Source organism: Phaethon aethereus, assembly GCF_964289735.1.
Source record: "Phaethon aethereus genome assembly, chromosome: 2".
NCBI classification, from domain to species: Eukaryota; Metazoa; Chordata; class Aves; order Phaethontiformes; family Phaethontidae; genus Phaethon; species Phaethon aethereus.
The window spans coordinates 160,582,209-160,870,566 of NC_138582.1; the positions used below are offsets into that span (position 1 = coordinate 160,582,209).

At 38.0% G+C, this 288,358-nt stretch overlaps 4 protein-coding genes across 4 annotated transcripts in view; 3 read left to right on the forward strand and 1 right to left on the reverse strand.

Moving 5' to 3' along the window:
• Window positions 1-59,714: 59,714 nt before the first annotated feature.
• Window positions 59,715-95,124, reverse strand: DYNC2I1 (dynein 2 intermediate chain 1; the record flags this gene model as incomplete). Its single annotated transcript, XM_082015164.1, has 24 exons — window positions 59,715-59,886; window positions 60,612-60,835; window positions 62,288-62,419; window positions 62,658-62,754; window positions 63,002-63,062; window positions 64,330-64,381; window positions 66,672-66,733; window positions 67,819-67,932; window positions 70,635-70,797; window positions 71,324-71,496; window positions 72,382-72,511; window positions 72,820-72,914; window positions 73,262-73,373; window positions 73,904-74,033; window positions 77,129-77,231; window positions 78,885-79,080; window positions 80,270-80,347; window positions 83,357-83,414; window positions 85,216-85,274; window positions 86,924-87,250; window positions 87,866-87,918; window positions 88,478-88,904; window positions 90,506-90,559; window positions 95,110-95,124. 24 exons carry the CDS (start codon window positions 95,122-95,124, stop codon window positions 59,715-59,717), a joined length of 3,087 nt encoding a protein of 1,028 aa, XP_081871290.1.
• Window positions 95,125-101,164: 6,040 nt separating this feature from the next.
• Window positions 101,165-185,833, forward strand: ESYT2 (extended synaptotagmin 2; the record flags this gene model as incomplete). Its single annotated transcript, XM_082015391.1, has 23 exons — window positions 101,165-101,533; window positions 131,302-131,343; window positions 132,235-132,369; window positions 134,200-134,276; window positions 140,014-140,086; window positions 140,983-141,072; window positions 156,720-156,775; window positions 161,370-161,490; window positions 162,027-162,203; window positions 162,615-162,697; window positions 164,009-164,057; window positions 164,707-164,796; window positions 165,297-165,392; window positions 172,664-172,726; window positions 174,724-174,798; window positions 176,653-176,739; window positions 177,708-177,857; window positions 178,907-179,295; window positions 182,267-182,365; window positions 182,993-183,124; window positions 184,539-184,644; window positions 185,615-185,664; window positions 185,788-185,833. 23 exons carry the CDS (start codon window positions 101,165-101,167, stop codon window positions 185,831-185,833), a joined length of 2,655 nt encoding a protein of 884 aa, XP_081871517.1.
• A 15,271-nt stretch (window positions 185,834-201,104) lies between these two features.
• NCAPG2 (non-SMC condensin II complex subunit G2) lies at window positions 201,105-249,083 on the forward strand (the record flags this gene model as incomplete). Its single annotated transcript, XM_081996524.1, has 27 exons — window positions 201,105-201,179; window positions 204,134-204,325; window positions 205,341-205,455; window positions 205,955-206,112; window positions 206,931-207,065; window positions 214,871-214,965; window positions 215,823-215,892; window positions 216,586-216,672; window positions 218,422-218,517; window positions 222,650-222,775; window positions 224,430-224,609; window positions 225,668-225,820; window positions 229,179-229,401; window positions 230,659-230,771; window positions 231,246-231,419; window positions 233,225-233,295; window positions 233,582-233,735; window positions 233,899-234,072; window positions 234,576-234,692; window positions 234,804-234,947; window positions 237,535-237,634; window positions 238,298-238,482; window positions 239,244-239,387; window positions 241,244-241,347; window positions 243,490-243,587; window positions 243,992-244,094; window positions 249,002-249,083. 27 exons carry the CDS (start codon window positions 201,105-201,107, stop codon window positions 249,081-249,083), a joined length of 3,468 nt encoding a protein of 1,155 aa, XP_081852650.1.
• A 16,411-nt stretch (window positions 249,084-265,494) lies between these two features.
• PTPRN2 (protein tyrosine phosphatase receptor type N2) overlaps window positions 265,495-288,358 on the forward strand; it is a gene marked incomplete at its 3' end in the record, with an annotated part of 669,211 nt that continues 646,347 nt past the window's right edge. The window contains exon 1 of the mRNA XM_081996867.1: window positions 265,495-265,714. Within this exon, the coding sequence (XP_081852993.1) occupies window positions 265,597-265,714 (118 nt within the window). The 5' untranslated portion in view covers window positions 265,495-265,596. The remainder of the gene's footprint in view (window positions 265,715-288,358) is intronic.

Here is a 288,358-nt window from a genome sequence, read left to right on the forward strand (position 1 = left end):
AACATTTCTTTCCGTAAGGATTAGGAAATTCTTTCCTAATTATGGAAAATAAAATAAAAATAAAGAAATGTAAGACTATAATTAACTGCACTGGGAGTTTAGTGTGCTAATCCAGGAAATCAGTAATGTTATTTGTACAGAGGGAAAAAAGGTAGTACTTCTCAGCTAAGTATATAAATTTCAGAGATTACTTTCTACAGAGATTGGTTTCAATCCTGTTTTTCCTTTCAGAAGTGCCTGGTTTTATGTTTAGGTGCAGAAAGTAGGGCTACCTTTGCAGTCCATACAGAAAAGGCTACTGTAATAGTTTTGATCTGAAACATCAGCATTTTCCAGTAGTGCTATTGCAATCACCAGTTGTTCTCTTCTATTTAAAATCAAAGATATTTGTGTTGATCTTTTATTAATTTTCTGAAGAGGTGCTTTATCGCTAGAGAAGTCTGGCATAGGATAAACAGCCTTGGATAGCATATTACCCATTGAAAATATTTTTATATAATATTTTCATTGAAATATGTCTCTAGAACTACATACTTGGCAGCTAAAACATGGAGTATTGCAATAAAGTTACAACTCCCATTTAAGGAATAATGTAAATTCTTTTAGCTTAATTCTCTTCTGTATCTGTCTGAGCTGCTTTGAAATTTAGTCCTGACCATGACTCCAGAAAAAAAAAAGAGACAGAATCCCTAAAAATTACCATAAGAGGCATAAATAGAAGGGATTCTCAACAACGCCAAGCCTCTTATGTAGCCACTTGGTAAAAAAAAAAGACATAGACCTCACAGATTCTTATAAATATACAAAGAACATTTGCACTCTTTGAAAGAAATAAACCCAATTATGTTTACTTCCCATGTCACATTTCGCCATGTCCACTTTAAATAGCGAGTGGGAATAATATGTATTTGCGTGAGTACGATACGTAAAAGCTGTTGCACTGATATTTCAGATAACAGATTATATGGACCTAACAGAATCCAAAGTCCATAATACTTCCAGGTAAAGGGGAGAACAGCAGCAAGGGCATGTCTTGGCAGGAATACATGTACGTTCTTGAAAATATTACCAGTATTTGGAATATTGTTTGCTGCCATCGAAGTGTCCATACACCTCTTGGTCTGATTTAATTTATCCATTTCTCAGTCAAACACAATTTATTTTAATGGCATTACCCTGGAGTGATACAATGTCAGACCAAAGATAGAAAAGGCCCCATGGTTCACATGACTACTGTGGAACAGATAACTCTGTGAATCACAGAATCATTAAGGTTGGAAAAGACCTTTAAGATCATCAAGTCCAACCATCAACCCAACACCACCATGTCCACTACACCATGTCCTGAAGAGCCATATCCACACATTTTTTGAACACTTCCAGTGATGGTGACTCCACCATCTCCCTGGGCAGCACATTCCAATGTTTGACCACTCTCTCAGCAAAGAAATTTTTTCTAATACCTAGTCTAAACCTCCCCTGGTGCAACTTGAGGCCATTTCCTCTCATCCTATCGCTACCTACTTGGGAGAAGAGACCAACACCCACCTCACCACAACCCCCTTTCAGGTAGTTGTAGAGAGCGATAAGGTCTCCCCTCAGTCTCCTCTTCTCCAGGCTAAACAGACTCAGTTCCCTCAGCCGCTCCTCATAAGACTTGTGCTCCAGACCCCTGACCAGCTTCGTTGCCCTTCTTTGGACACGCTCGAGCACTTCAATGTCCTTCTTGTAGTGAGGGGCCCCACACTGAACACAGTGAGGTCCCACCAGTGCCGAGTACAGGGGCACGATCACTTCCCTGCTCCTGCTGGCCACACTATTTCTGATACAGAATGTTACATGGCGCTAATAGGTATCATTTGAGTTAAACAATGATCACTTGATGAAATGTTACTTTGCCAAATTTGACTATAAAGAAGCTATTGTTCACCCCCAGGCATTCAGAGTGTTTTCTGTTGTCACTTGGTAAAGTAACTGAGATTCAGGAGTGAAGTAGCCTGCCCAGTGACAGTCCCATGGGGTCTAAAGATATGCCCCTACACATGCATTTAAACTAAATATATTCCCCAAGACTTTAGACTCAGAAACCACTGCTAAACTTGAGTATTTTTCCTGGCTCTCTGAACAGCCTTACCAACCTTATGCCAACCTTACTGGCCTTTTAGGGTCTGCTCCTATACCTAAATTAAATGCAGCTGTGCACCTTAGGCTTCTTTGAAGTGGCATGGGGACTGCTCAACTGCTTTGTCTGAGGTGGCGTTGGGGCTGCTCAGCTCCCTGAGATGTGATGTGCAGTATGTGCTTTTTTCCCCAAATTTCTAGGGTAGCAAGGCACACTTCACAAGCATTCAAGTGTGCTCATCTTTATGTTCAAAGGAGGAGTTGGCACACAGACAGAATGATGGTATAGAAATACAGATTTCAAGTAATCAGTTCCGTCAGTCTGTTCTGCATGATACATCACCAATTATATGTGCTTATAATTCATTGTATCCTAGAGAAACCTGTCTTTGTTCTAATTAGGTGAGCATGGAGAAAAATCTGCATTTTAATGATTTCTGGGTTATAAGACAGAAAAGCTTAAATAAGAGAATACATTTTAAGTTGCAACAAAACAGCATAGTTTCCTTTAACAGGGTGCAGATGCATTGGGATTTGATTCTGCTTTTCATGTCGGGAGTAATGCCATGAGGCAATGACGTTGCACCACTGGGAGAACGTAGTGGTATGTAGAACATGGGTATCACCAAGTTTGTAAAGGACTGTGTAGGCATGCGAAGAATGGCACACAAGGGAGAGAGGTGCTGCGTATATTTTTCTTTCAAACCAGTGAAAAGTGCAGTACTTTGTAGAACCTCATCCTTCTATTAAAAATTATAGAATCTAAATACAGAAAATATGTTTTCTGGGAGTCAGTTTAACTTCATAATGCTTTGTGCAAGCATTTTCATGTCAGCAAAAGCCTGGAGGGCACTGTGCTCACTTGTTTTTCCTCACAGAAAATTCTGATTTCCAAATAGTGTTATGCAAAGTTCATCAACCCCATCATCACCTGTTTGACTTGACTTTCAGCTGCCTTAAAAGGCAGATACACATCGTATTAAAATGCATGTAAAAGCTGCAAATCAGTTTGACAAATCTAATACTTCATCAATGTTTTGCATCTTTACGAGACCCAGAAACAAGATAGCTTCTCATGGCTTTGTCTTTCACTGCGTTTTGCACAGGGGTGTGGAGTTAAACACTCCCGCTCTGTGCTGTGGTGACTCTGAGTCAAAAGGACAATGCGACAAAAAAATCATTTAGCCTTCTGTCATCCCTAAACCTAGTTCTCGCTCAGTCCTAGCAGCATTGTGGAGGAGGTGGAGGCAGCAGGAAGGACAGGCGCATACTTTCCCGGCACGGCCTTGTCCCATAGCGCTTGCTCCTCCCTTCCTTTATTCCTTTACTGCCTTTCTCCCTTTGGTTGCATCTGGGTCCAGACTGAGTTGTAAAGTCTTCAGAGCAGGAAACCTGGGGTTTTGTCCCCACTGGAAAGCCAGTAGCACATCATGTAAAGTTACTGAACAAGGATGATAATACAATTCACCCTTGTACTGCGGTTAATTTCTGTACTTTACTTTCCTTGGAACTGCCAGGGTGGCACCGTTCATTCTGAGTGATTTTTATCAACATTACCTGCTGCTGATGCCTGAGGAACACAATGACAGATTACTCTCCAGTTGCTAACCATGATCAAAATCTAAATGTATAGTGAGCGTTGACTTAAATTTTCCTCTGCAGAGTCGATTTTAGCTCGCTGCTCGATAAACTCAGGTGAAATTCATCTGCCCTGGCTTTTGGTATCTAAAAGATGGATGTCTGTCTCTGAGCTAAAGACTCTTTTTTAAGTGCCTTCCATAGTCATTGTAGAGAAATAGGCACTAGTTGAAGATGATTCAGCTGGGAATCTAAGGTAGGTAAGCTGAATCACCTTCTATACTTACTATAAAATGAGCCCAGGGTAGCTGGCTGGTACTTAGATTTCTCACTCTACATATAAAATTAGGTAAGATGAATCTCTCTAGAAAAGGCCATTCAGTTATCTGGCTACTATTACCCTTTTAGTCCTTTTTAAGCCAAGTAACTTGGATTGGCCAAAGTTATCCTTCAAAAAATGTGCAGGATGATTCAAAAGTTCAGGCAATGGAGGATCCCTCCGTTCATTTGGTATGGGGTCCCTGTGGTTGAATGCCTTCTGTGATAAAGCCAGTAGCCTTCTGTCCCATTTTGATTTGCCTGGCTTCAGCTTGCAACGATTGTTTCTTGTTTTGGGCTAGGTGTTTGGCTTTTTGTCTTTTGTAGAGGGGTCACATGCTAAAATGAAGTGCTTTGGACTACCAGAAATTTTCTTTATGTGAAGTCTCTTGAAAATTACTCTTTAAATCATGTCTTGATGTCATCTCTAGGAAACTAAAGATGTAAAATATTTAAAATTCTGACAGCAAGGCATTTTCTCAGATATTCTTCTTGATCCAGTTCTGTGCCCTGTTCCATTCATAATGGCTTCGGCCAAAAGGAGCAAAGAAAATATTTCAGTATCTCCTCCTTCAGGAGTGCACACACCTTTGGCCATATTTCTCACTCCCACTTGCAGCTCAGCTAGTCATACCTTTGAAATCTTCAACTTTACATAGTCATTTCAACTGACCAGGATCTGGCTAGTGATATGCAATGAGATTATTGCTGGCGTGTTTTTTGCCATATAAACTAGTACATTTCTAAAATACGTTGGCCTTGGAGTCTGGGTCAGGTGCATTAACAGGCTTTGCAAAATAACCTTAGGAATATGGAGAGCACCCTTTTAGATGTTGAAAGCAGTGCCGGCTTTCATGAAATTTTAAGAATTTGGCATGTATTTAAGTAAGTAAGTACTCCACGCTGGAGTGCATGAGAGCCCGAGATTGCACCTGCGTGGTGATGGGTGCTGCAGGTAGCCAGCTGAGGAACTACCCAGTTTAAGCATTCATTGGAACTGTACAGTAGTGGCAATAAATCATTGGTGGCAAAAGATTACAAAACGTTACAAAAAGTTTTCTAGAGTCAAGTTGGAGGCAGCTTGCCCCACTCTCTAGGATCTACTTGACAGGCTTCCCTCCGCCTTTAACAAGATGAAGGGGAAAGCAACAAGCATAGACCCTCAGCAAACCAGGGAATCTGTTTGGCTCTATTTATGAAATAAGGCATTGCCAAGTACATGTGTCTCACACTCCATGCGTATGGACTGAGTCATTTGCATTATTTGTCTCCTATTTTTATAAGTTCTAAAAAACATCCTCTGTTGACTGTGAATTTGTCCGTTTCAGCAAACAGATTGTGAATAAAGCCCAAATTCACTTTATACAGAATTCTTTCAGACATCTCTAATGAAAATAAAGCGTTAAATATGTCTGATGAAAAGGTAGCACCGTTAAGTAACCTGCAGAGAAGGCTGGTATGTAAGGGTTATTGTCTGAGCAATTACTGTCTGTGCATAGTGATACAGGAAATACTTGTCCTAACAAAAGTACCTTCACGTTACCAGGAGTGCCTATCTGAAGCTGTGGGCTGTCAGTGCTAACCTGATATAACCAAACAGCAGGAGTTAGTATGCAGTGCTATTCTGTTGATGAAAAAAAAGTAACAACAACAACAACAATAATAATATAGCAATATGTTCTAACATGTATGTTACAAGAGCACATCAGGATAACGTTTAAAAGGAACATTCTACGATACGGTTTAACCACTCTGTGTTGAACCTGGTTCTGCCCGATGATAACAGTATGTTTAATCTAAGTCAGTAACATTTCTCTTGTCAGCTAAACCACTGGCTGAAATGTCCCAACCCCCTTTATTTCCCAAAGCACTGTAATACGTTTATGATAACCTGCAGCTTTTTTTTTTCCTGGCACATTACTATGAGTATTGTTTTGAAATTCTTTTTTATTGTTTTTATCGATAACTTTTTTTTTTATCTGTCAAGTATGGTAAAAATTAAAGATTATGTAAAGAAATGTGATTATTTTTTACAAAATGTACAGACCATGATGTTGTATATATTAATGCGTGTAAATAGATTTCCTTTTCATACTGTAATTCACTATGCTTTTCTTCTAGTTTTGCTCTTCTGTTCTTTTCTGTTTTCAGTTTTTAATGTCACGTACCTAACAGCCTTCTCTGACATATGTTATATATAAAGCTGTGAACAAATAAGCGTTTACATCTTTATGCTGTTCGAGATAATAGTAGTTAATAACACCATAATGGACTGAAGGGGAATCAGAGAATAAAAATTTTAAAAGTTTTGCACAGAAATTCTGTTATTTATGTTTAAAAAAATGTTTAAAACTGAATCAGTTTTAGTGGGTCGGGGCCATGCAGAAGGATGTGGCTAAGTGTTAATATTTCACTTTTTAATTCTACAGCTGTAAGACATGCATGTTGAAGAAAACAAGCCCCTACGTCAGATACTCCCCTGAGGAATAGGCGGCTCCGTGCAGCCCAGATGTGCTTACAGGGGTGTAAGAATGGCACAACCATAGAGCAGACCCAGGTGATCCTGTGTGTGGTGTATGTCAACACCTCCATGGCCAGCAGCTATTTTTGACTTACTACATCTTGCTTAAATTCATCATCCAGTTATCTGTCACAAGTACAGCCCAAGGTCAACCCACCACAATGGAGCCTGAACAAAGGAAAGCTGTGAAATCTTTTCTGTAGAGGGAATACCATATAGCATGTATTTCTTACCTAAAAGGTACATATCTATTCATATATCTGCAATGCGTATTTTTTAGAAAATCAGATGCATTCATAAACCAGATTTTCAACACTGAAACTGGTCCTCCTGCTTTGGCAGCTCAGGGCTCCTCAACAACGTAATTAAAATCAAAATGTATTGCACAGAAAGTAAAAGGCTGAGGCTGCTCCTGCCGTGGGAGTGGGCTCAGGGGAGAGACAGACGGTGGTGAGCCTGGAGTGGTGCACCGCTGGCGGGGCCAGCAAGGGAGGTGGGCGCACGTGGAGGAGGAGGAGGTGGGGTCTCATGGGGCAGCATACCTCCCCTGGCAGCAACACCGAGCGGGGACAAAGGATGGAGTGCTGTTGTGCTGTCTCTCACGGACCAGAGAATCCATCCCCTTCTGTGTGTCTCTGTGTGTCACAGAAGCTACATCGCCAAGCGGCCTTCTGATCCTTTGAGAGACCTGAGCTCTCATCCTCTCCCACCTCGTGTCTGTGCCTGTCTGAACCCTTTTGCAATCACTTACATGACTGCAAAGCACTTCAGTGTCCTTGCCCACATGCATGTCCTCTCTCCCCCATTGCTAGCTGGGTGGCCCCACAACCATATCACCTTGACATCTGCAGGCGAGCTGCTTTCGGGCTGGTGAGCCTGAACGTGCGGGAGAGCCAGGGTGCAGGTGAGCAGGCGCACTGGCAACGGGACCGATTCTGTCAGTGCTGGCAACAGCGCCTGCAGGTTTCCATGGCAAGTCTGAGTCCTGTCACATGCAAAAAGTGGATCCCTTTAAAAAATTCTGTATAATTTTAACACTGTCAATGCTGACAGACTCCTGTAGCAAGAGAAACAGATGTCCCCAGAGTAAAAGGCAAAAGTCAGTGTATTGGTGAGGGGAGAGAGTAAGGGTGCTGGCACTCAAGAAGCAGCTTAAAGCAGCAAACACTTCTATTACAACTCCTGCATAGTTATGCTGGGCAGTATCAGCCGCAGACTCTCTTCGTAGCTCTGTACTCGTAACCCCTGGCCCGCAGGCGGGCTTGAATAGAGCACAAAGCTCCCAGAGTTTTCTGATCGCACCAAGGAGCTTCTAACTGGGACCTTTGAAAAGGTAAAGGAGATCAGCGACCGGGATCGTGAAACAGTCAGACAGACTGGCTGTGTTCCCCTCCCCTCCTCTCTGTAAGAGAGCTGAGCCAAAGGGCTACAGAGACAGCAAAAGATAAGGTATTGCAGACTGTGTGTGTGTTTACGTATGTATGCGTGTAAGTTTGTGTGTGGACTGTAGAACGAGGTTGCTTTTACAGGACATCTTTTTTTCCCTCGGCGGCACGTAAACCAAATCCCAGCTCAGCTCCCGGTTCCAGTTCTGCTTGCTTGTGCCCGGGCAGAGGTCGGCCCTGGGGTGGCAGAGTGACAGTCCGAAAGGAGATTTACACAGACCACGAGGAGGAACCGGGCGCTGGGTGAGAGGCCGGAGAGCTGTGTTCAGGACGAGCGGCGATCTACACCGCAGGCTGCAGCCTGCTGTGCGCAGGCAGAGCCCGTGCGCAGCCTCCCGGCGTCACCGCGTCGTCAGGGCAGTCTGGGGGGTGACTTCCGCCGCAGTGATGCCGTGGCAGGACAGAGGTCATTCCAGTTTGCAGAGGGGATTCCTTGGACTGCACAGTGCTATTGGGTTAATACAAAGTTATAAATAATCAAACCCTATGGGTCCAACCAAAATAAAGTGCTTTCTATTACTTAAGTTCTATTATTTATAATTGACTGTATTTCAATACCCTCATCTTTTCTCAACAGCAAAGGCTGGGATATATTGCGAGCTAGCTGGCATGCAATTTAGGTTGAACTATGGTATCAAACCATTTAATAAGTATGCCTATGTTGTATCAAACCATTTAATAAGCAAGTATATGTTATATCACACTAGTTACAGACTTTTCATATAGGAAAAATAGCAATAGCCTACAGAATATAGTCAGTGCCCTGGGATACTCAATTAAATCTGAATATTGGATTTGGAGGACAAAAAAAATCAAAATGAAGATTTGTGCTTTATGTTGAAACCCTTCTGTATTTCTGAGCTGGTGCCTTTGTAATTGAGACTGCTTCTCAACACAATCCTGTTAAGCTGTGAAAGTCTGTGTTCAGAAAGGCTTTATTTAGCAATAGCCCTCAGCCACTGCTTATCCCCGGTTTCCTGCTTACATTCTTCACCTGCTCTTAATTAGCATTTGGGCTTTGGCTGCCTGTCTCTGTAGGATATGAAAAAATACTCTGCAAATAATGAGGGAATCAGTAAGCAAGTTTTTAACAATATGATTAATAATGGATCCTGACTACTAGGGGACATTTTGTTATACAGAGCTGTATTCGTGAGAAGCAATTTGAAAATTAAAATATAATCTGAGTAATACAGAAAATTGTTCTGTAGAGGATGATTGTGTCTTAGCCAGGTGATGAATTGGACAATTTAACCATTCCTGCAGATTCTAGCTTCTGTTATTCAGATAAGTACCCAAACCATATGGCACCTTTTAAAAAACACTTAACTTGAACTTATTACTCAACAATAAAAACATGAAGAAAAATACTGTTTCCCTCAAATACACATCATCTTTAAAGAATCATTTTCATTTTGCCTATAAAGACTCTAGCATCCTGTTTCTTGGATTAGGACAATAATTTATCAATTTAAACACTTGAAAGTGCCTTTTTGCCTTGTAGCATATGGAATTAATATTGTTAATAAGTTTTTTTAAAAACCTTTAAAAGCCCAGCATATACCTTACTCAGGGTATAGCTCTGGTTAGTTGTTCCGACGCCCTAAATATGAGCTGACTACAGCTTGGAAGGCTCAAGCAATATTGGCTTTTTGTCTTTTAGGTCCAGTTAATTTCTATCTAACTTTAAACATCTCAGTTAAATGTTCTATTTATAAATCCCCTTTTTGGCTGAATGCAACGCCAAAAATCCAGCCTGAGCACTGATCCTGCCTCTGGGATATCTCACGTCTTGCCCCAAGGGAGGGCTGCACGAAGGACCTGCCTGATGCGTGCGAGGGGCTGCAGTGGGGAGACCCGTGTCCCCACCAGTGGGTTCAGCAAGCCCCAACAGTTCTGCTGCCCCTCCACACACATTTCCCTCTCATTGGCAGTCTGACAGGGTTGTGCTACAGATATGTTGAGGATTTCCCATTCTTTCAGCTGCTTATGAAATCTGAATCTTAATTTAAACTAGCTGATCACTAGCTTTACTGTCCCACTCCCATGACATTCAGTAGGAAGATATTTACTTTACAACCTTCTCTAGCTTCACTGCAGTGAAATACTGAATTTATAGCAATGCTTTGAAACAGCCTAATGAGTAGGGGGAGGGTTTTATTTAAAAGGATTAATGTTGTGTAACAAGAACATGTTGTTCTTGGATCCACAAATGTTAGCAGAAAAAGTTTTTTTATGGTTCTGCTACCTATGCAAATTTCCATGCAAAAGTTAAATATGGACTGGCATCACATAAACTGAGGCTGGAAGTTAGAAAGTTGTTTGTAATCACCAGAGGAGTGAGGGTTTGAAAAAGCCTTATGGCATCTAAGGAAAATTCCACTTTAGATTCCTGTTTAGAAGGCTTAGAGGGAGTAGTATGGTATGAGTCTAAAACAGCAGGGGATTAAACCCCATGACCCATGCACTTAGACTTCCTACACTCCCATAAGACTATGGGATCTTAACTGCATTAATATGTCCAAAGTTTTGGAAAGAAATAGGAATAGTTAGAAAAAAGTTATACACTTTTCCAAATCTGAGGGTTTAAACACATAAACGAATCACAAAAATCATTAGGTTTTGATCTGTTGTCAACTGCTATCATAAAACTTTCTGTTCCTCTTTCAGTCACTTGTTTCAGCTGTAGATTCAGTCTGACAAGGCTCCATTGTGCCAGGATGAACAGAAACTGCTGTTGACGTAGATACTTTGGAAGAAAATGTGAATACTATAAAGAGATTTTTAGTCTAAGTTCATCTTCTTCCTCTATTGTGCTCTGCATTCATCCCTAGCCTAGAAAAGTTCTTCCAATTACCTATTCATATACTGATCCATGAATAGTACAACTGTACTTCTATGTATGTTCTCCAAATGTCTGGGCTGAATAGTTTATTTTCTCTGAGTTGTAATTATTCATCTCAGCATTTGGCAATGCTTTGAGTGGTTTTAACTTTCCTCATGCAATGTGTCAGCAAGTTTAAAAAATAGCGGTTTCTTTGGACAATCTGGATACTGAAGTATTTGGTTGGCTCATAGGGTGGTAAGTGGCTTCTGACCTTCACAACTAACTTGCAGTTGACTGCTTTAGTACATTTTAAAAATTCAGATTAACTCAAAATGATAAATTAAAAGAAAAACATACAGAAAAAGAATGTGAATTTGGGGAATAAAATGGGGTCAAAGCTGGGATCTTACTTTGAGGAAATAAGATTATACTCTAGGAAGATGGAAGGGTGAAGGGAAGCTTGGTTTGTGGGGCCACATGTAGTATGAGGTGCGTGGAAAAAGGGTTGTGATAGGAAGTCAAGAGCTTTGCTGAAGATCCCATTTGAGTCAATCACTACTTGGGGACCATTTTGACGGGGGATTTTGAATGGTCTTCCAAACAACTTTCCATTGTATATGTATGGAGATAAACTAAAAGCTAAATTTTCAGAAACGTGCACTGCATACAAAACCTGAGCAGTTTTGCTCCAGTTTGCAGCTAAGTTATACAGACAGATATTCAGGTACAATCTACCTATCAACTGATGGTCTACGTTTATGTCCTCCTAAATAGACATCTGACATATTTTAGGTTACATGAAGGACATTTTTATCACTCCATATATATGACAAAATGAAAACGTTTCTAAATAAAGAACAGAATTGGGAAGCACTGATTCATCTGCTAAAATACAAAAGGCAAAAGCCTTTCACACCATCAGACCAAGAAAGCATTTTTACACCAATAAGCAAATAAGGTAATACATTTGGAGGCATTTAATATAAATGATGATTCTTGGTCTCATTACCAAATTTAAACACTGTGGCATTAACTATATCAGCCGATGGATTATGTTTGCTGTGATTCTCAAAGCCAAAATCAGTAACTGAAAAATAAAATTCTCTATACCTTCATATGGCTTGAAGTATTTCCACTGTATCAGAGATTTTTTTCTGGACCCAGCATGGCTTTGTTCTTCCATTCTCCCAAACCAAAACACAATAATTTGGGCTTTCACTCTTTCACTAGTGTCCAGTTTGTACCTGTTTAATTGCAAAAGATTCACTAATGGTACAATCCCAGTAGCCAGCAGGCTGCTGACCATCAAACTACAGCTCAAAACTAGCTAAGCAGAGTGCCAGGTTTTGATGATGACTTATTAATTTGCCCTTCAGTTTTCTACTTGAGAATAGTTAACATTTTGTTTCTTTATGAATACAGCTTAAAGTTTGCCATCTGCCTCTGTGAAGCCATAAATTTCAGACATCCAGAGTCAAATTCCTGCAAGGTAACCTACTGCCTATCCCAACCTCAACTATGTCTCTGCTATTCCTGACATGTTCATTCAATCTGTTCTTCATGTCCCTCAGCAACAGGGACTAAACAACCTTCCCAGGGCAGAAATCCCATCAGGGAAGATCTTTGTCACAAGCTGTGGCCACTGAAAGACCTATGCTTTGTGTACAGCCCTTCCTCAAGTGGGATCCACAGATGTCCTGGTATCACAGTAGTTCTTCGCAGAAAAATAATTGCTGCTCTAAAGTAAGTCTTCTGCAATACGTTGTAGTTCAGCTTCTGCAATGAACAAAACCCAAAAGCTACAAAAAACATCTGTATATCTGTTTACCATAAAGCTTTATTACTTTAAATATTCAAATTTTCAACTACTGCTCTACTGTATCTGCTGGGGGCATACAGGTGACAGTATGGTACCAGCTAGGAACATGTGCCCGTCTCCTACAAGGGAGCATTCTCTCAGGCCCGTTCAAGTATCTAGCTGACTACATTTCAAGCTTTAAACCTGTGTTTAAGTTCTAAACCATCAGTGGATCTTAAGGAGCTGATCTGGGGTTTTGCTGATCATAAACACAGTTTAGAGCAACAAGTGCTTGTTCTTCCTCTGCTTATGCTTTATGGTTTCAGTTATGTAAATTATATGCGATCTTGAGAATCCCTTGCCAATAGTTACCGATCTTATAGCATCTGTTTGTAACTCAACTTTTGCATTTCCCCAGGATGCAGTTTCTTCATTTGCAATACTGTGAATACTTTATGATGCTGTACATATTTCCCATTAATTTATCTAGATGTTACTTGTTTGCTGACATTAATCTGCACCTTATTATTGTCTCTGGATACATTTTCAGAATCTTTATGGCAGGAGAAAAACAAGATCAGAGTTACAGATGAGATGAGACAGTCATGAGACCCCTCAGGACAAGTGACTGAGGCTGGAACATTAAGCTAAGAGGGTGAGTGCCAAGGCAGAGAGCTGGAAGACCAGATCATGTCAGCATGCTGGAAGAAAGAGCCTTGAGCACCCACACCGCCATGGGCAAAGCCAAGGAGATACAAACAGAGCCTCTCAGAGAGGGGTCAGCAATCCTTTCCTAGTGACCTTGGTGTTGACATAAATGGACACCCCACTAGAAGAGCATAAGGAGAGAGCTTGGATGACCTGCACCAGTGCTAAGGGAGCTCTTTTGAAGGCTTCAGTTGACTTATTTCAGCAGGTGACTTTAAGGGACAGCAATCTCATCTGGGGGCGTTGGACAGCCATGCAGACAGCTCCAAACTTGCAGTATGACCTCCCAATTGTGGATTCCAGCGGGATCTCTGGCTCATACATCAGAAAGTCTTGCTATCAGTGCTCAAGATTTCTGTTTATTATTTCAGATACCTTCTTGCAAATGTTTGTCTTAACTCTTGACATGGTGTTTCAGGTACTGAGGTGACTGTTAATTATGGATCTGATGAATGGCTTGAGAATATCATGGGATTTGCTTAAATTAAGATGGCTTTTATCATATTTATTTGCTAAGGACTTGAGAGATTTGATGTAGCACTACGTGGGGTAAATTCTACCAGGCCTATAACTATGTTATGGAATGAGAGAGCTTGAGTGGAAAAAAAACCAGTTTCAGATTTTGAAGATGTAGGACACACTGTGCTGTTCATGAGACACAAGAATGACCAGCCAAGATGCAGAGGGCCATTAAGCCAGATTTTGGTTCTTCTTTTCTTGGTGAATAATAACTCAGAGCTAGCTTCTAACTGCATTTGAACTGACATTAAACAAGTAAATACTTAATGCAAGTCCCACATCTAGGTCCCAATATCATTTACTGTTCTTTAAAAATCAGCCATTGTAATGTAGATGAGGAATTTAAACAAGTGGAGAGATGAGACCACTAGATTTTCCTTCTAACTTCCAATACAATCTTATTTTTAAAACTGTTGTATGTTCTGGATGGATAATAAGAATAGTAGTCTTATACAGCTGAGTGATTCTGAATGACATTTACAGTGATTCCTGCTTTTTCTTTCTGCCTTGTTTCTCATATATAGTTTCTTTCATCTTTTCTCCCCCACACAGCAATATTGTTTGTGATTTATCACATGCTGTTTTAGTACCAAATTAACAAACCCCAGAGGTGATGACTGGACATTGCAAAAATAGGATGTAAATCACTGACACGGGACACTGAATTATTGCAGAAGTGTCTGTGCAATTAATGATTGTACTTGCGAATGGTACAGTGTATTTAAAGCACTTAAAGATCTCCAGTAAGTCTCACACCATCCAAATGAGATAATTGTTGCTAAAGTCATGCCTTTGATGGGAAAAAGTAAGAAAGCTAGAACTTGTGACTTTTTCAAAGTCAAGAGTAATGTCAGTGATTAAAAAACAGAGGTTTGCCTACTGGTAAAATTAGTGTTCCAGGAACAGACAACTATGTGGACTTATTAAGTGAGGGCTGACTCTCTATTTGTCTGCATAGTGGCAGATTCTCATAAATTCCATGATTCATTCAACTGGATTCTATGACATGTCCCTGCAAAGGGAAATAATTGGTGTAAAACAATGATGAAGACTGCAACGATCTGTTATAAACTGAGTATTGTGTATATGTCTGATCATTTTCAAGAGGGTTTTTGTTTGTTGTTTACGTATTTACAAACATTTCTGAATGCATTGCTATATCATAGATAGTACAGCATGGCATACGAGAACAAATCAATGATCCTACAGTCACCTATACCACATGCTTCAGGAAAAACACATCTAAATATTGCTACTGAACAACCTCTGCTTGGTTCCTTTCTAACCCAAAGTGTTCATGATCTACACCCAGACACATGCAACAGCCAGCTCTCGCTGTTGCATTTTAACTGTTCCATAACACTCCCCCAGGAGTTGTTTTTTTTTTCCACTGCCACCACATCTTCTTTCTAAAGGGTAACTTTCTTTTCAGTTATGGTTGTTGAGCTGATCAGTGCATTTGCTGAGTGCAATGTTTCCATTTCCATATAATACAATACTTCCAGTAGTCTAAAGTTTCTAAACTAAGACATTGCGTTTCCTTATTGGCTCCTGGCCTCTGGGCTCAAGCATTGCTATGTGTTGCTCCATGCTCCTTTGTTGCACACCAAGAGTTTTTCTTGCTATTGCTGATCACTGGAAGATGTTCTTTCCCCTTCCCCAGCCCTTAAGATAACAATTTCAAGACTGCTTAAGCAGATGAAAACACTGTGATGTACCAATGCTTTTTCTCAGGATTTCCACTCCCAGAGGAATGGAAAGCTTCATCACACATCTAATTTCTCAGACTCTGCTCTTTCATAAACTTTACAGATTTGCAAGAACACACATAACTGCAAAACAGTAGTAGACTGTATTTAATAAAGAAAAACTTCCTTGCTTACTTTCATTCCAATTTCAGCCAAGGTGGGATTTACTCTGTGGTGTTAAGATGAAGTTTTAAGATTGTCCAAAGCAGCAACTTCCTCTTTTCTCCCTCTTTAAGGACAGGGACCAAAAGCCAGAATTTTCATATGCTCAGGCAAGCTAGAAAGCCTTATTGTGCCCATTTGTCTGCTATAAAACTTAGCCTCTTTGTTTCTTGCTGTTGCAAGGGGACACCTTATATGTCTTTTTCCAACAAAGAAAATTTCCTCCTTGAAATTGTGTAGTATTACCTATTTTATACTTTTATTTATTTATTTCTGCTTTTGTCTGTCATGTCCTTTTGAAAATGTCCTAGTAAAACCTTTTGCATCATCATATGAGTTATTGCCGCAGCACATATTTTGCCAAATTCAAAGCTGTTTTCTCCCTGTAAGGCTGTATAAAGCTCTAGAGATGATATCACAGGTGGTGAAACTGGAACAAAGCTACCTAATTTGCTAATTTCCCTTTCCCTAATACATAGTGTTTAGGACCCCATTCCATTCATATCCTATTCCATTCATGAATAAATCATGGGTGTATTGGCAGTATCTGTGGGTTTCAGCTCACGGTATTTATTTCTGAGTGACATCCAGAATTTAAATAATGCAGCATACCCCAGGTCTTGCCAGCTCTGAGTGATTTTGCGTAAGGAAGTGCAGCTCACTTCTTTATGGAGCTGGAAAGAGCAACTGAACTGGTTTTGTTGGAAAGGAGCAAGACTGTAATCAGGCAGTTAATTAAGCGATTCAAAGTGTTTTGTTTATGATACTGCAGGGGCTGTCAATTCACATTATCTGTTAAATTAGTTTCACTGGAGTGGAGTTGAGAGCTAAGGGGTTGGTTTCTGTCTCTCTCCTGGAAACCAGCAGCAGTAGCTGGTGCAGAGCGATCTTCAAGTTCCTGGTCCAGCAGCCAAGGGAAGGGAATTGCAATATTTTAGCACGGACATGAGATGTGCTGCTAATCATTCTGACCATCTCTTCCTGATACTTTGGCAAAGGCATGATTCTGTCACTGTACATATCTATCCCAAAACCAAAATCACCCTGCAAAATACGGTTATTTTTAGCATAGAGCAGTTCCCAGCTCTGTTTCAGCCTGCTGCCCCACCAATGGTTAATTTATTTGGCACACTGAGAGTTGGTGTAGGCAAAAGAATGGAGGTGGGAAAAGGGTGTCAGAGGCTGCTTAAACCAGAAAGACAGACTTGTCACTGTGCTCGCATGTGGGGATAGTATAAGATCCTACCTATAGCCTTTCAGAGGAGCTACAAGTTGAGTTCTCTTAGAGCAGGAGCAACTGGTAAAGTATGAATGTAGGGAAGTTTTAGTAGCTTGAAGAGATAGGACTGAAGAAAGAATGATGAAGTGAGAAATCAAAGAAAATTAATTTTATCAAGTGAAAGATAAGACCATGCCAATATTTCATGTTGAAAATCTGCAGTGCATGAATTATTTAGACTCTTACAAAGGAATGGAATAAGTTCCAGGTGTAGAAACCCTGTAATGCACGGTGATGAAATATAATTTATATTAATCTTTTGCAGCTCTATACTGTTTCAAACAAGTATGTCAAAGTGCTTGAAAAATATCAGCTAATAAATTCTCCCAGTTTATTAGCTTGATAGAACTAAACACATTTTTCCTAGGAGGAAAAAACGAATATTTCAGATATTCTTATTTCATACAGGAAGTGTGTGGCTGTCCAGGATATAGTCCAGGCCATCTGAATCCCAGCCCTGCTATTTAGCTATGACTTCAGCTTTCCTTAGGCTTGACTTGTTTGGAGACATCTCGTACTCTGAAATAGCCTACTCCCCTGCCAAAGTTTTAATTCAAAAAGGATTAAGGGTATGATTTTGGGGTGGATTTAGGAACTTTTGGTGAAAATATGCACGGAGACAAGCCTCAAGTTTACCAGAGGACAGGCTGGCTTGACACCAATAAGGAAGACAGAACACAGAAACTTCAAAAATAGATATTTTTGAAAGCTTTAAATTAACATATTGTGGGGTTGCATGTAAAGTGTACTAAGAAGAACCATGCTGTTTTTAATACCATCTACTCCTTTTCTGGATGACAACAAAGTGAAATCTGTCATTTGTCTGCCAATTTTCTCCTTTTCAAGAAACATGCGCAAGTTTACTAAAACCATTGTAGACTGCCCTGGGCTATTCTTGTGAATTCGTTCTGGAGGAGACAGATAATCTGTGCAATGTGATTTTTCTGAGAGATGAAAATTCTTACTCTCTGTACAAGACTCACCATGACGGAATCTCTCAAACTGTACAATATTCAGAGCTTTGGAAAAAAAGTAAGACCATAACACTGCAATATATCCTGCAGTCCAGACTGCAGCCACCCCAGAACCACCTCTATATTAGGTTTCTTGATCTTTTACATCTATTCTATCTTACTTATTTTTGAAAATGTTAATTGGTCTAAGTAAGTTATCTTCTACTAAAGTTTGACTTTGTGTTTAAAAAACCCACAAATGTTTTGTGTTTTATGATGCACTTTTTAGAATTAAAAGATGTAGGCAGATGCATCCCAAATCCTGTCTGACTCATAGACCTACCTTTCTTTTTTAACACCTTTTTAAGTTAAAATTAATCTTTCCTTGGCACGGGTTACTACAGCTGTATAAAGCACCTCACTTGGAAACCCTCATTTTCCCAAATAAATTCTCATTTCTACAGGAAATACTTTACCAAACACCTGGGACTCCAAGTTCTTCCTCAGAGTAGCAATGGCAGTTTGTAGTCAAGCTGATAGTGACTGATGTTACTAATACATCAGTCTTTTGTTCTCTCATTCTTTCTCATAGAAACATAGAAATGTGGTTGGAAAAGATCTCTGGATCCCTGGTCCAGTCCTCCTTCCAGAGGGAAACTGTTGCCACTATGGATGATGACAGCTTTAGCTTTGTATAGCCAAGCCTTGGAACCTTCAAGGGTGGCACTGTAGTTCATAGCTGATTTTATAGTAGCAGCCCTTGGCACAACGGGCTTCCATCTCACGTGATGTTTAATCCCATTTCTAACATTTTGATCCTGAAGTGCCATGTAACTATATTTTCTTTATACAACAAATCCCTCTATAAGGATGATTTTTCTTGACTTTGTGTCATCAGCAGGTTTCATGAGTAAATGCCTATATTTCTGGACCGAGACCTTAGGAATTTAATTCATGATTACTGATAAATAAGGTTAGTCTCAAGACTGATTCCTGAGAAATTCCTCTATCTCCCTCCACGCTAAATAGGATTGCCTGCCATTTCAGGTTTTTTTCTACACTGGTTATACAAATTCTCATCTTCTCTGCCTAACTCACATTTTTAGACAGTCACATGCCGAATTCATGCAGTCACATGCACTAATTCAAATACATATATCACTCGCTTTGCCTAAGAGATCAGCCGTTATCAAACAAGGCTGTCGGGGTTTCCAGCACGGTTAGCTGTGGCAAACTCATATTTGAGTTCCTCCCATTTTCTATTTATTCCATGCTTTAAGTTACTTTTTCCTTAAAAAAAGAGGTGTTTTAGAGATTTGCATCCCATTCAAGTCACCTACTCTTGTAGCTGTCTGTCTGATGTCCTTTCCTCCTGTATACTATGCCTGCTATTCTCTAAATATGTGATACAAGTTTGGTGCTTTGGACTATAGAATTTTTGCTAGAGAACTTACAGTTTTGTGTGCCAGTTAGTGATATGAATTTGTAGTTGGCACTTTTAATGGCAGCTGACATTCTGACCATGAGCTGACTCCTGTGCTGATGAATTAATGTAATTGATTTAATGCAGTTAGTTATTCAAATCTACTTCTCAGAAACATGTATAGCTACATGCAGGTAATTATTTAAATGACTAGAAAAGCATTTGTGTTCCTTTTCTGGCCAGAAAGGGGCCATTTTTAAAGTCTCTAGCTCCAAATTCTTGTTTATAGAAACCAGTGGAGATGTCCCTGAAATGTCTACTATTGTAAATGAGGACAGAGCTGGTTTACCAGTTCCCATGCAACTATGGCAATGGGAGCATTTTGATGGAATACTTGCAGTGTGGCAAATCTTCTGACCCTGTGAGCTGCACACCAGATTTTTCATGTGGTCAAGAGCTGTAAGTAACATTCCACATATGCAAGATAACTAAAAGGAAGGGGATCTCAAAAATTATGTGAATGAGTGAGATGTTTTCCCCTATTTCTGTCCAGTTTGAGGCTTTTCAGAGTCCTATGACAATACCATGCCTAGCGCCACTGGCTGTGGTTTGCTCTTTTCCACCCAAAAGCCAGTAAGTTTATCTACCAGCCCTCCTGGCAGTCCCATGGGGCTGTCCTGGCATGCAAACACACTCAGATGATCTGCTGGCTTAGTGCAGCTTGAGAACAGTCATCATAATTTTTGAAAGTTCAGGTATCATTTTAGAAGTTAAGTGAAATTATATTTGAACACCAACTTGTCCTTCTTTTCTGCTTGCTTCAAGTGGAAAATATAGAGAGCTCTACCTGTCTCCAAAAGGAAGTATACCTGGAAGTATGCAAGTAGCACGATTCTGCATGACAGTGCAGTCTTGCAAGGCAGAGTGGGAGAAATTGCAGGGCAGCACACCAGTTAGTGTCTGAGCTCATCAAGGTATCCTTCATGCATCTCCCAGAACAACCTTTGCCTTTCTGGTCTCAATATTTTTCCTCTGCTGTTCATAGCTGACCTTCCCAGTTGTGCTGGACTGAAAGCAAGGTGCGGAGGACTTGGCAAGCTGTCTGAGGAAGGCAGGAGCTCATCATTAAAGACCTGCTAGATAATGATCTGCTCATAAAAAACAAAAATGGAAATAGAATAGCTTGGAAACTCATGAACTTTTTGGAATGGCAGGAGCCATGTTACCCAGCATCTGAAATACATTTAAATTACTAGAAATGTTGTGGATCAATGATAATTAACGTGCCTACTGGAAGGAAACTGGTGATATAAAAAGTAATGAGAAAAGCCAGAACTGAACATTAGTAATTTTCTTCATAAAAAGCAAGTTTCCATGACTCATTCATATACTATCAATTACATGTGTTTAGAGGCTGAATTTTAAGATTAAAATAGTCAACTAAATTTAACTGTGCCATTATCTTTATGTTCTTGCAGAAATGTTTTGCCCTGGCAATTGCAGAGAAAGGCAAAGTGATTGTGAGCATAGGTTATGATAACATCCGCCCATAAACTGCATTTACTGCTTATATAAATGTGTGGATAACATTGAGGTTTTTTTCCATTCTTCTAAATATTTGCTTGCCAAGGTGACACTGTTTAATTCACATCTTCAAAAAGCTTTCTTTATACAGGTGCATTTTTAGTCTTTTCATGAAGAAGTTATTTATGTGCAACGTGAACTGGACTTCCTAATGTCCTGAACTGCGATGTTTAGAGATTGCAGCAGCCATACCGGCTCACGTTAGGCATGATGATTTTCACTTCTTCAGTCTTGGTTTGTGTTCACCTGGGAATAACTTCTTTGAGAATAAGAACATACTATATCAATCTAGAGATAAGCCCAGGTGATTAGTCTGTCTCTGGCAGGAGTCTGTGGTGGATGCAGAGGGAAAAGGGATGGCAAGATAATTACAGATAAAATTATTCTTTCCTGTTTATGTTCTCCCAGTTTGCAGCTTATAATAGCCTGGGAATATCTTGAGTCAAAGTTGCATCCAGCAACTGCTCACTACTTAACACTCACTGTTAGGTTTGTCCTCCATGTCTTGGACTGAACACAATTATATCTTTTTGACCGCCACAGCATCCTCAAAGTCTGAATATTAAAATTTCACTATGAATCATCTGAAAAAGTAGTTATTTTTATCTTAACACTGTAGCCTAATGATTTAATTGGGTGTCTCGTAAGTTTTGTATTATGAGAATGCTTCCCTTGTTGCCTCATTTGTGAGTTGATGCTAGGGTACCTCTCTGCAGTCATCACTCTTCTAAAGCAGGAAGCACTAGGATATTGTCCTGGTTTTGGCCGGGATAGAGTTAATTTTCTTCATAGCAACCTGTAGGGTGCTGTTTTGGATTTGTGCTGGAAACAGTGTTGATAATACAGGGATGTTTTCATTACTGCTGAGCAGTGCTTACACAGTGTCAGGGCCTTCTCCACTTCTCACATAGCTCTGCCAGCAAGTAGGCTGGGGGAGCACAAGAAGTTGGGAGGGGACACAGCCGGGACAGCTGATCCCAACTGTCCAAAGGGATATTCCACACCATATGACATCATGCTCAGCAGTAAAAGCTGGGAGGAAGAAGGAGGAAGGAGGAAGGACGTTTGGAGTGATGGAGTTTGTCTTCCCAAGTCACCATTACACATGATGGAGCCCTGCTTCCCTGGAGGTGGCTGAACCCCTGCCTGCCCATGGGAAGTGATGAATTAGTTCCTTGCTTTGCTTTGCTTGCGTGCACGGCTTTGGGTTTACCTGTTAAATTGTCTTTATCTGAACCCACAAGTTTTCTCACTTTTACCCTTCTGAGTCTCCCCCTTGAGACTCTCTTTCTCAAGGGGGAGAGTGAGTGAGTGTCTGTGTGGGGCTGAGCTGCCTGTCACAATTAACCCACAACAGGTATTTAATCTGTCCCGATATGGTAGCTGCTCTGTCCCTCTGATCATGTTGTTGTTCTCTCTTTGTATCATCTCTAGCTTTGCTGCATCCCTTTTGCAATAGGAATCAGAGCTGCACACAGCGTGTGCACCATTGATTTCTATGACGACTTAGTGATTATGTTTATTAAGAAATACATAATAAAGGATCTTAATTAAAGATACTTACTTAATATTCTCTTTGACTTTTGACTACCGCTGAGCACCAAGATAGCACTTTCACAAAATTATCTGAAGGCACCTTTCTGAGTGGCTATAGTTAATGTATATGTGGCTGTAGCCACAGCTAGGGGTTTTATTCCCCATCTGCATTCTTTTGTCAGGAGTAGCTTCCAGAATAAAAATGACTTAAAGCAAAATGAACCTCAGAAAAGGAATACATCAGAAATTTCTGAGCACCATCCATAAAGTATTCAATTTCTTTTTTTCAGAATGCCCTACCTTGAAAGCCTCAGAGCACAGAAGTCCTATAGATTTACATGAAATATTTGAGCAAAAAAGAATTTCTGAACACAAATCTGAATCCTTCTATTAGCAGAATATTCTTTTGTGTCACATTTGGTCTCTCTTTTCATCATATGGCGTAGCAAGAGTATTTTGAGCTGACTGAAAAGTAATTTATAATGAGTGGAAAACAGAATATAAAAAGCTGAATTTAATATCCATTTCTTTTCACATCCATCCCCTGATAAGCCTTTCACTTTTTTTCTCACATGATTTTGCCTTATCTTAGGAAATACTGCAACTACAGTTAAGTAAAGTCAATGCAGCCCTTAATTAGAATAATTTGATTCCTAAGAAAAAAAAAAAAAAAAGGAGCCAAATAACTAAAAACAGTTACTTCAGCTACAGAGTTTTGGTATGGCTGTATTTGGAAAGCTTGTAACAGAATGCCTCTTCCTTCAATAGAAATGTTTTTATCTAAATAAACAAAAAGAAGAAATTTTAATTCTCAAATATTAGCTATAAGTCCTTTCCACTAACAGTCATGATCAGAAATGGTTGAGAGATGGTGAGAGGAGTTTCAGTTAAAAGCAAGTCATTCTTACTATTTTATCATGGATTATCAGAAGAGTTTATATAATGGGAAAATATAAACTGGTGAATAACCTCATGGAATTTATGTTAAATAAAATTAACTTAATTAAGGACTTTTCTAGAGAGACACTGATTAAATGGTTGTGAGGTGTTCTAAATGTAACAGAAATCCTGCTATTTTTATCTTTACAAACATGTAGTTAATAATAGGTAATAAGATAAGGCTACACCTTATCTTCAGGAACATCTGAGAGCTTAAATCAAGGCTTCCTAAACTCAGTTTACTTGAATGACAGGATCAGTTTGAAAAATATTATGGTACATGAGCGCCTGTGGTTGCTTCTCCTCTCTGCCAAGTCCTGATGTGTCTTGAGCAACAGCTACCTTTGGAGCACAAGAGCCAGCGCTGATGTGGGTGACAAGTTACCTCTTTAATCACTGTTATTTTGACTAGCCAGTATTCATCTTGCCAAGTCCTCCCAAAGCCTGGGTTAATAATGGAGACAGTGTTTTTTTCCATTCTGTTTCTGCCTTCACCCTTTCTTCCATGTTACAGATTCTTTCGTTATTCTTTGTTTTTTCCTACATTTAATACTGATTTGATGGTCATTCCAACATGCACTTCCTCTGCCTATTCTGACTTCAGCTTTTTCAAAATTGCAGTACACATGCAATTATGATACTTCATAATTTCAGAACTTGTGAAAAACAAATATGCAATGATGGGACAGTAATTTTTCTGCAGGAGTATTAAGGGGGAGGAATACAGCTTTTAGTTTCACCTTTTTATATAGTAGACAACAGTCCATAGAATTTTGTTTTGGGACACTTCAGTCATTTGTTGCTTTTATTTAACCATTTGTTGCTTATTTTGCCATTGCACCTACAACAATTCAACCTTTAACAAGACAAGCTTTTAGTACCGTATGCCCAAGCAACTTTAAATTCTCTTGACACAAAACATTCTATTTCTTCTTCTATGCTTTTGCAATAAATGTTTATTTCAAAACCTGCATTTTAAGGAGATAATGGGTTATTTTTCTCTAGAGTATTCCCCAGCCCAGGGATAAGAAGCATGGCACTCAAATCAGTGTTTCTCAGAGGAAGTGTGGCTTCCTTGCAGTCCCTGAAGGACCTGACTTCATACACACTATTGCCATGGAAGTGTTTTGTCATTGGGCTCATCTCAGAAATTAATCATTTGCTGTTATTATTGAAGCAGAGTTGTGATTTTCCCCACACTAGATGATTTTATACTGCCCTTGCCATTGTGATGAAGATCCTCAAAGCAACTTTACACTGGCAGTTTTAATTTATCTTTTAGTCACTTGACTTTCTGAGGTATTCCTTTCGTTTCTGTGGAGTTTAGCAGCGGTTATTTGTGAAACAAATCTGAATGCTACACTGATGTCTTAAAAATGTGGTTATCTGGAACTCCTTTGGTGCTCTCAGTCTTTTCCATGTTTAGTTCTTCAATAAAGTCTTTAAATCTTGAAAAATGCCACCGAAAAACAATGTTTCCTCCTACCTGCCCTGGCAGGCCTGGTCTCCAGGCAGAGGCCGGGGCCCTGCAGGCTCCCTGTGGAGGGATTTGGAGCAACAGGGGCCTCCGGGCAGGCAGGGCCTGTCCCCTCCCCAGCCAGGGAAGCTGGGGGGACACCCAGGAGCCTCTCCCCACAGCCCAGGGACTGGGACACCCGCAGCCCCAGGCAGCAGCAGCAAAAACTTCAACACTGGGCCACTCTCACAGCCATGACAGCCTGGATTTAGTAAGGATTATTCTCGAGCAATGCCAGATAATAGAATTCCCTCAATATAAATAATTTGTGGTGTTCTTCATTAAGAACCACTCACAGCGTTCAAGGCCTATTCTCACTTACCCATTAATAATGTATTATGCACACAGCGAGAGCTCCCGGGCATGGGTTTGCTTGAAGGTTTCCATCAAAATGCAATGTGTTTGTGAATGTATTCTCAGCAGCTGTTTATTTACAAATATTAGCACGTGGTTACTCCAAAAGAAATCTCTGAAATGCTCATTTGCTAAGTACTTCGGTGAACTGAGTCAAGGCCTAAATCGTCAAAGTCCATAAATCCGTTCAGATAAATCCAAATCTGCCTGCTCTGGCAGTTTTTAAATGAAGCCTGTATTTGTGCAGTGTCTTGTGGTCTGCAGTTGTGCTTGCCGTGTGCCATTTGTAGAGCAGGTAATTAAATTGCTTCATCGTTAGTCTCAAAATTTGCCCAATGAGTTTAAAACAAAGCTTGGTTTTATGATTGTTTCATATCTCAGCATTAATATGATTATTGTGAGATCAAACATCCAGGGAAGAAAAATCTTTTTTTTTTGAAATTATTTCATTAGCTGCCCAAGGAAAACAAGTGGAACATATGGATTGTTAATCTCACATTCAGTAGCTCATACTTAAACCAAGGCATCCTCAACAATAAAAGTCACAGTAAAACACATCAGTTTGTATGGACACCAGGGATAACTGATGACGAAGATCTATGCAACCCCAGCCAAGTTGCTGCTGGGTTGCTACAAAGCTATTTAATTTAATGGTACAATATCCCTGGTTCAGTGTATTCAGTGAATTAATATTGAATTAGTTCAAATTTCAAGGAAGTGCCTCAGAAGCCAAGCAGCATTAGATAATTACCATTATGTGCTGACAGGATAATCTAATTTTTTTCATAGACCTTGACTAAGCAAATCACGCATGGGCCTGCTTCCCTGGCAAATATTTATATTGGATTAAGAATCCAATACACATGAAGCATGTGCCTGAGATACAGTATGACCAGTCATGACCTGTTTTTTCAAGAGATTTAAATGGACTGCAGTGGTCTAGTTCCTTACAACATTCTCTTAATTGATAAGAACCTGAAAAGGTCCTGACATTTTGTTTTATAAGAGCTACATAAATCAACAGAATGAAGACAGAGCATACAACACTTCATAAAGTTAAGTATTAAGGAAGTGCTACTTCCCGCTCCTGCAAAATATTATTACATATTGCTAAAAATATTATCTTCCATTGCTTCTATTTTCCACTTCTTTGTGCTCATGATTTGGTACTAAAAGAAATACTCAAGAACAGGCTGAAGTGTTCTTTGGGCAGAACTGTTCAGTGTACATGTCTCTCCAGCTGTGATCTTTTCAAGCGCACTAGAAAAGGCAGCTCATAGTTATAATACACGATTTTAAGTGTGTTAGTGCACAGTTTACACGACTCAGGGTTGAAGGCTTTTGAAAATGTCACCTTTGTAGAGCATAAAATGAAAGAAGAATCAGAGTTGCAGAATGACATCAAGAGCTTTTCACTAACAGTAACTGTGGTATTGTATTTCTACCACAGTCAAATAACAAATGCAAAAGTTATTTCCTTTGTTATCCTTCATATGAGAGATTGCTAACACAATACTTAGTCTATATGTGAAAAAAATCAAGTCATTTCACACACAGCAGTTATTTAAGCATCCGTTTATTTAATCTTGGTAAGAAGTACGACCCACATCCTTATGATGCTGAACTAAATTGATTTCATTTTTCTGTTCATCTTGCTGCTTTTATGTTTAAGGTTTTTGACATCCATAGAAATGGATGTCTTTAGGCAAAGTGGGCCATTTAGTGTTCTACAATGAAATAGCACTGGCCTACATATATGCCAGCAGTAGCATAAGGAACACTATACAAAGAATATCAGAAGTTCATTTCCTCCAAATTTTGTTTAATGAGTTATTTGAAAAATGTTTGATATATTGTTGGTAACAGCTTGTATGTATGTGAAATGCTTCTTTAATCAATTCTGGTCTTTTTTATGCACCTGTGAGGATGCCTGTTAGCTTTTATTAACATCTATACTAAAGGTTTTGTATGTCTTGGTTTGAAGTTTTATAATTTATAGGGAAAATGGACCATTGACATTTGTTTCTGCAGAAGGGACTATAACCAAACAAGACGGGCAGTATAGTTTAATGCAACATAGCTATACCCAGTACTAAATGCCTTTTAGTTAATATGCTAACAAGCACTCCATGCAGTCTTAGAACAGTGACAGAGATAAGAAACTTGTATCCATAGCAGCAATTCGCAGTGAGCAGTCTCTATTTCTACTTATTGTCTATTGTAAGGAAACTGCATAAAACGTTCTGCTCAGCAGGGAGGAAAGAAGCTAGCATCCCACTTGCTGCTTTTGTTAATAGGAAGGTGGAGTGATTAATGATTAAGGAACAAAATGTAATATATTTTGTGGGAACAATGATGCTATCGGTAAAAGCAACACAAAGGGCACCTACACAAGTAGCAGATCCATGTTAAACAATGTTGGGGATTATGGCAATTTGGATAAAAATCAAGACTGAATTCCTAACAGTTTCAAATCTGTGAATGTTTTTCATTTTTCTAAGTTCTGTGTAAGTGTCTTGAGGTACAAAGAACATCTTCTACAACCTCTGAAACCAAACACTCGAATGTTTTTAGTGATACTTTTTTCCATCTTTAAAAAAGTGGGTTTACCCTGCAAAGTGACGATGTTCAAATGATCTTATTCAGCTTGCCACTTTTACTCAGCTGTTCAGTCCCAGAAGCACATTTCAATACCGTACTGTAATGTGTCTTCTGGGGTGTCTTTCATTTATTTCTTTCAGTTAGCTAGCGTGTTTTATGATTATTTCTACAGTGGCAGCCCAAGCACACAAAAACCACAGGCACTTAGAGGAGAAGCAGAAGATATGCCAAGATAGTAATTTTAGTGCAAGAACCCAGGTTGTTAATTTAGTTCTTCAGGTTGGAATCATGAAGATAGACCAATGCTGTCTTATTCTTCAGCCTGGGATGTGAATCACCTTCAGAAAAGCTGCTTTCAAATAGCCATCTAGAGAGAGGGAAAGGCTTCTTTTCTCATTCTCTGCAAGGGAATTTTCTCATTTCCTTTTGCAAGGCACAAAAGCTAATAGAGAAAATAAGATGGAGACTGATGTTTTAGAAGTTATTGGGGGTCTAGTCCTGACTCCCATTGCTGCTCATGTTTTATGTACTAAAGACCGTTGACTAAAATACATAGGTGACTGAGTGATGCCATACCCCAAGCCCCTTCTCCCAGAAAGACTACTCACCAACAAGTGGCACTTTCATTCCTATTTTGTGACCCTCCCTTTCCATTTCAGTCTAATGTCTTAGCTTCACTAGAAAGGATGAAGGGCTGCCACATTTTATAATCTGCTTGTAGTCTTTAAGCAAGAGAATGATAGCACTTATGTATGTGATTGAATTGTCTAATTAATTGTTTAATTAAAATCAATCAGTGCTGAAAAAATAGGTTCCCAGTGGTACAGTTACAGCTCCTTCTGTAATTGGCCAGGGACAGGAATGACAGGAAGGCTGTGCCTCTGTCTCCTTTCTGTTGTCCTCATGAAAACAGGAACCACTGGACCCATCTTTTTCTTCATGGGGCATTACGGATCTTCAAAGAAATTGTGTTTAGTAATATGCATTGGACTCCTTTCCATCCTCCAATTTTACTGAGTTCTTTTACACTCAGGACCACCATATCCTTAAGCAACAACATCTACAGTCGGATAGAACAAGTCACAGGGTTTAGAGCAGGTACTACCTTGACATGTTTTCTCCTTTCATAGAAACCTTTGTCTTCAGAGTCTCCAAAGCTTGGAAAGGCATCAGGGATATCTCTTCACTGTACTGATCTGGTGCATGCTTAAGAGACTGGTTTAAATTCCATCATCCTGGGAATTGGTCGCGTTATCTATCTGAAAAGATGGGGTAGTTTCAGTTAAGTTTACAATGGAACAGACATATCTTAGTTGTACTATTCTCTGGGAAAGCACTTCAAAGAGCTAATTCCTGGAAGAAGAGCATGAAGTCACAGGCGATAAATCCAGCTAATGTTTATAAAATATGTAGCGTTTTGAAACTACTGAATAAAATATACTCACAGAAAATCAGAGAGAAAGAAGATCTTTTGTTCTTGGCCTTATAGTTTGTTTGGCAATCCAAATGAAATGTGAGGTGAGGGACACTCCCACTGTATCAAGGGCAGGAGGCAAACATTTCACTAGTGTAGGAGTGGGCTGTCCAGAGTCATATCTAGGGTATAGAGCAAGGAGAAGATGTTTAGAGCAGGGAGTGAATAATTGGGTTTTTTCTGAGGTCCATAGCTCTTCTCACTGGTCCTGAGTAGTTCATCGTGCACCAGGTCCTTTCTGAAGATGTAGATATTCCTAAAGGTTTTCTGTTAACGAAAGTCCAGAGCAAAGTTTTGCCCATTTCAGTATCCATCTGAGGACTGAGAGGTCACTCTCTGCCCATGTGCAATTGCAGACGGAGACATGGCAGGTCCAAAAGGAATGAGAGATCACCAAAAAGTGCTGCCGAATGAGTCAAGGCTTACTGTAGACCAGAGGAGTGACAAAACAGGTTGTTGTCCATTTTGTCCCAAATAGTCCTGTACTGGATGTATGGGACCAAAACACACCATGGCTGTAACTGCAAGGTACTGGCCATGGGAATGCTTTTCAGTACAGCCTCTCATAGGGATTTTCTTTCTGAAGATTTTTTATCTATTGCTGACCCTGAGGCTCTCCAGGCAGTGGTTAGCTTTCAAAATTACTGTTTCACCGTGTTTTTTTGGTAGTTTTCTGTGGTATTTCTTAACTGTAAAAATCTTTATTCTTCTTAATAACTTGAAAGTAACAACTGAGTTTGGTCACTGTCAGGAAAGTCATGTCTCCTGGTGAAAAGCTGCAGCTTCTCAGCGCTTTGTTTATCAATCCATTTGGCAAGGAATCTGACACTGTGATTCTGGAGAGACATAAATATGTTATCAGATGCCGGTGGATGAGTGGGACCCCAGAGAAAAAACTCATCCTTCCAGATACATAGGTACCACTGATGACAGGAAGACACTTCAGAGAAGATGGCAGCTGAGAAGATACGTACAGAATCACAAAAAGTTATGATGGAATGTTAAACTTGCAACATATCACCAGTGACTACATTGCAGTGGACTCCAACCTGCACCACTCCAAACCCTGCCACGCCTTTTCCCCAGAACACGCAACAGCCAACTCATGTGCTCTACCTGAACTAGGACACCCCACGCTTAGCAAGGATGTTATAGCACATACCCTATAGTGATAGGATAAAGGCTGTTATCCATCACGGTCATGCAACTTTATATGCATTGAAGTAAGGTACCAATATCTCAAATACAATTTCCATAAACAGCCATGGAAATACCAGCTTTTAAGCTCCTGATGCAGAATTCTATTCTACTTTCATTTATATACATGTATATTACTGTATATTCACAACATACACACATACCCTCCCTTTAACAACAGAAAAACACCATCTATGTGCAACAGACAGTTTCTTAATTACTCTTTGTTTAGTAAAATATCTATTTAAATAAATAGTAAATCCTCTTGATTCATAATTTCTTCAAGATAAAAAACCAGGTTGCAGTATAATATCTATTAACAGAAATATTAATAAAATAATGCAGCATCTTTAATAGCAGAAGAAATATTGAACCTAATAAACAGTTGTAATTAAATGAAGGGCCACCTAGGAGATTTTGTCTTGGAAATAACTTTTACATAGAAAAAAGTAAGTCAAGAAATCAAAAGAAAGAGAAACTCATTACACAGCTCACAATTCAAGAATGTTTTCTGCAGTAATCAGTGATGAATGTTTCTTCAGAGATATCTATCTCTGCAGGAGGGAAAAACATCTAATGAAGTATATGCTGCTGTACAGAAAAATAATGAGTGAGTGAATTCATTGAGTAGAGAACATGCCATATATAAAAATGAATCAGCATAAAGATACATCAACACCATGATATTGGCATTAGCATAAATATACAAGAAAAGAAAGAGAATTTCTCAGTGATATCCCCACTAAACATTAAAAAAAAAAAAAATCCCAGGAAGATGATTAGGAAATGTGTTCTCGTTCTGGAGTTCTGCCTTGTCTTTTTTTTATCTTAATTTTTCCTACCTAATTTGATTAGTTTTATAAATAGATCATAAAATCGTGGAAACCCGAACCTGTCGTAAGAAACCTCAAGGGATCAGCTGACTTGCAACCTCTGTCCTCAAGGTTCAGCTGAATCTAAACCATAACTTCAGCATTTTTGTGATATGAAGACTGAAGGACCTCTCCTCATAAACCTTGCTAAATGATTTCTGAAGCATATTGCCTCATCTGTACTAAAAATCTTCCATTAACAGAAATTCATAGAGTTACTGGGCAACATGCTTAGCAGCCTTTTTCTTTTTATTCTGAAGTGTTCAATATCTTTCAGGCTATTAGTACCCTGATAAACTGTTTTCTGCTATAACAGAGATAGGAATTTACACTCAGAAATTACTGTTTGCCATTAAATTACATTTAGGGAGCCCAGTGTACAGTTCATTTATACTTCATTCTGAATTTTTATAGAAATACCATGTGGCAACTGCAGTAGAGGAGATGGATACCCTTTCTTTAATCATGCCATATTGTCATCCCATAATATTTCCCAGAACATCATAGTTCTGCTCACTTTCTAAAACCTCAATAGAAGAGGGAAAAAGGGAACAAACTATATAATCCTAAATTTCTCACTGCTTAATTACTTTCACTGACATTTACATGGCAATATTTTTTATATATTTCATTTTCTTAACTACAGGACTGTTTTGAGAAAATCACTTAAGTAATCATTAGATCATTATTGCCATTCAGAGAGAAAGCATTTAAAATGTCATCGCACTGCTTACTCTATAAATAAAGCACTCAAAAACTGAGTAGAGTTTTAGGAGGGCCGAGCCGTATTTTGCAGTTACTATGCTTTTCTGACAATGAAATATAAAAGCACAGCCTTACTACAGTCAGAAATATCTTCATGTTTTATAGGAATATGTTCTGTATCACTGCAATAACTTGACTAGTCTCTAATTTAAGCCAAACTAGTCAGTGCCTTCTTAATGACTGTTCTCTATTACTTATACTGTACAGCTTGCTCTCGGATGTAACAAAAACATATCTCCCAGAGCACTTGAAGAAATACTAAACTTCCCATGCAGTCTTCCAGAGTACACAGCTCTGTAGCCACAAGCTGAGGGCACGTTTTGTCTTTCTGCTTGCTTCCCTTAGTTTTGAGGATTTCCCTTCAGTGAGTCAGTACCACCAACGCAGCCACTGGCTTCTCCTCTGCACTGAAGATGCTCCATACATTTGCTGTCTCATGCTCATGTGAAGGAGATATTTGCATTTCACACCAATTATCAAGTCAACAGATTATGCTGTGAAAAATTGCTCCACTGGGTAGCATTTACTATCATTTCAAGTAACATTAAATACTAATTTCTGCATTGTGCTCTTCTGTCCTTCTGTCACTTATTTAAAGACATGATACAAGAAATAATACTCATTTGGGGAGATGACAGCTTCCAACATTTTTCATGGCTGATGGTAGAAAGCAAAGAGTAATTTACATTTGTGTATTTTGCCTACCAGAGGGAGCACAAAGACGCATCTGCATTACTGGGGTGAGCAGAGCTGATTTCAGCTGGCTCTATCTCCAGCCACTGACTACCCACACTGCTGCTCCCTCTGAGCCAGGGTCCAGGCTGGGGTTACCACGCTCCACCACGCTCATGTTCACTCTCTGTGGTTGGGGTAAACTCCGTGGTGAGCATTTCCTCCCAGCTCTGAGTGCAAAAGCCCAAGCCCAACCTGACAAACTGCAGAAGTATCCTTGTGAGTGCCCTGGGTCAGGAATGTAGCTGCATCCATCCTAACAGCACACTCCAGTGTCATTAAGGACAACTGGCTCAGCGACAAATAACTGTTCTGCCTAGTAGCAAACCTTCCATTTCCTTTGTTATCCAGACAGCTTCTTTCCACTATGGCAAAGGACTGTATGTTCAGCCACGGACACACCGCGCAGGCCTGCAGGAAGGGGAAGATGCATAATTTATGCTGCAAGCCAGCACAGTATCTTGTACACTTTAAAACAAGCACTTCCTATTTTATAACTTGGGCCAATTCCACAGCTGGAGAGGGCTTCTGTCCCATTGAACATAAGCCTCCTTTGCATATTTCAAAGTCTTAGTTCTACAGCAGAATTTCTTTACTTAAAGGGAAATGAGAATTTCCTTCACGCTATCAGCAGTCTCAAGCTAAATGTCTGTCTTTCTTGGCAGACAACTGCAGAGAATAAGTGTTCGCCCAGAAATGGAAGGATATATGTCTTGTTCCAGGTACAAATTCTAATAATCAGAGAAATTCTGCCCTCATGTTCAACAGCAATTAATCTTTGGGAGGACATAAGCATTTTATTTTCCTCATTGCTGTGTTACACCAGGTGTCACCAGCTCCAGCTGTGGTATGTGTAACCCTTCTTTGCTGCCCAGTGAAGCTCGTACAGATGTGAGCCTGATGACCCAGCAGAACACATTCAGACATTAACATGCAGACACATTGCATTTCAGTCTGTCTTTGCAAGGCTATGATACCTGAGAGATGTTGTCAGTACTTAGGGCAGAAAATAAATCAAGATTAAATGGTAGCCAGCATAACTGAAAGACTGGTCCTTTTTTGTCAGCAGGAGCCAAATAATGCCACCCAAACAGATGCCATGGAAGTTTCCTGCTGCACAGGAACAGTAAGAAGACAGAGGCAAAACAGGATAATTATTTTACGAATCATCTTTTAAATAATAATAATATATTAAGTGGTATTGTATTACTGGCAGTGGGTCGGTCCATGACAGATTTGCTTTGCACTGTACTCAGTGAGAATTGTGGTAGGAATAGTTAATGGCATTTTGAAATAATTTTATTTTCAGTGCAAGTCATTCTACATTTTCATTCCCTTTATACAGCTTGATTTATTTAATGGAGAGTTGTTGCTGTAGTACAACATTTTTCTCTGGACATTTCACTTAATGTTCTAGACAAATGAGAAACTTTAGAGGAGAGAAATAAGATAACAAAACCTCTAAAGCCCCTTGGCCTCACAGAAAAGGTTGGAAAAATTATCTTTGTTAATTCTAGAATAAAGGAGTGTCACAGAAACATGATTGTAGTCTTCATACACATGCAAGGGTTGTTACAGAGTAAGATAATCTATGTTTTTCCATTTCCACCAATGTAAAACAAGATGGAATCAACTTCATTTGCAGTCAGAGGAGTTTGGGTTAGGAAAATGTCTGCTACAGGAATTGATAAAACCTACAGTAGATCACCAAGGGAGATGAAAGAATCTCCAACACATAAATATACATCAAGATTTATGTCTTGGATTATACACTATGTGTGCATGTCTGTCTTAGACATACATCTGCTAAAGATGGGCTGGTCTTACAGATGCAGAATGGGGTAATTAAACGGCAGGCCTTTCCCAGTCCTCCTTTCCATAGTTTAGTTGACTTTATAACAGGGAATCTCAGGACAGAATCCATCCCACTCAGCAGTTAGGAAGACACATAAATTATAATAAAACTTCTAGAGAAGATTTCTAGCTTTCACTTTCTAACAGTATCAATGTCTAGACAGATGCTGAGTGACCAAGAAATCAGTTTGCTCGTTTTTTTAAGCAACAAAAAGACATGAAAAGCTTGTCTATGCTACACCTCCCATAACATTTACTCTAATCTAATTACCCCTGATGGAAAGGTCAAGAAGGGAACGTTGCTTTTCCTAAGCTGAAGGGACTGATTCATCCCTTGCTTTCCCAGCTACCAACTGGGACAGCAGTGGGTATGTTGTAGAGTAGAAAACCACCCCTTGAGTAACAGCTTCTCTCTAAATTGTGCCAGGTTATCTCAGTTCCAGTTGAAATCTTACCACCATTGAACCTGATGGGAATTTTTTCCACTAGCTTCAGCAGAACCAAGGTTTTCCTTTCACATCTGACTTGGATACCTTCCAGAACGGAGGATGTTTAGCCATGAACTGTCTGCACTAACTTCATCACTTCAGCTGTGGGAACACAACCTTGTTTTAAACTAAATGAATTATCTGAATCTCTGGAGTCTGTAAAAGCTCATCTGACCAGACATGACAGCTGTGAAGTACTTTCACTGACTGAGATAGGCAATACCAGGCCTGTAGGCTGTACCATCAGGTTCTTGTTTTGAATGTAGCCAAGCTGCCAACTTTTGTAGGCAGTGGCTGCATTTGGAATAACTACCTACAAGCTTTTCTTCTACAGCCCTCCCCAGTATGGTATAAAAGTGATTATGCCTTACTCTAAGACTCCCCAAGATGCTGTGAGGTGCTCAGAAGGCAGACTAACATTGTATTTTGCTTCCAACATTCTCAAGAATATTTTACTGACTCATTTTCACTTTTAAGCTTTCTGTGGTCCATACCTATCCTAACCATAATCTCTTCTACACTGTTTGAGCTCTTGACTTCTGCCTAAACTGGTATGTCTGCGTGCAGTGATGTAAACCTTAATCACTCCAACCTTCCTTTTCCATTGCTTACCATCATGTATTAAGATGTTCATAGCCATTGCATTATTCTCTTGAATAGCTCTCCTTAAAGTCTACCTCCACTATGATTACTACAGTCCACACAAACTGCCACCATGTCTACCAAGAGTAATATAATGAGATGAAGCTTATCAGAAGACTTTTGCATGGGCAAAATTATAAACAGTTAACTGGTCTGTTCTGTCAGGCTGAAACAGAACTAGTTTTGCACCAAGACTGTGATCTCTTTACTACCCACGTGAAGTATATGCGGGTTCATATTCAGCTCCTCTCTGGCACAGGTCAGATAGCTTGAGGCAGGGAAATGCAGCTGGAACTGGAGGCTGGAGCTTTGAGGGATTTCTCCTCTATATGGGTATGACCAGGGACCAATGTACAAAAGCAGCTATACTCTCTTGAGCAGAAAGATGCACCAAAGCCACTTGGCAGAGAATTGGAGAGCAGTTCTTAAATAGTGGAGAACAAGCAATGATTCAGCCATGCACTGCAGCACATACTTGCTTTCAGGTGAATGCTTAAATCCACCCTTAGCCAACAGAGTTTAAATTTACCAAGGGTCTGGTGAATCCTTACCTGAATTAATGTCAAAGAGAGCCAACCTGCCTCTAAGGTCTCAGAAGGAGTTGGAGAAAAATGTGTTCTCCCTTCCTTCTACCCAAACCAATTTTTGTGCGCAATAATGCACTGCACTTTTAAAAAGTGATTGAAGTGTTGCACAGAGCAATCCTAGCCAGGCATTGATTGTGACAACCTAATACTAATGTGCAGACATTCAGGATGTAACTATCTTTCAAATTGTAATAATGATCAATAATTGTCACCAACCACAAAAAAACCCACACCCGAAATGGTGTTTATGCCCAGCTTGGCATTTACACAGTGAACATCATTGTGTTTGTGTATGTGCGTGTTGTGTGCTTACTGTACACCGAACTGACAGCCAAAGCAAGTGGGCAAAGTTAAGCTAACTTCACTCCCTGACTCGGAGATGATGTCATCTCTAATAGCTCGTGTTGAGCTGCTTCTGTTTTTCTTTCTCCTATAGTACCACCATCCTCCAAAGGCAGCTGAGGGGATTATGAACTTTGCTTGTGCATTTGGGCTATTTCTGTTCTGCCACGGGAGCACAGAGCATCATGTGCCAGTTACCCACTCCTGGGAGTCTGTCGGCTGGAGGAAGAATATGCACAGGAGTTCAGACACCAGCAAGAAGCCAGAGCACCATACTGTGCTTTTCATAGCAAGTGTCAAAAGACATTTAAAGGGATACTTCACTGCAGCTTGTACTGCTGGGTGGTGAAAAGCACTGAGCTGAAAAGGAGTGGGCTGACCTATGCGTTATTTTTCGTAGAGGGAAGAATTTCAGCACTCAGGAGCATATCATGCAGCAGTTCTGCATGATAGGTGGGTGCAGCACAACCATGGCCAAGAGGGATGGTGATGACATGAGAAAAATAATTTAATTTATGACTTCAGTCTATCAGCAAGTACTGTTCCCAGAGAGACGAACAAATGGCATGCTTGCTGGCAGCAAATTGTCTACATGCAAGTAGAAGTTACTCACACCACTTAACCCCACTTCCCCAACGGAAAAAAACATTTCTAAATTTTAATGGAGCTGAATTCAGAACCACACATGAGTAGCCTAGATGACCAGGATTTGGATGTGAGACGTGATATTAGCTGAATTTAGCCACCACACTGTAAAAGTGACCTCCTTTCCCGTGCTGAGCTCCAGAGTTTCTCCCCTATAACCAGTCACCAAGTCAAGTCCTGCCTCTCACCATCCTCTGTCCCTTGGGCAGAAGTGTCAGAGAAATAAATCAGCTCATGATCTCACTGATGCTGATGGAAATCTCTGGACTTGACTTAAAACTGTACTTACGTATTTCAGAGGTCTTTCCAACACCACTTACCATCTCCTGGTTTCCTGCATTTGTAGCAAAACTGAAAATAAAACACACCCTATTTAGCCATCTCTTAAAAATCTTGTGCCCAAATTGATCTGAATTTGGGGTGACTCCTACTTGCTGGGAGCTTGGTGAAATTGAGGGTACGTTAACCTCAGTGCAGCAACCATATGTTAGTCCTAATCTTTAGTTTCTCTGCATGTATGATGTTCACTTAGTGAGACTATCAGCTCCATTTTCCACGCTGTTCAAAACTGCTAAGTAGCATTCTGGCAATTTAGGGCCACATCCTCATTCTTCTTTGCGTTATCTTGGCATTTTGGTTTCCATGAAGGTATTGAAAAATGAATCAAATGTAGTTTGTTATTGAAAGGTTGTCCCTACTTATTAGAGCTTCACAAATGCAACCTGGCCTCTGGAAGGAGGGCTCTGATTTCACCCATCTACGACAGAAGGCGAGTGAGCTTTTGATAGTCAGCAGGGAGACATGAGAGGACAGTTTGTCCTGTCTTAAAAGAGATGTGGAAGGTTTCTCCTCCCTTCCTCACTCCGCTTAGTAAGATTTGTATTTGTCTGTCATAAGGGTCTTTTTTTCAGTGCTGTGTTCCACATGACAGTGGAGTTGCTCCAAGTGGCACTGTTCCACCTATGAGCAAGTGAGTGAAACCAAGGAAATTGTGTTTTGTGACTCTAATATTACCAAAAAAGAGGCTATCTGCTGACAGATGAGGTTAGATGACAGCAGTCGTCTTCTCTGTAGCTGTATTTTTTAAAGGCAGAGATTACTAGAACTAATAACACAACACTTTAAATTTTATTGTGTGTATGTGAATTTACTTCATTCTTTTGCTAAACTTAGGAAAGGTGTGAGCTGATTTTAGCCTTGCAAGTGGCCAAGGTAAAAGACTGGCAGAAAGATGAACTGCAGCCTCAGCAAATTGCCATCCCTTGGGGGCCAGGAGCCTTGGGCTGCTCTCCTGATTGCTCACCCCAAAATGAGCCCTTCACCTCCCAAATCCAACAGAGACACCATACACTTTGCAAGGATCATAGGCTAAAAAGGAATAATTTAGACAATCAAAGTATAACTGCTACTGCCTTTCACCCTTCCAGACCCATCTGGAAATCTGCACGTAGCTGTAAATAATGCCTTTGCTGCTGGAGAGAGCCAGTGCTGGAGGAGTCGTCATCACGCAGGCACAATATACCGTAGCCTGGCAGCAATCCAGAACCCTCATCTGGGACTTAAAACTCGCACAGACTGAGAACAAGGCAGTCCTCCAGCTTACAGCTGGCAGCATTTGCATGGACACATTTATTTTTAGAAACAGCCATAAAGAGACTGGCTGGTTATTAAAAATAAAATAAATAAATAAGAAACAGTTAGAGCATTTCAATTTCAAAAATGTTTGAAATAACATTTTTCAAACAGCTAAAATTCTCCTCCTAAGTCCTGACCCCCTTCTCTTTTCTCCTAGATGGCAGACAAATGGTACTTAGTTTGCTCTATTTAGTTATTTGGAGGAGCAGTGCATTACAAAGTGCATGCATTATAAAGTGAACAGTAATTTTTTACTTGTCAAAATATCAGTAACGTATATCTTAGAATATTACCATTTATTTAAGAATATTACCACTTAGACATGCATTTTTTCCCTTATTTATAGTAATATCTTCAGACACAGCCCATATAATAGGCATTAATCTCTGGGACTGTGTTCACCTTGGATACAATCTCTCCCCTTTGGTTGTGATGCTCAGAGGAAAGTCCTGTACACCTCAGTCTTTGACAGAGAAGTACAAAAGGCTGGTGCAGGGATGATGTGGTTAAAGGTGAGAAGATCTCAGAATTCACCCCTCCTAAGTGATATCATAAATCAAATATTATTTTTTCATATTTTAGCACTGCTTGGGTTTGCAGGAGGGTGAGGGATGCGTGGTGTCCCCCGACCAAGCTTTGGGCTGAAGTGACGGCAGCCACTGCTGTTGAGCTGATACCGATGGACACCATGATTGCTGCAATTCCTTCCTTAGCAAACCTGCAGCTATGAACTCCATGTTTCAAATGCCAGACAGCTTTCACCATGAGATAGGTGCAACAAAGACATGACACAGCAGCATTTTAGGTGCAAAAGTAAGTTTAATTAAAAGCTTTGAAAGTGACACTTGAAGAAAAAACAAAGGGAGTGAGTTGCATAGGTCCTGTAGAAAATACTGTTAGGTGACTGCTGGTACCTTGACAGGTCTGCACACCTCTTATGATCTTCTAAGCACCACTAGCACTTTTAAAATGGCACAAGACTCACTGAAACATTTTTGAAACTCCTAGCTGCTTTCACCTACCCACCTCTTGTGCTTACCCATGCTCAAAGAAAATGCCTTCTCTGCCCCTCTCCAATTTATCACAATCTTTTTCAGTCCTGAGGTCATAAATGAAAGATAGTTGTCCTAAATATTGAATTATAAACCTCTTCTGCCTGTTCTGTTGTCAGCTGCTGCTCTGGAGTGGCACTCAGTGCTCTTGCTAGAACAGGAGTAGATGGCAATAATCCAACCAAAGTCACTGCAGGAGGCATCGCAGGAGCTGGCACCCATCTGCTCCCGGAGCATGGCTCCTCTGCCAGCAGGCATCATGGTGGCCCCAGTGCCCTCCACCCCTTCGAAACACCTCCATTCTCAAGCATTTGAAAAACACATAATAAACATTAATGTGTAAGTACTGTCACCCAGCTTCCTTCTGCCTCAAGATCAGCTTGCATAGTATTGACAATATTTTGAGGTAATTTCACCATAACAACATGTTTAATTAGTTCAGCCATTTTGGTGTGTCAGTTTCAGCACAATTAATTGCTCTCCATTATTCCCGCTATTCATGACAGTGACACAATTTTTGGAGATAAAAGGTTCTCAATCACAGCTTATTAGCTAGGCAAGTGCAATCAAAGAGCAGCTGTCATCAGGAAAAATGAAGCACAAAACCAGCCTGGCTGGGAATGCAAATGAAGCAAGTCACACATGAAATACAGGCACCGTCATACCAGACCATGAAATAGCCCCTCTCCACCTGCGCGTGCTGCTTTTCCCACAGTGCTCAACCCACAGAAGCTGGGAGGAAGACACCGGTGCGAGGGGAGTTTTCCTGCACGTGGCTCTTTCCCTGTGTGCTCTCCAATGATTGAATCATTGCTGGTCCCCGAAGCGAAGGGCAGGTTTGCTGTCTGCTCAATACAGGATAAAAGCATTCTTTAGCAATCTTGAAGGTAAAAGCAGGTCACAAGAGTACCAGGGTAAGCCAGACCTGATGCACTGAATGGATGATGTCCATTTTTTTGATGAAGTCTCCCTCCTGACACTGCCCATGTGCGTCCAGGGAAGCAGTGCTCTTAGCTTCCTCTGAGCTGCCTCCTCTTGTCCCTTCTGTCTCCTTTCTGAGCGCTTGCTGGGCACAAACTCTGTCTTTTACACCTTTGAAATAGTTGGGTGTGAGAAACTGTCCTTCACTCATAAGGACACGCGTCCCGCAATATGCACTTTTCCCACAATTCCAGCTTTCCCCGCACTGCACATTTACAATTCATCTTTCCAGGAACCTTAATAGCTGGGACATACAAGCACAAACTATTTTTATGAAGGATTGTTAATTAGGCTTCCTTTACTCTTCATATCACAAGACATGAATTGGATCCAAGCACATACCCATGTGCCAGTTTTTATTTTAATTCCTTTAGTGCCTGTCAGGACTCAGGTTTTCCTGTGTAGTTTCATGTTCACCCATTGAGCTTGTTCCTTATGTTTTTTACTGGAATATTTACCTTCTTCAACTCGTGTCAGCTTTCTTTGACTGCTCCTATCATCAATAAATGTCCATCTCCTCATAAAGACTATGCATTTGCTCTTTGATTAAGGCTTTTCCCCTCTCACAGATAGAAAGCTGACATGATTACCTCAGTTTGGCCATGAGCTCTCTTTGCCTGAATAATCCTGGTCAATGAAAATGAAATGAAAATGCCTGTGACTGTCTCTTATCCCTGAAAATCCTGCAGGGATACAGAAGAAAGGATGGCAAGGGAATTGGGGTCCAATTAATAGAAAAGGGGTTTGCACCCCCTCCTCAGAAAGGGCACTACCCCGCAAAGCCTCACATCCTTTCCAGCAGCACAGACATGCAGGCAAAGCTAGCATGGCCCATCATCCAAGGACGCCCAGGTGGGTAATGTAATACCAGAGGGTACTTCTGTGCAGATCGAGTGGAGAAAGGCCAGTAAGATCTGCAGTACTGATAAGCCATTGGATAGTGGCCCTTCATTACATTTTATGTAGCTATCTCAATGCTTTTGATCTTTTACTAGCATTTTAATAAATGCAAATGATGCAAACACAGGCAAATTCACAGGTGTTAGGCAGGACTTTTTTATGTGACCTCTTTTACAGAACCACCCCTTAATCCTGATGCTAACTATGGGATATCCATAACGTACATATCTCCTGAGCCGTAAGACTGAGGTGGCAACAGCCAGTCTTTCGCACGAGGTACCTATTGCTTACTATGGACATTGGAGTTCCAAGTGTCATGGCAGGAGGCTTCCTGTGGCAGAGGAGCAGCCCATGCCAGCCTTCACTCAGTGCTGCTGGGCATTATTTAGGAGGAAATGGACAGAAGTATATTGTGAATTTCAAACAAAAGTAATGTTCAAGCTTTGTTCAATGGCCCAGATGCAAAAAGCTACCACCATTGCTAGTCCATAGCTGAAGTTTCAGGCATGAGGCACAGCTCAATCATAGCAGATCTGAGGTGGGACATAGCTCTCACTCCAGAACCAGGTGGTTGTGAGCTTGTGTGGATGCCAGAAGTTAGATACCTGTAACCTCAGGGTGAAGAAAAAAGGCACTTAGGGCCCTAAAAGGTCAGCAGAGACTGTGTGATATCAAACCCCGGCTGGGATGAAGGTGGGACTCAGATTCCGAATCTTTTTTCTCCTAACATTTAGTAGGCCTGGCTCTATCTCTCATTCCTAATTCATTGCAAAGTAAATCAGTGTCACAAAACTTAGAGAAATGAAAACATTGTGTGTGCTTTGCACAGCAAAAAAACTTCCCAGTTTCTGCTCCAACCCGCCTGCTTTCCACACCAGCCCATTGCACTCATCCTCCTATTGTCACCGCTTATTTCACAATAAACAGGTGTCACTTTGGTGAATGGCACCATCCTTATCTTCATTACTTTTCTAACCACTGCCAATGGAACCTATCAGACAGACTGTTACGCTGCCATCATTTATGGTACTATTACTCTAAGCTTTTTGTCAGCACTCTTGGCATAAATCTTTGCAGCCAATGCTTTTAGACTGAGCTCTAATAAAATGCTGTTTTGTAAACACTGTCTCTGCCAGGGTTTTTTTTTAAAGAAACTTATTCTCTTTAAGAATAAAAATGTATTTCACCACCTAATTTCAGGCAGGTGTGAGCATACACCACCCCCTTCTTACTGGAATAAAGGGTGCTATATTAGAGCGTGTCTTGTAGTAATTGCTAATGTCTCCATGACTGACATGTATTATTAGTTAAATTTTATCAGTGCTAAGAAGATTGAGAGATACAGTGTTTGGGGATGAGAAAGTGGCAGAAAACAGAAAATCTCAAGGAATTATTGGGCATCAGCGCACTAATGTTTAGAAAATTCTGGGTTTGCTAGTGATTCATGGTGAGACATGGCTGTGTTACCTTTACAATTGGGTATTAAAAAATACTGGCTGCCTCTTATGGAATTCAGAAGCAGGCTGAAAGCACCAGCTTTTCATCGGGGTGAAAAAAACAGAAATTGTCCATGTGCCATTTGCAAATCAGAATGGCAAGTTCAGAAAGGGATTGCTTTATTTCTGCCTTTTTATATTGTCACAAACTATTTACCTCACAAATGCTGCATCATCCAAATTCTCAGGAACACTTTTCTACTTTTTTGACAATTTAATTTATTCATCTATTTATTTCTATTAAGGTCAAAGTAATAGGAATTGAAATAACCAAGATCCAAAATAGTGAGAGGATAGATTATTGTCACTGTAGCTGTATGGAAGAAGAGGAGAGACCATATCTTTGAGGGCTGTCGGCCTCATTTAGACAGACTGACTGTGAGGATGCTTGGAGGATGCTGTGGAAAGATGACCGCCCGTTTTGGGGCCACACAACGTGCTGGTGCAAGGAGGTGGCCAAGGGAGTGAAAGGTGGGAGGAAGCCAAGAAAGGAGGCAAAACTATGTGTGTGAACAAAGAAAACTGCTGTCCAATAGAGAGAATAATAGATACCAGCCCATAATGATAGGCTGAGGAATTAGACAGAGGAGCTGAATCCTGCCAAGCCCAGCTCTCAGAGCTCGTGTACTTTCAAGGCCACCAGCAATCATAGGTCCTAATCCGTCAGTGTCTCGCACCTTGTTTTGCCCCTTGCATTCATGCAGAACTAGAGGAAGAGAGACTGGTAGAATGTTATGCTTATTTTCTACTTATTTGTAGGTACTTTATACTTATTTTCCACAGGTGCAATACTTAAATTTCTGGTGTACATCATTGCAGCAGCATAGCAATATTGCTCTAAGACCTGTGCTTAATTATTTTCGCAGGCTCACAATTGGATGGTCACCGTGGAAAACCGGATTCAACCAGCAGGGATGACTGCGCTGCTCTATATAAAGTCTTTTAAGGCAGCTGTTTCCATGGTATTTAAGTATTAAATACAGTAAGTGACATTCCAGCAGCTCCTTGCAAGGCTGCTAGGCAGTCACTGTAGTTAGGGGTTGAAAACATACAGGGACTTTAATTCAGATGATGCTCAAAACTTTTTAAGGCAAATGGAAAACAAATGCTAGTAAATCCATGATGTTTTTATGCATGATCTATCACTACAGTCTGTTTAGTCTATGTATATGTCAAGACACATTTCACTAAACTCCAAAACTCTCTGTGGGCAACTTTTTACGTTTGAATATATCTGCCTATCCTTTAGCAACGTGCATAAAATATTTCCCCTTTCTTTCCTTCCTGCTGTTGATTATTTTATTCTATGTTAGAAGCATTTTTTAACAAAATGTTAAGTGATGTTATTGTAAGTTGATATATGTGCTATAATGCAAACACCCTGTGGGACAATCACTGTGCTTTTGACTACATTTAAAGGCGTCACAGTGATTGTTAAGTAGGCCATTATGGATGTTCAAGTTTTTAAAATATATTGATTTAAATTATGTATGTTAATGCACCTATCAACATTACAAATGTAGTTTGCAGCAAACTACTTATGATATATGAATGATGAGCCATAAATAATAACTATAGCTGTAAATTAAATTACTTGATTATGCTGCAAAGATGCACTCTAATTTGGAACAGAAAATTGCTTTAAGGTGATTTCAGCAACAGATAATGCTTTTAGCGTAGCAGAGCTTTATAAGCCATAGTCTTCTTTAAGTCAAGCATCAAACTTTCTGACGAATTTTGACCACTAACCTGGTTTGTTAAGTATTGCTATTGCCTGAATGCAACAGATATGACAGACTAAAAAAATTATGAGGGAAGACATTTATTATGTAAGCACTTTAAATCAAAGACATAAATGCTTTTCTGACAGAAAATGAGCAATCTTGGGTTGGGTATCAGTGAGAGCTAAGCTCTTAGAAGGGCCTTGATTTCGAGAGACAACAGAGACCCATTGTCTCTAAGTTACAGATACCTTGGAATTTTTGAATATGCACAAAGAAATAATGATATTATTAACACTCCCCCCAGCAGAATTTAATATGAGGCTCTGAAATACAAGCGCAGAAATGCAATTCTTAAGCACACCTCCCATCATGTCTTATGTTGTTGGTATAGTAGATTAGATTCTGGATGAATTTCAATAGATAGAATAACCAAAAATAACTTACCAAACATGGACTTCTGTACCCAAATGCTGCTTTGATAGTTTGCATGTTCCTAAATGGAAAGGGATGAAGTTGTGGGAAAGTACTGGAGAGCTTGTGTTTAAGGAGCCATGAGCCTTTTCCATATATCCCAAGTGAAGTACTGCACCTGCCTTAAAATCATGGGGGTAAAAACCTGGGATTAAGGCACATGGTAACTGCTCAAGGCTTACCTGGAGCTCAGGGCAGTGGTAGCACTGCTGTTTATCCATAAGGAGACTCCTTCTTACACCTTAGCTCTAAGAACCCCCTAGATACCTGCAGAGGCATGTAGATACCTTGGGGGTTATTACAGAGTGTGATAGTGTTTTTTGTCATTTTTGAGCTTCTCCTTTAGAGTCACCATTAGCACACACTAGGCAAGGGCAAAACAGCAGCGATTCATTTGGGCTGGATGAGCAATCAGATTTCTCGTTACAAAGTGACAACAAAGATACGCTAATAAAATATAAAAACAATCCCACTTTAAGTCTGAGAACTGTGGGTCTAGTTGTTTGGTGCATTTATTACAGCTGGGGTTTGGGGTCCACCTCTTCCTTCTGAATTCTGCCACTGGATCTGAACTTGTACATTTGCTGCTCTGAAGCCAATTACTAGGCACTTCGGGTGTGGATTGGTTTTTCCCCCCCTCTACTCTAGTAAATGCAAATACTGGAAGATGGTGTGATCATGCGTCACAAGATATTGAAGCATATGTTTCAAATAAATGAGACTTCTGTGTTTGATCTCTCAGCCTGATATTATAAGTCATTCAACAGCAAGATTTGTTTTTTTAATTATATTTTGACTTCTCCTCTGCAGGATCTGGTTGGGCAACATTGGTTCTACAAAGGAACATATCAGAGATTTGGAAAGCTTCATCTGTTTAAGCATTCATCTGCTTCATCAAACCCCAGCTGTTTGTGGGTTCTAGTTTGGGCAGTTAAGAGCATATGGGCAAGATGCAGAAACATCTGGTGTGAGAAGAGGGAATGTGCAGCATGAACATATCCTCTCTATATAGCACCAACTTGCCTTCCTGCTCCTTCCTCCTCACCAGCATGTGGGTGAGCTCCCCAGCTTCACACCCTTCCTCCTTCTGTGGCAGTTCCCCAGAGTTCTTCTATCCCATGAGAAGGGTAAGGAGAAAGTTGCTATGATCCTGATCCCCTTCTACAGCAACAGGGTCACCTTTCCTCTCGCTACCTCCTGCTGTACCATATGGGAGCTTTGGTCTTCACCTTGACCATGGGATGAAGGAGATTAAAGAGGCAGAAGAGATTCCTTAGGATACAACCTGTAGGTGTATCCCTGTTAAACCGTTGGGGTCTTCACCTGCTTTCTCAGCAACCATCGCAATTATATCACAGACACTGGACGCCCCAGCAGCCAACCTGGTGTCCTGAGATTCCCCTCAAAAAAGTCATGGTATTTCAGGTAGAGCTTTCAGAGGAGAGATTTGCCAGATGTCTGAATGGAGGTGCTCAGTCTCAACACTCCTAAGGTGCAGTCCATAGGCTGAAGTGTTTTCCAGTGCGATTCTAATGCAAATAGCCCAGATCTGTGCTCATTTTTTGTTCTGCTTCTGGGACACATTGGCACCACTTCCCTCCCCTGTCATGCCTTGCAAAATCCACGTTTTTTAATGCAGTCTGTCAGACTAGTGGTGAGGGTGAGGAAAATAAAGATTTCAAATCCACATTCACACAAAGACAGACATTTATGAATATGTACCTCCTAATTTTGCCTCATTGTTTCATTTCATTTGAATCATATCACATTTATTAGAATCTTTTCATGACCATTCTTGCAGATCAGTCATTGAGATCCCCTGGGAGAGTGTATTCTAAGCCTCACTCAGCTGCTGAATGATGCAAGTTATAGAAATACTGCAAACGACTCTGATATCAACACCCAGAGCTGCCTAACCTGATGTTGCAGATTTTCCTTATGTCAGCTGCCAGTCTTTTAGATGACCTATGGCCCATTTGCTATATATATCTATATTGCCTGCCCATGGGGATGGTATTGGCTTCAGCCCAAGCTGGCTGAAAGGCAGAGCAGTGAACAGTTGTGTAACCCTTTCTGAGGCAGTGCCAATTGCTCTACACTGCAATATTACATATTTTATCTCTAAGAAATGTGTTCCAGAGAAACTACTAAAACAATGTTTCAGAAACTTTGGTTTCAGCAGCCTTCCATAATGAAATTCTTACTGTGGAACTTGTGTCTTGCCTCTGTTGTTTGAGGTAAATTATATTGTTCTAATGAAACTCTAGGCTGTCAGACTGATGATGGGTTGGGGACAGTAGATTTCAGATCCAGGTTGACATAGATCAAGACATTTATGATATTTACAGTGAATTATGTTGCCTCAGTCTCTCTTCATTTCATTTGAATCATGTCAATCATACTGTACCACAAAAAGCTCCAAGAAATGTCATGAAGGAACATTTTTCCCCCTCTTTGAAATATATCACCCTAAATTCCATTATCCTGGGACATTCCAGGAACCTAAAAGAATGCTGAATCCTAAATCGGGCTTGTTTTACTGTTATGCATAAGCGACTTCTCTTGCCTGGCAGAGACGTCAGTAGTGCCTGTCCCTGGCCCAGGACTGAGGTCCCTTGGGTGAGGGCAAGCTTGATTGGGAGAGAAGGTAATGGCCACACAGCAGCTGGTGCCAATGTTTGCAAAGCAGCTTTTTAAGCTAAATCTAAGCAGCTTTGTAATCTAAATTGGATCTCTAAATTACCTAAATCTAGATATCAGGTGTCTTAAGTTTTAGATACAGGGAAATACACATTCATGTTTATATTATTTAATGAGCATTTCTATTTAAAACCTCCATTGACTGGTATTTCCCGTATTCCTTTCTCATGTCAATATTTTACTAGTGTATTTGAAAGTGTGTTTTAAGAACAAGATAACTATACTTTGTCTTTGGTTCTTTCTTAGGAATTTAATGATGTCACTGTTCTCCACGACCTTCTGACTTCAAAGATCAATCTTGATTAATACTGATGAACAAATTGCATTTTTTTCCTACAATTTCCTACAGACTAGTTAAGAGCCAGTTTAATCCAATAGCTGTCAGCTGCTAATGTGTTACACCTTGACTCATTTCTACATGGAAAGCTTCAAAATGGTAATATTATGTATCAAACAAATATTATTTACATTAAAAAGATGCCTACTGAGGCATGATTAAGCAAAGGAGAATTACTGTCTTCTATAAAGTCAAAGATAATCCGTTCCTTTCTAAATAATCACAGCTTTTCCTCTGCATTATGGATACATGTACAGCTATGCCGAAGGACCATTAGGAGTCGCAAGAACCCGGAGTTTGTCTGTCCCTGGGGTGTGTGCAGATTTGGACCCTGTAACATAGAGTTCACAGGCCCCAAGCTTTCACTGGATCACAGGGCATTTGTTCTTAGCCAGGTGCTTTGTCTAAGGATGGTAACCCCTCCACTCGCTTCGGCAGTCACTTGTCCTGCCCCAGTTGCAATGCTCCTTCCTTTCTGCTCTGCTTTGGAAATCTTCAATCTCTGAACAAAAGCTACCTTTCTCATTTCTCTGGGGGATTACACTGGGATTGACGTACCACATCATTAGCTTTACCTTATGCCAAAATATGGATTCCTTATTTTAAAAAATGATCACTTTAAGAGTAATGACGTATTCCATTACTGACTTTTACTGGAGTCAAATAGGTTACATCGACACTGTGCAAGGGCTGAAGCTCCCAGGCTCTGCTTGAGGCTAATTTCAACACACATCTACTTTTCTTATCTAAACAGGTGTCCTTGGAGCAGCATCTGAAGCAATTTACTGGTATTCTCAGGTTTGACTATTACAGAAAACACCTTTGTAGTTGAAAGACAACATCTGAGCCTAAACAGTGCTCTAAATGGAACTCACTTCAACATAGAGATGAATGATGATGAATATTTGGAATTCTCTATGAGGAGTCATTAATAGACAGGGATAGTGTGGGAAATAATAATTTCCCTATTTATTTCCCAGCTAAAGATTCCATTTTCAGATAATACAAGATCTAGGACATAGTTAATGAACTGATCAGCCAGTAGACTGAAGAAAAAAGTATTTATTTACACAGTGTAATTATTCGGTGGAATATATTTCCACAAATCTTTTGGAGCCAAAATAAAAATAGTTTTTAAATACTCTTGGATGAATTAAGGGAAAAAAATGCCTTGCTTTCTCTTAAACACGGTAATCTGCTACCATCTAAGTCAGAAAATTCGTATGCCAAAGATTGCCAGAAGATTGTAAGACATACCATACCTGGAAGAAAAGTATCATTGCATGCTTCCTGTGTTATTCTGCATTTCTTTCTTCAGCATTTGCTGTTGGCCCATGTGGTTGGGGTAAGATCGATCTGTTGCCTGAATATGGCTATTTTCATATATGGATAGACTTTTTAGAAAGACCTTAAACTAGAGGGATCAGTAAAGACACTAAAGAAGTGAAGTTTTTTGTTTTTGAAGACATGGATGCAAGGATATGAAATGTAGTATATTGTGAAATCCTTATCTTTGTAAAATATGAAAGTAATGCAGATTGGACCTTAATCAAATGTAAACTACTCTTACTATCTTTGAAGATTGTGGATAGGTAGTTTTCAGTTGTATCTGTACAGCATGGACCCCATGCAGCCATGACGTTATTAGTAATGTATTTGCTTAATGAATTGACCTTGCTGAACAGGTGTACTCTTTGCTGGGTGAGGAACTGGCTGGATGGTCGAGCTCAGAGAGTTGTGGGAAATGGCCTTAAATCTGGCTGGTGGCCGGTCACAAGCCGTGTTCCCCAGGGCTCGGTTCTGGGGCTGGTCTTGTTCAATATCTTTATCGATGACCTGGATGAGGGGATCGAGTGCTCCCTCAGTAAGTTTGCAGATGACACCAAGTTGGGTGGGAGTGTTGATCTGCTGGAGGGTAGGAGGGCTCTGCAGAGGGATCTGGACAGGCTGGATCAATGGGCAGAGGCCAACTGTATGAGGTTTAATAAGGCCAAGTGCCGGGTCCTGAACTTGGGTCACAACAGCCCCATGCAATGCTACAGGCTTGGGGAGGAGTGGCTGGAGAGCTGCCCAGCGGAAAAGGACCTGGGGGTGCTGGTTGACAGCTGGCTGAATATGAGCCAGCAGTGTGCCCAGGTGGCCAAGAAGGCCAACAGCGTCCTGGCCTGTATCAGAAATAGTGTGGCCAGCAGGAGTAGGGAAGTGATTGTGCCCCTGTACTCGGCACTGGTGAGGCCGCAGCTTGAATCCTGTGTTCAGTTTTGGGCCCCTCACTACAAGAAGGATGTTGAGGTGCTGGAGCGTGTCCAGAGAAGGGCAACGAAGCTGGTGAGGGGTCTGGAGCACAAGTCTTATGAGGAGCGGCTGAGGGAACTGGGGTTGTTTATTCTGGAGAAGAGGAGGCTGAGGGGAGAACTTATTGCTCTCTACAACTACCTGAAAGGGGGTTGTGGTGAGGTGGGTGTTGGTCTCTTCTCCCAAGTAACCAGCAATAGGACGAGATGAAATGGCCCCAAGTTGCATCAGAGGAGGTTTAGATTGGATATTAGGAAAAATTTCTTCACCGAGAGGGTGGTCAGGCATTGGAACAGGCTGCCCAGGCAGGTGGTGGAGTCGCCATCACTGGAAATATTCAAAAAATGTGTGGATGTGGCGCTTCGGGATATGGTTTAGGGGGCATGGTGGTGTTGGGTTAACGGTTGGACTTGATGATCTCGAAGGTCCTTTCCAACCTTAATGATTCTGTGATTCTGTGAACTGCCAAAATGCTAAGTATTGAGCAAGTAAACTAAAAGTCTAAAGAAACCTAGGGAATCTACAGTAATGTACTGTCTTTCTGTAAGCTAGGGCCTGCATTTCAACCCCAACAAGTGAAGGAATTTCATTATACTCAATGTGAATTTCAGCATTTTGGATTAATTCATCTTTAAATGAGGCCCTTTGACACTGTCTTATAACGTGAAAAATAGTTGGATATCTAAAGTAACCTCAGTAATCATTAGTTTTCTAAATGAAGGTTAGAAGGGCAGCTTCAGATCCATTTTTTTCTTTATCCTACTTTTCTGGTATTAATCAGCCTGCCCTTTGGCTCAACTGCATGGGCATTAAGACTATCATGTTACTGTTGTAAATAAATGCAGCAATCAAAAAAAAAAAATCTTTTCCACCTACATCATGTAAGCTCTGTAATGCAAAGACTCTTTTCTTGGTCACTTATTTCAACAGTGCAATAGGACTTGACTCCCAAATGGTTGTAAAAAATTATTCTCAATGGGGAAAGTTTATTAATTTTTTCTCTTAATTCTCTGCCCTTAAGGTATGGTATTTGAAAGCTACAGTACTGAGTGCAGTCATGGTAATCCACATCTTTATGTAACTCATTGTAAGGGTTCTCTGTTTAACTCTGCTACCTAAAAATGATAGCAAATACCTGATTATGGACTATCTATTCTCTAAGCCCCTGGAATAGTTTCTCCATGTGTCTGAACAACTCTATTTTATCCAGCTCTCCATTCTTCTGTCTCCAGGAAGAACCAAGTGGACTAAAAACGTGGCTTTTAAAACATGTGTCTAACCAGCTGCTGTATTAATGTCTTTTTTTCTATAACAGAGAGAAAAAACATTGCAATTTGAGTTAGAGGCAAATTATGAAATCCCTGATGTGCAACAACTGTGGTCTAGATGAGTTGAATGGTTTTGCCTGGTCACAAGACAGAAAACATAAAAGAGGAATAGCGGTAAAATTATCAGCTGGTGAAGCAGAACTTTTGGCTAAGAGGAAAAACCCCTTAAAGAACAGTGTAGCCACCTCAAGGCTTGACTAAAAAGACTAATAATATATTCTAACTGCTTTTTATTTATTGTATTAAACCTAGTCAACATCAACAGATTGTCTGACCTGTGCACGGGATTAGTTTCCTATGAAGCTGTTATATTTCAGCTTTCTAAAAGCAAAAACCACTTGACATCTGGGAGAAAAGGGCAATATATTACAAGATGTAAGGAATCCAACAGAAGTAAGGGTTCAACTAAAGGTGAAAAATAATCATGTTATAAATGTCAATGTGTAGTATAGGCTATTACAGTATTACCTTACTCCTGCTTTTACTAGGGTATCATCATCTCTGTTTTCAATTGGGTTGCACCAGTGTAAAACTGGAAAACAGAGTGCTTAGGCTGCTTTAATTTATAATAGGATATAAATTATTTGGAGCTGAAATTCCATCAGTTTAATGGCACAGTGTCAAAAAGCTTAAGCGGCATCTATGAAAAACATAGATTTTTCTAACTATGTATAAGTGTTAGTGCTTTTATTCAAGTCTGTATTTGACACTATGTCAATAACCAGTATGAAGAAAAAAACACAAATTCCTCTGCGCTCAAAATCAAGCCCATCAATGCTACCAAACAACTGGACTCTAGTCTACATCCGTAGATCTGGTCTGATGCCCTCATGCCAGTCTAAGCTCAGTTTAACTCCACATTGCACTAAGCCACTGAGACTGATAAAATATATTTTGTGAAGAAAATGTGTTTCTGATTGCAAAACGAAAATGTGTACACAATGCAGCTCCTGGAGTGTCTGAACTATCAGTGTCGCACAGGACAAGGATCATAGAATCATAGAATAGTTTGGGTTGGAAGGGACCTTTTATGGTCATCTAGTTCAACCCTCCTGCAATGAGCAGGGACATCTTCAACTAGATCATGTTGCTCAGAGCCCCATCCAACCTGACCTGGAATGTTTCCAGGGATGGGGTATCTACCACCTCTCTGGGCAACCTGTGCCAGGGTTTCACCAACCTCATGGTGAAAAATTCCTTCCTTAGATCTAGTCTAAATCTACCCTCTTTTAGTTTAAAACCGTTACCCCTTGTCCCATTGCAAAAGGCCCTGCTAAAAAGTCTGTCCCCATCTTTCTTATAAGCAGCCTTGTAAGTCCTGAAAGGCTGCAAGGTCACCCCGGAGCCTTCTCCAGGCTGAACAACCCCAACTCTCTCAGCCTGTCCTCATAGGAGAGCTGTTCCATCCCTCCGATCACTTCTGTGGCCTCCTCTGGACCCGCTCCAATAGGTCCATGTCTTTCCTGTGCTGAAGTCTTCAGATCTGAACGCAGGACTCCAGGTGGGGTCTCACCAGAGCGGAGCAGAGGGGCAGAATCCCCTCCCTCGACCTGCTGGCCATGCTGCTTTGGATGTAGCCCAGGAGACAGTTGGCCTTCTGGGCTGTGAGCGCACATTGCTGGCTCACATCCAGCTTTTCATCCACCAGTATCCCCAAATCCTTCTCAGCAGGGCTGTTCTCAATCCCTTCATCCCCCAGCCTGGATTGATACTGGGGGTTGCCCCGACCCAGGTGCAGGACCTTGTGCTTGGCCTTGTTGAACCTCATGAGTTTCACACAGGTCCATTCCTCGAGCTTGTCCAGGTCCCTCTGGATGGCATCCCACCCCTCAGGCGTGTCAACCACACCACTCAGCTTGGTGTTGTCTGCAAACTTGCTGAGGGTCCACTCGATCCCACTGTCTAGGTCACTGATGAAGATATTAAAGAGTACTGGTCCCAATACAGACCCCCTGAGGGCAGGAGCTCTGAGCTGGCCTTGTCTTGCTTCTCAGGATTTAGCATAATCCACAGTTGCATCCAGAAGAGAGAAGGATCTCCAGAGTGCAGAGCTGGCACCTCAGGAAGGAGGCAGGGTGGCCAGATATGGCCACTGTTAGCAGCTGGAAATTGATCTCACACATACCTGAATTCTCCTAATTTTGTGCCATTCAATTAATTCAGAGCATTTTACTGGATTTACAAATTAGTTTCTTCAACACTTATTCAGAGAATCTTTTCCACCTAAACACCTTAAGCTATTGAAAATAGATTCAGTGCTTTTACTTCTCTCAAGTGGCAGTTGTCGGCATTAAACCAATATTAGCGTTGCCCATCCAAGAGAAAACAATACAGTTTCTGAAAGCAACCTGAGAGAAAAGAGTGTGTATTGGGGTGGGAGGGGGTAGCAGGGGGATGATCAGTGCCTTTAAGTACAAGAAAAAGAAGGACCTGCAGCAAGAATTTTACTTTCTGTTACTTTTCACAGCCTATGTAGGAGAAACGCGAGATCTATATGGACAGTCTGTTGATTTCAGTTGGCTTCAATCTGGTCCATGAAGTATAAAGAAATTACTTCATTATGGACTGTTTCACTGTTGCATGCTGTCAGACACCGAGGAAGTCTGCATTCCTACTGCCAGTCCACTGTCTGCTGTGGAGGTAAAAATCTCCAGCTTCCAGTGCCAGCTACCAAAACACTTTAAACCGTTCAACATCTCAGGTGATCTGATTAAGGGACATCTTTTCATCCCCAGTATAGTGGGCTTAGTGCTGGTGGCTGCAGAACATGAAAAGGAAAGGCTGAATGAATCGCAGCGTTTGTAGGGAAAGGCTGGGGAAGATACTGCAAGGAGGGAAGGAAGCATCTCCTCCTCTCCAGCCACAGTCAACAGCTATTTGCATAATTGCATTTGCTGACTTCTTTAAAAATAGCTAACACAGGGCATGGCTGATCTAAATAAAAAAATACTATTTTTACCACCAAGAGTATACGTAAACACTTCCCCCTTTGTGCTAAGCTTTTGCAAAACATAATCAGAAGTGTCATTTTGATAACTGATGTGACTGTCTTTTGCTTGGCTTGGTTTGTTGTCACTCTGTTTCCACATGTAAAATCCTCAGGGGTGTAACCATTACTGCGTGAAGTGAACTTTACTTTGGTTTTAACAGCTTAAAGAATGGCAAATGCTGTGAACTACTCTGCAATTGCTGAAGCATCAGACACTGACCATGTATTTTTCTTTCGCTTCGTAAAGAGGACGTGGTTGGTAACTGGAAGGCTTGGGTGAGGATATCTTCAGTATCTCTCCACAGCAGCAAGCAGGTATCCTGTTTATTCAATTTTAGAACAGTCTGAATAATGGCCAGCTTGCAGGACCGGGCAGCCCATATCCCTTCTCCACCTTTCATGCCAATGATTAGCACACGAGAGGTGAGCAGGAAGACTCTGCAGTGATGCTAAGAGGCTCCAAGTGAAAAAACAGCCTGAAATATAATCCATACTTAAATACCTCCAGAGGGATATTTCATGTAGCATTAAAAAACGAAAAGGATACATAATTCCACACGTTACTCATTTTTCACAGAGCGGCACCTAAATCACCACTTCCTATGTTGTGATGAAGACGTAGGCCCTCCTACAGCTGTTTGAATAACACGCAATGAGGCCTACCTCAGGAATTAGGGTGAGAGATTTTCTATTGATATACCTTCTGAAACCTTCAGGAACTGCTAAAAAAAGAGAAGTTAGATGATTTTTTTTAAGCTGTAAATGGAATTGCTTTCTTCCTTCTCACAGCCGAGGAGGCTCAGAAACTCATGGACAAACGAGCATTTGTCTATAAATAGAATCCTGATGAGCCTGACTGGAAATTAAGCTAGCAATGAAATTACGGCTCATTAGCCATTTTCCTGTCCCACTATCTTCATGACTTTTCCTGGTTTGCATGCCACCAAGCATGCCACTGTCAGAAGTAACCAAATTCTGGTTACTGCCTATGTGAATTTTACAGATACGCCGATTCCAACAGTCTGTGTAATCCAACGACACTTCAGTATTTGCTTTAGTCCAGCCAATTTCTACACCTCGAACAAACCTAGATGAACTTTCTAACTCCATCAGGAAAAAAAAAGAAAAATCTGTCTTTAAAAAGAATGACTATTTTTATGATTTAACTGTATTCTGCTAAAAATATTCCAGCTAGTAGAATATTCCCTCATTGCTATGGAAGCTGTAACGCTCCTGTATCCTTCAACACACCTTAACTAAATGACAGCTATGATTAATTAAGGCAAAATTGCATTGGGTAGGACGGTCACCTTCAGTACAATTAAAAAGAAGTGTTCTGGTACAAAAGAAGAATCATGCTATTCTTGTTCTCCCAAGCTCTACTGCAAATATAGACCGATAGGTTAATAAAAGCATTTCTAAACAGTTGTAAGAAATGAGACATCTGATTCAGGAATTCTGTTCCTCAGTTAACTTATTATTCAGCTACTGAAAACTCCATTTTCCCATCTGTGAGATGACAAAATCCAATGAAAACAGTATTAATATTTATGTTCTACACAGAAAAGGCTTTCAAAGCATGTTCATAAAGTGGAAAATAAAAGCAGAAGTTTATCCAAAACTTTCTGGCACTTTGCATATTTAAAATTTTTCAGCCTTGCTGCCAGGATTTGTTGGCTTAAGAGCAAGAGGCTATATTTTATAGAAGTTATTAATATGGGGGAATAGTGATTCAACTTTTATGTCATTTGAATGGTAAGTTCTATTATATAGGTCAGTTAATTTTAACTACAGTTCACTCTGTTGAGAATATGGAGTCCAAAACTGCCCACAGGTGGAAAAAAAGAATAATTATTGGGGCTATTTTAAATGTTTCACGACAGTAGTGTTTGCCTCCTATATAAAGATCATTCAGTAGAATATGTGTGCACATGTGTGCATATGCACACATATGAGAGCAACCAGTAAAATACTATGGATATGAACATAATTTTGAATGAACAGTGAACTTCTTTTCTTCCATATACAGGGTCATGTTGTTGCTTGCTTATGAAACATGAGCAAAATCCAATACCTTACGTTAACAATGCAAACTTGACAACCATTAGAAGTAGCTAATGGAAAATTAAATATTTTTTTTGTTTGAAACAATTTCGTAAGTCCTTATGCATGGAATACTTTTCTTGTATTGCAGCCTACCAATACTTCCCACTTTTCTGATCAGATACACGCTCCAACATGGTTACATCAATACGCCCAACTGCTAAGATTACATGGAACGTCTAATGGTCTGCATTTACCCAGTGAGAGAACATGCAGAAGAGCAGCAGCTTCTACACAGTTTTTCCTCACATTCTCGTAAGAGCAACTGTCAGCACAGGACAGATTTATATCGTTACATTAGTTTGCAGTTCAAGGGAGAAAACTCATCTTTTAGGCAAGAAACACAGGCCCAGTGTGGGAACTGGCTCACACTCAACTCTCCAGGCAGTACAAGCATAACTGGATCTTTGCATTCAAGCATACCTGTCCACAGCAGCTCAAAAGCAGCGACAGGTACTTCTGTGTGGGTTGACGCTAATTTTTTCATTTCGCATATTAGGAAAAACCCACCACCACTGCATAGAGCACAAGGCAGAAAAAAACCCAATCCTTTGTTTATAGTTTCCATGTGCAGAAGTGCGCAGTAAGGAAATTCAGGACGGTAAGTCCTGAAAATGATGAAACAATAATAAGTAAGAGTTTTTTCAGAAGACTAGTATAATTTCAAAGGTTAATTTTGATCTTAAATTGAGGAGGGAGGGAGTGGCAAAGTGTGTGTGTGTCTCAGAGGGAGAGAAAGATTTGGGTTTGGTTTTTTACTGTGGCTCTCAGTAGCACTGCTCTGCCATTTAATTGCAAAAAAGTACCTGCCATTTGTTCTTCATCTGAATTACTAAAGCTATTCTAATTTAAATTACACTACACAATTGTAGTGTATGTTATTACCGTATAAATCCAACAATGAAGATGAGGAGAGTCATTTGTGTTTATGCCCATAAAAAAATCTATGGTTGACCAGGGAACTAAGATAGCAAAAATGGTCTCTGAAATATGCATCCTTCTGACAGTTCATCAGGCTCTCTGGATTGCAGAGGAAAGGGGAACGTGCAATGGGTGACCACAAATTCATTCCCAAAGTGGTGTGTGTTGTTTATATCAGGCACTCATTTTTTACTGCTGTGACTTGGCACCATCATGTGGCCACTCTGAATTTGCTCAATTTAAGTAAGAATTTACACAGGAAAATGCTTGCAACAAATTAATTAGAATTTACAAATTGTTTCAGTCTATTTCAGAAGGAGATGGTACATTTATTAAATATATGTTCACTAAATTCTGAACACATTGTTTTCCAATCACCCTTTTTTCCCCCCTGAATCTCTGCTCGTTTAATCATGGTTTTCCTCATGATCTTTAAATCAGAAGTTGTTAGGCTCCAAAAGTTAAAGACATTTTCTGTGGTTGGTCTTCATCCAAATTCTACCGATAGTGTACAAAAGTTGGCATAATATTATAGACAACTACCCTCTTCTTCACTACAAGAACTTTGGGAATGATTTGCAGAATGAAACAGGTCAGTATTTTCTGCTTTACATCAGACATCCCAAAGGATTTAGAATTTCAGGAAATCTGACAAGCATATTATTTACATAGTTTGATCCAAACAGGTAGTCTACATATCAGGACAACTCGAGTTACGTATTCCTTTTGCAAAGTTTCAGGGTCAAAATCAGAAGTAGGAAATCATGCAATGTAAATTTCTATTCTGATATGTTTGCATAATGTTTTCAGGTGGATATAAGAAAGTTCTACCAAGCGTTAATGTGTAAAAGGCTCAGAGAGAGAAGTCTCCATACATTCAGGTTGCTTATACAGAGGCACAACTTTATGCTCACCAGACAAAGCATTGCTATCGTTCACTTCAGAGCAGAAAAATGAGAAAAAGCAGTGTAATTTATAGGAATATATTTTCAGTATTTTTTTTAATATATATAACTAGAGTACTTTCAATAATGAAATACAGTTTGCCATCTTTTTGAATACAATAATGCTAAATTTGATTCTGCCATTTTTGTGGTAAAATATATGGTTTCAGCTGAAATACTGTACTGATATTCTTTAAAATATATACAAGTTATATACAAATACAAAATTACATTACAAATCTTTTAATTGCAGTCAAAAATAATCTAAATATTTTGCAATAATTTGTACACACAGACAGGTGTACCGTTTCTAAAAAGACTGCAATAAAAGCAAATGTAGTTTTTCAGATTCCTCAGGCTGAGGTAATGCCCACTTCTTCTTTACATACTGAATGTCTATCTGTCCAGATTCTTTGGCCAGAGCAACGCCTAACAGTCCATTTGTTTTTTCTGGTTCTCCCAGTAGAGCCATAGTTACAACACTGAAATCAAAAGAACAGGGGAGTGTTTTTAATTGAGGCAAAATTAATAGAAATTGGTGTTTTCAAAGTTGCTCAAAGAGCAGGTTACTTATAGTTAACTAGATAATGGCTTTTTTCTGCTCATTACAGTGCAATATTCCTCACTATTTCAAGTCCCAGCATGTTCTTTAGCTCTACACTGACTACAGGAACAGTATCGTGAGTCCTGGTGAATACGTGCTAGCCAAAAATATTCTCGTTTACTCTGTGACAATGAACATAATATATTTCTTTATATTGGTAACCGTACTATATATAGGCATTTTAAAATGTTGTCCAACATATCTTGCCTATTTTAGGGGTTGATCCTGATCCAGCAAAGCTATCTTAGAACTTAAGCAATCCAGTGATTTTAGTGGGAAACAAATTTTTCTCTTCATATAAACAGCAACTGCTCCATGTACAGACATCTGCCCCAACTGATAACACTATATGCGATTTTGATTCATACTAACATTATTTCTCCTTTATCAGACTGTATAAAATAGTAAGTAAATAAGGATAAACTAAAATTTAGCTCACTATAGTCTCTATCCACACCTTCAACAGTTTAAAAATATAGTAAGAAAAGCAAATTGTAATGAAGATTTAATGTCAAGCAAAAAAATACATCCAAAATCTAATCAAAATGTAGATGATAATAATACTAGTATTTTGTTCAAAATAGAGTAATGTAATGTACTTACTCCTCTGATGGAATAGTCTGCTTTGCCACGGGCAACAAATCATTTTCCAGAAGATCCCAAATGTAAATATTAGATGATGCATCCAGTACAAAAAACACGGCAGGTCTTGTTAGAGCCCACTGCAGGGCGATAATTGGCTGGCCATTTGTGCTGTCATTCCACTGCATGAGGGGATACTCTGATGTCATTTGGTGTAATCTAATACTTCCATCTGAACAGCCAACCTATATGATAGTCAAAAAGCAAATAATTCCTGGGAACAAAACAAACTAAGCAGGAGAAAAATTGCAATTCAATTCTTGAGAATATCAGGCATATAAATAAAATTAATTATCTGAGTCAAGTAGCACATCTCTCTCGAATCGCACTCTACAGACTATCCAGATTTTAACTTCTAATGTAAATTTTAGTTCAAAAGCAATAACTCTGTACTGAGCATACTAGAGTAATCTAATCCACTGATCCTGGGACAAGTCCCAGTTTCCTATTTTAAAAAAAGTTCTCAAACTATCAACTTCACTAATACTATGGACCACCACAACTTGAAAGTAGTCTGAATTGTGGCGAGGTCAGAGAGAGACCAATTCAGACAGCTACTTAGTGACACATGTAATCTGTAAAACCAAGAATAGCTTTCAGTAGGACAGGCTGTGCTTGACAGCATCATGATATTAAACTGCTGTCACTGCTTGCAAATATTTTTGTTATAACCTTTGTCTTGCCTAGTATAACATTTACAAGTTTGCTGTGATCCAGGTAGAGAAGAAATTGTTCTAAGAAAACAGGAAAGAACTTATTCTTACTACCCTGAGCCATCTCTACATCAGGAAGACTTCCCAGAATTTTCAAAGTATGATGACTTTTTACAAGGACTCTGCAAGTTGTGTTTACATTTACATTTACAAGGACTCTGCAGATACAAACTTATAGAAGTTGGGAAAAAGGTAAGAACATCTGCACTGGTAAAAGGAAGTTCTGACTGCGCAGTGGTGACACAAAATACATATGCTGTAGCCAAACATATCAATTTTATACCTTAGGCAATCCCAATGAAGTCATGTAAATCATGGCAAATTTAGAAATAAAGCATTTTCAAGAAAAGATCAGGTACAAATGTATGCAAGGATAAGGAGATGGAAAATCCTACCAAAGTTAGATTCAACTTGCATTGAATAAACTTTCACAAGGGAGACAGTGGATGTGTCAATATGAACTGCTGAGGGCAGATCTGACCACAAGGTACACTACCAGGTGTACCCCAAGGGTATGCCTGATATGGAGAGGAAAGGAATGCCCAGAGCTGCCCCACAGACCTTATTTCACAGCAATACAGATATTTTATCTCCAAAATGATTATGTCACTAAGAGATGTATGATAAAAGTGAGAAACAGCTGAGGCTTCTTAACAGCAGAAGACCTGCTTGCAATGCTGCATGTCAGTAAAAACAAAGAGTAAGTTATAAGGCTGAAGTGAGATTGCCATTTGTTTGTGAGCCAGATGCTCCACCTTTTATATAAGCAAAGTTTGAATACCAGGACACAAGATTTCCTGTCACTCTTCATGGCAGATTGAAATTAGTGAGGTAAATCAACTACCACATCTAGTCAAATTAGAACTTCTCCCTCAGCTAGTAATTAAAAAATGAAACTTGTATTATACGAAAATGCTTTCATACCAAAAATAGTGGCTTTCCAAAAGGGAAGAAATCAATTGCATTGATGCTTATTGATCTCAGCCCGCTCTCCTGGGGTCTGAATAGCTTTGGAAAAAGTTTTAAATCATGTCTTGTACCATGGCCTACCAGCCCCTACAAACAGTATAAAGAAAATGGATTAAGCAAAACAAAATTTGCATTATCAGTATTACAAGAAAAAGTTAAACAATTCACAGAACTGCTAACTTAAAAGATCCTTAATAGCGAACAGATTTTAATAATAGTCTCAAATTACAAATATTATATACAGTCTACTGGTAAAATTCCAAGTAAATGGGGCAGCTTCCAAAACAAAAAATAAAAATGAAATGAACTTCAGCACATTACTCACAATGTTTGTTCCAACAATGAAATGGTTAGGATTAGAAGACAGAAATTTAATAGTCAGTGTCTGGGGCATTCTTTGGCGCACATCCTTTGGGAAGAGGCTAGGAAAAACATAAAGGTAAAAGATGACATCAATACAGGAAGTTGTCTCCTAAAGCTATGCAAGTACATACTCGTGATCTATAATGTCTATGACTAGCTCTAGGAAGAAGTGTATATTAAAAAAACCCCAAACAACTAATGAAAATATTGTTAAATAGACCTTACATAACAGCAAATTAATAAACTATAGGACAAATTAGCTTTGTGAGATACACATGTAAAATCTAAATGCCCCCGTTTTCTTACCTATTATTCAATTCCATAGTAGAGCTATGAACTAACTTCACTTTCCCTCCAGGAATTAAACCTAAAATTATATAAAATAATAATTTAAATTGATTTAAGCACTTTGCATTAAGAAAGTGCTATCATTAAATTAAAACTTAAGGTAATAAGTAAAAGGATACTTCATAATTAAATTGTTTATTGTAGATATAGCTTTTGATATGTAAGAATCTTACATATCTAGAACTATTTACTTCAGAATTCAAATCTGAAGAGTTGTAATCTTTGACAGAAATCAAAGAAAGAGGACAGAGAAAAGGAAACATGATTTTATGTTTGTTTTAGTTTTACAGTATGCATATAACCTCCTGTAATACCACTCTATAAAACCCAACTCTATCAATGGTGAAAATGCACATTTATGTCACTTGGATCTTCGACAATGAATTATAGTAATGAGAGACTGTAATAATACTTCCATAAAGTTGGTCTACGTTATTTATTAGTGAAGAATAACACAGTTCAAATCCTTCAAACAAGAATTTTCTGAAGAGGCAAAAAATGAATCCTGGTGGCAGTAAAACTGTGTGAACACATGACCATAGCTTTAAGATGTACCTCTCCACAGACATAATAACCATCTTCAGCAGCTTAATATAGCCAGATATTGCACACGAGCTTATAAATTAGAAAACTGATCAAAAATTCTAGTTTGTTAGCATTACTTCATTGTTTATACATGTATTTTAAAATGTATCAGGATTTTAATCACAGCATTTTCCAGTTAGGTAAATATGTAAGTTTAAATTTGCCCAGAGAACAAAAAACGTAACTTTCTTGATTCACAGAACTCAAATAGGGCTGAATAGACTTTGCTCTTTACTTTTTTCATGGAAACTTTTTCTCACACTAAATTAAGTACTGCATGCAAAAGAGAACTTTCAGGACAATTACCAAAGTGGAGACAAAGGCAACAACAAAAGCATGATAACAGATTTGGTTAAAACTAAAGAAAGAACATAAGGACCAAGAAGGATGTAAAAATCTCATAATGATTGGAAAGAAGCTGTTTAGGGGACAGAAATCTGCTTTAACATTATAAGAAATGTGGTTATCTGTGGTGGCAATTACCTACACAGAATTAGCAGACGAGATTCCGATAGCAGTGAAAATAACTCATTATATTAACAAATGACTCCAAATATCAGATATATGTCCTATTCAGAATAATTTCCTCAGTAATTTTGCCTTCTTCTAAACTATTTTTTGTCATCACTGGCTCTTCCTCACCTAACTTCATAATCTCAAAACTCAAGCAACTTATTCTACCTCTAATGTACAGTACTCACCTAAATCAGTTTGTGAACCAGCTAAATCCACTTTTTGTAATTCAACAACTACCTGAAAAGTCAATATTTAACATTAATAAGCAATAAATGTTTACCAGACTTTAACGTTTTTTAACTAGTTGTAATAACGTATGACATAATTCTAAAGGGACATTTAGATAGACAGGTCTAACATTACAATGATTACAGGTGGATTCTCTACCCCGTCAGTGTCTGTAATGGTAAAAATAGCTTCACGTGCCTGCTGGATGGTCCCTGCTGGAAAGCAGAATACGGGAAGTTACATTCTGCACTTCACCACTAGTTGGCATCTTGTTGGTTTGGTCAGTCACAAAAAAAACCACCTAAACTCCCAAATAAGAAATTGTAACACATTTCCTGTGCTTTTTACTATTCATGAAATAGAAAGTGCAGATCATTTGGCCTGAATCTGTTGCTACTAAAGTTACTTAGAGCTTTAAGGGACTTAACTAGTAATACAGAAGAGAAATACTTTTATCCGCTTATTATTCACTGAGACATCCAGTTCCTCAAGCAAGATCGATTCAGATGCAAACAACAGGTTCAGCAGCTGGACCAAAGTTGCATCAGAAGACGACTGAACATTGTCTCCAAGGACGAGGACAAGGCTGAGGTACTTAATGCCTTCTTTGCCTCAGTCTTTAATAGCCAGTCCAGGTATCCACAGGGTATTCAGCCCCCTGAGCTGGAAGATGGGGATGGAGAGCACAATAAACTCCTCATAATCCAGGAGGAAGCAGTCAAGGACATGCTAAACCACCTGGACCCTCACAAGTCTATGGGGCCTGATGGGATCCACCCGAGAGTACTGAGAGAGCTGGCAGAGGAGCTTGCCAAGCCACTCTCCATCATTTATCAGCAGTCCTGGTTAACAGGCGAGGTCCCAGAAGACTGGAGGCTTGCCAATGTGACGCCTGTCTACAAGAAAGGCCAGAAGGAGGATCCTGGGAACTACAGGCCTGTCAGCCTGACCTCTGTACCGGGGAAGATTATGGAGCGGTTGGTCTTGAGAGTGCTCACAGGGCACCTGCAGGATAACCAAGGGATCAGGCCCAGCCAGCATGGGTTCATGAAAGGCAGGTCCTGCTTGACCAACCTGATTTCCTTCTATGACCAGGTGACCCGCCTAGTGGATGAGGGAAAGGCTGTGGATGTTGTCTACCTGGACTTTAGTAAAGCCTTTGACAGCGTCTCCCACAGCATTCTCCTGGAGAAACTGGCGGCTCGTGGCTTAGACAGGTTTACTCTTCGCTGCGTGAGGAACTGGCTGGATGGTCGAGCTCAGAGAGTTGTGGTGAACGGCGTTAAATCCGGCTGGCAGCCGGTCACAAGCGGTGTTCCCCAGGGCTCGGTTCTGGGGCCGGTCTTATTCAATATCTTTATTGATGATCTGGATGAGGGAATGGAGTGCTCCCTCAGTAAGTTTGCAGATGACACCAAGTTGGGTGGGAGTGTTGATCTGCTGGAGGGTAGGAGGGCTCTGCAGAGGGATCTGGACAGGCTGGATCGATGGGCAGAGGCCAACTGTATGAGGTTTAATAAGTCCAAGTGCAGGGTCCTGAACTTGGGTCACAACAGCCCCATGCAATGCTACAGGCTTGGGGAGGAGTGGCTGGAGAGCAGCCTGGCGGAAAGGGACCTGGGGGTGCTGGTTGACAGCCGGCTGAACATGAGCCGGCAGCATGCCCAGGTGGCCAAGAAGGCCAACAGCGTCCTGGCCTGTATCAGGAATAGTGTGGCCAGCAGGAGTAGGGAAGTGATTGTGCCCCTGTACTCGGCACTGGTGAGGCCGCAGCTTGAATCCTGTGTTCAGTTTTGGGCCCCTCACTACAAGAAGGATGTTGAGGTGCTGGAGCGTGTCCAGAGAAGGGCAACGAAGCTGGTGAGGGGTCTGGAGCACAAGTCTTCTGAGGAGCGGCTGAGGGAACTGGGGTTGTTCAGTCTGGAGAAGAGGAGGCTGAGAGGAGACCTTATCGCTCTGTACAACTACCTGAAAGGGGGTTGTGGCGACGAGGGTGTCGGTCTCTTCTCCCAACTAACTAGTGATAGGATGAGAGGAAATGGCCTCAAGTTGTGCCAGGGGAGGTTTAGATTGAATATTAGGAAAAATTTCTTCACTGAGAGAGTGGTCAGGCATTGGAACAGGCTGCCCAGGGAGGTGGTGGAGTCGCCATCTCTGGAAGTGTTCAAAAAACGTGTGGATGTGGTGCTTCAGGACATGGTTTAGGGGACATGGTGGCGCTGGATTAATGGTTGGACTTGATGATCTTGAAGGTCCTTTCCAACCTAGTGATTCTGTGATTCTGTGATATATTACTCACCCACATATTGAGGATTCCATTTTCATCCATTGAAGCGATCTGAAATGGAGAGCCTGACATTTCTACAAAAGGAATAGAAACAATTTATATTCATACACTGACCTTGATTCTGAGCAATATCAAAGGATTTGAAACATTTCCCAAGTTAATACATTCTCTGAAACTTCTATGATGCTCTCAGGTGCATAAAAAGGGAAAGTGCCCTCATTCTACCAAAGAAGAAAAAGGCATGAAACTTTCTTTACCGAGAGGGTGGTCAAACACTGGAACAGGCTTCCTAGAGTGATGGTTGATGCCCCAAGCCTGTCAGTGTTTGAGGCATTTGGACAATGCCCTTAACAACACGCTTCAACTTTTGGTCAGCCCTGAACTGGTCAGGCAGTTGGATTAGACGACCATTGTAGGTCCCTTCCAACTGAAAGAGTCTATTCAGAGAGATGTATCTCTGTCTATTCTAGTATGTTCAGTTTGTCCTACCAGAAAGGCAGATGATCTCTGCCTGCATCTTTTAAAATGTCTGGATTCTGCATGGACTTTGGAACAGAACACAAAGTGCAGTAGATGAAATCTCGTAAAGCCTGCAACATGCAGGACATTTCTTTGGACTACTATGGATTTCAAAGTGAAAATCTGGAATGGAAGTAATAATGTTTCCTCTAGTACACTGCCTGAGAATCTGGGGGCATGAGGATTAAAGTTTCTTTGCAAAGGTTGGTCATAAAAAAATTAGGCAAAAGGTACAGGATGAACCACCAAGTACAGTCACACATTTTAAGTGCTTTCAGATATAAGCAAGTTGTTCTACTGATTCAGATCGGGGGTTTTTTGGACATTATAGAAGTACTAAGACTTCTCTAAAGGCAGTTTTTGAATGACAACTTGTTTTATCATGGAAGAACAAAACACTGTCTTGAAAACAGACATTATAACAAGCATGTACCCACATCTGATGTGAAGCTGCACTGAATGAACATAACATAAAAATGAGAGCAGAAAATAAACATGAATGTTGTATGCAACTGATAGTACAGACAACTTAAGAGGCAGAATAGAATGATAAGCTGGATTTTGGCTATTACATATTTATTTTACTAGATACATAAAGAAAGTTCAGATGGATTGACGCTTTGAAGAGCAGCTTACATACCCTCCTGATAAGAGAGGCTTGAGAGCCCATAATTCTGATCAGTGTAGAAAGAGGTTGAGACAGGTTCCACTGCTAGTATAGGAGAGGTATGGTTTACTGAGTTTAGAATGCCGTCTGTAATTAAGGATAATGAAAGTTAAACACTATATTATTTTCAACAAAAACAACCACAAAACCATAATCACTTTTCAGCTTATAGGAGAATGATGATTACAAAGAAAGAATGGCAAAAAATTAACTTCGTAAAGAATTACTTTGTAAAAGTCTCAGAATTCTGCAAACTGCTTCCCAAATCAACAAAAAACTACTAGATAAATCAGTATTTCACCATTTGTATTTATTTCTCATTTTCCAAATGACTGCTGCACCATTTATGCCACTGTACCAGACATTTCATTAAAATCTGCTATTTCAGTGTTACCATGAAAAGAATTACATTAATTTCAAGCTCCATAAACAACAGAGGTAGAAATAAATCACTGCTTACTACAGAAGACAATATTGAAGAAAAAATATTCTGAATATGAAAGTAACTATCCTGAAACAAACAATTCACCACAAGAAAATATGTATTTACCCTTTAATAACATTTTTAAATAAATGTGTAGCTAGAACAACTTAAATATGCATTCTTTGTCAAATACTCCTGATTTCTGGACTTACTCTGTGCACTGAACTTAAAGGCATAAAGCTTCCTAAGTATACAGCATTAAAACCTGCTTGCTTATATAAGCAACTACATGAAACTATATACATACATTTGACTACTAGCCCACTGTGCAACACAAGACCAGGCATCTTAGATCTACTAAAAAAATTAAAAGTCCATCAACAACCAACTAAGGTTTACTTTTACATAGCTACTGCAATTAGATACACTTGTGAACAAAAGAGGATTTTGTGCATGTGTGTGGTGGGTTTTTATGAAAAATAATACCTCAGTGTAAGTTAAATGGTGGCACTGCACACAAAAAAAAGGAAAAATATATGAAGAAGCACTTACTTTGCAGTGATACGATTATTTGCAAAAATATTGCTCTGTGTTATTTTTCACTCTAGGGTACAATGCAGTGCCAAAAAAATGGCACCAATTTACAATTAGGATTGAGACAACTCACAAGTCAAACTGTTGGTATATACACCTCCTTCCCAATCTCTGAACATACAACTACACACAATGAAAACATCAGTAAGATTAATGACTTGCTCTACTATTTAAATTTGCAATGACAAACGTTGGTAATAAGCATAAAGATCCATTCATTTCCATCAGATACATGAAATTTTAAGGATCTCCTACACCAATTTAAAGGCAGAGTGAAGTACTTCGGATTGGTTTTCCTAGTATGTCACTTATATGACCTAAATAAACTTCTGTAACTTTTGAATTTGTCATCCATGGACTATAAGAAAATTTACAAAAGTCTATGTTAATTTGATCATACTTTAAGGGATCAGATGTGTAGGAAAAAAGAGAAATGCAATGACAAGAAAATGTCAAAGGATGAAAGGAGGTCACCCACAAGCACTTTTGAAAAGTAAACTTTTTTCTGGCTTGCCAATATGTACGCAATATAATTTAGGCCATGTCTAAATAATGCAACAGATTATTTCCACATTAATTTTTGTTGCTGTGCTTCTCTGCCATTAAGAACCTGGAAAGAGCATGCTATAGCTCCTGTCTGGCCCCAGTGCTAAAGATTCTGCTCATGTGACAAGCTGGATGATAGAAAACGTATGTCCAGGTTTTGCTCCAACATGCAGTTGAAACATTTCTAGAGATATCGAACCAGAGAGCTTTTGGGCCCCAATATCTAGTGACAGCCTCAGAATCCCTTCAACAAAGGACTAAAAGTAACTGACTACTGACTATGAAAGAATTCAACTTATCCCATTATATACAGCACCTCTGACATTTAGCCTTCATACATTACTTGTTTCCAATTATATGATCCCCATATATGCTGAAACAATAGTATCATAAAAAGACAGTTGTATATGTAATGAAAATATGAGAAATTCCTAGATCTTGTATTGCTACAATAATTGATAAATTGGAAATAAAAAACCACAATCCTAACTCAACTTTTAATGTATCTACATGGAATCCAGAAGTGATAAAGTTACATAAGTAGAATTTCAGAAATGCCTAAGGGTGAGATTCAGACTAAAGATTAAGACAATTAAGATGGTATCTACATATAAGACAGCCGTATAGCATCTATAAGTGAATTAAATCTAATCAATACAATCAATCCAGCTAACCAGATACAGATATCTACATTAGGATGAGATGAATAGCTCTCTAGATCCCACAGAGTAGCACTGCACTGATCCTAACAGAGGTTGTGCATGTATACACTTGGATACGTATCTTGCAGGGAACCTTATAGAAACGTCAAGACTTAGGCAACAATTTGTACAGACTGCAACCTTTAAATGACATTTGAAAAACTGTGTTTTTCAGTCTTAAATTACTTCAATTTTTTTAAAATACATCTTAATATGTGTGTTTAGGTGGAGATAAAAAAGAAATTTAGATTATATTAAGGGAGATAACATGACGAAAATTGGCTAAGCTAATAATTTCAGATGAGGTAGTAGTATTAGATAATAGTATAGACAATAGATTAGATAGTAGTATTTAGCTTGCTTACATTTCTTATAGCTATTACTGATTGGCAATTTTTACTAGACTAAATATAATCACTGAACTGGCTAAACTAGGCTGCTGAGAAAGAGCGCTCTTAGAAGAATTAGTAATGGAATTGTTTCACTGCCCACAAAATGACTGATCGGAACGCATAGATACTAACCAGTGGAAAATGTTGGAACTCTAACTGTCCAGCCAGTTTCACTGATCATCATATGAGGGTGCATTCTTGAGTCTTCTCGAAGATCCCACACCAGCAATGAACCATCTATTGTTCCAGCAAAAACGAACGTTGTTTTATTGGGACTAAAGCAGCAACATACCACCTGTTAAGCAGTAAAAATATGCATGGTTGATATGATAAAGGTCAATGATTTGATAAGCCTGAAATATGTTTGCTCTTCCAAGATGCAAATCCAGAAAAGACAGATTAAAGGTGTTTGCAGTATAAGGACAATTTATTTAAAAGGGAAGTAGGATACAAGACTTTTCAGTAGGCCTTCCTTTTTCAAGACAATTGCTGTGTAATCTGCATCTACTGCCAGAAAGCTGAAGGGGGTGATTCAACTGTATGATAGTGATGGGTAGGGAGAAGTCCTGACAACATCTCAACCAGTTGTTTTACTTCCATTCACTCTTCAACCATGAAATGAAGTCAAAATTTAAAAAACAAAACACCATGACCATTACTACATTCTAGTACTGGAGCACAAAATGGAATGAGAATAGTGGTCACTAGGCTCAAATGTGTTTCTCAAAAGCTGACATAGCTTGCAGCAAGACATGAAAACAAAATATACATAATAAAGCCTTCTATTCAATGGGCAAACACACAATGTTATTAAAACATACCTCTGAGTCACATATTAAAACCTTCTGAGGACTGGAGGGCTGCCAGATGTTCCAAACGCATATGATGCTCTTTCTGTTCAGTAGACCAACACCTGCCTTTTCAGGTAATCCATGAACAGAAAGTAGTGTCTGCCTCTGAACTTGAGAGACATACAGGTAGGATATTTTTCGGTCTAAACCATTAAAAAAAATCAAGAAACAAAAGCAATAAATAAAAAATTCATTGCAGATGAAAAAGCATATTTAGCTGCTACAGCAACAACCAAAGAAGCTAAGACGTAATTATGAAGATTATTTCTATTAACAGCGGGTTGCTTTCGATGCTATACAAGAAAAAAAGCGGGACTAGAGAAGGAACCCAAAAAATTAGAAGTAGAGTAGAAAGCGAAAAGGATGAGAGCCAGGAAGTTAACAGAATAATTATTCTGGTTATAAGCAAGCCAATCTGATCTGACATCAGTATTTATACTGAAAATTAAGTTAAGTCTCAAACAGGAAACAGCACAGCCCAGGCTTTTTCTAGTTCATCTCACGTGTTCATGTTAGAATACATATGGCTTTGTGTTATAATAGGTCTTCCTAACACAATTACAGATGCTTTATTGTTCATTTTTCTTTTCATCTGAACATCTACTGTTTATATGGGAAGATACAACTGCAGTTCAAATATATCAGGCTATGCTCTCCCTGTTCAAGAACCTTGCTTTATTTGCAACTTAGCCCTACTATCAGCATGAAGGGCCTAAATGAAATTATACCCCTTGGGACGGCCCTTGAAAACAGGGGCAAAAAATTACATCCAGGGCACCCCTATATTATGCTAATCACTGGCTATATTTCTGGTTTCACAGCAGCTAGGATGCTCTCATGTGCCCTATGTGAAACCAATCTGCACAGCGTTACATCAAGATTAGCGCACCTAAGAGAGAAGTGGGCTTTACATCATTGATATATCCTGATATGTGCTGTTTGCACTTCATGACAAAGAGCATGATATTTTGCATAAGGAAGAACAGTTCTCACTGTATACTAAAAGGTGTAGAATAAAGTTCCCTTACCATGGAGGAATGGCTGGTTAGTATTTAACTGGAAACAGCTATCACTAATAGACAGACTGGTTTGTCGAGATCTTAGTTTCCACCTGGGTTGTGTTGCAACTTCATCTTCCTCTATCAAAACAGCAATCACCTTTCAAACATAATTACATTTATAGAAATAAAAGGGTCATCTTATCTTTCAGCTTTGTTATTTGTAGCTTTCTAAAGTATGTGGATTAATTTAATAAACCTTTATCAACTCTCTTGTTAATTTTATATCTTTGCAAATACAGCTTTACAGACATAAAAGTTGCACAGCTCTGGTTCCACTCCGTTGCAGAGAGATAATGAGTATTAAAATAATTTATTTAAATTAGTCAGAACAAGTACTGTAAGTGATCTATCACACTGTATATTTATGTACACAACTCATAAGGGATATTAAGTACATAAGTATACCTGGCAAGCAGACCGGAGGAAATTTGCTAATCTTTGTGAATCAATTTTAGGTGTTAGAGCTCCGTTCACGGACATATCGTGGCTCTTTATGGGACCTAAGAAAAAAACAAAACCAAACTTCAAGCTTCAAAAAGGGATCAATTAAGAAAACCCTAAGAACAACTTAATTTTTAAGCAAGAGGAGTGGCAGGAATCAACTTCTCTTCAGCAGAAGTAACAGTCCTGAAGAACAAGATCTGCTGGGGAATCATACCTGCTGCCAACAGAAACAGCAACCCAGAAGGAAGAAACTATTTCTGCCACTTATTCTCCATCCCCTCCACAAGGAAATTCAGATAGGTAGCAGCTTACTACCAATCTGCCGCATTACAAATTCTGACAATTAATGGGTACAAAAGAGAAAGTTTACATGCATACATCCATAAATTAAAGTGTTCTTCACCTCCAGATACAAGGACACTTTCTCCTGGATGCTGTGTCCATTTCTCCAGCGTCTCAACTTCCTCAGTCTGAATGTCTCTCTCAAGATTGTCCTCATTACACTGAACATATGCCTAAAGTAGAAAGATAAAGTGGTCAATATAGGGGTGACACAGCTAAGAAGGACAGCACATAACTAAATAGAACTTAAACAGTCATTTTAAAACTCATGTGTTCAACCTCTTCTGTTTGTAAATTCAGACCTAAACATACTGACACAGTATTACTATTTTGTGCATGCACATTTTACCACATTACACACAAGAGTGCCAGACCTATTGCAAAAATACAGAATGTCTTACATGATGTGTAAACACTTATCCCAGCGTACTTGGGACAATGAGCCACAGACATATGAAAGTGTTTTAGAAAATGGGGAAGGAACATGAGAGAGTCCTCTTCTAACACAGAAAGGAAAGGGCCTGTCTGACCAAAAGTTTTTATATCATTGCATTATAGTAATTAAGGCTTAGAGCTGAAAATTTTTAATTTATCACTTTATTGTCCCATTAGCTTTAGTAACTTTCTTTTGTAAGGAAAATTATTTTCCAGAACAAGAATCAGACTTTCAGGATTTAAATATTACTACATATCTTTTACCCACCTGCTTAGTGTTCATTTTACCAAAATTCCTGATATACATGTCGTACTCATTTACAGGAGGCAAATCCAATAACGAAAAACTAACTGAGAAGTCCAGATCAATTAGTGGGAGAAGTTCTGAACTCCGTTTTCTTTAGAATGAATTACAAGAGAGAAACACAAAAATGATTAAAACCAAGTATTTGGTATTCCAAAGGAAAAATAACCTGATTTTGTACAGTACCAGAGATCTAACAATCCATTGATCTATGCGATTTGAAGCTGTACCAAAATTAATTGACAGATAAAAATATATCAATAGAAGTACATACAATGTTTTTACGAGTTCTCATTTAATGTTATGCTGAGATAATTATCATATTTGAAAATGCAATACTGATTGTAAAAGGCAATCTTATGTGGTTTATTATTAAACCCAAACTGTCAATGCCTAGCACGATCATCTTGCCTAAGTATTCAAATGCTCTTCTGTAAGGCAACAGATGAATGTCTGTTTCTTCCTATAATTAGGATGATGGCTAATTCTCCTAATCTTATTGTATTAACTTATATCACTTATATGTGTACATGCTTTATAAAGATCATCTATGATGTCCTGGTTTTGTTATTTTGTTATTCCTCACAAATAAAACTATGTATTTTGATTCTTAACTGGAAAACAAGTCTACCTTCATATACTGAATATTACTCTGACAAGTAAAAAGCATTTGTGTGATATTAAAATATTTATGTGATGTTACTTATTATCATCTGGGGAGGAACAACCCCATACACCAATACAGGTTAAGGGTTGACCGGCTGGAAAGCAGCTCCATGGAGAAGGACTTTGGAGTCCTGGTAGACAATAAGTTATCCATGGGACAGCAATGTGCCCTGGTGGCCAAGAGGGCCAATGGTATCCTGGGGTACATTAAGAAGAGTGTGACCAGCAGGTCAAGAGAGGTTACCCTCCCCCTCTACTCTGCACTGGTGAGGCCTCATCTGGAGTGTTGTGTCCAGGTCTGGGCTCCCCAGTTCAAGAGAGACAGGGAACTTTTGGAGAGAGCCCAACGGAGGGCTACAAAGATGATTAAGGGACTGGAATGTCTCTCATATGAGGAAAGTCTGAGAGACCTGGGGCTGTTTAGTCTGGAGAAGAAAAGGCTGAGAGGGGACCTTATCAATGTCTATAAATATCTGAAGGGTGGCTGTCAGGAGGATGGAGCCAGTCTCATTTCAGTAGTGCCCAGTGATAAGACGAGGGGCAATGGGCACAAGCTGCAGCACAGGAAGTTCCACCTCAACATAAGGAAAAACTTCTTTACTGCGAGAGTGACGGAGCACTGGAACAGGCTGCCCAGAGAGATTGTGGAGTCTCCTTCTCTGGAGACCTTCAAAACGTGAATGGACACGTTCCTGTGCAACCTGCCCTAGGTGATTGGGGGTTGGACCAGATGACCTTCAGACGACCCTTCCAACCCCTATCATTCTGTGATTCTGTGATCAACTAAAAAGAGACTCCTTCTACTCCATTTGTACGGATGCGTGGATAATGAAAAGACAGTCAATCTTTGTCACAATTCACATAGCTATCTATCTACTTTAATGTCATAAAACTGTTAAGATATTTTAAGAGTTAACTGCTTGAATTACATACAGATGTCTGTTTACAAATTAATTCCACACTCCTGCTGTAATGCAGATTCCCTGAGAATGAGAAAATTTTTGTAATCTCCCTTTCTCTTTCTTGCACTTTCATGTTTTTTTAATATACTTAATATAAATACAATCCAGATACAATTATGGGTCTGTAGCAATTCCACATCTGAACAGTCTTACAGATGCATATTCTAGTTGCAGTTTCTTCTCAGTAAGGCAGTTTTTGAAAAGGAAAAAGACTAGAGCAACATGAGCTGGAATTTCTCCTCCAGTATTTTAGGCTGAATTTTTTTTTATGCATAAGGACAATTTTCACATCTCCTTTTCACTACTTGATGACATCTATTGCATTTTCTTACCCCCATTTTGTTTTTACTTCTACTTCCTAATACACCACCTCTTCACAAACATTGTGGGCACAGATTGCTCAGATCGAATTCAAGCATATGAAAGTTGCTTCCTAATTACAAATCTTACTGATACATGCAGACAAATCCATAAAATAAATTAATAAGCTTCGTATTAATACTTACAACTCCAAAGTACCACAGCTCATTTATGGGACGCTTTCAGTCTATTTACTGGTAGCAATGTATTACCACAGCATTAAATGCCACAAACCCTTTCTCTTTCCGTGAAAATGTTAGTTATGCTGACAGGCTACATACGTTGTTAGCATGTACACAAAATTATATACATAGTCATAACCAGTCATAGTACATAATCAGAGGCTGACAAACATTTCATAAGATGTTTCAGACAGACGCCTTCCTGAATTTTCTCATCTGTCTCCACTGTCCAGAGAGGAAGCCTCTCTAGAACTCACGTAAAATTTGGGCGTATAAATTTAGGCAAGGTGAATTAGACAGCCTGGACAATAAGAGTCCCCTTAAGTGAAGATTAGCCACTGATGTGCAGCCATGAAGCAGTGGAATCTAATATTATCAATAGAATTTAATATTCTTGCTTTATGCATCCAATTGATGTGACAGAAAATTAGAGAGATAGATATATGTATACAGTGCTTCAGATAAATCTGGAGCTCCTGGCAAGTTCCACAAGAAACAGGCATCAATTTGTTTCTTTAATACAGAACTGTCTTAGACGTCTCAAATCTAGATCAATTTTAGACCAGCAAAAGCATATTTTTACACCAACTGGTGTTATCCCTGAAAGGGAACATACTATTTTTGCAGCAGTATGTACCATGTAGAGTCTTGATTATTTCAAGAAATTACAGTTATGCAGAACCCTGAGAGCAGCTAAAAGGCTTGCTCTTTAGTACTACAAGTCAATATCTAATTAAGTGACTGAAGAATCATACGAAGAAATTGCAATCCTGGCACCTCATTCTGTAATAAAATGATACATGTAAACTGATATATAGACAAATTTCTATTATAAAAGTACATGTAGCAAAGCCTGTAAATTGTATTTCCTTAAGATGCAATTACTGTTAGCTTACAAAATAATACTTGACTCTAAAAACCTCAAACTTATAAACTTCACATATTTCAAATATAACGAAAAAAATTACATCTCACATAGTGAGTCACCATTTTGCGTGAATTATTTAAAACACACTTACTTCTGCTTACTAGCCATACTTCGGCTACTTTGTCGTTGGTTTGCCATTTGAAAATCCATGAATATTCCACAAAAAGAGTTTCTGACAGAAGTGTACTGCCTTTCTGTAATATTATAGAACATTGTTAGTGTTATAATTCACACTTTACAGTGCATTAAAACGTAAAGCAGTAACTCTAAACAGCAATAGATTTATTACGACACAGCTACTAAAAGTTACTAGTTTGCACATTACACAATATGCTCTAGCACAGTTATCAGTACAATAAGCTTCATTTCTTAACTTCAGTAACGGGACAGCATTTTTACTTTATGTAGTCCTTTGCTAATCAATTCAAAATGACTGACCATTGTAATTTTTATTTTAAAAGGCTATAATGCAGAAAGTGCCTCCTCCTTCCTCCTGCCACTAGCAGGTCCCTTGTTCCCCTGTGTACAGTAAAACGCTCTATGACCAATTCTAAAAATCATATCAGATTCACACAGACTACACCATGTGCATGTTACACCTCTAAATAAGAATTTATCACTACAGCTAGTGGAGAACCTCATCAACACAAACTTAACTGATGCCACTGGATGACTAAGCAAAGCATTGAAAACTGTTGCTTTAAAAGCCACAGTTAATGGAACTACAATATCTGATGTCATGTCGATTTTACTCCCCTTCCTGGCCAGGTGGTAGCTAATGGACCTTAATATCCAACTTCCAGTCAGGACCAATGGTGTTTCACCTCCTCAGAGGAAGACTGCCTTTTTCGATAATACTTGTAAAATGCTTTTAAACTTCTAAAAGTCATTACCAGAATGATCAACAACTGTTTTAACCAGATGAGATCAAAACAGACAGTATTGTGTAATTAACAATAAAGCAGTAAGTGCTACAATTCAGAATTTAAAAATCTGATTCCATATTAGAATTCCATCCTGTTTAGTAGAACTATAGCATTAATGGAATTCTTGTATTGATTCCATACTTTTTATTAAAAAAATAATAATAATTGCATAAATCTGCAAGAAGAAATTCATATTATAGTATCCTGGTTCTGCCTTGCAATGACTTAACTGAAAATCTACTGATACCGTAAAGACTTACAGAAAGTCCATGCTATTCTTCCGTGACTGTAATAACTTCGTATGAACTAGAATTAAAAGCTGTTTAAGATTCTTTTGCACAATGATTCTATACTGTTGTTCACATGAGTGGAGAGTGCCAAGGGGAACGACAGCTTTAGTTTGTTAAAGAAGTAGATCTGGCACTCACAGGTATCAGATCAACTGAACACAAGACAACAATTCCATAGTTCAATTTCAGAAAAAAACCCACATTTTAAAAGTGATATAGAACTATATATTCAAGCAGCAACTGTATTTCTCTTGCCTTGCCACCCAGAGCAGCGGCTTCAACTTTGCTTAAAAGAAAAAGGCGAATTAATGTCACCGGAAGCCCCAAACTGTTCTAGCACTCCTCCATTTTTCAAAATCCAGACTCTCATATCCTCCTCTTACCCAAAATAAGAGGTATTAAATGTCAGTCTGTAAATTTTTATACTTCACATTTTAAATGATTAGTAATGCTTCTGAATCATTCTTTAGAAATGTGAAAGTTACACTGCTTACCACAAACCTGAGTGACTCACTCAGAGGACCAGATTTCTGCCTTCCGGCAGACTTCTAGAAAAAGTGGCCTGTTTACTTGTAAGTTGTATGTGTTACTCATACATTTAATAAAAAAAGACTGGTAGCTAGTCACATACCCATGATTGGTTCCTTTTTTTCATTTTCAGTTTTCTTTGGCAGTGAAGTACAAATTCTATCATTTTCTGCACTAATTGCTCTACGAATTTCTTCAATTTCTGATGTTCTGGAAAATGGAATCTCTCTTAGGTTTTCTTCTGCATCTCCTTCTTCACCACTTTTGTCTTCATCATCATCAAAGTCATCTTCATAATCCTTTAAAAGTAACAGGACTTTCAATAACTAATAAACATGGAGTATAAATATATTTTTCAAGATCTTTTTAAGAAAATATAAAATGTTGTCAAAATAAAATTCTCATATAGATGGCTATAAATCACCTGACTGAAAGGTATTCTAAAATAAGTGTTTGATAAAAAGCAAATAGCATGTTTTGATTGTGCGGTAATTTTAATCAAGAGAAGACAATCCGACAGGTGGTGTTCCTCAGTGCCCAAAATAGATTCCTTTTTTTTTTTTTTAAATATCCTAAAGTAGGAACTGTATGTTTAGGAGAATTATGTGCTCTTTAAAGACATAAAATGACAGTGTTCAGTGGTATAAACGCTTCACAAATATATGAAGTTGTTCATTTGGTAGTTTTAATTCAAGCTGCCCTTCCATGGCAGGCTCAAATTTACTAAACTACCACACTTACCTGTTTGCAAGTCCATGCATGAGGCTCATACTTTAATAATTCTCTTAACTAAGACATTTCATCTCATGCTAAAATAATCACCCAACACAAAGGATATGAACAAGTCTTAAACCTGCTCATTTCTCTCCACTGAATGGTAAAGGGCTACTATAGTTAACAGCTCAACAGTGGACATCACTCCTAATGTAAGTGGAGATAAATTCTAGCTTCGCTAAACAAAGATATAGCTGGTTCAGCTAGCCATGAAAGCACATTCAGCACACTCTTCTATCTTAATAACTTGAAAGTAAACAAAATAGAGCTAAAAGTAAAGAATTCAATTAAACAAATTAGTGAAGGGACTGCTGTGTGTCAATATTTTTTCTACTATATTTTTGCAAAGAAAAACGAGTCTCTTTTTTCCTCTTGAAACTGATTATTTGCTTCTATTATTTAAAAAAAATCAGCATTTTTCACATCAAATCATTTAAATAATTGAAATCCAGAGAGACAAACAGAACATCTTGTGAAGACTTCAAGACAAAAGCAAAAGTTGGTTCCCACACCCTGATGAACACTAAGTAAATGTATAGCAGTTTCTACATACCATTTTAGTTACTTATTATCTACTGTTAACCAAGTTAAGGTCACTGTCACCAAAACAGAAGTAGTAAAAAACATGTAACATCCTGTAATTTTTACTTCTGTGAATAAAGTTAATCAGCATTTTGATACTTGAGAAAAGGACAATTGTATGCTTTTACTTACTTCAAAATCATCTTCATAATTTGCTGAAAAGTTATCAAATCCTGTATCTGAATTATAGGTGCATGTATCTTTCATTTCCTAAACAAGAAAAAGAAATTAAACTGTTACATAATCTTACCAAAAAAAAATTAAATCTTTATCTGCCAAATCTTAGCATAAAGATAGATGAATAATTGTTCTTCTCAGATATTTCTACATTTTCAAGCAAACATAAAACAAAATTCAGTTTAGAAATATAAATAAAAGCATATTAACAAGTGATAATTGCTGATTTAAAATAATAAAAAAGGAAGACAAAACAGAACTCAATCCTATCTTGGGAAGACCAACTGTTTTCCCACCAGTATTTTTACTGAGAAAGACATAAAAACTGCTGTGTTGCCTATAATTTCAATAGTACACAGTAGCTCTTATGATGGTGTAACAACAAAATAAGACTGTTCTACTTTTTCAAGGATTACACAAAATTATCCATATACCTAAGTTATACTGGGGGACTCAATCTGTTAATAAAATAGCACAGATGTTGGAACATCATGTAGCCTAAACAAACATAAAGCTTAAAATAACACACACTGATCCATCCAATCTTTAGTTAGCTTCTTCCTTCAATAGCCTCTTCAAAGTCATAGACTAAATTGTCCATGTGTAAGGGTTTTCAACAGACTTCAAAATGGAAATAAATGTGAGGTTTTATGAAAAGTACCAGCACATCTATTACCTGCTTCTACACTTACAACTAAAGGACAGCAGCTGTTTGTAAAACGCCAAGTTAGGCACACTTTTAATCCTTTCATGATTCTTCAAGAGCTAGAGCCACATAGTTTTCACAGAATGTAGTACTTTCTGAAGTGTTAAGGACATATATAGCAGTAAACAGCTTCTATGGATACCTTACTTTTCACAGTCATCAGACACCTAGAAGTAGGACTACAGTACCTCAGTCTTTCTGGTTGCTGCTTTTTGTCATTTCTCAGATCAATCTTTGGATCAAGAATAAATTATATTAGTCAGGTTGTCCATCCAGGCGAACCTGGGAAAAATTTCCCTGATTTGTTCTGCCTGCAAGGTTGCAGGTACCCAACAGTAACTAATTGATGTAGAATTTTTTTAAAATCCTTATTCCATTAGTCAAAGACACATGTAGTAACACACCCATAAAGATAGTTATACTCTTTATTACCTTACTATAATAATCTCTGAGTATGCCTATTCAGCTGTCATTTTTATTAATAACACATGTATGTTTATAACATTGCATCTGTTACACATGTAGTTTTTACACACTAAAAACCACCAGCTGTCAGTAGTTGTCAAAATCTTACTGTCCTCATAAGAACCTCCTATATTCTCATCGGAAATCAGAATCATCCTATCACAGCTAGGTTCCTACTTTAAAGAATATAAGGAGAACATATTGTCAATACAAAGCAGGATTAGGAAGTCATGCTGGAATACCTGGATGACTGTGGCATTTGGAGTAACAAATATATTAAGAAATTCAATACCATAAAGTGCAAACCCATGGAATTTGATTTAATTATCCCTGTTGAGTCAGTTCTTGAGTAGGGATCTCACCCTCCTAGGTTGTCTCCTATTACCAATGAAGACAGAGAAGATAACGGAAAAGGAGACCAAATATAAAAGGACTGAACTGCCTATTTCCCTCCATAAACTACACATGAAATTTAGGGAGATTTAGGTCCTCACCACAGACAATGCACTCCTAAAGGTAAGCTGAATCTGGGCCTTAAAGATTAGCATCAATGCTAGCTGCTACCTGGAACTTCAGCTGTTGGAAACAACAGAGGAAGAGAACAGTTTGAACATATTAGTTGATGCAGGATGACTGCTAGCCACAGTGGTAGGAGCCATGAAGACTAAATGTAAGAATATGTCAGAAAGCTACTTTTTCAGGAACAGGTAAGTGTTTATGTCAGTATTACATAAGGCACTGATGAAAATTCACATTCAGTACTGTGCTCAACTCCAGTCACCCATATTAAAAAAAAATTAATGCAAATTGAAACAGACAAAGCAACAGCTGCTAGAATGATGACACATGTGAAGAATTTAGCTTGTATACGTCAGGAAAATTAAGTCAGAGAAGAAACAAACATGCTTTCTATAAGCTCATTTGGGAAGAAAACCATAAAAAAGTATTTGAGCTAAACGCTAGGGCTAAAGCAACAATAATGGAAACGTATTGGAAATTAGAAGAAAAGATTAACAGATGCCTTAGAGCATCCTTGAAAGAGAAGTATTTCTGGCATGAAAACAGCCAGGTTTTAATAGAACTTAGTATGGTTTTGAAAGATACATGGCTGAAAGATGTACGGCTGCCCATAGCATGAGAATATGGAAAAAGATGTCTTCATTAGGTACTACTACTTTTTCCTAGATCAGGACCATAATCCTACAACATTCCAAAGCAGAATTTGGATTTTGGGGGATGGCTACAAATTGTTGAAAATATGACAAAATATTTTAAAACTTTTTATGGTAAAGTTAGGCTGTATCTGCACAGAGGTCTATACAGCTTGCATTTCAGACTAGCTGAAAACTTGATTCTGTCTGCACCTGTACATTATAAAAAATACCTTCCTCTTTCTTATGGCAACTGTTTTTACAGACACAGAATAATAGAATCATAGAATAGTTTGGGTTGGAAGGGACCTTTAAAGGTCATCTAGTACCTTGCTAGCTGCATTTTAGTTGGCTTACACTACATACTATTTGCCTGTCAGCTCTTTATAGTAAGGAATAATATACTTTAGGTATGTCTAGATGATTTTTTTTTTTTACATGTGTAAGCTCTTCCCACTTATTAAGAATTATTTTTTCAAGCATAGAAGATACTGAAATACAGTTGAATAGATGGCTATCTTCAATGCTTAGCAAATTTATACAGAATAAATCAATCTTCTAATGTTGTATCCAGAAAGAAGAGATTAGGAGATACCTAAAGACCAATACACATAAATCTCATCTTATCTTAGAAAACCATTACATTGAAATACATATTGTAATTGTTATTAAACCCAAGAAAAAAGCAACATTCTAAGTTCCAAAGCGAAATAGTTTTACCTCTTGTCTGGTGTCTCTTTCCTCTTTTTCAATGAGTTTTCCTTTATCTTTTACAGTCCTATGGAAAAAGAGAATATCAATTTTATTTGTTAACTCAGAAGCAAGCACTAGTTTTGTTTTGGGTTTTTTGTTTGTTTTAGAAAAATAGGTCTTTTTTCCTGAAAGGGAAAAAAACTGTTGAAAATTTCTAATAAACTGAAATATTTCTACAAATAGTTTTATAGATTTCTATTTATGATACCAAATGATAATGAAACAGCCAAGTGATTAATCAGCGAAGAACTGCAAAAACCTTGTCCAAATTTAATGCCTATAATTGCATCAAAATGGAAGAAAAAGTAAGGACGAAAAAAACTATTAAACCCACACATCTATTGGATGTATTAATAATCTGCAGCAAACTGGAGATGAAGATCAGGTTGGTGTAATGTGCTTTAAAGCTATAAACCATAGACTGAAATTAAAATCTGGTCTTTCATTCAGGGGTTTTATTTATGAGGACTATACAATCAGGGTCAGAGAGCAGGAGAAAATCAACAACCAGCTCTGCTCCTTAACAATCTCTTTGATTATTTTATAAGTAGAGTACTGGACTTCAAAAAGAGAATGTTCTGACCTCTTTAAGTAAGAAGGTGTTCATATGTACTGCTGTTGAGACTGACAAACATCAGGAAAGGCAACAGCAAAAATAAAAACTTGGCTGGATCTTCTCATAACGAATCAGAATGATTCAACGTCGACAGTGCTTGAGGCTGAACCAGGGTTTTGGGACATCCCAATAAACCATATTGCCTTCCTTGCCATTCAGAAATGGCTAACGTTTTTCCCAGATATACACAAGCAACAATTCCCTCACAATACCCCATCAGCAACAGCTTCAAAAATAACCTGTATGTTCGGCACTGCTTGACACAGTTGAGTGCTGCTGCTAGGAAGCATCCCAACATATGTATTCTGAAATTTTTTTTTTTTTCTTTTGTACAGGAATACACTTCCACAATGACAAATTCACTACAACTAAAGTGGTCTGTCCTGTGCTTAAGAAACAGTAGCAATACTCAGACAATAGTGGTAGTGACTTCACTATCTCTGTCAGTGTCCCCAGAAGCTGGCACGCCAGTCTTCTATTTGGCTAGGAAGCTAAACTAGGGTTTAAGAATGAGAACTGTGACTGACAACATACCTGGAGAGTTATACTGCAGAAAGTATAGGCATTTCACATCACTGAAGCATTGAAGAATGCAAAATGAACTAGAATATACAGAGAACTCCTGCAAGATTTTATATTTGCTAATAGTAAAACTTAGAAATAACATCCTGAAATTTTACTGATCCAACTGAGGATGACCTGGACCTTTCCCTTTCACATACAACAGTAAACTTGCTATATCTATCTAATATTTTAGATACCAACCAGAGTAGGAACTAAGTAGAGATATTCAAATTCGAATAAACAATATAAGAGAGTCCTATGTAGTTCATCATGAACCCTACATGTGTCCATGTGACTGCATAGTGAATTTCCAGGTGTACAATACAGCATTTTTGTCTCCCAAACGAAGTGCCCAGATTAATATATATGTAATTTGCAAGGACTGCAAAATACCTCTTGCTATCCTGGGATAGAAAAAAAATAATAAATGGAATACAAATGCATACATTTTTATATTAATCCTCTTAGAGGCAAAACACAGATTTATTTTTTTTTTTATTGCTATAGTATTGTACGAAGGGCTTATGAAAAAAAATATATTCAGCCTAGATATTTGAGATCAAGAATCCATGCTTATTGTTTTGGTGGTGACTGAATCTTAGTAGACACCATACAGTAGATACTTATTTTAAATCTCTGAATTTACCTTACATGCTGATGGCTCATTTCTTCTTGAATCCTCTCCTCCTTTTTGTATTCGTTTTTCTATAAAAGAAGTCACAATATTCATGTGTCATAAATGCTGGGAGGAAATATGTATATGAACCTGCATTAGTAGTAGTGATAGTGAACAGTAAGAAAGGTTTCTAATGAATTATTTCAATAACTTCTGTTATTTTATTAAAAGTCATTGCTTGTAAGAAGTTCAGTGTATGAACTAACATCATACTAATCTCCTCCTAGATATGGTAAGCAAAGAAAATAAACATCCATAAAAGATACACTATACAAATAATAGGAGCTTCTCCTAAAATATTAAATATTTGGGAGTGAAGTTTGGCTACATCCCCTTCTGCAGTACATTTCAGAAAGGAAACAAGATGGGATCTTGAGTCTTCTCCTTTGCTTAACAAAACCTTGTAATGCCTTACTAGAGCAAATTCCGGCTTTTTTATAGGATACCTTCACATTAGTATGTGAAGCTTAAACAAAAAACAAAATCAAACAAAAAAACGCCAAAACCCCCCAATGCTTAAGGGCTGACCTGCGTAGGCTGCGGCCTTGACCTGTTACAAAGAATGAGATTTTAATAGTATGGGACTGCAACAACTCACATCAGTTGGACCCATGGACAGAGAACAGTCTCAGGCCGTTTTTATCCCAGGGGCTTGACTCTTAAAATTCCGCATTATGAAGGTTTGCCTAAGTTTGGAAATGTAGTCAACAGGTTCTTTAAGATAATGGTGCTTTTCTCGATCCATGAACACCACAAAAAGAAACATAACTCTGAGACAAAAGCATCAGTGAGTATATTCAGCAACAGCTACTTGAGTAAAGTTCCAAGGAAGTCAAACCTTGAGCAAGCTCCTGATGGACTTTGAATTTTACCACAGAAAGTCAGTTACAGGAATCACTTGTGGTGGGCCCCTACACTGAAGATGCCTAGTATTTTCACTAGAAAATATATTTCTGAACTTTTCTTTGAGAAGCTTACACGTTAACTCCTTAGGCAGCAGAAGAAACTACCCTAGACCACCTGAATTGTTCTATGTTCAATAAAAGCTATTTGATTTTAAGAATTACAAATTACTATATATTTCTTCTCTCATTCTTGTAGAATGAGTACCTGTATTATAAAAACCAGTAAAAAATGTTAAAAGTTTTGATTAAGTCTCTAGAATATAACATCGTGCTCTGTATTAGAAACATTAAAGATATTCTAACGGTTCAGAAGTAGAGGCAAAAAACATAAAAATGTTCTATACTCATGTGCCTACTTGCCAGTTAGATACCCATGCTCCCTTTATAGGCAACACTGAAAACAGCTTTTATTAAGATCGTATTTTTTTTCTATAAAGGCAGTCAATACATTTTTAACAGACCTCTAGCCTAATCTCATCTCCACTTCAAAGTGTTAGTAAAAATTTCAAAAGTCATAGCAATAAATAATTTTATAAATAAAAGACATTTCTAACATATGGACAAGTTTCCAGTTGAAATTTCGTGGAAGGAACCAGCTCTAGCTTAGGACACTTAAATGCAGATGTAGTATTTTAATCTAGCACTTTAGCCTCAAATTTCAGAAAATGTTGACTTACAATCCTAGTATTTTTATTATTTGTCTTATCAATGATGATATATCATTAATTAAAGGAAGTTATAAGGTAATGATTTAAAGCCTTAACAAAACTAACCCTTAGATCATGCTTCTTTCTTTCATTTTCTCTGCTTTTTACTCTCTCATTAGCTTCTGCTGGTTGTCCTCCTCTGTCTCCATGGGAAGATTCCTCTTTAGATCTCTTTGATTTATGTTTTTCTTCCTCTTCCTTTTCATAACGTTTATAACTCCTCTCTTTTGAAAGCCTCTCTTTTCCTGGCCTAATGGAATATTCTTTTTTTTCTCTGTGTCTTTTTTCTCCCCCTTTATCCAACTCTTGATCTTTCTGTAACTTGTGTACATGTTCACCTTCTTCAGCTTTGTAGGCTAAATATTTGTCAATGCTCTTTTTGGTATCATTATCCTGCAAAGAGAAAAATAACATTAAAGAGTTAGAAGGTTCTTCAGGTCTGTTTTACCTTCACAAATCTATCAATTTTTGACCATTAGAATGACGGACTTATAAGTATCTAATCTCCTTCTACCACATGGATCTTCCACCCATTTTTTTTAATCTCCTACAATAGCAAGTTTCACATTCTCATAACAGTTGAGCTTCTGATGTTTCTTCTGGGACATGGTGTACTTTGCTACAGAAAATTCTTTGGATTATGTATTCTTCACACAAAAGTCTAATGCTTTGTTTAGTAGGTGGTCTAACATAAAATAGTATGTATACTTACCAATATCCTTGTAATAAAAGCATAAATAGCAGATGGAAAATTTTGATGTAGCTGTACAAAAATAAAGCAATGCTTGCTATGCAAATATTATTTTACTTTTACTTTAAAAAAAGAATGAAGTATGTCCTTAAAGTGGACAAGGCTCGGATATATTTTGTTGGTGTGCGTTTTGTACACTTGCAAGGACCTTACTATGCATGCATCTCTTGGATTTCTTGGGAACTGGGGTCTAATCACTATTCTACGATTTTATCTTACTCCATTATGAAACACTTTATTCCTTTCCCTTCCTTTACCTTCTTTTCTGTATGTCTTCTTTCTCGCTCTTCACTTCTTGTCTTCTCCTCCTCTAGAAAATGTATGGATAAATTAATGAGCAAATTTTGTTATACTGAAAATCTGTACGTAATTAACTCTAGCATGTAGCAAATAGTATTTCAGTGACATGGGTTTTCTAAAACAAAAGAGCTTTCTAAAGATAACTTAATATTCTGTTGAAATTCTCTCTCCAAAGCTGGAGAACTCCTTTTTCTTTCCTAATGAATCCCTCTGTTCTCGATGGTAAGAGTAATGACACGTGCTACCAACTTCAGCAATCACCCTGCAGCTTGGGGATTCAAATATATCACTCAGTAGAGAATGCCTAGGCAGGAAGGTACTTCAAGTCAACTGACCAACAAAAACAGTGACATTCACCCTCTCTTCAGAGGAAGGGAAATGAGCATCAAAATTTTTAAAAGCACCAAAATAAAACTAGGTTATCACAAGATTCTGTAAAGATATACATTTCAGCAGGTATTTACATCTGCCTGTCTTTATCCTCTCTGTACAGATGGGGTATGGTTTCAGGGTATTTCTATCTAAATACCAAATATTTCAAAGTACACAACCAACTCAAAGCAACTTACCCAAATGATGCCTGCTTTCTCTTCTTCTGTGATGTTCTTTATCTATTCCCTCAAATGTTTTCAGATTATTTTGTGTATCTATTTGCTTTATCTCATGTCTCCTATGCTTTTTGTCTCGTTCTCTATCACTCTCCCTGTCTTTTAGTACGCTGTCTCTCTCCTTCTCCAAACTTGACTCTTGAAGCTTATCTTTCTGTCTCTCTCGGTCTCTTTCTCTCTGGTGCTCTTTCCCTCTTTCTCTCTCTCTCTGTTTATCCCTGTCTCTTTCACCAGATATAAATCTCTCTCTCTCTCTCGTTCTTTCCTTGCTCTTCCCTCTGTCTTTGCGTTCATGTTTACGAGTGTCTGTGTCATGAACAGACTTCTCTTTCTGCAGTTTCTTTTCCCTGTGCTTTTGGTCTTCATTTTGACTACCTAGCTGTGATGCCTGAAATAAAAAAAAAGAAAATTAAAAAATCTATTATTATAATTCAGCAATCTACTTAGATACACTATATATTCGTGTGAAAAAAACGTGTATTGCTATGTATGAATTTAATTTCCCAAACAGTATTAAAATGATGATATATTTCTAGGCTTACTTTGTAAAATTGCTTATGTTATGTCTGTATTTATTGTAAAAAGAGATAATAAATAAAATAAATAATAAGCTGCATTTTCAGTGTATTTGAAAAGAATTTGGTAAAAAAAGAAAATTTACTCTGGAACTGTGCATTCTGTTTAGAGCTAGGTTGAAAAATTAACTAAGTATCTCAAAGCTGTTAGCTCATGTAGATAGCAACTGGGACACCTTATAAAATACGTTATAAACAATAATGATAGATAACTGGGGATCCTGCAGCTGCCTTTAGAATAGAAGATTAGCTTTTACTTGAACACAAAGCAGCATATAAAAACTGTGAAAGAGTTTTTGGCCTAGATCCTTTGAAGATGTAACTATTCCTGCATTTTTCTGAAGTCATAAGAGATTATATTTTAACCTTCCTGAAGCAAGTAGCACAACTCCCACTGATTTCACTACCTCCACGATTTCAGCTATTTACTCTTTGCAGAACAAACAGAACTTGCTTTGATTACAGTCAATGAGTAAAGTGAATTAAACTTTATCCATCTGTTTCACAGAAATTAAAGTCCAACCACACCACTTCTGTTGGAACTAAAGCATTTCAACACAAATTTGTTTGCTTTAGCCTACATGGAAGTAGTGGAAATGTTACTGAATGTCTAAAAAATAGAAAGTACTTATGCTGTAGCACAGGTACTGAAGTAATGGGGAGCTAGGTAGTAAAAAGCTAAGTCATACACGAACAAGTAGAATGCTTTAGTTTATCAAAGGACTAATGAAGATCTGCACAAGACATAGAAAAGAAGATACATATTAGAAAAAGCTTTTTAAAATATATAGTGCAAAACTAGTATGAGTATCAGTGCTGTTACTGACTGGAACCTGAATGCCTATTAGGACAGTGGATAAAGTAATTAACCAGTTTAAAAGTGCATGACAAACATGGTAGATGATGATAACAAATGCAATATATAGTATACATGTAGGAAACTGAGTAATTATATAGAAAGCAGAGCTGTAACTATATATAAAGCAGAGCTGTAACTTGGATTTGGGTGGCAAGCAAGTCAGATCCCATTGTGTGCTGTGTGCAAATACCACAACAATGGTATTTGTTCCACTTACCTAATTAAGAAATCTGTAGAGTAATCTTATATGACTTCTGTAGCTAGAAACAGTTGAGTGTGCCAGTGTCCAGACACAGTTGGACTAGACAGATTCCAGAACAGTCAGTTGTAGCAAAGAAATTAACAGCTACACATTAAAGATCTGTGCTGTCTGTATTCAGTGATGCAGATTTAAAGCGTTTAGTGTACCAAAAAGCCTTAAAGAGCCACTACAGATCCACAAGGCAGACTGGTTAGTAGAACAAGCAGTCAACCCTCTGTGTTTAGACTGTTAACAAATTCCATTGCTGTAAAGTAACTTAACATCAGAAGTAATAAGACGTAAAATAAAATTACCCTAAGATGTTTCCTAAGTTCTTCTGATTTCCAAGTATCTTCTTTGGTTCTCCTCTAGAATAGAAAAGACAGCAAAAGAATGAGCAATCAATTTGCAGCAAGAAGTAAATCACTTAAAGAATAGTTTTTCAAAGTAAAAGATCAAGGTATATATGGCAAGTACCACTGAATTTCATTATGTAAATATTAATTTGGTTTAGTCTTAATGTGTATACTTACAGCGCACATGATCTGACTGGACCTGGAAGAAGCCTGAAGCTCAGACTACTATTGGGTTATACACATGGTAACCAGTTGAGGTCAATGCCCATGCTGGATGACAGCACGGCCCTTCAAGAAGACTCAGAATTGGTCTTCCAATGATAGCCAGTCAGCTATGTTACAGACCAAATGGGTGCACGCAGCCAGGCCACTTTTGGGAAGTAACCAATGTATCAATGTCATTAGGTTCAACCTCCTGCTCTATTAGGTCTAACTTCAAATTAAGACCTGGTCCGGGACTTATTGAAGTGAGGTTTTAATATCTGTGAGGTTGGAGTTTGTCTGGGCAACCTGGTTTTCAGGTTTGACCACTCTCATTTGAAAACGTTTTCTTATAACAAGCCATAATTTCCCTTGCAGATAGTTAGGGCCAATGCCTTCTGTCCTTTCATTGTGCATCTCAGAGAAGACTTTATCTCCATCTTTTCCACAGATCTTCTGTGCATACTTGATGACAGCAGTTAGATCCCCTATTAGTTTTCTTTTCTCTAGACTGAAGAGCTCCTTAGCCTCCTTCCCACATATGTCATGGGCTCCAGCCCCCAAACCATCTCAGTGCCTTGCTGGAGTTTCTTTAGTACCAGGGACCCCTAAAACCAGACAGTACTGCAGGCAGGACCTCACAAGTGCTGACTAGAGCATAATAGTCATTCCCCTATACGTGCTAGCTATGTGTGACCTTGATGATACACATAACCAGTATGCGGTTAGCCAGAACCACCTGAAGAGCACACTGATGACATGTTCAAGTTTCTGTCCACCAGGACCCCCAGATCCTTCTTCTGCAGAACCACTAACAGAACCCATTCACATAGCAAACAGTAAATATGGTATTTTCCCCTTAGACATATAATTTGAGCCACCCCAAACTCACCTGTAAGAACATTTCAGGCAAGCAGTGAATCTAGAAATACCCTGACAAATGTAATCCTTTTTTTTCATCAGTAGGGATCGGACATAGCAACAACACATTTTTGTTAGATTTTTAAACACTAGAAGTTAAAAATAGTTAGATTACTGTGCATTTCAAGCAAACCAAGGAAGCTTCTGGTCTAGTAATTGCATGCATCTCAAAAAATGCCGGCAGTTTTTCAATCAACTGTCACTTAATATTTTAAAATGGTTCAGACCACATGTGTAAGTTGACTGCCATATGAAATATTTGTATGTAGCACTGAAGAAAAAAGTAAAAAGGTAGTTAAAATAATCAGAGTATACATGCATATTGTTTCACTAGACTTCTCCCTAATTAAACAGGTTATATTTCTTCTACCCTCATTTGCAGAGTTACTGCCTTTAACTGCTTGGCTGCTACTAAATAGATTAAACTAAAAAAAATCATATTGTTTGAGATGACTAAAGCAAATGAGGAATTTTAATCTATTGCATATTTTTAACTTGTTCATTGAAGGATGATGACTATATTCAAAGTGACATGACAAGGCCACACTTATTCTAAAATTTAGACTTGATAAAAGTTACCAAAGATTAACAAAATGTTTGCTAATAAATATTTGAATGATGAGCTGCACTGGTAGAAGAAAATAATCACATGGTACCCATTTTTTTTGCTAGTTCATTATATGGAAGAAGCATTTTAGCAGTATATTTTATTTTTTAATTATTTGACATGAAAAAATTCCTGCCTTATCAAATTTAGATTTTATAGAAGATTGTAGTGGACTGGTGAACTTCATCTAAAGTCGATCAGAAATGCCAAGAAGGCAATCTTTGTAACAAAAAGAGTGTGCTCTTTAAGTCTTATTTTCTTCTGATCCTTAAAAAAGGCAAAAAAGTACAAATATTTACTACTACAGAAAGTCAGATGAGAAAGTAAAACCAAAATTGATAATTTTCTTGAGTGAAGTTTAAACAAAGCCTAAGAAATTCAACAGAATCTGTGTGAGAGTAAGCTGGAAGGAAGGATATGGATGGGGAGAGAACAGAGTGCTCGATTATAGTCTCAATTAGTAATCTACTAAAAAATCCCTAATATATATGATTATGTTTTGGTTTTAGACAATATTTAGGTACATATCAGCAAACAAAGAAAGAATGTTGATGATGTTAATAACCTAAAACCAGTACAACCAAGAGACAATATCTGATAAGGTAGTTTGAGATTTATTTCAACGCTCTGGCAGAAAGCATGCAGCAAACATTTAGAGATGATTCTCTGGTGCCCAAAAAGGTGCATCTGCCACTTCTCTGGGGTCTGCAGTTTTCATCTCACCACCATCACTATAATCTGTTGATTTGATATAGGATGATTTTCCACTTAATTCTCTGCCTTTGCAGGAGACAAACAAACAAACAAATAGAAAAAGAGATACCTTTTATCAAGTTTAAAGAAACTTACTACCTTTGAAACAACTATCCCCCTGTAAGTAGAGGAACAGAACCATAGGACAGTCTGGGTTGGAAGGGACCTTTAAAGGTCATCCAATTCAAACCCCCAGCAATGAGCAGGGACATCTTCAACTAGATCAGGTTGCTCACAGCCCTGTCCAGCCTGACCGGGAATGCTTACAGGGATGGGGCATCTACCACCTCTCTGGGCAACCTGTGCCAGGCTTTCACCACCCTCATTGTCAAAAATTTCTACCTTACATCTAGTCTGAATCTACCCTCTTTTAGTTTAAAATCATTACCCCTTGTCCTATTACAACAGGAATCATTGTACACACAAAAAGATATGTTTAAAACAAACTTAAAAAGGATTTACTCAAGTTTCTCACCTCTCTGCTAATTTAGAAGTCCTTATATAATCACTTAAATCCAGTTTAAGATTAGTTATTTAAACCACACTGGATTTTAATTTAGTTCATCCACCTGAGAGCACAGGGAGCTCATCAGCTCACATAAAATTCCACAGATTTACTGAACTCAAAACATGTTATGAAAATGTTTAACATTTAAAAATCTGTCCTTTAAACTAATCAGTAAGTATGTTGCCTTATAAAGTTACTGGAACAAGTGACCACACCACTTCACATAAATGCTTCAAAGGGAGATCAAGAAGGGTTTCTTTACTCACAAGCTAGAAAAATTGCGGGTTTTCAATATCAAGAACTCATTTAATTAAAATTCTAAAGAAAATTAAATAGAAAAACAGTGAGAAATTTCTGTAGTTTTGAAGCCAGAAAAAAAGGACTTTATATTTTATACACAAATATTTATCTTTATTTTCAATACAAGTTGCCTATTTGAGAGCCCTCAAACAGGTAAACACCACGAGTGATACACCTGATTTGACAGAATAGACAAAGGAAAAGGAAGCCTTCTCATACAGTGTGGCTGTTAGTATGACTGCCTCTGGGTCTTTGGCACTCTTATCCAACACACCTGAAAAACTTTAGATCAAAGTTTAACTTTCTATCACAATTCACTAACAACTCACCTCTTTTCAGTAAAGAGGTTATTGATGTACCACAGATAATGAAATGATATATGAATTAAAATTTTTAGTGTCATCCTAACATACTATATCATGTACCTTGCCTAGCCAGCCTATTTTCTACTCCGTCTTCTATTCAGCATGACCACAAATTAATTAGTTGTAAAACCCAGACTCACACAACAGTAATAATAAAGTTTGTGGCAAAGTGACTTGATACTTCTGCTTTTTCAAGTGAATATGTAACACAATAATTGATGTTAACATGTCCGTGTGATTTTGTTTCCTTTATTCTGGAACTCTACAAACTTAATAATTTAACACCATCATGCAAAAGTTATGTGAGTTCCTAAGGAACTAAACCCCAACAATTAGCGGTTACAGCAGTATCAATTATTAAATACACTTTATCTACAATATGAACTATTAACAGCTTTGGATATTTTCATAAACCACCTAGCCTCTTTGGCAGAAAGATCTGTGCCTGACAGGGCCTCATCTCCTTCTGCTAGAGGAATAAAGGCTTCCCCACTGCTGCCACCTGGCGCGGAGTGACAAAACAAGGGGACTCGAGCTGCCGGAGGGACGCCATGGGGTTCGCAGGGGCAGCAGAAGCACTAGGGCCGTTTCCTGTCTGGGCCCCCTCAGATTCCCTGGCTCACTCAACGCCAGGGGACACAAGTGGCGGCAGCGAGACGCGGCCGGATGAGAGGATGGCCTTGGCAAGCGCCAAGACACCTAGGCATGGCGGGCCGGGAGCAGCGAGAGGCCGAGCAGACCGCAGCGACCGCCCCCGGCGCCTCCTCAGGGCCCCCTCCCGGAGAGGAGGGAAAGGGGCGAGGCCTGGGCAGCCCCTGCGCCGTGTCCGCAGGAGTCGGGCCTTGGGCGGCGCCGGCAGACTCGCCCGGCTTCCCGGAGCCCCGGCCGCTTCCCAGCAGCCCCTCACCTTGTCACCCTCCATGGTGGGGGCGGGCGAGGCGCCACGTCCCACCGCCACCGGCCGCCTCCGAGGGGCAGGAAAGCAGAGCAGCTGCGTCCGGGCCTGCCTGGCAACAGGCGGCGAGGGGAAAGCAGCCGATCGGCCGAGAGATGGATAAGCGCCGGGGCCCGCCGCGAGAACAGGCGGATGCTGCTGGCGCACGGAATTGTGGGAAAAGGAGAGGGGCTTGGCAGTGACGGTGTCATGGCGTAGCTCGCCCCGCTGCGGTGGGGCAGGATGGCGTCGGGTCATCTCAAGCCCTTTCTTAGCGAGAACCGGCAGTGTGGGATGCCTGCATGGCTGCGAGAAGCTTTTCCTCCTCGAGCCCCGCGGTGCCCAGCTGGGTTTCCTCAGGTGGAGGGGCCTTGGGGAGGGTTCGGACCGCCGAGTACCGTCCCGTGAGGCGGGGACGGGGCACTCACCCCGGCAGCCTTTAAAGCACCGATGTTTTGTACACTGCTGACCTTTCATAGGCTAAGTATACCATGAAACCATTCCTAATCATAGCTGATTCACTTCTACTAAAGTCATGCACGATTCCTAGGGGGGAAAATGTTAAGGGTGAGGGCGATAGGCTTAACTTAATCTGCCGTTTACCCAGATGTGTTGGAAACTTCTGCTTTATATCAACATGCACAATTTCAAAACATTTGTGTACTTGATAAAGCTGAAACCGTGGAAAAGCTTATAGCCATTTAAGCAAGAGTTTCCATTAATTATGTGTTGGGTGGATCTGAAGAATGACCAAATCTGCTTTTATGGGCTGAAGATAAAAGCCATGACTGCACTCTGTTGTCATGGGGCATTAGTAAGACATTTCTAGTTTGGGTTTTAAGAACAGAACATGGATTAGTTCTTGAGAATTATTCTGTCTCGAGAATTAGGAAAGGAGGAGCAGGGATTGTTCTTGTCATGAGGAACTCTTCACTAAATAAACCGCGTGTTTTGAATTCCAGCACAGTGTCTGTGTGTGCTTGAGCAACCTGATGTAGCTGAAGATGTCACTGCTTATTGCAGGGGGGTTGGACTAGATGATCTTAAAATGTCCCTTCCAACCCAAAGCACTCTATGATTCTATGTTAAGTAGGGGCAGGTATGAAGAATGCTCGTAGAAATAAAAATGTTAATAATATTCCCACAGTAATAAATACCGGAGCTGTTTTCTGCAGCAAAGAGCAAGTGGCAGCTTACCAAACACACGTGAAACAAACAACGTAAACCATGGTTGCTTGCAGCAGAGGTGTGTGCTATTTTCACAGCAAATATTTACAACCTATTAACGTGTGATTTAAAAGACCGGGTGAAAATTCCTCTAGGCACTTTTAATTTTGTTGCTTATTTTTTCTTTTTTAAGACTAAAAAAAAAAAAAAGTTAATATGTAACTTACTCTTAATATCATTACTGTTTGTAGAAAACTGACTACTGAAGAAAAAAGAAAGCAAAGGAAGAGGCATTTTTGCATTTGAAAAACATTCTTGCCATAGTTCAACAGGAGTTTGTCACAATGATTTCAAAGAGATAAAATCTAACCCCTCATACTTGGCCTTAAACAGTCCGTTGACAAATGCATACAAAGCCTGGGTACAGTTGCCTCTTATTCATGTTTCCAGAATAAATTAAAAATGCTGTAAGAGTTGCCTCACTGTCCAGACTATGAAATATTTTCCTTTATCATGTAGCAGAAAAGCAAAGGCAAATTAAGCAAGCAATTAGGAGGAAAAAAAAAACCCCTCGATATTTTATGAAAAAAAAAAACCCAACAACAAACCATGATTAACTGTAAGTATGACCTTTAAGGGCTAAATTACATCCACTAAATATAAGCATCTATGGATACTAAACTATTTACAAACATTCTTATGAATTATTTAGCTGTCTTTGGCAGAGCAATAATAATCTATAAGCATTTTATATATTCTCCCCCAACAAATAAAAATGCACCTAGAAGCCATCTTGGATTAACTCAAAGAGCTCTTTAGCCAAGGTCATGACAGCATTAGAAACACATGGAACTAGGCATCTGCTTAGTAAAGGATATTCTACAGAAATGCTGTCCTACATATAGAGGCTGAAGGGCAAAAACTACCTTCAAGTACTCTAAATGAATTTTGTTTCTAACAACAACATAGCAAATACGTATAACTATAACTAGCAAATGTGACAGTGATAGCAAAGACTGGACAGAAGAAAGAGCTTTTTTTTCAAGTTCTGGTCCTACCATCTACTCTTTAGAATATGCATATATATTAGTTACAAAAAAAAAAAAAAAAGATTTGGCTGCCAAAAATGCGTAAACTTTTTCTTACCCCTATTACAGTACACTAGTCAGGCAGCTTTATGGCAAGAGAAAAATTACAGATGTGGGAATGCACCACTAAAGGGTTTGGAAAGAACTTTTCAAACCTTAAAGGCAGGGATCAAACTGAAGTTTTAACTGCTCCATGAGAACACAAGCTGAAGTAACACCTTGGGAATAACAGGACTAAAATTTGTGCATGTTTAAATGTTTCCACCATTTATTCAAATAAACTACAGTTTCTCACCAATGTAGTAGAAAAAATGAATACATCCCTAGTTTTACTGTTTTTATAAAAGTGAGTGTTAGCATCATGTGAATACAGGCAATAAAATGGCACATATCTGTTATATTACTAGACAGCATAAAAGGATGCCCTTGCTTTTCTTGGAAAGAAAAGTGTTGTACGCAAGGCTTTTGGTACACCTGGGAAATTTAATACAATTTTAGCTTCTGCATGCTTTTCTCTTGTCTGGCTTGGTACACATTTTCTTCTTCTTCACCTGCACTGTTACCTGAAAAACAGGAATATAAAATAACTCATCTTTCAACATTCTATAGTAATAAGCAATGTTTTGCCTTTGGATGTTCCTCTAATCCTGTGAGGCAATATTGCATTTTTCTTCAGCTCTGTATGGAATGACATACCACAGCATTACACCAAAAAATTACTGGAAACATCAGCCCTCATAGGGACAACGCGGCAACCCTCCACCATGCTTAAAAATGATAGTTCTTTTATTATTTTTAAAAAAAAAAAAAGATTTTTTTGTATGAAGGAAGAGACTTGTTAGGGTCTAGGCTTTGTAGCTGTTATTTTTCCCCTTTTTAACCAATTTCTGCTGAGGCTTTATGAAGATGAGAAGAAAACTCAAATATTATGATCAATGGAGGTGCATAAATGACCTCTTGCAAAGTGTTCAAAATGCTTATGTTAGTGAGTCCTCCAGGTTCATAAATGGAAACAGCACAAATGTGGATCTCTGAAGTAAACTTTGTGCCTTTAGTTTTGAATTACAACTTGTAAGAATCCCATTACGGGAAAAAAAGGAGATGATGATTATTGTGAAAACTTATTAAGAAACACATTTTAGTGGAAAGTATTTCTGTCTTCAGGAACAGTAAATATTTGAGGATCTTATCATGAGAGTACAATTTATGCATTCAGTGAAACTGAAGCCAGATTAGGTGATACCAGGGATCAGACTTGTATGGTTTTGTTCCAGAAAACAGAAGCTCTGTATACTGAACAGGTATGGTAGAGTCTTCTGAGTCTTCTTTGTGATAGATATTAGATAATTTGAAGTAGGCTGAAAATAGTTGTGCTGTGTACTAGATAATCTGAAGCAGGCTGGGATAGCTGTATAAAATCAAACACAGAAGTGGTGAGTATTCCATCATGAGAGTTTACTAGGATGAAAACTTATGTAAACTATGTTCCCATTAATAATTCCAAAATTTTTAAGAAAAAACTCCTGAGTAAACATTCTCAGATTTCTATTCAATAAAGATCTCTATTGAATAGTTAAAAACCTGTGGAGAGAAACATCAGACTAAAATAATGGTGTTGGGTAAAATAAGGTATAGTATCAAATATTGTTCTTCAAGAAGATTAACTGTTACTGAAAATGTATAAATGTATAAACTTTATTTATACAGATGTATAAATAAGATCTTTTGGGAAGTTATTCTGAAGAGTAGTACTGGTACTTACTGGGAAAAAAGCATCATGGGAAACTGATGTGATGCAAGGTAAAGATAAACATAGGGCAACACTACTTTGACTCCAATGGAAGCTATTGAGTTTGAAGAAGCAAAAAAGGAATCCAGCAAATAGGAGAAACAAATACATATGGCTAAGAACAGGTATAAAAGAATACTGCAAGTAGAAAGTATTAATTAAAATTCTAAGAAGGCAACAGACCTACAAAGCAGGATATTGGAAAAAAAAAAAAAAGGGAGGATTAGTTACTCCCACAACTGATAGTTGTTAGTACCATCCCTACCTTAGCTATGCAAGAGTGCTTGGTACAGGGAAGGGGCTCAACCACCAAACTCATTGCACCAAGGGCAAGGCTTGACGAGAGTTTCTGGAGCAAGGAAGGGGGGAATGTACCACCACACCCAACTAACCTACTTATACAGGTGGAGAATGGTACGTATACACTGCCAATGGTAAAGAGGGAGTAAAGAAAAACAACATGAGTTTATGGCCAGAAATTGTCTTTTCTTAGAGTGGTCCATTGTGTCTGACTGCTGGCACGGAGGGAATTTGGAAACATGGTACAACAGAACAGCATGTTCAGTTGTCAAGATACAGATTCTTTTTCCAATTCTGCTGTGCAGCACTGAGGAAGCAACTTTTCCTTTTGTGCTATTGCCTTTCTGACTTTCCATTTCTCTAGATAATTGAGGAGGTTGCTCTCACTTCTTAAGAAAATGAAGCTTATGTAGCTTTCCTATTTGACTGTGTGTATGCGTTTGTAACCTTTCAGCCTATTGGCTAAACTAGTTCTCCCCTCTTCCCTGTCTGCAAATACTAGTCTCATAAAGTCTTCCAAATTTTGTGAAAGTTGGCAGCTGAAGACAAGAGAAAGGACCCTCATTCCCACTAAGTGCAAGGTTGGCTATTTAAAGCAAGAAGAAAAAAAATTCCTGGTAAATGATGTGGGAACTAGGTGTTACTGTGCTGAAGGGATACAGGACACAAGCCTGTAGAAAATAATCTTTTTTATTTCCACAGATCAGGGGTTGTGTGAATCCCAGGAGCCTGGATTGTGGGTGCCACCCTAGGTACTCCTGTGTGTTGATGAGACGTCAGCTTTATCCGAGGACGTGCGAGCAAAGCTTCAGAACACCTGTTGTAACCAAGGAGTGGAGTGAGCGGCCCCTGGTTCCTCCGAGCCACTGATCAGTCAGCCCTTTAATAATATCCCTTAACAGAGAACAAAGGAAGACACGAAGCTTGTTACTGAAGGGTGTAACAGGGAGAAACCATTCAACCACCCGCACAGCTGAAAAGAGCAGGGAGATGGTGTGCCGTGTCCTAAGAAAGCTCGCTGGCACGTTTGCGCTCCCTAACCTGGGTGAGCCTCGTGCCACCCAGCAAGAGCCCGCGTGCTTGTTACGACCCCCTCTTCCCGCGGCACGTTGCCCCTCTCGTTCCTGCGAGGCCAAGCAGCGATCGCCGGTGGCCGTTACGGGCGGTGGGGTCCCGGCGGCAGCGAGCTCGGCGAGAGGCAGCGACAGTGTCCGATCTCCTCCTGGCCCGGATGCTGTCGTGCAGGGCGAATCCGCGCTTCCTAGGGCAGGCCTGCAGAGGAAGGGTGAGAGAGAATAAGGGCGGCTGGGGCCCGGCAGCGCGGGAGGGCCACGGGACGCCCGGCTGCCTGGGGCGGCGGGCGGCCGCAGCGCAGGGAGCGCGCTCCCGGGGCGCGCCGGGCGCCCGCAGCGGTGGCTGGGGAGGAGGCGCCTCCTGGCGGCGGCACAGCCCACCCGCCACGGCACCACCCTCCCCGCGGCGGCGGCCGTTTGGGCCGGGCCGCCCCGAACCCGGAAGCGGGCGGCGGTTGGTGTCGGTGCGAGGCGAGCGGGGCCGGGCGCAGGATGCGAGGCGCTGCCGCCGCCCTGCCCCCCTGCCCGCTCGCAGCCAGCGCCCGAGGAGGAGGAGCAGCAGCAGCAGCAGGAGGAGCGGCAGTAGCAGTAGGAACTGCCGTTGCGATAGCATGAGCGGTGCCGCGGCTAAGCAGTGCCCCGGCGCGGGGTCCGCCGCGGGGTCCGCCGCGGATCCCGCCGCCGTGGAGAAGGCGGCGGCTGGGGACTCGGTGCCGGAGCCGCCGCCGCCGCTGCTGAGCGTGGACGTGACGGGTTTGGTGTCGCAGTTTGCGAGGAGCTTCGTGCTGATCTTCCCCGTGTATGTGCTGGGCTACCTGGGGCTGAGCTTCAGCTGGGTCCTCATCGCCCTGTGCGGGCTCTTCTGGATCCGCAGGCACCGCGGCGGCAAGACCTCCCGCTTGGGCCGGGCGCTCGCCTTCCTGGAGGACGAGGAGGAGGCGGTGCGGCTCAGCGTCTCCTCCGCAGATCTGCCTGCGTGGGTGAGTGGCCAACACCCTTCGGCGCTTCCGAGGGAGCACCCGCGCCCGGCGGGCAGCGCAGCCGCCGGGCGGGCTGGGGCCCGTCACCTCACCAGGACCTGCGTGACGCCCACCCCCGGGGCGGCCCGCTCCTCGCTGGGCAGCGGGGGAAGAGGCTTGCTGCAGGGCGGAGGCCAGAGCGCCAGAGCCGGCCTGGCGGGAGGAAGGGGGTGACGAGAAGGCACCTCCCGCGCCCCTAGGCTACTCGTCCCGGTTTGCCTGCCTCTTGCGAGACTGGGCGTCCAGCAGTGGGAGCGGCGTTGCCGGCCGCGGACCCTCCCTCCGCCGGGGTGGCCTGTGCCCGCGACTCGCCCGCCACGGCGCGGCCACCTGGCCCGTTAGCCCCCGCGGCGGCTGGGGCGGCCGCGCCGCGCCTTGCCGTGTGGTGACAGCCCCGCGGTGCTGCCGGGCGGCACCGAACCTGTCATGGCCGGGGTTTCCCTTGCAGGATTAAACTTTACCTCGGGGTTTGGGTTTGTTTTTTCCCTCAGATGCCAGTGACGCGCACATCTTGATGTAGCGAGGTCTCTACGTCGGCGCACAGATCTCGCGACTCAGGCGGGAACCTTTTTCTTAAAAAGTTGGGGTTAGAGCTAAGCAAAATCGGTAACTTAACGGTTTTATGGTTTTCGTTAAAGCGTTACTTAATAATGACAGAAAAATGCTGTGGTGTTTCTGGCTGGTTTCAGGTTTGTTATGTGAGGACTAAGGTAAAGGGGCTTTGGTGGCCTTATTTGTGCGTTGCTGTGATTGGGTTTAAAAGGCTTTTTTTTGAAAGTGAAGTCTTCCTTTGAAAGTTTTAGGCTTTCTAATGAGCCTAAAAATAAACTGTTATCTTTTTTTTTTAGCTGAAACTCGGCTTCAAAGTTGAATGCTTTTTCTTTGTTAATCCTCCAAAGTAAAAATTACATTTTTTAAAATACATCTGAGAACCAGCCACCCGACAGTGTCAGTGTTCATCCAGGCCTCCGGACGTCCTGGTCTGCGCCCCGGTGATCTGCTGAGCAGATCTTGCTGCTCTTATAGTCCCCATACCTGAAGTCATGAGGGTTTCTGCTAAATTTTTCCATGTGATTTCTTTGACTACTCTCTTCTCAGTAGTAGCCGTCCGCAGCTCTGCTAGGTACTCTTTGCAGTGACTGCGCATTGAGCGGTGTTGTGATAATAAGTATCCAAGTAGCTGTTCTCATGTGATCGAATTGTTGTACCTGATGTGACCTGTCCCAGCTCTGCTAAGGAAGTTATAGAGTTCCAGGCATCTGGAGAGAATATAGGTGTGAGACCGAACTCTTTTTTTACTCCTGTTTCTTCATAACTTTTACCCAAGGTCTGGTGGAAGATCATGGTAAAAATGGGACCAGTGTTTAAAAGAGATGAGGTGGTTCTACTGCTTGAAGCTGAGATGAGAGTTTTAGATAATGTGGTTCATAGCTCTTATGTTAGCTCTATGCTGTTGTGGTGTTTTTTTTTCCCCCTGTAATCATGCAGCCATATAGTGGAAGTGTTCTGATTTGATGCATTTGAAGTGAGTTAATTGAGGCTAGATTTGTTGTGGAGGGTTGTATATAGTAACTGTCAGTTGGTAACTAAGCAGCAGATATTCAAGCTTACTGCTGTGTGTAAATTTTATTTTAAGTCACAATTTGTTACCTTTGATAAAATGGCAATTAATTCTTGTGTGGAGTTTTCCAGATAACTAAAGATTTAGAAAGTGGCCTCCTGACTAAAATCAGAGGCAAAAAATCATGGAATGATCATAGAAGAATGAGTGCTGGCTGCAAACACCTGCATATCCTAAGGTATTATTAGAAAGCAACTGATCAATATACAGGGTTTCCCCAAAAGTGTGACCTTATGATACACCAGTTGGCAGCCGTATTGTAAATCACTGTTGTGTTTTTTGTGGTTTTTTTGTTTTGTTTTTGTTGTTGTTTGTCTGGTTAACTCTTTAATCATGTTCTTAAATTTTAAAGGTCTTGGTTCTTTTCTTTCTGCTGACATATATGCTATATTCTGGAAATATCATGCTTCTAAATAAATGTAGCTTCCAGATGAAATGCAGAAGTCTTCTGAGAACTGAAGGCCCACTTAAATGAAAAGTGGTCTTCAATGTCTGCTGTCATTATCATTAAGTTTTACATGAGTCTTTTTGCTGCCTCTGTAATGGGTCTTGGAAAACTGCTATTCACATTCCTTCTGCTTTATGTGTGTTGTCTTGGAGATTCATGGATTTCAGTCATATTTCAAATAAGAGCTATTGGATGGTATATGGAGCCTGACATCTCTTTAATAAGTATCGAGTTTATCCATCTCAATGTGAACTCCAAACTGGAATTTGTTCCCTTAGTTTCTGGTCAAGGAAATAAACTTTAAATTACTTGAGTAGGACAGTGCTGTGTTTTAAATATGGAAAATTTTTTATTCTTCTGGGACTGAAACTGAGATGTAATAAACCATTTTTCAACTAACATTATGTAACATCCCAAACAGTTATTTGACAGGTGATATCTTTCTGGGCTCATGATTGGAAAAGAACTTTAGCTGAGCAGCAGTGTATGTAAGGTGTGATATCCTTCCCCCCACCTACCTTGGGATTGATTGCTGCTTTAGCGATTTGTGTTGAGTATTCTGTAATACTATGCTGAGTTAGTTACTTTTAAGAAAGTGGATATTGCAGGAGTAATGAATCAGGATTTTTCTGCTGGTAATATACTCCGTTATGATTTGAAAGTGGTAATGTTGTGCTGGCACACTAGAGTTTGTAATGTTAATTATTAGTTTCCTAAATCAGATTTACTTCTTCCGTAAGCAGGTGGTTATACAATAGGAATATTCTGTACCGTGCATGTAAAATGAATTAATTCAACGTGAATACAAGTTATGTTATTTAAAATGTCAACACTAAATTATTTAAAAGAAATATGTATGTGCTAAAAAAGATTTCATTTACTGTCTTAAAAGAATAAGATCTGTACTCATAGACTTGCTAACATGTAGTTACAGCTCTGATGTGTGTTTGGGAGATGCCATTGATTATATCGGGTGGGAGGGAGCAAAGGTGGGTGCTTTTCCAAGTAATTTAAAACTTGGCAGCAGAATTTACAATAAGAATGGATTGGAGATCAAAATGGTCTTTAAATAAAGTTGATATTTCCTCTTTCTTAGCAACATTTTTATACAGTAGATGTATTTTATACTAGAATGAATGTCATTAGGGTGCAAACTTATTAACAAAGTGGGAATTTAAGTATTACTACTTAGAGGATAGAAGATAGGAAACCAGAACTCTCAATTTTTAAAGGACAGGTATCATGTTGCCTTGTATTTTTAAAAACAGTTAATGGAATTTCATAATCTAACTTGTTCCAAGAAAGAACAAAGTAAATTTGTTATACAACCAAAAAAATTAATCTAATTTTGTCATTGTGGAGGTTTTTGGTTGCTTAATGTGGCTTTTATAACATGCCAACATATTGTGTTCGACACCTTTTTGGTTAGGTGAAACTTTGACTCCTGTCTTCTTCAACATACAAATAAAAAGCCATGCGGATTTTTTTCCCCCAGATTAATTGCAAATTTGGCCTGGTACCAGGAGCTGTGTCTGTGTGCAGTCTGTCAGCAATCAGCAGGAGACCCAAAATAAGAATAAATCTTGGTGTTTTTAAATAATTGATTCTGGAAACAGATTTAGACAGTTTTGTTGTATCCCTAACCATGTATTATACAGAAACTGAAATACCATACGTCACTGTAATAAAAGAAGTGCCATAGTAAAACATTAATTATGGGTCTGCTGTAGCATTTTGGGTCTTACAGAGTCGCTTGGGTTTCTGCTGTAGTTTGGAGTGACTTTTAGGGTTTTGTTTTTGTTGTTTGTTTTCTTGTCTACTTAAGGTAAAAGGAAAAATCTGCCTAAACCTAAATAGGAGTCTAGACATCTTTTTGACTAAACTGATTTACAGTCCTATTGTAAAATCTGGTAGATCTTCTTTCTCTTGGGAAGCTATATGAAATTCTTGCAGACTGCGAGTATTATGAATTACCAGTGAACTGCTATATGACCGCTACGCATACAGGGGAGAGATAATGTCATGTATCCTTTTTACTAGACGCTGATGTATAGCTACAATAATCAATAAAATAGTTATCAACCCGTGCTTAATTGAGCGTTTTTTGCGGTGGTGATGTTCAGTAAAGCATGACTTCAATGGTAGTTGCATATTTCTTAGTTGAATGTTGTATTGAATGTTGAACAAACTGCTAGTGTTTAAGGCATGAGGAACCATTCTGAGTAAAAGCAGACTTCAGAACACATGTCTGAAAAAGGAAATTGTGATTTAGAACTATGAAATTATTTGTATTTACTCTCATGTGTTAGGATAAAATATGCATACATACTTCCCGCCCTCAAGTTCTTCCATAAGCTTCTTGTCAAACACAGTAATTATGTGGTTAGAGCAACAAACATTTCAGTATTTACTCATATTAGGAAGGCAGACCCAGTATGCTTGTGTAATAAAAATGATTAGGTAGCTCTAACTGCAGGGTTGTTTCCTGTACCGAGTGACATCTGCAGAGAAGGTTGAGGTAGTTGTACTCTAATGTGTATTTGATATGAAGATTTCTTAGTGATGCAAAGTCAAACTTGCTAACTGGATCTTAGACTGATAGTTCAGGAGAGGAGTCTCCAAAGAATCCCTGATGATGAGTGTTAGGTATGTACTCAGTAAACTTGATAAACAAGTGGACTTCTGCGATGCAATATTTGTTTTTAATTGCCATAGAATAAAAAGATCTTCCTCTTAACTTCTAATTATACCTTCAGTTAATGCTGTTATTACTGTAGCTGTAGGAATTGTAGGTGGGTTTTCATACAACATACTAAAATATGAAAAGGAAGACTGTGAGGCATTGTGACACATTCTTCTGATCCTTTCTCAAATGTTAGTTGAGCATGTTGGATTGAATTTACCGAGGAGTGATTTATAAGAAAAATTACTTCCATACACGGCTACTTAATGCTAAGCTGGATCTAATCAGTTTATATGGTTAGTACTGCAGATGGCCATATACTCTAGGCTGCCAGCCTGCATCTGGAAAGTATGAAGGGGGTGTGATTAAGAATAGAATAATAACTTCTGAGTACTTAACAACTGAAGTCCAAGTCCTTCTTCTGCCTGATTTTTTTTTTTTTTTTTCCCAAAACTACCTTCTGTTCTAGATGCCTCACAGTGTGTGTATACATATATGTATTGTGGGTTGTGTGATTTTTTTTTTTTTTTTTTTTTTGTGGTTAGGATTTTTTTTTCTTTTTTTTTTTAAGGAAGAAGTTTAATTTGATTCAGTATTACTTCTTGTAGTTAAGAAGGTAACCTGTGTGACTTTCTAAGAGTACTTCATAGTTAAAAGACATGAGAATTATGGTTTTAGGAATGGAGAACCAGAGAAAAAAAAAAGGCATTTATGATGGACAATTGGTCATATCTTCTTGTTTCTCAACTAAAGTTTTCAAATTCAGTGTGTTAAAACTAGGCTGAGATGATGTCTGTCACATAACACATTCTCTCACGTAGTAATGTGGTAGGCATCACTATATGATTCATATGTAAAGATCTTTTTCCAGAATATTTATGGTAAAAGGCCACATGATGAACGGATGTTTATGAATATGATACCAAAATACTGAAGAAAAATATTAGCCTGAAAATATTAGTGTGCTTCTTGAACTGCTTTTAGGTGCCACAGGCCTTCTAAATATATGTGTATAATACATTCTTTTTTCATGTAACAAACCAATATTACATAATGGTTATTATTGACTTTTGGGACTACTGCAAATGTGTTCTTTAAATGTGCGGTTTGTCTCAAAAACTAAAGAAGAGGTGTACAAGTCTTTTTAGGTTTGGGTTTTTGTTTTGTTCCCATTTTCATTTTATTCTGCTAGTGTTGTTTCCATGCCTAAATAGTTTTGCATATAAGGGCTGGCCCAGCTTTGAAAATGTGGGAATCCTAAAGATCTTGTGAGTAAAGACTGAGGTTTTATGGAAGAAAAAAAGCCTAGAATATCAGTTGACCTTTTCTGCCTCTTCTACAAGATTCTTCTCTCTTTAAATGACTACTGCTTTTTAAGATTGTTGGCACATGACAGAGTGTGGTTGTATATGCATTCTAAGATTTTTTGGGTTTTTTTTGCACATGAGAGCCTGCTGGAAAATAGAAAGATGAATTAAGGTGATTGTAAAAACATTTTCATTGTAGTTTTTAGTAATGAAAGCCTGTTCTAGAAATTTTAAATATTCAAAACAATTTTTTGCTGTCCTGTTCTTATTTTTTAAAATAAAAGAGGAGTCAGTGTTTTGTTTCTGGTAAGATGAAAATATTTGACTTAAACTGCAATATAAATCAAATTGCTTGTCTCCCATTTATCAAATAATCACTAATTAATAGCCCTGAAAAGGTTCTGTAATTGCTGAAATTGCCTTTGGCATACCTTTTTTTGAGCTTTGCAACAATTTTGTGCTGACCTGTACTGAATATAAGGTGTGGGTTTGTGGAAGTTGTTTTTAAAGCTTATTTTAAAATACGAAGTTTTAAAAGAATGCTAATTTTTAAATAGCCTCTGTAGTGTCTGAAGCCAGTTTGTCAGAGCCTTACAGTAGTATATCAGATTCTGAAAGCAGCAATTAGTGATATCCTATGCCATTGATTTAATATATTTCAACATGTAGATACAAGGGAATCAATGAAAGAGTATGATCCTTCTAGAAGGATTACAGACATACGAGTTTTTTGTATGAGCCACTGGTAGTTTAGATATGGAGTTTTTGGACCTGTGAAGTCTCATCTTTATCTTTGTTTTTCCTTATTGTTGGACAGTATAAATTAAATCTGGTACTACCCTTTCCTAAGGAAGTTTAGAATGGATACCCCACCAGTGGCTCTGGAGCTTTTCTGTGGCCTCGCTGGGGCCAGCTTCGAAGTTTTATGTACCAAGCTTGACAGGCCAGCAGAATTTCAAATGTAGTATATGTAGAGCTGCTTTTGCATATTTGGGGGAAATACGGCCCCACTTGAGAGGAGAAAATTAAATCCTTATCCTTGGCTGGTGTTTGTGAATACTTAATGCAAATAAACGGTATACACAGATGGAGTATTCAACATAGAATCAAATGTGAGTAAGAACAGTGGGGAACCGGTATTTTGGTAAGAAGAGAGGAGAGTGTTTTTATCTTAAACAACTGTTTGAATTAAGTAAATTATGAAACTGAACTATTTAGGGAGGTCTGGCGTTTTTTCATTTATATAACTTTGGCTCAAATGGCAGTTTGATATTTCTGGGTAAGATTTGTTTCAGTTGAATGAGTAGAGAGTTCTGTAAAGTTTACAAAGATGATGTTCGGTGAGGAATAAGAGGGAAGAAACAAATCAAGAATTTGCTACAAGTGACCATGTGTAAATGGTGGAAGCCAGTTGCCAACTTGATGTGTTTGGCAGAGTTTGTAGTTGTCCAAGGTGACATGAACTGACCCAGGACCCTTCTTCAGTCCCATCTGCCATGCACTAAATGCTTGTCTCATTTTGCAGCAAAAGAAAGAGAGGATCTGGACAGCACTTGCATTTCTCAGACAGTATTAATACCTTTTTTGAAGAAGCCTTGGCTTCTCACTGGATGAGACTAAAGTTTTCTTGGGGCAAGTAGGAAAAGATGATACTGTAATTAAAGATATATGTGTATTTTTTGAAAATAAAGAACCAACTTAAATTTGCTTTCTTTCTGGCACTTGCCACCTTCTCTGTGTTTTGATTTCACCAATGTTGTTCCTTTTATTATGTTTTTAATGTAAGTGTTGTGACTTGTAATGTGTTATGCTGGCAGTCAAAGAATAAGGCACAGAATGGATCGTTGTCAGGCCTGGAAAGTGAGGATACATAAAATTGCTGCGTCAACTAATGGGGTAACTGGTAGCAATAGTAGTTTTCTTCTCCATTGACTAGAATTAGTCCAGATAAAACTTGCTTTGTAAAGAAGTTTCATTACAAAAGTGAGGTTTGAGAATCCTGAATCCTTTCCTGATTTTGAGGATATGTGTTCAATAAGTACGCTGGCCTTGTTAAGTCCATCCATTTACCTCAGCTTCTCAAGATACTTTTCTTTTGTTCCTTTTTTCCTTAGCACAGTCCTGTATCATCTCTGTCTTTCAGGTTCAGGTGGGGAGCTGTGTCCCGTCTCCTCCTGAATGCCATTAGTATGGTGCCTGGGAGGGGGAGGAAGAGAGGTGCTCCTCAGCCTTCTTGCAGTCATTTGATCTTCATCCCCAACCGACTTCTAGTTTTTTATTCCCAATAGTTTCTACCACGCTTCATGTACCAGTCTTTGTTAGACTGGTGCAGTTCTTATTTTTGCAGTTTAAATGCTGCAGCCTTTGGTTTGGTTTTGTTTTGTTCTATGTGCTTCCTGTGATATTGTTAAAAGTTAGAGGAGCAGTGAGAATTCTAAAGCTTTTTCCTACTAGCAGTTCCTTATTCATGGGAATATGTATAAATAGCATGCCTAAATTTTACTTGTAGGCTTTGTGGGCTTTTCTTTGCATTCAAGTATGCTTATTGCAGGGAGAATCAGGGGGTTTAGTAGCTAAAGAGAATGATTCTTCAATTTCAAAACAAAATAAATGTGCTCCTGACAAAAAGGGTGTTCAACATCCAGTTGCATTTTCCCACTGCTTCTTGTGCCAGCATTAGAATTTACTTGGCCACCTAATTGTAAGTTTTTTGCCAGGTTTAGTGTTCAGCTGGATCATTTGCTTGAGTTTGTTTACTGTGCAACCACACAAGTGCTGGTGCCTACACAAGGGAAGTTATGGAACCTTGTGGTCAGGTTTAAAGTGAAAGGGAACAATAGCCTGCATGAAGAGGACTTTCTTAGAAAGAAGTGGCAAATAACACTGCTGAGGAAGCAAAGTTTGAACGTGAGCAGTTTATAATGTCAAGTTGCACATCCAAGCTCTTTTCTAACATTTCAACAGACCTGTTAACTTAATTATCAAACATATAAGCAGCACTTTGATCCAACTTAAAAGTTGGCCCTGTTTTGCGTGGTTGTGCATGGTTGGATCAGATGAGCTCCAGAAGTCCCTTCCAGCCTGAATTATTTGATGATTTTTTTTGTTTGTTTTAAGGTGTCATTTAAATTATCTTTCAGTATCCAGTTGTGGCTTACAAGTGGTAAGAAACCTTTTCTGCGTAAAATATCAGTATTTGCTTAATAGTTAAGTGTACTAGTGATAAAAATAAGAGGCTATCTTTAGTGAGGTGTTTTATGGGAAGCAGTGAGACTTTTTAAGTTGTTCAGATGCCTGTCAGCTAAATAGTAGTAAAATTCTGTGCAGCTAATTGCTAAAACATACAATTTTTCAGATGGAACTCCTGTTACATAAATAACCTTTGGGAGAGGAGCGTTCCCGTAGAATGAGTCATCGCACAAAGTTTTGTCTGCTACACCCTGATGTGACTACAAAACTCTCCTTAGGAATTGAAAACCTGAAAGAGGGCTGGCTGATGGTTTTCAGCTGAAGCAGTCTAGAGTTATGTACCATGAAGTTGTTACTAGAAATACGAAACTAGTTTTACTTGGCTGAAAATAACTATCATATGACAGACAAGCATTACATTGTCATTTGGCTGTCCTTATCATATAGCAGCATGAGCCAGGTTTACATTAGTTCAGTTGCAAGCACTTTCACCTAAGAGACTTATATTTGTGATGTAAATTGCATACCCTTTTGCATCTGTTTTAATGAAGACTTTAATTGAGAGGGCCTAGTACAGACTCCAGCACTGTTGTTTTCATAACCTTTGTTTGCATTCCTTCGGTTAGTTACTGCCTTACATGAATTATCCAAACCGACTGAAATAGTTTCCTTTGGGAAGATTTTGAAAGATGTAACACTGAATGCAAAATTAAAGGTGTTGACAATCCATGACTGTCTACCTTAGAAGCAAGGTGGGAAGAAAGTGGATAAATCTCTAAAAATGCAGTGCCTTCCTGTTTCGTTTTTAAAAGTAACCACAAGATATGTTGAAGCATGAAGGTAGCTATAAAACCTCAGTTGTTTCGATTTGAATTAATTGTGCAGCATTGTGATCCATACTTCTGCTCTTAAAGTCTGCGAGTGTTCACTTTTAAAATAGCTTACAAAGAAAAGATGAGCGTGGAGGGGAAAACCGTTGGGGGGGGGAACTCAAATGGAACATAGCAGCTCAGGAAGCTCGTTGTTTGCTTTATAATTAAGCACTATTACTGCTTCTTTTTAATATATGGTTCTTCATGCCTTATTTCTGATCTGCGTAGCTTGATGCAAAAAATAAATGTATCTGTGCTTTCTCAGATGCCCTTCTTCATATAGGATATTCCATAGACTGTTAACTTGACCAGCTTTGAAAAACAATAGTGAATAAGTTTACAACTTCATATCCAAAAACTAGACAAGAACTATTGTGGCATTCTGCAAGGAAGAGTGTTACAAGGCATGCTCTGAGCTATGGTTTTTTTAATGAAGGTTTATAGGGCAAACTCTCGGGACTTATTGGTAGTTAGCAAGTTTGTTCTTTCTGTATGTTTCAAGCAGACTGTTAATGTAATGAATGTATGATGCTTCAAATGAGGAAATGTATTTTCTTAATATTTCCTTGTACAGTAAGCTGGACCTTGCTGTCCAGAATTCTGAAAAATCGTAATTTTTGTTGAGGCAAGCGTCTCCCTCCTCCCCCAGGCTATTGATTCATCTTGTTAATTGTTGAATTAGAATGCTAAATTCTCTTGTATGTGTGTCTAGGAAGTTGTCTTAGTCTAGTAATCAATTTTATGATGCAGACTAAATTTCTATTTTAAAATGCTGTGTTCCTCACCCAATGACTTTCTCCTAAAATACTTGAACTAGAAAAAGAGTGCTTTTCCACCCACCCACCCTCTGCCAGTTAAATGTCAAATAGCAGCCAGGAAATGATAAGAGAGTGTTTCATGGGGGGGAACAAAAAACCCCAGTGTTCAGTCATTTGACTTGTATGTGTTATAAGAGTATTCAATAGTGATTGATAAATTAGTTTAAATTGTAGTAATTTCTTATTTTCTATTTGTTCACAATAGTCTTTATTTTGGCTTATATTTGGGGAAAATATTTGGGCTTTTGAATGTTTTGGTTTTGTGTTGTTTTTTTTTCTTAGGGTGTGTTAGGTATGAGTACTGTCTTGATGAGAATGTGTCTAAACTATCTGTGTTCCTTTGATAAAATCAGTTTTCTTAGTTCTATCTTGTCACGTAAGTCTTTATAAAGAGAATTAATTTTCTAGAAAATTTGGCTGTGTTTAAAGTTTTTAAACTGTTGCATATAATACGTGCTTGTGTTGTTTTCAGGTCTTAACACAGATGTGTGGTAATAGAAAACATTGGCCAACAGTAATTTTTTTCACTTCCTTTCAGTTCTGTTTGGTTTGGTTTGGTTTTTTTTTTTTTTTTTTTTGTTGTAGTTAGTGCTTAAACCCCCTTTGGGTTTGCGGAGAGGGTCTGCACAGTGTTGTTCTGGTATTACGTAGGAGTGGGAGGGAGCTGTGGTGGGCAGCTCTTGCTTGCAAATAAGTGAAGATAGGACTATTAAGGCCTAATGGACAATTTTTGGAGAAGTTCAAACATTTGCTTGGGGAAATGAGTAATAGTAAACCCATTAGGGGATGCCGGGGGACAGTCTGTGTTGGTTCTGGCTGAAGACATCCAAGCTTTCATCTTCACTTCAAGAGAGTTTGGTATTTGGGATGTAGAATATTTGGCAGGTATTTTCTAAAACTTTTTTTAGAGTAGGAAGTGGAGGCATTTGTACTTGAAGTGAAACTCTGCTAGAGGGCTGGAAGTGATTGTAGCTCTTACTTAGACTTGCTTTAAAGCATTTATCCTTGACTGAAATAACACTGATTCACATCTGTGTCCTCAGAGTGCAAGCTGAAAAACTGTAGAACATAATTTAAACTCCAATTTATTGAAAAGCAATAGAAATACATCCACTTGCTGGAGTGAGGAGATTAGTTCATCGGTGTTCCTAAAATTAATGGGTTTTAATTTTAAATTACAAATCACTTTGGAATTTCCTCTACTGTAGAGTTCAGATTTTTGATTCCCATGTAACATAAGCTTCTAGTTTAGATGTAACCTGTAAGAATCTATAAGATCATTTGCTTTCTTGCTTAAGACTTGCGGTGCTTAGGGAAATAGTTTTTCTCAAGCCCAGTCATCTTGCAGGTTTTTGTTTGTTCTAGTTTCTTCCAATGATCAAAGTGATGAACTCCGGGTCTGCTTTCTGCTGCTGTGATTGTTTGTATTGCCAGGCACATGGAAAAAACATTCCTGTCTGTCATACTCCAGCGATCGCAGTGCATAAGTAAAGCTGTTAGATTGCGATCTCCCACTAAGTGAAATGGAAGAAACCTCTGGTTTGGAGCAGCTGAGATTAGTCAGTGTTGTGGGATTTCAAACGTCACTATTTGAACAGAAAGTAACTATGAGCTCCTGAAGATAAAAGAGAATGTTGAGAATGACACATTGAAATACATATCCCAAAAACTGTTGTAATTTTTTTCCAACATAGTTTACAAGTTACTTTTGATTGCAGACACTTCCGTAGGCAAGTAGGTCTTCAACTATTTAGTTAAAACAAAACTTCAATTTATGTAGTTTAAAACAAAAAAAAAATCACAGATTAATGTTAAACTTGCTGACTATTTACTGTCCGAACAATTTTTCAAATATATTGGTAAGTCAGGACTGTCAGATGCAGCAAATCATATATGGCAACAAGAATGGTGGATTTGCTTACAATATCCCTTTGATATTGAAAAGAAATCATTGCTTTTTTCTTCAGAGGCTAGTTGTACATGGAAAAGCCTTTATCAAATTCTTGAAAATACTTTTTTCAGCTGGAATGATGTAGTTGCAAATTAACTGCTATTTATGCAGATCTCTGATAATAACTGTGGCATTTTACTCAGGGGGTTTGATTTCATTTTAACTGTCATCGCTCCATTCTTCTAAACTCAAGTGATGTCTTTTGCAAGAAAGCTATTACATGTGATTAAGAGCTGCATACAGATCTTAGACTGCTGAAAAAATCTCTTAGTTGTACTTGGTCTGGGATTCAGGCCTAAAACAACACAATCAACAGTAAAAGTCATAAAAAAAAATCTATTGCCAATTAGCACGTATAATTAAGTTTGCTGTAGCAAATGAAATGTAGATTCATCCTACTGGACTTGGGCACCTCATTTCAGAGATGTAAGTCTCTTTCTGCCATCCATCTTTAGTCAGTGGGAAGGCATGAGCTTGAATTTTTTGTAGGAGGTCCCTTTTCTCTATATAATAAGAACCTACAGTAATGAGGTCATAACTTCACTGCTACTTTTTACATGCCTAAATTTAGCAAGGAATAATATGGGCCACAGCTGTTAGATTTTAATTAATACCTGTAGTAAATACTCTGTTGTAGAACTTCTAAAAAAATTATTAGCACCGTGCAGCAGCATTTGTAAAATCTGGTGAGAGTTTAGGAGCTAACAGTGACTTGACTGCATATATTACTCCCTGCATGCACACAAACATTAACCTCTTCTTCAAGAGAAGTGCAGGCTAAGGAAGGTTCTGATTAGGAACAATCAAATAAAGTGGCATAGTTAGTCTGGCATTGCCATGGGCAAGATTTCTTGAAGCTAGATTTTAGGGAACTAATCCACTAGGTGGTTGATTATTTGCAGTACAGGCAGTTGTCCTTGATTGACAGAAATGTCTTTCCACTTATGGAATTAATATTCACTTTGGTTTTGAGCACAAGGTGTTTGGTTTCCACTTAGAGCTAGAATTTGCTAAACCTAAATTTAAACATGTAAGTCCAAAATAATTGGAGGTTTTCTTGATGATCAATACAGGCATCTCCAAAGGACTCTATCTAACCATAGGAGAAATGCTTCAACTTGTCAGCTGTATCTCTCTGGAGGCCCTTGTTTCTCTATATTAATGGTAAAGCAGGTGTAGAGTGATTAGATTATTCTCGGACATGTAAAAGGTAGAATTTTGAAAATTAGAGAAGAATAGTTCAGCAATTGCCTACTGTTCACCAATATTTGAATCTTTAAAATTAGAAACCTTTGAAATTGCTGTGAAGCCATCTGTAGGTAAAAAGTGTTGCTGAGATGTGGAGTCTTACTGTTATTGTAAACTGCAAACAGGATCTAGTGGGTATGATGTGATTATCTCTGCTCCAGCTATCTCCTGTGCAAATATCCAAAGCGGGACAGTAGGTGTGGATTAAAATGCCGAAATGGTGACCTTAAGTATCAGTTATAAGCAACTCAGTCTTTAAAGAGTCTTTTGTGTGCTTAGTATTATGATTCATTTGTAGGCAGCATGTTTATAAAGTGACTTACTACTGCTGTCATTAATTAAAGTAGTATTGATATATAATGGCTGTTTTTACTGCTAAATTGGGAAGGGGAAGAATATAGACTGTAATGGTTGAGTTTGGGGTAAAGAATATTCAAGAGATCCCTGGATACTTGGGTTATCTTCAATGTTGATGAAAATCAGTAATATGAGAGAAGAGGTGATGGCTCTGTGCTGCATTTATAAAAGGAAGAATGTATCCAGCTCCTCTTTCTTCACTGTTGCTACCTCTCCATCCTGCCTATCAAACACCCAACAATTCTGTCAGTTTAACACCAGAGCATTCTTCCTCTGTGTCCAAGAAAACACCAAATCTTAAATCACTCAGCTGCTTGCTACCCATCATTTGTTTGAAGGGCAGTAACTGCCTTTATACAAGGGCTAGTTTCAATTTTGAGTAAACATCATGCAAGCACTTGCTGAGCATAAGCAATGGCTGTGTGTGTAGAAACAGGTTTCTGTGGTTCAGGTCAGCAACTATGCACACTTGAGTGGGCATGCTGCTTGGAAGTACATTGATGGTATTACTGAAAATCTTTGGTATATACTTAAGATGGTAGTTTTTCCACAGTTTACTTCCCACTTAAGGACTGTTTTTGTAACTGCTTATGTAAAAACTACAGTATATTCTTTCAAAAAATACAGAAACTTCTGTTTAAACACATGCAAATAAAATACATGAATTTACATTAAAAGCAGAGAAATTAAAATGGGGTATCATTTAAGACCTATATGGCCAAACTTTAAACTTCCCAATCAACAAGGGAAGGCAGATTCTTTAGTTTCCAGTATTGTTTTAAAAAATAGCTTCGCTTAGAAAGAGGATTTATGTTTTTCAGAGTTTGTGATCACTTTCTTTCCCTGTTTTTTAAGACGGAAAAACACTTCAACAGAGGCTGGAGAATGTTTTGATGCAGAGCATTGTAAGACAACTGTTTGAAAGGCAGTATCAGTGGTGGTTTGCAGTCATAACATGAGAGAAAGTGTCTGGATCTTCAGGAAGCTGGAATCTCAAGGGGATGTTCCCTGGAAACGGGGCTTGCAGGAATTTTGGTAGGGTGAAGGGGAGCATTGCAAGCTGACGACTGGGCTTTTTATTTCTATTTAGGCATTTGTATTTTTGTATTTACTACTGATCTATTAAAAGATGTCATCTTCTTGAAACTTGGTCTTTTTTTTTTTTTTAAGAAAGGTCAGATGTTGGTTTTATACTCCAGATTTCCTACGTATAGCAGTATTTTTCTCCCTTGGCTTTGCTGATTTGTAAAGATTTGCATGGAAGGCCAAGTGACTGAACAAATGTTGCTGTATATAGGAGTCAAAGGATAAACAGATCTGTCAAATATCTAGGCATGTTTTAACTAAAATATTGCAATGTGTAGTAGTGTGTTGGAGAAAAGGTACTGCATTCCCTTTGGTACTCACTTGCTTCAATTCCACTTCGAGGGGCTTCATTTTCCTCTTTGCTAAGTGTGGACTTTATTATGTTGCAAACTCAGAGGTGCTGGCCAGGCAGTATCCATCTGTTTGTGGATGATCATCAATCCTGTAGTGCTGTGGATGGTGTATTTTGGTATTGCATTCACTTCCTCATGAAATTGTTACACAGTTCTAGAGAGTCACCGCAAAGCACACATTGTCCTCCTACTTGTTCTGTGTGTGGCCTAGAACAGCAACTTCTGTAAGCGTGAAATTCTGTTTATTTCTATTTTTTACTATTTTTAGTGAAAGTTTAGTTCATCAGTTTAAATTTTTAGTCTCAGTGCTAGGCTGTCAATCTATTTTTAATTTTGTATTTGTCTTGGAGAGTGTATCCACATTCCAGGGCAAAATTGTGTATGTCGTGTCCACCTGCTGGAGGATTCTTCCTCTGAGCTTACTGAATTCATAGGAGTTTGGCAGAGCTGACTTTACATGGACGAGGATTTTACCTACTTTTGTAATTCCAGAATAAAAACCCCAAACTTTGCATGTATATGTGAAAACCTACTGCTTCTGACCTTCACACAGTATTTTTCTGTTGGTGACTGTGTGGCTGATGGAAAGCATTGGCCTTGCAGGAGACTTGTAACTTGCTGGATTTTACACTGTACAGATACCATATGTGTCAATCCAGTAGCATAAGCATGCAAGTTTTCCTCAGAGGATGTGGTTTCAATAGTATCCTTTCCTTCTGCAGGTTTGATTTAAGTACACTTACTCTGCTTTTTCTAAAATAGCTTCTTGGCTAAGAGGTGCTAAGCTCAGTCATGAGACACTATTCCAGCTGAAAGATAGGCTGTTGAAACAGATCCACGATTTGGATGAATAGAGGAATTAAAAGCTGTTTGTGCAGATTGAAAACACGCTTGTAAAACTTTTTCAATATATAATGAAAATACCTTTTCTACTTCAAAACCAAGTGATATTACTGGGTGGGGATTTGGTGGGGATTTTCATTTCTGTTGAACATTATCTTCTGTCATTTGATGAAGATTTTTGCCTCTAAAGTATCTTTTGTTGCCAAGACATACAGTCAAAATAGTAAGACTGGTGTTTAAGGATGAGAGTAACAGTTAATTTATTTGGGAGGCAGTCTGGGTTTTGGTTCCACTTCATAACTCGAATATATGATGTAGCATACCTAAGTTGGGAAACTTGGTATAGCTGGGAGTGCTTCAGTGTCTTTCCTTAGCAACCCACCCTACCAAAAACACACTAGAGCTGCCCTTCCTGGTCTGTACTGAGGAATGGTAGCAAACTCCATGGTTTTAAGGTGGAGTTTATGTGCAGGAATAGCATAATGGTGCCTGCAATTGCAGGGGATTGGAATTCAGTGGTCAGACAGTTTTCTAGTTATGTATTTCATTGGTCTTGTATTTTCAGCATGATCCTGCATGAGAATAAGGGCTGCCCTAAAAATCTAGAGTGTCAGTTTTGCCTTAAGTAAATTTATCTGATACAAAGGAATTTGTAAAATGGAATTGTTTGGTGGGGTTTTTTGTGGGGGTTTTTTTTGTTTGTTTGGGGGTTTTTTTTTGTGGGTGTTTTTTTTTTTTTTTTTTTGCAAGGGGCTGAGCATTTTTGGGGTAGAAGGGATGAAGTGTGACAACAGCTGCTAAGGCTTACAACCAGCCTTTGCAGAAGCTGAGAGGATGTCCTTCCCTGAATGGAAGGATAACTCCACAGTACTACTTTGGTTTTTTGTTTTCCTTTAGACATCATTTCTGGTTGCTGAGTTATGAGGACCTTTGATCTCTAGTGCAGAAGGTCCTACGTTATGTGTTGCCAGTGAAATGTGTGATGCATTTTGAGTATCTTTTTCTAACAAATATTTTTCTAACAAATAATTCCATACTGTACTCTCTGCTGAAATACAGTCCGTTAGGGGGGTCAAAATTGTTTTAAAGAGGATAGAGAACATCTGTCATAAATCTTAGAAATTTTAGTGTGCGCCTGATAATTACAAATATTGAGCTTTGTATAAGAACCTGGTATAAGAATCTGGTTAAATGCCTGAAGAACCGGGAAGAGGTACACATGTAAGCTGTTTGTCATCTGTTACCTGATGCTGTCAGGTTAACTAGGGCTTTCCTCCCCACCATTTGTTGTCACTATGTTAACTTGAGACCCAAATTAAACATTACCCCTCTTTCTGGTTTCATGTTATTAGAATGTTCTGCTTTCTGTTACTTTCTCAGTAGAGTTTTATAGTTTCAGAGAGAGTTTATCACTGAATATTTACAGGTTCAACAAAACGGCCAGACAGTCTGTCTATATTCTTTATATTTTCTGGATTTTATTTACTAAGTTTCTGGTGTTTCAGCTAGAAATGATACAGGGGTGGTTTAAAATGCCTGTTACACCTTGAATAATTTCTGAATGTTTAAATAATATTTTAATACTAAGAATAAACTTTGGCTGGGTAGTACTGGATGCGTTGCAGTACATAGTAGTTAAACACTTTTGCTGGTGTTAGAAGTCAGATTCAGTCAAAACATGACTATGCATATATTTTCTTTTAGTGTAAGAACTAAATAATAAGTACATAAGAGCTAAATAATGAGCGTATGCTACAGACTTGTTTGACTTTTTAGGATGCAAGTTAAACCAGCTTGAATTGATACTGTATTTTAGCTTGAACACCACAAAAAAAAAAATCAAGTTCTCCCTTCTGCTTTTTTGTATTTTCAAACACAAATTTGCAGTTTGCTCACCCCCAAACCAATAAAAAGTAAGTAAATTGCATTTGTCTTGTTGAGGTTCACATAGATTTGTTTCAAATATATTGTGAGTTGTAGGTTATGTTTAAACAAACAAACAGTAAAAGATTAACCTATAAAGTTTGGGGTTCACTACATGGAGGTGTTTCATGCTAAAATGTGCACATTGAGTCATAGGAGATCATTTTACTCTGCAGTAATTAGCTGCTGGAAAGCCAGTTAGAGACAGGAAGGGACATTTAATCTGCCTGAGAAAGAGGACAGGCAGTCCTGCAGACGTTGGTCAGTACTTCTTGAACACTTCAATTGCTTGAAAATTGATGTCCATTTTAGACTACACAGGATGCCTGCCTGGTTCCCTTAGACAGATTAGCTATGTAATCTACCAAGCGTTAACAGGAATGAGATCTCCCTGGCGAAGGAGCCTTAGTCTCAGTGAGTCAGAGCTCCTGACTACAGGGGTTAGTAAAGCGGGTAGTGGGTCAGTGGGGTGAAAGGAGAAGAAATCTTCAATGTTTTAGTCTAGACAGCAACAAAAAAGATGTCTGACAATTTGGTGCAGAGCCCAGAACTTCTTTTCACAGCTGTAGACAATTCAAAGCATAGTAAGTTGTGCTGTGACACTGGTTGTATAAGCTATTTTGAAAGCTAAAACTTAGCAATCCTGAGAGGAAAATTTTTCTTCTGTGGACTATCAAGAGAGCAAGATACTCTGGCATTCAGTGTAGTGGGAACATGTCTGGATTCTCAAGGGAACTGCAAAGGAATTTGTTATACAGGCTTAAAAATACAAAAGATGTCATGTTTTGGAATGTGACAAATTGAAAATAAGGTGCTAATGCCTTTACAAAATTTTTAAAGCCTGAAAGCTTGAATTTGAAGGTATTACGATTTTGTTTGGGAAAGGAGGAGGAGGAGTGAAATAACTTTTGAGAATAAAGGAGTGAGGTTGGTAACATGTCAAAAAGTAGTACTGTGCAAGATGTTTCAAGTGGTAAAATTCAGTGCGTCCTTGTAGCTATGGTTCATGCTACACCTTTCAGCAGTTTAAACATGTAAAATCTAGGGCTCTGCTTTCATTAATGATTGCAATGCTTGTGGGGGAGATGTGCTAATGTGGGCTACCATGAAATGTCTTATTTTGTAAACGTTGGTTGCACTAGGTGCCTATAACTTGGTGTGACAGCAAGACTTTAATCAATATAAATCCAGTTCTTGGTATTTTGCTTGTGTAGAGTGTTACGCTGCTCAGTTTTTGATACTTTTTTTTTTTTTAAACTCTGCTTGTCTTGGCCTTTCATTCGACATCAGCATTTAAAATATGATTATTATTGCTGTGAATGCCCACTGAAGATGAGATTGGAAAAGGGCATCCTGCTGTCATAACAGTTGATAATGAATTCTGGTTTTCTGAACAAGGAAGTAGTGTAGATAACAGCACTATTGTAAATATGGGTAATAAGAGATCAAAATGTTAAACCTGAGTTCTTCTGTTGCCTCACTTTAAGAAGTGCTCAAGGTCACTTCTGTTCTAGCTGATAATTTAGAAGAATGGTAAACGACTAGATGAAGAATGCCTTGAAATATTTTTGTTAGAAGCCTTCCACTCCCTTTAAACTTGAAGATTGCTGTCTTTCAGTCAGTCTTTATCCTTGATGGGTTCTGAATGATGGACATGAATTTTCAATGGTGTCATCAAAGGTTGGCTTTCGGCAGGTTAGCCAGGCAGCAGACACCAGTCAGATGTTGGGAAAATGGATATAGAGGTGACTTATTAGGTCTGGGTGGACCTGCATACTGAACCTAATCGGTTTTAGTCCTTGCATTGCTAGTATATCCAGTGATTTCATGAGTGCTTTTAAATTTAAATGCCTTTATATGAAATACAAAGGATTTTTTATTATATCAAAGAGATTTTAAAAATTAAAATAAAAAGCTTAGCCATCAAATTGTGAGAAGTATAACTTCATTTCCTCAGTCTGTGTATTTATCATGATGAATTTTTTTTTTCTTGTAGAGAAAGGTTAAGGCAAGATTAATCTTTTAATTTAGCAAAATTAAGTTCTAAAGGCTCTATTTCTCATTCGCAGTAACTTGTTTCGAGGCTTAGGAACACTTCCTGTCAAATTTGACATATTGTGCCACATTGCTAAAGTTACTTGTTGGAAATCTCCCACCCTGGGAAGCAGAGATCTTGTTTTAGACATGGTCCAGGAACCTTCATTAAATTCTAGAGAAAAACACTAGCTAGGTGTGAAAAGTATGTCTCTTTCTGTGTCAGGATATCAGTCTAATGTCAGAGGTTCTGCATGTGTATCCTTCAGAAAGTGGAAGCCATTAAGGTTCTTGCAATTTAATGCCCTCATATACCTTCTACCTTTTTTTTTTTTTCCTGTTCCTGTCCCAGTCCAAACTGATCACTGAAAATTTACAATCCTTTTCTAGCTGGAAGGTAGAAAAGAAGTGTGAACACGACTCGGGAAAAATTACAAGGTTATCTTAAACTGCAGTGAGAATAAAGCAGTTTGGTTACAGAGTTGACTTCACTTCTATATTGAAGCCTGAGTTGTGGTATATGGTACTAGTATACTAGTACTTGAACATAATTCTGAAATTAGGCTGCACTAGAAGATGAATCTGTGGTAGAGAACTGAAGGCTTCAAGTTTTGTGTTAGAAAGAGGTAACAGTTGAGCAAAAGAAAGCTGTGTGATTCACTCTGGCAGACCTAGTATGCTGTATTTAGGGTAGATTCTGCATCCAGATATGACAGAAAGCCACGCCAATGTATTTCCAGATGTTTGGAAAGAAATTATATAACCACTAGTGGTAAAGCAAGGGATTTTTTCTGTATGTGTTGATTTTCAGGTGATTAAGCCAGGATGTTTCTGGAAGTTAAATGATGCTCAGTTTTTAATTTCTAGGCTGAGCAGCTTTCCTCGAGTTGGGCTTGCAAAAGCTGAGTGTCAGACTAGAAATAGGATTTCCCAGGTCCCTTACTTACTAGTAAGACTACTGTTCTGTCATTCTTCCAGAGCAGCTGCTTATAATGCCTGTCCCCGAGGATTTTGTTATGGCAAGCTGCTGCTGTGTAGGAGGTTTCTGGGTAACTTTGTATTGCAGCGTGCTTGCTCCATCTCTGCAAAAATAGCAGCACTTAGGCAAATTTTATCTAGTTTTTGTACTGGTGAGTCAAATTGCTGAAAAGTAATGCAGTTCTTGACAAGCCTTACTGCCAGTATGAGTGAAGCATATTTAATAGATGTTGAAGTAAAAGATATGCATGGAGAAAATGAAACCTGTGCTTTGTAATGTCTCGGCATCCTTCAGTTCTGAATTGCATGACTGGCTTCTCGGCTGCCGTTTCAGTTTTATAGGGGCTCTGGAGCCTCTTTTAGGCAGGGCTTTTCTTTTGCAAATACAGCATTATTTTGCATTGCCAAAGACATTGTTTGCCATAGAAGTTTAGGGGAGGTGTCCAGGTGAGAATAGTGGTGCTGCGGAGGGATGGATTCTGAATCCACAGCTCCCACAACTTCAAGCTGATCAGATTTTTGCTAGACTGCTAGCAAAAATTGGAAGGATTGTTAATTTTCTAAATGCTGTTCCAGTGACTTCTGTAATGAGAAGGAAAGCAGTGTGCCTATGAGTAGGAGTGACGCTTCTTACAGTGCTGCTACAGTTTGCGGCATTTTATGAAGATGTGTTTCATGCTAGTTTAGCCTGACTTCGCAAAAAAACCAACTGATGTGCTGCTAGTCATTGTCCTTGTCTCCCAGGTCTGATATCTACAAATGTATGATGGGAAATAGGTCCTTCAGGACATACCAGGATGCTGAGATGTCCTGTATATGTGAGCTACTGTTTATTCCATGTTTGAAATGGTCACTAAATTAGGCCTTTTTCTTTAGACCTGAAGAAGAGGAGAGGAACAGAGGTAACAGAAGGCTGCAATGAAATAAACTGAGATTCATTATATGATATAGAAAAGTTTTATTGCTTGAGGTATATTACTTCCTTTATAGTAGCTCTCCTGTGTTTAGTATTGAAACCCGGAGGTGTTGAAAAGCCGTTTGTTTCAGAAGTTCTACAAGTGCCAACTTTTTTTGTGTTTAATTGAATTTTTTTCACTTTGATGCTCACACTGACTCTGAAGCAGATAGTTTGTGAGGCAGTGGAGAAGACGGTAGAGATCACACTGGAAAACTTGTGCTGAATAGCTGTCCGTAATTTGTCGTGGCAGCTCTTGGGACTTGCTGCACTGATAGTGGCAGTTCACGTGGGATGACAGTGTGTGTGCTGGTGGCATGTTTTAGGAACATTTGGTGGGATACCGAGTATGTGTTTCTAATACCACTCTCATCTCATAGGTGCAAATTTGACTCAAAGGGCATGTAATTCCTTTTTTTTTTTTAAAAGGTTTATTTTGTTTTCTTTAAGCACTTAAATGGCTTATGTTCCAGTTTATAAATAAATACAGTCCTTAACCTTGCTTGGCATTACAACTGTTTCTTCCATTCAGATATGTTTCTACTTTTTCTGATATTTCCAGTTTACTTTCAGGTTTTATAGTGATTAGAGAGCCATGGCAATGACTTTAGGCCTCCACCTCCTTTATCTCTGTATCTTGCATACTCTGTGTGTGTTTGTTTTGTTTTTATTTTGTTCTCCCCCCCCTTAATTTTCTGATGTTTGATTTCTATTTCTTGTTTGTTTTTTTGTTTATGGGTAATTACTATGAAAACATGTACTGCTTATTTTATATAGCTTTTAGTTTTAGGTCAGTAGTGCTGATTTATGCAGGTCCTTCCATCTGCTGTTTTGTCAAGTACCCTGTGGGCTTTGATAGTGTATTTGACAAAACTGATTTTCTGTATTCAGCCTGCTTCTGGATTTTCCAGATCTTTCTGTTGAAAGACATTACATGTGCAGCACACTGCTAATGCCTCTCAGTAAAACTATTTCAAGAGCTCTTGTTTCATTCCCATGCTAAAAACATATGAAATTTGTGATACTGAATATGAATTTTGCTGTGCAAAGGTTAATAATTTTAATATATTTAACACTGCAAACACAAAATCCATGCCAAAGCATGCTAAACAGAAGCAGTTTCAGTTACCAAAAAATAATGGAAATAGCAGTTGTTTGTTAATTTAGTAGCAAGTACCTGTGATTAATTGCAGCATTATTGAGGAACCCTAATTATTAACAATTTAACCTTCTCTTTCAGGAATACTGAATCCTGCAGTTCTGCAACAGTAAATGTTTAGAGTGTTTTTCTTTGTAATTCAGAAGATACGGGAACTGCAGTATTTCCGGGGTGGAAGAAGTTAGGAAAATTGCCGGGATAACCCTGGAGGTGGATTATCCGAGTAACAGGAGACAGCCTGGCTGCTCTGCTTTCTCTTCCAGCCTCCCCTTCTTTACCTCCTGTTAGAAAGGAGCGTTTGTCCCCTCCAGTCTCTGTCTGAGGATAAACCTCTTCAGGTTGTGTTGAGTAGCAGAAGACTCTGCATCGATTCCTCTGTGGAGGAATCACCTACTGCTGCTCCTTGTTTCTCCAGAGAGAGGGGATTGCTGGCTGAAATACGTGGGATTAAGCCATTAGCCCTGCTCAGCTCCGTTTTACCTAAAATGTCCTTAGGCCAGCCTGCTTTACCGACTGGAAAACACTGGAGTGAATAGCTGTTAAATTGAGCTTGAATACCACTGTATGACACTATTTATTCTGTCCATGCTGGGATTCCTCTTAATTCTCTTACTAAATTTCCCTGGCCTTTTAAAGTTACAAGTGCAGCAAGTTTAGACAAATTAATCTGGCAGTTATAATTCAAAGGAGAATTTAATTTTAGTGTGTTTCTTTTTTGCCGCACCACCTAGCTTTAGGTTTAGTTAAATAACTGTTTATGCTGTGCGTTCAGAAGGCTTCTGTTCTGAATCTCCTTCTGTGGGATGCTCTCCCTCTCCACTGATGCTGTATGAAGAGACTGTGAGGACCAATTGCAACACCTTTTTATACTTTTACATTTAAGCTATACGAATGTGCTTTTGATAGAGAGGAGGATTTCTGTATGTAATTTTAGCATTCCAAAGCAAGCAGAATGGATCAATATATAAGAGATATTTATGAAATAACTGGAGAACTGTTCAAGAATACTTAGTTACATTGTAACTATGTCAGGAAACCTGGTTACACTGTGTGATCTTATAATTAATCAAAAACTTACTGGTATAGTTTCTTGAAGTTTTTAATGTGGAGTAACAAGTAATTAAGCTGTGCAAATGTAAGCCAAGACATAAACCAAGTAATGCTGACTCAGACAAGTATCTATTATAAGGTGTTATTTTTAATGTAGTCTAAAACTGAATTCTTTCCTTTAATCCTTGGGGGGAATAGAAGGGAAAAAAGCCAATATACAGTGGTGTGGGAGTTTTGGTTGGTTTGGTTTGTGTTTGTTGGTGTGGGGTTTTTTTTGTTTTTCATCTAAACTGCTTTTATTGCTTCCTTGTCGCACTTGGCTGTAATATGCAATACATGAGGAAGTGATTAGTTTGTAGCAAAAAAAAACATTTTCACTTTATGGAATACTCTGGTCCATAGCAATAATTTTATATTTTCAGTGTAGGTGCCATTTTTGTTAGTTCATGTAAATAATACTTAGAACCTATGTACTGTATTAATCATAATCATTAAATAGAAGTTAAATATAGGAACGGTTGGCTGATAAATAGGTTTGAGGATGGTGAAGGCTGCAAACATAATTTCTAAAAGAAAAAGTGTTGTACAGTGAGGGGATCAGTGAGTAATAACAACTACTGTGAAATTTATGTTTTAAAGTAGATTGTTAATACCTGTAACTTGTGCTGAGAGCAATTCACCATTACGTCCAGAAGGGTGCTGTAACTTAATTCTTTCTGATTTTTCTTGTCAATGCTTGCTTTTAGTGACATTTATGTAGATATGTGAAACCTCCCTTACGTGAACAAAGTATTATATTTAAGGCAGCATTATTATTATTATTGGCGCATTGAAACTCATTTGATACCATTTGCTGATTACTGTTTGACTTTTCAAAATTCCCCACCAATCCTTAGTCCATGGGGTTTGAGTTTAATGGTTATTGTTCTTCGTCTAGCCTTGTTTCCTTAGAAAGATGCAGATGATCATGTGGGCAGAAAACTGAGCTAGTTCATTTAGCCAATATGAAGAGCGTATAGAGAGAGTTTGAATAATAAAATAATTGTGGGTATGAAATGTTCCTGCTGCTATTAGGGAAATAGGAGCTTGCTAGTGGTGTGGTGGTGGTGGGGTTTGTTTGTTTTTGGGATTTTTTTGGTCCCTGTTTTGTTTTATTATCTTCCAAGACAGAAGAAGGAACTGCATTCCCTGGGCTCCTTCTGTGGTATTTCATTGATCATTACAAAAAATAATGTGTTCTGCATGGAGTTTTTGACAGTGCAGGATACGAGCACATCAGAAACAGGAAGTAAACACTTCCAAGTATTTTGCAATATAACTTTTAATATTAGAACATTCCCGGAACGTGTAATATTGTAATGTTTTTGGCGTTGAACATGGTTGTTAGGGTATTTCTTGCAACAGTTCTCTCTAGTTATACTTTCTCCTGAATAATAAATAACTATGCCAAGTGGTTGAAATGAGACAGTACTTACCGAACCTGCATGAGCAATTTAATAACAGAAACTGGGTGGAAAATACCTGTAGTCTTTGACTGTCTTTGCTGAAGTCTTGACTGCTGTCTCTTTCTGTCATGCTTGTCTAACAGATTTTATACAGGAGTTAACAGATTTTGCACATGACTTAGTCTGATTCCTGCTTGTGTTTCTGGCCATAAAATGTTTGTGTGGTTGCCTTGATGCTCTTGTGTCAGTCCTGCCTGGTCTGGAGCACCAGCTTCCATCCCTTGGGCTGTCCCCAGTTGTCTTTGCCTAAGATTGTGTTTAATATCAAGAACTCTTAAAGCAAAATATAATGTTGCCATTAATATTGCAATCTCATATAGCAGGCTAAAATATATGGAATTAGTAAACTGATAAATGTTTATGCCATGTTTTCAGCCTGTCTGGTTGTGGAGCATCTAAAGATTAAATAAAGCTCAACTTTTGATTCAAGGTTGGCTGCATTAAAAATTTCAGGATCTTGAAGATGGAAGATTGTATTCTCTTCTGTCTGTTTTTGATGTGAGAATAGACACTGAATACAGCTGAATTATCTTAAAAGTGGAGCGAGTTGAAAAGCAAGGATGGAAAATGGATGAGAAACAGGAATGGAAGATGTAATTATTTGTATTATTTGTTGCCTATTAACACGTGCAATTGTAGAAGTAAACTAAGCTTATACAATTAAGAAGTTTGCTTAGTAATAAGTCAAATAACGTTAGGAGCATGATAGCTGTGGCACACTAAAGGACAAATTATTAAATCTGTGGAAAAACTGAGAACCATGTTCTGTTAAGCAAGATCTTAATAAAGACTGTACAGTAGATAAAATTAAAAAGTAAGAAATTAGCGTATATGGCTAGATGTTACTGTATGTGGTCTCTTGGTTGTTTTCCAGCCTATCTCAAGTGATTCTGCATAATTTCGGGACTGAATGTGAAGGATGCTCGATGAGTGCAAGAGGGGGATGCTACCTGTTTTATTCCAGTCAGATGTATTGAATGTCAGCCATGTGCACAGTGCAGGGAGCGCGTCCTATGCCTTGGGGATTTTATACTCTAAATCTGGGAAGTTGGATCACTCTATGGAGGAAGATGAATTTCATCTGGGCTGATGGTATATTGAGGATGGGAAGTCTTTCTCAGTCTAGTATGGCTCTCCTGTTAATGTCAACTGGATACTTGTACAAAAGAATAAAAATTAATTGTGACGGTGACTCTGTTATGTCTTGCATTACTCACAGCAGAGGGGTTTACTTTTGGTATTTCCATGAATTTTCTTTTCCTTTCCTCATCTGTGTGGTTAACTTGTTTCTTTTTAATTTATTTGGTTGCTGTTCATTACAACAGCTGTTCATATTCTTCCCTGTGTGGAACAGCTCTTGAGTTCTTACCCTGTGAACATCACTGATCGCTCTCCTAAGCGAATCAGAATGAAATATTCATGTTGATCCAACATGCTTAAGAGATAAGTAATTACTGAAAATCATCTTATTTTCCATTTGCAGATTCAGAAGGCAGATATTTTAGGGGAAAGGTCAAAATGTTACTTATTAGCCTTAGGGTTAGCATAGCGTTCATTCTTTTTGTTCCTTTAACTTTTTGACCTCTGGAAGCAATTTGAGAACCCTGCAAGACAAAAATTGAGTATAAGCTCTGTTCAGCTGTACAGTCATGTACATACAGTGACTGCTTTAGTTGTGGCAAATGCAAAAAAATTTAAGTATTTTTTTCTTTTTAAGAAAGAAAAAAAAAACCACCCAACCCTCTAAATACAGACTTCTGACCCACTCTACCCACCATACTTTTCTAGGAAATTAATTCTAAATAAATAAAATGTAACAAAATGGTTCCAAAACTGCTTCATCCATTATTAATAACTCTATTATTTGAACCCATTAAGTAAAATCCTATTGAATGTTTTTGTTACAGTCAAGCAGATCATCGGTCATTCTTGTACCACTTGTAATGGTTTTTATAGATATGTGATATACTTGAAAAAAGTAATTTGAAAAAGATGCCAAGAGCTTCTCTTTTGATGGTGAAAGACAGCAGTATTGGTAATTCTTTAAGAACGTGTAAGAACATACAGCTTACCTTAGTTATGGACCTGGGAATATTGAGAGACAGACAGACCGGAGAAAAAAGTGACTATTAATTATGCTGTAGGGGCCAATTCTCCGGCGTAACTAAAACATGGATGCTTAGACGAAAATAAGAACTGCTGTGAAGGTAACTTGAGTACCTTCAAGAATATGTTAGTTCTGATTGTTAATGCAAGAATTTAATGAAAACAAAACAACAAATCATTAGCGAGGCTTGCTTTCAAATCCAGCTTGTTGGAAGTACAGTTTAAATGTATGTACTTAACTGACTGTTCCCGTTTGGGATATATGTAATAAAAATAACCAGTAGGCACTGCTGTTAAAACCAGTGGTACAATCTGTTATGCTATGAAGAGATTAAGACTTCACGATTCAGTTAAGTAGTGACATTGCTTCACAGAAGTCAGTATATGTAGGTCACAGTTTTTTAGTGTGTTGAAAGGCTCTTTGTGTTTCAGAAGTGTGATTTGCATCTTGCTGGAGAAGTTGTTAGTTTGTAAAAAAATGGTAACTCTGCTTCTACTGAACTGCTTCAGGTTTTTAACTTCTTTTTGTGTGTGTCTGCAGGTTGTAAAGCTATTACCTGTGCTTTCCTTCTGTGTCTGGAAAACTGCCTCTGTTCTTCCAGCCTTTAACTGATGTGTTCCTGTTGTGATGGGTACTTTCCATCCCATGTGTATACTGTCATCCTTCTGTCTCTCACTGATTTCTGAAGTTCTTTAAGAAAAGAAAACACTGAAAATGTCTTTTGAAGGGCTTTTGGTAGAATTAAATCCATATTCCTGAGCTTCAGCTTCACTGAATAAGTATTTCTAGCCATAATTGATTGATATTGCAAAAGATCTGGCATGAATGAATGAAAAGAAATAGAAATGCAGTCAGGATTTGGGCAGTTGTATGTCATGTGAAAGACCCCTGAAATGTAAGAGGTAAATTTGGTTGACACTAGCAGTGTCAGCTTTGCTTTTTTTTTTTTTAATTTTAAGTTTGTTTATGGTATTAAAGCAATACTCTATTCCAGATGCCACTATTAAATATATGCTTGGACTTGTAGCTCTGTAGTTCAGAAATTATTTCGTGTTTTATCTGCTTGAATTCTAATATTTTAGTCAAGAATATTAACTACTAAATACGTTGTTCACTGTATACATTGCTCATAGGGAGATCCATAAGCTTTCCTGTGTTATAAATGACTGGACATGATTAACAAAAACGTGTTTTGTATTTTCTATTAATTTTTTGTGTGTGTGTTTGTTTTGGTTTTTTTAGGTCCATTTTCCAGACACAGAGAGGGCAGAGTGGCTCAACAAGGTAAGGGTAGTTGTTAGCATCACTTCCATATGGGAAGGGGGAGGAGGGAAATCTGAGATTAAAAAAAAAAAACAAAACTGGTGAGGCAGAGCAGTTTTAACTTTCTGTGCTCTTCATACACTTGAAGCTTGTGGTCATTGATCCAGTCAGTCACAACAAAAACTAAATCTAAGTTTTGGAGAGTGACTTTAAGTTAAAATAATGACAGCTATAATTGTGTGGAAGTCATAGCAGCTGTAAACACAGTCTTTTATGTTCTACTTGTCTGGGATACTTTCCAGTTACTGGAGGTTCCTGACCTACAATCTAAAAATAAATCAATTTTGCAGTTTTGATTTGTATGTGTGGTAATCTAAGATCCAGATCTACGTAGCTTGGATTTTCTAAAAATGTCTTCCACTCAAAGAGCATAGAATAACATGAGTTAATTAAAAAATAGAAAAAAGAAACAATATCGAATTTGCAGATATGGGCAGTAAAATACTGTATTTTTTACATTTATATACCTTATGTGTGTATTTAAGAAATTCACTTGACCCATTTTTTCTTATTCTTCTCTTTACATGCAAATAAACTTAACTCTTTTCACCCTTCTCCCCAACATTCAGCATCAGTGCTGAATGCATGTGTATTCATAGGATAAAAGATATTGTCTTTCCTCTCCTCCAGTGCTTCAGATTTGTGCAAATGTATAAACCACACAAATTGAGAATTCCAGAAAGCTTTCCTGTATGTAAAAAGGGACCAGTTCTTACATCTGCAATGTACCGCATAGAAAACTTGTATGTTTAAAACTTCTTGTGCAACATTTCTTACATGTACCTTGAAGAATATTTTTTTTGTTACGTGTGACGTTGTGTTCCATGTAGATTTTTTTCTTTTTCCCCTTAGACTGTAAAACAGATGTGGCCTTTTATTTGCCAATTCATTGAGAAACTATTCCGGGAGACCATAGAACCAGCAGTAAGAGGAGCAAACAACCACCTAAGTACCTTCAGTTTTACAAAGATTGATATTGGTCATCAGGTCAGTGTCTGGTGAAGTTTTTCCAAGAGGCTTTGTCTTACATACTGATTTCATGTAGCCTGTTTAAATCTACACAAAAATATTTCTCAGTGACACTTGGTGGTAGGCTGATTCTGGTTTATGTTGTAACATTAAAATAAAACCATTTGTGGCTTTTTTTTTTCCTGGGGTCTCTGCTTCAGAAATTTGCCTGAGAACTGGGAAAAGGCTTAAAGTATAGCAAGTCCTAATTATGTGAAGATCTCATAGCAACATGATTTTAGTACTGATCATGTAATGCTTCACATTAAGTGAGCAGGGACTGTTATCCTTTTTTTGTCAGGTGATCCAAGTGCAATTACCTTTGTTCTAAAAGATGAACTTTTAATCATGTTATGTACTGAGTCCAATGACAAGGCTGCTGGCTCAGCTTTCCAAAGGACTGCACGTAACATAGTATCAAGGAGCAGATAGGTGTTTACCTTCTGTTCGGCCCTGTGAAAGAAGGGGTTATAGCATACAACTCTTACTGTTTGACCAGTCCAAGGTATGAATGAGTTACATCTGCTTGCAATAAGTTCGGCACTACTTACTCTTACTTGTATCAACCAGAACTTTACTTCTGTCGAGATGTAGCTTTAACAGCTTTTTTGTGAAGTTGTCTTTTATATTCCTCTTGCTTGTTACACATGGGATTTTAAGTAAGGATTAAAAGTCTTTCCCCCCTGCCCCTTCTCCTCTGAATGTTACAAAAACTGAAGTTAAGTTTCAGGCGTGATGAAGGGGAATTATTTTTCTCTATACTATTTCATGTATATTACATTTCATTATACTTTACTGCACCTTTTGTGTTTGTTGGGGTTTTTTTTGCAGTTGTAAATCCTTTTACACAGGGGTTCTGTCCTGCCCTAGATACACCTTTATTACAGACTGTAGAATACCATTGCTTTTAAGCCACACTAATTTTAAGTAGAATTTAAATTAGCTTCCATACCTCTGTATGCTTATGCAGATGGACCGAGTTATCTTGGACATGAGAAACAGCTATTCTTACTTTAAATTGCAGCCTTAATTCAGTTGCATCCTGTGAACTGCTCAGTCACAAACACAGTGGGAACCTGAGAGCAGCGAGATTTCCATTTTACTTAAATTACTAAAAAGTTGTAAATAGAAATATCACAAATTTTCCAGAAAGGAAAAACTCAAAATGGGACAGGAGGTGGTGCTAAGAAGAGCCATTGGGCATTCTCTCCCACCTAGTATTTGATGAACGTTTGAATCTTGGGAGGGTTTGATTGAGATCTGTTGCTCCTGTAAGATTGACAAAAAGGAGAGAGAGAGTGCTGAGTGGTTTAGAGAGAGAGCGCAGAGGGGTTTACATCAACTTTTTGTCGGGATTATTGATTATTTTCCATCTATTCAGACTAAATTCCACTTAAGGCAACTACATTTTTGTGAATTAAATTTAGCTTGTAAAGTTCTGGTTGCACAGGAAAGAACACTTTGTCTGGGAGTGCTAGACATATACTAGTACAGAGAAATGAGATGTTTGTTGGGAGGAGAGGGAAAACTTGATACTAAATATTTGCTAAATCTTGAAATCTAGTAGTCTAAACCCAGGATAATTGCAAGAAGGGTTGTGGTTGAATCGATCCTAGCAAGGTAATTTTTACCCTTGAAATAACATTTTGAGCTAAATTGATAGCTTTGCTTCACACCTTTTAATAAAGCTTATAGTAAATTCTTAACTTTAGGCATGTATATGGGTATATTTACCTTTGTCTTGAAGTTGAGTTTAATATGGTGTACTTCAATAGAAGGATGCAAATCTTACTTGCTTCATTGTTTCAGCCTCTGCGGATAAATGGTGTAAAAGTATACACTGAAAATGTGGACAAAAGGCAGATCATCTTGGATCTTCAAATCAGGTAAACTGTATTATCATGTCATGATGGTGCCTATGGTTTAGAATATGTGCTTTGTTTGATTCGGCAGTTATGTTGGACTGGAATGAGAAGAATTGCTTCGTTACGCAAATGTAGTTAGTTCTAATTGTGTATGAATGGAGGAAGGAACTGCATGCTGTAAATAGCATTTCTCTGAGGGAAACAGTATATCAGGTCAGTGTGACTGCATCATTAAAGTAATGTTGGTTAATAAAAAAATACTTTGCAAACCTAAAGCACTATCATTGGATATTTTTCCTAATGTATTAAAACTTTGCCATAAAGTTTAGTCAAGTCTAAAACTTAGGATATAAGATGGTTGCACGTTTTACTTTTCTCAGTTACTTATATTTTTTTATAAGCACAGTATTAGAAAAAGAGAATCATAGTTACCAAAGTACTTGTACTCATACCACTAACTGAAGTAAATCTATGTATTATATAATGCCAGAGTGACTATGCTCCGCTGCTTCAGGTTTCTTTGCCCTTTCATCATGACCTCTGTTATATAGGTTTATAAATAGATCTACCCAGTGTTTGCCAAAGTCTTTCTCAACACAATTACAGAGATTTTTGAAAGTACAGTCAGTGAACCCAGCAATGTTTTTATATTTGACTATCATAGATATGTGTTACAGTGAGTCCTTTTGCCTGTTTGTAGCTTGTGGAAAGGTCAGACTTGTCAGTCACTGACAGTTGAGCAGCTTTCTGGGTTTCTTGCTGCTTCCCTGACAGTAAGCAGAAGTATAATAGGGCCTCTCAGCTTCTGTTTTCTGGAGTTACTTTCAAAGTTTGAATGTGGTTATTCCTAATTTTGAATTATTTAGCTAAATCCCAGCTATGTTGAAGACTGTTTCTTCATCAAAGCTCAGAGTGATAAGAGAAGATGCTGCTGCATCCTTTCCTGGGTTTCAGAGGCAGGTGGGGGCTACATCTGTGAGCAGGGCCCAGTCTCTATTGAATTGAATCATTTTATTTCTGTAGGAAAATGAGAGCTATCCAAATCAGGTATTGGTGTCACTGGACAAAACACAGCAGGATTGTCTCTTGAGAGCTTGTTTCACTGGATGGATGCTGTTAGCTCTAATGGAGACGTTTCCTCCAGCTTTCCCTTTGCTGCCACTTTTGATAGCAGCTGTGAGAATAACCTCACCTTGTCAGACTTAAGCTGTCAGGAAAACAAACTTGTCTGACCACTATGGACACAGTGCAGAGCAGCTGTTTCTGAGAAGCTAGTTTTGAGGCATTTGAGGGGCCAAGTCTCCCAAGACCACTTCTTCCCTTTAAAGCAGAATTATTCCCCCAGGAGGGGAGCATAAATCTAGTGTTTCTTCTTCTTTTCTTTTTTTGTCCTGCTCACCTTCATGAAGTAGATTTGGACAGATAAACATAAAACATTACATTGCAATCTACTTAGAGAAGTGATAACAGCTGGAGTAGAATCCAGTCTAAAAGGCTGAAATAAACTTCTGAAGTGGTTTAAATAAGGGCAATAGTGCTGAGGTGGCTAGGTGTTCATTTACCCCAACAGCCTGTCCCTCTACCAGTGCCATGGTCTTCCAGGAAGACAACTGAAACAGGAGAGCTGTGGAGTGACTATCATAGCTTCTAGCAACTGAGGCTTAGAAAAAGCCACCATCAAAGGATGTTCCGTTTTGTATTTAGGACTTGTCCTTGACACCTTCTCATTGGGAAAGGGCTCTTTTTCAAAGGCTTTTACTCATGCGTATTTAAGACAGTATCAATTGTTACTGTTTGATTTATTTTTTATTTTTGTAAATGTTCTCTAAGGGTCCATCACTGGGATTGTTTTAATAGTAAAAGGAAGGAAGAATAAGAGTCTCTGTGATAACTGTTCCTGGTACGTTTAGATAGAAGTTATGTACAAATACAAACCCTAAACAATTTTGTAGGGAATCAACTTTAGTTCAGTTTTGCAAGATTATAAAGAACAGTCTTACTGCTGGAGAAAAGGCTATCCTGCAGAGTATTTATCCTCATAGATTTTAATCTCCAGTTAAATTAGTTTGTTCTAATTTTAATTTATTTTTAAATTTAAAGTTAGGAGCTTTCTATAAACCCTTCATTCCCTAAATACAGTTGAGAAGGAAAACAATCTCTCTAAGCATTCGTAAGAACAGCGGTACTAAGCCAAGCCCTGTGGGGCAGTGTGGCAGGAGGGAGGGAAAGATTTTTTTTTTTTTTTAAATAAATAAAATTATTCTTTAATAATCTCCTTTTGTTTTACTGTTTCACCTGTGGCTTCCTTTCTGCTGTCAGTTGTAGCCCTTTCTGCTGTCAGTTGTTTGTGATGGGGTATATGCATTTGCTTTGGACCTTCCATACAGTACATTTAAGTAGTTTCAGTGTGTCTCCAAAACACTTCTTTAGTATTTTTTGCATCTTCCTTGAGGTTTTTTTGGAGTTTACTTTTAAGTTTAATTGCAAAAGGAGTGTGTTCTGGTTTAGTTTTTATTGTTCCTGCAGGAATATTGAGTGCATTATCATCATTGCTTCAGGTTTTTCATAGCCTTCTGAAACAAGTCCTGTGCATTGCTCAGGATCCAATTAAGAACTTTACTCTTGTAAGCAGCTTGACTGGGTAATCTACAAAGCAGTTACTGGAAAATGTATTTAAAGATTCAATTTCAGGACAATGTTTGCAAAGGAAACACTTTACCTTTCTCTTATTTACTGTGAGCTTTATGTTAAAAAATTGTCAAAACTTGTGTTACAATTTAGAAGTCTAGTTTCTGGTGACAAGGATGTCTGAAGGAAGAGTTTCAACTACTTGAGCAAATACAGATGAAGTGTAAATAAATTGTTAATAAATAGAAATCTTAACATTTGCTAGTGTGCATGAATGTAGTAAACACTTGGGGAAAATTAAAGGTTATGGATCAATATCAACCAAGATAAACTCTGTCAAATTAAATGTAAACTGTAGTAAAGAAAGCCAAAAAAGATTGAGAGATTGAGGAAATACTTGTTGATAGCATAAAACTGAGTTTTTTCACCTTCTCACTATACTTAAAAATAGAGGCACTAAAAGAATAGTGGGCTGCAGATTTAAACACATTCAAGTGTGGTGTTTTTTTTTTCATGTGGCATATTTGAATGAAGAAACTCACTGCCATTGTACTGGCAGAAGACAGAGGTGAAAATGGGTTCAAAAAACCTTCTGAAAAACCATGAAGATAGTCAAAAGTACACAATCATAGATCACTGTAGTCTGGAAAATATGTTTGTCCTGATCTTTGTTTTTCTTCTGGGTATCTCCTGTGGGCTACAATGACCACATACACTATGCTGTGCTTCTGATCTGCTGCAGTACAGCTGCTGTTGTATTCTTACAAGACTGTTCTCATTAAACTAATCTCTCTAGTGATCTGTATACTACAGAGGTCATACATGTTTCTGGGATATTATGATCCTGAATGTATAGAATTTGCTTACTAATGAGCCTTCAAGTTGTATGTTATGTTACAATCAAATTCTGTATGGCATCAACTGTTAATGGACCCAGCCAAATATCTTAGGGGATAAAACCATGTTTAACTGTATTAGAAGGTTAAAAGTTGTTGACTTACTACCCTCAAATGCAGTTTCTCACTATTTCTATTTCAGTTTGTCATCGTATTATTACAGATTTTCAAACGAACATGTTGCTTCCCAGTCTTCATAACACAAATAGTTCTGATGCTACAAAGTGCCAAGACTGAGGTTTTAATTGCAGGTCTAAATTGAACTTGCTGCTCTGTGTCATGTTGTTATGTAATTTTATTTTTATGTGTGTATATATTTGTATAGATAGATAGGTATAAATAGAAATTACATAGTTTTAAATTGTATATTAAAAATTATATACCTATTTTTAAACTGTACAGTCACACTACATTCTTTCCAGGGAAAGCAATGGTCACCTTCCTTTCACAGAGATCCCTGTCATGTTGTCATCTTCCAGTTCCCCAAACTGGTCATTGTACCAAAATGACTCTGCATACTGTTATCTTCTGAATAGTCCAAAATAAATTCCAGTGTTGGACACTTACAACAGTGTCTCAGAACTATTGTTTATGTCTGTTTAAGGGATTGATAAGATTTGCATTTGCTTGAAATCCCATAGATAGCACCATCAGACACAGAGCACAGGAGACTACAGGCGATTTGAATAATGGATATCCTGAATGCAGCAACTTTCACATTAGTTTCCTTTTGATAGGACCTTGTGGACATCAGTTGTCAACAGGGAGGGCACAGGGGTCCTGTTGTTCTGCTCTTACTGTGAGAGTAATTTATCTTCACTTGATCCTAAAATGGATCCCATGAAGAGAGAGCAAGTCCATTTTGTTCATAATTTCCCAGGCATTTCTGTAATAAGATTCCATCACACTCCTAAACATGGCTGAACAGTTTTTCACTTTACAGGCTAGGTCTGGGGAACCGAAGGCAAGGAAGCCTGGACTGTACTGCAGAATCTGGAACAGGGTGTCCTGTAGCGGAAATGTATTCCACACCCCCACAGCCCACTGTCCCCACCACCCTCCACCCCCATCAGTGTCTGGCTTTAAGCTGCTCTGTCTCCCCACTTAGTTACTCCTTCCATTCAGATTTCATTTGTACTTTCCTTATAACCTGTATCTTCTTAACCAGCCTGCTTGCCCAGCCAGTCTCTCCCTAGCTGTAGCTTGGTATTCAGTCTGTTGGTTTTTGGTTTTTTTGTTTTTTCCTCTCATCCTCTAGAATCATTGCCTTTTTCCCTTGCTAAATCAGTCTCAAGCTTTCTTCCTAAATTCCTTGTTGAGTCTCAGAATTAGTTTGTTTTCAGACCCAGTGTGGCTCACAGGAGCAGCAGTTCTTGGAAAAGACCTGCTCAACTCTGCTGGTACACGCTTGACCTGCACAGAGCTTCGGGAAAAGCAGCTGCTAAACTTGTAGTCTGAGCTGTGTGCAACTAATCTTTTAGCCTTGTAGCATGGGCAAAATAAATGAGGCTTTTTTTACCATCATCTACAAACCTATCTCAGATACAGGGCAGCATCTGCAAAATTTCAAGCCCTTGACCCAGTAATGGGTGCACCCAGAAATGGTATGCAAGAACTGTTCAGGGAAAAACTTGCACTGTTTTTAATATATTATTTTCTAATTTGCTTGCTCCCTCCTCTCCCTTCAGAAAGGGCTCAACTGTTTTTGGCTTAAACCTTGCTTAGTGGCTCATCCAGCTCAGCATGCCCAGCTTACTGAGTTTCTAAATATGACTGGTTTTGCAAGTCTGAATATTTCAGACAACTTTTGATTTTTAGCAAAATAACCATCTCTGTCTAGTGCTTCTCGTGATTATATTAGATGAGAGTGGATTTGGGAACATGTGCTATCAATGAGGCCTATGTAACAGCTTTCCCAAAATGGAGCATGAATTCTTTGTCTCTTATTTCCCAAAAGTAAGGCTACCTGTTTGTTTTCTCTCATGTATTCTTCTGGAGATGATAACATACCTTGTTGTGTTAATTTCTGAGTGTATTTGATGACAGTGGTGATGCTTTGAGTGGGATGTAATTTTTTAACAATCTTGACTTTGTTATATGTTGTAATGTTTTAATGTGCATTTTTTTGTGTGCAGACTGAGATACAAAATTTTCATCGCAGTGCAGAATAGAACTAACAGTGTATTGTCGTTTAGTTCACAAAAATGAAATGCATATTTTCTTTTTTGTTTTAGTTTTGTTGGAAATTGTGAAATTGATTTGGAGATCAAGAGATACTTCTGCAGAGCTGGTGTGAAAAGTATACAGGTGAAATTAATTTTTTCTTTTGATTTTGACATAGTCATCATTGAATCTTTATTTTCTGGTAAAATAGTTTGTAAGAAGGAACCACTAATTGTGTAGATTTGCTTACTATTTTTTTTCTCAGTTGCATAATATTGATATTGTATAATAATTTAAGTAACATGATTTAGCTGAAAGGGTAAATTCCTGAACTGTTTTAAATGCGTATCATTACATATTTATAACATACAAATATATATTTATATAAAAGTGCTATATATTAATAATATATAGTGTATAACATTTGCTACTGGAAAAGATCGAGATAGTTCATGTCAAGCCAATGTTCATGTGATGTGTAGGTTCATAAAAGGAACGTGAAGCTTAGAAGTTTGTTTTATTAAATATTTGAGTGTTAGATACAGTTGTTAGTTTAGATGCAATTATTATTAGTAGCCTTGCCTTCTGAGACTGTTTCGCAAATTTTCTTAACTGTCTGATAACAAATTTCTCTCTCTAATGAGGAGAAACAGTATAATTTTTTTTGTGTCTTGACATACCTATAAACATTTACCTACTTTTGTTCTAATATCTGTGGATGTGCTTGTATTGGTTTGTGCCATGTTTGCTTACGTTAAGCTGCATAAATAATCTACTTCATGTTTTCAGCAAAATTACCACTAAAATGACACATCATCATGTAGATGAATGTAGTGAATTTGTAAGCTCAACTATTTAGGGTCTGCGTTCTTTTTTTTTTTTTTTTTTTTATTTGGATGACATTTAAAACTATATATGTAAAATTCTTCCATAATGAAGAATTTAATGAATTAGAAGTGTGAGCATTGCCAGTGAATAAATTTTATTTAAAATTTGAACTAAAGTCAATTCTATTGCCTTTTTTCCCTCCCCTTCCGCAGATACATGGCACTATGAGGGTTATCCTGGAACCACTAATTGGAGACATGCCCCTAATTGGAGCACTATCTCTTTTTTTCCTTAGGAAACCTGTAAGTACTTTTATCTCTGTTTCTATTCATTTTAGAGTGCTGATGGCAGTAGTCAGAAAGTGATGGATCAAGAATTAAGCAGCAAAAGGAAGGAACTTGGGAAATTGCTGCCATTTCGTTGAAATTTCCCAGAAAAATAGTGGACAAATTTTATGAATACTGGAAGAAACCAAGATGAATAATGATTAACTTGGAATTACAAAATGTGTTCTGTCAAATCTCTCAAATTTTTCTTACAAGTCTGCTAGATAAGGGAAGATCAACAGATACCATTTAGGTTGTTTGTAAAAAAGCTTTTGTTGCTGTTTCTCATGACAGTCTGCAGGAGAGCATGGTCTAAGTTAAAATTCCACAAGATCTGTGCAAAGTTGTTTTGAAGACCGTGCTGGTGTTACCACAAATTAAAATCAGAATGGGTGTATTGAGCTTACCCACTATGACAATTGAAGTTTTTATCCTAAATAGCATGTGGGCAATTTCCATTACATTTACCAGTGACCCAAGTATGAGAATGGATGAAGCACAGAGTGAGATGAAATTGGAATTAAAAACCATGACAGTAGCAGAAGTTGGAGGGGGAGAGGGTGTCATGTAATTCAATTAAAAGACATGCTAGGCTAAAGTGTACATTTGGGCAGGAATAATAGCAAAACAAAGGTAAGGCAGCAGTGGTGCTGGTATGAAAATGCTTAATTGGAAATCTTTCCTAAAGTCCCCTGTTCTTTCCTACCCAAACAACAATGAAAGTGACTGTGGACTTTTTGGCTTGGCCAGTATCAATTTGAATCATGGAGTCTGGCACCAAAATGATGCGCGTTATTGCAGGATTCAATAGTGTTGCAGTCATTCCAGACATATCTCAATTTTGTTGAATTAAGACAATTAGAGAATGATTCTTAGCTTACTGAAGAGGAATAAAACTTAAGAGTAATTAAAAGAAAATTAGTTAAGGAAAGTTTTCTGAGGCCACAAACTTTTCTGAATCCTGGCGTATCACAAATTACCGGATAGTTACTTTCATGAATAGTTGTGTTTTATACAGCTGTCTTGCCTTTTCATGCTGAATTTAAATAATGATTTTTTTAAATTAAGTGTGAAGTTTGAAACTAATATAGTTTTTGAAAGTTGGAAACCTGGCTTGTGTAGGCTCCACTACCTTGGAGTGATTGTTTTACTTCAATTCATACTACTGTAGTATGAATCTCATAGGTAAGATTAGCTGACAAGCTACCAGTAGGTCTGTTGGTAACTTGTATGGCATTGGTAGAAGAACAGAAGATAGATTGCAACCGTAATTTTCAGTGTCTGAAAACAAGTAGCAAATACTCTACATTTTTAATTGAATTAAATCTTATAAAATATGACAGTAATTCTAGTCTAGGTTTTACTACTTTCAGGAAATTTCTTTTTTTAATCTACAAATGCATCAAAAAAAATTCACAGATGTTGCAAAATTTGTCTAACAGTCTTATTTTAGAAAAATATCAAGAAGAACATAATAAATATTGCCCATTTGCTGGCAGAAAAGTCTTTGATGTTGTATATTTGTGTGTGTAAGGCAGTTTCAACAGTTTGAAGTTTGATACTGCTTTTAATAAGTACCAGTAATAGAGCTTAATAGAAAATGTGAACGTCATGGAAATTCTTATGCTACACAAACTTCTTCGAAGAAATTAATTGTTTCCATCTCTTAATCAGAAGTATATTTCCCATTGGAAACTTTTGTTCCTTGGATATCTTCTAATTAAAGAGTAAAACTTAGGATGTCAAGATTTAACAATTTCAGAATATGCCAGGTCATAAATTGCAAGTATATGGGTTTAGGCACTTTGAAACTGTCTCAGATTGATCATCTTGGTTTCCTTAGCATGCTGCAACTCTAAAAAATTGATCTAGTTTTCAAGGTTTGGGGGCTGCAAGTGTGTTCTTTGAACAACTTTAGAAGGTATGTTATTATTTGCTTCAATGAAATCAGATTCTTGTAACACCATCCTTTTGAACAAATGTCCCGTGATAAATTTTTGCTAACTTGATGAAAAGATAGGTTTGTATGGGTGTTTATATATGGCCTAGGAAAAACTTCTCATGTCACTTGTCATTTATGTGGCTTGTTTCATCTGTCTAAAGAAACCATGTGTGCTTGGGTAGTGGGAATGTAGACCTAAATCTTAGTAAAATGTGTAAGAATTTGGAAATGTTTTGTGGATAATTTAGTGACCTTTTTTGTGAAAGTGAAATAGTTCACGTAAAACTGATAAAAAAATCATTGCTCTTATTTGGAAAGGTTTGGGGAAGTACATTGGAATGAACCAAATTTCCACACATTTCTTTGAAGTGAGTCTGAACATTAGGAGATGTCTGCTTAAGTTTTGTCTCATTTTTACCCTCTGGCTAAGCAGTATGAATGTAGGACATCTGTTAATGTTCATATTTATACTAACAAACTAAGCAGAGCCATGACAAGGATTGAACACTGCCTTATGGTAGCCTGTACTGTGTAATTGTTAGCATACTCTCTGATACTATTTTGCTATTTACTGCTCTCCCAAACAATTTCCAGACTCAGTACAGTGCCCAGCTCATTACAGGGACCATCCAATAAATAAGTTAAATGCAAACGCTCTGCTTTGGAAGAGCAAGGAGAAGAGTTTAGTTGTGTGGACACAGGCTTTACATATTTCTCGTTTTCTATAGGATTAGAAATGACATTACTTCCTGTTGTAGATGTGGTTTGTGTTGTCTCTCTAAGTTCTGTTTTGTATTCGCCAAGAAAGAAACCAGTGTGCACTCCTCTGCAGAGCCTTCCTGGCACGCTGTGTGCCAGAGCCATGACCTTATGCAGTACGTCTGGATTTCCTGGGGTACCTCCTGTATCTACCGCTGCTTTGTTGCTTTCTAGGGAAGAGGTAGGAAAGCTGGCAGGGGATAGGGAGGGAGAGATCAGCAGCAGGCGTGCTTGTAAGCAATTCCTCTGTTTCCCACTCCCAGTATTGTGCTCTGGTAGCATTTGTCTGGAGCTTTCATTTTTGGTACTCTCCGATATCTCTCCAGTCAGCTGTGGTACCTGTGCTCAAGCCTTTCTGTCCCTGATCCACTCGTAAGCGCTGTGCATTCGCTAAGTGCTTAACTCAGACAACTTGCACCCTGAGACAGTAAACTGAAAATATATCAAATGAAACACCTCTCATTTGTCATCAGTAGCTTTCTAAACACGTCACTTTGGGAAAAACTTTGTCCAGAGTAATTTTGTCTTTACTTCTACCGCCCTGCCACTTTATTAAGGGTCTAGTTGACTTAGTGGGACAGAAAAGGATGGGAAGTAGACTGGAGTATGAAAATTGAAGTCAACCCCTCCCTAAAAGTATTCAGTTACACAAATATTAGAAGCATTTTTCACCCTCTTTTCATTTAAAAACTAAGCTAGTGGTCAAGGTCTGAGCAAACTTAAGGGTGGCTTGTTCAAAAAAATGTGTCTTTGAATCAAATTATTCCATAATTTTGACAGTCCTACATGGATGTTTATTTTTTTCCAAGCAGACTTCTCTTCCCTCTGCAGTGTGTTGTGTTGGTGTTTATTTTTCTAAATTCTGTAGAAAAATGTAAAATAATGCTTATTATAGCAATAACCAGATACTACCCTCTTACTAGAGCAAGTGGCTGCAGCCAAGGAAAGCTTTTCTTCAATATTTTTGTTAGAACAGAAGAGGAATTAGTTGGCAGCTAGCATTAGATTTTTGTTCTCATGTTTTCCAGCCTAAAGTAACTGGCAACAATTCCTCTTGCTTTGTATCATCTGTTTGCTGGCCTTAATGACTATATAAGGCAATGCTGCCTAAATTAATAGTTCCAAACATAGTTGTTTAATGAGTTTACCAGTCTCACATTTCTGAGTAACACATGAAGTTTTTGATGCTGCAAGTTCTTACTTCATATGAAGCTTTTTAAATACGGTATTTTTTTTCTATTATTGTGAAGAAGGTACTAAAAGTTTCATCGGCTTATGAAATACATCCAAATATGTAAGAGACTTCAAGAGAGAGAAATATGTGCCTGCTAATGTTTTGAAGTAGTCTTTTAAATCTCTGAGGTTCAATGCTACAGGGAAGTTAGCACTGTGTAAATAGTTGGGATTTGTAAGGTTTTTCCCATTGTTTCTCATTATGTTAACATTACATATATTTACCATATATTCTGCTTCTCTAAGTGTAGTTATCTTTTACTTTTAGAACAAAATATCACATAGTTAATTATTTTGATTTTTGGTTCAGTTATAGAAGTGTATATGGCTTATAGTTGTACTACAAATTGGTAAATTTTAAAAGCTTGTTTAGTGGCATACTTAATATTGAAGATGTGTCCTAACCTAACCCTTTTCTTTTTTTTTTTAAAAAAAAAAAAAAAACCAGACACATGAAAATACCAATATTATTGTTCCAAAAAAACAATGGAAAAACAGGATGCCTTCCAGGAAAAGTAGGCAACTCTTCCAAAGCTCTCATTTTTGTTCACAGTTTTGCCCTCTGCTTGCCTCCTTGAGCACTGCTCTCCCTCTACTCACTTCACAGATTGGTTCTGTACTGTAGTTTTGATTTATTTAATATTGGTTTAGTTTCATTTAGTACTGGCTGCCTTTGGAAAATTCAGTGCTGGATGTGACTTTCAAAATCTTCAGTACTGATGAAAATTAGACTCAAAAGGAGTGCTTGCACGAAGAATGAGTCCTAGTGAAATTGCTGGAAAAAAACATAAAGTGGTTATGTAAAATGCAGAAGAATGTTGTTTGGTTTGCTTTTAGTTGATCCAAAAAATGCCTTCAAAACTTTTTAACCTCTTTTAAATGGGTTTGTGGAACACCTGGATAAATAAATGTTAATGGGCTGTGCTCTACTGACAGACAAATTGTACTGTGTTTCTGCATGACCATTCACAATAACGGAAGAGGGCATGTGAGTCCTCTTCTAATAAATTTCTGAGAAGAAACACAACTTATCCCATGGATTTGTGTCATTGTGCCCTGTAGTGGAGCTTAAATTTGTCCTGCAGAAATCTTATACTTCCATAACTTGATTAACAGGAAGTTGTTCATCAGCACTTTAAAATACTTTGTGGCTTCTCTTCTGAGAATCATTAGTGCCTATGGCAGACAAATCAAGCCACAAGGTTGGCAGTGTTTAGAGGCTGCCTTTTGTGCTGCTGTGAGCTTCCGTTATGGCCCTTTATATTCTGCATTCCAGTACATTCTTTTCCCTTTGTAAAGGCATGTAGGGTATTGAGAACACCAAATATGTAAAAATTCTCATCAGTTTTTAGTCTACCTTTTATTATAGGCTGCAGGGAGATATATATATATATATTTTAAAACTGTTTCAAAGTATGTGTTGCATTAGTTCTAAGTACAGAGCCCCCATAAGACACAAATCTCTTGGTTTTCAGTGAGGAAGCATAATTTGTTTTCACTACTCTGAGCAGAGGAAGAATTGAAAGAGCTTTGAGTAACATGACACACATACTACTTCATCAGAAAGTGTAACTGGTGTCTGAAGCACTGCTCCAGGCCAGTGAGCTGGCTGGTAAGAGTCTCTGCAAGGCATATCGCCTCTCTCAGTTGCAATGTGTTGTGGAAAGACACCACATCATTGCTGGGTCCTGGCAGAGTTTCACTTGGTGACAAATACTGAATGCAGTCTTTCCAGTGCCCTGTTAGTTCTGCCGCAGAGAACCAGCTGGCATTCCCTGAATTTAGCTAAACTAGGAGAATTATGCATTGCTCAGAGCAATGACAGAGAAGGAAATTATATTGTTAAGCTATTTGGGAGGTTTATAGGCCAAAAGTTTTTTTCAAGTATGGAAATTTTTTTTTTTTTATATTCAGTGCTTCATAAAATGATTCATCAGCTGTCAGTCTTTTGCTTGCTTCTTTTTTTTCCATAGGGTTCTTCAGTGTGTTAGGGTGGTGACGTTGCTTTAACTTACTTTCAGAACCACAGGTTAGGGGGTTGTCTTCTTCTCCAGCAAGTCATGGCATCATAATGCACAAAATGCAGAATGCAAATCCTTGTTATTTGGCTGGACTGTGTCTGGAAGGGCTCCCTCTTGCGTATCAAGCAATACTGTAGTTGGACTACTTTCTTCTCTCTCTACTGTGAGTCTGTCTGCTGTCAGTGCTATTTCCATACTACTGCAGGTATAAGCTTTTTTTGCCTGAACTTGGTCTTGTTTTTTGGAAAACTCTTATTTTCTTACGTTACAAAAGGTGTATTTTATGCTGAAGTCTGATTTTGTTTGGAAGCCACAAGTGCATACTTGAAACAACCTTATTCAGAGGAATGTGGGGGTGATGGGGACAGGGAGAACACCAAAACAAAAAAACCCCCAAAAAACATGAAAAAAAAGCATTTGTCACTAATATCTGTAGACTAGGATTGGAGTGTGTGTGTTAGTGCCAGTTTGCTTCACTACTGCTGGGGTTGTCTTGTAGGACTGGAAATGAAGCACTGTGGTGGGCAAATGTAGCAAATCTTGTATGCAAGGAGAACTTACCTTCAAAGCCCAAATAGTGAAAGCGTGATTTATGTCAGGAGTTTGAAGGCTCGTATTCCTTCCAAAACATTAGATGGCTTCAGATTTATTTGCAAAGCTCTTCTAATAATCCTGTAAACTGCTTAGCCTTAGTAATGTGGTTTTAATTTCTTAGCTCCAACTTTGAATAGAAAAGGATTTCTCTTTAACATTTCTGAAACTGAGCTCTGTCTTTGTATTTATTCCTGTACAATAAGTGGATGAATAGAAGTTTCTGGTATTATATGTACTAATTGCATTTCTTGTCTAAAAGGTCAAAGTTGGTAGCACTGTTTTTGCAATTTCTTTGTGTAATTATTTTTTTTTTACATGCTTCATGGTCTAAAGACTGATGACAGAATTAGTAGCCTTGTTTTTGAGAAGAGGTGTGTAATAATCACAGTATTGACAGTGAGGTTGTACCATAGGCGCTGTATGTGTTTCATATGCTGTGTTACGACTTTTTGAAATGCTTTTTGGTCACATAAATTGAAAATCTTTCAGTTCTCAGTGGTGTCTCATAGGTGGTTCTTTTGTTTTGGGTTGTGGCATTTAATACAGAAACCACTGTGATACCCACACTAGACTGAAACATGGATGTTTCTCAATGCTGAATTTCAACACGCATTATGTTGCTCAATTCATTTAATTTGCTTATGTCTATTTAGGAGAGCACAGGACTTTGCCATGTTAACTTTTTTATGCAATAATTAAACAAAGCATGAAAAAATCAAAAGGAAATGCAAATATTTTCTCATTTTCTATTTATTCTGAAAACATCAGTATGTAAAACTTAAATATGGGATGCAGATATGAAGACCTGAGGATAAGGACCACTTTTTTGAGGTATTTATGGTGTGTATTTGCCTTCTAATTTGCCTATGAATAATAAAAAATTGAATAAATAACGTAATAGACTGGGTTATTTGTCTTAAAACAGTATAACATTACTTCTTCCAAAGCCTTGGTAGCCTACGTAGGTTTTTAAAGAGTGACATAATATAATGTCAAAACTTGTGATTAGAACATGGGAACCAGTCTGAAAACACAAGTTGTGGTTAGTCTTATCATCTACTACCAAGCTACTTGTATGTTCTACTACTTAAACATTTGTGGGTTTGCAGGATTGAGGAAGTAGTACAAAACTGAAGTTATTCATGCTAAGTTGGACTTTTCATCCTCGTTCAATTATTTATTTCTTAACTTTTTTTAGAGTTAAGATGAGCATGAGATTTGAGAACATATACTAATAATTTATGCCATTAATTGTCTAAGAAAAATACACTGAAATTACCTTCAGTTTTCTTAAATATAAATATTTTGTGTGTTTTAGCTCATAGATTGTTATGGTAGAACTGTACAAGTAAAGCTTACATACCAGTGTAAAATAACTTGTTTTATAACAAATTATTTCTAACAGCTTTTCTTTGCATTTGGAAATGAGAAAAATGATGACTTTAAGTTGATAGTCATGTAGACAAGAAACCATGACACCTAAAAAAAAAAAGGGGGGGGAAGAAGAAAAAAAGGGAAGAAAAAGACTTTTCAGTATATTATATGAGTTTTAGGTAAGATCTCATCCCTTCTGGAGGATATTACTGCCAGTTAGCCTTGCTAGCGTTCCATCAGTAGATGAGCCTTAGCAAAGAGCCTCCCACCTACCTGAAGAGGATCTCTTCCAATGTAGTTGTTAACTGTGAATTCCCTTGCTGAAAATGTTAATTACAAAACTGCTTTCCTAATGTGTGTTCATGTCTCATGCACAACTTGTAAATGCTTGGCTGACAGCCTGATGTATAATTGATAGAGGCATTGCATGCTAATAGAAGATAAATTTGAAGGAAGAAAGGTAGAATTTTTGCGTCAACACTGGCTCGTGAGCAAACTGGATGAATGAAAAATGAAATATGAAAAATAACCTTCTTTTTGTCTGTTTGAAAATAAGCCTGATAACCTAAGTCTCTCAAAAGCATTTTTGAAAAATCAATGTTTTCAGAAGTATAGGAAACTTTCAGATGTACTAGTTGAACTTTTAGTGTTTATTAAAATATGGATACATAGTCAAATAACAGTGTTGTAAGTGATGATGTGAATTCCAGAGCCCATCAGTTCATCCATATTATGTGTTCAAGTACGTACTTTTTCTTGTATAAGGTAGGTCAGCCTTTACTCCCTAAAAATAATCCTGCTAGTACTCCAGTGGAAAGTGGGCAAAACCTAGTTTTAAATGAGATACCTTTAAAAAGACATTGAATACAAAATGGTACTGGAGCCAGTGATATGCTCATGCTTTCACCTGAAAAATGATGAAGGTCAGCAGTCTCTGTACAAGTACTATAGTATTTTTCACTTTAGATTCTGACAGTCTGGTTTCAGATACGACAAATGTATATGAACAACTATGGCTTAGGCTGAAGTTAGTTACCCTCACATATGCATCTACTGTGATTCTCTGTAGAGAGGGGACATCTGAAACAGGACATCTGACATTCTGGAGGCACAACTGGATGGGATTCTCCCATGATTGGGAAAGCTGGAAATTTTCTGGGACAAGGAAGATGACTCCTACGCCACCTGTAGATTTGCAACTGTGGAACAGATTCTGGGCCAGTGTAGCATAGGAGGGCCTGGGAGCATCTGAGCCAGCAGAGCCTGAGCCTCACTGAAGCACCAGGAGGAAGTGACAAAGTGATGGTACTGAGTGACTCTCTGCTACAGAGGACAGAGGCCCCCATCTACCATCCTGACCTATTGGCTTGGGAGGTTTCCTGCTTGCCCGGGCCTCAGATTCAGGATGTTGTCGACTGCTAAATCTTGTCTGGCCCTCAGATTATTACCCACTGCTGCTCTTCCATGTGGGCACCAACACCACTTCCGGAGGAGATCTGGAAAACATTAAGTGTGACTGGATGACTCAGGGGGGCGATTCAACAGCACAGGGCCCAAGCAGTGATCTCAATCATGCTGGTAGAAGGGAGAAAGGACAAGAAGGTGATGGGGAGTAGTCAGGATGGATTTGTGAACAGGAAATTGTGGTTAACCAAGCCTATAGCTCTCTACGATAAGACGGCTGGCTTGGTGGTTGAGAGGAGAGAAATGGATGCTGCTTATCTTGACTTCAGTAAAGCTTTTGATGCAGTCTTCCATAACATCCTCAGAGGTAAACTGATGAAGTACAGACTAGATAAGTGGACGATAAGCTTGACTGAAAAGAGGTGAACTCTTAAGGCTCAATGGGTTGTGGTTTAGTGACATGAGGTCTAGCTAGAGGTCAGTCAGTAATGGTGTACTCCAGCGGTAAATACTGGAGCCAGCACATCTTCATGGCTCTTCTGGATGGTGGGACAGAGTGCACCCTCAGCAAGTTTGCTTGCTTAAAATTGGAAAGACTGGTTGATGCACCAGATAGTTGTGCTGCTATTCAGAGGGACCTTGACAAGCTGGAGAAATGTTGAACTTCATGAGAATCCTACTGGCACAAAGAGAAGTGCAAAGTCCTGTGCCTGGGAAGGAATAACCCCACGTACCAGGACACACTGAGGGCTGACTGGCTGGAAAGCAACTTTGCAGAAAAAGGTCTGGAGTGTCTGGGTGGACAGAAGGGTGAAGAGAAATCAGCAATGTGCCCTTATGGCAAAGGCAGCGAACAGCACCCTGGGCTGCATTTGGAAGAGCATTGCCAGCTGGTTGAGGGAGATGATCATTCCTCTCTACACATCATCTGGAGTCCTGAGTCCAAGAGACACATGAACGTGCTGGAGTGAGTCCGGTGAAGGGCCACAAAGATGATTAAGGTACTAGACATCTTTCATAGCAGGAAAAGCTTCAAGAGCTGGGCTTGTTTAGCCTGGAGAAGAGAAGGCTCGAAGGGATCTTACCAATGTATATAAATACCTGATGGGGGAAGTAAAGACCATGGAGACAGACTCTTCTCAGCGGTTTCTAGTGGCAAGATAAGAGGCAATGGGCACAAACTGAAATACAATAATTTCCTTTTAAACATAAGGAATTGTTTGTTGTTTGGTTTTGGGTTTTTTGGTTGGTTTTGGTTTTGGGTTTTTTTAACTGTAAGGGTGATAGAGTACTGGAGCAAGTTGCCTGGAGAGGTTGTGGAGTCTCCATCCTTGGAGATGTTCAAAACCCAGCTGGACACAGCTCTGATTAACCTGCTCTAGCTGACTCTGCCTTGAGCAAAGATGTTGGACTGGATGATGTCCAGAGATGTTTTCCAACTCAAACTATTCTGTTTTGTATCCTCCTGGATGACAAATGGAATTAGATGTCTGTGTATGGTCAGTTAAACCACTGTTACTGCTCTGAGATTTTAAGTTTTAGTCCCAGCATTCATCCCAATTCTGTTGACATCAAGCTTCCTAAAAATTAATAAAAGTTAAAAAAAAAAATCTTGAAATACCACTGAGTTTTAGAAGAAAAACTTTGGATTGATATTGTATAACCATGTGCTGAAAGTAACCATGTGCTTAGGATACAGGAGCCTGTAGCGCTTTTATGGATGGTAAAGAAAACTTAGTGAAAAGTAGTACAGAGCCTCCCTTCAGATTGCCAAAGACAGTTCTTTGCATGTGTCTTCTAATCCAAGAGTCTATATTCGTATCTCAGAACCAAAATAACGTTATTTCTTGGGCAGAGAATAAAAGTGCTTTGGGCCATTTTGTGTGATGGAAATCAGATCCTTGTAAAGTTTTCAATTTCCCGGTTGAGGGAAATTTCCACTTACACAGAAATCAAGTGTGCTATACATGACATTAAAGGCAAAGTAAGCTCAATTTGAAAAGTTTTCTGAAGATGCTCATATCTATAGCATTGTCTCACAGTGATTTTACCATTGCATTCATCATTTAGTTGGTGTTGTGTACAAATTAGTCATTTATTGCACATTCATCCAGCGTTTGTGTCACTTCATAAGTCGAAAACTAAATGCAAGCTTGTCGATATTTATGGCATATGTTAGAATGACTGTTGTTACAAATAGCAAGAATATGATCTGCTTCACTATTGTGAAATGTTCTTTAATTATTAATTTCTACCATGTTCTTCACTTAATGCTTTTGAGTGTTGTAAAAGCCCCTGTACATTTCAGAACAAAAAATCCTATTCTGACATGATGACACATTCTGTTTTGAAGTTATTTTATAATGAGAGCAAATATTAACTTCACAGATAGATTGGAGAGTAGCCATTTAATGTTAATTGTTTATAGTGTGTAAAAGAGCAAAGAGACCATAACTGTTTACGTTGTGTTTATAAAAGTTAGGATTTTAGAGGTATTCCAACCTTTGGGTAAGGACACTTTTCATTAAAATTTCTAGAATCCAAAAATCAATTATTTTATCACCGAACTTATTTTTGGAAAGCTATCTATTTCCATGTGTTTATGCAATTTGGTCACTAGAGCAACTACTACATTTGGAGAATATCTTTCCTTATAATGTTATTTCATTTACCTCCAATGTTGTGTACATCTGGAAAAATTAATGTGCAAGTTACAATTGATGTTAAATAGTATTTAGTGCTGTGTTTCATTTTGTCCTGCAAGATAATTTGTTTCACTTTGTCCTGTGAGGTAATTTTAACACAGCGAATCAAGTAAATAAATGAGTAAGTGAGAGGATGTCTTTGGAACATTCTAGCTATAAAGACAAAATATCTTAATTGTGAAATGCAACTGAAAGCAGACAAATAAAATTTTTCAATTTATCCAGTGGTGCATGTCACCAATGATGTAAAGGCTAAACCAGAAGTGATTCCAGCAACTAATGCAACAAGTATTTTATCTTCATTTCTTTATGCCTTCAACTGCAAAAAGCCATTATTTCTATTTAGTAAAAAGTTCAAAATTCCGTTACTTTTTTTCCTCCTCCAACATATTATTTTCAGTGTCTGTTTGGGATATTTTGTTGAAAAGTAAATGAAAAGGAAAACTTAACTTTCTGATGAAACTTGCAAAATAAGGTTTTAGAAATCTTTTAAAAATCAACCTACATTTTCACAGTAGCATCAATTCTTCAGTATCTTACTAGAAAGCTCCTGTGATTTCTAAAGACACAGAATTAAGCTTCTAGGAGATGTTACCCATAGTTCAGCAAAGTGTCTAAAGCTTTACATTTCAGTCCTCTGTCCTACTGCTACTTAAGTGTAGATAGTTTGGGAATGTGTTTTTTAAGGGTCAGAGCATAACAACAAAAATTTGACTTTTTTCTGCTGTCATAATTTCATCATTGTATCTATTGAGATACTGAATATAATTTCTGGGCAAAACGGTTTATGAAATGGATAGATAAAGGAGATACTCTGTAATTGGCATGGGGAAAAGGTCGGATGCAAAGGCATAATTAAATATAATAAAATGCATACAACTGGCAGAAGTTTAATTTAAAATTATGTGAAGTAAGAAAACTAATTGGATCGAACTAAACCATGAAGTTTAGCTGTCATTCTGAGAGTTCTTCCTCTCTGTCTGATGCTGTAACGACAGAATGAAAAATTGTTTTGACTTTCATTCATTCTTTCAGAGTCTGGGAAACATTAATATCCTGAAGGGTTGAGAAAATTGCATTTAGAAGCAGCAAACAAATAAACTGTAATGATCTGTATAAAATTGTAATTATTTTGTTCTAAGTGCGTTGGTTTCTAAATGCTGAAAGATGGCAGATCTCCGTTGTACTCCTTTTGGTTGATGGAGGTAGAAAGAAGGCTTCTTTCAGTCATCCACTAGAGTTTTAAGTTAGATGCCTTTATTAAAGGAATCTCTGTTTCAGTTTTTTTCCTGCCGGTACAGAGGCACCGGCATGTAATATGGTAAAAGAAGGAGGCTAAGAAAAATCTTCCAACAATTTTCTGAATGGATATCAGTAGGGATAGTGCTAAATTTTAATAAGCATTCTATTGAAGTCTGTGGGTTTATTCACCCTTCTGAACGGCATAGTTAGGAAAATGCTGGTCTTATTCCCTGGATGGGACCAAGTGTTTGTTTTCTGTTGTAATATATTCACAGACTCCTAGAATAGTTGAGGTTGGCAGGGGCCTCTGGAAGTCATCTAGTCCAATCCCCTTGCTCAAGCAGGGCCACCTAGAGCAGGTTGGCCAGGACCATGTCCAGATGGCTTCTGAGTATCTCCAAAGGTGGACACTCCACAACCTCTTTGGGCAACCTGCACCAGAGCTCATTCACCGTCACAGTAAAAAAAGTGTTTCCTGATGTTCAGAGAGAACGTCCTGTGTTTCAGTTTGTGCCAGTTGCCTGTGGTCCTGTCACTGGGCACCACTGAGAAGAGCCCAGCTCCATCTTCTCTGCATCCTCCCTTCAGGTATTCGTAGGCATTAATAAGATCTCTCCTGAGCCTTCTTTTTTCCAGGTGAAACAGTCCCAGCTCCCTCAGCCTTTCCTCATAGGAGGGATGCTCTAGGTTGTTAATCGTCTTCATGGCCCTTTGTTGGACTCTCTCCACTATGTCCATGTGTTGAGAAGCCCAGAACTGGACAAAGCACTCCCAGTGTGGCCTCACCAGTGCTGAGGAGAGGGGAAGGATCACCTCCCTCAGCCTGCTGGCAATAGTTTTCCTAATGCAGCCCGGGATAGCATTAGCCGCCTTTGTGGCAAGGGCATGTTGCTGGCTCATGTAGACTCTTGCAGTACATCCCATGATCTGTCTTGCCTTTTGTTTTGGAATATTCCTTTATTCCTAATTAAATCTTACTACCTTTTCCATTGAAAGGATAATGACTTTTCTGCTTAATTGTTTGTTACGGGTAGGCTAGGTTCTGCTTAGATAGCATTGTTGAAATATTTTACCACCATTACTAAAGTATATTAAGTAACAGTGCTCCTTATGTAAGTAAATGCATTATGTGTTATCTTTAGTGAAAGTATTCACAAAGGAAATCACTAATTAAACTATTAATAGATCCTTTATAAAAGAATGGTATGTGCTGGGTTTTTTTTAATAGAAAATGAATGTAGGGTGTTTATTCTTTCCTGTTTGTGGAAAGATGCAACATATGTTCTTGTGGAGATTTGTTGGTATTTTTCAGCATTTAACTGAACCACCACAATTAGTTTCTGAACTCAGAAATCTCAAAATCCTTTTTTCATGCAGTTATTCTTAGATTGGGTTGGTTGGATTTGGAAGCGTGGTGGTAGTTGGGTGGGTTTGGGTTTGTTTGATGCTTATATTCAATTAACTTCCATGCAGCTAATAGAAAGTTGTCAGTGAGAAGGGAGATAAGGAAACTCAGTTCTGTTAGTTTTTTTATCTAGAATTAGAAGATTATAGGATTGAAAAGGACATTAGAAATCAGTTGTTAATGCCAGCATCCCTGTAACGGAATAAGTACCTTTATAGCATTTGTTTGCCTAATATTCTGTAAAGATTTTCTGTGAAGGAAGTACATATGATCTAGCAACGAGTTATCCCTATTAATTATTTCTGAGGGTTTTTATTCACTTTGATACCTAATCCTGTTGATACCTTTCTTCTTTACTGCATCAGTGGTAGAATGAATTTGTCTCTTTGTCATTGAAACCAGCCTCCTCTGTGTTTGCAAGCTGTTGTCACGTCCTCCTTCCACCTTCTCAAACCCAGTCCTTCATTCTTTCATTTGGTTATGTCTTCTAGATCTCTTATTTTCATGGTCTCAAATGGGATTCTTTATCAGCTTACTATACTTTGCAAATTCATGTTGGCGACTGTTCATCTATAACAGGTCTATGGTCAATATGAAAATATTTCTCCAGAAAACAGGACCACATTTCATTATTTGATATTGGTTATATGTAGTAGATACTATGTACACGTTTATATTGGGGTGTGCATGTGTGTATTTATATGTATGTGTGGAAGCGTGAATAAGAGGATGGTGAGTTGTTTGTTTAAAATTTTAATCCAGTGGCTAAAAATCATTTAGAATGGAAGACGTTTTGTTTTTAAGAAAATCCTGGAAACTGGTTATTAACCCTCCACTGATCAGAATCTGTAGTAATCAGGATTATTTCTTCAATACTTTGTATTCTAAGTTGCTTTTCTTTTTTTCTATTCCCCTTGCCTCCTCCTTTTCTCTGTAATTCACAGCTTTTAGAAATTAACTGGACTGGACTGACCAATCTTCTGGACGTTCCAGGACTGAAGTAAGTATATGTAAATATAGCTGTTTAATGTATAATGTTCAATACTCTTCCACCCCAGTAAACCCCAGAAAATCTGAAGACCATCAGCTAAATATTTTAGGTTAAATGATTCTGAGCAATTATCTCTTAGTTTAGAATTATAGGAAATTGCTCAATATGCAAAAGGTAGTGATTTTACTACAAGTGAAAGTATATCAAAAGTATATCTAGTAGCTCTTGTTAAAAACATTTTGAAAAGATAATTTTTAATCTGCTTTTTTTAGTGTTCTCAGCCTTTACAGATTAGGAAATTTAGAAGATTTCCAGATCTGCCATGTGCAGAAGGACAGAGTGCCTTATTTTTCATACCAGTGGGTTCACAACATTTTAGCTCATGGCTTTGTATGCTGATACATCTCTAGTTGCTTGTGTAAAGGGAGTTAGAAATACCTTAAGACAGTAATTAAATAAACTTTCTAATTTCAAGTACTTACTTTTAAAGCTTTCAGTTTATTATGTGAAGAGTTGGCTGACTCCAGAATTATTGTTTATTGCTTAAAAACAAGAGTCTGAATTTAGGTATTAAATTGATCCTTTAGTGTTCAATTGCATGCCTGAAACGGTTTTTGCTTTACTTAGATCTGTGAAGCCATTGCATGGAATCCCAGTTGAACAGTTTGAAATTAGAACTTGCATTAAATAGGTTAATGGCTACAAGAATTGCTTATGTTTCAAGACTGCTTAGGACTGCCTCTGAGGAAAGATGTTTTCTTGATGAGTGAGAAAATGGCTTCCAAAATACAGCTTCTGAGTAATAATTTGCTATGTTGACGTAACACTAATAAATTTACGTTTAGCACTTAAGCTTACTAGGCTCCTGAGATTCTTATCATGCTACATACTTGCCTGACTGCAAACACAAAACCTCAGATGTAAACAAAATCTTGCTAAGTATCTCAAGTGTATGGTTTCCAGAGCAACCAAGCTTGGCCACGTATGCATGTAATGGTGCCATGTAGATGTGGTATAGTTTCTATAGAAACTGTAACTGAGGTGACTCATGCTCTGCCTTGTCAAGAGATTTCTTCAGTGCTGTGTTTGTTTTTCTTGTCTGTATAGATTGTATATTTTGGTACAACAGCTTGACATATTGTAGTTGTTAGAAACAATGGTGAACAGGAGCTTGCTGCTGCCACAGGTACCTTTTTCATCCTACGGCTGTTGGCCGCACACTACTTAGTACTTACTTATACTCTGTTTGCAAATGTCTTCTGCTAAATGAATTTCTGCATTTGCTGCTGGAAGCTTTTCTGTCAGCTGTTAACAACTTTCATTGCTCTTAGTATATGACTCCACAAGGAGCAGGACACAAAAATAATTCATATTCCATCATTAGTATAGGTTACGGAGGAGTGGAATTAAAATCTCTATGTGAGGAGGAGCCAGGCTGTGAGAATCCTCAAGTGCTGTCAGGAGGGGCTGTGGATGATGGGAGGATGAATTCTGTTACAGTTGCTTAAGATGGAGTAAAAATACCCTGTGCAGGGAGAGATGTGCTGTCTCTGCAGTATGAATAAAGACGATGCAGGGAAAATACATAGCGGCTTATTCTGTCACTAAAAATTAAGCAGAGCTAAATAGAGAGCAGTACAACAGAGTTGGTAACTGCCAATAATTTTTCTGCAATGAAATTGAGCTTTTGAAGACATTTACTATAATAAACTATTTGAAGCATTTCACACCTCTCACTTTTGTGAACTGAAAAAATAATTGTACTTAGAATCAGTGGCTTAAGAGTTTTACGATCTTAAGAAACTGTTTATCGATGATGCATCAATGTAAGGATTTAACTTCATACACCTTTCTCTGTTGCTTGGTTAGTGATTTGTCCCTGTTTTCCATAGATCAGACCTCTTAGTTTAAGTAATAAAATAATAAAAAAGATTTTCATTTTTGCCCTGTATTCATGAAGAATACTTTCCAGCTGGAAGCATCCCAGTTGGCTGATATTTAGTTAGGTAAGTTTTAAACAACTTGAAAGTGTCATGTTAATTTAATGTTCACTTAATTCAGTACTTAGTTATGAACAGTATTCTTTTTCAGCTCCCTGTTTTTAAAGACTCAATATCTGCTACCTCCTACGAGTTCCGTTTCTCTGTGTAAAATTTTGTGAAATTCCATTAATGCTGGTTCATTTGTCATATTTATTTCTCAGATGTTTTAGTGAAATTCAAGCATTTATGTGGGAATAAAATTGTGAGACTGACCTTTGGATATCAGAGTTGGGGTTGGGTCCTAGTATAAATGGTTGCAAATCCTCCAAGTGACTGGGCTCTGTTGTCCTTCAGGCTGTTTCTCTTATTTAAGGAGATCTGCTGTAGCTCCATTTGAACATTAATCAGTCTCTGAACCTTTTGCTAGTCTAAGTTAGGTTTATTTATGTGATCTTAACTAAATAGGAGAGAGGAGCACAATAACCTCTCTTTCAAGGCAGCTCTGGTACCATGGCTTCTCTTGAACTGCTCATTTGCTTTCTCTGACCTAGGTCAGTTAGTTTTCTCCATTAATCATCTCTTCTTAAGGCATGTGCTTTACTAAGCATAAAGGCAGAGCTTTCTCTTCTTGCCAGGTAGGGACACACAAAAGCAGGAACAAACCAAACTTACCTGATCTTGCTACTGGAGATCATCAGACTTCTATTTTGAAAAGTGTGGTTGTTGCTTGTGTAGTTACCATCACCTCAGCTTTTTTTTTTTCCTTTCTTTTAATGTTAAGACTGTTTAACATGTTTATCTTAAATTTTTAAGTCAACTCTAACAAAATAATGGGTTCTATTTTCTTGGTTTATTTTAGAGAAAGTTTAACATAAGTAAGTTGAAAACTTGATGTTTAGCAACACTGAACTGAGAAATGTGGAAAGCAACATGTGTTACCATGACTAAAGGAAGCTACTTATTTTCAAATAATGTAATTATCTTCTTGTAGTAGTTGTCTTAAGAATTACTGAAACTATAAATTTGTAGGGTTCAGTGTTCATGTACAATGAAAATCTTTGTAAATATGACTGGATAAGCTCTGGAAGAAAGGAAGGGGAATGAAGTCCCCTCTTTAGGATGGATATGAATAAACTCACAGAACTGGAAAGGAAACTTTTCTTCTGAGCAGTATCTCAATATTGTCCACTGTTGCTTTGTCAGAGAATAAACAGAGGTCTGTACAGAGCTGTCCATTGATCTTGATGCAACCTTGAGTTTCTTCTGTTCCTTTTGTACTGGATGCCATTAAAAAGTCAGCCATGTTCTATCACATATCATAGTTCATTTGGATTTACAGTGGAAGTGGGCAACCGAGGGGGTGCAGGTTGCAGATACCTGGCATGGAAGTTCAGTGTGAATTTGAAGTGGGCCAGACTGCACTCAGTGGGTTCATTTTGTTACCCATCTCTACTGTAATATGTTTATTGCTTACCACAATATTTTCTTCCTAAATTAAAATGTAATACATATTACAATTCACCTCACCTTTTTTGTCCATATGCTAGCCGCTGAGTCAGAGCTGCTCCCCACTGCAGAGTCAGTCTTAGAAAAATTTCACAAGTGCTTCAGCTGAAAAATGTTCCCAGTAATCAAACATATCTGCATTTTAATTTCATAAAGACTGTAAGAGGAGAATCTTAAAATGTATTTAGGAGGAGAAATCGTTCAGCTGTGAAGCAGCTACGCCAGCTTTTTAGCCAGAGTGCACCAGCATCTCTCAAGTATTGTTCATTTTCCCTCTGAACCTTTGTACATACCCCTGAACTTTTCCTGGATACCTGTTTTCTGTGGCGAGTTGTACCATTCCAGTTCTGCCTTTGCCAGCGCGGGCAGTGCAGGTAACCAGCGGTGTTCGTCTGAAAACGTGCCGATTTGTCAGTTCAGGCCCAAACCGGGTGAACTTGTACCTTAGGAAATACTTTTCTTTTCTGTGCTTGGTGGGTGTGGGGGTGTGGGTTTGGGTGTTTTAATGATTCATTAGCAGTGTGCTTGTACTGCCACTCCCTTTTTGCCAGAACAAAACCTGTTTTGCTTCCCGAGGCTATATTTTACTCGGCTACGAGCATGTTTTCTTTGTGTTTCTGCTTTAAATGCCGGTCCTCGAGCTCAGGAGGACAACTTGTTTCATAACAATACAGGAATGGTTAGCCAGACTTTCAGGGACAGTTAAATCACCATTGAAATACAAAAGTAGAACAACAGTTAACATCTGCTTGGTTATACGCAATGCAGGCAAGAAACTTACGCAACAGCCTCTTACCCTGGGTAGCTTTAAAAGGCAGGGGTGAGGGGGGAACTTGGCGGTGGCAGGGAAATGAGAACTTTCTATTCATCTCTGTGGTTTCTGCTATTTAGTGTCAGCTGCTTCCACCTGGTGGCCATTTTGGCAAGAACCCTTTATTTTAAAACGCGTGTTTAAAAAAACCCTGATGTGTCTTCTGCTCCCCCCACCCCTCCTGCCACCTGCCCCGGCAAATATTTTCTCCATTTAGGTTGTTAAGCAGCAAGAGGAGTATATTAGTGTGACATAACATGTGTTTAATTCTCATGAAGTAACTGAGGATTATGTTCTCCAACAGTGGCCTATCAGATACAATAATACTGGATATAATATCCAACTACCTGGTCCTTCCGAATAGAATTACAGTCCCCCTTGTCAGTGAAGTGCAGATCGCTCAGTTGCGGTTTCCTATACCAAAGGTAAGCATGTTTTTGTTAACACTAATAATTTGGCATTTAGTTTTTTCTGTAGTAGTAACTGTTAAAGATATGCACATCTGTGTGAATTTCTAAATACAGTTACAGCAGTAGTACAAATTACAGTGAATCCAGAATCGATTTAATTGATAGATAATTTCTGCTGAGTTAATGTTTTATAATAACGCCAATCAGGATTTTTTTGCTTTGCTAGAATCTTAAATATATTGCTTGCTAAAATAGTTCAACTGTATAGACTAAAAAGTAAGCGGCATATGTTCTACATTATCACTGTAAATTATTTTTAGTTCTCTTCACTTTAATATTGTTACTATTTATTGCTACTGACTTCCAGTCAGGAATCTCTTGAGCACTAGGTCTGCTGTGTGTGTGGATCAACGTTGATATGCCTCCATTTACAGTGTTTCCAAACGAAGTTTCATGTTAAGGGAATCACAGTGGAAATTATAAAACACACATTGCATAAATTGTAATGACATGTTCAGATTGCGACATAAATTCATTTTTTCCTTTTTCAGGGTGTTCTAAGGATACACTTTATTGAAGCTCAGGACCTGGAGGGGAAAGATACTTACCTAAAAGGGATTGTCAAAGGAAAGTCAGATCCTTACGGAATCATCCGTGTGGGCAACCAGATTTTCCAAAGCAAGGTCATCAAAGAAAATCTCAATCCAAAATGGAATGAAGTTTATGAGGTATAACCAATAAAAATACCTTGTGTGTTCTATGAAGTTGTCTTCTAAAGTTTCTTTTGTTAAAGATGATACTCTGGGGACTTCCTTGAGGAGCTTCTTGATAACTCTGTCTAAAAGCCGGAAGTTCTGTAACAAAACAGAAATTCTCCATTGATGTATAGTTTTTTTGTGTCTAGAATAAGCATCAGTAATTCTGAATAACAGTCTAGTCTCTTAAAGCCAATGTCAGCAAATAGCATCTGAAAAGCTCTTATACTTTCTCTGCTTATTAAATTGCATCTTTTTAAAAGATTTGCTTATTGATATGTTTTAATACACAAAGGCACTCCAGTTCAATGTTCTACTGTACCATGCCATTTAAGAAAGCTATTTAGTTTTGCCATTGACAGTGCCATCTTACTGTACTTCCAGGCCTTAGTATATGAACATCCAGGACAGGAGCTAGAGATTGAGCTCTTTGATGAAGATCCAGATAAAGATGACTTCCTGGGAAGGTAAATGTTATGGAGAATATGTTTGCAGGTATTGAAAAGCGATTAAGTATTTTGATTGTTTTTTTCCTTTTTGCTTTTTATGGCAGTTCTAGTTCTGATACTGATAAAATTATTATCTTTTTAAAATGGTGGTAGTAAGTAGTTCTGTAATTACTTCATATATGTAAATATATGTATATAAAAATGTGCTTGTGTGCGTATATACACATCTATATGTTTACATTTTTAAATTTTTTTTTAAAAAAAGGTAAGTATTGTGAGTACTCAGGAAAAAAAAAAGTGTGTGTTTTTTGGGGGGTTGTTTTTTGAATTGTACCCATCCTGCTTTAATATTTATAAGGTTGCACTAAGTCTTAATTCAGGCAAAGTTAATATAGCTTTATAATTCTGTATTTTCTTCATCTTTATAGTTTTTAAATGGCTATCTCACAGTTTATTTTTCTCTAAGAGCTGATCTTAACTATTTGATTAAAGAAAAAATTTTGCTGTAATGCTTTTGCAAACATTACTCACTCTTAGATTCCATAGGCCTGCCTTTAGTGTTTACCCAATAAACATTTCAGGGTTTTAGTCAGCTTCTTTCTCCAGTAATTTGTCACCTTTATTTCTTGCAGAGTTTTGGAGCTTCCCATTGTTGCTTTCCATACAGAGTAGAACTCCCTTATCTTTCCAGCTCCTTCTCTCTTAACAGGAGCAACAGTACCTACTTCTCTTCTCATTAAAATAAAGAAGTAGGTAGTACAAAGGCTTCTTTTCTTTGCACTTCCCTAATCTTACACTGAAGTGGTGGGGGGGGAAAGTGGCATAACGTGTACATCAGTACTAATAAAATGAAAAGCCACAACAAATGTTCATGCACTGGCATGCAGTTCTCTGCCCTATTTAATTTTTAGCAGATTCCCTGGTACGTTTTTAGCTTTTGTGAACTAGCACTCTCCCAGACAATGCCAAAGCATGAATTTGGTCATAGCATACATCCAGGGGCTATTCCCAGTGGGTAGTTTGGATGTGGTCTCTGTTTTGAGAGTTTGGTCATATATATGTGAGCCACATTGTGCCAGTTGCCCTTGTAGCTACAAAATGGGCTCTAGTATAGGCATACTTTCTGTTACCCTGCATTCATCTTTGTTCAGCCATTTCATTCCCTACTTCTTCCTTTCTTAGGGGCTAAAAGAATAGTATTCTGCTTTTTTGATCACAGTGGAAGCCTGGATACTCAGCAACCACAGGGTGGGGTTTGAGTTCTGTATTAGATTTTTTTGCTTCTTGGCTAAAATACTGATTTTTTTTTTTTTTTCTTTTTTTTTTTAGTTTGATGATAGATTTAATTGAAGTTGAAAAGGAGCGTCTTCTAGATGAGGTAAGTGTTCAGTAAGTTTTGGTTTATGGAAACCCATCTGTTGTATATGTAGGTGTTCTTGTGCTATATTTTTTTTCCTGGGGATAGTTCCTGTATGTGCATTAATAACCTTAATGCTACAGAATTAGATTCCCTGTGGTTTAAGAGATATCTGAATTGGTGAAATCCGAATAATAATGCCATTCTTCTTCTGTCTTGGGGTTTTAAGATTACTAGTATGTAAATGCAAAAACCAGTAAGTTACGTATTTGGTGAGAGCTTTTTGTTAGAGGAGAATAGTTAATTGCCTGGTTTAACTATTGTTATACTTAGCAGACTAATTTTTGTCCTGTATTTAAGAGAGATTTTATAGTAATGTTATGCAGGGTTTGTATTTCCAGAACATCTTTACAGAGCTTAAAGAATTCTCTTCTTTTTAAAAATGCTCTTACTATGTAACGTAGAGGTTCATGTGGCTGTTTTTGTTATTCTGTGTTGTAATATTTAGTGTGAAATAGGACACTTTAAACAATGAATCAGATCTTTTCAGACTTCAGCTCAGTGAGATTTCTAGTAAAGCTTAGCATTTCTTAAATGTCCTGAAGAGCCAATTGCAATCATGTATTTATTTGGTGTCAGATTATTTCACATTACCTTTCTTAACTTTTAGTGGTTTACTTTGGATGAAGTGTCCAAAGGAAAATTGCATTTAAAACTGGAATGGCTCACATTGATGCCAACTGCTGAAAATCTAGACAAGGTATTAAAGGAACACATTACTTTTATGCTAATCTTAATTGTTGTGGGGTTTTTTTCCTTTTAATTATGTAACTTAATTCTCTAGCTGTTGTGAATTTGAATAAACCTGTAACTTTATTCCAAGCTGTTTGTCTTTAGAAATCTCAAACCAGTCATAACTGTCAATGTACTCTTGTGGCATGAGATATTTTAAAATACTTTCATCGTCCTCTTAATGTTATGGTTTGAGAATATCAGCTAACATTTCATTAGCCTGGGAGATAAAGCTGAATATGATATTGTAATCTGTTCAGCCTAAAAAAAAGATAATTAGGAAATTGGGTGGAAATTTCCATAAAAATGGGTTTGAAATACCTATATGAGTCTTGAAAACTTACTTCTTATGCTACATAGTGTGCATTTGTGAATGTTTGTGTTTGGGGAGATGTTTTAAAAATATTTTTCAGGAATGGGACAGAAATAATAATAATTGATTTTCAGAAAGGCTTGTTTTTGGTTTAGGTGCTAACAAGCATTAGAGCTGATAAAGACCAAGCCAACGATGGGCTGTCTTCTGCATTGCTTATTCTCTATTTGGACTCAGCAAGAAACCTGCCCGTAAGTTATATTCTGATGGGGTATGGGTACTCTTGTGTACTTCCAGCATGTCTTGCTTGGTAGTATGACACACTGCTTTACTAACACACATTATGCCATGTTTTCTATACTTTCTCTTGTTTCAAAACATGTAATGTAAGGTCCACGTTTCTAGTAGTATAGTATTATAGATATATATTTAATAAATTACACTGATTAGGGAGTAATGTTTTTTCTTTAAAGAATGCTCCTTTCCTGGACTTGAAAGACTGCATGTTTTTATTACAGTGTTTTCCATAAATAGTATGGGATTAGCATGAGGAGTTTTAAGGAACTAACTGGGAAAAGGCCCACTTCCTTGAGTTCAGGAAAACTTGCTTGCTTTGGTTTAGGGTATCTGTGGTAGATTTGAAGGTGCTGAAGTTTTCATCATGAAATTAATACTGTGCAGTTGATGTTACAGTAGCAGAAAACTTGTATGAGATTTCTGTCAGGTTGTCATTTGGAGTATTTTTTATTTGCTTGTGCAAAACATAAAAACCATAAAAATCAATGGTTCTGCCATTACATGCATGGGACTGTGAAATACATTGTTTATGATAAGCACAGATTGTTTTGTAGTTTACTTAAGGTTAGTAAAGTACTGTTCCTGGTTGTAAATTACAGCAGTAATAAAGTAAACCCTACCATAAATAGATATGCAAAGCATAACTGTGAGTTTTGCTGTTTTTCAGCATTGCTATTAGAGGAGAAATTCTGGAAGTGATGACCAAAACACTAACCAGAGAATAAAGTTTTCAAGCCAGACCTTTTTCATGCATTTTGCTAATTTGTCCACTCAAATTTAAGTTAAAATGACACATCAAAGAGAGTAGTAACAAATGAAAGCTTAGTAGCCTAAGCAATTTACATCACTGACTAATGAGTTCATGCCTGCTCCAGGGTGTATAGAGCAGAGTTTGGAAGTAGTATTTATAGGTTATTTTAAAAGCTAAAAAGATGTAGCTCATTTGGAATAGAGTCCTGCATTCCCTTTTTAACCTCGCTGTACTGAGTTTAGGGAAAGTCTGTAACTTAGCAGAAAAAGAGTAGAATTACTCTAGTACAGAGGAAGCAGAAATAGAGTAGAATTCTGGTGTGCTTAACATCAGTTTCAGAATACTGCAGCACACAGAAAAAGCTTATCTGCCATCTGTTTTGTGCACTAGATTAAATTCAACCCATTTTATTTTCTTGTTCAACTACTAGATTTTACTTAAACTGTTACAAGTTTAATATATTTGTTAAAATACCCTAAAGCCTCTTATTTAAAATGAATAAAGTTCTCTCATCCACAATTTCCAATTTTTTTTCCATACTTCCCTGCTTCTCTATATTAGATTAGCTTCTCCAGCAAATACTCAGAGGCTTTGTCATAGGTCTAGTTTTTTCTGTTATTGTTTTAAATAAACATTCTGTAACATTGTCTCCCTCCTTCAGAAAGGTTAGGCTGCAAATCTTGCATTCTGCCTGCTTTACAGGACAGTGTTTTAATTTTGATCTCTTAATCAGTAGATCTCTAAACTGTAGAACACAAAAAGGGTAAGATCCTTGCACAAAGCTGACCTGTTAGGAAATTTGGGAACAGGATCCCAAATTTCTTACTGCTGTGTCTGATGTTCTGTCTATACAGTATAAGATTGCCTGGATGGGTTGAGACTGAGGATGGTCATAGCGTAGGACCTGTTTAACCCTCTTCTTTTTTTTTTTTTTTTCTTTGTCTTGCTCTACCAGCCTAGAAAAGCAGTTGCTACAGATGACTCCATATTTAAATTATAACATACTTCTGGAAAGAAATAACTTAAAAGACTGTGATAGAAAGTAACATTGAACACCTGTAAAATTCATTTGACAAGTTTACAGTGATAAAATAATACAATACTGCGTTAAATTCAAGTTGTCCAAAACTAGACACAAAAAGGCTTCACAGTTAGGTGGGTGGAAAAATAGCATGGGAAGACTTCTTCATGTGGGAGAACTGAAAAGATTCCTATAGAATCTACAAAGACAATGCTTCAATACTGTCATGGAGCTGCTAGACAAACTGCAGTGAGTTATAGTGAATACAGCTTTTTTTTTATGTCCATTTGATTCTAATATGGAACAACATTTACAAGGCTAAACATGAGCCAGACAAGGCTGGTTTCTTGTGTTGTGTCACTGATAGGGGTCATGTAACATAATAGCAAAATTAATCGGGCTTTTGAATTGCATGTATTTATGGGGAACAAAAAGTTCAAAGAGAATGAAGTCTGTTAAAATTACACTGAGCCTTATTAATAGTTTTGAAGACTTTTGTCTAAAACTTTACTGTTATGAAGTATTTTCTAGATGAATGTGTACTTTTTATTATATTCAAAATGGATTTCTTAAGTTAATGCTGATCAGGGGTACATTTTAGATCTTGTCATCAGCCTTGTTTTGTTTGAGTTATAGTGGATAATCCCCAGCACAGGCATTTCTTTTGCATAGATGCATCACAGTTGTGGGTTGCTGAGACATTGGGATATTTGTCTGAAATATGTTTCAGGTGGAATAGAAACGGTGTAGAAGGCTGGTCTCTAAATTTTCTTAGTTGGATCTGCCATATAAATCTGAACTACCTAGACTAAACTTGGAAAGTAGGCTAATATATTTGAATGATAAATAAAAAATAAAAATCAAAATACTTCTCACCTTTCTGCACTACAGAAAGTAATTTAACAGATGAAACTACTTGTAATGACAAATACTTACTTACTGTTTGTTATCTACTGTTTTCTCTGGAATCCTTTGACTGTTTTCCTTAACTTTTTTGTGTAGTAAAGCTGCTTATGCATTCATACTGCCACAATCCCATCACTCTGCTTTCTCCTTCCATTTCCATCTTCCTAAGAGTATCTACGAGGGAAACTTTGGGTGTGGATACTTAAAAGAGAGGAGAGCATCGGGACTAGTCTTTTGTGAAAACACTACCTCACTCTATAGAGCACTATTTGTGAGTTCTCTGGTATTATTTGTATTGTACCTTTTATCTGCCAGAGTGTGGATTAGTGCTACTAAAGCCACTCACTCTAGTGGAATGAGAGCATGCAATTTGTTTTGCTGCATGGTTTCAACAAGTGTGCATTGTTTTTGTGCTATTTTTATTGCATTTTAAAGGCTACTTAAATTTCATTGATCAGCATATCATTGGGTAAGTAATTAATTTTTTATGATAAAAACCCAAGATAAGTTTGTTGTAAAAGCTCTTACATTTAACTTAAATTGCTGATTCATTGAGAAATAAAATGCATACTATACTAGCACACTGTGTGCTGGTGAACTATTGGCTTTTATTGCAAAGAAATTAAACTAATAAATATTACAACCAACATCCCTGCAGTTTCTTTACAAGGTGATGCGCTCAATGTTTGTAAGAACTTGCAACCTCTCCACACTGGTTCAAGTACTGCTTTAAAAATGGGTGTGGTTCTTTGCACTCCCCAAACTATAAATTCCCTTGTAAATTCTATTTCACTCCATGGTGCTCCTTGTTTTGCAAATTCCCAAGCTCCTTTTCTTTTTTCAAGTTAGTCTGTAGTTAGGAAAATCCAGGCCAGGAAGAACCACTAATTAATATTTTTTGCTTGAATTTAATTTTACAAGAATGTTAGTTACAAACTAATGAGCCTCTGAATATCTTACACTTAAATCTGTAAACACAACCTTGGTATCTTCAAAAAGAATGGGAATCTCTTCCGAATAGGAACTCTTATGCCATAGAGCAGTGGGTATGCCATTGTTAAGATAAATTTGTTGCTGGCTGGCTACTTTTGGCTTATATAATAAACTTTGATTTAAACAGACCCACCCCACCCAAATCCCAACAAAACCATTTTCTGTGGTCCTTTCCGTTAGTTTTTGTGTAGAGGTTAGTTTTAAAGTATCAAAAAAAGTTACATCCATTAACAAATCTTGTTAAAATTTAATGAATAAGAAATGCAGTTCATAAGCTATGGTTCAGTTATCTTGGTATTAAAAATGATAAGTAGTTGCTGTTTCTTTTAGTTATAAAAATACTAGATACATGCTAAAAATAATTTTTAAAATATCAAAATGTTTGGTAAAGAGTGTAGCCCTGATGTTATTGATCTTAGGGTCTTTGCATTAGGACTTGTCATCTACTTGTAACAGCATCTATTTAGACATTGGACAAAACTTTCCAAATCCCTGAAGCAATTTGTGAGTCAGAGTGGAACAGCAACCATTTTAAGATATCCGGGTTTGGATTTCCTTCAACAGCACTGTTAACTGCCTTGTTGTGCACTTGCATGGGTGCTAGTCTTGCAGCAAGCAAGAGGACAAGATTTTATGGCTGGAAGCCAGGAGAGAGGAGAGACCTAATTCAGACTTCTACTTAGTATAATTTCAGAAACTGAGTAACACTAGTTTAATAGTATGTTATCGTTAGCTCATAGCAATTTATTTTGTTTAATTTGGCGTCTGTATAACATACAAATTATCCATATTTTAAAACAGCTCTTGCAGATCAGTGACTCTCTTCTGGTCATCAACTGAGGATGCACTCACAGATTCAGAAACTTCTAAAGCCCCATTTTAACCCCAGGAAAGACTTAGTGAGTCAACAGAAGTAATGATTCGCACTCCAAAGCATACTGAATTAGGATCTGGCTTAATAACAAAACAGCTCGTCAGTTACAGTGTAATTTATGGGTTTGTTATTAGGATTTCCTCCAAATGTCACTGGCTGTTACAGAATACTAGCCTGAAACTTGCTTTATTCCACTGTGTCGGTTAGCAGTTAAGTTCTTGGATACCCGTCCCCTTTTCCTATAACTGCAGAGAGACTCAGAACCATAGCAACAAAATTTTGTCACCCAAGGCAAGAGCCTTTCTTGGCTTTTTATATTGAATACTCAGTTTTCTTCTCCCAGCCTTTCAGCAACCATCCTCATGGACCTGCAGCTCCTTCCCTTGAAACCTGAAGTCTGACTTAAACATATTTGCCCCAGCTGATATCCCTCTTGGCCTATCTGTGCTATGATTCCAGAGGAATTGAGATATGTTTAATATCCAGGAATCATTGGTTGCCTGCCTTTATAATTGATCACGTAGGTTTGTTTTTGACTTTTAAAATTCTTTGGAATAATAATATAGGGGAAAAAAAAAATGTGTACTGAATAAGCAGGTGCAAATGTGGAGGAAAGATGGGCAGTAAGGTGAGGGGCAGTTTAGGGTTCAAAATAATCTTGATGAATTGCAGATATGATCTGAAAAAAATAAGGTGCTTTCCCACAGAGGATGGTCATTGCACCCATATAAATATGCGATGGAAATAGTTGTCTAATGGATAGCTTGACATAAATAGATCTGTAGTCATGATGTATCACACTGTTATGAAAGATGGACACCATACTGTGTATAGAAAGAGGAATGTAGCCTGTAAGATGTACGTCCAAAACCTTCTGTTCTACTTGGCCATTACTAAGGCCCTGAGTTTCGCCGTAGCAGTTCAAGATCTGGAGGACACAAGTGATGATAATGAGAAAGCCAGTAAACGTGGCTAGCAGAGGAAGGGTAGCTAGGATGAGTTTAGCCTTAAGAAGTAAAGATGGGCATGGAAATGATACAAGGCTGCTGCAAAGAAAGTGACTTTTTAATGTTTCTCAGAAAACAAGAAACAGTGCTTAAACTCCAGCAAAGAACATACCTGTTGGGCATTATAAAATTTTCTAATGAAATGGATAGACAAACTTTAGGATTGATATGTCTAGAGATCACAGAATCACAGAATCACTAAGGTTGGAAAGGACCTTCAGATCATCAAGTCCAACCATTAATCCAGCGCCACCACGTCCCCTAAACCATGTCCTGAAGCGCCACATCCACACGTTTTTTGAACGCTTCCAGAGATGGCGACTCCCATCACCTCCCTGGGCAGCCTGTTCCAATGCCAGATATTGTGCAGTGTCCATCTTTGAAGGTCTTTCAGTACAATGATAAGTCCCTAACAAGTAAATAGCTGTGGAATACTCCTTAATTTTATTTTAAGAAAAATAACGATTAAAAAAATCCCACCAAAACCAGCCACACCTTATTTCTGGTTTTCTCCAGTTTCATCATATTGGATGTTCATTCTGACATAGAAATTTTAAACCTGAGTGCCAGGAATCTCATCATAAATACTGGCCAACTTCAGGATCTGACATTCTGAAAGAAAATGTAAAAAAGTATTTCTGTGCAAAGGTTAAATCTCTCTTTAAATGTTAGTCACTTCTGGATTTGAATTTTGGGAAGGCATTTCTTTTGGCAGAGCATTAATAGTATCATTTCCTGTTCATAAACAAGCATGTTTAAAAAGACCATTATGCAATTTTTTGTTGCCACATATTACAGTTTTTAAAGCAGAATTCTCCCTTGAAACAAAAATTTGTGCTTCAAGAAAAAGCCAGCCATAAGTGTACTAGCATGAAGTCTGTTTTATTTCAAAATACTATTTCCTGATATTATTTGTTATGAGTTGAATGCAAATTTTCTGTAACATTTTTGTACTTCACATGTGTCACTACAAGAACAATACATTATTCTTAAAATAAAATTTAAAAATTTGCTTAATTAATGGAAAGCAGTCAGAGGTTTTGTCCTGCTAAATGAGTTCAAATTCCTATTGCTAGTGTATTTGCATGTCCTCCTTCAACTGAGTAAAGTAGTAGACCTTCATTCTAGTTAGCATGCAGTGTTTGTATCATTCATCTGCTGAAGAGGCTCAAAGGACTTAGATTTTTATAATGATCAATACTTTCAGCATAGTCATTTCTTTCATAAAAGGAATCTTGTATATAATTACTTGACTTACCAGTGAAGCTTCTATGTTGTGAAAATGTACTTAACCAAATTTAAAAAAGGTTTGTTCAGACAGCAGTCCATAGGACACCAGGCATTCAATAAAACCTATTTTGTGTAGTTTCTTTGCTATGGTAAAAAAAAAACTGGTAGGAGAAATACAAGTGGACTGAAAGTGAGTGTATTAGTTTTAAAGCAGAATACAAACATTCGGAGAGGACAACTGGGGAAAAAAAGTTTTGTCAGCCTTTTTTTGTTGTTGTGGTTCCTTTATTGTTTCATTTGAAAGATTTTTGGAGTTTTTTGAGTTGATTTTTTTTTTCCTGCTTTGTCCTATGTTGTCATGTCATAATTAATTAACCTAGTGAAGTTGCTTCATTGCATGACTTATTAACCCTTCATATGTTCATTCTCTCCTGACTTAAAAGCATAATCCATTAGAATTTAACCCTGATGGCTTGAAGAAAGCTGCTGTTCAGAAAGCCCTAAAGGTAAAATTAATATAGTTGTCCATTTAAGGTCACAAAAGTAATTGGAAATGCACAAATGCCTGCAACACTTCTCTTCCAGCAGTGGATGGGATTTCTGTTGCCAGATATCTATATGTATTTTTCCATTTTACTTAAATTTGGTTTCAAGAAGTGGTAAAGACATTGGTAAAACACTGTGGTTTGTGGTAATTTGAATTTTAGATCAGCTGAGTGGAGTATAGACTGGGTAAAAAAAAAAAATAGTCCTGAGAACTAATTTGAAGTCATAGCTAAAGAACAAAGCTGACATGAAAGCTAAGACATCTTTTACATACTGAGTGATACTTTATTGGTCAACTCTGAATGATTAACCAATAAAATAAGTCTCTGACATATTTTGAAATAATCTTGTTTCTGCTAGATGTTTTTAGAAGGCTTTACTTCTTTTATATAAATGATAAATTTAGCCCAGCTTTTTGATATGGAAGACATAGAGTTGAGAGGCAAACTTGGAAGGCATAAGCCAAGTTCTCAGCTGGAGGAACTTGGAGAAGAGGCAGTCTCTAATTAGACTGTGAACAGCAAATCTGTCAGTGGCAGGTGTTAGAGGTGCGTTATACGTGTGTGTACATATTGCTGCCTATTTAGCATGAATTAGAATTATTTATATTTACATATCAGCATAAGCAACAGGGTCTTTTGTCAACTTCAGTAGTTTCATCGTTTTATGAAGAAGAGGGAGTTTCAAGCACCTTTATATGGATAAAGAAAAAATGAAACAAATTTCACCTACTGTTTTGAAATACCATCAGTTGGAGTGTAATCTGACTTTCTGTTCCTTAAACCTTTGTATTCTGTTGTCTTTGACAAGAGCTAAATATTTTCGATTAGAAATCATAAAAAGGGAAATGCGGCATTCATCCAAGAAAGGAGTGCTTTCTTAACAGCTTTTTTTCTAAAGGGAAGTATGGTTATAAGCAGTGTGTCACATTAAATTCAAGTAATATTAGTGAAAGTATGATGTCCAAAATGTAAGTTCAGTTCCAAAAATACCTAAATTATGCACATTCTTAATATAAAAATACAAGATATTTTAATCACCTGGCTGTAATTGTGACCTTACATGCATTAAGTAGATTTTAACTAACTTTCTGTTTACGTACCTGATCTGTACAATTCCCCACATGGTAGACTTGAAAGCATATTATTAACCATGTATACTATATTTCCTAGGCCATTTAAACTGCATTAACACCTGCTTGAGATGATTAACTTTCATGTCTAACTTTTCTTTCTGACTTAAATTTTTGTTAGGTTAGTTTAAAATTCGTGAATGAAACATGCAGTTGGGAATGTTCCTGTGTGAATACAATTTGTTTCTAAACTGGTGTTTATTTTTTACAGTTTGATGTAATGCTATACAGCTGGTGAGCAAGGCTCAGATATGGCAGATGGTTGATTCTGTAATAAAGAGTATCTGGTAAACTGTAGAAATATACATCAGGTACATTGTAGTGCATCTTCTGTCTCCCCAAACTGAAAAGAGGGGGAATAATCAATGTTCTGATACTACATCCAATTTAATAATACTACTGCAATGTAAATGAAGTAAGCTTCCTGAGTTTGTGCATTTTCCATGTGTCTCATCTGCATGCAATATTCATTTTGCAGTTTTAACTATGCTTCATTAGCTTTGGGGGTTGTAGTGCTCATTAAAGGATAAGAATTTGCACTTACTAATTTCATTCAAAGAAAACGGAAAGGAGTCTAAAACTCCTGCTTATTTGTAGCCTTTTTGCTTCAGCATTTTTAGGGTAGTTGGATGCCTTCACGTTAATGAGTTCACCAGTTACTAGCCAGTCTGCCATTCAAGCCTGTTGAATAAAATACTGAGAATAATGGATAAGCATATAGTAGGATGCATATGATTTGTATTTTTAAGGTGCAAACATTTACATTTCAGAGGACAGAGGTTTTGCTTTATTCTGAAGGCAAAGTTTTTGCTTTTTCTTTACCAGTCAGGAAAGAAAATAAACAGCAATCCCAACCCACTTGTTTTCCTGTCAGTTGGACACAAGGCACAGGAAAGTAAGGTAAGTTCCTACTCTTTATACTTTGCTCTGTCTACAAACATTTGGTGGCTCTGTGTGCTTGGCATTTTCTGTCAAGCCATTGAGTGTATCCACTGCACTAAAAAGTTACCACCAGAACTGAAATTGCCTAGAAGAAGTCAAGGATTGAATGGGTGCTTACTCAATTTAAACTGTCTGTGAGTAGAGGTCAGACTTTGTAGATGTCCTTCCACAGTAGGTTCTGATCTGCAACTGGGATTCCTACAGTAGTGATTATATAAATAACGGTGTTGGCAAACAGCAGGCTTCAAAATAGATGAAGATTTGAAAATTTACAGAATCACAGAGAAATGCCCGGGTCAAAAGGGACCACTGAAGATCATCTGCTTGAACTTTCTGTTTAAAGTAGGGTTTTAGATCAGTCAAAGTGCTGTGCAGCTCTCAGGAGATCATAGTTTAGCTAGGCTACTTTGTTGTCTGACAGTTTTTCTGCTTTGAGGTATGGACCACTTCTGCACTTTGAGATGGCTGTCCTCTAGCACTCCTGAGCTCCTTTGCCCTCCAAGGTAGATGGAATCCCTTCTAACAGTTCCTAGAGCAAGCTGATACCTGCTTTTCCACAAGTCCAAGGCTTTTATTCTGCTATTTATTTTCCTCATGCCCCTTAAGGTCTTAAGCTCTGTGATCTTACGGTCACTGTAGCCAAGGCTGCTGTTGACAGTCACATCTGCAAACTAATATTCTTCATCTGTAAGTAGCAGATTCAGAAAAACACCACTCCTAGCCAACACATCTAGTGATTGAGAGCAACCTAACACAACAGTGTGTGTTTTCCTAGCACAAACTCTTAAACTGCTTGTGCACCACTGTGCTGCCTTCTTAGAAAACATTACAGTAGTTGATGCTCCCAGCAAGAACCTGGTTCTGCAGACCTGAGGCAGCTTTGAGTTGTCTGAAGAAGTCATCATCCATCTCAGGTGGTCTGTAACAGGTGCCTGCCATGATGTCGATCTTGATGGTGATCCCAATCACCTTGATGGGTGATTTTGACCCAAGGCATTCAATGTACCTGTCGTCTTGTCCGTAATTAACCTCTGTGCATTTCAAGAGCTCTTTAAAATAAAATAGCAACAGTGATGTAATACCTAGATAGGTAGATATATGCAATGTGTGTGTGGCGGGTTTTTTTGTTTGGTTGTGTTTGTTTTTTAAGTAAAAGTATCAGTGAGCCAAAAGGAGAGGACAACTAATTTGGCTTCTTCATATCCTGTCAAAAGTGGTCATGAAGCCTAAACTATGTCTTATGTACAGTCTTCGTTTTGATACTTATTAGAGAATGGAGACAGAAATTCAAGTCCTTTGTTCCTGGAGATAGTTGTTTGGTTTTTTTTTAATGAGCGCTTTTTTCTACACATACCCCACACCCCCAATGAGTGAGTTGCTGAAAGTAGTGAGATTTGGCAGTGAAATCTTCCACATGGCTACTTGGAGATTAGAAGGAAAAATGCTATTTTCTAGGAATTTCATTGAGTTAGCTCAGCCCTTACAGGGAAGTTTGAAAAGAGAGATAATGCACCAGTCTGAAGACATTGCATTTGTTCATAGACTGGTGTGAAGTAAAGGTTCTTTAGCAGGAGTCTTACTTTACGTACAGCAACTTCAATGCAAAGATAATCTATTACATGTCCCGTGTATAATTTTATATGTGATATTATATATGCCTTGGGCAGATCCCACTTGGCCTTTGTTTAAATATATCAGGTTTCAGACATGAATTTTGCAAAGCCAAAAGGAAAAATGTACTCAACTCTTGACACTGGCTTTATTAGACAAAAATGTTTTATAATTTGTATGCTTCCTGTTCTCTAACTGTAGATTCGATACAAGACCAATGAACCAGTATGGGAGGAAAACTTTACTTTCTTTGTACACAACCCCAAAAGACAAGACCTTGAAGTTGAGGTATGTTGTCTCACTCTCTTTAGATACCCTTCTTTTCTAAGACATTTCAGTAGTAACATTCAGACATTACAGGCTGTTACAAAATGAGACTGAATATATTGTGAACACCATTAAAATTACACTTTAAGTGGTTTTTAAGACCAGGCTATGAAATGTTTATTTGCATTTGTTACTAAAAGGAAGAAAGACTATAACCAGTCTCTCACCAGAAGAATATAGTTGATGGTTGTCTTACTTAAAAAAAAAAAAAAAAAGAAAGGAAAAAACATAAATTTTGATACCTGTTTCAAAACTTAACAGTCTTAACTGCTAGCAGAAATTGCTGTTATGTATGGCTGGTTTGTTTCCTCTCTCATTGGAAAAGAAAAAGGGTAGAACTCATGGGTTGAGATAAAAACAGTTTAATAGGACAGGAAAAAAAAATTATAAAAGAATATACAAAGCAAGTGATGTACAGCACAGTTGCTCACCACCCGCTGACTGAGCTGTGGCCCCTCACCGGCCAGCTCCCCCAGTTTATATACTGAGCATGACGTCGTATGGTATGGAATATCCCTTCGGCCAGTTGGGGTCAGTGGTCCTGGCTGTGCCTCTTCCCAGGTTTCTGAGCACCCCCACCTTCTTTCTGGCAGGCCAGAGCATGAGCAGCTGAAAAGTCCTTGACTGCTTAGCAACAACTAAAAACATCAGTATGTTACCAACATTTTTTCATCCCACATCCAAAACATAGCCTCATACTGGCTTCCATGAAGAAAATTAACTCGATCCCACCTGAAACCAGGACAATTTGCTATTTCCTTCTTCAGTGTAAAGTAATCTTATGATCAGGGAACTTTGATTTCAGAACAAACTACACTAGATATTGTTTGGATTTTTTGTTTTTAAATAAAACTATAATTTCCTTTTCTTCCTCTGAATTCTTACAAAGCAAAATGATAAAAAATGACTTTGCTTCTGTGTTCCTTCAGGTGAGGGATGAACAGCACCAGTGTTCTTTGGGGAACTTCAAACTGCCTCTGAGCCAGTTGCTGGAGAGTGAAGATTTGACTATGCATCAGCGGTTCCACCTGAGCAATTCTGGTCCAAACAGTACTATAAACATGAAGATTGCACTCAGGGTACTCTAAAACTTTTCCCATTGTAAATACCTGAAAGCATCTTTAAGACTATTGGGACTTCTGGTCTAGCTCTATGAAGAAGAATGGATTTCCTTAGATGTCACAATGCCAGGTGTCTTTAGTTGTGGCAGTGCTATCAAGTACACAGATAACCTCTAATTTAAACACATTCTATTTCAAAACCAGAAAATTCTCTGAACAAAACAGTATGTCAGCTGCATTAATTAAGACTGAGGTTCCCTGTGGTTTTATGTTCGGGAATCATGTTTGGAATCTGAATTCTTTCAAGTGTCTTATGACTCAATAGGCTACAGATCAGTGAAATCAACTTTCTTAATAGAAATGGAAATGAGGTCATGATGGTTTAAAAAGAATAAAGTTTATAGGGAAAGGAAGTACCTTGATAGTACTAGAAAAATTCAGACCAACTTTCAAGCACATTGAAGTTTTGAAGACAAAACTTGCATGCCTCAAAGTTGGTTTGTCTTTTTTCCCGGATAAATTATTTGGTTTAATAAGGTAGTGTATCTCTTTGCAAACACTGTCAAACTTACGTTAACTTCTGTTACTTGTTCTTTTCTAAAGCACTTCTTGCTTACTTGTCATTAATAAATGAAAATAACCTATAAAAGCGAAAGTAAGGACAATGAGTGAGAAGAACTTGTGATGTAGGATTAAATTTCAAAAGATGAGGAGAAAAAAATTATATAATAGCTTTCCAGGTGACTAGAGCTGCGAAGTAAATAGCAGTTGCACCAGACATGTGTAGAGTATGGGAAGGGGATAATAAGAATAATTCTAAATGAATGGAGAATTTCACATTATTTTATAGTTACTGTAGTTGCCGCAAAGAAAATGGAGCTGTGTTTTTCTGTGCAAAAGGTTTCCTGTTGTAGTGTGAATACTGTCGGTTCTGCATTAGTGTCTGAACGTAACAACTTGTCACCAACCAGAACTCTTGCAGAAACAAATTTGATCCTGTCTTTTGTATTGGAAAATAGTAATATTTAATAATTGAATTATTTTTATTTATTGTTTAAAAACAACAGGTCCTTTCTCTTGAAAAGCAAGCAAGATCTCCAGATCATCAACACTCAGCCCAAGTGAAAAGGCCATCTCTTTCCAAAGATGCCAGAAAATCATCTTTTAAGCCTCAGGTTCCTGTCTCACCACCACCTGATTCAAACAAACCTGTCCCAGCTTCCCCAGTGACTGATAGTGATAAAAAGACTGATACAGCTGAAAAAAGTCAGCCTCCCAATGCCAGCCCTCAGTGGCCAACAGATCTCAGCCGAAGTTCCTCCAGTCTTCATGCCTCCAACTTCTCTTATTCTCCCAGCCACCTCTCAGTCAAAGAACCCACTCCTAGCATAGCCTCAGACATATCTCTGCCTATTGCCACACAGGAGCTACGGCAAAGACTACGACAGCTTGAAAAGTATGGTGATAATTACTTGTTTTTGCAATATATCTAAGCTGACATAAAAAATGTCATCAGTGCAGCCAGTGAAAGAGTGCTTAGTTTGCACTTCAGTAATATTTTTTCCTGTTGCAGTTTGAGCCTGGTATTTGAAAATCAGTCATTGTGATTTTCTGCTTCCTCCTGGTACCTCAGACAGTGTCTGCAGTTAGAAGTTACTTTACCATTGCAATCATCCGCAAGATAAAGTTCACCTTGTTCTCATAGCTACACTGTGCAGTGCTAAAAAGAGTGGGATGGCAAGAGGGGAGGATATTTTTCCATACAACATTAATGACTTTCATGGCAATAGTTGTCTGTTTCCCCACTGAATCCGACTGGCATTAGTATTAAGCTGAATATAGCTGGTCTTTTAAAATACTCAGAGGGATAGTTGATTATAAAGAATGTTAAATGAATAGTCAGTTATGTTGTGGAAAGAGTGATGCACTTCACTCGCAAGAGAGAAGCAGCGATATGTTTTATTGATGTAAGACAGTGAGTTAACAAAGTTCAATGGTAAATGTGACAGTGGTTTAACAAGATTCGATGGCAAGGTACACTTTATTATTTACTGCATGGAGGAAAGGGTCAGATAAAACTGTTAGGGAGCCCCTCCTGTTGAGTCACAAGGTTCAGAGAGGACCCTCTTGCATTCTAAACTCTTCCTCAGAGAGGAGTCTAGGTGCAGCTGGATCCAGACTTAGCCCCAGACTTGGTCAACAGTTTATGTCTGTAGGATTATACACACACACACACACACACACACACACACACACAATTAGTCATTTATATCACTTAGCTATGATTACAAAGTTTCAGTGCGCTTATTGCCATGTCACTTACCGAGTAGCTGACATTACTCCTCCTGACCTTAAGGAGTAACCTTGAGAGGCATCATGGTGTGCAGCCTGCTGCCATGCAGGAGAGCTCTACAAGCGCTGGGCTGTCCACTGCTTACAGAGTAAGCTGATTGACTCATAGACATATTTGCATATTTCAGTTGGTACATGCTCAACTAGCCCTCAGCTGTTGAGCAAGATGTCTGGGTTATTGCACAAGATAGCACTTAACTATTGTGTTGTTAACTGTCTCCCTAGAGTCCTGCTTAAGCCAGATGCAGCCATTACAACTGCCACTGGTGGTTATTGCTTAAGCAGAAGTGAGGCCAGGTGAACATACGCTGCATGCTGCAGCCATGCTTTCTTAAATTCTCTATTTTTTATTTTTTTTTTACTTCTCCCAATGGGCAGCTGTACTTACCAGTAAAGATAGCTGAGCAGCCATTCTGCTCTGAATAGGGGAATGGAAATCAATTCCCTATTCATGTAGCTTCTCTGTGAAGCTACATAGAAAGATTTTAATATTTTATTTGTAAGGGATTGAACCAATTCCTCTTTTTCTCTTATCAGAGTTCAAAGAATCAATACAGTAATACAGGTTGGAAGGAACCTCTGGAGGTCTGTCAGCCCTCTGCTCAAAGCAAATCTCACTTGAAAGTTAGATCAGGTTTCTTGGGCCTTGTCCAAACAAGTTTTGAATCTTCAAGGATGGAGGTCTTATAAACTTTCTCAGCAATTCCAGTGCTTAACCACTCCACTGTGAAGATGTTTTTTCCTTATTTCCCATTGGAATTTATCTTGCTGCAACTTGACTTTGGCCTCTTGTTCTTTTACTGCACACAACCACAAGGAGTCTGACTCAATTTTCTCTATAATGTCTGTTTTAAGTAGTGAAAGACTGCAATGGAATCTGCTGTTGACCTTCTCTTCAATTTGTACAAACCCATTTCCTTCACCATCTACTCATGTGCTCCAGTCCCCCATTTATCTCTATGGTCCTCTGCTGTCTCGTTTTCGGTTTATCAGTATCTCTTCTGGCACAAAACTGGGTTAAACTTTGTTAACTATGATGAATGTTGAAATAATACACAAATTTCAAACTTTCTCATTTGATAAGAGTGGTAAAGCTACAGCTAAGAAGGTCCTTTATTGCAGGCCCCATGTTTTTAGCTGCTCTGATTTTTATTTTATTTTATTGTAACTAAGAAAATACTGAAATGAAAAGCTTCTTTTCTAAAGTGAATGACTTGGGAATTTTAATGGAGCAATCACTTTGTAGCAGCTGTTCACAAAAGAGGCATGACTCTCCCTTGAAGTTAAGATATCCTTCATGTGATTGAGAAATGCCAAGCATGCCGTATACTGTCCTGTGTGAAACAGAAAATACTCATAGGCAGTTCACACAAACTAAAATAAGCATTTCATAGAGATGAGGTAACTCTGCAAATATTTGTCATTCTTTAAAACAGAAATTCTTAAACATGGTGCTTGCTTTTTATTTAAGCATGAGCTGTATTTTTAAGTGTAAATTGATTCTAATCTTATTTTCAATGGGGCATGAGCTACAGAAAAATAAAATGGCTGTGTTTATACTGTGCTTTTAGCTTTTAAGACAATAAGTGAGTTTATCACTCTTTCAATCCCAAGAATATCTATATTTCTGCGTTAGAGAATTTAGAAAAGAATGAGCTGGTCTTCTAACTGGTTCCTGGTCATAGGTAAGAGTGGCCTGTCACTGAGGTTTTCATTGCAGTTTGCACCATTATTCTTTCCAATTTCTTAGGTACTGCTTTAATGTTTATTTTAGGGTAACCAAGTTCTTTACTGATAATGGTTTCCAGAGTGCTGAAGAGCAGCTGACCTCTAAACTGACAAGACTACCTTGCTTATTTTGGAGAGTAGAGCTCTTGAGCAAGGAACTGAAGTACAAGAAACTGTTGAAGATATGCTGACATGCTAATGTGTGCTCTCTTTTACATTTGATCTAGTGAAAAGTTTAATGGATAATACATGATTTCTGGGAAAACTACTCCGCATATACTTCTGTTAGGTCTTACTTTAAGTATGCGTTTTAAAAACCAAGTGTACTGTTCTACTCTTTCTTGCAGTGGAACAACTCTGGGGCAGTCTCCGTTAGGACAGATTCAGCTAACAATTCGTCATAGTTCACAAAGAAACAAACTGATTGTGGTAGTGCATTCCTGCAGGTGAGTGTAAAATACCAAATTTCATTTCTGTGCATATTTCTCTGTAAACTTTGTCACATCTTACCCTCTTAAATTGATTGTCTGGGTGATCTTTGTTACTTGTAAAATAACATAGTGATTGTAACTATGTGTAAATACAAAAACATTCAGAGCTGTACTTAGAATCTGTAAAAACTTCAAGATTTTTCTGTGATTTTGTATTTGTCTGTTATGCCTCTGTCAGATTTTAAGTTAAAATGGCATGTAGATTTTTATCAGCAGCATCTGAAAGCTATCTCTTAAGAGACTGAATTTTTCATGGAATGACAAAAACGTATGATTTTTGGAAAGCCATCTCTAAACTTTGAATTGGAATTTAAGAAACATTGTATTCCCACTTCTGCTGTCTGCTCAGCATTTATCTGATCTTGTACGAGTCACTGCTTGGCTTTTTTTTTTTTTTAATTTTTCTTTTCCACTGCTGTTATCTGTGTCCTGTATCCTGTGCATCATACTTCATGCGGGATATCCCACAACTGATTCATGTACTAAATTAAGTGATAGTAGTGTAGACACTTACATTCAGCAATGTCTCATTTATTTTCTAAGTGTTTTACCTTGTTTTTCCTTGTTTTTTCCTGGTCACAGAAATCTAATAGCGTTTTCAGAAGAAGGATCCGATCCATATGTGCGAATGTATTTATTGCCTGATAAGAGACGATCAGGAAGAAGAAAAACACATGTATCAAAGAAGACATTAAACCCAGTGTTTGATCAAATGTATGTTCTAAATTATGTGTAGTAGTTTTATATCATGTAATTACAAAGCTGTCAAATCAAGGTATCTCAGCTTACCTGAACGGATGAGCTGTTGAAACTCTTAGTTGTCACCATCAGACTTGATCATACCTTCCTCTTTTGCTATAATAGCTCTTCCCATCCTTGTATTACCTGTTACCACTATAGCCCTTCTTACTCTGTTACCAGCCACTTCTCTCTTCTTTTCTGCCTTACCCTCCGTCAGTTACATCGCCTTTGTGCTGGTAGCTAAGAAGCAGTCTGCACTCTTCTGGCAGTTGATCAGAACCTGAGTGCCTTTTAGCTGGGCAGTGCTGTTGGTATCCCTTTCTGCCAGGAAGCATGTTGATTCCGAGTGGCCAGTTGCCTGGCTGATAGATGCTGCCTCCTCGCTAGGACTGGCTGGTCAGTGTCTATGCATGATCAAATTGCTCAGTCAATCTACTTGGTAGCACTTTTCATCTTCCAGGGAGTCAGGAAATTTCTTTGTAGGTTTATATCCTGGCCCATGGGTTGCAAGTTGTGCAAGCTTGTGCTATATTATATGGCATAAAAATCCATATCTTTGCACTTAGCTTTTTGATGGTTGTTTCCCTCACATGTGTACCCCTTCCTCCCCCACCCATCACTTTTCAATAAAGATGACCTTTCTCTACAGACAGAAAGCTAATTTGGGGAAAACAACACATTAAGTCCGTTCTGTCCAAGGGAAATCTGTAAATCATTAGCTAGAGGCTCTGGTAGGTATTCCTGATAGTGCAGCTATCTCCCGTTTATTCCAGGTAATAATTTCTTTTTCTGTGTCTTTCCAAGTGAAATGTATTGCAGAGCAATAAAGCTGTTTAAGAACTGTAGTGACAAATAGAGGTAGATTGTGGTATAATCTTGCCCGCACTTTCTGTAACTTTCAGATCTAGCAAACAATGCATTCTTCCTTTAAAGTTGATAGGTTTCCTTGGTGTGCCAAGAAAGAAAAGGAGCTCTGGTTCTCAAGGACCAAGGATCAGTAAGACTGACCAGTCTTTCCCTTTTGGAGAACAGTGATACTGAGCTGTCAATATAGTAGGATTCCTCATTCTCTTCTCTGTAGAGTCAGTGGTTGACCTTTTCCTTGTTTTGTTTTGTTCGGTTGGGGTTTTGTTTGTTTTGTTTTACCAGTGGCTTCTAGAGACCAAAGGTAATGGAAGTCTCAAACATTTGATGTCGATATTGATCATAGTATTGAAGAAAAATTTTCGGCAAAACATGGGGATTTTTTTCTTCATTTATCTCGGACCTCATTTTTTGTTTGAGGAGGGGTATGGTTTGTTTATGATTTGAATTGTTGTTTAGCTGTAGGAACTGAACTTCCACTTCAAGTACAAAATTCTCTCTAAAGCATCACTTTGCCTGTCAGATTTGATTTCAGTGTTTCCCTGCCTGAAGTACAGAGAAGAACACTAGATGTAGCAGTGAAGAACAGTGGTGGTTTCTTGTCCAAAGATAAAGGGCTGCTTGGAAAAGTAAGTTGACAATAAGCAAATTCTGTTAATACAGCATGTTATTATGTGACACTAAACTCCTCTTGTGGTATGAGCGTGTTAGTGTTGACTGAAGCATCTGATTCAGGTATGAAGCTTTTAAAAATCATAGAGGGCTTAGATGTCAAGCTTCAGTAAGGGAAGGAACAAACTGCAGAGACAGACATCAGAAGATGAGGCAGTAATCCCTTCTAGAGAAAGGTAAGTTCTACTGAGGCTCGCAGTAACAAAAGAAACATGCATGTCAGACTTACTAATCATGCAGTCAGAGAAAGAAAATAACCAGTAGAAAACAGGTAATATCTCAGGAAATTTTCAGACAAACTGGAAAGACAACCGTGAGTACTTACAGAAGCACACAGAACAAATGTATGTTTAGTAATTAAAATTCCACGTTGTAAAATCCATGAGAAAGAACTGCTACTGGAGACCTTCCCAATGCCAAGACCAGTTATGGTATTTGCAACTTCAGTGTTCTGTAGGCACTCATTAAATCACATGTGATTTGGAGCATGCAAAAAGGAATAGTAAATTCCTACGCCCTTGCAAATTGCCATGTTTGAGCTCTGTAAAGGGGATGAGAGGTGTCAGAATCATGGGCAGTTCCTGGTGAATGGTATTCTTAGTTTTCCTGTTTACCAGGAAGGCTGTTAGCATAAACACATTGGCTGACTGCCATTACGAAGGTATGCCATGTTCAAAATTTAAGCCTTTGAGATGCTCTGGGACTGTATCGTTAAAGGGTATAGATTTTTAGGTCAAAAACAGCAACTTGAAGCTTTACTAAAAGTTGGGCAGATAGCAGACAGCTATGATGACAAGGATGTAAAATATATTGTTTATTAGTGCCATTACTTATACTGTAGTATACAGGATTGTCAGATTTGATCTTTAAAAGACATAGAATGAAACGCACACATAATGCATTGATTCCTAATTTAACTTTCCGCAGTTACTGATACCTCTGGCATCTGAAGAACTTGCTAAAGGCTGGACCCAGTGGTAAGTATAGTATTTCCTTTATTAGTGATAATACTACATACTAGTAACTGGTGTGTTAATAATAGTTTTAATAATACATGCTAAATGTAAAAAAAAAAAATTCTTTGTTTTTTTCATTTTCAGGTACGATTTAACAGAAGATGGTACAAGGCCACATGGTGCAAGTTAGGCCCATGGATACTGGGAATTCTCCACGCGTAATCTGGCCAACCTTTATATATTTTTAAAGGATGTTCTCACAGATGTACCAATATTATTTTTATAGCTTTACTGATTTAGTTCTTAGACACATCCCCAATAATTTTATAACACTTGGTCATTGTCCTGGTTTCAGCCAGGGTAGAGTGAGTGAGGGAACTCATGGTTTGAGATAAAGACAGTTTAAGAAGTAAAGCAAAAGCCGCGCACGCAAGCAAAGCAAAACAAGGAATTTGTCACCACTCCCCATGGGCAGGCAGGTGTTCAGCCATCTCCAGGGAAGCAGGGCTCCATCACGCGTAATGGTTTCTTGGGAAGACAGACGCCATAACTCCGAACGTCCCTCCATCCCTTCCTTCTTCTTTGTCCCAACTTTATATACCGAGCATGACGTTATATGGTATGGAATATCTCTTTGGCCAGCCTGGGTCAGCTGTCCCATCTGTGTCCCCTCCCAGCTTCCCGTGCGCCCCCAGCCTGCTCGCTGCAGGCCAGCATGAGAAGCTGGACTGTCCTTGAGTACTTAGCAACAACTCAAAACATCAGCACTGTATCAACATTTTCTCATCCCAAATCCAAAACATAGCCTCACGCCAGCTTCTATGAAGAAAATTAACTCTACCCTGGCTGAAACCAGGACAGTCATTTTATGTAGACATAGCCTTTCTCATTGTTAAACTTTGTATTTTAATTTGCTAAACAATTTTATGTGTTACTGTAATGTGCAATAGTACAGTAAAGTAGTCTTTGTGTTTAAGTTGATCTTTATGATGGCTGTACCTGTTAGAAAGTGAAAAGTTTATGTTCTGCTGTTTTCCTGCCTTGTTTTATATCTCACCAAGGTATACTGTACCATGTAAATATATACTATTTTTTTATAATTGTTTGATGCTGGTTTGAAGTCAGAAGAAAATGAGATAAAGGATATAGATATGTTCTTCCAAATGCATGTTAATTTCTTCAGATGAATCTCTTTTGTCTTTGCAGCACAAATGGTCTTAATCATTTTATGATATTCTTCAAAAACAAACTTCAGAAGAACATTTTTACTTTATTGTGTTTCTGGCCCAGTGTGGCTAGCTTAAAATGTACAAAACATTAACATTTTAATATTTATATATAAATGTATTATTGGAAAATCATGCTATAGAATATTATAAACAAAAATGAGTATTCTATAAATACTGTATAAATAGAGGATGAGGTCCATGAATGACGGTTTCTAAATTTGAGTTTTCATTTAATGGAGTAAACATAACAAACAGTACAGTTTTATTACACAGGTTCACCTGGATTTTGTTATTTATTCCTGTACTACATAGTACTAGACATGTGACCTTTTGAAGGTATGAGGACATGGATCTTTTTTTGTATTACAAACAAAATCTCTAACCACTTAGAATGGTCCTTACTTTCTTGCTTCACTGATTTATAAGGTATACAAATCAGCTTGCAATGTAAGTTCATATAGTAGGCATACACACAAGACATGTTATTTTTATTATACAATATTGTACTAAATAGTATATTATGCTGTACCTTTTGTAATACTAAAATGGAACACCAGTAGGTAAGAAAGTGTGAAACTGAGTTGAAACCGACTGTCCTTACAGTTGCTTCACAACTACTTCGTGTGTTTGGTCCATGGAAAAATGCACTTCAGTGGTCCACACAGGTTTCTTGAGAAATAATGGCATTCTAACTGAAGCATTGCCATAGTCTGCTGCAAGATACAATTAACACAAACTGATAAAAGTAGACAGTTGAGAGTTGAAGGGAGAGTATCAGCCTAAACAGCTGAGCTCATAACTCATTTTATGAATTACAGGGATTTTTTTTTTTAAATTCAGAACAGATTTTTGTTTTTCTGGTAAGTTTTCTCAGACTGTTATAAAAATGTGCATTAAGAGTCCAAGAGAACAGTTCAGCTCTTTCAGAGCCAACATCCTCATTCTTGGATAAGTATGCAATTAGACAGACAAAGTATATTATTTAGCTAAGAATCTAGAATGATGTCTCAGCCAAGAAAGAATTTTAAAGCAGAATAATGAACTCCTGAAATTAGCTTTATTGTAAGAATACTGACAGAACCTTAATTCTAGATGTAGAATATGCCTACATTACTAGATGTACCAAAGTGCCTACCATAGATGTAGCTTTTTCTCTTCTTTTTCAAGTTTAAGAATTGACTCATTTCAGTTTGTCTAAATTTGGTTTAACATGAACATTTGTCATGGATGTGTGTGACACGCAGATATACACCTCTATATAGTGATGGCCTTCTTATTGCCACATTTTATACAAGACAATTTCAGTGAACAAACCTACATTGTAAATTTTGCTGTTACTTTCTGATGGACTGGGCAATAGAGAGAGGTTCTTTGTAAGAAAACATTTCCATTTGAAGGCTTCACTCTATATTGGAATGTATGAGTATCTATATAAACACACTCATCTGTTCATATAAAATGTAATATATTATGAAATACATATTTTCTTTTCTAGTTCTCCATTAAAATGTTAAGAATAGAGAGAGAATCGTTGTTAATGCAATGAAAATGCAGAAAGCAAAAGCTGATCTAAATAAAGGAGATCTAAGTGCAGCAGTTCAGCATAATTGTCTTTTGCCTTGGTTCAGCCTGAGGTAGAAGAACTTCCACTGTAATCTTGGCCGGTGACTCCCCAGAGTTTGATCCATGGCTGACAAATGGGCTGTTAGACTGATTTGGTGTTTCAAGTCTTAAGTGATGTCTGGGGACATACGTTAGAAGACTCTGCACTTAAACAAAAACAGTGCACATTTTGTCTTCCGAAGTCTCAAAAGGGGAAAAAAAATGCTATGTTTGGGTAAATGTGAGATGATAGCACAAAGTGAGTAACTGAATGAAGTATATAGGACAAGTTTCCAAAATAGCTCACAACCTAAAATTAGGGATAGGTTCTTAAAAGAGCCCAGATCCCATTTAGGAATCTAAAATGAAGAGATTGAATTATCATTGTAATTCAGCAATATTAATTCCTGTTGACTGTAATCAGTCTCAGATGCCACACTCTTTACAAATGTTCTCCTGAGTGACTTTGGATCAGAATGTGACTGCCTAGATGAGATTGATTCTTTCGATAGTGGAAACAAACCCCTGTATCTTAGTTACCAAATTCTCATTGTTCTGTTGATACGGAAGTAGGAAGGATGAATCATTTTTCCTCTGGGCAAAAATTGCACTCATTATCAAGTCAATGTATCAATATCAACTGATAGCTTTTCATGTAGTTCTTGTTTATCCTGTGCCTTAAAATATGAATATATTAAGATGTTTAAGAAACGGCTAAAAATAAGCTTTGTTACCTGTATGTACCAACACATGTTCTCTACTATTGAAACTGTTTTTAGAATTACTCTGCTTCACTGACAAGAAAACCAGCTTTCTTAATTATAGCAGCATTATAACCCAAACTCAAATCAGCATGCATATCACTTGGATTTGGATTAAGAGACTTTTAATTTTCTGTCTTGAATCCTTTATCAGAGCTGCAGCAAATGGTGAGAGTTGAAATGAGAACAAAGGGTAATCAATTTTGTACAGATTGCCTTTTTTGCTCATGTAATTCTACATTATGATGCATGTATTTATTCAATAAATGGTTCATATGGAAGTCAGTGTATTGCTTCCCTCTACACACACACACTCCCTTTTCCCATCCTTTACATATCCCTGTCCTAATTAGTAATATGATGAGGTCAGTTTTTAAAACAGTCATGTATCCTGACTACTCCAACCTATGTAGTATTGCCAGAAGTTGCGTAGGCAGATTTTGGGGTTTTACATGAGAGAAAGTGGAGCGAGCAGTACAGGATACTTCACTGGGGAATTCCTTGCTTGTTGGTCTGGAACAGAATTAATAGGTCTGTTGTTCAACTTAAGTGTCTATAATTTTTTTTCTCTTAAAATGATGAATTGAACAAATCATCATGATTCTAACACTTACTAATCAATTGTCACTTACTAGGTTTTCAAAAGGACCTAGAACTGCATGTAATTGCCTTAGATTTAGAACCAGGAGATTTCTATGTGTGGCATTCTTCCCTGTCCTTCCCTCTGCTTGGTAAGACAGTTATTGATAGAAAATAGAACTATGTACTGCATAAATAAGAGAAGGGGTGTTGGATCTTCTATCTATTGTAGAAAAACAGCCATAGAAATTATGCTGTTTGCATTAAACATTAATTTATATTTTATTAGAATACCACAATTAATGATGATACCTCTTCCCTTAAACAGCTACAACTCGTCTGCATTCCTAATAGTCAGTCAGTTTTCACCAGCCATAAATAAAAGCAGCAGCATTTCATCACCCAATCACTACTGCATTTAGAAAGGACACCACTGGATAGTCTTTATTGATACTAATTACAATATTATGTCCAGGGTTTTTTATCCTCCTTTTTTAGCAGAATGAAGGGCTTCTGATAATCAATGGGAAGGCAGCTAAAGTCAAGTAAAAGCATGCCCATCTTCGTGACTCCTTCACGGCAAGGTGCTTCTGGATGGCACGCTTGCTGGCAGAGCCGGTACTGACCAGGTGTCTCCATTTTCCAGACTTGGATCAAAATCAAGCCTCCCATTCGGTCCTGCAAGACAGGTGGTAACTGGATCAGCACCTGCAAAAGAATACTGCCTATGTATTCACAAGACCTTGTTAGAGAGCAGAAATAATTGTGCAAGACACTCTTCCAGATGGATTTGGTATTAACTTGATGGGCTCAGCCAAACCTAGACTTTTTCTTAACATTTGTACCGTTTAAACTGGTTTGGACCATCATTTTACTTCATCCAGTCTCCATCTTAGAGCAGCGTTTCCCAATACAGTTACCAGTATGGTTATTTTAGGTGTTTTCTCAGCTAAGAGCTCAATACAAAATTGGTTTCCTATGTGGTTTCTTCTTTAATCAGTTTAATTATTTATATATTCCCACAAACAAACTCTGAATGTTGGATGGTGCCTTTGCTATTTGGTAGAAAGAAACAAAACTTCAAATGGTCCCAGACCTATTTGTCACTGTAGCTGGTTGCTGAAGGAAGTCAGGCTATTTAATCATAAATTGTGGTTTTATACATCTTAACGAAGTGTCTAACTTTATCATTGTATGCTCTCCTACTGATTTCTAAGGCTTACTGTCAGGCTCTCAACAATATTGTTGGCCACCTTCTGAAATAACGCTATTTGAAAAATGCAAAGCAGTAAAAAAACCCACTTGTATTTCTTTCAGTGTTATGCAGTGAATTTAGCTGCCAGATTAGATGGCAGTTCTGGGAGAAAAGTTCTCTCATCTGTATTCATGTGATAGAGATGATGCTCGCTGTTCTCACCATCTGCAGGGAATATTGCTTGCCAGTCACCTACAGTGGAATCCAATTTATGCAGACTACTGCATATCTATTTCCTCAGATGTTACCGAAGTGAAGCCAACCTGTCTTCCCTTGTTGTTTCTTTGAGTCCTCAGTAGCCATAAACTTTTAGCCCTTAATTCCATTGCAAATATTGACCATTCCTCCCTTTAAGATCCATATAGAAACAGGTTCAAAGACAGACAAAGCTAGTCAAGATTTCAACCTTTCACACCAAGGCTGTGGTAGTAGGGGTGGTTCTTGGTTTGGGGACAGTGGGGTCGGTTCCTGCCAGGACTTGATAATCCAGCTGCCCTCAGAGCTGGGTGTGTAGCATCTCAGCCTCAGTGCAAGAAATGACATACAGAAGAAAGCTGTGAAGTCCCAGCATCCTGGATCTCCTGTGATTTCATTCATCAGGTGCGTGGTAAGACTCTCTGTGTAACTGGTGATCAAATTTATTCCTTTTCTAAGCACGGTAGTTCCTTTCAGCAGGAAGTTGAACTAGATGACCTGCTGAGGTCCTTCCAACCTGAATTTTTCTATGACACTTGAGCACATTTTTTTTTAATGGTAAAATAAGATCAGTAAATGTACGGGAGTTCTTGTGCAGTCTTGGGCTTGTGCAGTAGATCTTTCTGGGCATTTTGCTGCCTGACCCCAAGCTCTTGGAAATGGGCATGTAGCACCTCTGGCTGTGCCAAAAAAAAAAAAAAAAGGAGGCACATAGCAGAAGTTGAAAGCTTTGTTAAGTCAGGGTGCAAAAATTATGTAGTAATTGAAAATGCATTAATCTGTGTATAGAACTTGAGTTGTAACATAGATAATGTTAACAAAGTGATAGCTGGCTGTAGGTACTGAATGAAGGTCATTATTTTTAGTGGATAACTGGGATGAGATCCCTGAAACAAAAAAATAGCGCATGCATTTAAGGGTGGTTGTTTCCAGCGTGGAATTTCAAATAAAGTTTTTTATTATTCATCTGGATTTGGAAGCTAATGTCTTATTCTACAAACTCTCAGAGACCAACAACTGGAGCTTACCAAGCATTTCACAAAGATTAATAATTTAATAAAGAATATTCTGCAAGACAGTTGCATGCAGACTTCCAACAAGGGAGAAATACTTCAACTGATAGGCTGAAATCCCCAAGTATTTTGTGTGGTGTTTCATTGCTATCTGGAAGTTTAGTTGAAGTTATCATATTGAAGTTTCTTCAATCTAGAATTGGTAAGACCCTTTACCTGTTTTTGCATGAAACATGAAATGTATTCTGAGCTGAAGTAAGTACGATAACCACTGAACAGGTGCTCTGTTGTAATTTTCAGCTCAGAGCCCAGCCTGGATAAATTTGATGAACTGTGTCAAAAGCATCCAAACGAAGAACTCGGATTGTCTCTAGAGCTGTCATTCATACAGGTGATGAAAATGAAATACAAGGTAAAGAATGTGAGTTAATGGAAATGGCTGTTTGTGAGCTGTAGAATGGTTATTTGTAGCAATGCTGGTTCTGTGTTTTATTCAGTAAATCATTAATTTTCATGTAAAATAAGTTGGAATTGAAGGTTTAAAATGCTAAGATGAGCTTTCTGAAAAGAGATGTAAATCTTACAGTTTTGGGCAACTCTGTTCTAGGTAATTTTTTAAAAATTTAATATGCTTTTTCAAGTTCAGATTATTGGAAATGTAAAAAATGTTTTGTTTTGTTTTTTTTATAAAGCATTTTAGTTTTCCTTATCTTGTCTTTTACAATGAGACTTCAAAGTTTTTGGATTTATATTCATTACTGTACAATTTTTGTTTTCTGTAGACACCATTTATTCCACTAGGTGGTAGTGCAGACCCTGTTCTGAAAAGCCTTTTTTGCTGCCTGTGCACTTCATTTTTTGTACAATAATAAAGTGGTCTGGATTCTAGGCATCTTTGGGAGCGGAGCCTGAAATCATCCTAGCTTAAAGGCAGTGAAAAACCAGCATGGATCCCACTGCACTCTACTCTCTGCCTTATCTCTGAGCTGCAGGTGATAGTAAAAGAATTGAGTTTCATAACGGGGGTTAGTAATATCTGGATTCAATTTGCCAAAATAGTTTTGTAAAAGCATTTAGTTACAAGGCACTGGGAAATAAAACAACTGGTCCTTGATTTGAGGAAACATGAAAGTTGATCCTGTTTCTAAGATCATCTAAAAAGATGCAGTTTCTAAGATCACCATAATTGCCTCTGTCAGCAATTTGCATAGGTGTTTCGTGCCTTAGATACTAGCCTAGAGAATTAGAGGTGATTACAGAACTCACTTGAGGAGCTGACACAACTTCAATAAGATTAAGTGCCAAAACTTGAAATTAATTGGAGGCAGGCAGAAGTGAAATAACAACAGTGAAAACCATCATGGCACAGTATAATAAATACAGGAGGGGAAAAGGGACAAAGATCAAAGTCTGCTAGAAAAAATATCTTTCTTACAAGACAATTTTCCTTTGTTTAAGAACATGATCAGAAAATAGTTGCCAAATCGCATTGTTACAAGGTCTTATGGTACTAAAACTGATGCATAGAACAGGAATAATTGACAGGTTATGTCTGAACTGGAGAACTTGTGAGCACTTTCAAGTGCCTGACTCCAAACATATCCCCCAGTCTGATACTGCACTGAGCAAGTACTACACTCACTTGGTTCCCTATTTGATAGTTTTGCATGAAGCAAGCTGGACATGCAGCCTGTAAGAAAAGCACGACAGGCTTTGGGTAGGTTCTTGGTCTGGATCAGGAACACGGGGAACACCCATGTCTCAGCCTTCACAAAGCCAACACTGATATGAGAGACAAGTAAAGGCTGGTATATTCTCCAACCGATGTAATTTGTCGTGTGTGTGTATGCATGTACATACACATGTATATACACACATATATATATAAAAAACTAATATGGATGAGTAAATCATGCCCATTCAGATCTTTATACAGTATTTTCATGTTTCATACTACAAAGAACAGAGATAGTATCATATCTAGATGATGCATGTCTATCACAATGAAACCTCTCAGAGCGCTTGTAAAATTGATAACGTTATTTTTGTACTTTAGAAACAATTCTTCTCTTTATCCGTAAAGACTAAAATAGAATGAGAGCTGAAATGAGATAGAACACTTACAAGAGCTGTAAATGTCTAATAATTCAGAATGTTAAATTTAATAAGGTTAAAGGTTAACACCTCCCCTCTGAGGTTGTTCAGCCTGGTGAAGAGAAGGCTCCAGGGAGACCTTCTTGCAGCCTTCCCGTACTTAAAAGGGGGCTTATAAGAAAGATGGGGACACACTTTTTAGCAGGGCATGTAGCAATAAGACAAGGGGTAATGGTTTTAAACTAAAAGAGGGTAGATTTAGACTAGAGATAAGGATGAAATTTTTGACAATGAGGGTGGAGAAACCCTGGCACAGGTTGCCCAGAGAGGTGGTAGATGCCCCATTGAAGGTCATTTTGGACGGGGCTCTGAGCAACCTAATCTAGTTGAAGATGTCCCTGCTTATTGCAGGGGATGGGACCAGATGACCTTTAAAGGTCCCTTCCAACCCAAACTATTTTATGATTCTAAAGCAATCCAGACATGGCAGATGTAACTGGAGTGTTTTACATCTGAAACAAATTAACTGACAAACTAGTATTGTACATTTACTCATTGATACATAATCTGAAAGATGTTAATGACTTTATACTAGAAAATGTTTGCTGTAGTTACCACAGAAACTGATACCCATTTTATTTGCAGTGGGATGGATTTAGCTATGCAAATATTGTTACTGTAATTTCTTTTTGTGAGCATTTTATAGCATTTCAGGAATCTTTCCATTTTCATGGTACTAATAATAAGCAGAGTAAAATTACTGTGATTTATAACGCTGCTTATAAGGAAAGAGAGATAACAGTAAGAGCATAATAATAAAGCAACTAATAAAAACTATTTTATAATAAAGCATAATAATAAAACAAAATAAAGTCGCACTGTTTTCACACGTTAAATTCACTTGCACGACACCCAGCAGTACTGGCAAAGTCCCACGAGGCGGCAGTTCAGTGCTGCCACAGCATGTACAGCTGCTCGGGGGAGTGGCTCTTCAGAAAAGCTTTTGCATTCCCTCTGCGCATTTTATTTCCTTATTTTTGTTCAAGTTAACAAGGATCATCTTTTTCTTCTGTAGGGAATGTTTTCTTTTCTGCTTAATCTCTTAAACTCTAAAATTGTTTCGTGTTAATATTAATAATTTAAGGGAAATAAGCAGTTTCACGGTCTAATCACACCACCACTGAAAACTGACAGTTGCCTCTGAATAAAGGATGGCATGATTGGCAGTATTACCTTCAGGCAAGGGGAGATCTGGAGAAGTGGAATAGTGTGAAACTTCATCTCTTTCCCATGCTGCTCGGATTATTCATCAAACTGTGTGAAGATCAAAAAAAAAAAAAATCAAGGGAAATGAATGCATCTAAATTATTAACAGCCTGCCTCAGAGGATAAGCAGATTTTGTGGATACTGTATTAACTATAACAAATTTTATTACATATTCAAATGAAATGGGAGTAACAATTCTAACATGTTAGAAGATAAAATGTACAATGATCTCATCAGAAACTATTATCTAGAAAATAACATTGTAAATATGGGGAAAAAAAAGTGTGTCAAGAAAGCATCAGACATTCGGGGAATTAATTGTTTATTTTTTACAAGTATTAATAATGTTGAATCTTATAGGTTAAAATGGAATTTTTTGCTGTAGTCCAAGCTACGATACTCTTATGAGAGACACTTGTAATTGAGATCTCTGATACAAGCCACCAACAAGCATAAAGACTGGTTTATGAAACGGTAGCACAAAAGCAAATCTTTATTTGCTGTTGCTCAGCAACCATGTGTGGAAGGCCCATTTTTCATTTTTGCCTTAACTTGACTTGACAGGAAAATGATAATAAATATGAGATTATTATCACAGGGTATAGATTATTTTGAACAGATGAACAGATATGTCAAAAAGAGGCATGTAATTTGGTACTTTTGAAAGGGAGAACATTAGAGAAACTGAAAATAAGAGTTGTAGCTTCATTACTAGCTTGCAGTTCATGAACAATTCTTGAAAAAAAACTACAAAATGCTGTCCTGCCTCTCTGGTTTCTCTATGTGCTCCTTTAAAATGAGTCATTTGGTGTTATTCAGTCTGTTGTTAGCTGTGTCAACTTCTAGTTTCAATACTATGAAAAAAATCATTCTGTGGTTGCTATGCAACACATATTGTAAGCTAAAATATGTTTTAGTTCATTTGCTAAATGGGTATGTGCCCGACTAAATAAACAGTAACCAGGTGACTAATGTAGCATCTAATTAAAAGACTAATCAAGGTATTAATGACATATTCAGTCCACATAAGACATGATAAATAAATCCATCAGTTTGGATCTAAAATAGCAAAGATTTTGAATATAGGCAGAAAGGATAGGCATTAGCACAACGTATAAATGTCACTTTCCATACTTTTTTATTTGCTTTTACTATTCTATGAGTATGATGATTGCTTATACAACTTATTTCAAGCAAACTGTTTCACAGGCTTCTTGCACTTAGCTGAATATCTAACTGAAGAAATAAAATCAAGTCTATAGGAGCTGAAACAACCCTCATTCTTCCTGCTTCTTTACTGTGGAGCAGAAAAACGCTCCCATCCTCTGGTAGTCTGTTTCTGGAAGTCAATGCCTGCCAGCTGTCACAGGGTGGGGATTAGGGCTGGACAAATGCAATTTCAGGTGATTGTCCAGGAGCATGTCTCTCCTGGGACCTTGCTTTGCGGTTGCTGGTCGGTGGATGTTGGTAGCTGGATTGCCTTTCCACACTTCAAAGGAGACAGGGTCCAGATGGAAATATGATGTGAAGAGATACGTGTGTGTTTGACTTTAGGTGGAGACAAGGAGTGGCACCGAACTGCCCATGTGCAGTTATGTTGCTCAAGAAGATGAGGTTTTGGCTGCTAACTCCTTCTGCTGTATTGTCCCTGCCTTGGGTACGCAGCCATCTCAATTACAACTTGTAAGTAATTTGTAAGTAATCCATTCTCCTACGCTGCCTGTAGTCCTTTCTATCTGGCACATAGTTGTTTTAAAATCCAGTTATTTCAGAAGTTTCACATGCACTCAGCTGATGATTCAGGCATTGAAACAGTTTTTGTCTTTGTTTTCAGTAACATTCATCATCTGTTAGGTACATTTTTTTAAGCAATACAGAATAGCATTATTTATATGGGATAAGCATATAATAAACTATTTTTCATCCTATAGTCTTCAAATTGTATAAAAAACAGGTAAAAAGTTTACTCAAAAACTTTAAAAAATAAACCATGAAAAGTGGTTTAAGTAAGTCAAATATATATGGCAGAAAATGTGACAAGTCTTAATTTCGAATATGAACTGATACTGTGAGAGGTAGGATGATTAAAGAAGATTCTGTGTTAAAAACTGAAAATAATTGCATAAATACTACTTTAAAAAGTAGTTAATTTTTACATATACTATTAAATAAAATCTGAATTACATCATGTTTTTAAGAATTACAATCCAGAGAAGTCCAATCAGATGTGAGAACTTCTATGGAAATTATTGTGGGGTTTCTGTTTGTTTGCATAGTAAAGCACCATAAGCTGTACTGCTATCACAGACTGAAAGTAAACGATTTCAGTCAAGCACCTACCTCATCTGCACAGCTACCACCACTGAGAAGTATTAAGAAATATGCTACTGCAAATGCAAAATCGAAGGATATAAATTAAACCCTTAACAAGACATATTGACTGGTTTTGGCATGCAGAACAGCTCAAACAAATAGAGCAGGGACTGTTACAGAATTTGAAAGCTGATTATGCTTAATTCAAGGAACCAACTATTTCTGAACACTGCAAAATAATTTTGAGAAGAAAAAGAAAGCAGGTATTTCCTGATACATTAAAAACATCCTTAGTTATCAAAGTGTAAATATCACAGAATCATTAAGGTTGGAAAGGACCTTTAGGATCATCAAGTCCTACCATCAACCCAACACCACTATGCCCACTAAAACATATCCTGAAGTCGCACGTCTACATGTTTTTTGAACACTTCCAGTGATGGTGACTCCACCAGACTCCACAGTTCCAGTGCTTGACCACTCTCTCAGTAAAGAAATTTTTCCTAATATCCAGTCTAAACCTCCCCTGGCGCAACTTGAGGCCACTTCCTTTCGTCCTATTGCTGGTTACTTGGGAGAAGAGACCAACACCCACCTCACCACAACCCCCTTTCAGGTAGTTGTAGAGAGTGATAAGGTCTCCCCTCAGCCTCCTCTTCTCCAGACTGAACAACCCCAGTTCCCCCAGTTGCTCCTCATAAGACTTGTGCTCTAGACCCTTCACGAGCTTCCTTGCCCTTCTCTGGACACACCCCAGGACCTCAACATCCTTCTTGTAGTGAGGGGCCCAAAACTGAACACAGGATTCAAGGTGGGGCCTCACCAGTGCCGAGTACAGGGGCACAATCACTTCCCTACTCCTGCTGGCCATTTCTGATGACAGCCAGGATGCTGTTGGCCTTCTTGGCCACCTGGGCACACTGCCGGCTCATGTTCAGCTGGCTGTTAACCAGCACCCCCAGGTCCTTTTCTGCCAGGCAGCTTTCCAGACACTCTCCCCTAAGCCTAAGCTTAGTCCTAAAATAGCATCTGGCCTACATAGTCTCCTATAAATTCTGGTGAGTAGCCTATTTACCTCTTCATCGCTTTGGATGAAGAGTGCGTTACTGCATGTAGTGTTGGTCGTCATGACTAAAGATTAAATGCATAGCTGTTGATGTTAGTACCAAAAACGTTATCGGAGGAAAAAAGTCACCAGTGTAATTAAATGGACAATGTAGGCTTTGTGAGCTAGAAGTGTTTTGTAAGAATAGTATGTCAATGATACCGAAGATCTATGGAAGAAGGCATACTGTTTCTTAAGCCTATACATGAGCTTAACTAAACATGTCTTATCCCTGTTTGAAGATACTGAGACTTAAGAGAGAGCTAGAGGAAGCTGGTACGTAGATTTACTCCATGGCAGTCACTGCTGAGTAACTGACTGGATGCTCCTTCAAGGAAAGATGGATAAGCAAGACAGCTTCTATTACAAAAAGCAAGCAGTAGTAGCCGAATTTAAACCCGAGAAGCACAGCCTGCACTGAGCTCCTCACGCATGCCTGGGCTGCAGCTGTCCAGGCGTGCCCATTATTGGGATGGGCCTCTCCAGGGAGATTACTGCCTAGCGCGTCTCCTCCATCCCAGCTCCTCTGGTCTTTCTGCGATCCCGGCAGCAGCAGGAGCGTGTTCTTTAGCCCCCTCCTCCGGAAAAGGTGGCCCGAGGGACGGGGACGGCGCCGGCCTCGGCTGGAGGCAGCAGTGAGGAACCGAGAGCCGCCCAGCCATACAGGCGGCGCCAGACTGACAACAACTCTGCCCCCCTTGGAACACACGAACGCCCCACCCAGGTAAGGACAAAAAGGCGGATTTCTGGGCGCAGTCCTGCGCCGGGGGCGGAGCGCCACAGCCCGCGTCCCGGGGCTGCCAGGATGCGGGCTGCCGCCGCGCCCGCCCGCCGGCTAACGGCCGCCGGCCACCGCCCAACCCTGCGGCGCGCGCCAGCCAGCGCGCCCTCCAGTCGGTGCTGCGCGCGGGGCGGGGGCAGGAGCGGAACTCTCGCGAGACGTGAGCTCCGCGGCCCCCGCGCTCAACGGCCACCGCGGGAGAATTCGAAAGCGCTGGCAGCGCGCGTGGCGGCAGGGCTGGCCCTGGGCTTCGCCTCAGCTCTGCCCGAGTGCGGGTGGGGAGAGCGCCGTGACGAGGCTGAGGGGTGCGCTGCTTTGCGCCGCCCGCTCTGAGCGCACCCGCGGCCGGTAGAGAGGCTGGTAGTAGAGGCACTGGCAGGGGGGACATCCGTGCGGACGAGATTTTCCGTGGACAGTGCTACCGAGGGGCTCAGGCTCTTCTCCCGCGCGCCCGTCCGGGCGACCGCCGCTCGTTTCCATCCCGTGCAGGCAGCTCCGCGCTGTTGGAAACGTAACCCGTAGATCTACGAGGATCTGTTTCTGAGGGAGCGCTAGGTAAGCGGCCCGTCTGTTTTCCCACCCCTTCGTCTCTCGGGGTTGTACGGCGGCCTGTGGGGCCGTGCCGTGGACCTGGCGGCAGCCCGGCAAGCGGCCAGGCCCTGGCTGATCCGGGACAGTGCCCTGGGTCGGCACCCGCCTCGCTCTGTGGTGTGGTTTCCTACACAGCGGAGGCTTTATAAGGCAGTCTCCCAGCTGGCGGGGATGGGGAAGGCCTGTCAGAAGTCACCTGGGGTGGAAGGAGTGTTTAGATGCGTAAATTAAGCTGTTGATGCGTCAAAAAGTGGCCTTGTCCGTTCCAATAGTCCTCACTTGACAAGAGAGAAAAGGAGAGAATGTTTTGTACTTTTCATAAAAGTAAATGCAGTTGTCGGGAGTGATGGCTGGCTAAATAGGGGGTATGTGCTGGACACACTTTTTTAAAATAAAAGCATTTATTAAAAAGTTCTGGTTTAAGACTTTTTTTTTGGTGAAAAAAGAACTAAAAAGAATGCATGCAAATACTGCAGCCTAGTGCTGTTAGGAATCTAAATGCTCAATCAGATAACTGCAAAGATTTTTTGGGGGAAACATTTTATTTATAACTACATAGATGAAGAATATAAGTTCATACGTTAATCACTGAGTCCTAAAATGATCTTATTTTGAGATACAGTACTTTCTCTAACATTTTTGGTTTTTTTATAAAGCAAGGAAAAACAAGGCCACAATGAAACGTGAAGCATTTTTACAAGTTGTGTCTAAAGACTCAATTGAAGACTTCTTGCGTTATACTCAGAATCCTGTAAGTAAGCCATGATAGATGTGCATTACTAATAAAATCTTGTCTGTTAATAGTGCTGAAATTTTGTGGCATAGTTGCTGGCTGGGGTTAAACCATGGCACATTTGGTTCTTGCACATACAGTTTACATTTTTAAAAGCTAAAATTATTAATACTGTGGTAATAAAAAAAAAGTACTCATTTGATGTTGGTGAAGTGTTTCAACCTATGAAAGAGTTTATTGCTGTGTAATGAATATGAGCTAATATACAAACATAGCAGAGGCATGTTTCACTAGTATTTGTTCATTCATTTGATAGTTTAGGCTGCCCACTTATTCTTTAGTTCGTGTGTAGTTGTACTTGATAGTTCTTTTTATCACTGAATCTTTTAGAGATGTGATAGATTGCTGTCTCTAAATGAAGTATGGAGACAAGTGTGAGGAAAACAAAACAAATTCACTGAAATCTACTAATTCATTCTCAATGTTTATTCTTGCATTGTGTATATGATAACGCATAGTAATCAAATAATAATTTGCATTGTGGCGTTTTTATTAAGCTTGTGTATTATTAATTACTACCTTATTTATTATTAATTAATAATACTTATTTTATTATTATTTATTATCTTGTTTCATTAAGATATACACAATTTCTCCTAAACATCTTTTGCTAGGCTTAATAAATGGTACTGTCAGGTTAGCTTCTTAAGCTTTCTAATCAGTATTTTCCAAATATTACCTGTAGCATGTTAAACTAAGCGGATCAGTTGACCTCTATGTCCACAGAGGTATGAACTAATTTACTAATATAGCAGACGTATTAAACCTGTGATTTCTATGGCAGGGATCGTGTTCTATGTAATAAGCTTAGGAATGTTTGTCTCGCAAATGTCACTGAGTCTCTTTTTTCCAAGAAATTTGTTGTTTCGTTCGTTTGCACTCCTGTAGGTAATTAGAGGTGATAACTTTATTATCAGATTGCCCTTTCTTGAAGTCTCCTTCCCGTTTTTCCCCATATCGAAACAGTTTAACAGGAAACTATTTTGTTTAGGGTAATGTACAGTGCATTATTTCCTGCATACAGTGCAGGAAACATTGCAGTGTTTCCTTCTCAGCTAATTTGGTCGTGTTGTTTCTGCCATCTTCACCCAGTAATCTATCTTAACGTATCTTGGTCTGTTAAGATTAAAAATTGGTTTTTTTGTCCTTTTATTTTTCATCACCAATTCACAAGACTTGTATTGCAACCGTTTCCAGCTGTTGCCTTGCCGATATCTCTGGAAACTGTATATCACCAGCTATAATGAGTATATCGATTAAAACTCTTTTCATCCCTTCATAGCATAAAGGAACACAAATTTCCAGATTACTTTTTGCTTTTCTAAGAGACCTGAGTTATTTTATTAATTTCCTTTTGAAACCTTCAGTGATGAAGAGTGTTTGACCATGTCTTATCTTAGGATGAGGATTCTCATTTTAGGTAATTCTTGAGTAATTCTTGACTGCATTTCTGGAGGAGGCTGTGGTAGTGTATTCTGCATTGTACTAATTTTCCTTCAAGGTTTGCCTTGGGTTTTTCACTTTTCTTTCTTTGTAATCTTTTTAAAATATTACTATATTGTGGTGCTGTTCATTAAAGTCTTTATCAGTTGCTGCTAAATTTTTCCACTAAATCCAGTTCCAATTCAAGAAAATACATTATTTCTTAGATAGGAAAATAGGAATCATGGATATCACTATCATTCAGTGACATCCTTTTTCCTCATAGGTTTTGGAATAATTTTATCTCATATCATCCCAGAGAAAGATCAGAAAGCTCTTGTCTTATTATGAATTTATTCTATTCGTTCAAAACAGTACGATCTTAATATCCTGTCTTTTGGGTTTGTTTGAAGTAGAGGGCTGCAGAACACTCTGTGAGGCCTTTGGTTTATTGTATTTGTTTCCAGCTGTAGAACAGGATAGAAATTCTGCTATAAATATGTAACAGGATCTTTTTTCTCATACCTTTCTGAGTACCTTCTAATACTGCTGCTTCTTTCAGTATTTTCTATTTTTCTTTTTCCCTTAAACTTTTTTTTTGTTGTTGACTCCTGTATTTTAGTGTATCTGCAAACTAAAAATATTTTTATTTCATGGACATCCTCCCTCATTCCTCCTAAGTGTTTTAATCCAGTAGACCTTCAGTTCAGTATTGCAGATTAAATCTCAAAAATTATCTGCACTTCCTCTTGGCTATGTCTGATTTCTCATCTTTTCTCTGCATATTCCCTTTCCGAGTAGGTTGCCTACCCTACTGTGATGCTAACAGGGTCTTTGCATCTCTGAGGTAAATTTGTCTAGCAAGGTTCTTCTGAGGAAAAAGTTCAGATCAGTCTCTTATAGAGACTAATAGTGGCTTCCCATTCAGCAAAGCTTCAGAGGGAAGTATAGGGTTAATGTGATCAGGAGTTAGGGTGGGGGTGGCCTTTAAAAGAGTGCAGTATACAGAGCACTGTTCTGTGCAGATTGTACTCCAAAACCTGTAGTGCTGTCCCTGCAGCTGTACCGACTGTTACATTTCTAGTCCGTAAGGATTTTCTTTCAACAGCCATCATCAATCTTTAATTCTGTGCAGTCATGAGCTTCTTAGCTAAGGATATGGAATCGTCTCCACTGGGAACAAAGTATTTGGAACACATGAGAGACAGAAGTTGATATTACACGGATGTGATTTATGTTCAGTAGTGTTCCTGTCGAGGGCTAAAGACTAGTCTTAAAAGAAGCACTCTTGTTTCACGATAACGAGTTAAGCAGCAGGAATTTCTCGTGCTATTTTTTAAAGAAGTGCAACTTCTAGAAGGTTCTATAACTCCAGAGGAATGGAAAGTAATCCTTAATGTAAAAACAGTGTTAATTTTGGGAAATATGATGATGAAATATAAGCCGCTTCACTGATGTGGAATTGTGTGAAATGTTCTGACTGTTCACAGAAAAATACGTTTGATCCTTTCGACTTGAATGAACTACTTCAAGAATTGCCAAGAAAGCAAAAAGAAGTGCTATGGGAGAGACTGACACAGCTATTGACAGAGACTTTGATGGAGAAGCCTGTGGAAACATGGCAGAGGTCTCAAGACGATGAAAGTAATGATGACATGGAAGTTGAGATAGTTCCAGAAATGGTAAAAATCTTGTAAAATAAAAATATGATGAGTATTTCGTATTTTGTGGGAAATTGGAATATTTTCATAGTATCTTAAAACATGCAAGGGTTATCAAACAAGGTTGGTTCCAAATATCATCTCCCTGCCCCATTCTTAACTGACTTTCTAATTATCATGCTTGGCTTAAGCTGAAATTATAATTGATCTATACTATAAATTATTAGTTCTGCTGATAATTCTAATTATAAAAAATGGGACATAGTTCTTTCACTAGAGTTAAGTGGGCTTTTCTTATGTCTTATTTCAATAAATAAATGTTGATATATCAGCTGTTCCTTAAGTAACTGGCATATAGTATAAGAAATTCACTACCTGTTTTATTCTGTCATTTTATTGAGTGAAGATCATGAAATCTAGATTTGAACCCCTCTTCCCACAAATTTAGCTTGTACAGAATTTCACTGACTCGGGCCCTCATGTACTGCCTTCTGCACTGCAGTCCACGTAGTCTTGAGAATGTCAGGGAAAAATGATTGTTTAATTTCAGAAGAAAAAAAGAAATTCAGTCGGGAAATCTTTAGGGAGACCTAGACGCTTGTAGAAAATCCATCATACCTGCGGAGGCTTGTAGAATCATGTACCTGGATCTAAACTCACCAGATCTACAGATTTTTGAGTTGCACAAGACCCTGCTAGCTAGGGTCTTCTTAGCTCTGAAATGGATGTGTGTTTGAGTGATTTTTCTTGCGGATGAAGTTTTTAATGGAGGAATGGATGGATACACATGTACAGTCACTGAGTTACCTATTAGCTGGAGCTGAAAGCTCTGTGTGAACTTTTTGAAATGGATGTACTTTAGAATCTATGCTTTTGCTGCTTCTTATCTGATAGGTTTTGGGTGCCAGTATACTCTTCAAAATCGAAGGTAAATAACAATCCAGCTTTGCTTCCTGATCCTCGGGTTTATTTCTTGTCATAATTATGAGTATAAAATAAACTGCAGAATTGTTTCCTCGGCATTGCTTTCTTTCAGAAACAAACTGTAGCTGTGATCCAAGGAGTGACAGCTGTAGTTACTGCTTCCATACCTGCAGTGGATGAAACTGTAAACTACAAAGCTCTTCTAGCATGTGGTTTTATATTAAACGGTGCGTACTTACCTGGTATAGAATACAGTATTTTACTGTTTTTTTGTAGCAGATGAGTATACTAGGCTTTTTGTTTGACCTGGCTGGCCTATGAAACAGAGTTTACAGGAGAAGAGTTTGTAATGATGTGAGTTTTTGTTTATGAGGTGAAATTAAGGGAGCACTTACTTAAAATTAGTTACACAAAAATAGGTTTTTTTCTCCCAACTGTTCACCGAATTATAGATAACTTTCTGCATTCTGTGGCTTATAGTATTTTTAAAGCAAACCTTAAGATCATTGTTAACTTTGGATCATTGTTATTGATCCAAAAACTTGGCTGAAACCTTAGAGTTAACAAAGCTGCCTAAATACCCACAGTGAGAATAAGCTATTGTGGCGTTTACATGTGGCAAGAGCTAGCTGACATTGTAAGGTATAGTTAGCGTACTAACAGACTAGTGTATTACAGGAATAACTTGGTTCATTGTACTAAATAATTACTTTATTTCTGTTGTAGGTATTCTTCCTGCATTACCCGAATCTGAAAAAATCCTACTGGGTGCTATCCAACGTGTATGTGAAATGTGGTGGGAGAAAGGACTGGAGGGGAAGGAGCAGCTAGGGAAGACTCTGTTTATCATTCTGCTAAGAAAAAGCCTGAATAAAGCTGCTACGGTATGCTGAAGCTGTATGGACTTTTAGATTACTATTGAATATTCCAAGAAAGATTATCCCTCCAAAATGCCTTTTATTTCAAGTTAACTTGCTTTCCATGTCCTAGTGCTTCTCAATTAGTGCAACCTAGGATACATGATGGTTACATGTGTCTTTTTGGTGTTGCTTACCTAAGCAACATACTAAAATGGTGCCTTCTCTAGAACAGATTTTTTTGCATCAATTTCACAAATGCATTCTTGTCCAATGATTAAGGTTTAAATAGCAACTCTTTTAGTTAATTCAGGTTTTAAGTAATATGTTCAGCTATTCATAGAGACTTCTTATGTGGGAAGCTTCATTTTCTGTTACTCTGTATCTCTTTACAAATAATTTCTCTTATTTCTCTATTAATGGACTGAAATTCTTATTTTAAATGTGTGAGTTAGAGTACTGTGCATACATCTCTTGCACTAACCCAATAAATATCTCCTTTACTTAGTTCTTTCTTTTATTTTCCCCTGTTAACTGCTTTCATTGTGTAAAATTTCAAAAGTGGAATAACACAGTTTTATTCTGTTTTGCATGAAATAGCAGCTTGCTTTCTGTACTTGAGCATGTCTCTGGTTGTGGGAAGTCAGTATTTCTGCAGTTACACATATTTTCGTAATTTTTCCCAATGCTGTGGTAAAAATCAATTAATGTTCATAATTTTACAATCTGAAAGTCTTTGATCTGTAGCAATGCGTTTCAAGTTATTTATTAAAAATCTTTTTAATATGAAGAAACGTTTAAGCTATCCCTATTTCACTATAATGTGGGCTTTTTTTTCCTGTCAGGGTGCAGATATAGTTCGTCTATGGAATCTACATCAGACATTGTTTTGTTTTGATTATGATTCAGAGGAGAGTAATGAAGTCAAGGACTTGTTGCTTCAGTGTTTTATGAATGTAAAACACATTAAAAAAGAAGAGGTAAGCAAATTATCTTACTGTGATTTTATGTGAGTGGGCTTTAGTTACTTTTAACAGTTTTGCATTAAGCTTGTTTTTACAGTACAGTAAGTAGCAATATACGACAAATCAGCTCTGGCTCCAAGCTATAAACGGTTGATATTTCTGTTTCATTTGGGAAACCCTTTATTCCTATTTCTGACTTAAATATAAAAGTGTATGTCTAAATCATCCCTCGAGTTCTTGTATCCTGAGGTAATAAGGACCAAGTGCTTTGCTTCCGGTGCATGTCCCTCAATACTTAAAACCATTCCCTGATATAATTCTTTTCTTCTATAGCAGTTTTTCTTTTCTTGAAGATACATAAATGGAGCAAAATAATTTCCCTTCTAAATGATTCCATTTAGAAGATTACATTGCCGTGGTCTGTTTTAAAAGTAGCATAAGAAGAACCTAGCTTTATAGCAAAATGGCAATTATTTTATTTGACAACCTGTATTTCTCTCGGTGAAGAATTGATGTATTGTAGTTTTCAGTCTGGGCCTGTGCACCAAGCATTTTTTCTGGTTAGGTGACAAGACAACCTGACATTGGCTCTAAAGTTCTAACTCCTCCTTGCCTGTTTAAAATGGATATGTTCCCTTTCATGGAATATATAAACTTCTGTCATAAAATGAGCTCTGAGGTTGCTGGGTCACTATGGGCATGTGAGGTTTTAAAAATGGTGGTAGGGAGTGAATTCTGTGAAATGTTTGATAGACCAGGTTTTGCATACCTGACACTAAGATTTTTTTATTGTTACTTACACGTTTTATTTTAAGATGTTTTAGTTTGTACTAAAATTGGGATATACTAAGGCAATGTGAGAGGTGGGAAAGGAAGGAGAGAAAACATGGTGGAAGGGTGGGAAACAAGTAAGACTTTATTGTCTGATTTTGTATTTGGTTTTATGTTCTTGGTATATTTCATTTTAGGTCATTTTTTGTCATCTTGAAAAAGTATGTACCTGTATGAGTTCTTTGTCACAGGACTTAAAATGCCTTAGCTGTATTTGGTTGTGTATTAATTATTGTCTTCTGTTCTATTTGAATCCACTGCATCACTTCATTTCATATTCATATAGGCACAGTAAATAACTGGGAATTATATATGTAAAATGAAACTGCTATCTACACTTTAGAAGCAACTTCTTGTAGCTTTTTTTTCTTCCACATCTTGTGAGATTTTTAATATAACACATGTTAATTACTACATGTAAGTTTTTCTAAAGAAAGTTTGTACTTTGAATCTTTGGGTGAAACACAGCCTTCAGTATGAAACTTTTTTTAAAATTTTTGGGGAAAAAAGCAGTAATAATCAGACTTGGTATGAATCCTTCTCCTGGCATATCAAAACACACCCCCTTTGCTCCACATGAATATGCAAGTTTGGTCACCTTTTTCACTTTTGCTTTTCTGCCCAAGCTTTTGCTCCTCCTTGTGATTTCTGGTCTTGTGATGTTTTGTCACGTTTTCTTTTTCATATGCCTGTCTCTTTCTAGACAGATAAAGAGAGCGCCTTATTGCACTCTTTGCTCTGGCATATGATCATTAGTTGTTTAAAGCCTTAATCCTGAATAAACAGTGGTTTAGGTCTTTCACCTTTCCCACAAATATAGACTCTTACTGATTATGTCAAATCTTCTCGGTTCTTTCCATTGAATTACTAGTATTGCCTGCCAGGCATCAATTCTGAGTGCTGAAAACTTTGAGTGGGCTTGGGGAGCTTTCTTAATTTTGGAGAATACCTTTTTAATATTATTGAGGTCTGTTTATTAGCCTGAACCTCTTTACATAAAGCTACAAAGGCTGTCAGCACAGCTGACAGGTCGATAGTCACTGTTGGCAGATTCAGTTCTGACCTGATAATTAGATTATGATAGTGGGTAGGACTTGACAGGATATCTCCCTTTTCAGGGCCTCCAGGACCTGAAAGATCTTCAGGTTCTTCATCTCCAAGCCATGTAATCAAGGATGCTTTGGTCTTCTCAGACTTTTTGTTAATTTTAATCTGTGCCTATTTAGGAATGCTGTGGGTTTGGTTTTGGTTTTTTTCTTTTTTTTTTTCTTTCACCAAAAAAATTTAACATGAGAGGGAGAGGAAATAATAGTTGTTCCTCCTAATTCTTCTTCTGATTATTCCAAAGTCATGTTGCTGAGCATTAATGTTAGAATTGAGGTTGGAAGGGACCTCTGAAGATCATGTAGTCCAACACCCTTGCACAAAGCAAAGTCAGCTAGAGCAGGTTAATCAGGGCTATGTCCAGTTGGGTTTTGAACATCTCTAAGGATGGAGACTCCACAGCCTCTCTGGGCAACCTGCTCCAGTGTTCAATCTCACCTTTACAGTGAAAATAAAAAAATAAAATTAAAAAAAAATTCCTTGTATCTGAGGAATTTCTTGTATTTCAACTTCTGCCCATTGACTTTTGTCCTATCACTGGAAACCACTGAGAAGAGTCTGTCTCCATGGTCTTTACTTCCCTCATTGTGTATTTATACATATTGATAAGATTCCCCTGTGCCTTCTCTTTCTCGGGTTAAACAAGCCTATCTCTTGCAGCCTCTTGTCATATGACAGTTGCTCCGGTCCCTTAATCATCTTTGTGGTCCTTTGTTGGACTCTCTTCAGCATGTCCCTATCTCTGTTGTACTGGGGAGCCCAGCACTGGACTCGGCACTCCAGATGTGCCTCACCAGTGCTGTGCAGAGCAGAAGGATCACATCCCTCAACCTGCTGACAGTGCTTTTCCTAAGTGCAATCCAGGCTGCAGTTGGCCTTCTTCGCTCTAAGGGCACTCTGCTGATCCAACTGCTGTTCAACATGTCAACCCCAGGATTATTTCTACAAAGCTGTTCTTTTCCAGGTGTGGGACTTTGCATTTCCCTTTGGCACACTTCTCTAGCTTGTCAAGGTGCCTGTGAACAGAAACATACCTAATCTGGTGAATCAACCACTTCTCCTGATGTGGCTGCAGAATTGCATGTACTCTTGTGTCATCATCTAGGTCATTAAAGAAGACGTTAAACTGTGTTGGCTCCAGTATTTACTTCTGGGGTACACCACTACTGACTTGTTGCCAGCTGGTCTCCATGTTCTGGTCTAATGCTCAAATATTTGCAGAAGAATGTGTGTGTCATCTGAAAATGCTACTGCATTGTCGTCCCAATTTTCAAGAAGGGTAAGAAGGAAGACTCTGCTAATTATAGGCTTGTCAGTCTCACTTCAGTGCCTGCTGAAATTATGGAGAAGGTTTTCCTGGAAGTTACTGAAAAACACTCGAGCAACAATGTAGTCACTGGTCATAGTCAGCATGGGTTCATGAGGGTAAAGTCCTGCATACCGAACTTAATTTACTTTTATGACAAGGTCACCCATCTAGTTGACCAAGGAAAGGATTCTCAACTTCCCCTGATGGAGCTTCATCTCATTTCCATCTGTCCTGTTGCTGGTCGTACAAGTGAGGAGATCAGCACCTCCTCCTCTGCTGCCTCCCTTGAAGTTGTAGACTGTGATGAGGGCATTCCTCAGCCTTCTCTAAGCTGTATGAACCAAGATCACTCAGCAATTACCATCTTGGGGAAATTAATTTAATTTATTGCCAATTAACAATGGGGTAGGATAATGGGAAATAAGAACAGTCTTAAAACACCTTCCCTCCACCCCTCCCTTCTTCCCAGGCTCCATTTCACTTTGGATTTCTCTACCTCCTCCTCGAGTGGTGCAGGTGGATGGGAAATGGGCGTTGCAGTCAGTTATGTGCTGTCTCTCTGTTCCTTCCTCCTCACCCTCTTGCCCTGCTCCAGGCCAGGTTCCCACCCATGGGAGACAATCTTTCACGAACTTCTCCAGCATGGGTCCTTCGAGCAGGCTGCAGTACTTCATGGACTGCTTCAGTCTGGGCCCTTTCCATGGGGGGCAGCCCTTCAGGAATGGACTGCTCCAGCGTGGATCCCCTGCAAGGCCACAGGTCCTGCCAGAAGACGTGCCCCAGCATGGGCTCTCCAGGGGGTCACAGCTTCCTTCAGGGCACGTTGACCTCCTCTGCTGTGGGTCCACAGGCTGCAGGGTGGATATTAGCTCCACCATAGATTTCCATGGGCTGCAGGGGAATCTGCTCTGGCACCTGGAGCACCTCTTCTCCCTCCTTCTTTACCGACTTTGTATGTAGAGCTGTTCCTCTCGCATGTTCTCACTCCTTTCTCCCAGCTGCTGTTGTGCAGCAGTTTTTCCCCGTTCTTAACTCTGTTATGCCAGAGGTGTTAACCACCATTGCTGATGGGCTCAGCATTGCCCAGCAGTGGGTCCATCTTGGACCTGGCTGGCACTGGCTCTGTTCAACAGGGGGAAGCTCTGGCATCTTGTCACAGAAGTCATCCCTTCAGCCCCCCTGCTACTAAAACCTTGCCATGTAACCCTAATAGACAAGACAGTTTACATCCTTGAGGATACCAGTTCATAATAAGAGGGGAACCACACCCAATTCTGGAAAGACCCTAAGATACGGTTCAGTGAAGTTAGGTGTCTGAAACCAATTTAGACATCTGCACAGGAGCCTAATCTGTATGGGTCCTGGGAAGGATTTAATTGCTTAAGCATAAGTGAATGACCTGTGCTACAATAAATGGCTTGTTGCTTCAGGTATCCACATGGGGCTGGCACATAAAACACAGGATCTGTCATAGACCTCGGCCATCTAGAAAACCCTCTGAGTGTTCAAAATTGCTCTACAGTTGGGTAGTGGCATGCTGCCCTAGTCCCAAGAATCAACAGAACAATTCAGCTTTATAAAGCAGTTACTTAAACAGCTGGTCACCTGAATCACACTCCAGGCAATTAACATTCTAGGGACTTACACATCCAAATTTAGGTGTGAGCTGAATCACATCCAATTTGTTTGTGAGCTGAAACCCAGCTTCAGTAGGTGAACTGCCAGTACACATTGCAGAGTGATAACTGTCTGGGACTTTTCTAGCTCTGCTGGCAGGAGAGTATCTTGAAATTCACAGTATTTAAACCACTTTCCTGTTGTTGTAAAACTATTGTGCTTCTGTTGCAAGTCCTCCTGTTTTGGGATTTTGCATCCTGATGTAGTTTAGTTTTAGTAACAACCTGCCTCCATGTGTGTTCTCTAGTTTCCCTGCCTGTCTCATTTCACTAATGGTAGGTTTCTTCTAGCAACATGTCCAGTATCTCTGCTGGACTTTTTACTTGTATTCTGTGTCTATTTCCAAAATGCTAATTGTCATACCAAATATCAACATGATGTACAAATTGCCTTGAGATGAAACTGAATTCCTATATTTTGGGGTTAATATTCCCTCTATGGCCTGCAGGTTTGTTCTATAGTTCCTAAGAAAAGTATACCTGACACTTTTTAGAGTACGTCCCAAAGCATAGCTCCATAGCAGCTGACGTACATAGAAGCTTAAGCTGATGTAACTCCAGGTTGCAATGATTCTGTGTTGCCGTTGGGTTGGCATTCCTATTTTCCTCTGTGCAGTATGAATGCTCAAGCAGCTATGTCGTGGGTTGATTCAAGGAGGTAGTTGATCAGATTTTTTTCCTAGTAAGATTATTTTTCAGCCGTATTAACTGCCTGGACTGCTTCATCATATGCAAGGATGAAGGGAAGGCGAGGGTCAGGAATGTGGTATCCTCGTTCTAGATCGTGTTAAACGGATGCGGAATTGCACATTTATGCCTTATTGCAAGATCAGGGAGTTCAGGTTTTCTGCCTTCCTGGACTATGCTATTCAACACAGAGTAATATTTCTCAGAGGCTTATTTCCAGGCTCCATTAGTGGAGTGATCCTCTGAATTTGTATCTCTCTGTGATTTATGAAAACATTCTTGTTCAGGTGGCATTTCCAATCAAACAGCTGGAGAGCCCTGCAGAGCATATATTAGTGTGTTTTAGAGGTAGGCCTGTTCTACTCTCTTCTTCCTTGCTATCCTTCTGTGTTTGTATACAACTGACAAAATCACATGTACTGTGTTCACAAGCACAGCAATACAAGATGCTCAACACTGTTAATGCGTTAACTCCGAAGACGACAAGTTTGCAATCTTACTCACCTATCACCAGTTTACCTCTTATGATACGTGATATGGTTGATAACAGTAATTGCTTCAGATCCATTGATCACAAGGAGCAGATTAAATTAGAGGCACTATAATTTTCAGGAACCAGGGTCAATCTGTTGAAATCTAAGGCAAAAAAGAATTGGTTGAACTGCTGAAAGCTACTTCGTGACTTTTCTTCATCTATCTTGCTGCTGGCATTGTAGAAGATGAGATGAGCTTGAGTTTGGCCCCATGTTTGCCTTGTTGAGGCAAGAGCTGTAGGTCAAAACTCCCCTGACCTTTGGGTTTGTCAGGATGTTGATGGAATAGTGCACCACTGGGACTCCAAAAATATGTATTATACCACCAAAGTTGGAGATAAGTGACTTTTTTTTTTTTTTTTTTTTTTTTTCTTTCTTGGTAGAAGAAGCTCGTATTGACAACAGGAAGGATTCCATCAGGATTCCAATAAGGATCTTGACATCGCATTTAACCTTTAGGTCTTTATTTTTATGATGTGAATTACTTCTTTACCTGAAGACATTTTAGCCGTCAGTTCCACTAAAGCGTAGTTTCTGCCTATATGCTTCCTTCCCTCTACCTCTATGGTATTCCAGCTCAAAATGCGTCTGGCATTTTCAGCTTTATTTTCTCTATTTTTGTCATAGGTCTGAACAGAACTGTTGGTCCAGCTCTCGATGGAAGTGTCTTTGAACCTCTGCTAATTGTGTGCCTTTAGAACTTCTGACAATGTGCTCTTTACTATTGTATCTTATTAATTTTTCTGAAAGCTGACAAGTACAAAGGACCCTTACAAGTGGCTGACTCGCCCTTCTGTGTGATCAAACTTTTCAGTCTTAGAGGCTGGATGCCTTCACTTCATCTGTAAGATGAGCTAGAGTGAGGCTGTCCGTACAGATACTGTGTAAGGCTCTAATTCCATGGGCAGATCTTGCTGATTCCAAAAGAGCAAGGGCTTATTTCCTCCATCCACAGCCTTCCACTGCCTTGTTTTGCAAAAATGCTGTTGCTCATCAGGTTTGTCATTACCATTTCTGATTTGCTAAAATTGAAGAAAACTAAATTCAGGAAAAAAAATAAATATTTTTTTTTTCCTGTTTTCATGAATTAAAGTAGCTCCAGGAGGTTTGCAATATTACTTTTCATGAGACAGTAGAAAAAGAATTGTTCTTCCTAATCAGAACATTTATTTTCTTCAGTGGCCCAGCTGTTCTCTGTGGCTTTGTTCAACAAGGTTTCCATATCCTGTGCTGGCAGAGTTGTCATGCTATTTTGTTTGTACCTTCACCATCATGAGTGTCATCCTGGAATGATGTTGCACTTGACAGAGCTCTGATGATGTGGCCTTGATGAGGGTCCTGAGTTGCACAGTCCCTTGTCATTATGGAATACTACTTGAAGTCAAAGCAAAACAGAATGGACATTGAAAAAAATGCAGGCAGATATGTAATCCACATGTTAATTTGTTTTGTGTTTTCTCTTTAGTATAAATAACAGTAATGCTTGAATACTGTTGCAGGAAAAAATATAGTAAGATTTCTAATTTTTAAACAATCTTATCTGTGCTTTTAAAAATTCAAGGTGTCATTTCTTTTGATCTTTAAGCTCTGTGTTTACTGATTTTTGAGGTGGCTCTTAAATTGGGTATTCCTCTGGGGTCTGACTGACTTTTTTTTTTTCCTCTTTTCCTCACCCAACAGGGAAGAAGATTCTTGAGCTTTTTATTCAGCTGGAATGTAAACTTCATTAAAATGATACATGGAACTGTTAAAAACCAATTACAATTTTTTCCAAGGTATGCATCACAGTTAGAGTTCTTAATGGCCGTTAAGATCTTGGCTAACATCTTGTTTGTGTCACGCGCTAAAATACCTAGTATATTGATAAAATACATCAGAATCCAGAGACCTTCAGATCTGCTAAATATAACTACCGTATTGTTTCAGCAACTTCATTTAATAGTTGCTCTGTGCATGCCTATGTATACAATTATGAGTGTAGTAAAATGCTTATTTAATGTTAGCTAAAGCAAATGGCTTTCATATAAACAGTACTGCATTACTTGCAGTGTTTGTGTGAGAATTGCAGGTCCATTTCTGCTTCTGTAAGGTGTTCTTATTTTTTCCCATGAGCAATCTCTAATTTAATTTGACAAGATTCTATATGGAGACATTCTAGTAAGAAGTTATCATAACCTGAGAACTTGACTGATGAATGAAAAACGTGGATTTTTTTTTTTTTCCTTTGATTATTCATTGAAAAATTACAGAAGTAATTCTTCAAAATAAATTAGAGGCTTTCTAATGCTTTCAGTTAGAATAATGTATACCTGTACATCTTTTTATAAAGAATTTAAGGCATTCATTGTGAGAGAAATGATAAAATATCTGTGTTAAGATTTTGACTTTCCAACCATAATAAATATTTCCTGTGTTTTTTAATAGTGCTTGGGTTCATTAACAGTTAAGTTTGTTTTTCCATAATTATCAGTGTAGACCTTCAAGGTACTTTCTTCTTCCAAAAAGAGTGTCAATGGACAGAACTAAGAATTATATTGGTACTTATAAAAAACTTCATGTTGTTACCTTTATGAATTGCACATATATACCGTTATGATGCTTGCTTGAAAGTGTTTCCTATTTGTTAATACAGATCCTTGATGGAATACATTTCAGAAGTTTACTTCAGGGCCTGGAAGAAAGTTTCAGGAGAATTCTTAGAGGTAATACTATGTATGCAATTTCATTTGGATAGTTTTGAATTTCAAAGTGGAGAAGATACATAACTTTTCAACCTTCTAAAGGTTCCTATGCAAGACTTAAGGAATTATTTCCCTAAGGAAAGGGCCTCTTCAGCATCATCAGGAGCGTGTCATGCTTTGAATGTTTGCTCCCTGTGATCAGCGTGGTTGCATTTAAGCACCTTTAATTCTGCTGCTGAAGTATTGTTTCATGCAATTATGCATATACACAATGTTTTTTGTAAACACACTGTTATCTGAGTTATTGAACCTTTTATGCAGTATGTGCAGTCTTTATATTTGGTAGCTTAAATATTTGTCTAGTTTTTGTGGCTTTCCATGGAGATGATCAAAAGTGTAATTACAGCATCGCAACAATACTACAGCCAAATTTGAGATACCAAATAATACTTATTTACCATGTGGAGGTGCTTTTGAATTCCAAACTTGGTTCTGAGAATTGGATTAATTGTATATTCTGAAATTTTGGAAACCACTTTAAGCAGAGGCTCCTGATATGGGAAATTTTGGGCCAAGCAGAAGCCAAGTAAATATATCATCAAAGACTATTTTCAGTTGTTTGTTTTAGAGAAAAGATAAATTGCTGCACAGCCTACAGTACTTATTATTGTTTTATTGTGTGTGAACAGTAGCATGTATATGTTTTTACTGTAGATATTTGAATATAACTGCATTCAGGATTTCATGCATCATGGAATTCATCTTCCCAGAAGTTCTTCTGTTCATTCTAAAGTTAGAGAGGTAAGTTCCTGTAAAACGTGACATGAGCTAGTACCATCAAAATCAGATCAGTTACTATGAAGTGGAAAATCTCCATTTCATACTAAAATACTATACTATGTCTGGCTGGAATGGGATTACTTTTCTTCATAGCAGCCCGTATGGTGCCGTGTTTTGGATTTGGTGACTAAAACAGTGTTGTTAACACACTGGTGTTTTGGCTGTTGCTGAGCAGTACTTCCACAGTGTCAAGGCTTTCTCTTCCCTACTCTGTTTCCCTAGCAAGTAGGCTAGGGATCAGCCAGAAGTTGGGAGGAGGCACAGCCGAGACAGCTGACCTAAACTAACCAAAGGGATATTACATGCCATATGACATGCTCAGCAATAACAGCTGAGGGAAAGTGGATTTTGGGAAGGTAGACATTGCTTGGAGACTGGCTGGGCATTGGTCTACTTCTGGGGTTTTTTTTGTCCTTTCTTTCACTTATTGAACTGTCTGTATCTCAACCCATGAGTTTCCTTGCTTTTCCCCTTCCAGTTCGCTCCCCCACCCCAAGGGGAGTGGGTCTCAGAATAAATTTGAATGATGTATTCTTTTTCAGTATGCAAGAATTTGATTTAAAATGGTCCTTTAGAATCCAGAAGTTCCTGTAGCAATTAGGAGAGTAACCAACCACAGTCATTCACTTGAGCAAAGTTTGGGCTATTTTACTGAAAGACTGAGGAGGGGATGGGAAAGCGACACATACAACTCTCCCTTCTGAGTTCAATGTTCTGATTATAAAACCTATGTCCATTTTGCAAATACCTGATACTGTTCTAATGAAATCTATTACAAAACAGTACTGTTTTGCCATTAATCCTGGGTTAGATCCATCGTTCTCATGTATAAATAGGAGCTACATAGGCTCTTACATCGTGTCTTCAGTACATTTCAAAACCAGAAAAAAAGGATTCTTCCACTATAGTGTTGTTTCTGTAGGTGCTATTCAGAGGCTTCCCTGTCTAGCTGGAGTTGTGAATACCTAAAGTATTCAAAGTTGCCACTAGAGGGTCAACCTCTTTTCAAACTGTCTGGTGTTTTGGTTGGAGGAATTACTTCCTATCAAGTTACATGATGTCCTTTCTCATATTCTGCTCTGGTCTTCTGCTTTCCTTTTTTTTCCCCTGCATAATTCAGAAACAAAAAATAAAAGGAGCTTTAGCTAACAAAGCACAGTTCAGAGTCAAAAGGAATGCTGATACTTGCTTTTTATCAATGCATACAAAATGTATTTATGTTTGTAGATTTATATCTTGATAAACTCCAGTTACCAAATAATGTTCCTTTGTTCTTAATAGAGAAATGGGTTATTTATCTGTAGTTGACAATTACATGGTTTAAAAATATTTCAGACAGTTACTTTAAAAACAGTTTTCTACTGTAACAAAAAAAGAGTGGTTGCATTGAAAACGGACTCTCTAGCCATGATTTTATTTCTCAGTTGTAGATCTGTATATAGATTTATTGAATCTATAAAGTTATAAAATGTGATATTTATGAGAGCTATTTATTTTTCATGATTTTGAGATTTTTTTAAATAAAATATAGTTTATATGTTTAGTTTATGTTAGTTTATATATGTTTAGTTTTATCATTTTCCATAGTATGGAAAACTCTTTGGTCTATTATATGAATGATGAAATGAGACAACTCCTGCACAATTCTTGAATGTAGAAAGTACTGTTAAAAATGGTTTTTGGGATTGTGTGTTTTTTTGTTTTTCTCAGATGCTGAGTTATTTTCATAAACAAAGTAAAGTTCGTCAAGGAGTTGAAGAAATGCTCTATAGGTTGTATCAACCTATCCTTTGGAGAGCACTGAAGGTAATTATCCTTTTCAGAATATAGGATTACCTTTCTCCAACTACTAAGTTTTGGGTCCGTACCACATGTTGTATTTTCAATAATTGCTTTTAAAATAAAGTGGCTATCGAAAAAAAATAGTGTGTTTAGCATTTCAGCTGTAGCTGAGTAACTTTGCAATTTGTAATTAGACATAGTTAGCACAAAGTTATTCTAATTTGTTAATATAATTTACATCTATAATTCAGTTTTATTTACAGGTACATGGACTGCTTTCCAGGATTGCAGTATATAGGGGCACTAACACTACGTTTGGTCTTCTCATCTTCTTATCAATTTGGGAATTTTGTGTAAACTTGCATTCCGTTTTCCAAGTTCTTTATCATGTTCTTTTCAAGTTCTGTATCTTCCATATCTGGAATGATCAGTGCTTTATTAATCAAAGCCAGAAGTGTTCAGATAATGATTTAGTCTCACCTTCTGATTAATTAGCAGCCTTGGAATACAGCTCAATTAATTTTGAATATTTTAGAAAATCTTTTATTCTAGCATGATTGTATGTACAGACATTCATGCTATGGATGTGCTTTTAATCAAGCACTCAGAATGAAATTTCTGACTTCTGGTACTTTTAAGGAAAGTGTGTATGTCTTCCTGTGGATTGCATGCGTAGACCAAAGGGTACCTATGGCAGTTTACCTGCTCAGTTACACTCTATGATTAAGATGATCAAGCTTCTTTCTTTGTGAAGAGCTTTTATTTTGTCTGAGGTTCTGAAAGTCCTTCAGTGAGAGCATACACATACCATTTGGTACAGACAAATTAAGTGCTGTTTATCATTTCCTGGAGTTTCATTTACTGATTGGTCATATAGCATCTTCTCTAGACATGAGAGAGAAGTTGAAAGTATTTAAAAACAACTTGAGAAGTTGTTTAAAATGGATTTTATGAGTTACAGGAAGGAGTTGAGAGCTCTTTGGTTTCGATAGAACCCTATGGTAGAAGTGGGAAGATGGACAGACTCATCTCTAGACCAGTATCTCGTTTGGTCTTACATTAAGGATTGGAACCCACCCCTTCAGAATTAATATAAGCAAGAATCCTTCTGGATGAAACATAAATGTTCTCAGTGCAAGAGAATAATAGGTACAAAGCATGGCTTGCTTTAATTTCTACATTCCTGTGTCTTAAAAGAATATGGTTTTTAACTGATTTTTGATAGCATAGCAAAATTCCCAACTAGTGTCTCAGAAACAATTTCAGAGTGGTTAGCAAAACATGGTATTCCATTCTTAAGGGAGTTGCTATCTGTAAATGGAAGCTGGTAGTTCACTTTCAAAGCCCAGGACTTAACTTAAATATAAGATTAGAGTACTTCAGAAGAACATTCTGTCAAGACTTATTAAATCTGCATAGATTTGTTTGGAGAAACATAACAGATGTGTCTGGAGGAAAAAAGGTTAATTCTTGATTTGCAGCAAGTCAGTGGGAGAAATTCCTGGTTCCAGAAGTGGTTCAGATATTTAACAGCTGCTACTCATAATTTTCATATCACTAATGGTTCCATTGCTAGAACAAATCTGAATTTTAGGAAATTTTTTGTTTTGTTTTGGCTGATTGGGTTTTTTTTCCTGGTTTTTGGTTTTGTTTCTATCTTGACAGCTTCTACATATGTACTTAAGCGCTTTAAGCTTAGACATTAACAGGCATATCAAATAGGTCATGGAGAATTTTTTTTAATACAGCAAAATAGTCCAACTGTTGTGAACATAGATTTCAGCACAGTAAAGGGAGGATTGTAAAAAATTGAATGCAGCAATTATATGAATCATGTAATGATTCAGCGCAAAGACAGATTCTGAATTCCAAATGGTTAAGTACCATATTTGTGATTGGTGAAAGGAAGTATGTGACTGAATGTCAAAATTTGGAAATTTCTTTTTGGATAGGCCACTGTCTTGCTCTGTGACTTTTGTATAGTTACTTTTCCATATAGAACTGCTGAAGTACCTGGCATTTTTAAGATAACTGTTTCTGTGACTCAGAATCAGCAGTAGTTTAAGATACAGAACTAAGAAGGGAAGCTTATAATTGTCCTGACTGGTATGGATTCTGCTTCAAAGCTTGAAATATCAGTTTGATTTTAGATAACCAGTTTGATGATCTATTTTAGCCAGTGTACAAAGCCCTAATTTAATACAGTGAAGAACAAATCTTGTTCTAGAGCACTGGTTACAAAGCAGAAAGGGAACTCATAGAAGGACCTCTTTTACCTCTCCTTTCAAAAGGAAAAATACTTCAGTTGTAAGAATACAAAGGATTGCAGAACTGTTCGTGTTGAAAGTACTTGATTTCATCTCTGAAATCATTAAACTGAGAATGCATATTTATAATGCATAGTTCTCTGTTTCTTCTCAAATTGCTTGTTTTGCAAATACTTGGATCGCACAAACTTCCTTTGTGGCTTTTACCTACACATGTTTTATAAGCCTTTATGCAACTTTAAGATTTTATAATATAAACCCTTATGTAACTTCCTCATCTTTTTTCATATCTTTATTATGAAAAGTAAGTCTCATGCAAACAGCAGAGACAGTTGTGCAGTGATTGGTTATTAGTATAAGAAGCTATATTTATTTTTTATTGTGAGATAAGTAGTGATTAAGCTATTTCTTATCAAGCTCAAAAAGTCAAGAACCACTCCTCCAGGAATTCAAGCTGTTGAAGGAAGTGATTCCTTTAAAGTAGTGTGGTTGGTTTTTTTATCATCCTACACTTTTAAACTAACTAAAACTGAGGAAAACCATTTTTTTAAATAATTGGAAGTGAATTTCAGGACCTATAAGACCAGGTAAAACTTAAAAGAAAGCTCTGAAAATTAACCGAACAACAACAAAAAATTATTGTTTAAAAAGGTTCTGAAAGTTCCTCAGAATAGCACAAGCATAAAGGTAAAGAAACATTGGTTATTTAAATAACTATAGGCTCCTCTTGCATGGAAAAGTCAGTGTGAAGCAAAATAGGTTATGAATTTAAAGTCCTCGATTCTATCTCTGTGAAAAAAATTTACTCTATTATGAGCTTGAATATGCAAATACATTTGGGATAAATTCCAATTAATGAAAGGCAGGAATTTAAACTGTGGGTACTCAGTTCAGAATTAAAGTGTAGCTTAATGGAATTCAGTGTAATGCACTTGGAAAGTTTATGAAAATTAACTTTCTGTAATGGCTATGGTAGACAAGGTCTAGGTTATTGCACAAAAACATACTTGAATTAATTTTCATATGAAATATTAGTGCAGAAAAACTATTTCACCCTGAATTCACATATTAGCTTGTTATGCATTAATTCTTCGATATAGACAAGCTCAAAGGATTTTTTACAGCTTTATAGGATTCAATTAAGAATTATAGCATGTTCACTTTTAGACTGTTTGTATTATCCATGAAAAATAAAGCAAAACACAAGTCCCTAACTAAAGAATGTATACATGGGCTTTATTTGCCTTTGTAGAATTAAATTTAGGATTACTATTAATTTTGTTGGCTCAAAGCATTTGAAATTTTTTGGTTCTACCCAGAAATGTGACCCATCATATGAGGGTTGGTACAGAAGGGAAATACAAAATGAATTGTAAATGAAGTAACTGTTGCTCATTTCTTCTGTGTTTTTCTGGTTTTATTTGCCATTAGTTCATTTAGTTCTAAATATTACATGGTTATCCTCATTTTTCTTTTCCCTGCCTTTGATCTGAATGTCTCCAATGACAAGGGAAGAAGAAAATTGGATGATTAGAATAGTCAGAAGGTTCCCTGAACTGTCTCTTATCTTGCTGTTAAAATTAAACCTACTTTGCTTGTTTTATTAGACTGTATATATACAGGTTCATACATTTGTTTGTTTTAACTTGGAGCGAAAATCTGAACAAAATTCTTCCTTACAAGAGAAGTGAGCACAGGCTTTTATCATTGTCTTTGATAAATAAAATGTAGTCTCATGGTTAGATTTCAGGTTTCTTCCTGAGATACCATGGTTTCATCTTTTCTTCGTTTTGTTACCTGGTCTCTCTTTCTATCCTTTTAAGAGTCCACAGGGCCAACTATTTTTCACTGACTGAGTGTCAAAATATTTTTTTCCTTCATTGAAATAGGCCAGAAACTCAGAAGTTCGATCAAACGCAGCATTTTTATTTGTTGATGCTTTTCCTGTTCGTGACCCCAGTTTTAACACTGAAGAGATGGACAATGAAATTCAGAAACAGTTTGAAGAACTTTTTGTAAGTTTTAATGAAACTGAAATCTTAAAAATGAAACTTTCATCAAAACTAACTCAAAAATAAGCTGTTGATACAATTAAAGTTTGTGAAGTATTCATAGGGAAATATAGGCATCTGATGCAGAAAATACAAAAATAAACTAACATTTTAAATTTCTGTAGTATGTTGACAACAGATGACATGTTCTGAAAATGAACTATTTGGGGTGGTTGTTCTTCATTAATCTGTGAATGAAAGATGCTTTTGAAAGACTAAATGCATGAGTAATGGATAGTAATCCTTACTTAACCTAGGACTGGTGAACAGAGCTTTACATTTAATATGTAAGCATTGAATGGAAGTTTAGTACTGTATTACTAAATGCTTCTGAAATGAAGTATAATGGAGATAACAACCCAAAAAACTCTTTACCAGCCTAGATGGCTGTGAACAGGCATAGTATTTTCATTAAGATGATGCTTGGGAAATCCTGAGTATAGTCTTTAAAAACGTAAACATCAGATAACGGAATTAATTTCAGAGGTTTTTATATTGTTGCATAGGAACAGTGCCTAGTGTAAACTTATATGTAAATAGAAGTCTAAATATTCTTAATTAAGTAACAGATGCAAGACTTAATTTTTTTAAAAACTTTCAAAAGTCTAGTTAAAAAAAATTGGTCAATATTTGTCTTAATTTTGCTTCTGATTTAAATTTCCTAGTTTGCTTCATAATAAAATGCCTTGAGGGAATATTAATGTTACATTTTTTTCATAGTATGACAATTTGCATAATGATTAAAAGGTAGAATCATAGAATAGTTTGGGTTGGAAGGGACCTTTTACGGTCATCTAGTCCAACCCTCCTGCAATAAGCAGGGACATCTCCAACTAGATCAGGTTGCTCAGAGCCCCGTGCAACCTGACCTGGAATGTTTCCAGGGATGGGGCATCTACCACCTCTCTGGGCAACCTGTGACAGGGTTTCTCCACCCTCATTGTAAAAAATTTCTTCCTTAGATCTAGTTTAAATCTACCTTCTTTTAGTTTAAAGCCATTACCCCTTGTCCTACCGCGACAGGCCCTGCTAAAAAGCCTGTCCCCATCTTTCTTATAAGCCCCCTTAAGTACTGGAAGGCTGCAAGAAGGTCTCCCTGGAGCCTTTTCTTCTCCAGGCTGAACAACTCAAACTCTCTCAGCCTGTCCTCAGAGCAGAGGTGTTCCATCCCCCTGATCATGTTGGTGGCCCTCCTCTGGAGCCACTCCAACAGGTCCATGTCTTTCCCGTGCTGAGGGCTCCAGAACTGGATGCAGTACTGCAAGTGGGGTCTCAGTAGAGTAGAGAGGCAGAATCTCCTCCCTCGACCTGCTGGCCACGCTGCTTTTGATGCAGCCCAGGATATGGTTGGCCTTCTGGGCTCCGAGCACACATTTTTTTGCTGGCTCATGTCCAGCTTTTCATCCCCCAGGACCCCCAAGTCCTTCTCGGCAGGGCTGTTCTCCATCCCTTCATGCCCCAGCCTGCATTGATGCCAGGGTTTGCCCTGACCCAGGTGCAGGACCCTTGTTGAACCTCATGAGGTAATGGAATACTATTTGTTTATGATAGGATGCCAAACAGCAGTAGAGTCACAGTAATGCATATACTCACATTATTATTCTTCTGTTTGCTTTAGAGTCTCTTAGAAGATCCTCATCCAGTTGTCCGCTCTACAGGGATACTTGGGGTTACTCAGATAACATCCAAATACTGGGAGATGATTCCTCCAACAATTCTTGCTGATCTTTTAAAAAAACTAACTGGAGAGCTGGCGTATGATGTATCATCTGCTGATGTTCGATGCTCTGTTTTTAAAGTAAATCTTTTTTCCTAGATTTGAAATAATGATTGTCATTTTTACATTTTACTTGATACACAGTTTTCTACTATGGAACATTTGAAGTCAAGGAAATTACTTATTCTGCAAAATTACTTTTACAATAAAATTCCTCATAGATGCAAGTTTTGCACATGTTTTATAAAAGCCATACATTTGTAATGAACAAATGCCTTTTAAAATAGTGACCGTTTGGCTTTGTGACTCTCAGCCGCTTTGCATTTCTAGTGTTATATACATCGTTTGGAACAGATAATTTAGTTATTTTAGCTGTTAGAAGTTATGCTTAGGCTTGAAAATGTATGCAGGCATGTTCCAATATGTTTCTATGTCGCTGGTTTTAACCCATCCTAGACATCCACAATTATGTTATGATTCTGTACCCCACTTTGTATTTCTGAGGTTTGGATGAATATAATTACATACTGTTTCTCTGGGAATGTCAACCTCCCATGCATTGTTCAGTATGTTAGGATTAGTTCATATATGTCTTTCTGTCATCTGGTAAATAACCAATAGCTTGCACAGAAAAATAACTCCCTTAGCAGTATTTTCACTTAAAAATTTTGTTTATGTGTCAATTCAGCCTTAATTTGGAGTTGTCTTCATTTTAAACCTCACTTGCTGCACTACAGCTGCATGAGGGTCTATACTGGATAAGAAGAAAGGTCTGTTTTAAAAATAACTTGGGAAAAAACCACATATTTTTCATGTGAAATCAGCAGAGCTTAGGGAGCTGATATTGTTATCACAAAAAGTACCTGACAGTGTGCCCTCAGGTAGAAGGCAAGGCTGTGGCCTCAGTGTAGCTCTGAAGCTGCTTCATCTGAAATGAGTTCAGTGTTCACTGGAAATTTGAAATAACCATATCAATTTTAACTCAAGAATATTACAGGAAAAATACACACGCACAGCGTCTGTCCCTGCTTAATTTAACCTTAGAAGTGTCATGCTCCAATTCAACAATTTTTAGCAACATCTTTTTGCATATCTACTCTTTAAATTGTCTATTTTACCATAATCTTTTTTTCTTGCAGTGCCTACCTATAATTTTGGACAACAAACTAAGTCATCCATTACTGGAACAGCTCCTGCCAGCAGTCAAACACAGTCTTCATGACAATTCAGAGAAAGTGCGAGTGGCTTTTATTGATATGTTGCTGAAAATTAAGGCTACCAAGGCTGCTAAGGTAAGATAAGTGACACTTGATAAGTAGCAAGACGAGATAAAATCAAGGCATTTATTTAAAAAAAGAAATACCTTTTGAGACTACTACATTATTCTAAAAAGGAGAAAAAAAAAATTCTTAATGTAGTAATATTCTTAATTTCAGGTTTTTCCCTCTTCATATATTTAAGCATATAACTGAGTATATTTCTAAGACGTGAATTCTGTTGCTGTAAGTCACTTCTGTCCATTTTAAAGGTTTTCATCCAACTGTAGGTAGTAGTAGAGAAGTACTTCTTTCCAATGATTTTGTGAATTCTACTGAAATTACGGTGTCTATGAAAAGTCTTTAAAAATAAATAAATAGTAACTAGTCCTGGTGAGCTTCCAGCTTTTTCATAGCTATTCTTCACAGAAAAAGTAACTACATGAAATAGGACTGTGTCTGAATGTTACTTATGGCAGAGATTTATAGACGTGCTGGAAAGTTTGCCTTTTAGTTGAGCCAGGTACACTCTTCTCCTTTTGCTCTGCCCCACATTTTTGGCTAGTTTGGGACAATTAGTAAGTCCAGTGACCTCCCTGGGCTTGCCTGCCATTTTTTGGTGGCTGCTGGCACCACAAGCCCTCAGCAGACCTTTTTCTCAGCATGTTTCTGGCTTCCCTGCCCTCTCCTGGCCATGCCAGGGCAGAGCAGTCGGTACCACCACACTTCCAGCTGGCTAGCTCAAGTTAGGAATGCTTAATGCCTTTGCTGAATTGCTTTCTTACTTTTATTTACCTATTTTTACAATTTCTATTTGTCTTTTGTGGATATGTCTTTCGGGATTTTGGTATCTTTTTATAGTGATTTTGAAAAAACTTTGTGTTCTGCTGGGGACTCTTATTTAGGGTGATACTGTGCAGCCTTAGGCATTATAGTGTCCTTCAGCTCTTTCTCTACTCTTTGCTGTTAATGGTTTCCTAATTTCAATTTTGTATCTTATTTTAATCATGGTTTTGTCTCTTGCTAAGCCCAGTTATTAGGACATGCTTATCTTGTGCTAGGCACATGCCTAACTATGACTTCATATGGTGTATTTCTATTGTTCAGGAAATAATTTTAATGCTTCGTTTGTCAGATTTTTGAGGTTCAAGCATGAGAATTACCTACTTGCCAAATGTGTGCATTCCAGCTTTGATGACAGGACATCAAAGACATTATATAGAGATTAGACCACCTCAGTACCTTCCAAATTCCCCAAAATATGCTTGGAAGACAAGATAAATGGGAGACAGTTTCAGAACTGAGGCCTTTTGGCTTTTTTGCACACATGTTCAGGATAAGGATTACAATAATGCAACAGCAAGTTTGGTACTTCCATAATACACACCTCAATACATTGATTAGGCAAGTCCACAGAGAAAGCAAAATGGAGAAAAACACTGCAAGGACAAGGTGTTATCATTCAGACTGTCAGCACGAAAAGTTTCCAGCGGTGTCCTTGTACTGTTTGCAGATCTCCTGAGATTAACAAAGTAGAGCTGTACATTTACTTAGACAATTGGTTCTAGTTGTTAAGAATATTGGAAATAATTGGAGGAGGCCATTCAGAGTTATAAATAAGTAGTAGTACTCTGAAAAATAACTTTTTTCCTGAAGTTTCTGCTTCAGCAGGTTCTAAAGCCAGACTTTAGCAAGTAAATCTGAGGTAGAATGGCAGAAGTGTCACTGTGACACTGGACCTTACACTGGTGGTGCCCATGTGTTAGGAGATGTATCACTCGGTTCACAGAATCAGCAGAAAATATAGATCCACGGAACTGCTGTTCTGAAAGATTTCTTGAACTCTGAAATCTTAATCATGATTTCTATCATATTCTTGTGTTTTTATTTATTATTTTAAAAATACTCTCCAAGCATATTCCCCTAATACTTTGATTATGTGCAATTTTTATAATATTATGTATTTTTTAATACTAATTTCTACATCACTGTAATCTCACAGGCACTCAGCACTTCTTGTGCTGAGTTTTAACTCTTCATAAGATCTGATACACAAATATGATTTAAAGGACTGGCACCTACAGTCATGATTTGATCCATTAATACCAGTTGTCTGTATAGTAAAATACAACCAAGCTTTTTTTAACTTGTATTCAATATCAACTATGCTTTAAATATTTTTTTAATATTCTTACTTTCTGTACAAAGTCTTTTAAAAACAAAGTATTCATGCTGCTGTTAAATGTACAAAAAATTCTTGTTTGAAAGTTTTTTGTCATTCAGTATGAAAGTTCAAGCAAACAGTGTTTTTGGCTTTCCTGAATTATTCTGAATTTGCTGCTGTTAAAGGCAGAGGAAAGAGATAATTCTCAACTTCAGGGGGGTTTTTTAGGTATTTGTTCATTCTTTAGACAATAATGGATATCTTCCAACCACTTTGTGCTTTATTTTTATGTAGTAAAAGACTCAGGTCTTCTAAGGGAAGGATGAGGTTTACCTAAAAGAAAAAAAACCCAAAAACTAGTAACTGTTAGATGTTTTGTCGGTAACTTCCTATTTAATTAAAAACTGCAATATATATCTCTGGTAAGTCCTGGGATTACTTTAATGCTTAGTCCAAGGACCTTCTTTTTATGATAATTCTATTAGGGATGCCCATAGTTTGAAATCACAGGAGAACTAGCTTCTGCAAATATTTCTACTCAAGAATAAAATAATATTTTTCAACGCCAAGAAACCCGATTTTGGGGGCGTTTGTTGTTTGTGCACAGCATAATTAATTCAAGGTCTTCTCACAAAAATTACAAACGTGAGTAGTATTACTGCTGGCATAACAAGAATTTTATTCTTTCTGAATTTCATAGCCTTCGATTACTGTGTTACAAATAAGCTAGAGCTCTGCTAACAATGGGATGCACTTACGGTTTATGATGATTTTGGAAAGGATCTTGTTCTATACAGGTTTTTAGGGTGTATACCATACTTGTAGGTGATTTGGTCTTACTTTGTCCTATGATGAGAATATGAAATGGGACACATAATGACAAATAATTGTATTTTGTGGTGATAGCCTTGTAAACTAAATAATGCAGTTCCAGAGGTATGGGGAAGAATTAACATTGTGGGTATATTGAGCTGGAATTGCTTGAACTAGAATTTTACCAGTCTATCAGAGATAGCGGTGGGTGAGAACAGTAAAGTAGCATTGTTGCAGCAATATGTGACCTCAAGTAAATGCTGGTATTTTGGTAAAAATTAAAAATGCTGATGCTTTTCTGGTAAATGCTATTTATGTTTGTTGAAACTTTTGATGTGGACAACACTTAATAAAGGTGATTGGTTTTTCCTCTATGTTTTTTTAACTCCTTTAATATGTTTTTCTTGCTTTTAAAAGTTCTGGAAAATATGTCCCATGGAGCATCTTCTGACTCGTCTTGAAGTTGATTCACGGCCTGTGTCACGACGCATAGTGAATCTCTTATTCAACTCTTTCTTTCCCATTAACCAACCTGAGGATGTGTGGTGTGAGCGCTGTGTTACTCTAATCCAGATGAATTCAGCAGCGGCTAGAAAGTTCTATCAATATGCTTATGAATATACTGCCCCCACCAACATAGGTAAAGTACAAAACCTTATGAGTCTTTGGAAATACTAGTATCACACCATGTAATTGCTTTTTACAATTTTTCCCTGACATTGGTACGTTGTTGCTAGATCTTTTGGTTTTAGTATAAGACTGGTTTGTAGTTTTTGAAATGCTTGACACCAGCAATGAACCCTGCTGTCAACAGTCATAAGCTTTTCAACAATGAAGAGACCAAAGCTTTTCGTTTCTGCTCTTAGGTGCTGTACTATACTCTCTAGCCGGTGTTGTTATATGGTCTCTTTTTCCTTCTTTCGCCTCACGTGTATCTTAAAACTACCTAAGTTGATATTTATTTATCATGCAGAAATAGTGGAATAAAATACTCGGGTGTCTCAAGTGATTTGAGATCTTTATGTGGAAGAGTCTATACAGGATGAAAAATATTTATGTCTGATAATCTGATTATCTGGGATTTGTGGATCAGTAGTATTTTTCAAGTTGTTCAAAGAAAATCTAAAAAGCACTCGTTCCTGTTAAAAGCTTCAGAAATTTTCAGGGAAAAAGCTATGTACTGCACACAGTATAGCTGCTTTTTATAAAAGTGCTACTGAACCAAGTAAAATGGGGAAAATTTTGTTTCAGAGGAGTTCTAATACTATAAAAACGAAGCAGTCAGTATGGAGTGGCTCGGGTGAAATGCCCAAGCCATTTCCCCTTGACTGATCATACTACCTTGGAAAGGTAGTTTTGAAATGACATGTGCTAGTGTATTTCAGCTAGTAATACTTTCACCAGAGTGGACGTAACCCTTTCACTTTTATCTAGAGATGGACTCCTCATTAAGGAGTGCAGTGGTTAGGCTACTACATCTTTTATAAATAATTGGAATTGGCACTGGAGGGGATGTATTATTGAACATAGGTCATTAAATTAATAGCGATGCCAGATGAATGTAGGAGTTGTGGGAGCTTCCTCTGATGCTGATTTGATAAGGTGGTAGATGGTTGGTTTTTTTAGTAGACAATTTATTTTAACAATAAAATTATAGAACATGGTAATAATGTTGCCATTTCTTCTTCATACTTGAGGATATAAAACGTTTTCACATTTTTTTCAATTTCCTTTTACCAGGAAGTTTTATCTTTTTTTCTAGTTATTTTTGATTCTGTTGCCTGCTTCTCAGACTGCCTTTCCAGCACTATAATTAGAAGCATTTACTAGCAACATTCCTAACAAACACGATGTCTAATTTAAATGTCTACTTTATTCTTATTGTATTTAAATGTAGCTAAATTGATGCTTACTATTCGGCGCTGCTTGAATGCCTGCATCCAGAAAGGAATGAAAGAGAGTCTTCATGATAGTGATGATGATGATGAAAGTGAAAAGGAGAATACAAGTGTAAGAAAGTCCATTTTATCGTTCTGGTAACTTTTTTCCTGTGATCTTAATTTGAGACATGGCAGTTAATGATACAACAAATATAAAGGAAAGCACTTGGGCATCTGTGGAATTAGAAGGGGAGAACTGCCATCATGGTGTTTTCATGCCCTGCAATAACAGAAATTTGGTGAAGTAGCTAGAATAAGATAGAAAAAATACGAAGTCTATTTTAAATGAATACTTCCCTAGTTCCAGTACTAATTATAAATTGGCTTGATTCTGCAATTAAATTCTTAAACAAAATTAATGTTGCGAGATGACTCAGGTTATACAGAGAGAGTAAGAATAAATTGTGGAGTTAATGCTCTACAAAATCACAATGCCTTTGTGAAAGGAATAGAAGGATTTTCAATGTTTTTTGAAAGCTTATTTTAACCTGAATTTATATTTGAGAATAGAAAAGGTAATATCATCTAAGTGTTTGTATTTCAGGTGTTGAATAATGTGTTGTCAATAAATGATGTGGCCAGCATGGCAAGTTTACTGGAGATTACCGTAATTCTCTGGAGAAGTATTCACAAAGCACTAGATAACAATGAAGATGCCAAAGATTATGCGATCAGAAAATTTGCTTCTGTACTTCCTGAGTATTTTAAAGTATTTAAGGTAAAGAAAGCCTAGATTTTCTTGTAAATGCTTAAGATTTTTTCCGGTGCTTTCATGTGTTATGTCTTTTATCTGTTTTCATGGCATTATGTATTTTTTTTTCATTGTTGCTATAAACCATAAACAGTAGCGTTTCTTGGAACTCCACAAATGAGTAGAAGCTATTCTTCAGTTGCGATATCTGACTGATGAACCATTATCTAAACAGTCAACACAGAAATACTTATGCCATAAATTGCTCTCCTTGTAATGTTTTTATAGGATTCCTTTCTTTTGAATGTTTTGGGAACTTTTGGAAATCAGTAACTAAAAGTATGCCATTACAGAATAAATACTCAGTGTAGATGAGAGTCCACATGTTTTTCTGCCCGCTCCCCGCCCCAAACCTTTCCACCACCACCACTTCTTACTATGATCCAGCTGCTGGAACAGACAGCTGAAGCAGCTGAATCTCCTTTTTCACTTTCTTGTTTTTGGTTTCTGCTAATTTCATTCTACTTTCTAATGCTCTTTTGATGCCCTTATTTATTGTTTCAGTTTGATATAAGCGATTAATTAAAGCCAGTCCTTTTTATATTTTCAGTCTCCTTGATCTGTTTTATTGTTCCAGTGTTGCTATTCAGGATGCTATCTTTTGATAGTGGCTAATAGTGTCTGCTGCACCCTGTAGTGTGTTTGGAAGGATTTACCTACTGGATGACTTTTTTGTTTATGGCTTTTATGCTGAAGTATACAGAGTTCTGCTGGCTGTTACACCTAACAACATTCAAGTTTACTTTAGATAATTGGGCATGGAAAGCAATGCCTTGCTACATAATATCCTGCAGCACAAGATATGCCAAATGCTCTCTCTACCATGGAAGCGTTTGGAAGTTGTCAAAGACATTCCAAATTTTTTTTGGTAGAGGATGTAACATCCCTCCTGAAAGGTTCTGGTGGGCAGACAAGATACCCAGCTTTAGCAAGCAACCTCTTTGACTTCGATATTCTTACAGTGAGTAAGCAGCTTGGATCTAAAAAGACCTGTCATCAGAGGCTTTTTTAAAAGGCTACAGATTGAAGCAGCATGTCTCTTTCCAGAAAAGCCACAAATATATTTTTAAATGTTCTTTTAAAAGTCATCTTTAAAATGTTTTAACTCTTTGAATATCTAAGTAGGTAATAATTTCATTTGATTATATTCATGAAGCTTGGACATACAGATATGCTATTTTTGAAGAGTCTTTGGCATAGATTGGAGATTGGTTTCTGTATAATCCAAGTGGGATGATGTCATTGTCTAGACCTTGTATTGATATATGATGTTTTGTAATGACTTGTAGTGCATTTTATATTACTATTGTTATATAAGCACCCTTTGGAGTCTTTTTTTATAAATTCCTGGTGTGAATGAATTTTCATTTAAGGCGTTAGTTATTTGAGAGTTACACTTAGATGATGTCATGATTGTGCAATTAAATATTAGCCTCTTTCTAAAAAGAAAAAGTGTAAGCTAGAGCTGTTATTTCTTTTGCAATGGTGATTAAACTAATGGGGCCATAATTATTCATGGTAGTTTGTCTGCCAGTTTGTCAGAAAGCTGAATGATAATTGATCTCTGAGAATAAGAATTAAGTTTCAGATTGCAAGCCACATGTTGTTATGAGCTTTTTTCAGCTCCATTTCTAGTGAAAAAAGGGAAATCCTTAATTTGAGATTACTTAATCATACTTTTCCAGAACTGTCTTTAGTTTTGTGTTCATGTGTTATGTGTTTTGTGTTCATTGTGTACATGTACAATTTGTAATGTACTTTTTTAATCCTAGGATGAGCGTTGTGTGACTCCATTGGTTATTCTGGCATCCTTTATGCCCCCTGCTTCTATTCCTACATTCAGGTACTATTTTTAAATCCAAACTATGAATGACGAGAAATCTCTTGTTGACTCTATTTCTTCATTTTTTACAACTTGACCTATTAAGTGTCAATTTGGATAAATTAATCCAATAAACAAATTCGATGAGTTAGTAAAATCTGTGATTTTGAAATATTGAAATATGCCTTTGAGCCATTAGTGAATCTTTTTTGGTATTATACTGGTTGATATTTTTTTAATTCTGTCTGCACCTATAGTTGTAAAGCTAATATATCTCTTTTTGTTGTTGTTGTTGTTTTATTTTAAGCTGTGGTGTGATCTCCAGACTACGAAATATTGACAGTGGAGCTGACCAAAGCAAATATTCTACCCTGATAGACTGCATGTGTCGCTGGGGTCAAGTGGGACATGTTATGGAATTAGCCTGGGATTGGTTGTCTGACACACTAACCCCAAGAAAGGTGTGCATATGCATACGTCAAAGAATTAGGAATTGCTAGATTACATAAAGGCTTTTGTTGTTGTTGTTAATAGAAAAAGACTCTTTAATGCCATATTATTCTGCTTTGGAATTAGTTGTAAGTTGCTAACAGTATTGTACTGGTTTTATGCTTTCTTATCTAGAGCATTAAAACATCTGAACGACGAGTACGTATCCATGTAACACATGAATCGAAGCCAGAATTAGCAATTGATTACATTGAATATTTATTGATTCATCCTGTTAATCGTGGTTGCCTGCTCTCTGTTCCTGAAAAGAAACTGAAGAAGCTTTTGAAAACTCTCAGTGCTGCAAAGGTAGCATTCTCCTTACGATAAACAGTGCTTATGAAAGAGTGCTTAACATCATATATTGTCTGAGTCAAATTAAAGGCCTGCAAGAATAAATAAATAGGATTCATGATCCCTTCTCTTCCTCTATAAAAAGGTTTTCCTTTTGATTTGTACTTCAAACAAATATTCTAAGCTAGAAATACATTAGTTCAGAATTGTTCATACATGGCAGATTTTAACGAGCTTGTCATTTTTAGGTGTCTCAAAAGTTTTGTGACCCAGTATTGAGCATTTTTAAGGAACCTGACTTGTGAAATGTAGGTGTAAGGAATAGATGAAGATCAGTTATGTCATTGCAAAGTGAAAGTAATTGAAAGTATGCCTGTTGTTTTTTTGTTTGGGGTTTTGGAGTGGGTCTTTGGTGGTGGTGTTTTGGTTTTTTTTAAACCCTTTTTTTAAAGCTGTTGAGAAAAGAAACATTTGAAAGGATTTTCTGGAAAATATAAATGTTAATCTTGATATTTCAGGAGGTTCTTGGCTCAATGCTGAAAGCAACTGATGCAGGTTCTGGCATCTGCAATCAAGCAACTGGCCTAAGAGCCTTCAGCCTCTTTTGCAGGTTGAGTATTCATCTTCAGAACAAGGTATGGTCATACCTTTTCAGTATAAGCTGGAGCTACAGCTGACAGTATAAGGAAATTCCAAAGGAATTGGAAGGACAATAGGTAAACTTCTTCTAATTCTTTTTTTTCCAGTTTTCTGAAGAAGGAAAAGATTACCTGTCACTTCTGAAGGAGACAGGTGCTTGGATAGAAAGTCAAGTTGTACCTTTTATACTAGCAAGTGATCAAGAGGATGGCATTTCTAAACACAGTAATGTTTCTGAATTAATTATCCAGGTTAGAAGTCTCTTATAACATAAATTAAACTACTGCCAATCTGAAAAGCTGTATATATAGCAATTGTGTACTGACAAACATAGTGCACTGGAGTTTTTGCAGCCCAGCAAGTGAATGAACTAGTGAAACACAGTCCTGATTGTTCTGAGGTTACAGGTTTGTGCTTTTGCTATTCCTTTGATTGCTTAAAATCTCACACTTTTTAAATTGCTTTGAGTTTAGTTATAACCTTTGTATTTTATAAATATAAAAAATATAAATATAATTGCGCACACCCTAGCAATTAAATCAAGTAGTTGGAGTCAACAATACCTTGTTCTTATCTAGACTTTTGTCACCTAACAGTGCATAATATATATTCTTGTATCTGTTGAAGTGTGGATGGAACATGTTTTATGCTTCACACTTATGAAAATGCCCACTCAAGAAATTTCTAGCACAGGCAGTATAACCTGAGTGTCCCAAATTTTAGGTTTCTAACAAGTAATTCTTGTCCTCAGTCTCTCACCCCTCATATTAAATAATGGTAATGGTTATGCTATTTTATAAAAAGTGCATTAACATAAAGTTAAGAGTGTCACTGAATCTTAGTTCTGAAAAGGAGAAAAAAATTAGTTGCTGAAATCAAGGGTATGCTAGCACGTAATAGCCTCTTCTTCTATAGCATAGAAGGTCCTGGAAATGACATTAGAATCACTGCGGCTGCATACATTGTGTTGAATAGCACAACAGAGGATGACTTAGAGGACCAGGAAGGTGGTGTAATTATGAGAGAGGATTTAGATCTAATCATGTTTGCATGCTTGCTTCCTTCCTTCCTTTCTTTCCTTCCTGCTTTCTCAAGAGAAATAGGTAAAATTATACCCTGAGGACTTCAGTATGCTTCATTCTAGTGCTGAGTTCCATAGCACATCTCTTTGGAACTCAGCAGAGAGGGAGGGAGTGTGAGTTACCTGGGAATTTATTAATGAGGAGGTTAGTCTTGTACGAAATCCTGCTGCTGCAGCCAAATGGCTTTTTTCAAAAAGGTATAAAGAGATACTCAAACAAGTGTTGTAGTTGTTCATAGTACAGGTTTCTTGTGTGTTTTATATGCTATTGTCTTCTCTCTGAATGAAAAATTTGGTATGCATGTCATAACTCTATTGTGGCTATTTTTCAGAAGTTTGGAGGCACAGAACTCAACCTTATAGAAAGACAAGACAGAAAATAGGGAATCTTTACCAGCATTACCAGAATGTTTGTGATCAATTTCCTAGGTTTGAGTACAAAATTAAAATGAAACTTTATTGATAAGCAATAAGATAGGCAGTTGTCACCTGTAAACCCATCTGACGCATTACTTGACTAGCCAATAATGAAACACAATGATCTATACTAGTAGATCTTAAAGTCCATTTGCATCATTATTTCCAGAGAAGAAAATGAGGTGTTAGACTGATGTGACTTGTCTGGAAGTCAAGAAGAGAATCCACACCTCTTGCATCTCCTGTAATAAGCCACATGCTTGTTAAGAGACTCCTATTTGCTTCTCACGTTGTATACTGTTTTTTATTGGAATGAGATATTGATTGTGCTTTTTAATTGTTCGGAGAGTAGATTTGGTAACTGCTGGCATTAAAAGTAGCCATAGTTTATCTCAAAATATCCACATAATATACAGTAATTACCAGTAGCTTCTTTAGTTTTCTTGTATATGAGAGGGGACTGGGATGTCTCTTCTTTTTCCACTTACATTTCTCCATCACTTTCCCACCACATATCCCATTCTTTTCCATTTCACCCTTCCTTCTCTGCTTGGTCTGTTACTCAATTTTGCACTTGCTGTTATGGGCAGGGATTCATTGAGGGGCTGTTGTCTTTAGGCCACTGATTTGCTGATGGGGGCTGGTAGGCCCTCTGACACAAACCCCCGTGTCATCACTGACAGTGTCCCTTACCCCTTATCATTTGCCCTTCGCAGAAAGCAATTGATTATATAATTGGGGGGGCGGGGCTAGCTGGTTTTGAGTTGTCTTCTGTTACATTCCCATGACATACCACTTAACCCAAGGTGGATTTTAGCATTGAGCTATGGGTACTTTCAGATTTTGGTCAAGGGAAAAATTTGGACTAACTTTAGTCGCAGTCAGTGTCCTTCAACAACCCAGCTCATGTATACAGGTTAAAAATTCTCTACTCTGCCTATACATTAGTATTATAATCTGTTTAGTATGTAACATGTGTAACTCTAGGGAAAAGCTCTTTTGGTATGCTTTTTTTAATTTTGCTATTCAAGGTAGAGATGTCATATTTTGCCTTGGTAACCATTAGGTATCAATGCCTCTGATCTGAGCCTGAATAAAAAAGGTAGAAGATTTACTGCCTTTTGAGAAACTGTTTACTGAAGGAAAGGGCAATGGAAGCATTTGGAGAATTGTTTAGAACTCCTGCTTTTCAAAGGTTGCGAACTGAGTAACTCCAGGTAGATGCACCAGCTTTCAATGCAACTTGGCTAAGATTTTGTGGTTTTATTATTTTTAGGTTTTACTGAACAGTTACTTTATATAAATTTTGTTTCTCATATACTTTTGCATCTCTCTTCTAGGCCTACCTGACAGTATGTAAAGATGTCATAATGGTTGGCCTTGGAAATCTCACGTTTCAAGTACACCTTTTAGATATGGCTCTTTCAGTTATACAAACAGGTACAATATTTTGTACTAACATCAACATCTTCATATATACTTAGCTGACTTTTCTTATATTAGCAGAACTGTTGCTTTTAGCATTTTGGAATCTGTGTCTCCAAAAATGGTGCTTACTGCTTATGCTAGCTACTACTACGGTCAAAAGTCATGGAAGCTTTTCAGAAAACTGAAAATGAGCAGAGAACTAACCCGAAACTGCTGATAACTAATGTTTCTTTCTTTGTCTTAGATTCCAGTTATTACTATATAATTCATGGGTTTTTATATATATATAAAGTGATGTGTATATATATCGAGAGAGAGATATATCTCTCTATACATCTGTATGCCTTACGAGGCAACATTGTAGCACTGTTTAAATTTGGCTCCCATTTGGAAAGTTATGTGTACAGTACAGACAGAATTAGAACTCAATTCCTGAAGAAATCTACAAGTTTAATCCCTATACTTCAAGGATTTGGAAGGAACACTGGATTTATACTTAAAATATTGATTGAACTGTATGAAAATTTCAGCTGAGGATGCTCAGAAACTAAATATATCATCTACACTTGTAAACTATAGGTACTTAATGGTAGATAACTGAGTTTCATTCTAAGCTTGTACCTGAAGAACATCTCATTACAATTTCTATATCATGGTATTTATCTCTTTCTCTAGAGAGAGGTGGCTTTTGTGCTCCAGTGTTACTGTATGCTCTGAAAGAAATTATTGAAGCTTCTTTGACTCAGAATACTGAGACAGATGAAATGGCAAATCTTTTCCATGCTGTACAGACAGTCTTCCAGAAAGTTTTAGAATGTGTGGCACGTAGACTCAAGAAACAGCAGGAAGAAGGCATTCAGGTATCACATTACACTTGAAATTGCTACCTAGTGTGTAGATGAATCCATATTTTTAATGTAAATGTGTTAGACACGTTGAGGTTATTATTTGAGTCAACATCTGATCAAATTTTCAGTTAAGTTTTCTAAATTTCCTCATTACCAATGTGTTTTTTTATCCATTGTTGATCTCATCATGACAGAAAAACTAGTAAATTGGAGAACAATGCGTTCTGTTACCGATGATCCTCAACTACCCTAGTACTTACAGGTTATTAAACTTAACTGCAATTAAATGAACTTTCTCAATCCAGAGCAAAGAATTCAATTATATATATTATGATATTGGGAGGAAGGAGAAATTGTTGTTATTTTATTAATTTCTTGCAGCCTGAATTATATCAACTTCAAATTATGTATGATGACCTGAAGTTCTTCAAAACCTTCTATCTTCACAGAACAGTTATCTTCTTGTATTTTATAGCAGAGGCTAGGCAGTAGTGAGAGGGGTGGATCACTGGAAAATTTGGTGGTCTGCTTTTCAGAACTTCTGAAAAAGATTTCAGTTCTCTTTTGATACAAGCATTGTTTTGTTTAGTTCTCTCCAGTTTATGAGTAGACTTCCCAAACATGTCGCTGATCCTCTCTGTGATCCCAGGTGACTAGAATACCGCAATAGCTTTCAAGGTGTGATCTGCCCTTTTTCACAGAGAAGCTTGCTGAAATGTGTCAATTTTACTCAAGCAACCTGAAAAAAAAGATCTGTTTTTCTTTGGTTTTAGTTGATTCACTCTATTCAAATGCCTCTTGGAGAATTCATACATGCAGTCCAGTGCTGGCATTCACCTTGCCCAGCAGTTCACCAAGGTGTACTCTCTACTATCCTGGCTGCCATAGTAGCAGAGATAAACTATGTGCTACAGAAGGTAAAGTTAATGCTGACTTTTTTTTTTTTATTACACCTGCTGCCTTTTAAATGTTTTGTTGGAACAATAGAGCTATGTTCAGAAAATGTAGCCTTTGTACTGCAGATCAAGATTTTCTGTGTGTTGGCATGGCACAAACAGGAAATTTTATTTGCCATAATTTCACATTACGGTGCATCTCTCAGGTTTAGGGATACAGCTGTGTAAGAACAGAGTTATCGTGATACCTGGTTCACTGTCTGCCTCTGATAGAAAAATTTAGAAATTAGGCAGTGGTGGAGATTAACGACATGGTTTTTGATATGTTCTCTGTATGTGTATTTGTACTGGGACTGTCTGGGAAGGAGTTAACTTTCTTCACAGTGGTCCCTGTAGTGCTGTGGTTTAAGTTCGTGGCTAAAACACAGTTGAGGCCATGCCACTTAGTTTTGGCTGCTGCTGAACAGTGGTCGAAGAGTGTCAATTCTGACTTCCCTTCACCCCCTGCCCCAAAAAAAGTAAGCAGGCTGCAGATGGGCAAGATGTTGAGAGGGAACGCAGCCGAGACCATTGACCCAAACTGATCAAAGGCATATTCCATACCATACGGTGTTGTGCTCAGCTATAAAAGCTCAGGGAAAGGAGGAGGAAGAGAGGTTGTTCTAAACCCACCTCACTTCGGCTCACCCAGCATTAGGGAACTTAAGAAGTGAACCACTGATCTCAGAAAGATTCCAGTTCCCTACTCTTGGAACTTGTCCCATAAGGTTCTGTAATCCTGTTCCAAAGCAGGCTGATGTCTTGCATGGCACTGATCACTTATGCATTCTCTGCTTCAATACAGCTCCATTTCTCATACCACATTTGTTTTTTGGTTCCTCTGTTTTTGTCTAGAGGACTTCCAAATATCTGATCTGAATTTCTTTGGAAAGTGAAGAAAGAAGCTCTAATACTGAAAAGAATATATAGACAGAGGTTATTGTATGTGCTACACATTCCCAATGCATGTTCCTAATGTATTGTAGTGTTAGGAACAAATATGGCTATAGTAAGACTGGAAGCTTTGAGAACTGACAAGGAAGAGCAGAGGTTCTTTAGAAGGGGCTGTACTCTTACCATTGTTGCTACATAAGTCGAGCAATAAGTGGTTGCCAGAAAGTACCAAATACTACAGAGCTGCTTCTAAGATTCTGCGTTACAGAAGGAACTGAAATAATACCAGAGATTTACCTGCCAATATTAATATATCAGCTGAGGGGCTGTGGGATGAGAGCATGCTCTTTACAGGTGCTACAGAGTAACAGGTTATGGTCTTGAATGATACTGCAGATTCATATTCATAGATTACCAATGTTCATTGCAGTAAGTCATCTGAGCTGGGGTTTTCCGTGTCCCCAGGTACTGTACTAGTAAATCAAAATTCCGTTCTATCTAAATACTTGCCATACTATTCAGAACTTGATACGAAAAAGAGCTGACACAGGGAATCAGGAAATCACTGTCGCCTAAGTTACTTTTAGAAATGATGCACACTTAATCTTGGAGACACAAAGGATACTCATTTGTGTTTAGTAGGCTGTGCCTTTCTAAATAGTGGCCAACAATGTAGTTAAATGAAACTTTTATTCAGAACTACTGTGGAGATTATTTACCTTCATACAAATACTGTTTATTTGTTTTAGTTTTAGCCTTTCTAATTTGTTTATTTGGACACAACACAATTGGATTAAGCCTATTCAAAGAATACACATGAATGTTTCTTCTAATTATTTATGGATAGGTCTTAGTGTAGTTATTGAAATACAGATTTACTTTGATGTTTACTGCATACATATATTTCTTGATCTGCAACAGTTATTGACTTTCTTCTTTTTTAGGTTTCCAGTGAAAAAGACTTAACTATACCAAAGACTATTTCAGACCTTCCTCCTCTTTCAAGCAGTTTAATGACTATAATTATGAAGTCAGTTAATGTTGTCAGGTAAATGTTTCTACATTAATTTGTCCAAGGTTGTTACTACTGTATAACAGCTTATATATTGTCAATAAAGTTTTAATTTCTAAATTTAAATAAATTTCTAGGAACTAGATGGTTACTACTTCATAATCCCTTTTATCTTGGTACACTACTTGTAGGTATTGATTGGGGCGGTTGGTTCAATTTTTTAACTGCTTCTAAGAGTGCTTCTTATTTACAAAACTGTTCCTCTAAATCAGTTCTTTAATCATACATCTTGGCTTGCTTCTTTCATAAGATACTTATAAACATTAGCCCCATCATTAGAGAGGCATTTAGATGAAATAAAATATTTACCAGAAATAGCATTAATCCTTTAATTGAATGCCTGCAATGAGGTGACAAATGTATTACAGCTGTATTAAAATCACAAAATTCAAAATAGTTTTGAAGTATCTGAGTCCTAAAAGCCCCAAAAGTAGCGTTACGCCATTTATTTTTTTAAGGCTTAAACGGGGGTTTTTTTATTTGCTTTATTTATTGGGTACCCTGGATATCTTCTAGAGTTATTACAAGTGAATTTCATTATCTTCCTTTGCTTAGTTTGTTCATATTAAATTTCTATTTACGTGACTATACACACCAGAGTTATTTTGAATGATCAATGGACTAATATGTATAAAATTACAGTGTACCTTCATGGAACTAAAGAGTGTGCTTACTGACCTAAACAGTCATAACAATAAAGTCAAAACTCTGATCAGAATACTATCAATTAGCCATTTAAGAGCAATATGAACTGGAATCGATACTGGGTCAGATTAGTACACAATGATATAATAAAACTTACGCGATGCATGAGCAACTTCGTAACACTTATTTCAGAACTTAAAGAAGTTTCATCTTTCTCAGGTCTTTGAAGCAATATTTGAGCTTCTACAAACCTTATTTAGTGAATCGCTAGTGGAGGTTGGTTCTTTTCTTAACTGCATACTTCATTTTCATATTTTAGCACAATAAAAGCCTGAAGGACAATTAAAGTCAGAACTGGGTATTTATGGTGTTCAATTTTGGTGACATATAGTAATATTACCAAAGGTATTTTTGAAATATTTTAGGGAAAGTTATTGTAACATCTACTGCTCAGTTTCCCCTTTAGTTCTTCACAGAGCATTTAGTTTTGTGCTCTGAGGAATATGAGGATTACAGATCTTGTCCATCTCCTGCTTTATCCCTCATGTTCTTTTATTTTTCCTCTGTTTTTGAGAATTGCTTCTGAGTTAAGTTTGTTATTTTTACCATAAACACTATAATGACCAATTAGTGGTTTCATTCTGTAGTATTGCCTTATTCCGTATTGCAGTTTAGTTTGATTGCTATAGACCTCTTTCTTGGCTCCCCTCTTTCATTTTTCTTAATATATGCCCCAAAACACCTCTAAAGTTTGCTGGTAATACTATCATTCCTTGCTAAAAGTGAGTCTCTTCAGATACATACAGAGTTAGTATTTATCTCAGACTTTACAATGAACAGTTGTTTAGATTCTGTTAGTCCGTCCATACTTTCAATATCTAAAATGTAGTTTGGAAGTGTTTGGGGTCTATATTTAGTTACAAGAGTTCTTCACTGTTTTGTGATTGGGAACCCATATACTTTAATTTTTGAGAGATATGTATTTTAGACTAAAGGGTTAATTAAACTCCAGTTGCTAATCAGGCTACAAGTAGTAACAGTTTTAAGGGTATGAGTAGTTACTTGCAATCCATTGGAGTCATATAATGTATTTTTTTTGAACTTCAGTAGGCACTGAAGTTAGAAATTTCTGTACAAATTACATGAGTTAAATTCCAGTAGAACCAGTAGTTTCTTCACAAATTGACTTTCCCAAAATAGTCCATGAGCTCTTAATTTCTCTTAGCAGCTACTTATTCTGTGTACAAACTTTTTCATTTTCTTTCCAAGCAATTTACCATTCTGTTAAGTCAGATATTCTCAGTTCCAGAAGCAACATGTAGTCTTCAGTTACCCAGTAACCACTGCTTCATCCTGCATGGTATCTTTGAAGCTATGGTGGCAGGGTAGTGTAATCATGAACTTGTTGTGTTCAGTTGTATTTTTGAAAAAAACCATTATTTATAAAGTATTTTTCCTTTATGTTTTCCCTAGGGCATTTTTAAATGAATTAATGGAATGCATTCTCTCTGAAGAAATTGAGGGGATTTTTAGTCTAACAGCTACTGTCTGCATTGTGATTATAATTAAAGGTCAGTCAAACCATTTTGGTCCTTTTTTTTTTCCTTTCTTTTTTTTATGTGCTACATTTTGAAAGCTGAGTTCTTATACAATTCAACGAGCACTTTTCCTCATCCATTTTTCTACAGGATTTAGGCTTATGTCACTTTATAAATTATGTTGTTAAGCTTTGGACTTTCAATCTTTGTGTAGTGAGTTTAAAAATACGACTGTCTGCTAACTCATAGGGTCCAGCTCTATATTCTGATCTGCTGAAATACACAGTAATTAGTCCAGGACAGTGAAAATATAATTTAATATCTAATCTTTCATTAAACAATCTTTTATGTTAAAAATATTCCATGAAAATGTGCAGGGTTTTTTTGCCAAATCATTATTTTTGTCCAACTTTTCAACATAATCTTATTTCAAATAGGTAAGCACAAGACTTCACTTCTAAAGGATATTGCACCTGCCGTTCAAAGGAAACTGATAACATGCAAGGATGCTGCTACAGAAGAATCCAGCAGCACTGAAAGGTAAATGTGCTGTGGGAAATGAACACTAACCTCTCCTGTATCCTCTCTGCAATAATTAGCTGTGGTTTGTACTTATCATACAGTTAGAGCATTCGGAATGATTGCAAGTTTTAAAATAGTGGGTAAAAAAAATTTGTGAGGCATTGAGCCCAGCACAGTATTAAATTTCCTGCTCATAGATTTGCTGTGATTGCAATCTTTACAAATTTAGATTTTTTTTTTCCATTTAATTTGAATGTGTTATGTCTTGATCCTGTATATTGCAGGATTCAGTTCTGAAATTCAGTTCTGTTAACAGAAAGTGCAGAACAAAGCAAGTTTTATATTTACTATTTCTTATTACTGGGAAACTTTTCTCCCATATTTTGGTATTAGGCATATGAAACCATACCTATGTAGATAGTAAAAATTTAACTGAATGTAACTTTAAGACCTTTCCACAGTGATTTCATTTTGCTCTTTTTTGAGATTTTGGTGTTATATCTGGTTGACTATTAGATTTTTGGGATAAGCTTCTTGAAAGTGATTGGCTACGTTGCATTTGCAATCATTTTTTTCAGACCTGCCCAAGATAGACAATCATGATGCATGCTTTAGCCTTAAGTGTTTCAAACTTGTTGAAGTCTAAAAATTTCTTGATATTTGGGTTCTGCCTAGTTATTGAACTGACCGTGGAATTAGAAAACAGTCAAAATAGACATTAAAATGCTCAAACATAGAATATGAAGAAAAACAGACTGTAGTTATGGACATTCATCCAAAAATACTGAGAAAGTTATTAGTGCACCACAGTGGCCGGAACAGGCAGAGGCCCTTGCAATCTTTAATTCTTCCAATTGATGATCCTTACCGTTCAGTCAAACAATGGCTGTAGAGTAGACAGATTTTAAGTTAAAACAAAATGAACACAACTTCATTTTAGTCAACAGTTTCTTGCATGACCTTTCCAACCTAAGCACACTTCCACTGCACTCTCTTCTGGTGGATCACTAGCCTGAGATGTGTTGTTGTCTGGCATTGTGATGACTAGACATAGACCTTCGGCGGCTGTGCTTTGACTGAACCAGTGTCATGCATTTAAAGGCAATACTAAAGTTATGAGATTTCATACTACTGTATGAAAAATAAGGTAGTTCATCCCTTTCCGTTTATGATACTTCAAACCTTCACTTGAGTGGTACCAAGAAGCCCAAAAGCTACGCCAAATGTTCTGGCAGTGGTAGAACTTTTAGAAGGCTGTACAGTAAATACCCATTTGGAATTGGTTCAGAAGTGCAGAATGTAAACTGGACTTTTCCAGGGGGAAAAAAAAAAAAAGCCTGGTATTCAGGACAACATGATAGAGTGGCTGTGTTGTTGCTGACAAAATATGCATTAATTAATTTAAATTTCGTATTATATCAGAGCCAGAAAGGTATTATGCAACTGTCTTTAAAGAGATAACTAATTTTAAGAACTAGGCCAGAAAGTTTTATGATATATATGAGCCACTTCAGTTATGTACCATCAAAAATGAGATTTATTTAAAAAAAAAAAGGGGGGGGGGGGAGGCGGAATCAAAACCAGTGCAACCCTTCACTTCTGTTTCCTGTCTGACATAAGTAAATAGAAAACAGAAATTTTGTTGTCAAGACTTTGAGTGGTTTCCACAGCGGACATTGTGCTCTTGTGACATGGAATTGCTAAAGAAACAGAAAAAGTCTTATTTTAAAAAAAAATCAGTACATGATTGGACCTCTAAAATTCAGAGTGACTCTCCTTCCTGGGTAGGTTGTTTTAATTAATGCTTGTCTGTGAACAATTTTCTTTTAGTTGGGACCTAGTTTAGAAAGAAAATCAAAAATAAACAAAACCCAAATTTTTTCCATGAAATCATTTAACATTGGGTTGCCAAGTGTTCTACTATAATATTTAAAAAAAATATTAATAATGATCTGAAAAGAAGGGTGAGCAGCAGAGTATCATGATTCAGTTATGCGCTTCTTTAATCAAGACAGTAGAAAAGGTTGAGAAATTAAAGCCACTCTTAACATGATTAAATAAATAGGCTCATTAAAATGAGTAATTGCTGCCACTTGAGTGCACTACTAACTATAAATTTCAGATAATTGCTTTATGAATCTATATGATCATTTCTGCCCAGTGAACAGGGACAAATCAACCTAGAAGTTGGGGCAGATGAAGAGCACAAGACGCTGCAATGTTTTAATTTCGTGATATATGAATGGCTACCTTTGTATAATACAAAACCAAGAGATAGTTGCAGGTAAAAGTAAAAGATTAGGAATATGAACATGATCTTGGGAGGTATTTTTAACAAGAATCAGAATTGCAATATGATGACAAAATTCAGAAGCTGTCACATAGCTTTGCAGAATTTGGGAGAATTAATATTTGCACAGATATGTTGGGGTTTGTTTCTCTCTCTCCTGAAGGGTAAAAGAATTCGTGCTGAAAAAACATTAGGAGGAAGTTCTTCAATGACTAGGTTTTTCTTGACTCATTTACAGCATGTTTGCACTTTCTCAGACAGACAGAATGTTGGACCAGGCTGGGCCTCTAGCATCTTCTGACATTCCATTTGTAGTGCTCTGGTACTAGTGTGCTAACGTTTAACTAAAATGTGATTATATACAGTCTGAAATGTGCCCTGTTGTTTGCGAACTGTTTTATCATCCTACTCTGCTTACCAACCCCCAAAATTTTAGTTCCGGTATGCTGCAAGCTAGATCTCTGATCATTACTTTGAGTACAATCTTATAACCCCCAGTGCTGCACTGATGCGTGCTAAAATATGTTACTGTTTTTTTAAGTCATGCTTAATAGTATTATTACTTTTTGCTTCTGAATGCATTATCTCATAATAACTCCTTGAGGGATTATTTTATTTAATACCCAGGTATACCAGGAAATAGTGACATTCTTTAATTTCCCAATAGACTTGGCATTCTGTGCCAGCATCTTAAATTTAGACTTCAAGTAATCTATTACATATCAGCAAAGAAAGACAAAAGTGAAAATGCTGTCTGGTGTAGTAATTAAAGTGCTGCCCTTAAACAAGTAATTGTTGCACTAATTCAGAAGTAAAACTTTTCATTGTAATTTAGTCTTCTCTCTTCAGCTGAGTTAGCAGTTTAAGACTGCCCTGTGGGTGTCTTATTTTAAAAATGCTGTTCAGTGCACTTAAAAATTCTGGACAACATATTGTATATTGAGAGAATTTCCTCAAGAGTAATGGCACACGCATTAGTTTAGTTTATAAAATGCAAATATTTATGCGTAGCAAAACAATGCAAGTAAAGCTGTCAGTGCAGTGATTTGGAGGCTAGAGAAAAATGTTCCATGCTCTATAAAAACAAATGTGCTATAGAATAATCCCTTTTACTTAATATTTTGTATTTACTTTAATTAGCATTTTGATATATGGGTATTTAGAATTTAAATTTAGCTAATGGCTGTGCTGAAAGATATTTCTTTAGTATTATCATTTAGCTAGCTTCCCAAACTCTTTACTGCACTCTCATTGAATCTGTAAATAATGATTCTTGAATTGTTTTGTAAATACAATGTTGTGCATGGTTTGTCTGCCACCTATCTAAAAGTTCACTAGAGAGGTACCTAGTAAAACTGACTTAAATTTGTCAATCTGGGGAAGCGTACAGTTACTCTGAATGACGTCTCGTTGTCAATGTGCTGCAGGTACATGGTCCAACATTACAGATCCATTGTTTTATTAGCCTTAAATTGTAACAAAATAAAATACAAAGTAGCATTCTGTCTAAAACCATGGTACTTAAGTAATTATACTAATTTTATAGTACATTATAATACTAGCTTATTTTTACAGTTGGGTTCCATCATGACTTAAAGGATAAAGCACTATAAAGAGGAGCATGTGACACACCCATGGCAGTCTGAATTCAGGGAGCCCTGACATCCAATATACTGCTGTGAAAATGCAGAGTCGCCTGTTGTATTTCAGGTCTTGGTGTCCCACGATGAATGCGCTAACTCATCATGATTAATGACTGACTAACCTTGCTTATTTGGGGCATCAGTCGAGGAATATAATAATAAAAATATGGATAAAAAATGCTTGAGAAATGCAGGTGACAGAATCTTTTATAAAAGTAACGTGAAGCATAAAGTTCATAGTGGTTAACAGTGAAATAATGTTTTGACAGAAGACCAAAGGGCCCATTTTTGGTATATTTTAGAGCAGTGTTAGAAGTTGTGCGAGACTGCAACTACGAAGGCTAGGTGAGTGACTGTGTCAGGGGGTACAAGAAAATAAAAAGGGCCTACGAAATGGAAATTTCAGAACAACCTTTGAGATTGTTTAGGGAGCAATGTGAGACAAAAGGGAGCCAGAAAGGGACTAAGATGGGTGTATATGCAGTGAAGGAGGCAGCTGCTAATAAGGAAAAGATAGAAAGCTCAGGCCTGGAAAATAATTGCCACAGGTGAGGAGAAAAATTATGAACAACAAGGGAAAAAGGCAGAAAGTACAAGAATGAAGAGGCCTTAGCATGAATTATCAGTAAAGGATTTGACTATTTTGAAATATGTTTGGAAAAAGAGTATAACTGCTGTGAAGAAAACGAGTGGGTTCTTTAAATAGATGATGAAATATTAGAATATGTGCTTGAATTGACAGTAATTTAAACTCGCTTGCTGTAGATTACACTGTAGCTAGAGAACATCAGCAGAAAGATAGAAAAGTTGAAAGGAAGAAACCCAACTACTTCAAAAGTAATTTGTAAAAGGCATATTTGATACTTAAACTAATATGGAATACCTGGTCAAAGAAATCATGTGGTAGCTATATGCGGACCATCAACTAGTCAAGGATTAATCTAGCATTTAGCATATCTAATCCTGTTGCACATTGTTTTATGCCCTTTCAGAAGCCTGTATGAATCATGTCTGAAAATTTTGGATGAATTTTTGAATCCTGGACCACATGGAAGCTTTTGTCATGAAAATTAAAGGAAGGAAGATGTAGTGTTTTTTAACAAAGATTATCTTGTAAATTTAAAGTTTGTTTTCTGTTATTCTGTATATTTAAAGCAATCAAAATATATAAAAGTGTGTATAGAAATCATGTAATATTAAAGATTTTTCAGCTGTAAAGAGGTTATTCTGTATAAAAATGTCTTGGGGGGGATGTAAAATCAGTATCTTTGTTTTTATAAAACAAATAATAATTGTATCTTATATACTTTGAGATTGAGGTAGCACGTAACCTCAGTCCCTGGGAAGACTATAGGGCCTATTCCTAGAGGTTATGGAAATTAATTTCATTTTGAGACACGTGAAGAACAAAATGGTGATTGAGAACAGCCATCATGCATTATTAGCCAGGGGCAAACTCTGCCCTTCCCTCCCTGTTGTGGAAGAAGAGAGAACAGAGAATGTAATCTTTCCTGTGCTTAAGAAAGACTTCTACACAGGATTATGTAGGATCCTTATAGGCAAATTGGAGAAAGATGGGCTGGATGGGAGGGACTTAGAGGTGGGTGGAAACTGGTGAGACCATCGAACTTGGAGAATAACGGTGCTATGAAGTCAGATTGAAAGCTGGTTACTAGTGGCATTCCTCAGGGCAGATACTGTTGCCAACTCTATTTAACATTTTTAGTAAAAGGTTGGGCGATGGAATGAAATGCAACCTCAGCCTACTGGCAGATGACACCAGCGATTGGCACAGAGGGGCAGGGTTGTCCCATTCAACAGGATCCTGACAAGCTGGACTTAAGGATCAACAAATCTCATGATAGTCAACAAAGACACATGCTCTTCTACCCATAATGGACTAATCCTGCATACCAGCATAGGCAAGCACAGAGGGGAGATCTTATTGCTCTCTTCACCTACCTGGATGACGATTAAGAAAAGACTTTTCTCAGGGGTACATATGAAGAGAATATGAGGCAACTCTTGCAGCAAGAGAAATTCTTGTTATACATAAGAAAAAAAATTTTCTTTATGACAGTGAGTTGACACTGCAAATGGAACAGGAGCAGGTTGCTCAGAAAGGCTGTGGAACATCCTTGGAGACGTGCAGAACTTGACTGACAAGGCCCTAACCATCGTGTCATAATTATGAAGTTAGCCCTGCTTGAGCCACGGATTGGACCAGATTATCTCCTGAGCTCCCTCCTAACTTGAATATTCATGGGATTCAGTGACAACTGTACTGGAAGGGGAAATGCCCTGGCTATTAAACATATACTTTATTAATACAGAAGTTTGATTGGTTTATATTTAGCTATTTTTATAAATTAATACTAATGATGCAGATAATGCAGACATGTAAGCCACTTATTTAATTTTCTTAATGAAACCAGTGGCTCTCCTAAGACTAGTAATAGAATACTGGTTGCAGAAGGTTATTTTGCCTTAACTGAGATATCTGTAAATTAGGTGTCTAAGCTCACGGTGTGATTTAACCCGAGCCAGCAACTAAGCACCACACAGCCACTTGCTCACTCCCCCACGCCTGATGGGATTGGGGAAGAATTGTAAGGGTAAAAGTGAGGAAAAAAAAATTGGGGGTTGAGATAAAAACAGTTTAATTTTGTTTTAATTGTAAGGAAAGGGAAAAAAATAACAGAGAGGAAACTAATACCCAAGAAAGTCAAGTGATACAAATGAAAACAACTGCCACCACCCAACCACTGCCTAGCCAGTCCTGGAGCAGCGGCCCCCTGCCCAACCTTCCTCCCAGTTTTATTGCTGAGCATGACATCATATGGTCTGGGGTATCCATTTGGTCAGTCAGAGTCAGCTGTCCCAGCTGTGTTCTCTCCCAGCCTCTTGTGCACCCCCAGCCTCCTTGCTGGTGGGGTGGGCTGAGAGCAGAGGAGGCCTTGGCTCAGTGTAAGCACTGCTCAGCAATGGCTACAACAACACTGTTTTCAGCACAAATCCAAAACACAGCCCCATAGTAGCTACTGTGAAAAAATTAACTATCCCAGCCGAAACCAGCACAGCTCATAATGCTATATCTGAGTCTGTTTTAGACTGAGCTCTAACAGGAATCCCTGGAAAATGTTTCAGCTACAGACTACAAGTAGCATACAGTGACCAGCTTAGACCTGGATATCTAACACTTCATTATCTACAATTAAGTGAAATGATTCTCACTGTGTGTGTATGCAAATGGCTTACTGAGGTCTCCAATGTCACTGAGTGGGACTGAAATAGAAATTAACAAATTTAGCCAAATTAAGATAGAATCCTCATTCTTGATTGAGATTTGTGCACAGTGCTGTACCTCCACCTATCTAAACAGACATCTACTGTGCTGTTTTTCTTTCAGTAGAAAGAGATTGTAAGATTTTTTTTTCTAGTACCTGCTCTGTCAAGTGCAATGAACTACCTTCATCCTGCTTTACATCAAATTTATGCTTGACCTTAGTGCATAGAACTTCCCTACTGGATAAAATCTTATTTAGCTGGAATGTTGACATTTAAAAGCAATCAAATTCTTAACAAACAACTGTCAGGCTTTGCAACAGGAAAGTCAGTATGTGCATGGATTCATGAGTTCCAGAAGATTTACCTTATCCACAAGAGTGGCCTGAGCCAAAAAGACTAATGCTGCCACAGCAGGTATCTGTAGATCTGCCAACTGTTTATCTATCAACATCTTTATAAAAACTGTGTTCTTTGGCCTTCATTCTTCTACATCTGTTAACAGGCAGGTGTTCCAGTAATCACCTTTTAAATCTTCTGATTATACAAATTACTTAATGAATATGTAAATCACAGTTTCTTTTTCTGCTTCTCAGTCTTTCAGTATTTGCTCATATTAGATGAGAAGAAAATCCAAATTTACTGTCTTCTTTTTCCTCAGAGTATAATACTGCTTTTTCAGTATTTTTGCTTTTCATGGAGTCCTTGTTACAGATGTAATATCCCTGAGTCTGAAAGAAATAAAGGTAATACCCACATCAGGCATATGCAGATTTCTTCTGAAGAACTCAGGTGGTATTGCTAGGAACGGTAAGAAAAGTTAAAGATAAACCTTTGTCCTTTGGTGGCTGGTTCTTGAATGGTTCTCAAGAGTGTTGGAATCGTTTTGTGTTAGTCATGCAGCTCGTGTATAGATTTCAGCTCAATTTCTAGTCCAGCTCTGCTGTATCTGCTCCGACAGATGAAAAAACATTGGATTTCTGCAATACAAATAATGATGTTTTTAGGATTCCTTGAGCCAAGGTCTGTCAGTGTTTTCTCCTTGGGTCTTTGTGGCAAATTTCACAAAAATATCATAAGAATTCTAGTTTTACTTGCTGTTCTCTTTGCTAAGTTTTGCCAAAATGTTAAATCCTTACAATTTCCTTCTGTTTTGAACATATAAATAAATAGTATGTTCCTTAAGCTGAGTAATCTTTTGGAAACTGTAAAAACAGATTTGTTACATCTTATTAATCGAATGTGCTGTTGAAGTGCTAGGGGGGGAGAGGGGTTGGCCTTTGGGTTTTGTTATGGAATAATTTTGGTATTCAGCCAGCTGCACTATCCTAACTGTATGTCTGAGGACTTCCTATAATTTTAAGACAGAGCCTTTGAGAGCTGTTCAGCTTTTTCAAGAAGTTGAACTTGACTTTGATTAATAGAATTGCTTGAAAGATGAACAAGATGACACCATTCTAAGATACTCCTTTAAGCAACTTGTGAGGGCAGTCACTATTAATGTATAACTGCCTGAAGAATAAAATTGCTAGTCACAGTTGTATCTGTAAGTGGCATGCCTATAGCTCTCCCCTTCATACTTGTATATTCAGTATCAATATTACTGAAGACAGCAATAGTTTTAAACTATTTGCAGTAATCTATGTTTTAACTTTATTTCTGAGGACTTGATCCATTTTTGATGACAGTGTTCATTTGCTCTGTTGTCTGCCTGGGAAACAAAGTCCAGCAGTCGTTCATCTATCACAGCTTCAAAGTATGAGCTACAGAAAAAGCAGGAAAAGCTCTCAAGCTTCTTCCTTAGCAAACAAATATCTTCAGGTATGGATCCAAGCACACAAACTTTCAGACTTGCCATGGAAAAGAAAAAATTCGCCTTGCACCTGCTGTTCAGTCCCGTGATAGCTGCAACTCACTTTGCATTTAAACTCCCATTTAAACTCCGCTGCTGCTGTCAAGTGCTTTGAGGTCTTCTGACTACAGAAGGAAATCAGAGAGGCTAATTTAGATAAAGTCTTTCATGTCACTTGATAAATGCTTAGTGAAGAATACTTACAATAATGACTGCAATGTGAAATCATAAGACATGCCAGCTACCTTGTGTGAACCAAGACCATCGAACAGTGTCCTGCCATGTCTCTGCTAGGAGTACCTATAGTGGCAGCTGCCTGTTTCAGACGGAAGAGCATGGCTTAAGTACTTACGTCTTGACAATTAGCTGGCCAAGGGCAGCTTTCAGGAACTGCTGCAAAACTTTCCACAGGCAGCCAGCAGTTCTTCAGTTTCATTAAGCCATTGCAAATAGGCACAAATCTTGCCTAATCTACTTCAGATAAGAATTCTTAGTCTTGGGCTCTGTGTAGCTGTATTGCTGCTTGTCTGAGCATGACCCTAGGCACAGCCCTAGGCTGCAAAAAGCGATGTAATTTTACCTTTAATTTACTCAGAAATCATTGGGATTTTTTCACTGGGTTAGGTTGTTCGGCAGATGTGCCCTTAGTCTTCTCTAATAATAGTGGGTCATTTGTCTCTGTCCAGTTCCACATTATGGTTCTAGAAAAGCTGCAGAAATTGTGTGCATTAGTACTGAGGAAACTTTAGCAGTGGAAATTCACTTTCTGTTATATCTGTTAGCATTGTTTGAAAACAATGTTGCGGTAGGAGTTCTGTTACTATTATTTTCTTACTCTTTGTGATTCTAGGAAGTAGAAGCTGTTACCAACCTTCTTCTCCTGTGTCATTCTTTTTTTAATCCGAAGACCACCTTGTTTTCAGCAAAATAACTTAGTTCTCAAACACATGACTTTACACATAATTTCATGGTGCTTATGTTACTTCAGACTTCACATTACTAAGTCCTTCCTACGTAAAATTCTAATCCTTTCTTTGATATTGCTGTCAACTTTGTCCCAGTTTCAAATATATGTTCAAATTTCATTAGTTTATGCTTGGTTTTTGTACTGTCATTAATGAAAATATTAAATAAGGTGCTGTTCTGAAACATCATTAGTAATTCCTTTTCAGCCTAATTTATTTCCCCCTTCCATTCAATTAGTTCCTTATTCATCTTACAGGAATAGTCCTGTAATAATCCTTGTCTTGGGCTAATATTTTTTTTATATGCTGCAGTAACAGATGCTTTGCTGTAAAGCCTTACATTTTAAGTAGGTACATTTTAGCAGTTCTTGCTGGAAAGGTATGTGAATCCTGTACAGCCATATGCCTACATCAAAGGACATATAGGATAGAGCCAGCCCAGCCTCCTTTTGGGCTCTTTGCAATGTGTAATGACACATGCCTCCTGCCTTTTGGGGTAATTGTTAAACACTTACATAAACTGTTTGTGCTAGCTCAACTTTCATGTGAATAAAACATATTGATGTGGCATTTTTCTTCTTTTGTTTCTTAATGTAACAATCCTTACTTACCGATTGCCTAAAATGGTACCTGAGTCCCAGCTTAACAGCAAGAAATGCAGGCTTCATGCATTGACCTTTCTGAAAAGTTGCCATGATTATTAAAAAAAGGCAAGTATTAGCAACTTTATTTTCTCAGAATAGTATCTAAAGGAAAAATACAGCATCTGTAAGAGGCTACAAATCCAATTAGACCAATCTAAGAGAGTACGTACTTTAAAAAAACCAAACAAAACCAAAAAAAAGGTGAATCTGGTTCCTGCTCTAGGTTCTTTAATGACAGCATGACTGAAGTTCTTCCACCGCTCCACTGAAGGAAAAGCTCCTTTTACTGAGGGGCTCATTTTACTGACCATAATGGCAAAAGCTGTGTCCTTTCTTACACCATTCTCTAAGATTGGACACTATTAATACACAGTATAAAGACAAAGATTTTGTTCTCAGTGTATTCTCAGTTCCACACAAAAGAGAAGTTCTAAGGCTGGTCCTTTATTTAAAAGCAGTCCATTATTAAAAGTGACCATCCTTCATGACAAAAATAGTTAGCTTTCAGCCTCTGTCCCCAGATTCTCTTTCATGGGCCACTCACTGCTCTTCGATCTGCAGGATGGCTGGTTTCATGTGAGTGTCCACCCACTATGTGTAAAACACTTGTTTTACAGTGAAAGCTGTTTCTATCAAGTGCCTTAGCCAGTCACCAGCCTTAGCTGATGAATTTGCCCATGTACAAGAGCTGCTGGGGAATGTGCAGTTTGATGACCACAACAGCCTATCTTTTCAGACATTTCAGTCCACACTGGATTCCTGCAACAATATTCAAACTCAAGGACAGTAGCGAAAATGTCTGAGACTTATACTGCATGGTGTACTATACATCTATAACTCAAGAATCCAATTTTTAAATGAAAAAAGATAAAGGTGGGATTGCTAAGTTTCAGTGTTTATCATATTTTTTTTCAGATGTCTGCTATGGTCAAAATTTTAAAAGTTAAGGTTATGTTAAGACTGAAAAAGAAATGTAAAACTAGCCCATCTGCAATGAAATTAAGAACTCTTTGATGCAAGAAAATGAGAGAATTTATCAAGGGATCTGATTACAGCCTCCTGATTCCCTGATTTGACCTATGCTGGAATCGACAGCAATGTTTGGCTCCTGAGCCATCCATCACAGGCAAGCCAGCCTCTGGGGAATTCTTACCTTCCCAGTTAAGATCATAGAGCCTTAAACTGCCTGAGCAGCACACAGAGATCAGGGAATCTAGCTTGCAGTATTTAATTTATCATTGTATCATGATCCACTGATTGAATGCTTAAAAGCAGCCTTGTTTCAATGTGATCTAATATCAGAAAGCACTCTGTGCTATCTGATGAAAGACTCTCCTGTGCAATTAGCACAGCTGAACAGGTGTGATGCTTTTGGCTCTGGAGATATGTTGACTTTGCGGAAAATTTATGTATGGAAACAGCTTTAGGGTTTTTTTGAAATTACGGTGAAGGAGAAGAGGATACTTCTTTTTTTCACAAACCTATTGTAAAGACCATCTTCATCCCTTTAGCTCTTAGCCTTCCTGTTCCAGTTCCAGCTTAGGACAGCTCTTTTACCTCTAATTTCATTCAACTGCTAATGAAATAAAATGCCAGTTAAAAGTTTATTTTTATCTTAGCATTCTTTCTAACTGTATTTAATGTAATTCTTGCCAGTAGAATCTTGTACCTTTGCCACTTTTCACCGTGATATTCCTTGTTTCATGAGCAATATAGGACATTTAATGACAGAATACTAAATATCCATCATAAACCTCAAAGCAGGAACCTTGTTCACCTGTCTTATGTAATCGTCTAGAGAAATTCCCCTTTCACAAGGTGGAACTTCCACTCATGTCAGTGGATTTCTTTCGAGCACAGTCGGGCCCAGGCCAGGTCCGGGCTCAGGATGGTTCCCGGTGAAGCACTCAAGGGGTCTCTGAGGGAAGGAGCTCACCTTGACAATCCCAGGCCCAACCACCCTCCCTCGTCCTCACTAGGCTCCTTCTGTGTGGCTGCTTATTGCTCAGCCACCCTCATCCCTCCATTCAACAGGTGGGACCCCAGCAAAGTACCTTTGCTTTCCCCTGTTCCCTTGTTTTATTTTTTAGAGGCTAGAGGCTGCCAACCTCATCATCATTTTCTTACACTAAAGAGGCTAACTGTAAGTTAGGATGGCATAAGGAGATATGAATTTTTAAATAGTAAGATTTTTGTAATAGTGGCCTGCTTTTTCAGTTGGTAGTTACTCCTTGGCTTTACCAAGAGCAGCGCATCCACATTTATTAACACTCTTGCTTAAGAAAATAATTCTGTATGACTCAACACACTTAGTCATATACAGTAGAAGGTCTACTATACAGAGCAGAAAAGTTCATGGAAAATGCTCGGCCGAGGAAGAAGATTCCCTTGAGAAGTCAAGTAAGTGTTTTTGTTCGGTCTTTGATGCTCTATTGGAACACTGAACTACAGCAGAGAGCAAAGGGAAGGCTTTCTAAAGTAGTGATTCAGAAGAGAAAAAGAGCATCCCGTCTCTTCTATTATTCAACCTCTAATAGTTTTGCCAAAACTGATGACTATTCTTAACACAATCTTGTGCTTACAAAGACACATACTGTAATTTCAGTGTAGTCCAAACAACGTTCCTTTCCCCAGCTGTTATTACCATGAACTTTCCCCACTTTTTTTTTTCCTCCTCTCTTTTTCCTCACAGCATACTCTCAGTAATCTTCCTTTAGAAGAAACACATCACAGGCAATGGGTCCAAGCAGTCTTGCACTCTGAGATATCAGAATGCCTTGGGCAAGGTTTTCTAACTTTTTTACACTAGAAACTATGTACTTAATTTATTTTCTTTATTTTTGGCTATTCAAAATAACCCATGTCAATAAGCATTAAGCTATAAAACTGAAGTGAAAATAAACTGAATTCAGCTGTTCTTGCTCCATTCTGAGTTGCTATCAAACATATTGTTCAGTTCTAGATTTCCTTGCAGCATATTTCTCAACAATACTCCAAGTTGACAGTTATACAACAGCTATAGCAAATATTCTAGCCTTTAGGTCACCACCAGGTTTGCTTCTGTCTATTACAGTAAGCAGGACGACAATGTTTCCTGGATAGAACACAGAGAGAGGATGAGCTTAATCCAAAAGCATATTATGTCTTCATCAATAAGCAGCCAAAGCGAGAGAGAGATGTTGGAGAAAAAAGTGGCGAGGAGCACAAGTGGCTTCTTGACTGTTTGCTGTCCCACACTTCTCACCACCACAGCAACGGGCTGGAAAATGCCCAAAATGGAAAACTTTGTGCTTTGTGAAACCAGATCCTCCGTCGTATGTAACACATGAAAGCATGACTGAAGAACACTCCTAGAGCTGAAAAGTCAGGCATTCAAAAGTCAGGAGGTATCAAAATGAAGATGTGCACAGCTTTCACCTCACCTTTGATTATGTGTTGAATGACATGATAACTTTAATTACACTAAGACAAGTTACTTATTCCACACAAACTGTTCCCTGCTCAGTGCTCAGTTTGTATCTGGTCTATGGATGATTCAAAACCCTTGCTGTTGACGACACAGCAAATATTCAGTGCTTTTTCTCCACTCGTTTTTCAACGTGCAGCTCTACACTTAGTCTGCTGCATGCTATTCATACCCGGCTCTGAGGACAAAACTGTTAACTTCCGCAATGGCGTTACTATGGTACTATTCACTGCAGTCCCAGAATTTCACAATGATTCATGTATCTTTCCAACTCCCTCTAGGTTTACTTATCACCATTTTACAAATGTACAGTGAGACTAAGTTAAAAATTTTCTATGAATTTTGGGAACCCAGTGTGAGATGTCACATTGTACAGCACTTGTCACCTCAAAGCACATGTCCCCAGCGGCAGTTGTGGGTGCTTAGCACTTGAATCAGACTTCAGGTTCCTAAGTCAGACACAGAAAGTGAGGGACATGTAACCAGAGCTCCCTAGTGGCTTTAATCAACTACAGATCTATTCTTTCAGAATGACAAAGTGCAGTAATCTCCTTCATCCTTTAATTTAGCACAAGAGGAGTGGATATCTCAGGGGATTAGTTATTAGTTTTAGTTGTAAAATCCATTCACCAAGTATCAAATCTTACAGATGGATAAAAGATGCATAAAACCAGAATTTTTTAACTGTTTCTGAACTCCCTTACATTAAAAGTACATAATTAATAAAAAAATTTGGCTCCCTATTGACATTTCAAATTAATTTTGATCAATGGCAACCAAATCTAACTATTCATTGCACACGTAGGGGTTTCAAACTACTTTTTGAAGAACAAGAACCCATTGGCAAAAAACACTTACTAATGTCTAACCATTTAATGTGGATATGCTCAGACAGTAAGTTTTTCAGCTGTGCTGAGGACTCTAAACACCCATGAAAATCAGTAGAAATTCAGGTGGTTTTAATTTTGAAATCTGTCTCCAGTGACTCCAAGATAGGGAAGCCACAGTTTAGCCTCTATGTCAATCTGAGATGATGATGGGCATTAGCAAGAAATCAAGCCTTTCTCAGTTAAAAAGGGACAGCTCTAGTGCACGTCAGTGACCTGTGCTTGTTCTCATAGAGGCCATCCCTCTCCCAGGGAAGCCCAAATTCCCTTTCATAGCCTGACACTAGATATAAAGATGTTAGAAGTGGCCTCAGAGTTCAGATTCATCAGGTACTGTATCCCCGTCTTGAGACACTGGAGGTCTGTTCTTCACAGGTTCTGAACATCCATGCCTTGCTGCTCACAGGTTGCTTCATGCCACCTTTTCCTTCTCTTCAACCAGTTGTATATCAAACACAGCTTCAGCACCCTGTTTAATGTAGGTATCACCATAAACAGTATTTGAACGAGTCAGCTAGAATTTTTAATGAATTTGGGTTCAACTCAGACCTGCAAATGCCTACATTTACAGAAACTGCTCTCTCCAGCATCCCTATCAAACCAGCAGAAGACATTATGGAAATTGCCCTCACAAGCCCAAACTACCATGCACACTGAAGTGGCTGGTCTGGTACAAAGGGTTCCTACAGCCTTAGGAGTCAGCTCAAAACATGCTACCCCAAGTGCTCATATACACAGATGTTTAGGTCTTCAGTTAATATGTGTCACATGTATAGTTTTCAGTTAATGTAAGTCATGTCTCCTGCTATTCTCACAGGTAATTTTCTCTAGCTGCATTTCATCTCTTAGGTCCTGAACATTCCATTTTAGGCTCCTTTCCCAGTGTTCTTTCCAGCAACACATAAAAACCATTATCATTCAGTTACAGCATAGGGAATAAAAGACCAGCTCACAGCTTACCAGTCATAACTAAAATCAACCTACTTTTTTTTCCTTTCCTTTTTTGAACTCCTTTTTACACCACTTAAAGATTTCTCCCTTTAGGAACTCTCTATTCCTTTAATAAGCTTACTCCCTGAATGTAGAATACAACTACCAAATCGAAATTTAAGTGAGTATTTGTACTGCTATGGAATTATATGACTTTAGCTCCCAGTAATCCAGGCTTCTGTACAGCTTCTCATCTTCTAAACACTGTTAGTGTCTCAGACACTAGAGGGCTTTTTAGACATATTGCTTATCACTATTGCAGGATAAAATCCTTCATTTTTAACTGCTTTAAAATATTAACTACTTTAATTCTAGATTTTAAAACATGTGTACATGGAATAAGTGATATGTTTTCTCTTAATGAAAGGGTCGAATATACAGAGCTATATAATCCTGTACTTTTTCAACATACATCAATAAAAGAAACTACTTGCAAGTGCAGAGTGCAAAATTTCCACGGTTTTGCACAGTTCCTCTTGTAACCACGGTCCTCCAAGATGTGTCTCTAGAGATGGTTTTTCTAACCTTATTTTTCCCAGTCTTCTAAAAGAAGTCCTCAAATCACAAGCAAGGTGCAGGATTACTGCTGCTCATCCAGCTCTTTCTGTCCTCAAAAAAGCGTAGTGAAGGTTACATGTGCCGCATTGAGCCTCCAAAAGACTCCCTTTGTGTCTGTACATAAATCTACAGGCTTTGAATATTATATCCTCTAGAGCCAGAAACATAAATAATAAAATAGTCTAAATTCTGGCTTGTCTGGGCATGGATATAGCACAAACCTCCCTACATCTTACAAACCTCTCTACATCTTTCTCTCCTCTTTCATCCCTACCCCCCACCAATATATCTTAAAGCTCTGCCAAGATATCTAGGTTACTGAATCTTAGATAAACTGTCTGATAGATATTGTTCCCTGTGGATTTTGGAACCATTAATAGGACAAATGATCTGCAATTAACGTGCTCAGAACATTTGATTTGAGGAGGGGAGGATGGGAGGGACAGGGCGATGAGAGGAAGAAGGAAAATGAAGAAGGTAATTTTAATGCTTGTTTTTTTAAGGGCACGTTTGCATATGCAGGTAGACTGTATTTAGCACAGCTGGACCTGACCTTTTGTTCAGGCTCTTCTTTATACTTGGATAAACTGACAAATAGCTCTGTGATTCTTAGATGAAACATGCAGTTCTATCCTGTGCAAATATACATATACAATTTCTACAATCCTGCAGGTGTACCTATGCTTGTATATATAATTCCCATTTGTAATTAAAAAAACCTGCACAGACTTAACAAGCATGACCTCAATGACTAAGTACACAGTAAAACTCAGATGCTACTTTTGCATTTTATACTTCTCATAATCAGCCTTTAACTATCATGTATTCTTTCAATCCTGATGACATTTTACTCATATCACTTAATTACTTATAAGTATGTAACTATTAAGATTATTTTCCCTTTGCGTATTTTTATGCCTAAATTATTCTCCAGCAATGTTCTACTTTAACTGAATCCTGTGTTTATCTTCTTTTTTAACCCATCTCAATTTTTGGTTCATGTAATTTTGTCATCTCACATCTTCAAAAATTCTATCATTAACTCAACTTCCCGACTTATTAATTCATTCCTCCTACTATTTCTTTCTAAACTGTAATAAATTTACAAAATAATCCTGTACTCATCTTCTTGCCTCTTCCATGCTAAACTACTTTTGCCTACCAACATCTTTTCTAGCAGGGTTGTTTGTTAGCTTTCCATATAATCTTGAATGGCCCAGTGAAATGGGGGGGGAGAGAGAGAGAGAGAGAGGCTGACCTTATTGTCCCATGGTTAAATCATGTCTTTGAATCAACCAGAGCAAAAACTTGAACCATTAAAATCTCAGCCCATGCAGGTGTCCTGGCTACTGGGCAATTAGCCATTCTGGGATCATTTCTGGCCCTTTCTGGATCTTCTTCTGGCACTTACTAAGAGATTTTTAATTATAACCTGTGTGTTTCTCATGAAAAACCTTAGTCAGACAACACAGCATTTTCAAACAGAGAAGTGTTTCCTTGAAGAACTCCTGTTCAGCTGTAGTTACCATGGATAAGGATGTAAATCTTTCATATGTATAAAACAATATAGATTATCCATCTCTTTTTTCACTTTGCCTAGCAAGTTTGTCACACCTATATGGGTATCATATAAAGACTCAGCTCCAGCAACTAAGGACATGCTAAAATTCAACATGTTATTCACTGTGATTAAGTTTTCAGATCTATAATTTTCAGTGTCATTCTTCCATATAGCCTCACATTCACCTCCAGACACTTTAGCAATGGAGAGCTGATTTTCTACCCTCTCAGCCACCATTCAGTATCTTTACTTGTTTACAATCACTTACCAAAAAGATTTAAATAAGCCCTTACAGAAATAACTGATACCCTCTTCTATTCCTTTTTCAAAACTACCAAGTCCTACAGTTTTGTTAGAGCCCCACAACATCCCTGAATTCAAGAATGGAGTTTCATTTCTCTAGTCTTTCTAGCATTTTCACAAATGACTTACACCCTTTTGGGCTGCTTTTTCCAGAGTACAGAAACTTATTGAAAATGTGATAATAAAAACCACAATCAAAACAACCTCCCAAGGTTGGTAGAGCTAAACATGGAAGCTTAATTTATTATGCAAACTGTTAAAAACCTTGGCACTGAGAAATGTCTGGAAGAAAAGATTGTGAACGAGCAAGTAACCTGCATGTGTCATAACATGTTATTTACACTGTGATTCTGTTATTCATCTAATTTACACACAGACTCAAGTCTTGCAGTTTTTACACGTCATTAACAAAACTCATTATACCTAATACCACTGATTTCAATCTGTCTGTTCCTGGGGCTTTAAGACAGATCTGTGTATCTCTGCTAGGTGCAGCCTACTATAAAACTGTAAAATACAACCAGGTAGGGAATGCTTTACACTTCCCAGTCCTGAGAATTGCTGCTTGATTTATTTCCAAATGCCCAATTCACCTACCAATTGACTCTTTGCTCTTTCCTTGACACCTTACTCCTGTCTTTACTAACCTTGTGTACTCAAGGATCTCTTCCTGTCTTCGATGAATGCCCTTTCTCTCTTGATTTTTCACATTGCTTCATATGCATTTGAACAAATGTCATTACTTTCCTAATCCTCTGCAGGGAGTGGCTATGAGAATTTTAATTTCCTTTTAAAATCTGCACAGTATTTGATCATAAATTCACGGGAGCTATGCAAATCATTCATTGCAGAGCTGCAATGACTTCCAGTAATACCACTGCTATTTTCTATTTTGACGAGCAACTTGCTCTCTCGCTGTGCCTGCCATTTGCTCCTTTCTTACCTTCAGTTGTTTTGCAGTTCTCCGCTAATTCAGATGACCTTTTCCCTTGTTCCTACTACTAGCTTTTAAAGCCAGATGGTTTGCATAACCCAGGAGAATATACTAATTTATGTTTCAGCACTTTCATTTCTCATCTTGTCCTTTCCATAGAATGCTTTTCCCTCCTTTTTTTTTTTTCTCCCCTCTCAGTGCTCAGATTTCTTTCAGAGTCATCAAAATTGATTTTCCTGAGGTAAAGGGACCTTTTGGGCTAATGAAACCACTCCCCTGCAATATGTAAGCAACCATGTAACAGACCTCAAGGACAGAAATGCTTGAAAACGCCATCCAACGCTCTTGCAAACACTGGGCCAGCGAACACCATCCAGTACCAATATATTTTTCTTTTAATTTCTGTTTTCTTAATCAAATATTACCCTTTTTGCATCCGAGTCACCAACCTTAACCACCTTGCACCAGCTCTAGAAGCCATGACTCCTTTTCCCCAGCACAAAGACTCACGCTTTTCCCACAGAGCAAAACTGAGAGAATAAGAGAAGTCCGCAACTGTTTGTCAGAGCATCAGGAGCCATAAAGTGCCTTGCGTGGCCTCCCAAGCCCCTCCCCAGCCCCCTGCCCAGAGCCTGGGGCAAAGCTCTGACCTGGGCCCCCCGGCTTGGCTGTCCACCACACGGCAGGCCCCAGCTGGGCCCAAGATGGTGGCTGGACGACTTGTGTCCACCCTCGTCTGGATGTGTTGGTGCTGTATTCTCTGCCACCTTTGAGGTGAGCAAGGAGGAACAGCTGTGCTTGTCCAGGGCTAGTTTTTTCTGCGGGCTTTCATTATTTAGTTTTCCGGTCTACAGCAAAGCCACTTCATGTATTACAAATTTCACTCCTTCTTTTAAATACCTTGAGGTGAACCTGTCATGACTGTACCTGGTTAAAGCCAGGCATGAAGCACATCAAGGAGTATAATTAGAGCTGTTTACCTCAAGGATGAAGAAACTTGAGAGACTCTGAATCTTCAGGGAGGAATAAAGCAGATGTTGGGTGATGGAGAGGGCTGGGACCAGCCATTGCCCGCAGTGGCATGGAGCTGGCTGTCCTGGTCAAAAACGCATCCCCTGCCAGGAAGCATGGCAGCTGCACTGTTTCACCTCGGGGACTGTGACTGCTGCGTTAAAGGCTAAATATTGGTACACCGAGTTTGCGAGAAATGAGAGCCTGTGAACGAGGAGGGAGCACAGGGGTTCGTGTCTGAGACTCCCGCTCCCTCCCGGCAGCCCAGACCGATCGTCCCACTCGCGTGGAGTGAATCGGGGACAGGAGGTGGAGGATAAATACGTCACCCGTGCGGACGTCTCCCAGGCAAACACGCACACCTCAGCTGTGGGAGGTGTTTGCCTGAGGGCTCATGAAACCTTTCAGGATGGCAAGTAATCTTATGCGGAAAAAATAGCAGTAAATAAACCACTACTGAGGAGGCCACAGGGAGAAACCACCTAGCTAGCGTGTTTTTCAGGACAAAACTTTGACAGGGCCTGCGTTGGTTTTACATACAGGTGTGTGGAACAAGCACATTTAATACCTCCCTCCCCATCCTCAGCCATCTTTATGGGGGGACTCAAGCGAACAGCCTTTCCGGCGGCAGCGATCCCCGCTGCCCCTCGCCCGGCGGCGCAGGGGTCGGGCAGTGCCCGGAGGCTGGCGGCCCGCCTGAGGCGGAGCCTCCGTCAGGGCCCGTGACGATTTAGGGGCCGGGGGACGTCCCCTGCCCTCACTCTGCCGGAGGGGGGGCCGCTGCCACGGGATCCCGGCAGGCAGGGCAGGGCCCTCCACCGCGGCCGGGCGGGCGGGTAGCGCGAAGCGCGGAGCAGGAAGGCGGCACCGCGGAGCCGGCGCGAGCTGCCCCCCCGCGCCTTGCCGGGCGGGCGGGCCGGGCCGGGCCGGGCCGGGCCGGGGCGGGGCGGGGCCGGCTCGGGGGCGGGGGCAGGCGGCTCCCGTCGCTGTCCTGGGTGTTGAATCTGCTGCGGCTGCCGCTCGCCCGAGCCCGGGAGCGGCTGCGGGAGGCAAAGGGCGGGCGGGCGGCATGGAGTGAGGGCTGGCGGCGGCGCGCAGGGGAGCGGGACAGCCGCCTGCGATGGGCCAGGCATGATGGGGGCGCTCGGCTCCGTCCTCCCGCTGCTGCTGCCGCCGCTGCTGCAGGTCCTCGCCGCCGCCCCGCGCAGCCAACCGCCCTCCGCCGGAGCCGCCGCAGAGGCGCGGATCGGTGAGTGGGGCGAGGGGCGGGAGGCGTGGGGCTGACGGGGAGCGGGGCCGCGCCGTCCCCTGGCTCCCTCCGCTGCTGCCCGAGGGCTTCCTCAGGGGCAGCTCGACAGGCCCCCGGCGGCCGCGCCCGCACGGCTGCCGGTGACGGGCCCGTCCTCCGGCCCCTCACGACCGTCTCCCGCTGAGGGGCCCCGTCCTCTGGCTCCTTATGGCGCAGCTGCCCGCCGAGGGTCCCTGTCCTCTGGCTCCTCACGACCAGCTACCGGTCCCTCACACCTCCTGGGTCTCGCCTCTCCCCTCCGGTCCCTGGTCACCCCGAGGCCGGCCCAGGGCCGCAGCTGCCCCAGCGGGGGGATCTCTGGGGACACCTCCGAGGAGTCGGTCTCACCGAGTGTTCCCACATGCTGAAAACTTCGCCGAGACAATCTCGAGGCCCCTGAAGTCAAGGTACGCCAGTGGCGAGTCACCAAAAATGCATCCAGCCGCCACATATTTAACCCTCCTCCTAAACTGCCCTCGTATTTGGAAACCACAGGAAATCCTCAGGCCACAAACCCCCAGATGCAGCTCAACCTTCACTGGTGTCCACCCCTAACTCATCCTGCTGGAGGTGGAAGTCAGCATTGGCTCCTTGTTAAGGCTGTTTTAGAAGTGTCTAAAAATACCCGGTGGTCCCCAGCAAAGACCATTAAACAGCCTTTTTCTGTTGAGACATTCTCTGACCAACCCCTTCCTCTTTTAGAAGATGCTGTCTGCAATGAACATCCCCACCTGCTAAAATGACCCACATTAACAGGAAGGGATCCTGAAAACAAACTCTGTGTTTAAGATCAAAGCTATTCTACTGTGCCACTCTCCCTGGCTAGTCCTTTCCTTGCACTGAGACACTCATGACTGTGTGCTCACCAGAATGATCTCCAGTGATATCTACTAATACAGTCAGTCTCATATCACTTACAGTATCTTTCCAAAACTCACTGTAAGTCAAGAAGGTCATAAGTTGGAGAATTTTGTATTTTTTCGCACTTTAATACCTATCTATCTGGAGTGGTTATGGAGATCAGAGAGTGAAAGGTAAACTAGCTGTCCCTAAGAAATCTTTTTGTAAGACAAAAAATAAAATGACTTTATGAAACAAAGGAAGCCTTCCACAGAAGTATCAGTGCAGTCTTCCTCATGTACATTCTGTTTATTAAAAAAGAATTAAAATCAGCTGACTGTGTTTCTAATGAGGCTTCAGTCAAGTGGCAATAAAAATGGGCTATTAAATGCTTGCTATAGTGAAGGTAGCAATGTGAGGTTTTAAGGAGAAACGGTTTGGACTGGATATATCCCTCCCTCCTCTCTCCTGGTTGCTATAGATATAGACTGTTTCTCCTAATCTGCTGAGGAGAAAGCTTGCATAAAAATATTGAGAGTAATAGCTGTAATTTTTACCTTTAATGATGCAATAGGCTATACGTTGTACTTTCAAACTAGTCAGATTTTGATTCTCTGTCCCTAAACATAAACTGCAAATCAGTCCAGATCACAAAATATTTTTCAGCATGTTGTAGCTACAAAACAATGTTTGTGTGTTCGTCACTTCCCTGTAGCTTCTCTGTGCTTCTGCCTCAGCAAGGATGACTGCCTGACTGTCCTTGCATGGAAGGGAATGGGGGAAGAGTGGGCTTGATTTTACGTAGTGAATTCAGTGGTCTGGGAGGTGTAATTCAGCGATATTTCAACAGCAGTAAACAAGTTAAGCCTTTTTGCTTCTTGCTGGGATAGAGAACTATCCGATATCTCACAGATCTTTGTGAAAGATGGGAAAGGATTCCTTGTGTTTGACAAGATGCAGGAAAATGTTTGCATTGCTGGAACTGAAACAGTTTTAGCTGTCTCTTCCCTTAGAGTTCCTTGATTTCTTTATTGACCAGTGTTTCAGATATCATCAATCTTGAGTTCAAACTATTTATTATAATAGATTCTGTTCAATTTTAGACTACAATTTTTAGATGCAATCAAGAGATGCAACTGTAATTTTACAAGATTTCTGAGGTTACAGGTTGAAGATACTAATTTGGTTTCTTCTGGTGCACAGTCTCATTTTCTTTAATTGAAAATTGAACACAAATGCATTGTGGAACCTCTATAATATGTGCTGGAGACTGTCTTAAAAGCCATGTAATTATAGCAACATTTTTTTATTAATTTATTCCTATTAAGCATTTCAGAAAGTCTTCCTAAAAACTGGTTCAGAAGTAGAAGTTCATGACCTTTACCATTTCATAGGAAGTTTTCATCCAATTTCATTCTTTTCCTCTTCTTTTTGTCAACTTTTGTCTGTTTTCCAATATAGTAATCACTTCCAAATGGTGACCTGTTTATTTTGTAACTTACTTACAAACTTGTTTAAAAAATTGGAAGTTTTAAAGTTACAGTTAAGTAAGATAAAAGATTTGGATTTGTGCTTCTTCTACCTATATAATTCCTGTGGCTTTGTAGATTGTTCCTGTGGGAAGGTGTTTCTACAAGATGGTATTATCAACAAAAGCACATGTTCTTCCATTTCTTGACATTTATAGTAGCATTTTAAATGTGAACAAACGAGGAAAAGTATAGCCCTTCCCCTCTCTTTGTCTCTTGCCCAGGCTTAGCCCAGCAGAGAGATTCCTATCTTTTCTGCAGAAAAAAATCAGCTGAGTACATACTAGTGTTCAGTAGTCTTTGATGAAACAGTGGGGTGGGAGTTTAATATTCTAAATAAATCTTTATTTGTTTAGAAGACACAGTCCATTTAAGATTATGGAACTTCTTTTTAAAAGTGTTTTACAAAGTAATCATCTGTGAACAATATATGCTGATCATGTTTGCTAATTTCCTCAGATTTGGGTTATTCTGCTCCTGTAGCAATGGTATGGATCTTTTTCAATGAGACATTTTCTTATTAGCAAATAGTTATGCTGAGGAAGCAGTTAAACATAAAATGCCTTCCAATAAACACTAAGCAGTTACTTTAGTAAAAATTGGAGCTCCAACAATTAAAGCATTTTCATGCAGTTGTACAACTTTTTAAGGAGACTAATCTATTCAGAAAGTTGCAGTGATATTTTATTTTCATATTTGATAGGCTCGGTGAGGCAGAGAACTTTGGTACAAAGTAAACTGTGAATATTGTTGATCACAGTATTTCATTAGTCCTAAAATACCGATACCTTACAGCAGAAGTCATCCTCATATGTATCAGAAAAGGGAGTGCATGCTTTCTGCAGTGCCTTCACATTGACCTCTAATGTGTAAAATGATGCTTATAACCTTCAGTGAATACAAGTATAATTTTTCAATATATTTTGATCTTCTGTGCTGTGTGCAATCCCATTTTTCGGTCTGCATTTTCTTCTTGAATGAATACATTAATATGCCATGGAAATTTCTGGAAAAATTTGTTCTATGCACCACACAAGAAAAAGTTCCTCAAAGTTGTATTCAAATAATCATATGCAAAATTTCTGCAAGTTGAATGGCTGTGACTTTGTTTTTTAACTAACTAACAAAAAGACAAGCTGGTCATATTTCAGCTTATAAACATGAAAGATTCTTCTAAACCTGTAGCTGTGAGTTTCTGACACATACAGTGACCAAAGACAGTGTTTTACATTCCACTGGAGCTTAAATGGAGTTAATGCTAGCAACGTTACTCAAAGAGTATTAAATAATATTGCATGTTAATTGTAATAATTTCACAAAGCATGGTATGTATGTTTAACAGCTGAAGAAAACTATTTTAGACATGAATTAGGAATTTTAATTGATTAAAGCTGAAGAGAAGTTAGAAATTGCAAGGGGACTTTATCATTGGTGGAAAGCATTTCTCCAATGTTATACTATAAATAGCAGGACAGATGAAAAAAGACAAAATTTTTAGATTTTTATTCAGTGCTTCAAATGCAATCTAAAGGAAGTAGTGATAGAGAGCTTTTATCTATGGCTGTTTCATGGGGAATAGCAAAAAAGTAGGTCTTGGTTTAGTTCTTGTTGGGTAGAAATTGCCATAACAAAACTAACAAATTCTTCTCAACTATCATTGTCAACTGTCTTGGAGAGCCATGAGGACTGAAATCCTGCTTCTTGCAGCAATTCTGAGCTGAGCTCACTGAAGTCAATGTCATCAACCTTCCCATTGACTTCAGTAGAATTTGGATCAAAATGCTGGTTGAGGCCTGTGGCAGACTGGCTGAGAAAGTAGGGGAATTACAGTGTTACCATCTGTTCAGTAGATAAAATTGCCTGACTTTCCAGCTTTATTAATTTGGATCTTCTCATAGGCAGTCAGGTATTTTGATATCATGTTGATCTGATGTAATTATTGATAATGGAGTGTAATTTATCATACAGTGCTAGCAAATAAAAATATCAACAAAATAATTTAATTAAGACAATGCTATGTGCTCAGAACATGAAGGATTCAGTGTAGGTAGCTGTATGGTTCCCTTTGTCAAAAGTATTTTTGTATATTCTAGAAATGTTTCTTAAGTAATCAGTTATGTTAGAAAGCAACTTGAAAGTAGCTTAATATCAAGGCATGTTAGTTCCATTGAATTAAAGGTAAGAACATGCATTAATGGTTTTGGCATCATGCCATGACTATTCTGCAATATCCTTTTCTGCAATATCTTTTTATTATCTAACTTGCATTTGTTGAAAGTTTCAACTGGACAGGAAGTGAATTATTTCTCTGTCAGTAAAAGGAAGTCATTGCCTGGTGCTCTAAAGGTTGTTCATAGGATGGAATTTCTAGGGAGTGTTTTTCTTTTTGTTTGGTTTACTGATTGAAAGAAAACAGACAAGGTTTTGGAAATATAAGCTTGCTTCTGCTTCCTACCTGAGTGTACTCCCAACATTTCTCTGTGTTTGGTGAAATAAAAGAGAATATTTCTACTTGTCTTCCTCCTTTTTTTGCTACCAACGAATAATACCAGTCCCAAAAACTTCATCATACCACACCATCATCATACCACACCATCATCATACCATGCTGGCGGTCAGCCTACTGAGAGGAAATTAGGGTACTCCTTGTTGATAGATCCTGGAATATTTGGTCAGTTCTGCTAAAATAGCGAAGGGTAGTTAATGTTGACACACTGATGATAAATAGGCAGTTCCCTGTGTACATTGTTCCAGTGAACAACAATCCTTGTAAACGTCAGTGTGGAGAGACTGCCATTAGTGAGAAAAGGGCAACTGCAGTCCCTCGAGGTACTGGAGCCCACTGATAAGCAGGGTGCTGAGGTGTCCTGCGTCGATCAGATTTCCGTTGGCTGGAAAGAACATAGGAATATGAGCTCAGATGTAGGTGATTACCATTGGCCATACACATCCAAATCTATAAGAAGACTTCCTTCCTGTGGAAACCAAAAGGCAACATATATTCCAGCTTCCTGAAAAGGATATATATTTTGGCTTCACCCCCCTTCCACTGTAGCCTAAAATTTAGATAAATCTCTGAAATTATTCTTACAAAATCAGTATATATAAGGTCTTGCTAAAATCTGTGTTGGTGTTTACAGGCAGGTTTAGGAGGGCATTCTATAAAGACTGGAGGAAAGGTCTATGTAGTTTTGGTGATAAAATTGGCAAAGGAAGGAAAGTATCCAAGATGGAAAGTCCACTGCTAGTCTCTGTCAAAGAGAGGGTGCTGAGCTGGATGTATCTTTGTTTAAGCTCAGCATGGTCATTATTAATAAATATAGGAAGGCAGTAAGTAATATTGTTGCTGGTGAAATGATTTTTTGTTTGCAACTGAAGAAGCAGGTGAAGATGCAGACGAAGAAGAGCATGCTTGGAGGGGAACAGTCAGAAGAGATGCCAAGGAATAGAGGCATGTTGGGAATGTGGTTGTTTAAAAGAGGGAGTGAGAAATGACATGTTTAGTAGGAGTAAAATTTTTGGAGCTGGAGATCAGGAATGGAGGTTAGTGAGTTGTATAGGATCTGTAAAGATGTGAACTGATGATTGAGTGGAGTTACTTTTTCTCATGGAGGAGACAGTGAAATGCAGCAGCAAAACTGAGATGTTCAATGGACCAGCTTGAGGTATGAAAAAATTAGACAAGGTGACAAAAGGGAAAAGGGATTCACAAAATAGAAATATTAATACATTCATTTATGCCAAAGCTGTGGCAAAAAAGGAGTTAGAAAATGTGTGTAGACTATGAGAAACTGCTCTGGGGATAGAACAAAAAGATTTATTTGTCCTAATGTAAGGGGTGGGATTCATCAGTTAAATGTCATTTGAGCTAATCACTCTAGTTTCCTTTTAACCTACATCTAGTTTATAAATTCCAATTAATTTTACCCAAATGTATATATCTAACATAGGTCAGATAAATGTCTCCCTGAATGCAGCTATTGCTTTCCACTTAGTATTGTCTTAACATATTTCCCAGCTTAGGGTGAGTATCTGGCCGTAAATATCTACGTGGTAGGTACTGCACTTAGCTCATGTTAAACTTCAGGAGAGGTAAGCACATTTGGAGAGTGATTCACCTGTCTTTCCCCACTGAGGTGAGACTAATGAAGCAGCTTAAACTAAAGTTAGGTTGGTTGCGGATCACCTACTACATTACTTCAAAACCACAGGCATGACTTAGATATCTAGGTCTTGCAAGTAAGCTGTTTAGGAAGGTCCTGTGACTAGTCAGGCAGGTTTGTCACATAAGGGACTGAAACAAGTGAGGTAGCTGAAGGATATTAGTAGTCCTGGAAAAAAAAATTCCTGGAGAAAATCACCCTCTGGTAATTGCAAACAAATGAAGGTGACCTCTGAATGAGACAGAGAAGAAACAAGCTTAACAGAATGAGAAAGCAAAGGGGAAAAAGCAGGTAAATGAACAGGAGGTCTGCAGGTAAGGTAGACAAATGGTAAGGGAGTCTGATATTGAAGAGCTGAAGGAGGGGGACCATGAAGACTTAGTAGTTTTGGACAGTCAAGAGAAAGCATGAAGGGTATGGAGGTTAATGTATACAACGGATTACTGAGTTTTCTTATGTGAGTTTTAGGGGCTTTACTTGGAGTGGAAGGGCTCTGTTTTTATCTTAACCATTTCATAGTATCCATACACTATAGCATTCCCAATAATAGTATGCCATTCAGAACAGCTGTGCACACTAAAAAATTAAAGAACCTTTTTCTGAAAAGAGTAGAGGGGCTTAGCTTTATGGAATTTATTCCTTTTGAGAAGTGAAGTAGCTTAGTAAACGACTGCATCTTACTGTGTTTTCTCCTATAGTTTCTTTCAGTGAAACATACTTAAATACTAAACACAGTTTGTTGATGCACAGTCTCTCTGAATGGATAGTTAGCATTTAACGTTGCATACCTATTTTGCTTCAAACTAATATGTTGATAAAACAAGCTATTTTAAAGAGTAAAAATCAGTAACTAGAAGTTTTATGGGAAGTACAGCTGGTTGTAGTGGGTGTAAGGTCTTTTTTTTCAGTCATAGCTTAGCAGCATGCAATGATAGTTACATAAGCTTGAAATCATAGCCAACAAGTACAAATTAATGCACAGAGATATATGTGCCTCCCAAAATGTAATGTACTTCCAGATGTCCTCATAGAAAACAATACAACAAAGACAAAACACACACTACCTATTATAATAAACTTACAAAGTTCAACAAAAGTCAGGAAATATCCAGACACATGTAAAAAAACCATTTTTACTCCATCCCCCCAAAACAATCTTTCATCTCTCAAGTTTGAACCTCAGCAAATTCTACAAAAACCCTTATGATAATCAATCTTGGATGCTGAAAAACTGGTAGATATTTTGGATTTCTGGCACACAGAAATCTTGTGCTCTCATTATTCTGCAGGAGATAATTACCTGTCTGTCTACTGCTGTCCTAAAAGGGATAAAGATATTATAACCTCTTCTCTTGTTAATATTCTACTCTGCACCAGGATGACTATCTTTTTTCTATGGCTTTTTTAGTTAGTTAATACAATTCAGTTAAACTCAGAGCAATTGTTTCAGACAACTGCTTTACTTCACCTGGAGGGTCATGTCTCATCTTCAGGCCAGAGGAAAAGTTTGTGTGTTAAGAAATGGTCAGTGTTTCTTCAACTATTATCAGGCTGCAGCTTTGCAGTATAGAATGTGTAGCAAAACCAAAAGTTTATGGTATTCCTGCCAGTGACTGCTTGATCTTGCCTTTGTAAAGGGTATTGGTTTGGCTGAAACAAACCAACAAAAAAAAGAATCTAAATCACAGCCTTGCTCACAAGCAGTGAAAACAGCGCTGGTATTAGTGCTGGTACCCATGAAATGGCAACAGGGAGATGGGTTTGGGGATAGGATTAATTTATGCCACTATTGCCCCTGGGCTCTCCATGGAATGAAACTTTGACTTAAATCCTTATGAAAGATTGTCTCCTATTAACCTGACCTCTCTTACAGAATTGATTTGTAAGTTGGATTTTAAATTCTATTTACTCTTCAGTGCTGAATTAAAAATGTGGCATCAAAGATTATAACCCTTGATTAATGCAGATAAATCACAAGCAAAGAATGTGAATGTCTATTCTATTTTTTAAAGAATGTATATATTACGGTGTGTTTCTCTTGGCAAAATGATTTGTTATAATTTTAGTTTAGCTTGTGGAATACTTCATATACTTGCTGTTTATATTTCAGCTTTATTTGCTATCTGATATGATAGATGTTAGGCTATCAAATATCTTCAGTGAGATATTACTCATAAAATCTTCCTTCTTTTTCTAGATTTTAGCACAACTCAATATTCTCAATATGTAGTCAGTGCAATGCCTTGCTTACGCTAGAAAAATATTATACCCAACTTCTTCTGTGACCTGGCCTCACCTCTCATCCCAGCTTCTCAGCTAGACACTGTTTCTTACTTTCATGGTATGACTCGGTGGGTTATAGCAACTCCTTCCATTTTTTGGAGAAGGCTGTAGTCACCGGTGACTGTCCCACTTCTTACTTATGTCCTAGAGGAAGAAAAAAAGGAGGGTAAAAGGGAAATTTGGGAATTATACAACTGTCTTGACTTTCTGGAAATAGCTGGATATTAATGAAGACAAGATACCAAGGTAAATATCATCAAGCATTTAGGTAGGTGAACACATTGGCAGAGATAAACTCCCCCAATTTCTTCAGCACAGTGTATTCCTTTTAGATTTTTTATTTTTGTTTGATCTATATTTAAGAATTTTTTTTTTAACCTTTGAAATCTGGAGTAAAATTCTGCAATTTTCCCTTTCCTCAATTATGAAGTGAAATTTCAAAGTTGCTAGAATATTCTTGTTAGTACTACCTATCTGGAGATTAACTAGGTCAGCTCATAATTACAATTTACCAACATACATTACATGCAGGGGATGATTTCCAAGGACAAAGGGCAGCTATAAAAATTGCATATTCAAAATAAATGCAATACTAGTGAAAATAGAAATTTTGAAGGAATTTTGAAGGAAAAACTAGAGTTAACTGATGCTCTCTGGTTATTTTCCATCTTAAGAGCTGCAGAAAAATAAAGCAATCATGTTCTTTGGGAGAAATCACTCACACTTTCAGACAGTATAACATTCATAATGCCATAATCAAATAACATTTAAAAAGCAGAACGGGAAGGTTGTTTTAGTACTATATCTGTTTGTTTTTTTGCTGTCCAACATGACAAAGATCTACAGTTGAGGGCTTTTTTCTTTTCTGTCCATTTGCTTTTGTTTCTCTGAGTAACACCTGCTCTAACGAGTTTATAATCTGAAAGTAAATAACTAAGGGAGGAGGAAATGGACACAGCACACAGGCTTGAGAATAAACAGCTGTGAAATGGCTGACATTTTAGAAAGTAGAACACACAGCTTCTATGAAGGATCTGATTCAGCTTGAATGAAGGAGCTGATCACACCAGGTTGTTAAACTTTCCTAATTAAAGAATTACTTGAGAGAATTTTAGAACAATACTTTATCATCTTCAGATTATTGAAGTATTTTCATAGTTTTGCGGGTGGGGAAGAGCTCTGACATGATCAGCCTCCCAGTGACGGGGTGGCTGCGCGGGTTGTTATAAGGAGCACGGCTGTGCTGCTTTCTCTGAACCTGCCGTTCAGAGAGGTTCATACCAGAGGGACTAAATTAAATTGTGGTGCATGTAAAAAGGGGGGATGAGCCTCACCTAAAGCTCTGCACGAAGCTGCCACAATCTGAATTTGGGTGTACATATGTCTGGCCACCTAACACTCCTTTAACATTCATTTAATTATCTTTCTCTTTGTCCATCTAGGACTAGAATAATGCTAACTTACTTCAAGATGAAAGTTTAACCACTGCCCAAGGAGACTCTGCTGTCAACAGAGAATATATATGTATCCTCTGTTGAAAATATATAGAATACAGCCTTTCATTAATAGCTTTACCAGTTTTTCTAAAGGTTTTTTTGTGTTTGGTGTAAATAAGAATGGTTGCAGCTTCAGTTCCTTCTGATGTCACTGATATTAGTCCAGGTTTTCTGGATTTAAGGTGATTTAAGACATCAAATATTTGAATAGGTCTTGCCTAGAGCTGGTTTTATAGAATACGTTTAGCTCTATTTCAGACAGCGTACTAGCAAACAAATATTTGAACATTTTCTTTCTGGTAAATTTTCCATTGTCTCTGTTGCAGTCTGGAAGATAGCCTTGGCTCGGGAGCTCCCATGTTTTCCTGCTACTTGACAAAAAAACGCCGCTTAATGCAACTGAGAGAATTCTTCTTGCCGAAGGATGGGCTTTGGTGGTTTGGCGGTGTATCATCTTGCAGCCCTCATCCTGTAGAATGGGGTGTGAGTGTTACTTTATTTGGGATTATCAATCCCTGGGGAACAGAGGGTGCAGTGTTCTGTAGTTTGCCAGCCACACCTAAGTCACTCTTGTGTTAGACAATGTTCATTCACAAATGAAAAGAAAGCAAGTATTCTACTCTATTCAGAATTCAGTAAAACAGCTGTTATATAAAGAAAAAGGTGTACAGAAGGATCCCATAGCATTCTTACGCCTGTAATTCTGGTTTGGCTTCACCAGACTGTCAGTTTAACCTAATTATCAGAACACTTAATGAAATTTCCCAGAGAGAGACAGATTCTTTTTGGTCTTTTTGTACTCCAAAATGGATACTGTCTTGAGGTGAAGAATCCACATTTTTACTGTGGTTTCTGTTTAGTGAAGACTCATTTATACCTGGGATTTTTTTCCACCTTCCAGTCCCTTCAGTTCTTGTCAGCTGTGCTAACAGAACTCTGTTTGACCAGCTTCAGCATTGCCATGCAACCTTTGGAAAGTCCTTCCCAGTTGTCAGATGTCAACTAAATACCAGTTTGTAAAAAGACACCAACCCCAGACCATTTACAGACTGCAGATATGACACTTCCTGGGTACATGTTAGATAAAATACATAACTTTCTTACAAAGTAAAGATTCAGAAATTAATTTTACAAATGTGTATAAATTCAAGCAATGAATACTGATATAGACCAGACATGATGGCAAACAGAAAACCAGAAAAAAATGGGGAGAGGTAGTGTTAGGAATAAATAGACTTTAAATGTGGCAAGCTGGAAGTTAGTGTGTTATAATAATCTCTGTTATATTAGAGTCAGTATAAAACGCGTCTTTTTCCTGGTCTTTGTAAGTAAAAAATCAATGAACTGGCAGCTCTGCTGAAAATAGATTAAGTTCATCATGTAGTTTCTTAACACTAGTTCATTCCACAGTATTTTACATTATATTTATTCATAATTTTTTTTTAGTCACATTTCATTTGTGAATAACATATGTCAGGTATTATGATGATAGCTTTTCCATGTCATAAATCACAGGAGGGCTGTATCTATAATAGTTTATTACCTGAAAGCTATTATAAAGTCTGCCTGTTTAATTTTGGTTCTGATTACCAATGCAAATACTCAGTCATGTGCCTAACTATAGGTAAGTGCTATCGTCACTTAGTAAATGGGACTGTTCAGCCCTTTTGCTTTCAGCATGGGAAAAAATAGGTTACAGCAGTTTTGATTAGACCTTGAGTTTTTGTAGAATCAGAACTTTTATTTCACTCATTTCTTTGGTAATTGAGCACTTTAACAGGATGAAAATGTCACACACTAGAAAATTCTGTAATAACAAACTTCATAGTACAGTCACCTGTGTACATTTTTAGTTACTTAAAGAATTTGTGGCATTTCCAAATAGGATAATTAGAGCAGGATCTTTAAAATGAAACTACATAGGAATTCGTCAAATTAGTTTGGATCTGCTATTTGGAGTGCCTTCTGCAATAACAATACTTTGTGTGTTTCCTTTACTTTTTAAAAATTGATACAGTAGACCACTTTAGGATGAGTTAGAAGTTTTGGTTTTCATTCTCCTCCGATGAGTAGGTATCTGGTGACAGCTGGGAAGGACTGAAAAATCCTACATTTGAGAAGTTGCAAATTAACTGAATATTTTTCTGAAACCAGATTGGTGCCAAAAATCCACTAACTGGTGCTTTACCACTGCATGAAAACTGAAAGAGGTTGTTCCTCTTTTTCCAAACATGATCCTCAGTATGCATATTGCCAACTCTCCCCCAGAAGAATGACTTTAACTCTGGACCTTAAAGATCACTAAAACACCAGATATCATGCAGTTACAAAACAAATAAATATAAATTCCTGTTATAATCCCCAGGTGCCTCATGAATGAATTTTTTATTCACTCTGCAATTTCTCAGTTCATGTGTTATCTATGTGTAGTTATTCTCCATATGTGAGAAATTGGAAATAGCTTTTTATTCTTGGTCTCACCTCAAGAGGTGCAAGCTTATATCTGCAAATATACCTTTTTGCAAATCTAAGCTTTTCTTTTTTTTAATGAAGATGATATTTTGCTATAGGATAAAAAATTATTAGGAATTTTCCCTTAGAGGCAATTGAGAATTCTCTCCTCAGAAGAGAGACTAGTGAGCGGCTAAGGGGAAAGAAAGACAGGCCACAGCAAGTGAGAAGTCATTATGGAAATAGCTAAAAACTTTAGTTCACCTTTTCCGTTGCATTCTTACCCATGCTGAATATAAACTTGATTCCTCTGAAGAGCTTGTCTGTGCTTTTTAACTTGACCTAGAACTCTCTTAAGACAGTGTTTAAATTTAAAGGGCTTACTAGGAAGACATTACTGTAGCAACAGTAAAGTAATATTTTTCAGATTTGATAAAAAGCTTTAGTGTCCTTGACTGAATCTTTTCCAGATTTCACAGTAAGAATTTGTTTCAATGTCATATATGGTATTTGTGGAACGAATTATCAAAAAATCATCAAGTGGTGCAAAGCGGGAAAGGATGATTTCAGATACTGACTTTTCTTTTTAAGAATCTTACCTTCAGTAATATTTTGCCATTCCATTGTATAAGGCTTTAAAATATTAATAGATTGAAGATCCCTAGTACACTCTGGTGAGACCCCACCTGGAGTATGGTGTCTAGCCCTGGAGCCCTCAGCACAGGAAAGTCATGGACCTGTTGGAGCGGCTCCAGAGGAGGGCCACCAAAATGATCAGAGGGATGGAACACCTCTTCTGTGAGGACAGGCTGATGGAGTTGGGGTTGTTCAACCTGGAGAAGAGAAGGCTCTGGGGAGACCTTATTGTGGCCTTTCAGTGCTTAAAGGCGGCTTTTAAGAAAGATGGGGGCAGGCTTTTTAGCAGGGCTTTTTGCAATAGGACAAGGTGTAATGGTTTTAAACTAAAAGAGGGTAGATTTAGACTAGATCTAGGGAAGAAATTTTTTATGATGTGGGTGATGAAACCCTGGCACAGGTTGCCCAGAGAGGTGGTAGATGCCCCATCCCTGGAAACTTTCCAGGTCAGGCTGGACGGGGCCCTGAGCAACCTGATCGAGTTGAAGATGTCCCTTGCTGAGCGGGTGGACTACATGACCTTTAAAGGTCCCTTCCAACCCAAACTATTCTGTGATTCTATGATTCCCTTTTTCTGCACATCTGCTGAGGGACACATCTCTATTGGTGGATCAGCTCTTCAGGCTTGTATGAGGCCTGATAGATCTGAGGGCTGTCTGACAGCGGCGGATGGGAAGCTGGCAAAATGGGACTGTCATACCAAGGTGAGTGTCATGGTATTTCCATGTCATATTTCCCCATTCTTACCCTCTTTCCCTCAGCAACTGCTACTGATCACTGTCAGAGACAGATTTTGGTCTAATCTGATACGGCACTTTGTATGGTTTACTCCTAAGGAACCCTTAATTAGCGCAAACCAAGTAAGCACAAATCGCATCCCCCCTGAATAGAGTAGTGTTCCCCTGTAGACTGATGGGGACAAGAGAATGGCAGTCCTGAGGATATTGTGACTAATAATAGAACAATTCTGAAGCGGTTGAGTATTCTAGATGGATATATACACATACTATCCTCAAAAGAAAAAAAATGTATAGTCACAGTAATTGTGAATCAAAGATTATGCTAGTATTTGCTCATTAGGGCTTGAAACACTAATATTTTATAGGAAGTGGATTTTTGCTAGTAAACTGCTAATACAGTGCTAAAATATTTCTTGCCACTGTGGGCAGAAAATACACTAAGTTAAATGTTTTTTTTAGAATTGTGTTCCAGCCAGAAGTCTCTAGTCTATATTAAAGTGCTCCCGCTGGGTTTGCTTAGCCATGGAAAGTACATAACTAACCAGTAGCAGAAAAAAACCATGCCACTGCATTATACTTAGTATTTCAGTACAGATGAGAAAGTGTGAATGGAAAAATATTACATCAAGGCAGAAAGCACATTTCAAGTATTATGGGCTTTTGAGCTGGATCATTCTACCCACCTGAGCAATACCATTACTTCAGCCTTCTTTCTGCCTGTTGCAGAAGGCAGCAATTTAAGACTGCGTAGCAGTTCTGCATGGTAGCATGAAATCAAGTTACCTGGACTTTTGAGTAAGCGAATGTAAGTGGGATTTGGGTATGCCCTTCAGCTAATTTCTTTGTTCTTGGCATTAGAAAGGAACAGGACAAACTTTTGGTTTACTTCTTGTTTTAAAAACTCGTTTTTCAATAATCAGTTGCCCTCCTGTCTCATTTTGGAAAAATGGTCCAGTACTATTGTAGAAGGGATGTGTGCCATTCATAGAATCACGGTTTCTGCAACACCTGTGTAATGTGGAGGTGTTACCTGAGCACTGGTGAGATCCATCCCTATTCAGTTTATAAGAATTTGTGAGCTACTAATCTTGAGTACCATATCTTGCACATAGAGAAATACATATATAATTAACAGAAGAAAAGTATTTTTTTCCCCTCAAATGGGTGTGAAATTATAAAAGTGCACCATCGTGCATGACATCTGTGTGAGAGGGAAGACTAGATTTCAAGCAAGCTGAATTTAAAGAGAAAATAGCTCTATAGTGCACTCAGAAAAAATGTAACTGAATAAAGTAGAAAGAGGTGCAGTAGGCGTATGTTTTACTGATTTATCATGATCTTATATGAGGTTGGTGGATACTGTAACCTCAGCTGAACCCATTTTTATTGCCTTGGTTTACTTTCACAAATGAATAAGGTCTTAAAATAGTCAGGTGTGGAGACAAGCAACCAAAAGATGATAATATTGATGAGTAAGGCAATACAACTTCAGGAAGATTCATTAATATTTTGTAATCTTGTAGTCACTCAGCTTAAAGAAGCATAACTTTTGAAGGCTTCTTTAAAGGAAGAAAGTGAGAGATTTTAACTAAAATGAAGCATCTTTGTTCCTTTTAATAGTACTTCTAGTTATCTGAATATGCAGTTTAGAACAGAAGAATTCCTTGAATCGACTAGCTATCAGAACAGCTTTGTTCTTCTAAAGTAAGCCTATAAATATATATTTATTACGTTCTTTAAAATAAAGATGCTGCTTTGGCTGTTGTATGTAGGTTATTTGAGCAATGATTGTGAGTTTTTGCTTGAAGAGCAAGAGATCTCAAATTGTTCCCAAGTGCAGTATGTCTATTACATACTGTATCACTGCTATTTTTAACTTCTTGAGCCATTAGTTTTGTGTGATCGTAGGATTAAAACTCTAAATGCAGTACAGATACTAAAGTTATGTTTTACAGGAGGCAACAGAACAAGGAAATAAATAATATTTTGGGATGGTTCTGCCTCTATTTTTTTTTTTTTCTCTTTCACTCCTTAATTGCAACAGAGAGTGTTCCTTGAAGAGGTTTTAATTTTATCAGTTCAACATTTGGAATTTTTTTCTTATGGGAGCTTGTCATATTTCATCATTTGGTTTTGCTCTGTATCAGGACAAAAATTAAAAAATGAGGATGTTTTAATGGAATAAAACATTTAAAAAAGATTATTTTTGGAGAAGGCAAAATACTGAAATATTAAAAAAAATTGTTTTAAGGTACCACTGAACTTTGTCAGCCTGAACTACCAGGTTTGTCAGCCTGAGGGCAGAGAGAAGGTTTTGCTGCTCCTGATGCTCTATCTTCAGAGCCTCATATGCCCATGATGGGCAGGAGACAACTTGCTGAGCCACTGCTGTGCATCAGAAGCCCCAGTCATGTCGCTGGGTCAGGCTTCAACACACCCATGAGGCATTGCCACACTTTGGAAGGGGGATTTGAAACACCCAAAATCACAGTCCCAACATTTGTATCTGGCTCAGCTGACTGCAGTGTTAAATTGACCCCAAATTAAATATTTTGATTCAATTAGCTGGAATACTTTTTTACAGTTTATCCAGTGAAGTGTTTCATCAGAAGTATCCTGTAGAACTTCGATTTTCTGAAAATTACATTTTTAACTGAAAGACCTGGTGACAGTCTCCAAACAGCTTTAGTTTATATAAGGATCAGAATGTTCAGAGAAGTTAGCTGGTTTTGTTTAAAAAAAACCCCCAAAATAAAACAATCTTTTAATTTTGCTTACATAAGAGCAGAATGTGAGTGGAATTGTCATGGAAGTGATATTTCTAAGCCTCTCCTTCTTGAGGTATCAGCTGCCTGTTTTTTTTTTATAGCAGGAAAAAAAGCCTGATGCCTGTTTTCCAACTGTCTTTGAAGAGTATGTGGGTTTCAATAAAATTGGTGTGTTTTTATGTACTTTCAAAAGCTCTAGCTTTTCCAAAAGATCACAAAATGTGTAGATATCTGTTGTCTGGAGGGAATCACAGCAAAAATTAGTTCTGCTCAATTTTTCAATTATTTCCTAATCCCAGACAGACTGGAAATTATAACTATTGACAAACACTGTAGAAATAACAACATGCAACAAATTCTTTTTCAGCTCTAGAAATTTAGTACTTTCTCAGAAATCAGACTTTGTTAGATTAGATATTTAAAATTCTGTCTTTATTTTCTTTTTTTTAAATACCCTTTTGGTAAGAAATGCTTCAACATTATTTTATTGAGAAAACTTTTGCAGGATAGTTTTGAGGTGTGGGATTCATCTCACTTCAAATGTCTCTAGTTGAGTCAGCCACTCTATGGCCCATTTATAGTCATTGAAGAGAAAGAGGCACTTATGGGACATAATTGATCTGACCTATTTTATGTGTCTGTTCCAGGATGAGATGAATGGTACTCGAGGAACATTTGGCTAAACTGACTAGATTTCCATCAACTGCAGAAGCAGCATGGTGTGAACAGAGACTCCATTATAGACAATGGAGTGTCTATATAGTGTAGAGGAGTGCAAGCTCCCATCCAGACTTTGTAATGTATCTCCATGAACTTTTTAAACTTGAGATCTGCATCTTACCTTCAGATGGGATAGTTTCCAAATCCTCTGTCTTAAGAGTACTTTTTAATGATAAAGTTTATAATCCTTAGCAGTGCCTTTGTTATACCTAAAACCTGTATCACATGAAAGGCAAATATATTCTCTTGCAATGTTTTTAAAACTTAGAGAACCATAGTAATAGGAACTCTGTAGAATGGTAGTGTGGTCCTCCCTCTCTTGAAGTACATTTTAACTCTACAGAAATGGAGTATTATAGTTTGGTATTAAATGATATTTTTGAATAATCAATTTTTTTGCATTTTTAAAGTAATCTTCTTGATTTGTTTATAGATTTATTTTTTGCTTGAAATAAGCAATTAAAATATAAGACTCTCCCAAGTAAATTCTAAGTAATCATTAACTCTAAACCAAAAAGATGCAGTTAAATTCCAGTTTGCTTCTAATTTCAAAAAATTGTTGGCCATGAAAAATCATCATGCAAATGTACCAGCACAGACACACTTGACTGAAAATACATTTCTTCCTTCTTGTTCTACAATATAACAGACTTCATGATTTTTATGATTGTTTGCTTCATGATGCTTTGCTCATATTCAGCATATTCTTTTATTTTCTCAGAGTACTAACTTGCCTTGGTACTGTGAAAAGTACAGAGATACTTTTTAGGGATTTTTCTTGTGCTCATTAGAAAACAAATCTTGTCTTCACATCCGATGTAGGCTACTTTATATGTAGAAATACTGCTGTTTTTTCTAATTTCTATAATGAACTATATAGTGCTTATTTATTTTATATTGCCACCAAGTGTGTTGGGATTTTTAAAGACCTTTGAAACGATGCACTTCCATTCGGAAGGGGTTGACAAATTAGGTAGACAGTATAATAAATGCAAGGATTTAGAAGTTGTATAATGAGTAGTAATATAAAGATGGTTAACAATATGCTGTTTACACTAACTGATTTTGAAGTTCTGACAGCGAATGCTTTTCTGTACTGAGAAGAAAGATTTTTTTAGCTCCTTGGAGTAAGAGCGATATGCAGTTATTGTGTGCTAGCAACCTATCTGCACCAGACCAGAGGGGCTGAAAAGTTTTGTGTAGATAAGGGTAAGGACCAAGAATTGGTTACATACAGGGATATCTTCTATGATGGTCCATGACAGTCATGAAGGACTGCATTTTAAGATGAGCATTAATGAATAAAGGAGAAGTTGTATCTTGGTTCAGAAAGGGAACTCCAAATGTGTTAGCAGCGTGACAGGAAACAGTGAACAAGAATACAAGAAGTTGGAGTACTCAAGTTGTTTGAGTGTTGAAAGAGGAGGAGGTGACAGGAGAGGAGAGGAATATTAGGAAGCAGATTATGAAGGGCTTTGAATGTCAAGTGGTCATAGAACAGGATTTGATTTCTGTTTCCTGCTATGTGACATTAGGCAAATCATGACATTTCTCTATTTTTTATGAGCAGAAAATGTGCATAATGCTTGCATACCAAGTAGAGAACTGTGGTGACAACTCTGGTCTTGGTGTAATGTAAATGAGGTATTTATACTAATTTTAAAAATTCTTGAATGAACATGGTGATGTAAAAGCATTAGATTTATAATTTCCTTGACCTTACACTGTATTTTTTAGTAGCACCCATTAATATATTTTGCTGCAATCAAGATTTCTGCAGAGCTTGATTTCTGTATACAAAGATTTTTATTCATGGAAAGCAAGTTTCTGCAGGGTGTTTTTCTTTCTAATCTGTAGCCATATTGAATAGTTAATGAGGACAAGTGCTTCTTTTTGGACTTCACGATCATAAGCTTTTTCTTAAAATAGATAGATAGGTGATTATACGATATCACTAACCGTTAAATTTAGTGCCCCTATTCATTACACAAGAGAAAAATGTGAAATAATATTGGCAGCCACGGGAGCAATCTTTGCATCAATTGATATATTGTTTTTATTTTCCAAGTAACATTTTGCCACATAAAATATGCTTATAGTGGTACATTTTATAAAAGCAAAAGTCTCTAAGCATTCCTGTTTACCATGTCCAGCTGGCTAAAGTATTACGTCTCATGCTGGTAGGTAATGAGCAGACCTCGATTTTATGCACTTTGTCTGCCTCTCATCTGGATTTCAGTGGGGTAATACACTGTGGTTTAAAGTTATTTTTTCTTAATAAAGAGTAGGTAATACAGAGCATAGCACTGTAATGTATTCAGCAACACAGTCAGAGGTAAGTACATTCGTGTTGTTTTCTGCTCTGAACACTAGTCTCCCACAGATCAAGCTCAAAGCCTATATCCTTGTTTACAAGACACTCACTAGCCACATTCCTGATCCTCTAATAGTCCAAGATACCTAATGGTTCCACCAGAGATGTAGGATGAGAACTGCTGATAAAAACTCTGCTTCTCAAATACAAATCTTGTCTGCACAGTGGAGAGGGGCTTTTGAGAGGTTTGAGATTTACACAAAAAACCTGAAGCAAGGCTGAGAACCATCTGAGACCTGTGTCTCATATATAATATGCATGAATATAATATATTCATTATGTAGGATGAGCTCTCATATTCTGCCTGTTAAAACAAATACACAATATGTATGCTCATAATTTGTTGCTTATAGGCAAATAAGCAACATTCTTCCAAAATTAATACCACTAGAAGTGAACGAGCAAGTCTGAGAGAAATTCACAAAGAGAGAGAGAAACAGAGAGAAAACTATTTCCAAAAGTTACATGTTAGTCATGTCACTTGACATGTACTGGAAAACAGTTGGACATGACAGCAATCCAAAAGCACAAAATGATATAAAGTTCTTAATAAAAATAGGATGGAGCTCACGCTTGAAGATGTTAATAATTTTATTGACATTTGAAAATAACTTATTTTATCTTTTCTAAATATAATATATTATGCAAGATGAGTGAGAAATATGGGGAAAACCTGTATCTGAATGAGTCAGTTGAGAGTATTAGTGGCTAAGGTAACTTAAGATGAAAATAATTTGTCTTTCTGTTCTAATTTTGTTGTTTCTCTCATCTGTCGTAAATTACTTGCTGTTAATATTCCTCATTATAGTTATTAAAAATATACTTACTATTGATTATGACCCAAACCTATTCATAAGATGCAATGCAATAAAAATCCTCTCTATACTTGTGCAAAAAGTAGATTTTGAAAGATGGAGGTTTGGACTGAGAAGAATTTGGAAACTTTCATTGACAGCAGCTTTGGAGTTCTGGTAAAAGGAGGAAGTTGTTAAATTTGTCAAAAAAAGCGCCATAATAAGTGGTGGAAAATGAAAGCTGAAGCTGAATAAATTTATGCTAAAATATGGGTATTTTTTAATCACTGGGATGATAAGACATTGAACTGATTCAAATGGGGCATATGATGCAATACTTTTACTCGAACAGAAATTGTGGACTGATTGCAGCGACCACCTGATGATACTTGATGACATTCTCTTATGTTTTGAATGTAGAATATGCTCACTATGGTCTTTTCTGACCTTGAAATCTATCAATCACACTTCTGTTTATCTCATTTGTTAGCATGCATTACATTACTGTGAAATGTATTCTGTATAGATTTTTCCTTCTTCACTGTTCCTTGCTGTTCATGCAATGTGAATGGTGATAGTAATTCCACAGTAAAATGATTTAATGGTGGTTTTATGATTAAAAGAAATACATTTTTACTTATTCTAAATAGTGGGGTCTAAGAAAATCTGGCCAATTTTGCCACCATACAAAGATAAAAAGGTTATCAGCTTCAGTGAAAATCTTATTTGATTGCAAAGTGCTGTTTTTTTTAAGGAATTTTGTAATGAGTTGACCTGTAGGAAGTTGGTATGGATGACTATTTTGTATTCAGTATTTTTACATTGACTGCATGTAGTCATATAAATAAGCATATCTAAATGTTGCTTACTATTTTTATACAAATTGCAGAAGAAAAGGATGGAGGTCCTCATTCTATAATAATGAGTACTAGACAGAAAATATTTTTCCTTTTTTTCCCTTTGTACTATTTTAAAATTGATGTTTGAGAACTGGCTTCTAAAACACTTAAGTCAATAGGAACAAGATAAAATCTTGAAGTAGTATAACAGAGAAATAATTTCTTAAATAAGCTGACATCACATTTCTTCCTAGTTCTTGCTTTTCATCTGGGCAAGTCTTGGAGAAGAGTGGATTCTTCCAAGGGCTTCTTTTCCATTGAGGACTGTGGTTTTCATCTCCACCAGAACTTTATACACTTTACCAAAATCTTTCATTGTTGTTCTGTCTTAGTAACATAGCAGCATTTCAAGCGGAGTTTCAACGAAACAAAACCAGTATGAGTTATTTATTATCAAGATAGTACTCAGAAGATGAGAGCATCTAGTTTTATGTTATGTTGAAAAACAGAAGGAATGACCATTACCTTGTAGTACTCTCTCACGTCACCCACAGAGTGCTCAGTTTTTAGCTCAAATGTAGCTAAGTTGCTACATTTTGGGATAGACAGTGAAATCCTCAACATGTAACAATTTTCCATATATGTGTGTGTATATATATGTATATGTACATGCTATTAATACTGACGTCCAGTCCAGGGTTCTCATGCATTCAGGTACTGGTTCAGTAGCGCTCACAGCTGTTAAATGCTCGCTGCATTACAGACACATGCACACTGAAGCCTTCTTCAGAGTTCTCTGCTGCTATTCACCACCAGTATTAGAAGGCATTAAAGCCACCACTGGATTTTTCTGCACTTGTCTGTTTAGTTCCCTCTGCGGTGTTTACGGTTGGATAATCCAAATATGACTGCCTGATTTTATGGTAACTGGGAATGAAGTTACACATAGAAAAATTGGACTAATCTGAATTT